This window comes from Carassius gibelio, chromosome A11 (genome assembly GCF_023724105.1).
Source record: "Carassius gibelio isolate Cgi1373 ecotype wild population from Czech Republic chromosome A11, carGib1.2-hapl.c, whole genome shotgun sequence".
Taxonomy (NCBI): domain Eukaryota; kingdom Metazoa; phylum Chordata; class Actinopteri; order Cypriniformes; family Cyprinidae; genus Carassius; species Carassius gibelio.
This window is the reverse complement of record NC_068381.1, coordinates 10846508-11074036: the sequence shown is the minus strand read 5'-3', so window position 1 is coordinate 11074036 and position 227529 is coordinate 10846508. Positions and strand designations below refer to the sequence as shown.

Sequence of the window (227529 nt, the reverse complement as noted above, 5' to 3'; positions counted from 1 at the left end):
AAATGAAAACAAATTAATGATGGTCTTGATTATATACTTATCCTCATCCTCAAATACTCTGTCTATTGGGAATTATCTGGCTTTTTTAAACTGAACGTGTGTCTGCTCAGACTCCTGCTAACTGTCTCTACCGGCTCTTAAGCTGATTAGCAGCTCAGCAGATTAATTAGTTCGGAAATGGAATAAATACATTTAGGTCATTATATCAGAAGGGGAGACTGGGGTCAGTTGGAGTTTTATTTCACCTTTTTCTTAAGTTACACATTTAGAATAAATCTATCTGTAATTCTTTGATATAGTGGGCAACCTGGGTATGTAGGAAACATACACATGTGCCAACAGTATATCAAAATATTTACAACAAGAAAGAATTACAACTAAATCATATTTTTAAATTTAAAACTTAATATTGATCATATTGTAGAATATAAAATTGTCATTTTGTGGGAAACCGTAACACAAAAAAAAAAAACTCCTCAGATAAGAGTGAACATCAAACTCATAATTTATATAATACTTATAATTGCAATAAATATTTAAATAATTATAGCTTTCACCTTTGTTTCACTCATACAAATGGCTAAAACAAATAAAACAAAAACTGATTTAATTTTACAATCAATTTAAGCATAAAATGTTTATTTCTTAACTTGTTACAATTGCCTCCAACTTCAAATAAAAGTCAACTTCAAAGAAAAATAAAATTCTTTAGTACTTCATAGAATTCTCCTTTATGTGTTACTAATTCCTTAAGCTATAAAAATAAAGGATATAATGCAATTCTCTCTCTCTCTCGCACTGTTTATGTGTGTGTGTAAGTATTTGAAGTATTGTAAGTATTTCAAATAAATTATATGAGTCATTGAAATTTATTTTACTACAGTATCGTGATCCGTTTCCAACTTGGCATTCTAATGAAATAATGTTCTTTAAATATTTAAACACTCAATCGTTACTTGTATTACGATTGCTGCCAACTGTATGGTTGGACAATAACCAATAATTAGTATTCTATAATATTTTCCTAATGACAATTTTGTGATTTGTTTATATACTACAAACACTTTTCCCATTTTTACAGTTTCTGTAGAGTTTCTAGACTGTAATAAATGTTGTTTCAATCAGCACTGCATTTTTCATATAGTTTATTTCCTGGAGATTATTTAAAAACACACATAAACCATAAGCTATATTGTCACAGTCTTATGTTTAATGTCTTCATGTTTCATTAATCAAAACATTTCTGCTTTTTATTCAGCTTATACAGTGATAGGTTCCCGCCTCCTTCTTCCCGGAACTACAAACTTTGCTCACAACAGATGGCTCCTGAAGACAAAGCAAAAGAGCAAAAGAGGATGACGTATTCAGCAGGTGCCCTTTTATACTTCTGGGTACCCCGCCTATGACGTAATGGGCCAGGTGGACAAATATATTGCCGTTGTTTCACACATGCTTCAGACACTGGTCATACCTGGAGTTAACTAGAAGGTGAAGCACCATTTACACATATCACAATAATTGATTAAATAATACAATACAAAAGCTTTAACAAAACAAATTTAAAAAGATGAAACAAATGTACTGTTTTATAAGCTTTACGATTCTTGTAAGATGAAATAGTCTGACTATACTGTTGACCATCTTTTAAAAAAAATGAATAAATAAAGGATTTTGATAAGTGAATTTACTTCGGTGAATATGAAATTTTGCAAGAAGTAATAACAGGTTAATAATAAAGTATTCATTCATTTTATCTCTTTGTATATTAAAGAAGTCAAACAGTACATCCTTAAAAAAAAAAGAGAAATTGAAATCCAAAATAGCTTTGTGTGAGGATAATTCCAGAAGATATGAATATCTGAATAAGAACAGCTTGTATCTAGCTGGATGCTGGATTACCTGGCAAGTGATAAATGATTACTTCTATGAGTCTATCTTGGTCTCTCTGAGGGAGAGCGCCCTCTGGCTTCGAGTATGAATGAAACAGACACTGCATGACTTTTATCAATACATGTATTTTATTCTATATCTTAAATGTATTATGTGGTATGTAGTATAGAGTATAATATGAACATTTAGTTTTTCTGTTACTGAATACACATTTGTGTTGTTGTTGTTGGAAGTATTACATTTTTTTTTTAAAGTTCACATCACCTCATTCTGGATACGAATAAAATATCATGTCATGCAAATGACTATCCTGTTAGTATTCACACCAACTCTTTAAACTATCTGTAACTTGCCCGAGGAAAGGGTGGGGGACAAATTTATGTGTTATTGTATGTATTCTACGCTATGACCAGTGACAGTGTAGGCAACTTCTTACTAACAATTTAGAGATAAATCACTATAAAATAGTTATTGAAACTAAAGTTGCAATGCTTTCGCCTTTAATTGTGATGTGTATATCTGACAGCTTCTTGAACGAGAAAAACTCCAAGACAGCACTTGATTTTGAATTCTCAATGGAATTGATTGCAATCGTTTTTGAATGCTAATCGCTTGAGAATTGAGTTCTCATGTGAATGACAGATCGCTGGAGGCAATGGATAGTACCTCCCCTACTTTTAAGCTCAACTGTTCATTTTTCTTCAAGGATAAATTTAGATGCTTGAAACTGTAACTGTCTGCAGCATATAGCCAAAGTCTGCAGTCAGAGAAAAATGCCTGAGGTCTTGATCAGATAGTTTTTAATCAGTTCCTGTCTTTCTCTCCACTGTATTACCCTTTCCTTCAGTTTCTTTAGTTTCTGATGCCTCATATCTGTTTTTATACTTTCTCTACTTTGTTTCCTCCATATCCACCTCTAATGCATCATTAAAAAGATATAACTATGCAAGTTGGAACCTGCGGAAATTATTGCATTGTTATTGCAAAATCTGCGTAATTCACTTATATGTAATAAAACAAGTTAAAAGCAAACCGAGTAAGCCTACATGCTTATTGGGCTAAACTGCTAAAATCATAAAACTATTCAATACATTTAATAAACAACTGGCAATTCTGAGTTCTGTAGACACAGATTTTCAATGCAAGCCTGACTATGACTAAAGTAAATCTTTGTTTTGGTTTACCAAGTTTGATTTTGATACTTATGTATCTACTCCCTCTGGTGGTACATCCTAGTAAATACAGGACTGTTTGACAGAGAGAGTGATTCTGCCATCACACGAATCTACAAACTGAGTCACTTGGGCCTTTATGCCTCATCTTTCCTGGTGACAGGAGCTGTTAACACTAGTGTGTGAGATTGAGTGTGCTGCTAGATATCCTTCTGGGCTCACACTGTCAGATTTCATTCCCTCAGGCACAAAATATACTGAGTTCAGTGTATCCAGCCTGCAGGCTATCATCAACAGCAAAAGCAGAGTGGGTTTGAAGTCAGCCAGTTGCAGCTGCATTGCAGGTTCATATTTATTCACAAGGATCATAAAAACCTGAAATCACCTGCATTGTGGGCAAACATTTCTTACAGGGAAAATGAACATATTTTGAACAGGCTTTATGAACATGTTGTAATGAAAATGTACAAATGCAGTAAGGTTTACATGACAGTTTGGTTTAATGATAAGGCTGGGTAAAGTTTGGTGTCGGTCAGTTTTTTTTTTTTTATGTTTTTGAAAATAGTCTCTTATACTCACCAAGGCTGCATTTACTTGATTAAAAACAGTTTACTGAGTAACATTGTGAAATACTAAAAACTATTTAATAGCTATATTTTATTTGAATATATTTCAAAATGTAATTCATTAATTTATTGGGGGGAAAAATGGTGCACGGTTTCTTTTGCATTACACATTACTTTCATGATAAAGACAAAGTTCAAAACAACAGTTAAAATAGAAAATATTCTTTAATGTATTCAATGAAATAGTGTCTTTGATTTTTTTTTTTTTACTTTTTTTTTAATCTTTTTATTTTTGTATTTTCATTACTGGATATTATATCAGTCGATACTAGATGTTTAATTGTGAATCCATATTTGTGTGACTTAAAGTAATATTTATGTGTGAAATGATAATGGCAGCCTACAATTTTTGCTTTGATAAGAAGCTTAATGCTGAAGCAAAAAGATCAGTTAGCAACTATAAATAGCATCCCAATGATTTGAATGTAATAGATGCACCCACATTCACACAAACACAGGCTGTACACACTTTTGCTCTTTGGTTTGAAAAGCTGCTGCACGTTAACTTTAGCATAATCTTCTGTCCACTCTCCATGTTACATCACTTCACAGCAATACTCCTTACCTTGATCATTTGTCGAGCTGTTATAGACAATTTTAAGCTTCATCTAAGACCTCCGTCTACATACCGCCCATTCTAATTAACATTTAAAACAACCTCTAAACCCGGCGGCTAAATTTTTTGCCACTTGCTTCCTGATCGGGTTCGACTTTGTATAGAGATAAAGCCTAGACAGGGCACACCATGGACACAAAACAATTTTCAATCCTCCCACCTGGAAAATACTTATAGATTAGCCCACAGGCGTGGGTCTTTTAGGCTGACCCCCAGTCATTACAAAGCAAACTATTGGATTTCACCTCATTAAGACAGAGCCACATGCCTGAGTGTCCCCACCTGAGATCAGCAGCTTCTTATCTCTCCTTAGACACAGTTAAAGGAAGCAAAGATAACAATGGTGAACTTGCTCACAGTTACAGTAGCCCTACTGAAACCTCCTATATTGAGGTTTCTGTGTATTTTCAGTCGTACTGTAGCATATGCTGCTGAGAAGCTAAATGAACCTTCTGGAATGATCCAGAATCAAGCATTCCACTCACATCCACACACAGAAATCTAAAAGTGAATAAATGGATGATGGCCTCTAAAGATCTGCAGTCTTCTAAGTAGCCTACAGGAGCTCCATCGCTCACAGTTCTCATTTCGGTTGCCCCTCTAGACTGATTGCATTACAGTGGAGCTCTCATCCATCGCAATAAGAGGGAATAATGAATGCCCGATTCCATGGCGCGGGTGTTATGACATGTCCATGAGGGCTTTTTTTTTTTTTTTTTTTAGGTTTGTTCAGGGTTTAGTTCATGTTGTAAAAGCCAATAAACACAGAAGTGGTACTGATTTAGCTTTTCTGTCTGGTATGAGGCTATCAAATGGTCTAATTTTTGTCCATGAAAAGGTTCGGAAACTAGCGGCAAATGAGTGTCATTTTGGTGCCACTGTTTTTACCACTGGCCCATTTAAAGTAGCATTCGTGTGTCAAATTATCACCAATGGTTGAGAAAATGTTTCTGCGTCATGCTGTCAAGGACGGTCAAAGTTTTGTAGGCATGCAAAATATCAGAGATTGTTTGAATTTATCTAGTTGGTTGATGTTCAGTACATTTGCTGATATTCTGATCCTGAAATTTTTTTAAAACAGCAATAATTTATTTTTAATTTAGATACTGTAAATAGAATACAGTATATAACAAATGAAACAGAATCAGTAAATATATAATGTTTTGAAAATATATTTACTATATTTGTTTACATTAGAATACCAAAATACATAAATTCACTTGTTACATTTAAAACTATTTATTTAATTTTAGATTTATTTTTCATTTTTGGGTCCGTGTTGGTCATAGATTAATATCGGCACATAATGTTTTAAAATGCTGCAAATCACCGTATCAGTTTCAGAGGAATCAGTGGTTTAGTTCTCTCTGTAAATTAATCAGGAATAAGTAAAAGTATTATAACATGGTAAATGGAATATGGAAAATAAACAATAAAACAATCTGTGCAGAATGACTTGGTGTCCAAAACAGAAATTGACAGCTATAGAGTGATGATCTGGGCTTGTTCCAGTTGACTGCTTTACATTCGTTCACTTATAATTTAGAATTTATGTGGTAACTTATTTAACATTTGAACACAATTTATTTTAGAGGTTTTTTATTTTTTTTAACACAAAGCACTGTAAATTCTCCCATAGTGCCATAATAAGGTGTTCGTAAATCTATTTCGATGATCTGCAGACTAATGAGAGTACAACCTCACTTGCTGACTTTAACAAAGACTTAAGAATGACGGTCCGGACCGATAAAACAGCTATGAATCCTCTAAAGTCAAAGCAATCCTCCTTGCCTCACCCGATCCTTTAATCTTCCTCTCTGTATCTCTGTTTGGTATGTCACGGTTGTGCAGGTCAGGACATAGACTGATAGCTAATGAGACCTTTCTGCATTAGTTGTTTTCTGATCTGGAAAAAAGACACCCCGGCTGTAGATCACAGCTTAACTCTAGCATCCACTGACATCCATCTTATACTACAGTCTCGGATGGCCTGAAGCCATGTATCCACCATAGCATTCCTATGTGTATCATTTGTCTTCATTGATAAGCAGCACTGCAGATGGCTGAACATGAAAATAGGATTAAATACACAATAAGAGATTCAGAAACATCTTTACATTTGACAATAAATAATTATGTAAATCCCCACATGATCATGTACATTAGCAAATGGTGTTATATAAACGCTGTATTTATGCGGAGTTATAATACCATCCAAACACATGCAGAGAGGTATTGATCACCAGAGCAATGAAGACACATTGACTCCAGGGAGACTAATATGAAATCAACATTTCCATTATAGTCTCTTGTTTAAGAGGGAAAAAGAGTTCAGGAATCAGGAGAAGAGAATAAGAAAGAGAATAATATAAAGGCCTATGGAATTTAAAAAAATGTGTATAAAAAATAAAAAAAAAAGTATCTTCATTTGAATAGCTGAAAATTACCTTTGAAGTAGGTTTTTACAATAGTGGAATGTCCAAGGGAAAAATATTATATCTAAATGGATTCTGGGTATTAATATAATTGGCAAAATTAGTATACATTTTTATTTTAGACGTGAAAATTTACTGGTATTTCTAATCCAGTCTCTAACACTGAATGACATGTTGGTCCTATACTGTTTTTACTTTCCTTAAGCCAGTAAAGACTCATCCTTCAGAATTTGTTATGCCACTGAGATGCAATTAACCATTCTGTCAGTGGACATTAGACTCTGTGTCTATTGCAACACAAACACAGAATCAAAGAAGAGATGCTTTTACTGTCTAAAGCATTGCAAAGTGCTGTCTTAAATGTATTTTACATAAGAGGTGGAACGGATACAGAAGGGTATTTTTTTATGGATGGGTTTATGGATGAGCCTTTGTATGTATTTTCTAAAATATTTTTCTCTTCAGTTATAAAATGGAAGCCTATTTCTGCCACAAAAAAAAAAAAAAAAAAAAAAATCATAATGAGATTAAATAAAGTCAAAATTATGACATAAAAGCATGTCTTTTATCTCATAAATAATACTTTGTATCTCAGTTTCATCTTTTTATGTCATAATTATAACTTTGTATTGTATTTAATTGTATTTATCGTAATTATATATAATGTGTCATTATTAAGACTTTTAGCCAAAATCACTATTTAATAATCTGAAGTTTTTATTAAAGCCTTGGAAACAAAAAACAATGCTGAATTCAGGAAAAAATGTACTTGTGATTCAATTAATATTGAACAAGTCTTTGTAGTGAACATGGACTTAAACTCAGTTTGTTCCTCACACACCGTGATCATCTGTATTCAGAAGACTCTACTTTACTTGAAGTGTTGAAACTGTGATGTTTACTTGATACGTTTTTTTTTTTTTTTTTTTGTCCTTTTACCATCTTGAAGGCCCCTGGCCCCTCTTCACTTTCACTGTATAGGAAAAAAATAACTTAGATATTCTAATAATCTTTCAATTTGATATTCTACAAAAGAAAATAAAAACATTAAACATCTTTCGAATGACATGTGCGTGAGAAATTGATGAGAGGATGTTTGCGGGCTGGTGCTTAGCAGCCACATTAGATTCCTCTGTCAATATAGCATCTTCGAAAGGTGACACATACATTGCCCTTCTTCGGAATTTGCACCTTATTATCATTCCAACTGTTCTGTCACCCTAATGCAAGAAGAGAGATGAATTTAGTTTTGGAAGGGATGATGGTGCAGTTTAATTAATAAAACGAAGAGCAAAAATACTGCACATTCAAATTCTACGTTAATTTCTAATCAGCTATTATACCACCCCTATATATCTTGAGCTATTGAATTAAGACAGGCCTACATTACAGGATTGCAAAGTTTGCAGATTTTGGCAGTACAGTTATAGTAACATTAAAAATGCTGTGAAATTACTTTCAGTAAGACAGCAGAAACCACTGTAAAATTAAAGCACAGCCCACGTATATTACTGACCTAACCTGCCATGTTCATGTACTCTAACTCCCACAGGTGATTCAACAATTTGGATGTACTGTGTGGGAAAATACTGTACAGATTACTTCCTGTAGAGTTCCTGTTTGAATGAAAATGTGTGCATACTGATTCAGTGCATCAGGACTGATACTAAATGAGTTATCCCAGGCGTGCATGCAGGCAGTATACAGTAAATCTGAGCCAGGGTCATATAGAGATCAGCAACTTGCTTCAAAATCAAACTGAGGAAATGTGGGACCATGCAGTTCGATGTTACAGGATGTTAACAAGAATATTAACAAGAATAAATGAAACTTTCTCTGTGCAGATCATTACATACTGTATATGTGTGTGTGTGTGTGGGTGGGTGTGTGTGTTTGTGTGTGAAAATTCAAAAGAAACAGAATTAAAAATTTTTTTAAGTGTAAATGTATTTACTGTCACTTTTGATCAATTTAATGCAGAATTGGTGAATAAAATTATTTATTTCTACTGTTTAACAAATATTCAATTAAAATTATTTCTGAATGATCATGTGACACTGAAGACTGGGATAATGATGCTGAAAATTCAGCTTTGCCATCAAATGAATAAGTTACACTTAAGTTTATGCAATATTTGAATTTGTTAGTGAAAGAATACTTCCTGTGATTTGATTGTTTGACTTGGAAGAAAAAGTTTTATGGCTCCTGCTGTGCTTTTCAGAGATGATTTTCACCTCTCAAAATAATCACCTGTTTTAGAGCATCTGATACAGAATGGAATAGCTGAAATGAGTTCTCCAGAGACCAGCTATTTTTCTCCAAATCTGGTCTCTGTGTGTCTCTAGATGCTCTTCATAGAGACAGTCACAGGTTGCAGCTGAGGCCCCACACTGTTTGCATATTAAATATTAATCAGTGTTCAAGGCCTCCACGGAAGAAGCCGATAAGCCTGTTCCAAGCAGATGCTCCCTATTAAGGAATATGAGCAGGAACAAGCTTTCTGTTGTTGATGTTGTTGTTGTTTTTTCTTCCAAGTTTTCACACTCTGCCTGTGATTGTTTGACTATGTTATTGCTTACTGGCTTTTCTTCATTTCTGTAGACGTGTTTGATTTAAACGCAAATACGATAATTATGGTGCCATGAATCACATCACACCCCCGAAAATAAAATTTTGATAGTTCTTTGCGAATAATTCTTACCCTATTAGAAAAAAAAATGTGGATGCCTGGATACTTAAAGCAACGGCACATAGATGGTTTTCTAGTTAAAAGTTAAAGAAGATAATAAAAAGTTCAAAATAAATAAAACAGTTAAACAACGATAAAGTGTCAATTTTTTTACTTTTGTATTTTCCAGATAATATTTCTCACATATATTCTTATTTGTCTTTATGTCTGTTTGTGAAAATATATAGCTGTCTTTACATTTTATGGGTTCTTTGTAAGGAGATATGTATATTCGGGGGCCATACCAGCATAAAAAATGCTAAATGAAATCCAACAAGCAAAGTCAATTATGACAGACTTTCCCAATTCACAAAAACTCACACTTTCAAGGATTTCAGTCTACCTAAAAGAGTTTAAATGATATTTAAAAGCTTTTCAAATATTTTAAATATTTTTTGATTTCTTTATTTTAAAGAATCAAAATTGTAGAATCATGGTACCAAATCTAAAGACGAGTTTTTCAGTTGAATGCAATGACAGCGAACCCTCTTTAATGTATTCTCAATTCAGCACTCTCTTGGTAACACAAATGCTTCAAGTTCTCTGCGTGCAAAGAAAAGCTTTGTAGATGGAAACATAAAAGTTTTAGGCAGAGCAGCAGTGATGCCATGTCCCTGCTACACTCTCCCCTCTACTTTCCTAGTGAATTTTTAATAAAAGATTTTTCTACACATCTTGTCTTCTTTAAAAACCGAGACAGTTTTGAAGTGCAGTTATCCTAAATGTTCTCCTAACATTCACAAAGATCAATTTTACTTGTCACGGTAAACTACGTATTTACACAATCCAAGCATCAATTATTAGAAAAAACAGCTTCAAATGTTGCAATTATTTTTTTTTAAAGAAATTTATACTTTACACCTTACATACAAATATTATATATCCATAAATGTATAAACAGAACAAAAACTATTCAAAGCCAAAATGAATAAAATGAAACTGCAAACATTCATGGATCACCTCTTCTGCCCTATGGCTCATCAACTGACACAAGTCAGTAAAGGAATTTATCACTGACCGTTATGGAATATTTTATTAATAGAGTAAGTAAAAAAAAGAGACATTTACCCCTATTTTGTGATATTGATTGATGGAGTACTTGGGGCCAAGAAATTTGATTCCCTACAGGATCTTGCTTACCATTATTGAACCAAAAATGCACCATCAGGGGATCAATAGCTACTAAAAAACATTCAGATCCCACAATCTGGCTGTAGTATCAAAAAAAAAAAACCTTCACAAGAATGTAAGAAGTGAATGTAGGTACTCCATTGAACTAAATAATAGAAACTTTGGGGTATATAGTCTATAACGAAAAACCTCTAACAAATTCAGTGTCAAGAAATGGAGAGCAGCAATGGACGGGAGGAGGAGCTGATGTGAGAATAACTGGAGAAGGGAGGATCAAGGGGAGGGGAGGGGAGTGGACAAAAACTGACGTGTGACCTGTGCTTGAATAGAGGAAGAGAGGAATATCTAGACATAATGTGACGCAGCACTTTGGCTCCCAGAGCACCTGGGGGTATTATTGCTTCATTAAGACCCCTTCCCACACAATCACACACCTACATACGAACGTCCAAGAGTTACAGAGAGCGACCTTGTATAGTTGCATCTATTTTTGATGTGCTATGACCACCATTTGTCTACTCCTCCTAGATGATAAAGGGACGAAACACTTGGGATTTAGGCTCACAGAATGAGTGCAATTGCCACCGAGGACCAGGATGTGTTCTGCGAGAAGGCAGTGGCCCTCATCGTTGACCTCTGCCTGGATGACAGCCCTCTACTAGATCCAGACACCTGTCAGGATTTCCTCTTGCTTCTGACCAATGAAAACCCCAACATCTCCAGCAGAGGTAAGTTTCCTGTGGTGTTTGATGGAGAGCTCATTTGTCGGGGGTGACTTGGGTGGAGTACGTGCTTATATTTATGTGCGAAAGTAAGGCAGACTTCAAAGGATGGTGACCTTTTAAATATGCCCACTTTCTGCAATTAAAACCAAGCCAACAGACTTTTTTAATGTAAGTTCTGTATAAATAATGAATTGCCATTAGTTACCTGGCACTTTTTTATTTGCGTAATGAGCCTGCATGTGTTTGATGTTGTTCTCCTCTAAACTAAGGATGCTAGTCATTGGCGATTTAGATCATTTATAACCGTGGCACCTCCTTTTCCCCGCTGTCTAATGACAAGTGTACAATTAAGCTTTGGTTAGAGAAGTTTCTTTGATGTGCTTTATAGAAAGATGGATGCTCCTGTCTTACAATGCACCACTCTACACTGCAGGTTCATGGCAGACACAAAATGTAAAATTGACATGAAATTGAATTTTGGACACAAGATCGAAGGAGCTGAGATGGCAGGTGATAGGAATGTCTGAAGCAGTACAAATTATAATGAATTCCCAGTCTGGCGAACTGCCATGGAGGAAGACACAGAATCTAACTGTCACTCTGAGTTTCTGTCATGGGAGAAATCAAATAAACCACTGCAGGCCCTGACCTGTATCATTTCCACAACCACTGGGATAGTGAATGCCACTGTGTGTTATCCACAAATAAACATGAATTACTGACATCACAGGAAAATGCTAATGCCAGCTCTTTAAAAATGCCTGAAGTCACTTTTAATATATATAACATGTATTATTGCTACTTCAAGAGCAACTACAGAAACCAACACATAATACAATGTCAAAACCATGTGTCCAATCAAATCATATTTTGACACTGAAAAACAGGAACATGCTGAAAACCATGGACAACCATAAAGAAAACTACACAAGAAAACAGAAAATAACCTCCCATAAATACCAATTAGACTTAGTACTGTTTTGGGTTGCCACTTGTATTTTGATTTAAGAATCACAAAACCAATCATCTGTACTACTTTTTCCATGAGTAATGCTACAGTTTAAAAAAGAAACACAGCTCATAATGTCATAAAGTCATTATGATTGAGCTCTAATTAGAAAGGAAGCGCTGAGTGTGTGAAGGGGAGATGCCTGCTGACTTGACTAGAAGTGGAGGGAGGTTCTGGAACTTGCAGTCCACAGGCAGTAATACTAGATGAATGGAGGACTGACGCTGGCCTCCGCAACCCCATGGCGAGAACTGCACCCAGTCTGCCAAAAAGCAAAGGTCATGCATCAGGAGAGCCAGGTGGTGCAGCACTCATGCAATGCCAAAACCCAACACGACAGAGCAGTACTGAGAACGTAACAGAGGGCGGCACTGATCAACACTCTGCAGTTTGTTGCTAATTGTCTGAAGCAATTGTCCAACATCGCTCTTGAATAAATCTCAAGTGGAAGAGCCACGTGTTACTGCAGCTGCACTGTAGTAAAAAGCATCACTTTCTATTAGGAATTTATGGGATGCTTGTGTTGAAGTCATGCCTCAGTTTCTCATGAATTAATATTTCAAAGATGTCAGATCTAAATGTAACAAAAATGCTGTTTGTTTAATAATTCAAGGTTTGCCTCCCACAGATCAAAGAACTTTGCTATATTTAACTTTTTCTCAAAGAATGTTTACAAGGGCCTGCTTTCAAGCCTGCATGACACTTTATGCTTTTATGAAAACACTGTATACCATCTTTGTAATGGAGCTACAAAGAAATGTCTTACCTGTGTCCACATGCATCAAGGATTTTTGCCACAAACAATTATGCCTCCACCACATTATGAAATAGCTTGCGGAATAGATATATGTAATATCGGATGCATCTGCAGGTCTTTTCATTTTGTTCCTGTGTGTTATGTTACACTGAAGCAATTAAATTTGTATTTATTTGTATGTGGCCATCAGTAAGGGAAGCTTAATTTTGTTTTCCCACATACATTCTTTCGCTGATGCAGCAGCAACATTTTCAGTTAATCAAAAGCATACAGCGCCACTAGTGTTGTTGAGTTCCAGAACAAATGAATCTATTTGGGGTTTTTTAGTGAACCAAAAGCAGTTCAGCCAGAGTAGTCTTGATTCGCAAACGAAGGTCTCAAATGAGTGGCTCTTTTTAGTGAATCAAACACAGACAGCTAACAGATTGTGAGAACTGCCATAGTTACATTAGTTTAGTTTACCTTATATCATTATTATTTGTTCATTTTGCATTATTATTTAAACATACACTACGTAATTCTAGGATCTGAGGTGCAAACATAAATTTGCAATTGATACTTCACAGGGAGCTTTATTGACAGGAGATCTGACCAATCATAACGCCAAATCTGTAATTTTGTATGACAAACAAACCAGAGAGGAGAATAGATTAACATCAGTTGACTTGAACTTGAAAATGTAAACACTGTAAACAAGCATTACAAGTTTATTGACGAGCTTGTATAAAAGGAGTGCTGAGGAAGGTGAATTTAAAACAGTCAAAGTCAATATAATGCCAATCAAGCATACAGTATGTTAGGAATGACCATTTTTTTCACTCCATTTCTATTGTATAGAAGCCCTTAAAGGTTAAATCAATTACATTTCCTTTCAAACATGACGAGAGGGATATGACTGGGTATAATAGTTGAGCGATAGAGAGCATCTGGATTGGGGACCTCATTTCTCTTCACTAGTGTTGAAAAAGAGGAAAAGAAACCATGCAGAATGCCGGTCGCTTTACAAAGTGGCACCTCTCCTCCTGTTTCTATAGCACATTGAGCAGAACGTTACTATTAGCCACCGAAGAGTAGTTCAGCACACTAGGCTTCACTGCAGCGAGCCAGCCACTCATTCTATTCTAGACCTATTACTGCAGCTACTGCATTATGTGGCCATGAATAAATAAAACAGCGAGTAGACATCAGACCAGCAGGACAAAATAGCATACACACTCTGTCAATGTGTTCTCCTCCCTGCTGAAGAAGGAACAAGATAGATTGGCTGTGTGTGTAAAATAACTGCTGGGGGAGTTTATTCTCAGTAACCCAGTGGGGAATTCCTGTGTGCCGGTGAAGTCCTGTGAGGTCTAATTAAATTATTTAGCATACCCCAGTGCAGTGTGCCAAGCTAACTTGTGACCATACCTTTCTAGACTTTGTTAATTACTGAACAGGTGTAGGCTAGGCACAGCCAAAATCACTTGCTTTGTCATTTTTCTTTAAAGGCCTTAAGCATTCTCAATTGCACTACGCTTATTCTTATAATAGCGAAATCTGCTGGGAGTTTGGTGGTGCATCAACCTAAGAATGAATTATGTAAATTTATACTTCCAGACACCCAATGTCTAGTGAAATAAATGTGAGAAGCAGTTTAGCATTTCATCCTTGTCTCACAACATCACAATATCACACTAGCATCAGACCGTATGTATCAGGAAAACAAATGCTCCATTAACTACATAAATCTTCCAGAAATGAAAATTCTGTCATCATTTATTCACCTTAAATGGATTATAAGCTTCTGCAAAATGCTAAAGTGTCATATTGTCTATTTTATGATTCATAAAATGAAACATAAAAGTAGTCCATATGACACTTGTGCTATATTCCCAACAGCTTTGTGTGAAAAGATAAGAAATTTAAGTCATTTTTCTCTGATAATCTTCTACTCCAAACTGTTAACTGCAATGGAATCAACTGACAAATCATTCAAGTCAAGTGACAAATAATTCAGAAGTGCATTTCCCAAAACATCATTAGCCAAGTAGTCGCAAGTTCTGTTGTTGTTTTATTGTTTCCTGAATCCAATGATTATTCGTAAACAGAATTGCAAACTTGTGTTGAACTATATATTAAAATAAGTAAAAAAAAAAAAAAGGGCAGAATTTAAATTGTTGGGTAAGCTATCCCTAAAATGCTACATTACTTAAATCCGTCCTTGTTTTCTTTCATACATAAAACTCTAGGATGAGGCCATTGAAAATAAGATACTGGAGGCTTTTTGTGCCAAATGTGTTTAGACGTTGCAAAGAACATTGATCTCTGATGTCTTCTCAGATATCTCCATGTGCATCACTTCTAGGAATCAAGACATTTAAGTCGTGACCATCTCAAAAAATGAGAGGGGAGCTAAAAAAACAAAAAAAAAAAACAAAAAAAAAAACAGGGGGTTTGGGCAGAGAGTAACATCCAAATGGACTCATTTCTAAAATCTAATTTCCATGATCTGCCTGTTATGGGTGACTGTGACATTTTATCCCCGATTGTGTTAAATTTGTTTTCTGTTCAGTGGCATGGGCCGAGGTAAACAAGTCATGCATGTGGCTGTTGACACCCCTGCGAATAGAAGTGGATTCTGACAGTTATATTACCTCTCAGACACAAGACTCTCCACAAAAGAAATACAACAGCATTTTCAATATTTATTGCAGTATTGGGCTTGCACAACTATTGCATGATGTGTGTGCTATGTGTTTTACTGAAAGTGAGTGATATATAGTATTGAATGATATCAAATTTGATGATGAAAATAAAATATCCATCACAGATATATCCAAGCACAGATGTGTAAATATTCATGATATTTCTCTGGAGAATCTGGTCACACAGCTAAACAGAATGTGTACCCTTTTTAACTTAAAGATGCATTCATTATTAAATAAATTAAAACAAAAATAAATTAAATTATTGTGCAGTGCAAAAGGTTGTGGGTTCTATTCCCAGGCAACATACATACTGATTAAAAAAAAGGTATATCCTGAATGCTCTGCAAGTCACTTTGGATAAAAAGCGTCTGTTAAATGCGTAACTGTTAAACACATAAAGATTAAACAACGTGTATGCATATAATACTGTGAAATATTATTTCAATTGAACTGTTTTCTATTTTAATGTATTTCAAAATTGTATATTATTCCTGTGATGGCAAAGCTGAATTTTCAGCAACCATTACTCTGTTTAACTTCTTTACTGTCACTTTTTATCAATTTAATGCATTGTTGTTAAATGAAAGTATTAATTTCTTTTCTCTCTTTTTTTCTTTTTTAATCTCACTGACCACAAACTTTTAAACAGTATTGTGCAAATAGCAGGTTATTGTATCTCATCTAATTTTTGCTCATTTATATTTTATACATCCTTTTTTGGATACTTTCACTTGTAAAATAAATGGCAGACTATTAATACATTGGTATCAATAACTGAAGGTACAAGTCCAAGTCATTCAGGAAAAAATATCAAATGTGTTTTTAAATTACACACAAGTAACTGCAAGATGTTTTTGGTACTATGAGCAATTTTCAGAATTGATTCAAAAGCCTCTTTAGAATGAATAAATATAATGCAGCATTTGCTTGGACAATGAGCTCTACTAAAGAGTGAAAAATAAGTAAACATGTTAAATGCACAAACATCCTGGAGCTACATCCTGGAGTGCTTTTTTTTTTCTTGGCGACAGGAGTCAACTATTTTCACAACCTGTGAATAGAACACGCAATTTTTCATCTCATAATACTAATTACACAGCGGCAAATGCAAAGTGCCATTGAGACCGATATTCATGAGAGGTCAGAGGCACAATCAGTCTTGCAGTGGTTCCAAGGCAAGCTGATGTGTTCATAAACTCATCTACCGTCATATTGTACATTCATTAGATCAGTGTATAGGCTCTGACTCACACATCATTTCTGTATAATTTTATCAGTGTAATCTTAGCCAAATGCTCAGACGTCAAAGTAACTGTAACTAGCATATAACTTGCAATTCAATAGGTTTGATTTGGTCACACAAGGTAATATAAAAATTAATAATTATGTATCACATGAGATACCCCGTACTGTACCATTTGCACTTAATTTCATCTCCCATTAACCCCTGTTGCTAAATGTGAATAATGCACCTGTTGAATATTGCAAAGGGCATATTTCTACACTGACAGACAATCAAAAGATAAATTCATATATCTGCATATTCTAGTTATTTATTTCCTTCCTTTCTTGTCACACTTCATGATGGTTGACTAAAGATGCAAACATAAAAAGTTTATCTCTGCAAATTATTCAAAAATAAATATTAAGTGTGAAATGACACTTAATTAAATGAGTGAAGTGAGCTATCATAAGTAAATATGATATTGCATTTTTGCATTTTTAATCCAATTCCAAGTCGAATATACTGTATTGTGTGCTGGTTTGGTGACTTTAGTATGTATATTTCATACATACAGCTATGGAAAAAAAGTTTGTTTGTTTTGTTTGGAGTTTAGATTAAGTGTTTTGTTTTTTTTAATAATAAAATCTAATGAAAATGTAAAGAACCACAAATTAAGGCAGCTTCTAATGTACACATTGCAAATACATAAATGCTTATGAAATGATTTATGCAATTACCTTTTCACCTAATTTTCTAATTTATTCCTTATTATCCAGGGCATGAGTTTATCTCAAGTTATTTTAATTAAGTTTCTTCCAGACGTTTTGCTCACCTGCTTATCCATCCCTTTTCCATTTTTTATTCAACAGTTCCACATGAACTGTTTTTCACAGAGGTCACACTATCTGCATACATGTAGAGAGCAAGATTTTTGTAGCATAAAGAAGGCAAATTTGAGTGGTAAATATTTATTTTCTTTTCATGTGTGTCAGCATGTAGTACTGCTAGATTCATACACATTAACTTGGTATTTATAAATTGGCAGAATCATTATCCAAACTTATGAATATTGATTTATCAGGACTGAACAAAGGGGGAAAAAAGATTCTCAAGTAACATGCAATAATATATCTTAATACACCATTTAGTATAATTAATGACCAACACACATGAATGATCAAGAATTGTTCCCCATCTCCAACTATTTAAAGGGTTAAGTGATTTGCAGGTTTTCCCACCTCTCAAAAAAACTTTGAATTCTTTACTTTACAGGAAAGTATTATGCTTTGTGTTTATGCAATAGAATAACGAATCTCTGTGTACCCATGCAGAAATATTCAGTTTTTATGCCACTATAATTTCATTGTGTGACATGATAGATATATTTATTATATAACCTGCATGTTTTCCCACTTTTTAACAAATATAATTCAGCCAAAAATAAAAATAAAAATGATGTGATCAAAAATTCATCTGGATGACTTTCTTTCTTCTACTGAACAAGATATTTTGAAGAATTATTCAACTGTTTTTGTCCATACAGTAAGTTAAAGGGATCCGAAATTGTAAACTGAAACTGACAGAATTGTAAGATGTAAACTCAGAATTCTGAGGAAAAAATGTCATAATTGCGGGGAAAAAATACAAACTGTGAGATATAAACTCAGAACTTCAAGAATAAAAGTTAGAATTGTAAAAGATAAGTTGCAGAATTGTAAAAAATAAAATAATGGAATTTTCTCTTTAATTGTTCCCTGCACATTACCATTCTATAGCTGACAACTGCCTTACAGCACATACTCATGTCCAGAGAAAAACCTAGCCCATGTGATTGAGAGTGCACATAATTACAACATGATTAACATTAGAATAAGCCTTGTTGTACAGTATCTCATTGTAGGCAGGAGATTGAAATTAAAACAGACCTTGCGCTTCTGACTGAACCCTCCAAAGGCTCCTCATTCAAACCTCTACCTTCTCTCTGCCGTCATTAGCATCCTTGTCTAAAAGCCCATATGTTAAAATCTAAAATCCTGAATCGTGTTTTGATACAAAAGATAACAGGGCCACAATTACCACTAAGCAATTAGTGTGTTTAACAAAAGATGTGATGTATCATGCTTAAAATACACTGAAATATGAACCATGTAAGATAAATGGAAAATTGCACTGGACCATTGCAAGACTGGTGTAAATGTTTATATAGTATTTATGAAATTGCAAATATCTGTGAGCCACTCACACCAGGTTATATCTTGAATTTCTTATGAGAGCTTTCAGTATGTTTTAGTAAAGTGTGTGGATGGAGTATTCAGTGTTGCTTAACTGCCTTAGAGAAAAACAAAGATGAAAGTCCATGGCTCTGCTTACCCACCCTTCCCTCTACATCCAAGAGCACATCCCCCTCTCAATGCAGCTACAAGATCACTGATGTTAATCTGTCTAGAAGTCAGCTAGGGGGAACGGTGACATCGCAGCTAAAGTAGCAGCAAACCACAGAAATGTAAGAACAAGACGCATAGGGTTTATACAACAGAGGAACTTATTCATGCGGCCATGCATGCATTACTGAGCATACAACACAGTTAGACCTAGATCCTGCATGGATCTATGATTAAATCATTTTACCCAAAATGATCATTCTGTCATTTTACTCACCCTCATGCTGTTCCAAACCTGTAGGGCTGACGTTCTTCTATTGAACGAAAAAGATTGTTTTTTTTTTAAATTAATATCTTTGCATCTATTTCACATATAATAAAATTGAATTGGCACTTCGTTGTCAAGCTCCAAAATGAGGGAAAAGGACATAACATAAATTTCTCATTAAAAAAAATAATCAATTCAAGTTCATGGTTTCAATGAAAAAAATATAAGGTGTGTGAATCACTGTAATAATACTTTTTTTGTCATTTTGAAGTTTGACAAAACAGTCTCCTGTATGATTCATTGCATTTCAAAGTTGAACCTTTTAAGTCTTTGATACCCTTCCTGCCTTTTAATCATTTTAATTAAAAATAACAACTAAGCCTTTCTTGTCAGTGTTTTTTGAAATTCATGAGGCTTTTAATTAATATGCATGCTTTTTATATCACCCTTCCTTCATTATGAATTCTCATGGTTAACTTTTTAAATAATAGCAATTTTGTACATAATTTAAATATACAATAATATCATATAATTAGCTAAATACAATCTCCACTAGTCTGTATTTTATTGTAAAGGTAGTTAAATATATCTTGTTTATTATAATATAGATTTTCACCATCAGTTATATGGTGACGCATTCTTTTTTTTATATATATATAATTGCACAGATAACTTTTATTGCGTAGTTTGTGGTGATGAATTTTTAAATCTTAAAAAGCTGTTTTGTGACAGCTTACAGTAAATTTAATACAATTACAGTATACGTTAAATCTAATATAATTTTTACAGTAAGGTAACAGGTTAACGTTTTTAATTTTACTTTAAATAAACAAAAGTGACTTTTGTTGCGTTTGAAGCAGTTGTGACCGTTCTCCGACTTGCGCGTGCCCCTAGAAAATTACAAAACGGCATCTCTCGCGCTGAGCAAAGGCTGGCTTCCTCGCGGTGCCATAGAAACGCGGTCCCGTGCGCGCTGCTGTGGAGAGCTCATTCTGAGACGAGCTTGCAGAAAGACAAGAGCAGGAGGCAGGAGGTCTCAAAAACTGCACAAAAAAAGCGTGTTGAAGTGGGAATACCAGAAGTGAGACACGGCAAAAAGCTTAGCGGTAAGAATTCATGTATATATTTGTGTTAACATCAATAAAGTTGGGAGTTTTTTTCCCCTGTATCCGTGCTTTACGTGCTTTGACAGAACCGCATTACCTACAAAGACGCATTATATTGTTTGACTTGATGACTATTTGTGCTTTTCAAAATACATACATTATAATTTTGTTCTTTGTGTATGTTGTTTAATTTGAGAGTTCAAAGTTCCTGCAGCATTGATAGGATTTTCATGCAGGTGTTCAGTTGATTTGCGTTAACACCTCTTCAAGCTCCCTCGACTACAGAGGCGATTAGGCTGCCCTGTTTCATAATAGACTAATTATGAAATAAATCTGCATAAAACATAACTTTGAGAGAGGGTGGGAGACTTTAATGTCGTTTTCTTCTATTTTAGTTTTTAGCACCTCTTAATAGGCACCATCTGTGGCTGTTTCGTCCCAGGGAAAGTCTTTATGACCTAAGTACTAAGGTTGATGTGTTTTACTGATCTCACAATAGTGTGTTGGTGCTTAAGCTTTGAGCATATGACAGTGAAAAGAAAGTGTTGGTGATGCCCTGGGGCTGCTTAGGGCAGCAGCTTACATTTTATACCAGTTGTATGTTCATTCAAGCTCAGAGCCTGTGTGCAGATCCAGTGAATGATTGGGTGCTGAAAGAAGGCAGGATGAATGTAGTGTGTAAACACATACATTATCATCCATGCAGTATGCTTTGTTTTGTGTGTTTAGGTGTATGTTTATGTGCAAGTGCAGTGACCTGCTTCCCTGTGCATTGGCAGTTCGGTCCATCACGGTTCCTCTCAGCAGGTTGTCTGGAGCCTCTTCCTGCATTGGCAGTTGATCACACTTGAGGTGATAGTGTTAAAGCATTGTTGTCAGCTGCATCTCCCAAAACTGCAATGTAGGCAAATGAAAGATCTAGCTGACTGTGGTGCATTGCTTATCATCCCTTAGTATTACATTGACTCACTGTCCCAACCTTTAGGTGATAATGACAGTGCTGCCAGTGCATTAGCCGTCCAAGATAGAATGGCTTGTTATAGTAAAAGTGGGAATGGGGGAAACTATCCCAAAATGTGTTTTTAGAGCAGATAGACTCAACATCAGGGGTTGCGTTCAATGCACTGGCGAGAGATACAGAGGCTACAATGATTGCTTGATGAAATTGTTAATAATGGTAGTAGTATTTTATTTGTTGTGATCTACATGAGACGTAATTATGATTTCATGCTAGTAAACTTATTATAAGACATTTTTCTGTCATTAAACTATGTAGCAGGGTTTTATTATCAGCTTTACCGATAATGGATGCTTAATATTGGTTGCCTATATGCTGACAGGGTTATATCTTTATAGTACCACTGGCGTTGTGTCATCATTTCAGCACTAAAGACTTGGTTGAACTATATGGGCAACCTTGATATGTTTTGTTAAAACCTGTGTGGATTTTTGTTAAAAGCTGCTAGCATCTCCTGTTCATTTTTCTTTTTTTCTTGTACAAAGTACACTACATGTGATGGAAACACTAAGAGACAGTTTTTACCTTTAGGCTTAAGGCTGTAGTCAACTGAAGCTATGGCTACTACTGTGTCACCCCATATTGTTGTCCTCAAATGCTTATCGTAAATGCCTCAATTCACCTTTCATTGGACCCTCGTTGTTGCCCGTCAGAATCTGTTGGCAGAAGGATTTATGGGTATTTGTGTAGCCAAATACAGGCATTGTCCACTCACATCAACCTATTCTGTGAATGACTGGCCATGTCCATCAAGACCAGTAAGCTAGCTCTTCTCTCGTCTTATCTCTAGCTCACACTCCCCTTTCGCCTGCACAACAAATGCTAATCTAGCCCAGTTTCAACCTAAAGGAAGGTGATGGCACTTCTAAAGTGGCACATGATGTGATTTCTTTTGCTTATCTGGAAAAGACACCATCGTGAATTGTATCCGAAGCATGTGGCCTTTAGGTTGAAAACAATGCTTTAGAGTTTTGCATGTAATGAGCTGTATTTATAAGCATTCTCAGTTCGCACTTCCTTCTTCTCTCTTCTGTGCTGAACACACATCAGCCGGTGGGGTGCAATGAAGGCGAGGAACATGCTAATAACTTGTTAAAGCTGCAGTGAGATTTTTCTGCTTCGCTTAATTACTAGGAGTATATTTTTTAAATCCAACACTGCTTAAGGCTTTGCTAAATGGTTATTTTTAAAGTTTTGTTGCTCACATATTGTTGCTCTAGTTGCATACAGATTTATAATTTCTATTTTACATTTTTAAAAACCAATAAAAAATAAACTGAGTTACACACATTATATCAACAACCCCCCCCACCCCCAACTCATTAATGTAATAGAAATTGAATTGAAATTAAAGATATAGATATAGAATAGACATTCACCATATGTATTTTCTAAAGGCATGTTACAGATCTTACTGTGATCAATAAATGTATTTTACAATTTATTTATTTTTTACATTTCATTTTTCCCTTTCTACTTTCTATTCTATTATCGAGCAGTATTTTGTCATTATCCATTTCTCTATTAACTAAAAAATTCAAAAATAAGCTAAAGCATCATATTTTGCATGTCACCAAGTAATGCAGAAACTGGCCTGTGTGTAAAAGTGTATGGAGCATCAGGAGTTGTCCCAGCAATCACTCTGCTCTGGGAGAAACCCTGCTCTGAGCAATCTTGGAGCAAGAGAAACCCTGCTTCGAGCAATCCCGCAGCGAAAAGAAACACATGCATTTCGACTTTCAAAAAACCCGCTCCTTGCTTCAGGCTAAATCTCACAACTCTCCCCACTGTTCACTTAGTCTGGTCTGAAATACAGAACACGGTCCTGCTGAACATAAAACATCCCAGTGCTGTTATACTAAATGTCAAAAAGTTAGAAGTCTGGAATCCACTTTAAATCACACTTTCAAATAAACAGAAGAATGCAGTCATAGATTTAGCCATCAAATTAGCATACCAAATCAAGTATGTGCTTGTGATAATTTGTCAAATGTGCTTATGATCATAAGTTTTTCTTACAGATGAATTTCACTGAATGGAATATCATCCATAGATGTTTCACACTGATGTGGAACAGTATACCAATAACTGTACAGATGAAATGGGTTTTATGCACTAGGGGCACTGGAATTACAATAGAGAGGTAATCGTATGTTAACCTATGGTCATTACCGCTCAGCAATCAGAGTAATTGCTTGTCTGCAGATTGCTGCTAGAGTAGGGCGTGAAAGAAGAGGAATTTCCCATGTTATCAACATGGCCATGGGGGCAAGAGCAGAGGGAAATATTAACGGCAGTTATTTTTATTTAATCCACTCTGATTTAGGAGTTTTTACTTTTTTTTAAACCCTAACCCACATTTGAATCAAGCATTCAGTGTTATTTCCAGCTTTATATAAAGACCACCAGCTTGTCTGCAGGATGTAAGATCTTATTACTGGCATCCATTTACCCTGCAGTTTGTTCATGCAGGGAATACTTGGTCCTGCAGTGAATGAAATAAATGAGCAAATCATCGCAACAACTATAAATAGTGTGATTTTAATGAAGCACTTTTGAGATGCTTTATTAAAATGCTTTGTATCTGCATTAGACCTGTGTTTCGATTGCTGATGACAAGCATGCCGTCCTATTCACTGAAGTGGGCTCGAGCCTTATGTTCTCTTTGCCGGCCCTGACCACAGCTGTCACAACCGTATACCACAGGGATTTGTGAATGGCTCCAAGCTAATAGCAGGAGCACATTTAACTGGATTTCACCCTCTCCCCTCCAGAGCTTTGATGGGGCTCAGTAGTATTTTATGGAGTTTACATAGAGTTAGAGGTTGAAAGGAAGTGTTAGGCCTATATAAATCTCTTTTCTAGTTGCATTTGATTTACTTTATATGGCAAATCAATAAGGTAAATAATTGAATGGTTTATTGTTCTGGAAAAAAGAGCTGTAATAGATTCTTGGATGTAATTATTATTTAAAATTTTTAAAGAAAGCATTTAGTTCTGCTATAATATATTATGCACTTTACCTCATCAAATGTAATGTCATCAGTTTTCTGTTTAAGCTCATTCTCATGGCTGAACAGAACAGTATTTGATGGCAATACCGCAACTATTAAATCACAAAGCTACTGTACTGTAACTGATTGGACAAACATGTTCAGCACTATTTTTATGATTGCATGAAAGTTTGAAGGATAACTGAATAAGGCATTTCTAACAAACCATGACAGATGAAAGCAAAATATGGCCTTGGTTTGCAGGTTTGCAGCAGTGACAGCAACACCATCGACAATGGCACTAAACCCTTACTTCTCAAGTATAGCAGAGTTAAAATAGGGGTTGGGATATGTCTAATGGACAGGTTTCTATGGATACCAGGTTAGATTGGAAGACACTTAAAGAAAAGTTAAGAAAAAAGCCCTGGAGCTTTGGTTCCTGTCTGCCACTGGAATCAAACAAGCCTTAATTAGATTTATTGGTCACAGGAAATGTTTCACTGGATTTGTTTCAGCCTCAGCAGGTTAAATAATAATATTTGATCAAATTGGACTCTATTTATACACACACATGAATGCACACACACACACACACACACACACATACGGAACCCCGCACATGACATGCAGGAAAAAATAGTAGGCTAAATTGTGTGCACATTCCCTCAATTTACTAAAACATGCACACGATTACTATTGCGTTCACTCGATTTATAAATTGTGCGCACAATTTATTAATTCCTTCCCTCGATTTGCTAATTCATGTGCACGATTTAGCAAATCGAGGGAACGCAATAGTAAATCAAGAGAACGCAATAGTAATCGTGTGGACGTTTTAGTACATTGAGGGAAACGATTTTGCAATGTATGACTTGTAATATATACAACAAAATTGTGTTCTTTTTAAATGCAATTTCACATTTTAGAGAATTATAGTAATCTAAAGTAATCTTCTAGATTAAATTATGTGGCTATACTGTGCACCATTGTAGTTGCCAGTATGCTTTGAATGGGACTTAATGGGGAGAGTAAACGGTTAAAAAATAACAATTGTTATCTTTGAGCAAGATGAGAAATTGGGGAAATTCTATTGTGTTTAATGTTCAGTTTTGTTGGCATTCAGAATTGTTAAGTCACTCAAATTGTGGTGTTAAGTGTAGCTTTTGCTTAGACAGAGAATTTGGAGCATGTTTATGCTACTTTACTCAAGCAGCATTTAATACTTAGCATTTTACTCAGCCAATAGCTTATTAATTATTAGCTAGTACAATCTTATAATTCAGTGATAAAAATAAAGAACAATTAAAAACTTGACCATCTTGGTCAGGGAACCATATAAAATAATTTTGAGGCTCCTTAATTGTGTCACTATAATAATGTCAATCCATAAATGGATACTGTGAAGATATATTTGTGAAACTTTATTAATGTGGAATCAATCTATGTGATTAAAACTTTTAAATTCAGAATTTGATAATCAGTGCAGACGAATCAACTTGGTAGTTGATATTATGAAGCTCAACAAGAAGTAAATTAGTTTCTTTTCAAATGTAGAAATCCACCCAATATTAAAGTCATCAGTGCCTACTGCACTTGTTCAACACTACATACACTTGTTCAAATTTCCACAAGAATACTGAGAAGAATGCAGCACTGTTATGTTGTCTTTTTGTTTCTGCATGTTAACACGATCATTCGTATCACTGAAAAGTCTTGGAGGCCTTTGGATGATTCCAGCTGGTTCTTGTTAATGTTAATCCACTCCGGCTTCTTTGAGGGTAAAGCTGTCAAAGTGTAAACAATGTAATGGTTGTGTAACCTTGCATCACACCCATTAATATTTCATTTGTGGCAGAAAAGAGTCTGACTTTCTGAGAGGCTAATAGATTCTTATCTGCATATCTGGTCTGATGATGGTCTAAGTCATATCATCATTGAAATTGATAGCATTATTATGTGATGGTTAAAGCATTAGAATTATAAACAATACCTACTTCACACAAACTGCAGAAGGGTAAAAACTGAACAGTTTAAGGAATAATAAACCATCCGAGATGTAGATGAGTTTCATTGGAACAAATTTGGAGAAATTTAGCATTACATAACTTACTCACCAATGGATCCTCTGCAGTGAATGTGTGCCATCAGAATCAGTGTCCAAACAACTGATAGAAACTTGATTCCAGTCCATTAATTAATGTCTTGTGAAGCCAAAGCTGCATGTTTGTAATAAACAAATCCAAAAATATGCACAGATCATGCACTGTTTACAAGCAATACAGTCCAAAACATTTGTAAACAATAATGTGAGAAGACAACGGGGATGGACTGATGGACACAGGAGGAAGAGTTATTATATATTATGGCCAGATGTGACTGTTTAAAGTTAAAATGTCTTGATGGATTTGTTTGAATTTTTTTAATGGGCAGTTAAAATCATTATGTTTTAAGTTTTAATAGCTATATCGCTAAAAAATAATTACAGCATTACATAATATTTAGAGGAATTGTGTGGTTTATCTTAACAGGACTTGTGCTGAGAGCACTATTGCATTTAAAAACAAAACTATAAATAATAATATAATGATAAAGGTGGTCCTGCTGTTTATTTTTCTTATTAAAGACAAGAGCTATATATACGAGAGCAACCAAGTATGTGCAGATTGATTGTCTCAGGTGAATTTGCTCTGTGATTAGTGTACAGAAATCAGAACACATCTGCAATTAAGTGATGAATTATTACATTTTAATCTCAGAGCGTGTGGTGTACGTTTATAATTTTCTTCCACAAAGCCTCCCAAGTGGCCAGTTTTCCACATTTATTGGCACATTAATTATTTTGTCAAGTTGTTTATGTGCTCCCACAGTCCCCCAGTTGGAGAAGCGAATAACTGTGAGAGTGTGATTGAAAGGAGAATGTACATCGAAGCGGCACCTGTTTGTTTTCTTGGCTGCCAGCCAAGTGCTCCATCCCTGAGAGGCACGCACTTGGAGTTGTAATAATCATTATATCAGTGTTTTTTTCATTCACTCAGATAATAAAATTGTTGTTATTGAGCAGGAATAAAAAAATGACCCGCTCTTCTTGTATCAAGACGTAGGTCTATGTAATTACATTTAGCTCATTTGCAATTCCATCTGAAAGGGGGGTGAACTTCAGTGTTAATTCTGTCTACATGATGGTGGTGGGAAGTTACTGTGGTCTGGCGATTTATTCATTACCCTGTGATATTCACAGAGATGGGTTTAAGAAGCATAAGAACCAATTGCCATCCCTATAAAAAGGCAAACAGCCTCATCAGATGGAGCATTACACTCACTGAATGATCATTTCTACAACTATGTTGGAAGTTTGTCTTCTCAGTAAGTGCTGATTAATATTTATGTGAGTGCTCTGTAATGATTGACCAGGAAGTGTGCAGCAGTCGTGCAATGATCAGGGTATTTGTTTTAATACCTTCACCACAGGCTAAAGCAAAGAGACAAATCATTCATTGAAATTTGCTGTTTTAGTAAACCAATGAATGCTGTTGTCAAGTTTTGCAAAAAGAGGCTTAGCTTCTACGCGTTCCCTTTGATGTATAAGCGGCTCTTTTTCATCTCATTTTTAAAGATCTGCTTGCTGTTGCTGATTTTATAAGGCAGGGCTCAACAAAATAGACTGCCCGCTGACCCAGGGCCATTGTGAAAGGGTTTCAAAAGTAGTTGATGAAATGGTTACATATCCTTTTAAGTCAATGCTGCATTTCCACTGAAAATTATCTTTATATACACCTTGAAATTGTAAACATTTGGTTTCGTGTGATGTATTTTACATTTTTGTTGCAAATTCTGCTGAAATGCCACCAGGTTTTATCTAGCTCAGTGGTTCTCAACTAGGGTGGGTGTCAAGGGCTTTAGCAAACTTCCAAGGGTGCTATAGATCAACTTAAAGGGGACATTGGATGCCCATTTTCCACAGGTTATTCATGACATTTTGATATTTGAAAGTCTATAGGTTGGCATAAATTCAGATATAAATGTAATTAAAAAAAATAAATAAATAATTATCGATTTTCAAATATTGCACCTGTCAAACATACTCTGTTTTGCAAGAGCCTGGTTTTTCGGCGGCCTCTCTCTATGTCACCTATAGCAGAAGCAGCGCGCCAGCGCTGCGTCAGACACGCTTCTGGTGTGTAAAGACACAGAAAACGCGAAGCAGCCACCACGCTTCTAGCACGCAGCAGAGACGCCACGCAGCCAGTGTGTCACCGGCCTAAGTTACCCTCCTGCCATCCGCCTGTAGTGATCCCGCTTTCCAGAAAGCCACATTGCTACATTATTTCTCTCAACTGTGTTATTTTTACAAAGTAGGACAAAATGGTCACAGAAAAAAACAAATATTGTTTAATTAAATTATATAATGAATACAGACACAGACTGACTGTCTCAACACTAAACATCTCCCCCCGAAAAAATGTCTGACAGAAGGCATTGAACTTATATGGCATTTCAACCAGCTTTCTTCCCCTTGCACATACACACTTTTGCATGAAATTTTCCTGGACAGTCAGTCGGCTCTTGTGTGTATGCCCTCCGTAACTAAAAAAAACTTCGACTAGTGTGTATTTTACCCTGCATTAAAACCCACCATCCAGTGAAATTAGCATTAGATTATCCGTTGCTGTTACAGAAAGTGATGAAATGGTAACTTTTGTCAGTCCCCGCTTCCTCTGCACCAATAGAGAGAGTTTTTAGTCTGGGTGGATTGATCATGAGACCACATCATGCTTGGTTGGGTAGCAGGATGGTCTCCTCACTTATTTTTTTGAAAAGTAATTATGCCCATCTTTAATCTTCACAACATCTAAAGTGCACATAATCCAAGACATTTTCAGGATATTAGCAGTCATTAGTTAAGCTTCAGGGTTAAAAGTTATGTAAAAGCTGTTACAGTTGAACATTTACAGGTATAGTGGTACAGTAATGTTACTTGTACTAGAAGTGTTATGTGGAATTACAATATAGAGTCGTACAGTAATCTTATGTGTACTAGAAAGGTTATATGGATGTGTATAGTGGTACAACGATGTTATGTGAAAATGAGCACTTAATATTGACAAGTAACAATTCATAATTCTAATAAAATTACCTTTACACCACATACTATGTGGCCCTTTTACCCTTTATTGTTTCCATCATACATTTTACATACTCTTGAAGATTTCTTTAGGTCTTGTCTCAGACCCAATCTCTCTGGTCTCGGTCTTGACTCGGACTCGAGCCTTTCTGAACTCGGTCTTGACTCGGACTCGAGCCTTTCTGAACTCGGTCTTGACTCGGACTCGACCATCTCTGGACTCGAATGAGCCGGTCTCGACTACAACACTGATATTTATGATCCAGAATCAGATCCCGAGGCTGAAACTGAACGAGAGCAGCAGCAGCAACGACTCGCTCCGAGCGGGGCTCGAACCCGGGTCTCCGGCATGGGAGGGGACGCACTAACAAGGAGGCAGAGATATTTTAAGCAGTTTTACTCACCGCCTGCGGTTCCAACACACGATCGTGACCCTTTTTCGTTGGGATTGCATCATCCTTAAGAAATAAACGATACGCAAATCCGGCGTCAAACTGGGCCTTGTTTGTAAAACAAGCATCTTCGAAATGCAGGGAACAAACACAAACACTTGCACTACTCCGTCGATGCTCTGTAAAAATAAACTCCATCCACTGGTTTCCTTAATGCTGTTTTTTTTGGTAATCTGTGCAGGGTTGTCTTGCCCTGGCAACCAAAAACACACTTCTTTTGTGACTTTTCGCGACGCTCTCGCTCTGATCAGTGAATCGCTCTGATCAGTGAAATGTCTGTGCTCAGCCTCTCAGTGCTCTGCTATACAGGAGCGCGCGCTCTTCCGGCAGACGTGCCCTAGGACCCATATAAGGAAATTCCTCTCCATCTAACGTCACACAGAGCCATACTCGAATAAAAACTTTCCGAAACTTGTGACAAACTGGAAGGAGTATTTTGGGAACAAAAATACTCCTTCAAACGTACGACTTAATTTTTGAAACTTTGTCCATGTTTAGCATGGGAATCCAACTCTTTAACAGTGTAAAAAACTCAGTATGCATGAAATAGCAAATTAAAACAACAACCTATTTACCTTGTCAAAAACAGCTCTGTTCACAGCGACCTGTTTCAGTGCGTGTCTCTTTAAATGATAATAAACTACTGCTAACTCCTTCCATCTCTTCTTCCAATATTTTGTGTATTTTGTGGGGCATTACCATCAAAAACCAAACTAATTCAATGCGTCCTCAGTGGCTCTGATGTCAGGAATAAAAATAAAAACTCTTATTTTACTTTTACATCCAACTACAAAACATCCGCATTTCTTACAAGACATTGTTGTTGCTACAGCTGCTCTAGTGCAGAGAAAATGGTGTACAGTGTACATCTGGCAGAGGGTAGAAATATGCTAATACGGGACAGTCCATCAGTGGTTGTGGGCGGGGCCTTAACAGTATAATGTCATACTGTTCAGAAAATCGTAGGGTGGTTGTGTCCACACTGTTAAGACACGTTTATATGCAAACACCATGTAAAAGTGGATTTTGCATCCAATGTTTCCTTTAAAAAATAAATTATTATTATTAATGTAATTATTTTACCTTAACTAACAATTTAACTTAATTTAAATTATATGCAAATTAAACAAAAAATATTTCCCCCGTCAAAAATAAAAAAAGAAACATGCAGCTGAAACTTCTGAGACACCCAAGTTCTGCTTATAATATTTGCTATTTATATATTTTTATTTATATTCTAAATATTCTAATTAGATATGTAAAAACAAGTTCTAGTTCTAGTCAAAATGTTCAAGTTAAATATAAAGTTTTTGTTCCAATCAAAAAGAATGAAAACAGCAAAAGAGATGTACACAACATACACTCATTTAAACCAGTTTTAGTAAACTTTTTAATTGTGTAACTGAAACATTGATTAAAATCTAGAAGTCCATTTGTTAAGTCCATCTGTTATGTGCATTTTTTACAATGTCCACTTCTGTCTATGTTGTATCTTCTGTCCAGACGTTTCCTTCAATCTCCTGCTGCTTGTATTTGTGGTGTGTGGTTTGGCCCTGCTGGGTGTCATAAGTGTCGCCACCTGGAAACTGTGCTGGGTGCCCTGGCGCAGCAAAGTGCTTTCCTCTAGCGCCACTGCCCTTGCCCCCACTTGGCCAGAGAGGCACCAACACAGAGAAGAAGGTCACAGTGACTACTACCCAAGCCTCAGAGACATTATGGCAACAGACAAGCTGAAGGATCCTGGGAACTTTCTGGAGGCGGCAGTGAAGATTAGTCATACATCGCCAGATATCCCCGCAGACGTGCAGCTGTCCATGAAGGATCATCTGATGAGACGTACGCGTATCTCACGGCAAACAACCGAGCCAGCCTCCTCTAACAGGTCAGTGTTCTGATAGAATGAAAAAACATTTGTGTCTGAAGACCTTCATATAGGTCATCATAGTTACATTATAGTACTGTATATACAAAGCCATTATGAGGTTAGTTCCAGTCATTCCTAATCATGTTATTACTTAGGAAATCTTGTAAATGTCAGACAGAATTAGACCTGAAGTAGGACTCTGGGTTTTACTGACTAAAATGAAGGTCAGATAATGGAAAAGCATGCTACGTCCAGAGTAAAAACATATTTTGTGGGAACCCTGCAGCAAATCCAGAATTATTAGCATCAGTTTGCATTCGATCATGTGTTATAATTCAAATGTAGATTAACACCTGGTGTGTCTTTTGTGAAAGACCCAGCACATCAGATCAGGATGATTCAGTAGCCAAATTTTGTTTTGTCAGGCATAGTTCCTTCAAAAAGCACCTTCCAAGGCAGATGCACCATGTGACCAGTCTGGACCGTGGAAGTGAATTTTTAGATGTGGAGGACCATCCCACCTGCACCGCTGCTTCTCTTGGCCGCATCCAACCGGAACTTTACAAACAGAGCATGATGGATGCTGAGGAGTCATCTAAGAATGGCACTGCCAAAACATGTGGCAAGATCAACTTCTCCCTAAAGTACGATTACGAGGGAGCGTTCCTCCTCGTTACCATCCTCAAGGCGTTTGACCTACCTGCAAAGGATTTGTGTGGCAGCTCTGATCCTTATGTCAAGATCTACCTGCTCCCAGACCGTAAGCGTAAATTCCAAACTCGCGTGCACCGCAAGACACTCAATCCCACATTTGATGAGACCTTTCAGTTTCCGGTGCCATATGAGGAGCTGGGGTCCAGAAAGCTCCACTTGAGCGTCTTTGACTTTGACCGCTTCTCAAGGCATGACATGATTGGCGAGGTGATACTGGAAAACCTTTTTGAAGTTTCAGACCTGTCCCGGGAGACATCTATCTGGAAGGACATCCAGTATGCCACTAGCGTAAGACACTTTATCATCTTTACTACTCAGTTAGTCCAGACCCCACTGGTGATTCATCACATTAATGTGGCTTATGTCACATTAATATCACCCTAATGATTTGGTTTTCTAATATAGGAATCCACTTGTATTTAGTATTTTTCTGAAAACACAAAGATTAATAATTAGATGATTCATAGACATAATGTCCTATGGGGTGTGAAATTGTCATTTGAAACTGTAATTACCAAACATGATAAATTGTACAATGTACATATATTAAGTTCTAAAAACATTGAGGCCAAAAATTATTGCCTTATTATATGACACTACTGAGTCTGCAATAATCTCAGTTGTCTTAAAGGGATAGTTCACCCAAAATATGAAACGCCTTTCAACCTCTATAACTTACTTTCTTCTGTGGAATATAAAATAAATATTTTCAATAATGTCTCAACTGCTTGCAATAAAATGATAAGACATTTGTGTCGAAAACAAAATTAGTGCCCTTTTACTTTCATTGTATGGACAAAAACTCCTTTTTATTATAAAATATCCATAGGATCCAGGACAGAAGTGACATTTTGTTTTGTGACATTTTCAATCTAATAATTTAACTTGTTTTATTGTGAATGAATTTTGTTTATTGCCAACTGAGTTATTTTCAGGATTGTTTTCTGTGCAGATTTTTTGGTATCTGGTTAAGGCAGAGACGCTCAGTGCCCTGCAAGACTATTTATCATTTTGCTTTTCTAAGCAACTTACATCATAATAATGTGGTGCACATTCTGATTTTTTTTTGGTGCATCAGTACATGAGCTCCTCTTACTACTACATGTCAGTGAGTGAAGTGTTTTGAGTTCCAGGTTTGTATCTCTTTTCAACACAGTTGGGGGATTCTGGCATAGACAATTAGGCATTCGCCTAGGGTTCTCCAGGGCAAAGCTCTCAGATCCACACTTAACTTCTGTATCACTCACCCGCAGCAGTTTGACAGAATTGTACAGCACACTTTCAGTTCCTCCCGACTATCTCCAACTTTCTGAAGCTTGTGTGGTCTCACCAAGGACGACAACTGCTTCTAGTTAAATTTGACACATGTTACTGTAGCTATTTACTACCTCTCCAAATCATGTACATACTGTACAGTTTAATATTTAAAACTGAGAAAACAAATTAAATGTCCATAATCAATTCTTGGAATGGAAAAGAATGGAATCCCTGCATAGTGATGAATGTCACTGATCACTAATACATCAGCCATCTTCCTGAGTGACTCGCAAAATTATTATTTCCTCAGCATAATATCATTTTAAATACTAATATAACTATATTAGTCAATATTGCTATTAATGCCAACATTATCTACTAGATTTTGAGCATCTCCATTTGACTCTGCAGGAGAGTGTGGATCTTGGAGAGACAATGTTCTCTCTCTGCTACTTGCCAACCGCAGGGAGGCTCACGCTTACTGTCATCAAATGTAGGAACCTCAAAGCCATGGATATTACCGGTTATTCAGGTATGATGCTTTCCTTAATTTGTCTGTGTCTTTTTATTTTCTTGCATCTGTCTGCTTGGCTACACCTTCTTGTTTATTTATTTGGACAGTCACATTTTTCATTGTCAGCAAGCAAATTACAAGTCCTTTAGTCAGACATATTCAGACCATGAAAGACAAGAAGAAAGATACGTTGAGAAATTGTCACACCTCCCTGCTCTGTTGGCAGATCCGTATGTGAAGGTGTCACTGATTTGTGATGGGAGACGCTTGAAAAAGAAGAAAACTTCCATAAAAAAGAACACGCTGAATCCAGCATATAATGAGGCTATTATCTTTGACATTCCACCAGAGAATATGGATCAAGTCAGCTTACACATATCAGTTATGGACTACGATCTGTGAGTATTATTCAATCTGTGATATTTTCTCTCTACAAATATTATGTTGTGCATGCTCTTCATAATCTATTCTTCATTCTCCTGCTGTATAGAGTGGGACACAATGAGATCATTGGAGTCTGTCGTGTAGGGAGCCATGCTGAGGGCCTTGGGAGAGACCACTGGAATGAAATGCTCGCTTACCCTCGAAAACCCATCGCTCACTGGCACCCACTCTTAGAGCCCAAGAAGTCTGAGAAGGAGGTGAATGTCTCTCCTTAAAAGTTTCCAGAGTGGAAAATACATTTTGATTTCAATATATTCATCTCTGTATCTCTTTTTCAGTGGAAGACTCGTACCGCAAGCTTTGACAGTCAGGGATCTTGCCCATCTCCCAGACTCCCCTCCAGTCCATAAGGACTAGATGGCCTCTCCTTATGCCTTTAAGCCAAGTGTCTCCCTGGGAGTGATAGTGAGATCCAAGATATGTCCTTAGACAACGTGTGACACAACTTATGTCTGTGTGTACATGATGGAGCAGGAAGAAAGAGGGCGCCGTCCAAACTTTTCCAAGTGCAACTAAGCCTAGCTGAGTTTTACCTTTCTTTGTGTTTGGATTGAAGTGTTGCTTTCTAATGTTGGGTAAATCCACAAGCTACCCAAAGAGGTTGACCGATACACTTTAAGATGAGCAAATCAGAAGACTAAAAGGGTGTTAATTAATATTGTATAATTGGTAGATATATGTTATAATTTAATTGAAATTATACTGATATGAATATATAGTTTATGATATATTTAGCCTTAATGTCCTTACTTTTTTTTTTTTTTGTCTTCTTTGAAAATAAAATACAAGTGTTAAGAGATTTTTATGATCGGAGAGATATGTTAAGTCCTCAATATTTTAAACTTATTGAGATATTTTAACCTAAATGTTTATTGTTTATAGAGCAGAGATATTCTATTTATCTTCATTTTGTTTGTGAAAGTAGTGAAACTGTTCTGCCACCAAAAGCGCCAATGCCAAGAATAATTTGTATCCTGTCTACAAATGCTTTGTCTGTATTTAAGTGTTTAAGTTGCTGATTGTTCTAGGAGTATTTTGAATAAATAAATAATTTTCCATCATTCTCTTTGATCAAGTTCACCTCAGTTAAATGCAGCCATGCACAGCTTTGTCTATAATGTACAGTCATCATAATTTCACCATACAGTAATTGTAGCTTCCAAAGTAAAGCTATAATGAATGCCAAGAATTGTGTTTTAGATCTAAAGGATGCAAAAAATCCTTGGCTTTCTAACAAGACTTGAAATAATATCATTATGTACAGTAAATTAGAAGTACTGTTATATGAAGACCAATTTCGTATTTTACATAAAATGTGATAAATGTTGTTCTGTATTTTTCCAGTTTCCGTTGAGGTGTTTTCTCAGATAACATTATATATTTTGTTGGCTGGCCTGGCTGCAACTCATTATATAAATAATCACTGGAATTGGTGTTTCTGTATGAAATGCCTAATTCAGAGCCACTTTCCAATTTTATATTGAGACTTTGTATTTCTAATGTACAGCTATCCCCTTGTACTTGAAAGGTGTGATTAAAATTCCTTGCTTCTATCTGTTTTGTTTTTAATTTCAATCCTTGTTAAAAGGAGAGTTCACCCAAAAGTGAAATTACCATGTTCATTACCATGACTCACCCTAGAGCTATCCTAGGTATATTTGTATATTTGTCTCTCTTAAATAGAAGGTGTTATAACCACCTTCTGAAATGAATTGATGTGTTTTTGTAAGAAAAATATCATAAATCATCCATATAAACCAGGGGTGGCGAACGTTGGTCCTAGAGAGCTGCAGACCTGCAGAATTCAGCTCCAACCCTAATTAAAACTCGCCTGCCTGTAGCTTTCTAATAACCCTTCAGTCCTTGATTAGCTTGTTCGGGTGTGTTTGGTTAGGGTTGAAATAAAACTCTACAGGGCTGCGGTTCTCCAGGACCAACATTCGCCACCCCTGATATAAACCTTCTGCTAACTGACCTACTTGTGTTCGGGAGAGAATGGCGAGCAGATGACTTAGGTGCAGTGTAAACTCCGGTGAGAATGTGCTAGTCTATTGAGAACAAAATTTCGTTTACACTAAATCATGAGTAAATCATGGTTTTAATTTTTGGGTGAACTATAAAATTACATAAAATTAAACTTATTTTAAACGTGAGGGTTACTGCTAATTTTAGAACGCCATTTCATCCAGTTGAAGTCGGCCGCGTGCCGCCATCTTGTAGCAGAACTTCACTTGCGTTAGCATTCCCATTGACTCCCATTCATTTTGGTGTCACTTTGACAGCGAATAACTTTACATCTGAGGCGTTTAAAGACTCCGTTTGTCCATTATTTATTTCTTAAGATACACGACAATGTATAAAGGGCTCCATTACTTTCTATGTTACATTATGGCCCCGTAGAAACAGTTTTTGTAAAAATAGGCTAACGATTGCGTCATAACCACTCGACTCTCTGTCGCATTACCGTACAGACAGGAGGAGAAGCTCGCAGGCAATTAACTTAATATGGTGTTTTAAAATACTATACAAAATAATTAATCAGAATACTTACTCCTGCTCACTCATACCAAAGAACTCCCCGCTCAAGCTCGCCGTCTCTGCAAGATTAGCGATGGCAGTTTGCACGCACAGCTACTAGAAGATTTCCATCTGTCAGACAGGTTGCTGACGTCATCAAGCTTAGTTTGAGTCTGAGCGTCAGAAACGGAAGTGCAAAAAACCCTAAAAATGGGCTTCACTTGTCTCAACTGAGTTCCAATGGGGTCGCTGTGTTCATTTCTTTTACTGTCTATGATGCATATATGTCAGATATGTCGCCATCATTAACGTTACGTTTCGTTTAATACTTTTACTATTTTTCCTCACGCACTTCGTATTTTTCGTATTACACGTCATATTGGTTTTAGTGAAAATGACCTCAAAGGGCTTCATACTGTAATATTGCTGCAGAGTTCGTCTTGGTGCTAGGTTTTAAGTACAATAAATATAAAATTGGACTATTTCTCCCTTTTAGCGGAAGCTTTAAGATTGGGTAAGATCATGTAACAGGTAAGATGCTAAAAAAATAGTAACTAAATATAAACCCAATTAGAGTAGATAACAACATAATTTCTTAGATATATCAGTGATATGTAGTTGTGAATATTGCAAGTAGGCCTATATAAGTACTGTTGCAATGACTTATTAACAGTAAAATTAAAGTGTTTGTACAATTATTTATTACCAGCACATTTCATGCCAACATAATATATAAAATCATTTTATTTGTTCTGCTCCTGGCAAACAAAGTTAAAATGGGTCTTCTTGAGCCCAGTACATTAATCTCTAGTAAACAATTGAACCTGTGTCAAATCAATCATATGTTGTGCTCTCTTTGTAACTACAAAGCTCAACGTATTGATGTGTGACCCAGCTGGTTTGCATAAGATAAAGTAAGCCAATAACATGGGCATTTTCTCTCCAGCTCTGCTTTCTTCAGGCTTCAGTACAACTTTTACACCTCCAGCTTCTTTTTCATTTGAAGTTTGTAGAGGATTTGATAGCCATCGTCCCAAGCATAGAGCAGCTGCTCCACTGGGCTGTATTTGATACTGGCATGAGTGCCGTATCGTTTGGGAAAGTGTACATGTGGAGCGTCATCATTTGTGACCATGTCACTAACGTCAAACACGCACTGAATTCGAGAGCGGCTTGGAAGTTTGGAATTGTAGACCACGTAGACGGTACCGCAGATGACGAATGCTGCCTCTGCGTTCTCCCTCACACAAGGAGTGTCCCACATCTGCTCAATGTCTAGTGTTTTAGAGTCTATCTTGGTCAAAGAGATGTACCTCTCATTCTCCTGAGTGGCATAGATAGCCCACAGGCCCTCTTCATCAACTGCTAAATCGATGAAGGTCTCTGGATTCAGGCTGTACACTGGGAGATGGTTTTTAGCTGGAAACACGGCACTGTCTGTAACTATGTTCTTCTGAAGATCAAACTTCATTAGTTTCATCTCCTCACCCTTCTTCAGATAGTACAGCTGGTTGTTGTAGATGGCATGACCCATACCACCCCAGGACGAAGGGAGCTGGATGCTGGTGGCCGCAGAAGTGCCTTGGGAGGAAGTGAATTCACGGACTGTACCAAATTCATACACTGTATTATCCTCAGTCCCATTTAAGATGTACACCTTCCCAGTGCCCCTTCCCATATCTTTGGTCCACATTCCCTTAGCGCCACCCACTCGTTTGAGAATCTTCATGCCTTTGATGCTGGAGATCATGTCACTGCAGTCTAAACATAAAGAAAAGTCAAAATAATGTACATTTTTGCCTGAAATAACTAGGACTGTGCGATATTGAAGAAAAATGCGATATGTGAACCCCGTTAAACAGTGCGATATTCTATATGCAGTGCAATATTGCTTTAAGTGTGTGAAGTCGATTTAAATTATATTGAAAAATATAGAAAAATTATATAACCAATATATCTTTTTTACATTCTTTCTTGGAAAAGAAAGCATCACTACAACTTCTGAAAGCGGCGAGCAGTGTTTAAGCATTACATTAAAAAGCAATGTCTAAAATCTGAAAATGTAATATTAACATCAATGTAAACAAACAAACAAACAGAATTAAGGCCACTATTTAAATATCAAAAACTATTCACTCAGCTGGGTAATATATAGTTATTTCAGCCCAAGACCTAACATCAAGAACATCCAGGTAAACAAAAACCCTTGAAACTAGGGGTGGACACCAATTAGTTATTTTTGTTATTAAAAATAAGAACTATAAATAAAATATAACAAAAGATACAAATGAAATATACAGTGCTTTAACTTTCAGGTAGGCCTATAGTATATTAGATACATTTTACAGTAGCATTCTAGTATAAGGATTAATACAGAAACTGTATCAAATGTAAATCTGAAACACTGCATACTCTTCATGAATTAAATATACAGTACATTGATTTGTAATAAAGCTACAAAGAAAATTCATTCAAGAGCAGATTTTTCTTTTTCTTTTGTTGTTTGACAGACAGCTGCAAGTTTACTGTATTTGGCTGCTGGGATCCTATTGCTCCGAATCCGATTTCTGTGTTATTATTTCCATATCCGAAAACTTTGCTGCACTATTAATCGAAATTAAACTGCAGTCGCGATTTGGCAAAGGCTGCGATTTTCATGCGCAGCTTGTCATTGAAGCATGGTTCTTTGGTTAGTAGTAAATTAACACCCCAATGGCAAACAAATTCTTCCTTCAGTTACTTTCCATCATGTGAATCATCAAATATTCAGTGCGGTCTGTCTCTTGCTGGATTTAGAATACCAGTATTGCCCTTTACCAATCCGTTTCAAAGTGCATCCCTTCCTCATGATATTAATTGCTATGTGCTTTCCAATAAAGTCTGGTTTAACACTAAACCCTAATTGGAATGCACGGTACAATAATGACAGCCTGGGTTAATCAGATTGGAGGCGTTTTGCTATGAAAAGACAATACAGAGCTGCTGAAGTGTAGAGACGCTATACGGAAAGTATCATGATTTGTCCTCCAGCGGTATAATTACTGTCTCTCTCAATGATGGAATAATAATACATTTTATTTACTACCTCTAAGTGCTTTTCTAAATGAAGACTTTAGGAAGATTAGACCCACTATTTAATGCATTATGTATTAAAGTCTGTCAAGTTATAATAGCTCAGAGCTTCATCTGATTTAATTGCTTCTTTAACTTCATTCTCGTGCCACTTACCCCCAGAAGCTGCTTCATCATGAGCTTCTTTAACTGAATATATGAAGTGTAGCAGGCACTTTCAAAAGTTAGCTATATTTTCCTCTTCATTTTCTAGATTTTATTTTTTTTACTCTGTCACAGTTTTGTTGTTTTTAACTAAAACTATTAGTCTTTTTCGGGAATTGAAATAAAACTGATTTAAAAGATTAAATAAAACTTTTCGCAGTACTGGATATGTTGAATGAACCAGCTATGGTACCATCATGCTGCAAGGCATGCATTAATAGTATCTAAGCCTGTGTAATGTTACCTAAAGCTCTTTACCTGTGAGCTTAGCGTACTTGGCTTTATTCCTCTCCTTGACAACCGTCACCTGCTGCTCCACCAGCTTGTCATCCACATCCACGCAAGGCTGCACTTCATTCTGTGTTTCGAGGTAGTCCATCTCTCTCTCCACGCGGTCTACGCGTGTACCCACTGTGTCCAACTCGCTCTGCAGCGCCTCCTTGCTCTTGTCCAGGCCCTCTAGCTGTGCCACCATCTGCTGCTTGAACTCGCGCAGCTCTGAAGCGTAGCGGCTGGTCTGCTCATGCCACAAGGAGATGCGATCCTGCCAATGGAGAAATAAACAAAAACAAGTCTCAAGAGCCTCAGTAAAAGAGATTTGAATTAATCAGCTATAAACATGTCTTGTGAAATTGCCATCTATCATATGATAAGATGAAGTGAAGGCTAGCAATTTGTTTCAAATTAAATGTGAGTTGTTCTTCTGGTTAAAAGTCATCACCACAATGCTATGGAGATTGCCGGCCCATTGCTATAGTATACTTGAATGTGCATATATATATATATATATCGAGCGCAGTGTTAGTTCAGTCAGGCCATGGAGGCATAGGCTGTGACCAGCGGATGCGGTCAGCTGTCATCGCTCCAATCACTACCACTCTCCTATTAGCTACGGGACATATATATATACGTGGCACCACTGCTCATTAAGTATGCTCAACGGCTCGCAACCCACCCTCCCATAAATGGTGTTCAATAAACTCAAGTAAACTTGCCAAAGAGTTCCTGTCTGAAATATATGTATACATGCATATCTTTATCGGCATACGTATACTCACATAAAATTATATCAACTATATAACAAATCTCAGCAGCTTGATATTTTTTTTTTATATCATCACAAAAATGTAAAGTATATTATTGCCCAGTGATATATTTAAAGTTGGATATATAGTATATCCTAATTTATCTGTGTAAATATAGTATACCTACAAAAAGCAATATATATACTTGCCTATATTTCAAATCCCAGCTGTTAGATTTTTTTGTTTACATCATCACAGACTATAATTATTTTATCACCCAGCTCTTTACATAAAGTTCCAACTTTATATCCATACATGTTGTCTTGTCTGGGGCAGATAAATATAATATAGCAAGTCTCAGCTGCTGGATTTCTTGTATCTTCACGAAAAGTAAAATAAACAATTGCCCATTTCTTATCTGCTGAATGTGAAAGAAATGAGAATATATTATAAACATTAACATTATGATTTTCTTTAAAGCTGCTTTAAAACAACCCGTATTGTTGAAAGTGCTATATAAATAAATTTGACTTGACTGACATTATGCAGACATTGATTTCAGATGGCTTTTATGCACATGCATGCTTTAAGCAATCATACATTTATGACTGTGAACTCGAGCAATCTAAATGCTGAGTCAGGCAGCCTCATGAGTGTAAATTATTCAAATGTAAACCCTCCCCTGACAGCTGCTGGAATTCATGAGGACTTTGATATTGGAACAGCATCATTTGCGCATCAATTATTATTTATTTATTTAATTTATTTAATTTGTGACTCAGTGGAAGGAAAGAAGCAGAAAGGTGTGTTTTAGCATAATCACACACAATGACTTGTCTGAGAAGAACTGCACTTGCAGAGTCAGCACAGAGTAAAAACTGGAGAAAATGTCCTTCATGTGGCCTAATCCAAAACACAGAGGGAGATCGAGTGACCGACTCAAAGAGAAAGAATCCTGGCAATGGGAACAGAGTGAAAGCATAAAGGAAGCATTATAGTGTGCATGAATGACAAATTTAGCTATAAATAGTACCACTAGGAACCTTTTTTATCCAGCACTATGTCGGACTTTTGGACCTGTTTTGCATATATATATACCTAACAGAACCTAAACGACAAAATTTTACAAGATCTAACAAGTACCTACCATATACATAAATTCACAATTCATCCAAAACTCTGTTGTTTTACTCTATGCTTCACTCTTCTCAAACCTCTATGCCAGCCTGTATCTGGATGCCAGAGTGGAGATCGATGGAATGGAGAGCATTGTTGTTCTTACCTCAATAGCAAGGAGTCTTCTCTCCAAGTAGTCCATAAGGGCCTGCTGCTGAGCCCCCACCAGGCCAGAGAGAATGAGGACAAGGAGCTGGATGTCTCTCATCTTAAAGACTGGAGGAGACTGCTTTAGAAACACTGAGTATGTGCGTATGTTAGGTGGAGTGGAAAAGCCCTCATGCAGAGGCACTGAGTTGGCTGGAATGTTTAGAGAAAGAGCAGAGCGAGAGGAGGAGCCTAACACATCTGGAGCAGCTCTTTCTATGGAGAGCTGGATGACCTCCAGTTCCTTTTCTGGTAAAACACAAAAACTACTAATGACCGGACAGTATTATTTTATTCATATCTCAGTCCAGTTAGACAGTAAAGATAGTATGTACTGCTTTTCTTACCCTTTTTGTTCTTCTTCAGCTTTAATTTCTTTGGATGAACAGCACGGCTCACATTCAGTCTGTTGCATAACACTAGACAATTTCCCGTCACTGACTCACATTTGAGTCTAGTATAAACCATGGAGCTGCAGGCACTGTTTCAAGGAGAATGAAATTCATGAAGATCATTCACAGTGATCAGTCAAAGTGTAGGAACATGTTGAAACAATCATAGATAATGGTTTGCTTGTGGCTCTTTTGGTCTGTGGTGAAATATGATTGAAATTTAAAGTGGGCGAAAATGTCACTGCCTCAGGAATCAAGATTTGAAATATAAAGGGTAAGTATGCACAATTTTGATATCAGAAATCTTGCATGGTCCTTTTTAAGCAACATTAATGTTCTTAAACCTATAAAACATGATGTTAAATAATTGTCAGAAAAATATTAATCTTTTCTTTTACATTTATGGAACACGTATACGTATATGGCTCAAACAGTATGATACAGTGACAATGTGGAACTCATATGTGAGGAGGAAAAAATATGGCTGCTGATATTTATATGGTCATAAAGTAAGATGGAATTCTGAAAACTTGTAAATCGGTGAGATCTTTATAACAATATAGGAGACTAATTACATAGAAAATACATATGAATATCAGTTGTGACTCTCTATCTGCATATAATATGTTTTGAATGCTATAAAGATTGTTTTAAATGCTTTGTTTTAATTATGGGCAAAACACAATGCAATGGAAGACAATGATGATTGAGAGATGTAGAGAAAAAAAAAACATTTCTCAAAAGTCTGATGTATCATATTTGATGCTCACGTTTTAACATGATTAAATAATGCATGAATAATCAAGTACACATTAATTGTTTCAGTACAGTAAGTGTTCATCTTGAAATATTACAACAATATAAGAGTTATTATTATTTTTACTTCTGTAAAAACCTGTAAACGTCACCATGTGTACATGATCTGAAGGAGGACAGTTGTCGAATTATACTAAAAGGCTTTTTACTTGCTAAAAATTCTATCAATTAACTAACAACCAAATGTTAGAAGAACTATCAATCTGATGGCTAGTAGACTGCGAACAAGGTTTTTCAGCAAAGTTTTTTATTATGTTGATCATCTAGATGCTTTATTGGGTTAAAATGAAATAATTAAATCTACTACTTTAAATGCTGATTTTGGTTTACCAGGAAAAAAGAAAAAAGAAAGAAAAAATAGTTTACCACTAGGAGGCACACAGTATTAGCATGCAGCATCAGGTGGTGAAGTGCATAGGAGATCCTCTTCCTGTTTTGGGGGCAGAAAGTAAAACAAACATAACATATACATTTCTGCTCTAAGTAAAGAAAAATTAATGTTAAGGTTTCCTTAAACTCTGCTGTATTATTAGGCCAAATAAAGAATTTCTCTCAAATTGCAAGAAATGTTCACAATCAATGAGCGAAATGCATAACGCCTGAGATAGTGAACTCAGAATACGTTTCTGAATTGAGTGTGTGTTGTGGGATCAGCATAGACTCCTTAGTTCAGACAGTCTGCCTACAGAATCTCAACTTCTTCAACTAGTTTACATTTCTTGCAATTCTTGCACTAAATCCAGTGAAAAAGCTTAGGGGGCTGTAAAAAACTAATCTAAAACAAGAGAAACATCACTACTGCCTCCATCTTGTATGAGAAATGTTTGAGATGGCCTTGGGCCTCTCGTTACTTCTTTGCACTCTGGTATGGGAATTATGTTTTCTTCCTGATAGCAATCTGTTAACCACTCTGTGGTTAGAGTGCCGTTTTTTACTTCTTCTTCCTCTTTTTTTAGTTACAGTACAGATTAGAGAGCTGTGATTATTTGTAGCATATTTTTGTTTTACATCACAATTAATGCATTGAAAAGTGAGTGGAGAAAGTTTACTTTTACTGTAAATGCATTTAATTTATAAGAGCAATCGGGGCAAATTTTAAATTTGAGCTTTAAAGGGTTAGTTCACCCGAGAATTAAATTTTGTCCATCTTCTACTCACCCTCGATTCATCCTAGGTGTACATGACTTTCTTCTTTCAGAATAATCCAATCGAAGTTATATTAAAAATTGTCCTTGCTCCTCCAAGCCTTCAATGGGGGTAAATGGGTGTTTGTTATCAACAGTTCAGAAGACGTGGAATAAAGTGTGCGCATCTGTAATAAAACATGTGAGGGACTATAGACTAGTCTATAGACTAACCCTAACTTTGTTGTTAAGCATATTGTTTCAGAAATGCAAACAAATAAATACTGAAATTTAAACTACAATGTGTTTTTTGAAATGTTGTTAAATTTAACTTTATGAAAAGAAATATGACTGTTTGTAAAAGGAAAATATTAAATTAGTTGTCATTTAAGTTGTTATTTATTTCACATGGGTTTGAATCTGATTTGGTCAGATGGTAATTTTACACCCAGAAGGTGCATCTTACCTACTAACTCGGGTCAACTTACCCCAAAACCCAGAGCAAACTGAGCCATGCATGGGAACTTTTTTTTATTTTTTTGAGAAACCATATTTTTAGAACATTAGTTACATTTTGATCTTTTTAAATTATAGGAATATTTTCATTTGGATAGGATCTTCTGCGTTATTTTTTTTTTTTGAGGACCACATAAGTATCTTGCCCCACTCTCTAAGTATTAGTAATTTTATTTCATATTTTGGGGGGGGGGGGGGGGTGCAGTCTCGTGGGTGCTTTTCAGGTTTTCCATGTCTAAAATAAGTTTTCAGGTAGAGAAACAGAGAAGTCAATTAAGTATTGACGCGCTGTGTGAGATGCGGCTGTCTGTGTGTGCCCTTTGAATGTGTGCACAAAGAAAACCTCTCACACAGCTCTCATCAACTGCCCTGTTAAACTCGTGAGCCTTGTCGAAACGTGTCAGGTGAGTTTGAAACCAGCCAACTATCTTAAGCTGGTTTTAGCTGTTTATTTTTTTCAGCAGGGAAAATTATTTGCTTTAAAATAGCATTGAAAATCATTGAATCCAATCTTACTAACACAGGCACATATGTTCTGTCGACTTCTCACCACCAGAGGCCAATATTACTTAAATTCTGATTTCTGTTTTCTACAGCTCACATAGTGTACTACTATGCACGTTTCCTGTTGAGTTTGCATTTTCTGCATTTGTTCACATGGCTATCAGTGCATACATAATCACTTCTGAACTCAAAAATCTAGATTTAACATTTAGATTGAGTTCCTCTCTCTTCTGAGACTAGCAACAGATTTTGCACCCTGCTGAAAAAAACAACATATGCTGGTTACGTATGTTTTGATGCTGGGATGCTGGTTTATGCGGGTCCTTTGCCAGGACATTACCAGTATAAACCTGCAAAAGGACCAGTGTAAACCAGCAAAGTACCAGCATCACAGCATCAAAACATACCTAACCAGCTTATACTGTTCTTTTCAACAGTGCATAAACAACTCATTATTGCAGAAAAAAAGAGATAAGTGTGAGAAAGTTCTTTTTGGTCAGTCGGGTATTTTCTGCACTTCCTATCCCAATTACACTGACAATAGATAACTCTATGGATAATCTCTTTGCTTGTTACCTGATAATTCTTCACAGAAGTGACCGCCTGAGGAAATGCAACCGTGGTTTGTTCAAAGATCTTCACGTTCCCTCAGTGACTTGCTTGCTACAATATAACATCGAGGCTCTGGATATATAAGTCTACCCTTTACCCAGTACAAAGATCTTGTTATAGAGGCCCAAAGGGCTAGATGAAAGAATACAAGATGTTAAGGAACTATGCTTTAACGTGAAATAATTATATTCTCTAAACCTATAGAGCCCAACAACTCTGTTAGGACCATACTTTTTTGAAAATAGCCCCCAAAAAAGCGGAATTGTATTATTAATGCTTAAGGAATATTTAAAATATTTTTATAAATATATTATCAATTTTGTCTCTACCTAATGCAGAAAGAGAACAGAAACTAAAACTAGAAAAAAATGTAAATTTGACAATAAAATCAGCCTCTAAATTCAAAGTTAGCAGTTAGTGCTCCACCGAGTGCCTCAGCAGTTTGATTTTAAGATCCACTTTTTTTTACACTGAGGACAATTGAGGGACTCAAACACAACTATTTAAAAAGGTTCAAACATTCACTGATGCTCCTGAAAGAAACATGATGCATTAAGAGCCGGGGGTGAAAACTTTTGGAATTTGAAGATCCAGGTAAATTGTACTTAATTTGTGTTCCGGGAATACAACTATCTTCTGTTGCTTACGAAGGGCAGAACTAAATGGAAAAATATATATATTTCGACAAAATAAGAAATATTTGGACATCTTCATCTTGTTCAAAAGTTTTCTTAATGCATCTTGTCTCCTTCTGGAGCATCAGTGAAACTTTGAACCTTTTTAATAGTTGTGTTTAAGTGCCTCAATTGTCCTCAGTGTGAAAAGATGTATCTCAAAATCATAAAGTCACTGCTGGAAAAGGTTCAAATATGTGAAAGCAGCTGGAAAAGTGAAGAATCTGCAGGACCTGAAAGATTTTTCTGAAGAACAGTGCTCATTTTAATTGTTCAGAACAAACAAAAGGGACTCATCCACCATCTCAAAAAAATAAAAATAATCCAGGTGACCACACACAGTATTATGAACCAAGGGTCCCCAAACATTTGAATAGGGTTATTTTAATAATTTCAGCAATTTTTTTGTGTTATGGACTAAATGCAAACATCTTTTATGTACAATATCTTACTCAGGACAGTACTAAATAAAAAATAACATGCATTTAGTATGATCTCTCTTATTGTTTTTGTTTAAGAAGTTTTTTTTTTTTGAGTTTCATTCAACATGATCGAATTCATTTGCCAAGTTAATTTTTCAAACACTGTTGCATTGAAATTACATTGATGTCTCTGTAGCAAGTGATAGAATAGGCCTACTTACTAAAAGTAGCCTAATTCATATTCATCATAGTTTTGTTATTGCTCGTTTCTACAGCAATGTTACTTTGCCCTGCACTGAATTCTTATGGACATTTTATTTTGATGAAGATTATTTTTGGCTGAGAATACACCATCTAAAAGCAGCATGCACACTGCAGTTCATTCAAAGGTTAGATACTTGAATGTCTACATTCACTTCACATTTTATTTGTATATTATACTTACATCAAGGCTCTGGATACCCCTTAAAGCCCTTGATATAGAGGCCCAAAGGGCTAGATGAAAGTAGACTTACAACATGCTATAAAGTGAAATAATGACTCTCTCTAAAAACTATGGAGCTCTGCCAAAAAACACATATATATTGTATTATATATGCTTAAGGGATAATTAAAATATCTTTACAAATATATTATTAATTGTGTCTACACCTAATGCAGAAAAGTTTGAACAGAAAATTGTCTACACAAAAATGATGCATCTGCACATCAAATAGGTCATGAAGTTTCCAGTGCTAGAAGTAAAAATGTCAATTGACAATACAATTGGCCTCTAAATGCAAAGCTAACACTCAGTGCTTCACCGAGTGCCTTGAACTTCAAATGTGTAAAGGTCATGTCTGTTTTGCAGAATTGAAAAAAATATAGTGATGAGACTTGAGAGTCATAATGTGTTGAAGTAAAATAGTACTAAAAAGTACTAAATACTAAAAGTAGCCTAATTCATTGTTTTTATTGCTCGTTTTTACAGGAATGTTATTTGCCCTATACTGAATTCTTAAGGAAAGTTTATTTTGATGGAGATTATTTTTGGCTGAGAATACAGAATCTTAAAACAGAATGCACACTATAATTTACTCAAAGGTTAGATGCTTGAATGTATTCGCTTCACATCTTGTTCATTTTTCACAATACATATAGTTTCAAAGGGGCTTTACAGTTTCATTGAAACATTTGGCCCTAATAAACTGGGAATCTAAGCGGTCGGTGTTTGATATTTTCTCATACATAGAGAGTAGTTTAATATTTACTTTAATTTAAATCATTTAAATAATGTTGTCCTTACAGTGTGTTGCATAATTTTGACAGAGGGGGCTTTCTTTCTGCTGACTTGCACACTGATCAGCACAGGAAATCTTCAAGACCTCAGGTTAAGTGCCAACATCTCTAAGTGCTTTGTAACCACCTCTAAACCCAGTGCATGATAAAAAATTAAAGCGCAAAACAGGAACCACATCAATAGGCAGTCCTTTCCAAACCAATTTTTTTTTTTTAAATCCTAATAATACAACGGGTGTACACATGCATACAGATATCATGAGTAAAATATAAACTAGAATTTTTTTAAGGAATCTGAAACTAGAAATAGTATAACTACAACTAAAACACTGGAGGTAACCTCTTCATTCGCCTGCCCTAAGATGTAATTACATTTACTGTTGTTTTTCGTGGGAGAACTTGACTTACATTTAAGCAAAAGATTTCCTCACTCATTTCGCAACAAGTTCAGGCTGGCCACATTCGCAATGTTAACCAACAGAAACCTGCTCGGTTGGAAAGCAACTTTACTGTGAGCTGTTTCATACCTCGCAACACACGTTTTTCCCTCAAAATTTCCTGCTACTGCACCTTTACGTGTCCATTTCATTTATTTCTCATTTCTTTGTGACAGAAAGCCACAAATGTAATCCTATATTGAATATTTATATCCTGTCTTGTATATCTTCGATTAGTGTAAAACATATGTGGTACCCCTGTAAAGGAAACCACAACAGCTCTAAAGATTTCTCAAAAAAGCTCTGGACCTTTCACATTCTTGTTCTTCGTTGAATTACAAAAATAAATCCTACTAAGCAACTACATCATTTTCTCACTTCTTTTTTTAGCTGCATGCATGCTGGTTTTCTCATAGTCTTGCTAAGAGGAACTGATTTTGCATTTATGAGAGAACTGATGAAACATTATTTATTCTCATGACAAAAGATCCCATGACAAACATTTGCCATTCACATACTCACATCAACTGCTGAGGAAAGCTTTTTCAAGATTTTAAAAAGTAACTATAGTCATGGACCAATTAGCAGTAAGTCCCTCTATCTATATTGACATGATGGAAATATACCAATATACCAGTATTTCACATTTCAGAACTGTGAGTTTAAAAAAAAAATGCATCTCTTTATGATAAATGTAAATGTTTTAAGGAAACAGAGAGAGAGAGAAAGAGAGAGAGAGACTGTTATTGCAGTTTGTGGTTTCGAATCATGTGACATAGGTTTTCTCTACTTTGCCCATCACTTGTGCACAGATGGCAAGCAGCACAGAGATGGCACTCTCTGATGTTAAAACGAGCTCCACAACCGATGACTATACTCATGCTTTTTCAGTGAACTCCACAGATGACTACGACTACTTTACCCCTGACGAGAATGATTCGATATCGCTGCCCATGTCCAATATCTACATTCCTGTGCTGTACTTCATCATGTTCCTCACTGGCTTCTTGGGAAATCTGTTTGTTATTTTGGTCATCGGCAAACGGCGCAAGAAATATGGACGGCTTGTGGACACCTTTGTGATTAATCTGGCATTAGCCGACCTTGTGTTTGTCTTCACGCTGCCTTTGTGGGCGGTTTCGGCCCATTCTGGTGAGTGGCCCTTTGGCGAGACCTTGTGCAAGATCAGCAGCTTCATCATTGCGGTCAACCGCTTTTCAAACATCTTCTTCCTCACGTGCATGAGTGTAGACCGATACCTGGCTGTGGTGCGTCTCATGGACTCTAAGTTTCTGCGGAGCAGTAACTGTGCTCAGATCACCTGTGGCGTCGTGTGGATCATTTCTTTCTTCCTGGGAATTCCATCGTTGGTGTACCGTCAGCTGAAAGATGAGACCGTGTGTTGGGAGGATCCGAAATCCCCTACTGTCCAAGGAATTAATCTTCTGACCATATTTTTAACCTTCCTGCTCCCAGTACTGATTCTCGGCCTCTGTTATGGGTCAATTTTGGTTAACCTGCGGCGTCACAGTCACACCGCAGCAAACTCTCGTGCAGAAGCCAGAAGACGGCATTCAGTTAAAATCGTGTTCGCCATAATTCTGGCCTTTCTGGTATCCTGGCTTCCCTTCAATTTATTCAAGACCATCCAGGTCATCGAAATGATGAGCACAGGAAATCTTAGTGGGGAAACAAAAGTGATTGTACTTAATGGACTGACACTGTCCTCCTGCCTGGCCTTTCTTAACAGTTGTGTAAATCCAGCCATCTACTTGTTTTTGGATCAGCATTTCCGGCGAAGAGCTTCAATCATGTGTCTGAGCTGCCTGGGTCAAGGAGACGTGCAACAGACTTACATCTCCTCTAATTCTCTCTCTAATGGCACATCTGAGTCTTATTCTGCAAATACATCAACCCGTGGACGGCTTTTCTCATTTACTATAAAGGAATGAAACCTGCTTTTCTGTTTGCTGTTTTAAGAATGCGCTCTCTCTTTATCAGTGAAACGGTCATATAAAGCTTACATTAAGATCTTCAGTTTTAAGCATTTGCTAAAATGAGATATTAATGAATAATTTAGAGCATTTAAAGTGAACATTTTTTAGCAATGTTCTATTCATTTCTATATTTAATTTCCCACATTTATTATGCAAACATCACGTAGTGTAAAAGATTCATTTTGTTATGTACACATTTTAACAGTATTCAGTAATTTATAAAGCATTATTAATGTACTTGGTCATTGTGTAGCAATTTAGTGACACTTGTGAATATTCAGACTTTATTATGTTCGTACTCTTCTAGCAACTTTAAAACAAATGCTTTCCTTTTTATATTTACTTGTGTATAACAGTGTAATAAAATATTGTGAATATTTTTGCTTTTATTTTATATAATTCTTGAGCAATGCTCCAAATATTTCCATATTTACTTTCCTACATAAAAATGGATTATGTGTTGGTCAACATATTGCATAGTGTAGAAGATTCATTTCAACAATTTGCAAGCAGTTAAAGTATTTATATAAATATTTTGACAGTTATCTTAAGTAATCTAGAAAGCATCATCAATGGTCATTATTCCTATACACAACTTTAAAATAAATAGTTTAGTTTTTTTAGATTTACTTGTGTATGTATGTAATGACATTTCTTACAGTTATCATAATCTCTTTCAATTTTATAGCTTAAATATAAAACTTGAATCACTATATATGCAAACTCTTCTTAAATTCAAATAGTTTTGAGAAACATTTTATCAGCCTTTATCTCTTATTACACAGCAAAATCGCCTACCGTTCTTTGGAGTGTTTGATGATTTAGTATTCTACTTCAAAATTAAGGCACTGATCAGTCATCATCACTTTAATCACTGAAAAAATGAAGATGAAATATGGTTTTAGAATGAAAGTTTCGATTTATTCTAAAAAAATGTACGTATGTGTTAATGAGTGGGCTGCACTGCAGTTGCTCTTCTAAAATGAATCACACGGCAAGTTTTGAAATTAAATGACCCTCATATGTACCGCTCAAAATGCAAACTTAGGTCACAACTTAGGTTTCACAATTTTTTCCAAAAACTAAATAATACTTTATGTGAAAATGCATGGGGAAAAAAGCTTCCCCAAAACAAGACACTGACAGTGGACCAGCTACACAAAAGTCTTTCCATTGCCGTGTGTTGCCTTCCACTGTGAAATAAATTATTAAATTATATATATATATATATATATATAATAGTATTTAAAACAATTCAAAAATAAAATTGAAATGAACGGTCAGTGTCTGAGTCGACGAGTCAGTTAAATTGTTCCCAGCGTAAGTGATTCATTTCAGTAACTGAGTGGGATGTTTCTGAAAGTTCGATGGTTCATCGTTTTCTTGTAGGTATGCCACCTAGTTTAAAAAATAAAAATAAAATAAAATCATCAGATTTAAGTTTACTGAATGGTGCCCATTCACTAAAGCTGTACATTACATCAGCATAAAAAAAACAAATGATAGAATACAAAATAAAAAATTAAATAAAATGAAATCATGCACCAGTTTACCGATGTAATTTTCAGATATGTAATTTTTTGTTAATTTTTCAAAAATAAATAATCCATTGATAAACTCTCCAATAAACATTTTGTCCAGCCTCATTTGAACTTAACAAATTAATTAACTGACCAAGCTTCATTGACTTTACTTACTTTCTACGCCGTCAAAACAAAAACAGCTGCCACCTTAGCCCCGGCTCATCAGAATTGTATATTTTCCTAAAAAAAATAGGTTATGACCTATGCTTTACTTTTATGTTCAAGTTGTACAACTACCCTCACAGACCACAGTTTAAGTTGACATGAAAACCCTGGTGAGAATGTTATGTCACAAACATTCCCATGAACGTCTTCCACTGCATAGATAAGCTATGCTCTCGGTTTGAGTGTAAATCCTCTTTCACAATTACTCTGTCCACAAATTCAAAACACACAACAAAGGGAATGTTTTCATAAAACTAAAAGGTTTGCATACAATATGAGATAAGAACTTCGCCCTTTTTTTAAAATTTAAAACTCAGTGTATAATACGTGGAAAACTGCAAAAAGAGTATATAAATAGGTATATAAATATAAGACTATATATAGTTATATAAGATAATTGAAAATAAGAAAAAAGAAAAAATTATGTTGTAATGCCACTCTTGAACCAGTTTGATCACATGATGCTCTGTGGCTTAAGTCTAGACAAAAGCAATAATGTTGTCCACAGAAACACAATTTAATGCACTCAGGAAACACATTTTCACACATTTTCACATGGTTTAGTTTCACAACATCTCCTACTTACTCTCTGTGCTTAATGTGCTGGCAAAACAACTTAGTAACACTTATAAGGCTATTTAAAAAAAAAAAAATTGTACAAACACAAACTGTATTTTCTATCTCCCTACCTTAAACCTACCTCTCACAACTTTAGATTTAATAAAAATAAAATAAAAACTTTGAGAAAAAAAAATCTCACTTTTAAATGCTTTGCAGCCAATGGTAAGTCTGTAAATCATAATAATATAATATTTTTGCTAGAGACACAGATCAAAAGAACTATAAATTAGTGCGTTGCAAAGTAAATGTTTATGTATTTTTTTTTCTCTTAGGGGAAACCACATAGTGCCGCACTGGCAAAGAAAAATATTGACAGACCCATCTGAATTACACAGAACTGTTACTCTAAAATGTCAAGCGAATTTAAATGTAGATTTCATTTAAATGTAGATTATATTACATAATGTTCTAAATGCAAGTGATTATGTTTTCTGTAATAGCAGACTGAATACATGAATTACTGCATTACCTTACATATTCTGATTTGTGTATACTTTGTATAAGCGAAAACATATTAGTGGATTTTTATATGTTAAAACTAACGTTTCTCCAAAACAATAAAGAAACCTCACAGCTCGCCACTGACATCTAGCGGTAGGTTTTTGGAAGCACGTTGTGCGAAGCAAGTTACAAACGGGAACCATCACTTATCATATAACTGCATTATAACGTGACATTATTATTACTCAATATTTTAAAAACTTTTCGCATTACAGCCAACCCAGCTGTCATGTTGTTTAAAAGCTACTGGTCATTTCGCTTGTATATAGATATCTATGGTTTGGCCAATCACACCGAACTGTTGAGGAACAGCCAACCAATCATAGCCTGATTTAGTGCTTACCTTATTAAATATTCATGCTCTGCAGAAACTTTCCCAGACTGTAAATCCAGTCTTGTGTTACGGAAACCGCTTTATTCTTCTTCTTCTTTTTCTGTTTGTTTAAAAACACGCAAGACAACCGAAGGATCTACGTGGTGACATTTCCACAGACGGACACTATGGAGATGTTATGGAGCTGCTCTCGCATCCGATATTGACATAGTCAAATATATAAAATAAGAACGCTAACGCAGGATTTCCAAATGTCTCGAAACTGTTTTACTATATGTTTAAATACCTTTCGGCAAATCAGTGAACACTTCTATCTTTTCTGTGAATAACGCTTGAGCATTTACTGTGAGACCGTCTCCTTTTCAAGGTGAAATCTTTCATATGTTAATAAAAGACACCAGCACCCTGCAGTCACATAATGGCACATTACATTGAATGAAGCTCAACTGCTTTCTTTTTTAAAGAAATTTAAAAAGTCCTAATTTCCTATCCAATACTTTGCAAACGATTTGGGCCATCTAACTGTGCAAGCTGCCCGCACGTGTTCAGTCCTATTTGTGAATGAATCGTTTGAACCGGTTCACCAAATCGGTTTGAACATTTCGTTTACGAGTCAACAGAAAATGAAAACCGTCTTTTTCAGACAAGGCAGATTCGTAATGATCCTAGTTAGCTATAACATCTCGGGTGAACCAGAGATTTGAATGATTGGGGAGAAGATACTTTATCGTGGTTGTATCAAACAGAGCTGGAATTACAATAAGCACACGTATTATTAAACATATTATCATTGTTAATAATATAGTAATATACTACAACTATTTAAAGGTTTTAGAATCGTTTTAAACCGGTTATTTGAAATGAGTTGTTCTAAGGATCCGATTCGAGGAAATGAGTCGAACTTCCCATAGCTAGTTCAGTCAGCGCAGTGAAAAAAGTTTCTGCAGGGGTGAGGGCCGTACCATTGTCACATGGGGAATATGGTTTTAAGTTTCCATAAAAGTGCTGTTGTAAAATTATAAAGAATAAAAATACAGGTCTCCCACTTCTTCAGACGACTCATGTTAATTTCACTGCTTTACGAATTTCTTTTAAAGGTTATTTTTATTGTCAGAACCATCGTCGATAATCTACGTGAGAAACAACATCTTTAGATCGCGTGGTTTGGTATCGTCCATTCTTCAGAATCTCGCTTCCATCAATTTGGAACGCGGCGCAGGAGAAAGCGTGGTTAAATAATATCCCATGATAATGCATTGCACAACGATTTGACGACAATCGGTTTTCCTGTTATGACGACAAAAGGTATGGTAACATTTTCCTTAATCGATAATACCTACACATAGGCTTAACTAACAAAGCTCACAAGCTTTTATACAGCATATCCACTTCAACCAAAGTTTTGCCAGTATTCAAACTCTTTTGACCTATTCAAAGTTGGACATCTATAAAGAAATCTTATACTCTATATATTTAGGATACTTCTATGTAGTTTTAAGACAGCGTACGCTGAACGAAATTGAACAAAGTAACATTACATTCTCCTATTTGAATTAATCAAGAATGTCGCAAAATATACAGATTCGAATTTTGCAACGATGACAAATGCAGACCTTGTGTCAAAACTATCACTGCAGAAGTTTATCTGAAACATATCTGCATGTTTAATCATATGTAAACTCTTTAGTTGAGGTTTCATTTAAAATAAATAGTCCGTATTGCGTTAAAGTTCATTTGCTGTCTTAAACTTTTAAGTAAAATCTAAATGATGCCAACATACAACCTGCAGTGATAAGTTCTTTTCAATTTTGACCTCTTTGAATTTTATTAGTAACTAAGAAAATCAATTTTTAAACTTTTTTTACACAGTTAAGTAGAAATGACAAAAATGATTTTGTATTGTGAAATGCAGAATGGATGGGAACATATTATACTGATGAAAACATTTTTAAAGTGTGAAGTTAGTCAGCTCTTGCGATTGTTGTTTATATGGAAGTATATTATTCTATGGACAGAGTAACGTTAGAGAAGTTGTAAAGCTTTGTTTAGAACCCAAGGAGGAAAGAAACCTTCACAGGTATTTTAGCTGCAGTATGATAATCACATGTATTGTTTCATTGTCTAAAGGTGGATATTATTGTAAGAAACACAACTGAATTATTTGTCCTTGAGAAGTGCTGTGGAATCCAGTGATCAGTGTGATTCAGAGCATCAAGGATGATTTGAGTGGGCTGGCATCAGAGGGAGGTGTGTAGACCACTGAACGTGAATAGCCCTGGAATCTGTGGCTTTGTTGGTTCATAGCCAGGGTCGGCCAAGCCGGAGCCAAGCAGCGTGTGTGTATTGTTTGCTGCTGACAGCTCAGTTTTAAGGCTCTCATTAGCACCTCTGGATGTGGCCTAAACAATGACAGGCGCTGTAGTGATGTTTCTATTCCATCCGCTTGTGCGGCAATGCATTACATTGGATTTGACTTAATTTGTGTTGTATTGTGTTACTCTAATTTCTACCAAATTACATATTTCAACATACAGTGATTACTGTACTGTACCTTCCTTTCCATACAAAATATATTGTACTGTAAGATGTCTAGAGTAATACAAGTCAAAACAGTCTTGAAAAGTGAGTTATTTCCTTTCTTATAAACTAATACATCCAGCATCATTCAGCACTTGTAAAGCTGAAGGATTTAGTAATAAAAAGCCTTTTATTAAACTGTGTTACTGTTACACAGTCACATATGTAAAATATCTATACTGTCCTGTGTTTGACACAAAGACTAAACAGGAACCAACTAAAGCCATATGTAACCATAACACACTGATTTCAGAGAAACACTGCACGTCCTCTTGGATAAAGAAAGGACGTTTAAAACAATATATTGTTTTCTTGAGTAATAGATAAAAGGACATCAATACAATGCTGCCCCATGTATTATTTATTGTATTTTTTTTGTGTGTTTTAATATATGTAATATTCCACTGTGTACTTGCAGAATATAATTAATATAATAATATAATATAATTAATGAAATTGGATATAACATTACACTGAAAATAGCTTTTTTGGGCCCCATTTATTTCCATAGTAAGTGCCTCACTGTAAAACTGATTTTTGCTTTTTTTTTTAAAAAAGGGGTCCTATTATGCTCTTTTACAAAGTCTTTGAATTTTACAAAGTCAGTGAGTGTTTCTTGACATCATCCACTTTCGGAAGCCCAAACAAAGATGTTTCTTAAGGTAGTCGCACACCGGATGAGTCACGTCACGCCACGTCTTTAAAATTCGAACACCATATTTTCTATGAGTGTACGCACACTGCCGGCACCCAGCTACGTCATGTCGTACTTGTTGTAAGAATGGATCTAGACATGGCACTGCGCTTCTCGTCCGGTGTGCGACCAAATTTAGACATACTGAAAACTTGATGCTACTGCAGTTCTTCTTCTTTGTGTTCTCTGATGCACTAACTTTGTAGCTGCACTTCTTCTTCATCTTCGTCTTGTCTTCTGCACTAAATGCCCCTCCCCAACCTCCAACCCTTCTAATTTCTGTATTTTAATGATATTCTAATGGGACGCTTTGTGACATCACATGTCCAAACGAGCTGTTCGTTGTAGTTCTTAAAAAGTTTTTTTTTTTTTTTTTAACAAAATATCTCCCTTTGGAGTGGACTTTGAGATTTGTAATTTTGTAGATATTTTATGCCCAAACATGAACACTAGACACTGACTAAAATTAAAAAAGTGAAAAAGCATAATATGAGAGGAGGGAAAGTAAAAAATCTTGTAGTAATCAACATAATGCCATATTATGCCCTATTATAATGATTTATATTCAAAAGGGTGAATTAGCCACAAACATTTTCCACTAGCATACATACCACTGAGTGGAACAGAGTGAGTTAAGCCAGGTTATGTGAGGTCCGTTTCATTTGCTGAGTCTTGCCGCAGTTGTAATGAATATACGGAGGGAAAGTACTTCTGGGGTTTGCCGTCTGAGGGATTCGTGCCGCTCTGCAGTGCTGGTGGTACAGAGCGTGACATGTCAGTCCACATCAGAGAATCCAGCTGTGCTTTGGCTCACTTGAAACCAATTTCAACTTTACACCCTCTTTTTCCCAAAAGGGTGCCTTGTGGCCACACAACTACCAAATGCCAGGGTGCGGTGTTGGGTGTTCATAGGCCTTTTCCTTCTCAGTTTCACACACCAAAGCTTTAATTATCTAGTTTCATACTATGGATACTAGTTTGAAGTAATTACAAGTCACTAATTACTGACATCGATGCACGGAGTGTATAGTTAAGATCAAATTTGAGGCCCTTCTTATTCCTATTAAGGCTAAATACTGTACTTAAGTCTACTGTAATTTTCATCAAATAAATGTACATTTGGTGCCTAAAGAAATTTCTTTCAAAAGCATTTAAAAAATCTTACCGATCCCAGACTATTAAAATAGTGTATGTGTATAATCTTAGTAATGTTTTGACAGTCTATTTTCCCTTGTATGTAATGGCAAAAGATTTAGTATCATGCAAATGACCTTTTCCTTCTCATAATTAGTATTTTATTTTATTTATTTCTTTGTGTGTCTGGTGTAGACAGGTCCTAAGTAAAGGTTAATATGCGACCGTCACAGTTCACTGATGTTCCCAGCATGCCTGAGCTCCCTCTCTGAATGGGCAGGATGGGGGAGATCCCCACAATAATAAAACCCTCTCCAGCTCCCATACATGCTAATCCGACATATCCCACATCCCCGGGAACAGGAGAGATATGAATCTACAGGCTTCTATACAATATATCAACTTATAGACAGCTAATCCTATGGAAATCCAGTGGGTGCTGTACTAAATAAACCGTTCATAAATTCTATCACAGCTGTCTTGATCAGTTTGCTAGTTTAGATTTGTGACCCATTGCTGCCCTTGCAGACTTTATTGCTACATAACTTCACATGCACTTTTGACATGACCCAAGAAACACTTTTTACAGCAAAGGATTTGAGCTTTCTTAGCTTTCTTAATAAAGCTACAGGAAGATTAAAAAAAAAGGTACAGGAAGATAAAAAAAGAAACTATCCTAAAATTGACTAATTAGTGTCATCCCACTAGTTAAAGAAAACACTAATGAACTGTTCTTTTTTTTTAAATCACCCTTTGTGCATTTACTGTGCAGTTCTCAGAAAGTTCCCTACTTAATATCAGTTGTGTTTGCCTGATTTGTTTGAAATAGCACACTTGGGCCTACAGTAACTCCTCCTAGCAAGGACGTCCCTTTGGGATTTATTTTGACACAAATAACATGATCCAGAAAACTCAATTACCTCCTAAGTCTTGTGGCTAAATCTGGTCAGCTCAGAGTCCAGTCCTCAATTCAGTGTTTGTGGAGCCCGGCCCATGGTTATGTTAGGCAAAGGCAAGTAGTGATTTCTGCATTCTGCTATAATTTCTCAAACCCTTATGTTGTTGACTTTATTTCTATTTTGGACTAAGAAATAGACTCAGAAAACTTGACATATACAGTAGCTCATGAGTCTAATCAACCACTTTATGATACTGTAATGGTGTTTTGTATGTTTTTGAATCTTGAAAACATGTATCCCTTTTAAAAAGCTGACATGATCCCAATTGAACCCTGTTGCATTTATGTTATCCTGGTTTCGTGTCAAGATATACAAATTAGGGCCTAAGAGGAAAAAAAATCATATGATGTGAAACGTATGTGAACATATGTGTCACAGCACTGTGCAAGGTATTTTTGAATCAAATTGAGAAAGTAGTCAAATTCAAGCATTTACATGTTTAATTTTATCCTATTGATTGGATCATTTTAGTTGTACACCACTCTTTTAAATCTAATCAAAGTTTTATTTGGTTTAGGGTCAGTCAGATTGGTTAATGTGCATGAATGCATTTCAGTCTGACTGAGCCAGCAGTCAGATTATAAATGTATAATTTGGGTGCATACAAACATAGCTACGGATCATAATCAAGTGACTATAAGAAAAAATGAATCAAAGATTCAAAGTTTTTTTTATTTTCCTATAAAAATTAAAATGCTTATAGCTTTGATAAATGTAAATTTATGTTAGAGTAGTCAAATGTGCAAAGTGACCAACCCATTCCTCGTATTTTGTTATAAGTGGTAGCCAGATTTGTTTTTGATACAGAGTAATTGTATAGAGTTGTGAAACCAGATACTGGTATGCCTCAGCAGTCGTCTTTCCTTGGGTGATAGGATACTATCCTGTCTGGCAGCCGTGGTGACTCCTATAGGCGTTTAACTGGCATTCTTGGAGAGCCAGTGTGAGAACAAGGATCCTGAATGTATGTGAATGGCGCATGAGAGCAGCAGGTGCAGCGTCTCCCACAGTACTCTGGAAAAGCCTTCCCCTGACATCTGTGTGTGGGTTGGTTTCCTATTGGGTCAGAATGTTAGAGTGGAATGATTGTCTACAGTGCCTCACTGAGGTAACTAGTGTGACAACAGCATTCACATTACAGTACTGTTAAAAGTGTCATTGAACAAGGAGATTGTTTGCTTGCTTTTCTTGCTTGTTTGGTGTTATATCTTTGAATCAGTTAAATGCAGGTGATCTGGGACACCAGTACTCTGAGAAAAAAAATAAAGTATAGGCAAATGGTTTAAAAATGGTGTTGGTCTAAGTGTCTCCATTAGGCGGCAGCAGGATCTCTTTAAAACACAGACCTGTGAAGGCCTAAGCATACCAATTGGTTTGAAAAGTTAAACCAAAAAATGTAAATGCATGTCACCTTTTTTTCACCCTTTTGCTTTAATAATTACATTTGAACTGCATAAACTTCTTAAGTTTGTGTAACATATGATGATCATATTCTTAAGCATTTCAGAGGATCCAGAACATCTTGTCCTTCAGTGGATTTTAACATGGTGTTAACATGATCACTGTGACAACTTTGCTTTTTTGATTAGTGACCCAGAAATATTAAAGAATCTAAGTAATTTTTATTCATTATTTCTTTGTTTTAAAGCTTTCTAAACTTTTATGAGGGATTTTCACACTGCTTTTAACCCGGGGTTATCTTCATTACACTCCACTTTTAACATTTCACACTTGTGATTAAGAAGCAGGGTCAGCCAAAGGTTTTAGTTTTTTTTCCTGGGGTTATGAAAACCTGTTCTTTTTTTATATAAACAGTCATTTCAGTGTTTGAGTGGAAAAATAAAAGTGACAGAAAACACATGAAATGGAGTAAAGAGGAAAACCTTGTGTAAAGTATGAGCAGTGTGAAATGTGAAGCAGTATAACCCAGGATTCTGTTAACCCGGGTTTTTAGAATAACTAACTTTATTTAACTATTTAAAGTATGGAAAGCCTATTGTGTTTTTTTTCCAAGTCTGAATTACATTCTGAGTCCAAGATTTACAATGTTTAGACTTACACACTTTTATGATGTGATTTCATCACTTGCTACATACGTGTGTGTACACATTCTGATAACAAAGACAACAGGGGGAGTTATAGCCTTCGTCAAGTGTGTACAAGAGGTGTGACATTGTGATATCTCTCACACACACACACACACACACAGACACAAGAGGTATGCACAAGACGCGCCCAGGTTCATTTTTACAGTACGAACTCCTACCGGTGTTCATCCAGAGTTAGAGTGCAGTGTGGAGCTAGACATCTCGGGGAAATCAACTGATTTTGTTTGCTGGATACACTCATACTTTAAAGGAAATCAGTGTTTTACAATATGTGAGTACGTTTATGTAATAATGACTGCAGTTTATCGTATATGGTATCATGCAAGCTCAGCTAAATGCTTTCATACTCAGTTGTCTTGTATTCTCTTTTTGTTGTTTAGAGAATGTTCTCACTGGTTGTGTGATATGTCAGTTGTAATTCTAACAAGCAACATTTCTGTGGGTCAGTTTAGTGTGTTTTAATATCTGCATCGGGTTGACTGATTTTTCTACTTGATCAGTTATCGGTTCTTTAATATTGAGTCTACTGAAAATTGACACCAATTATTTAAAGCCATTCATTCTCAAATTAAGAAATGTTAACTTATAGCCCAAAAGCAAAATTTATATTTAAATATTATTACTAATAATAAAATGCAGAAATAAAACTGTAATTAAAAATTTATTCCCAACATAAACATAACAACTACTGGTTAGCATTTAATATTTTATTCATTACTGCTGGTAGAACTGTTAACATTAATTATAATAAAACCTTATGAACATGAGGTTATTTCTTTGTGTTATATCTCTTTAAAGATTGTGATAATGAGAATGTTTGACCCAGTTGCACTATTAGTGACTGAGAAACTGTCAGATTTCTGCAGTTTCAAAGTAATAAAATCACAGCTGTAACGCACTGACAGTAAACCGACTGCTGACCAATTATAGATCACATATCTAACATCTGTTAGTCATTGTCCCTGCTGTAGATATTCACAGCTTACTCAGGAAATTGTCATCATGACGTAGAATAACATTTTGACATACTGACAGGAAGCCGGTGAGACTCTTGGATTTGTAATAGTTTTACACCACAGAACATATGTGTCATAAGCTGGCAGGAGTCCGGACTTTGGCACTGTGATGGCAGATATTGTTGGGAAATGCCACAAAGATATATATGAGTTGTTTTTGACTATAGGGAGATTTTAAAGGGGTCATTTGACGTCGCAAAAAAGAACATTATTTTGTGTCTTTGGTTAGTGTTTGTGCAGTTTAAGGTTCAAAAAACGCATTCTTTTCCACAAACTGTGCATTATTGTTGCTAATCTATGCCCTGCCTTTCTGAAACGTTTTTACAAACCTCATCATTCTGAGAAGCGAGCTGTAAAGTGATTGGCGAGCGCTGCATAAACATAAAACCATGTCTGCATTTGTGATTGGAGAAACGACAACCACAAGCATTACTCTACACAGCTCAGAACTCATGTTGGAATCATCAGTGGCAAAGTCTTTAAATATGAAAACGTACTTACAGTCTTTGAAATTGCCCAACTTTATAGAAATAGCCTTTGTCAACAGCTGGCCTTATACTCTCCCAGGTTCAGGAAACAGTCCTCCGTAAAATGCGTTTTACACAAATATTTGGGTTAAACTGTTCTGGAACAGTGTTGTAAATAAAACTTAACCACTAATTTCTAGTCGTGTCCTCTTTTGGAAGACCAAAAGAGGTTTCACAACGAAACACAGTACCTCCACAACATGACAGTGGCAACAATACTACAGCGAATCAAATGAATCAAAGTTACTCCTTTTTGGCCGGAGTTATGCAAATCTTCCCACACAGTGATGTAGACATGTGGGGGAGTGTTTAGACGAGGTTTCTAATAACAATTTAGCGTGTTTAGACGACAATTTTTTAAAGAATATCTCTTTGGGTTTGAGACTTTAATCTTTGCAACTTTAGGGATCTTATCTATTCACAAACCACTTGTAACACAAATTAACATATATAGTTAATTTAGTTGTTACCATTTTTGGTTACTTTTAGGTTACTATATATACATAAGTATACATATGTAAATATATAAAAGCATTTGCCATAAATGTTATTATAGTTGATGTGAAAACCAGTCGCTAATCACCATTCCTTTTAACTATAAGTAGTCAGAGAAACTTATGTAGAAGTGAATCAAGGTTAATTAATTACAAGTGAGTGCAATGAGGCATAGCAGCCCACTTCATTAACCTCTTCTGTTGGGAACATTCCAGTGTTGTAATATAAGCACAGCACAGCCTTGTTCCTCCTGGATGTTTAAAGGAAGAGCACTTACTTGAATGGCCTCTTAGTTAAAACTCACCCTGAGCTCCTGCTGACGATGCATAACTGAGAGGCATAGTTAGACTGTGATTTTTAGTGGCCCTGTGAAAACTATTGTTTGCCGGAATCCGCTCTGACCCCTGTTGCTCTGGGTCAGGAGACCCGTCACAGCTGAAGGACTGAGTGGTTCCACGAGACAAGTTTTTGTTCACTTTGGCTTGAACAGCTAAATTGGTCTCTGGTGAGTGTGATAAAAGTTGTATTTACTTTTTAGGAACTCGTGAAGTAAGAGAAAACCAAGGCTTTCACTTCAAAGACCACTTGACCGGCCGTCATGGAAGGAAAAGAGGAGATCAGTGATACTGATAGTGGGGTTATTCTGCATTCTGGTAGGTTCAGCCTGTTAAACCTCGCCTGTACAATGATATAATGCATTGCTGTATAATATAGCATGTGGTTGTGAGCTTAAAGAAATAAAGAGTTTAATCAAAAATGATAATGAAATGAAAATTATGATTATCATCATTTACTCACCTTTGTGTCAGAATGATTTCTGAAAGATCATGTGACACTTCTAGCTGCTGAAAATAACGGCTGCTGAAAAATTAAATTTCTAAATCTAACATAAAAAAAAAATCTATAAATATTTTTTCAATTGTAAGAATGTTTTATTTTGTAAGAATATTTTAGTTTTTACTGTATTTTTGATCAAATAAATGCAGCCTTGGTAAACATGACCACATTTTTAACAGTAGTGTAATTTTTACATACATTTGTACGAAGCCCCGCATATGACATGCTAGAAAAAAATAAATAAATTGTGCACATGATTTAGCAAATCGAGGGAATTAATTAGTAAATCGTGCGCACAATTTATAAATCGAGGGAACTAAATAGTAAATCGAGGGAATGCAATAGTAATCGTGTGCACGTTTTAGTACATAGAGGGAACTAATTAGTAAATCGTGCACAATTTTTTCCTGCATGATATGTGCGGGGCTCCGTACATTTGAAAATGTGTATAATGGATGTTTCTTTTTTTTTTTATTATGTACATTACACCTGTAATGGTGTAACCAAGTTGAATTGGAAGCAACTACGCTATACTAGGTTTTTAAAAATCCCTTATAAACTAGAAACAGTCTTTTTCTGACAAAGGAATGTAATTTAGACTTCATAATAAAAAAAAACAAATCTGTGCGTTTTTTGTCATTGCTTAGTTATTTCTTTGTGTGCTGTCACATGATTGATTGGAAATGTATGTTTAAGAATTCAGTAAATAAGCTTCCAGTTACCAGATACAGAAGAAGATTGTTGTCACTCATTTAGCCATTTTCAAGTGACTCAAACCACCAGTCATAGTCTTCATTTCATTTTTGATCATATCATAGGTGTTGATGGTATTTGTTTCCTGAAAGTCTACACTGGTTTAAGATATGCCCTCGCTCAAACGCTGATTACAAATTGGCATCATTTGGATTTTTTGCAGTGATATTATATCATAATTTGGTTATGATTTAGAGTAGACAACATTTAGAGTTATATAGTCTATATTGACTATACTCATATTGAAGCAAAGACCAGTACTTTATGTAGTTGTTGATTTTCTGTTATGTGCTCCTAATCGTGGTGTGGTTTCTGTGTTGTAGGGCCTGACAGTCCCGCCACAGTGATGAAAGATGTGAACACTCACACCCGGGTCATGAAACTCAAGCAGCAAGCTCTGGAGGACAGGCTGAAGATGTGCTTACTGGAGCTCAAGAAACTCTGCATCAGAGAAGCCGTGAGTCACCGTCCTCACTCATTAACACATCCTGATCCACCAAAATACTCCTGAAAAGAGATAAAGAAGTTTTCACATGGGAATTAGAGGGGACTTCCACTACATCCTGATACCATCATGTTTTTGAAGTTTAATTTTCCACCCAAAATAACTTCAGAAGGCATGTCAAATGCTGCAGAATGCTTAAAGATTGTTTATGTCATTAATCAGAACATTCCCACCTCTCTTAAGAGCACAACAGGAGTATTTAATATAATATATTTAATAAAGTATGCCAATGACTGAGTGCACAAGTCACCCAAAGGTTTATCATCTTCAGATCCAGAGGCTTTGTGAACTAGAAGTCCTCTGGATAAGCTGTTAAGTCTCAGAAATGCATCATTGTTTCCTGTTGGAGTCACTTGCTGTGACTTGTCCAGGTGTTATGTGTCACCATAAGTCTGAAGTCATGCCAGTGTGTGTATCATTTGTTCTTGATGGGCTTCACCTCTATTGTGGCTTTTTAAGGATATGTAGGCCCGAGTTTTTTGTCTCAAAGAGAACTGTATCTAAACATATGCTGGCATGGATTTGGAGAAAATAGATGGCTGGTTTAGTTTAGCAGGTAGGGCCCTCAGTACGGCTTAGGCAAGAACCGAAACTTTCAACACCAGGCTTGCATAATGCAGCGGTTGAAAGCTGTAACTTGTCCCAACTGGCTGAAAGGTTTCATACTGGAGAAACAGGAATTCTGGTTGAAGGCCTGTTCGTGATAACTTGCTTGTGACTTAATTAACTGACTATGTAATTAGCGTAATTATACTTACAAATTACACTGACAAATTACAGATCTTGACCACCACAAAAAGTTAATGCCAGTCTTAAATATCAGCTGATTTTCATGATTTATATTGTATATTTAACTATGCTGCTCATTTCCACTAATTTTACATCATGTTTGGCACCATTTAACGCCCACTTAAAGTTAATATTTAGAAGCACTAACAATTTAATGACACTGTTAAATGCAGTCTTTATCAAATCTGAAAATTAATATTCACTTGTAGAATTTCAAAACATTCCATTTTAGTTTAGTCAATTGTAATATCGATGCATCCCTAATCAGTTCCCTCTTCTCCTTCAGGAACTTACAGGACATTTGTCCTCAGACTATCCTCTGTCACCTGCAGAGAAGCCCCCTCAGATTCGCCGGCGCATTGGAGCTTCTTTTAAATTAGATGAGCCAAGTATCCTACATAAAACTGAGGTAATGACCTGAACTGGCACTTAATCTTTATTTTCAGAAATCATAAAGATCTGGATAACAATCGACTTGTTTCCAAGTATTTAAACATCTAAGATACCCATCAAGTTAATATAAATAAGTCTGAATCTGATGAATCTGATACACAGGACTCTGAGCTGAGCTCTGTGGAGGCTGATCTGGCTCTTCAGCAGCAGATATACGTGGCGGCCCAGAGACTGTGCCAGGAGGAGCATCTCAGCAAAGCGGTGAAGAGGAGTCGTCTGCAGCAGTACAAGCGTGAGGAAAGGAAGCTCAAAGATCTACAGGAAGCTGTGTTCAGGCTGCGACTGGAACATAGCCGATCCTCACCACACCCTGGTATGATCACACAGAGAGGATGTGAGTGATTTATAGGAGCTCTTACTTTTTCAATTTTGTACTGTGTAATGAGTTATGAGGTTGATAAAAAATCTTGTCTTTAAATCAAGGCACTTCAGATGATAGCTCATTGTCAGACTCGGCTATTCTTGATGAGGGTAAGTGAAAACTTTTGTTATATGAAAAGTTTAAAATAATATTATGTATAATATTATTTATTTAAAGACTTTATTCTGTTTATTAATTATTTATAATATATGTTTTTTTAAATACATTTTATAAGGCAATCTCCATTTTATTTGTTAGTTGCCCTTGTTAATTTAAATAATCTCTCCGTGTTTCAGAGGAATTGTCTTCCCAGCTTTCCTCCGAGCCTCCTGCTCCTGCTGTAGACCTTCCCCCTTCACCTCTAACCAACTCTAATGCCCCTCCTCATACACCTGTAGCCCCCTCCTATCGGCCCCTGGAGGCCATTGTCCATCGAACCCCCCAACAATCCCTGGAGGACTTGCACACATGCCAGAGTCCTATCTCAGAGCATGACCCTGCCCCCATTCAAAACTCTCCCTGGATGGAGAGTAGTTTGGACCAGCCCTATCAGAAAAAGAAAAGATCTAGTAGCATCAAATCCAGGTACATACATCTTTTCTTTTTTTTCTTTAAATTTTTTTGTACTGTGCCAAGCAGGTGTTAAATGTCAAAAGCATGTCATCCGTGACCTTTGAAAAGCAGTTTTGACTCATCTGGTCATTAAGTCATTGTTTAGTAATTGTTAAGGATGGGTATGACCACACCCCCTCTTCTGTAATGCCTATGAAGCCAAACATCTCAAAGCTGATTTATGGAACACATGTATTGTTGTCAGTGGAGCACGTCATAAAACTGCAGCTGTACTGTTTTGGTTTTGTCTTCATAATTGTAAAAGGAAGTGTTTTTGTTTTTCATTGCACAGTAGTCCTGCTGTTACACCCACGTTGCCTCCTCTGGAGGTTTGTCTTGCGGATGCCGGGATACCACTGCAAATACCCACCCATGCTGCCCTGAAACACACACAGTCCTGCAGCGCACCCACCACTCCAGAGATGCACCTGCGCAGGAGACATACCCTTAGGTTTGATCTCCGTTTACTCACAAACCTTGTATATACAATACCATTCTGAAGTTTGCGGACGGTATGTTTTTTCTTCTTCCTATTTTTAAAAGCAGTCTCTTATGTTCAATGCATTGAGGCTGCGTTAAATTAAATTAAAAAAGGTGAAAATATTTTGAATAATTATAACCCATATATTTTTCATATATAATATGATGCATTGTCATGATAAAAATAGAATAAAAACTGTAATATTGTGCAATATTATTACAATTAAAAAATTAAAATAAAAAAAATTAAAATAAAAAAAAACCTTTGTTTTAACATCTTATAATGTTACTTCCTTTGATGTCAAAGCTGAATTTTTATCAGCCATTACTTCAGTCTTCAGTGTCAGATGATCCTTCAAAAATCATTCTGATTAGGTGTTCAAAAAACATTTATTATTATCATAAATGTTGAAAAATTTTGTGTTTCTTATTTTTTTTTAAAAAAAATTTTTTTGGAAACCCAGAGACATTTAGTTTTGACGGTTCTTTGATTAATTAAAAAAAAAAAAACATTTATTGTAGTTAATCATATTTTAAAAGTCTTTTCTGTCACTGTGATATTGTTTTATGTTTTATGGATATTATGGCCATCTCAAATCTTGACAAATCGATTCATTTCTCATTATAACAGAGTTCCCAACACTGAATCCAACCCTTATGCTCCTGAGCGGGAACGTGGGCGCTCAAGGGGCCCCAGGAGACGACTGACAGAGTTTGCAGTGACACCATCAGAATACTCTCCTTTAAGTCTAAATGTAGGACACCCTTTGTACTACTCTAGTTCTGAGGACAGCAACTCAGAGCACTCTGTACAGTCCTACTCCAGCTCGCCCTGTCAGGAGCACCCTGGGGAACTTCCATGGCCCTACCAAGCCCAGTACGGACACCAATACGCCAGTCTTAATGACAGCCATGTACCACAAAGATGCTCCCCTAACCACTTCTACAAGAACCCTCAGTACCAGTCCTCACCAAGTTTTTCCAGGGGGTACGTGGAGGATGGATGGGGTCACCCCTTGGAAAGGGACAGTGGAAGGTCGTACATAAGCCACCAGGCCCCTATGCCTGTTTATTCTTCTAATGGTCACTATGAGTACTACTATAGCGAGGCTATGCCTTCCCAGCAGCGAAGTTGCAGGATGATACCCGCCCATGTGAAACTGTCACGGGCTCCTTCTCTGAGAGAGTGTCCTCACCATCCTAGCAGAGGACTGCCACGGCAGGTGGTGTCAGAGGAACTCAAATCATGGCACCAGCGCAACCAACTCCGACCGCACTCACTGGACCGAAACAGGCAGGGCACATTCCGCATCCGAAATGCGCCTGGGCAAGAGTCCCCACTTTCGTATTCCCAGCACCAACATTACCAGGAACAGCAGGTAAATAGTTGTTCCTCTCAGTCACTCAGAATAAATGTGCGGGAAATGTATTGACCTGCAAAGAGAAAGGAAAGGCTCCAAATATGCAAGTATCTTGGCTCTCGAAATAGAATAGAGCTCTATCACCATTCTGTCAAATATCAGTCTGTTGGGTGAGGAATTTCCAGGGAAGGCAGATCAGTTAAGCAGTGCCCAGGCCTGCCTTGGGAACAGGGAAAGTATCGCTTGGTGTTCTTGCTGCGTCATAGTGAGATCACTGCTGGCTCTAGGTGTGGTGTTCAGATAAAAGAGCTTTTGATTGGAATAAGTTTAGGGAATGGCACAATAGCAAACCACAAACAAATCATAATTGTCATTTTGTTGTTCATGTTTGCCCAGAGACATTAGAACACAATGCTGTAAATCAGTGCAAAAGTTTAGGGGACTGTAAGAGTTTTAAAATGTTTTTAAAGAAGTCTCTAATGTTCAACAAGTCTACATTTACTTGATCAAAAATACAAATAAATAATAATATTGTTAAATATGATTACAATAAAGAAATGCTAATTTATTGATGGCACTTCAGTGTCACTGAATCACATGATCCTACGGAAACCATTATAATATGCCGATTTGGTGCTCAAGAAGCATTTCTTATTGTCAGTGTTGAAAATTATTGTTGTGCTGCTTAATATTTTTGTGGAAACCATGATACCATTTTTTCAGAATTCTTTGATTAATAGAAAGTTCTCTTTGAAATACAAATCCTTTGTGACTTTATAAATGTCTTTACTGTCACTTCGGACCAATTTAATGCATCCTTGCTGAAATAAAATATTAACTTTTGAATGGTAGCATATGTGAGTATGAGGAGTGTCTGCGTTCTCACACATTTAAAGAATGTTACCGCTCCATTTTGAGCATTTCATACATTAATAAATAAAGCAGTTGCATGTCAACAAAAAATTAATCTTAGGTTTACAGCGGTGACAGGCTATTTATTACCAGTCAAAAATAATAAAGATGGAATCTGTGAAATTTAGTTGGAAACATGATAAAAAAAATAAAAAAAAGTTAAATGAAAATTAATGATAGAGTATGAATGACTAAAGATTTACATTGGAAAAAAATGATACATATTTTTTTTAATTACAGAAATGTAAAGACAATTAAGAGATGCTCTGTCATACAGTATAAGGAAATGAAACCTAATGATGGGTAGCATGTCACTTTCTCCTCTCAGATGTGTAGTCTTTCAGGTTTCCCACAGTCATGGATAAACTGGAAATATCAGGGAATTTTAAAATAGTGCTTTCCTGGAAGTGTCATTGGAGTTCATAGTATTGGCTTGGTGTGTCCGAGCCTTTAAAGACAGTCATGGACATTTCTAAAGTGAATATGTGTTCTTATTATGCTAATTATGCCAAAATATACTTAATTGTTAGAAATTGCTGTTTGTGAATTAAATCTATGTAAATTCATGAACATTTTATCTAATAACCACAAACAAATGAAGAAAAAAAAAACACTGAAGTTGTGGCGTGGGAACTTTAGATAATTTACAACAATTATATCAGGGAATTCCAACCCTGCTCCTGGAGAGCTACCGTCCTTCTTCAGCTCCAACACTCCTGTCTGTAATTATCAAATATCCCTGAACATCTTGATTAGCTGGTTCATGTGTGTTTGATTGGGGTTAGTGCTGAAATCTGCAGGACGGTAGATCTCCAGGAGCAGGGATGGAGACCCCTGAATTATAACATCACCCTTACAACAGTACAGAAACTGTGCAAACATGATTTGACCTCATATATCATAATATAAAAAGACATGTTTTAAAAGAAAGTGTAGATCGGTAACTGGGTGCAATTACAACTGTGGAGTGGTGTGTAATTACATACTCCAGTCTACTCACATACTCCGCTCCAAATGCCACAAATACTTCATTTGATGGATAATTTGCTTACTTTGAGTTCATTTGTATTGTCACACACAGGTTTTCATTCACACAAAGCTTTTCCCCATTCCTGGCGCTCCTGAACTTTCCCATTAACACAACAGTCTAGTGGGAAAACATGCAGTCAAGGCTGTTCTGCTGTTTATTTCCATTCAAGCTTTCAGTGGCTACACTGTGTGAACTTGATATGAGCACTGCATTTCTCAGGGACAAAAGCTTGATTGGATAGAAGGAAATGGTGATAGCGGCCCGGCCCATTAGCTCCTTTATTTTCTCTAGAGAATGCCAGATACTTTGTTTGGCCAATGCACTTTTTACTCCAACTTCAGTATCTCCTCAAGCAACATTTTGATAGCTGGCATATTCCCAGCTGAAACCGATTGGTGTATTTGTTAACTTTTTCTTTTTCCTATTGTTTGTCATTGAATTTGATCATACATTAGGTGGCAATAATACATCAGTAAACCTGAGCATACGCTGTGGTGTCACTCATCAAGTCCTTTGTTAAGATGTCAGAAGCATAATTCCCAAAGACCTAATGCTTTTCACTTGATCCATTACTAATTGGAATACTAGTCGTATTCCATTGAAAGTCATTCTATTACCATCGAAAGTCATAGAGACTGAAGATTATATTCAGCAGACTATGTCAGTAGTTTTTCTTTGGGACCTAGAATTGTTTGTTATACACAATTAAACAATGACATAAAAAAGAACTTGTATTTTATGTGTAAGCATAACAATATGGAAAAATGTTAACAGACTGAATAGTAATAAGAAGTAGTAGGTCATCTGTATTTTTCGAATTCTGTGAATTCAGACATACTACTCTGTTCATGTACTGTTTTTCACCTCCATCTAGTTTGGAAGTAGGCATATTCAGACACGAATGTTTGTTCCCCCCACTGATGTCTATGGCCCAATCAGAACATTTATTTTGAGTTGCGACACATCATTTGAGAACTACTGATTTGATCATTCCCATACAGAAACTGTTTCTCAAAACACAATGTGGGTGTCAGACAGTGTTATTTGCGTGAGAGTCAGGTGATTTATGCTACAGTCAAAAATGTGCAATCAGACACCGAAGAAAGCAGTATACATGTACCAACAAGACACATAACAAATTATTGAAAATTCCCTGCTGAATAAATTTAGGTTGAGCTACGAATGCCTTCAGGATACAAGTAAAATCAGGAACTTGGGTTGTGCAATGACACATATTCACTCATTTTTACATTTTACAGAAACCACAGGAATTGAAAACCACAAACTTTCAGATGCATTTGTTTGGTTAATTTAGTCATTTGGTCTCGGATCGTCCCTTTGAAGATATTTAGATTATATGTGGGATTATATGTCCTTTATCATTTCATGCAATGATTTCCAGAGACGTGTGTTTCAAATACAGAGGCAGCTGGACTCGTCTTAAAGACTACAACTCAATTATCTTATTATCTGGGAAACTTTTAGCAAGACACTTGTCTCCTGTACTGTTAATCTGTAGTTTAGAAATTATTGGGACAAAATGGGATAATATTCTGCTCATACAATCTAATCCATTGCATAATGGCCTTTCTGGTTGTAAGAATACACTGTGAGCTCCATGATTTAAGACCCAGCTGTTGTGTAACCCAGTCCAGATTTATGACACCTTCAGACAACACCAGAGATCTGCAGATTGTGCAGTCACTCCTGAGTTTCATTTCATCAACAGTCAAGGGTTACTAGAAACCAGTGCAAACTAATTTTCCTATGGAATGACCGCTTTTCTTCTTGTTGTGCTCCTCCAGGTATCCCAGAAACGGGTCATTCTGAGGACTCCAGACAGGTTGTATGAGGATGACTCTGAGGTTGCCAGCCAGGTGTAAAACCATGGACACCCTTCTGACAGCAGCCATATTTATTCAATAATTTATTAATCTGATGGACTAAAGGCTGATAGATTCAATTATATAGATTTTTTTAACATCTAACTAAAATATATAGGGATGTCAAGACAGTCATAATTTTCTATGAAACGCCTTGTCCCAAAATCGATGAAAGTATTACTGTGAAAGACAATTAAAAAAAAAGTGTTTTATAGGTTTTTATATATGTATATATAGATTATGTATAGATTAACTTGATTTTTTTTGTACGATGAAATAAAATCGAATTTGTTACTAAGTGTTTTTAATGTTATTTGGTTAGTGTGTGTTGATTCTAAGATGAAAAAATAAAGTTTTATGAATAAAGATTGTCTATATGATGTAATCAATGTTCGTTCTGATTAGTTATTACGGTGACCTGTATATATGGTGACTCAATGTAAATGGTTGCTATAAAAACAAATATAAATGCTGATTGGTGTTATAAAACAGCTTCTGAAATATTTTAAACTTGTTAAGTCACCTCGCAATGATTCTGGTGACATGAACACAGAAGCATTCTTGAAAGTCACAACACTGAAATTTGCAATTATAAAGGGTAACCATTATATTATACAGATTTGCTTATAGTATGGTTTCTTAATGGGGAGAAAATGTTCCGTATCCATTTTAATATTCGAGAAAATGCATATTCAGATAGCTACGGAAGTAGTGTACAGGGTTGTCACGTGCCAACTGTTACATTTCTCACCGCTGTTGTGGATCAGCCTATCGCTGAGTACTGCATTATCACCGTTTCTGAATTATGAATTTCTTTCACGTTTTATATGAATTGGTGGGGAATTTTATTCGAATATGGGATACCAATTATTTTCATTAATACATTTAAAATACTGTACATTTTAATATAAAAATGTATAGGCTACAATAACACAACGTCCTGAAATTTTAAAGTGGCTTTAAAATACTATTTGAGCCCTAGCCGGAAAAAGACGGGTATTTGTCTCTTATCCTCCAAATTACAAGGGGAAAAAAGGACTCTGTGGAGAGCATCAGGACTCAAAATAGAGTTTATTATTATTATTATTATTTTATAAAAAGACATGAAAAGCAAAAGATGTTTCTCAATAATAAAGATATTTATTTAAACGCACACGCACACACACATTTTTCTTTATGCAAAATGTGTGTAAAATGGCTATAAACGAGTTTTTCTCTTATATACAATGTATCTATAAACTGTATCTAATTTGCATACTAATGTGTTTTGTGGCAACATAGAATGAACAAGTGCAATAATGGAAGTAATAATTAGCAGTATTTTCATAATAATATCTAATATTTAATAGGAATATTTAAATATATTTAAATTATATTTAAATGATAATTACTAAATATTATCATATTTCAATAAGGGTGTTTCACTTGATCACTAAAATATTATCACCCATTTTAAAGGCCAAGGAGAAGGAGTGGTCATGGTGAAACATCCAATCATTTAGTATCTCTGAAAAGCCCTGAATGTGCTCTGTACAGGACATCCAGACTTTTAAAACTGTGACATGTAACGTCAAATTGACATGTAACGTAGAGAAATTGCTAAAACATAATGTCCTCTACAGAGGACAAAACTCTATAGCTGGTATTCGGGGGGATATGAATAACAGATAATTGTTTTTAAGTAGTAGCATTTCAGTATGTATGAAACATGAAACTGTTTTTTCTTATTGGTCAGGCTAGCTGTCATGTCTTTACGACAAACAACACTGCGCTGCAATAACGCAGAGAATGATAGCGTAAATCCCATCCACATGCTATAACGATTAGTCTCCCGGCGCTTACCGTAGATTGTTTCATCACGGTTGGTTCACTTGTGAGTGCAGGAACAGATTGGCGGACGTTAACCTGTGTAGCTGTATATTTTTGGTCAGTAGTACGATGGATAAATCATTTACGCTGTATTCAGACCAAGCCGAAGACGTCGCTACCTCCTCTAGTTTCCGCCAGTTTAAAATAGAAAATTTTCATCTCGATCTTAAAGTGGATTTTGAGCGGAAAACAATATCAGGTACCGAAACAATAAAGCTGCAGTGCACTCAGGACGGTCAAAGTGAGTTACAGCTGGATATTCATCCAACGCTGTCTGTGCATGAGATCACATTCAGTCATAATTCACATGACTGGACCACAGCCGAATTTTTGATTCGAGACTTTACCAGTTATGGGACAACACTGGTAGTGAAGTTTCCAACGCCTTTCAACTCCGATGACACACTTCAACTTGTAATCAAATATACAGCTTCTGATGGACCAGGGGTAAGCATGCAAGCTGCTTTTAATATTTTTTGTTCATATTAATACCCACATACATTCATAACAGCCTGGGCATTTTATAGTGATCAAAACTGAAACTTGTTGGGGTGTTATCACGAGACCTAGGGGAACGAGAATACTTTGGTTTCTCTTCTGCTCTACAAGCAGTCACTTTCGTTCTTCAGATCAGCACTGATAATGCCAGAGTCATTCATTTATTACACAAGCAAGCATGCATCACTTCTCTGTAGATGTCATGGCTGGACCCAGTGCAGACGGCTGAGAAGACGCTGCCTTTCTTGTACACATCTGGGTTCCCTGTCCTGAACCGCAGCCTGTTTCCCGGCTTCCATACGCCCATGACAAAGAGCACTTACTCGGCTGTTGTGCAGGTAATGTCTCACCAAACGCATGTATCTTCTTATAGGTGTGTTGGCTGGAACCAGAGCAGACTGCGGGAAAGCTCAAGCCTTATGTTTTTACTCAAGGCCAGGCTGTACTCAACCGCTCCTTCTTCCCTTGCTTTGACACTCCAGCAGTCAAGAGCACCTACTCAGCAACAGTTCAGGTGAGGCCTTTGGGCCGGTCAGATTTACAGACCCCAAACTGTTGAACGTGGTATATAATAATTGCAATGCATAAGTAAATAATATATTATAAAACAAGGTTGGTCTAAAACATATTTAATATGTATTATTGGTTAATATTTATATTTAATTTCAGAGACTATCGTCGGCAATAGGCTCACATCAGATTCTCAAGAAAGAAAGAAGCACAAGAATGATGAGATCCAGCTCAGCCTACACGATTGATTTCTTATCGCTGCACTTTGAACTGTCTCGTAAACACAGAAGCTTCTTTCTTTGATGTTCCACACTCTTATCATCAGGTTCCTCATGGCTTCACAGCAGTTATGAGCGCTAGTAAATGGGAACAGAGGCAAGCAGACGGCGCTTTCCTGTTCACCATGGAACGTCCCATTCCGGCTTACCTGGTAGCTCTGGCAGTAGGGGACCTGCAGTCTGCTGAGGTGGGACCCAGGTAAAAAACAAATCCCAGATATTTGACCTTAAAGAAGTTCTATCATAACACACAAAGTCTTTATTGCTCCTCTGGAATAAAAAAAAAAGTCAATTGAGCTATAAAAACAAACAGTAGCTTTCAATAACTCAACATTTCATGAAAGTTACGTGACATTCAGCCAAGTATTGGTGACCCATGCTCAGAATTCGTGCTCTGCATTTAACCCATCCAAAGTGCACACACACAGAGCGGTGAACACACACACACACACACTGTGAACACACGTACGGAGCAGTGGGCAGCCATTTATGCTTCGGCTGCCTGGGGAGCAGTTGGGGGTTCGATGCCTTGCTCCGAGATTCGAACCCACAACCCTAGGGTTAGGAGTCAAACTCTCTAACCACTAGGCCACAACTTCCCCTTTCTTCAAAGGGCCAAAAACAGACCAAGCTAAGCTGCAGTTGTTGAAAATGTTCATGTCAAAACTAAATTACATTTGCTTTTAGTGCTGTACTAACATTATATGTGTGAGCCTATTATAAAGAAAGCATTGAAATCAAAATTATTATTATAAACCCTTTTAACTTCATTTTCAGGACACGCGTCTGGACCGAGCCTTGTTTACTGCAGGCAGCCAAGCAGGAGTATGATAATGTGATCGAAGAGTTCCTCTCCGTGGGGGAGAAACTGTTTGGACCCTACGTTTGGGGAAGGTGGGGTATGCTTTTTTGAACAGCTTCAGTGAACTTCATAATTATTACATTACAACAGAATTGTGTGGTTGTAATTGTTTAGATACGATGTGCTGTTCATGCCTCCATCCTTCCCTTTCGGTGGGATGGAGAACCCCTGCCTGACCTTTGTCACACCCTGTCTGCTGGCCGGCGACCGCTCTCTCGCTGACGTCATTGTACACGAGATCTGCCACAGCTGGTTTGGAAACCTCGTCACCAACGCCACCTGGAGTGATTTCTGGCTGAACGAGGGCTTCACCATGTACGCTCAGCGCAGGGTTTGCAGGGAGCTGTATGGTATGCCATACATTATTTGACCTGTAATATTACACTAATAAAGATTTCATAAAAAAAAGTGCCATTTCATTCTCAGGAGAGGCTTATACGTGTCTGGAGGCAGCCACTGGTAAAGCTCTTCTACGTCAACACATGGACAACACTGGAGAGGACCATCCTCTCAATAAACTCCGGGTTAAGATTGAACCAGGTAGATCACCACTAGATTATGGTCTGCTTAATTTGACATTGTGAGCAGAAAATAGATGGCAGTCTCGCATAGCATTTTTATTTTTATTGCAAAAACTAATGAAGTCTTTTAACTGCAGGCGTCGATCCTGATGATACCTACAATGAAACGCCTTATGAGAAAGGCTTCTGCTTTGTTTCCTACCTGGCGCACCTCACCGGAGATCAGTCACGCTTTGACGCGTTCCTCAAGGTTAGCAGAATAATTAATAAATACATTTCAAAAATCGCACTAACCCCAGGCTTGTATATTGACAGTATGTTCCAGTGGTTTTCAAACCTGAGGGTTGCAAGACTTAAAAAATGTGTCACCAGGATGATTTAAGGAAGAGGAAATGTTATTATTGATTACATTTTGTCTCTTCAAGGCTTATGTGGACAAGTTCAAGTTCAGAAGTGTGTTGGCAGAGGACGTATTGGACTTCTACCTGGAGTTTTTCCCAGACCTGAAAGAGAAGAATGTCCACAAAATCGAGGGTGCAGAAAAAGACCATTAGCAGCATTTTTTTGTCATAAAATCGCAGAAGATAAATTCATACCGTTTGGTCAGGCTGCCTTTTGCATCAGTTTATGTTTTGTTTCTTCTCGGTTGCTTTATTAGGTCTGGATTTTGACAGCTGGCTCAATGTGTCGGGTTGGCCTCCATATGTGCCTGACCTCTCCGCTGGTCAGGAGCTAATGAAACCAGCAGAACTGTTAGCAGAAATGTGGGTTAATCATGACCTAGACTTGGAATCGATCTGCAAAACAGATATAAAACTGTGGAAGACCTACCAAACTGTCTACTTCTTGGAAAAGATCCTTGAGAAGTCACCACTTCCAGATGGTGCAAATACTTCTTTGTGTTTACAGCTCGGTTTTATATAGTAAAAGTTGCATTTGGATAGATTGTAAAATAAACAATATTCCCGTATTAACAGGCCACATAAAGGAGCTGGAGGAGTGCTACTCGCATATTATTGAGTCCAACAATGCCGAGCTGAAACTGCGATGGGCACAGATTGTTGCAAAGAATCAACATAAACCAGGATTCCAACATATTCGCAACTTCCTCACAAGCCAGGTTAGAATTTGTACAACTGTTTATTAAACACTTAGCTCTTTAGACTAATAATTAGATTGCTGGTATGCATAGAAACTTGTTGACTTTGTTTTAAAAGACTGATTTTCATGTTTTGCGTTCAGGGGAAACAGAAGTACACATTACCAGTTTATCGGGCCCTTTGGAATGGATCAGAAGAGACAAAGGCTCTGGCATTGGAGGTTTTCTCAACCACCTCGAATCAGCTTCACTTCAATGTTCGCAATTATGTAAAAAAGATACTAGCTTGAACAGAAATGATTTGGGAAAATGTAAGGCAACCGATGTATTCAATGAACCACTTTTAAAAGCACCCTATCATCTTATTAACTGTATTGATTTTTCAGGGAATTGCTTCTACTTTTTTGAATTTGTGAATTGTTGTGGATATTTGAATAAATAAAATATCTTCTGGGTATTTAATTACTTTCTCATTTTTTTTACATTTACATTTTATTGCAATAATAAATATACCACTTTTCTAAACAAAAAGAATGCAAATGAAATTTATTATTTGCACTCTAATTAAAAAAAAAAAACATTTAATTTTAAAAAAATATTTTATATTTGGACAAAGAAATTAATGAACTATTACTCCACAAATAATCTCAGCCGAAATAAAAGTTTTTGTTTACATAATGCATGTGTACTGTGTATATTTGTTATGTATACATAGGTACACAAATGTATATATTTTATATAAAAACAATACATTTATCTTAAATCTATACATACACGTGTGTGTATTTATAGAATTTATATACAGTATTGTTCAAAATAATAGCAGTACAATGTGACTAACCAGAATAATCAAGGTTTTTCGTATATTTTTTTATTGCTACGTGGCAAACAAGTTACCAGTAGGTTCAGTAGATTCTCAGAAAACAAATGAGACCCAGCATTCATGATATGCACGCTCTTAAGGCTGTGCAATTGGGCAATTAGTTGAATTAGTTGAAAGGGGTGTGTTCAAAAAAATAGCAGCGTGGCATTCAATCACTGAGGTCATCAATTTTGTGAAGAAACAGGTGTGAATCAGGTGGCCCCTATTTAAGGATGAAGCCAACACTTGTTGAACATGCATTTGAAAGCTGAGGAAATGGGTCGTTCAAGACATTGTTCAGAAGAACAGCGTACTTTGATTAAAAAGTTGATTAGAGAGGGGAAAACCTATAAATAGGTGCAAAAAATGATAGGCTGTTCAGCTAAAATGATCTCCAATGCCTTAAAATGGAGAGCAAAACCAGAGAGACGTGGAAGAAAACGGAAGACAACCATCAAAATGGATAGAAGAATAACCAGAATGGCAAAGGCTCAGCCAATGATCACCTCCAGGATGATCAAAGACAGTCTGGAGTTACCTGTAAGTACTGTGACAGTTAGAAGACGTCTGTGTGAAGCTAATCTATTTTCAAGAATCCCCCGCAAAGTCCCTCTGTTAAAAAAAAGGCATGTGCAGAAGAGGTTACAATTTGCCAAAGAACACATCAACTGGCCTAAAGAGAAATGGAGGAACATTTTGTGGACTGATGAGAGTAAAATTGTTCTTTTTGGGTCCAAGGGCCACAGGCAGTTTGTGAGACGACCCCCAAACTCTGAATTCAAGCCACAGTACACAGTGAAGACAGTGAAGCATGGAGGTGCAAGCATCATGATATGGGCATGTTTCTCCTACTATGGTGTTGGGCCTATTTATCGCATACCAGGGATCATGGATCAGTTTGCATATGTTAAAATACTTGAAGAGGTCATGTTGCCCTATGCTGAAGAGGACATGCCCTTGAAATGGTTGTTTCAACAAGACCATGACCCAAAACACACTAGTAAACGGGCAAAGTCTTGGTTCCAAACCAACAAAATTAATGTTATGGAGTGGCCAGCCCAATCTCCAGACCTTAATCCAATTGAGAACTTGTGGGGTGATATCAAAAATGCTGTTTCTGAAGCAAAACCAAGAAATGTGAATGAATTGTGGAATGTTGTTAAAGAATCATGGAGTGGAATAACAGCTGAGAGGTGCCACAAGTTGGTTGACTCCATGCCACACAGATGTCAAGCAGTTTTAAAAAACTGTGGTCATACAACTAAATATTAGTTTAGTGATTGACAGGATTGCTAAATCCCAGAAAAAAAAGTTTGTACAAAATAGTTTTGAGTTTGTACAGTCAAAGGTAGACACTGCTATTTTTTTTTGAACACACCCCTTTCAACTAATTGCCCAATTGCACAGCCTTAAGAGCGTGCATATCATGAATGCTGGGTCTTGTTTGTTTTCTGACAATCTACTGAACCTACTGGTAACTTGTTTGCCACGTAGCAATAAAAAATATACTAAAAACCTTGATTATTCTGGTTAGTCACATTGTACTGCTATTATTTTGAACAAAACTGTATACGTAATAAATGTATACAGTACGCACACATTCTGTAAACAAACTTATTTGGGATAAAATTAAACGCGATTAATTGTTGAAAGTGTGTGTATATATATATATATATATATATACACACAGATATATACATTATCAGGACTTTAATTTTTATCTGGTTTTATGGGGTTCACTGAGGCAGACGCCGACCGCAGACATTAGATAGGTTTGTAATGTGGATGGCATTAGGCCAAACAATGCGTTGTTCGAATCGTTTTGCTATGCACAATAACTGCGCAGCGTTGTTTGCCTCCAACAGAGTTGCCTGCATGTTCATGGGTGTGCCGACGAATTTATTCTGAAGCTTCGTTTTGACTGAATCTCTGTAGAAGTACATCTGCTGCCATGAGTTACGCGGTGGTAAGTCATAAAGCTTTAAAGAATACAGCTTATTTGCAACAATGAACTGTTATTGAGACAAAATGTTGCTTTGTTTAACATTGCTGGTTATAGGTTTATCAGCACAGCAAATAGACTAGTCATGGGACTAACTTCAAGATATGCTGTTCAGCCATTTCTATTTAAATTTCAGAAAACTAAAGCCGCAAACAGTTTCTAATTGAAATGGGATACCAAATCAGAAACGTCCGAGGTTATTTAAGGAGAGACAAATGATTCATTCAGGCATTTTAAACTGCGGAGGATCTTTGTTAATGTTTGAGTCACGTTTCTGTTGCATGTTGTAAATCAGTGAATGCATTTTTAGCGTTTATTTATAATTGCTCGTTTTCTGTTTCATGTGTTTAAAGTGTGTTTTAACCCGTGTTAATGTGCACTAATCTGTGTTTTAGTCCACTACAGTTGCAGTCACGGTTGGAGTGGTGCTGGCCTCAACAGCAGGTCTCTTCAGTTATTATTACTTCAACAGGAAAAGGAAACCACAGATTACCCTGATTAATCCCTCTGAAAAATACAAATTGAGACTAGTAGACAAAGAGGTATTTGCCCTGTCTATTTATTTCCATGTGCTTCAATTTACAGCCGTGTTACTGACAAGATGCTTTTGACATAATAAGATATTTTTATTTTCCTACAGATCATAAGCCATGATACCCGCAGGTTTCGCTTCGCCCTGCCCAGTCCAGAGCATGTTTTGGGATTACCAGTAGGTAGGTAGTCTTTGAGGACTGGGTTTTGTTTTTGTGTCGGTTGTTTCTTTGCTAATAAAGTACAAAGGTTGCAGGGTTTTGTCTGAAGCATGCTGAAATCCCACACCTGTGCTGTTGTTGTGTAAACTGCTTTGGAAAAGAACTGTGTGCTAAATGATAAATGAGCGTAGGGTTTAAAAAGCAGCACGTTTAAACCTGCACAATAGCTTGGGAGTAATCAATCACAGACATTTGGACACTCTTTACATGAGACATTAGTGGACGGCGCTAAATTCAGATGTAGACAGGATCTGAGCCAATTACTAAGAAACACAAAAATTGCTGAGCTGTCCTGATGTCAATCGACTTTGATCTAAAACGAGATTTTAATTTTAGCGGTTTTATGCTTTTCTCAGTATTTCCTGATATCAGTGTCTTAACACAGATCATGCACATCAAACTTAATATATTCACTGGTACAGTTATTAGACAAAAATAATACTAAATATTTCTAGAGTATATCCAAATCAGTATCTACACTATTTAGTTTGAGTTTATCAAATAAATGCTGTTCTTTCCACAAAAAAATATTAAGCAGTTCAATTGTTTTCAACTCTGATAAGAAGAAATGTTTCTTGAGCAGCACAATATCATCTGCTGCATTCATGCCATGTCGTAATTACTGTAATTTTGAGATGACAACACGTGACGTTCATACCTGGTGTAAACAAGAACTTGATGGACAGACTGGGGTGTGTATCAACTATTAACAGTAAAGTACTCTTTCTCCCTGTCTTTCTTTCTCAAGGCAAACATGTTTATCTCTCTGCTAGTATTGATGGGAATCTGACTGTGCGTCCCTACACACCAGTGTCCAGCGACGATGACAAGGGATTTGTTGACCTTGTTGTGAAGGTTCTGATTGTCTACATTTTTCTTTTTTTTTAAAAAAAGCTCCTGAAGTTTTAAACTGTAGTATAGAGCTGACATATTTCATTCTGCAGATTTATTTTAAGAATGTGCACCCAAAGTTCCCAGAAGGGGGAAAGATGTCCCAGTACTTGGAAAGTTTGAGGATCGGAGATGTGATTGACTTCAGAGGACCAGGAGGTTTGCTGGAGTACAAGGGGCAAGGTCTGACTCGGCACATTTAATATCAATATTTGAATTTAGATGGATGTATTTACATACACAGTGGTCAATCCTTACATCTACGTCTCATCTCAACAGGTGAGTTTGCTATACAGGCCGATAAGAAGACCCCTGCTGAGACTAAGACTGCAAGAACGTTGGGTCTTATAGCTGGAGGAACAGGTAGAGTGTATTTCGCCTCATTTCTAGTCATAACGAAGCTGTATGATCACTAAAGTCATTTGTTCTGCTCCCCTTGTAGGCATTACACCAATGTTGCAGCTGATTCGTGACATCATCAGAAACCCAAGTGATACAACGACATGCAGCCTGCTGTTTGCCAACCAGGTTAGAGTTCCATAAGAACTGGGATTGTTTCAAATTTACTAGTGACCGACTTTTTTGTGTGTGTGTTTGTTCATAAAAGACAAATTAAATAAAAGTGATGTTCAGACAGATTAAACCGCAAGTCTAAAATGAATCTGTTTACCTTTCGTCTGCCTTCCAGACTGAGAAGGACATTCTGCTGAAGGATGATCTGGAGGAGATTCAGGCGAGGCATCCGGATCGCTTCAAACTCTGGCTCACAGTGGACCAAGCTCCTGAAGGTATATGGCTTCCCACCTGACCTACAAATGATAAAGCTTGGTATACATTTCATTTCAAAAGTCTGGGGTCAGTAAGATTGTTTGTGTTTCTGAAAGTCTCTTATACTCACCAAGGCTGCATTTATTTGATCAAACTTAATGTTAAGCAATATTGTGAAACATTATTACAATCTAAAATAACTGTTTTCTATTTTAATATACTTGAAAATTTAATTTATTTCTTTGATGGCAAAGCTGAATTTTCAGCATCATTACTCCAGTCTGCAGCGCACACAATCCTTCAGAAATCATTCTAATATGCTGACTTGCTGCTTAAAAAATATTTCAGGTTCCCACACGTCCTGGAAAGTGAATGGAAAATTAGAAAACATGTAAACTTTCGTGGAAAATCTTGTTTTTGCTCCAAATGGACAATTGGCAATCAGTTATTTTGTTTCTTTTCAGTCTTGCACACAAACTGAATTGCAAGATTTTTCTTAAATTAAATTTGTGTGGAAATATTACATAGTCTGTAAACAGGATGTTAACAGAGGCCAGAGACGCTGAAGATGTACAAAGAGGGAAAAAACTGTAGCTGGCAGAGTTGCTCAATTGTTCAATAAATAGAAAGAACAGAAAAAAACAGCTTTTATTTAAAATAGAAAATATATAATTCATTGATTATTCTTGTCATTTTTTTAATCCATTTAATTCAACCTCGCTAAATAAAAGTATTCACAAAGAAAAGTAAAAAAACAACAACAACATACTAACCTCAACATTTTAAAAGTAGTGTATGTTGGTCATTGACACTTTTTTTCTTTTTCTTTTCTTTTTTACAATTTATAAATACATTTATAAAATTGTAATTTATCCATAAAATGACTTGACCTGAATTAAAATTCTTTTTTGACATTTCATTTGGTTCAAGTCAAAAATCTCATTGAGATACAACGGTTTCAAAAAGGGAAACCAACATAAAAACAGAGTATATTTCTAAAAACTTGGGACATGTTTTAGACTAGATTTATATTTTTATTGATCATATATGTACATTTGTTTTTTGTTTACCTGCATTCACGTGTCCGCAGATTGGGAGTACAGTCAGGGCTTCATCAGTGCTGAGATGATTCAGGAGCACCTGCCTCCTCCCGGTGATGACTCTATGATCCTCATGTGTGGTCCACCTCCCATGATCCAGTTTGCATGTAATCCCAACCTGGACAAACTGGGCTACAGGCAGAGCCAACGTTACGTCTATTAGACCGTTCTCAATGCTCCGGGCCCAGACACAAATTACTCAGAATTACTCACAAATTAAGCTAAATTGCACAATTCTGTTTAAGCAAATGTTGCATTACAAATCTCATCATCATATATATATAGGGAATATCCGTTTTATGGACAGTATATAATAAATATTAAATGTTTAAGTGCTAGTCTGTCCGGAGGTAATTGGTTCTCTATAGTAATAGCCTATTATTCTAATACGATACAGAGACGATCTGCTGTATCCTCAGGCTTTATATTATTGTGGCTTGATGTGCTATAAAACCTCAATATAAGAGGATAATACTACAAAACAGCCCCAATTTAATGCACTAAAAAAGGAAGCAGTGTGCACAATATTTTAATTCACGTGCCTGTGACGTGACTGACATTCATGCTTGATATATGTATACATTTTTATGAGATGCATTTGCGGTCACTGAAGTATTTTTGTATGCATGCTGCACTCCATATATATTTATCTTTTATGTTAACCATATTTTAATTTAAAAAGCAATACAGTTGTTTTATATGTAATGTACTAAAGAAACAACAAAAAGTGCTTATTAAATTGTTTTCACTTGCATTTTATTGTTTTTAATTCCTTCCCGATTGGATGATTTTATGTATGTTGTGGTTGTATGATACTCACATTGTACTGCGATTATAAAGACGGCCTAGGATGAGGATTGGGGATTTTAGGGGATTGTCGGCAAAGGCCAGCGGGTTTAACACAGAAATACTCCATCCTAAAAGACTGAAAAGGTGGAATTATCTTTTTTTTTTTTTTTTTTATCACGCTAAAGCCTGCCAGCACGTGCTGGATAAATGTGACAATCACACAAACAGCCTGCGGTATGATAAAGCCCTTTAGTATGTTCTGTGCAGTCCTCTCTCTGGTCTTTTATAATAAAATTAATCACCTGCTGGAGATAACTGCTCTAAATTTGGAAACATTCACAAGAACAATCAAATAAATGGGTTAGTGTCCCAAAAGAGCGCTTAGCCTGTGGGGACTTTACAAAATCTAGCGCCGCCTTTCGCCAGCAGGCGGCGCCACCGCGGTATTATTTCAAAGACAACAGCGCAATAGTATACTGCAGCTTTCAACTCTTATTTCTCCATCCTGCTGGTGTTTGGTGGCCATCCGGAAGAGATCCAGTTTCTTTGACAGCGCATCTGGACATCAGGTAACCGTCTAGACGAGAAAATGCATTATTATTTCAATGTAACGGCAAAATTATGATTCCCATGTTGTTATGTACGCATCCAGACACCGTAGTTTAGCGCTGCGTAGCGGTATCACTGCTAACCTGCTTTATTACATCACCTTTGTGTTTTTAAAAGGCTTAATTTCGTACAAATTAATTAATCGTTGTTATAGACATATTTTTCGTATCATATAGTTGTTGTTATATCGTTGTTTGTATGCTATGTATCTTGTAAATGTTAATCATGACGTGTGCCGGTGTTTTGACTGCTCGTTCCCTAAAATTTAAAGCCCGTTGTTAGCCATCAGGCTAATTTCCGTTAGTCATGGTTATGAGTGCAGCTGTATGATGCTGATTAATACAGAGATTGATGTCAGTTATATTGGGTTTATTTCGAAATCTACTGAGCTGTCTACCTAGACGGTGTATTTGGAACCATATGTGCGTTCGAACTTTCGATTCGAATTAGTGAGGATTTTGATACAAAAAAATCGTTCGGTGGCTGTTCTCCGCAGCTCGTGGCGACGGATGAGTGACTAGAGTCGAGTTTACACTGATTCAAGAAACACATTGTCGCTCACAAGTATTATTATCAAGGCTCGGATTAAGGGGGGATGCGGGGGGGATTGCATTCTCCTGGTTAAAAAAAAATGACAAAAAGCAATCCCCTTAGTAAAACCATCCCCTTTACCATCCCATTTAGATTAGTTATATGTATTATGTAGAATTTATAATGCAAATGAAATGTTAAAATAATCTACTTAGGAGAATTCACAAACAACATAGCGTTTATTTGCCGATCAGAACTCGATACTGTAACGAGCTGCTCACAAGCGGAAGCTATATTTCGTTATTTTTCGCGCAAAATGCTTCAAGTGCAACTTTGTTTTTTTGTTTGTTTTTTTTTTTTGTTCTTTTAAAAGACGACAACAGAAACGGTAAAGGTATTTTTCCTTGATTATAATTTAAAGACATTCCCGAGATTGTTATTGTGCTGGATCGAGAGACCTGACTCTATCGAGTCACCGATTTTGCATAAACCAAACAAAAACGGGTCTTGAGAGCCCAAAAGCATTCACTGCGCGATGAAGCCTGCTGGAATGCAGTAAGTATGCCCTTATAATAATAATAATAATAATAATAATAATGGATGAGTTTTTATGTTTATATATTTATGGCTCAGTGGTAGAGCATTGCGTTAGCTGCGCAAGGTTGTGGGTTCGATTCCCAGGGAACACATGTCAGGTAAAAAATGTTAGCCTGAATGCACTGTAACGTGCTGTAGACGCTAATGTTTTCTCTTGGTTCTTGGTTCTTGGTTTTAAATGAATGGTACTTATAGTCAAGTTCGACTTCTATGTTTTTTTCCTCGGCATGACGTATTTTTGGACTGATGCGACTTTTACACAGGTGCCACTTATAGTACGAAAAATATGGTAAATAGACAATTGACTGTGTAAACTCGTTAAGTTGTTATATTTTGAGGGGGGGGGGGGGTAAATATTATGAAAATCAAAATATTTTGAGAATAAAGTCAAAATTACAAGAATAATGTTGAAATGTTTTGAGAATAAAGTCAAAATTACGAAAATAAAGTCAAAAAGCTTGACATTGAAAAGATGATTGATTAACATGCTGCTGATTCACAAACTCAAGTGAATACAGCGATCCACATTAAACAGCATGAAAATCAGATTATTTTAAGACATTGTTGTATTAAGATATAAAACTGACTGAATATAAAACAAAGTCTCCGCTTTTAAATTCTTAGTACCAAAAGCACTAAGCTTATTGTTGTTATAGGGTGGCTGGTGTGCTACAAATAAGCAATGTATTCCAAGACCTAAAATATTATTTCCAAGCATACTGTCCCTACGAGTATGACACATGACATGATTTGTGCTAATAATACCACATATATTAAAATCAGTTGGCACTGGAATTTCGGGCCATTTGCATGCACAATATAGGCTATAGTCTCAAAGTATTCCAACTTTAATCTCAAAATGTAGGATTTTTTTGTTGTTGTTTTTTTTACATGGCGCTAAAATGCCATTTTAACAATGAAACCTAGTTGTGTATATATGTGCATACATATATATATGTATGTATATGTATGTATGTGTGTCTGTGTGTGTGTTTGTGTGTATGTTTTTTTATTAACCAAGATTGAATGCAATTTGATAGAAAACATCCTGAGACCTGCCTGTGTTCAAAGCTTCTGCCAAAGGTAAGCCGTCTCTGTTGTTGTTGTTTATAGGTCACTGATGTTGTCCTGACTTGACTCTGCAATGAAGTTTCGTTTATATTATATATATTACGTTTGGCACACAGTGAACTGAAGTGGAGGCTTCAGAGGTCTGGGACGGGTCAAAGGGCAGTCATCTGATGTCAGGCGAAATAAGGTCTGCCAGTCATGCAGACTGCCAGGTCACAGAGGAATGCCATGTCCCAGCCGACGTGGAGCTGATGGAGCTGGGTCCCCTGCTGGAGGAGGATGGCCCCATAGGAGCCAAAGGAGCCCAGTCAGAGGCAAGCCTAGTGATTATTAATATGAATGCATTACGGAGTCTTTCATATTCTATGCAGGCAGTGTTGCAGGCTCATTTTGATTGTGATTGTGTCCACAGGGAGCAAGCAGTCTCGCTGATGATGAAGAGGAGGATGAAGAAGTCGGAGAGTTTCTGACGCTACCACTGCAGGCTCACCATGCAATGGAAAAGATGGAGGAGTTTGTGCATAAGGTGTGTTCATTAATCACAGCTATTTTGATGCTTAAAAAGTAATGCAATTAATTGAATGCTGAATCACTGTTCCACAGGTCTGGGAGGGCCGCTGGAGGGTCATTCCCTTTCACGTCCTGCCGGAGTGGCTAAAAGATAATGACTACCTCCTGCACGGTCATCGGCCTCCCATGCCCTCATTCCGTGCCTGCTTCGGGAGCATTTTCAGGATCCACACAGAGACTGGGAATATCTGGACTCATTTAGTGGGTAAGATTAAGGTTATGCTGTTGAGCTGTAACAGAAAATAGTGGCTATTGTGCACCTCATACATTTATTTAGTGCATTAAGTAATCAGCAGATCGGTTACATGAACAAACACCGCTCTAATTTTGAGTGCATGCAAGATCAGGATATACCTTTTGCTTATACTGAAATGAAAAAGAATTTTGTCAATAAGATTACAATTTTAAATTAATAAAAAAATGAATATCATTGTATAATAGGGTTGGTCACAAAGCATCCGTGATAAAGATGCTTATGCCAATGCAGTGTTATTGTTACTATAAAAACCATCAAAAACCAAACTAATCCACTGCATCCTCAGTGGCTCTGATGACGGCATATTGCTCAGAAAAACAAAACGGCTAGAAGAGAATGGATTTAGGGTGGTTGTGTCCTCACACTGCTAAGACACGTTTATATGCTAACACCATGTAAAAATTAATTTAGCATCTGATGTCCCCTTTAATAACATTTTCAGAATATATTTCTTCATCATTGTATCAGGATCGTTGTGTGTCCCTGACATTTTTTACTGTATGCTCCACAAAAATCTTTTTAAAAACAATTATTCACAAATTAAATACATGTTCATCATAAAATAAAAATAAATAGATCAATGCCAATATATGTATGAATTGCATTTTAATGTATTTTTTAAAAATGAATTGAAAGATCCAGGCAAACAAATAAAAAATTGCTTTACATTGATTTTTGTTTTTGTTTTTTTTCCACAGGGTTAATCTTATTCTTGGGCCTGGGCACACTTACCATGCTAAGGCCCAATATGTACTTCATGGCCCCGCTGCAGGAGAAGGTGGTGTTCGGGATGTTCTTCTTGGGTGCAGTTCTGTGCCTCAGCTTCTCCTGGCTTTTTCACACTGTTTACTGCCATTCTGAGAAAGTCTCTCGCACTTTCTCCAAGTAAGTTTACTGTCTTGTTATTAACTGATCTATCTCATGGTAGAAATGACTTTAAGTGACTTTAATCTCTCTGTTCTCTCTCTTTCTCAGACTAGACTACTCTGGCATTGCTTTGCTGATCATGGGCTCTTTTGTACCCTGGCTTTACTACTCCTTCTACTGCTCTCCTCAGCCGCGTCTCATCTACCTCACAATCGTCTGTGTGTTGGGAATAGCAGCAATCGTTGTTGCCCAGTGGGACCGTTTCTCCACTCCCCGCCACAGGCCCACCAGAGCAGGTGGGCAGAGATCTATTTGCCATAACGGATCAATTTTGGTTCATGTAGGCCAATCTTTAACTCTGAAAAACTGAACCTGAAGTGAAGCAGTAAAAATCAATGAATGCTATGAAATCTCATCCATTTATTTATTTGTCCAGTCATGAAACCAGTCAAAAGACTTTGCTGTGTTGCACTGGGTAGCCCCGCCCACAGCGAAATCTCATTGGTCTAAAAATACTGCTCCTCATTACTTTACATTTAATTTACTGTAGTTATGAAATGAAATTTCTAATGATCTTGTTTCCCTTATTTGCACATTAAACGGCTGCTTGAACGAGAAAAAAATCGAAGGCTGGCCTTCGGGAATTGATTAGTGTTATTTGCTAATTGTTGCAGTCTCATTTGAGTGACAGAATGTTAGAGGGGAGCATTGTCCTGCTCTTGTGCCAGTTCACATACCATCAGAGATGTTGTTGTTAGTGGAGAGGAAGTTGATGTTTTTGATTGAAGATTACAAGGGTGCATACATTAAAACAAATAATTTATGATAAACATGGCAATATTCCATTAAAGAATTATCAATTTAGATTTCATGGTGACTTAAACATCAAATATCATTTGATTGGCTGTGATTGTGTCACGCTGCACAGCACTTTCACATTAAACTTGTCTTGCACCTAGATTAGCAGAGTAAATACATGGTTAATTCACCTGCATCAAGACAGAGATATAATAGGTAACTATAAATAAAACTATAAAAATATAATATAATAAAAATGAAAAAATCTGCTAGTTGCCAAAGCAATATTTATTTTGATTATTTAATAAAAACTATATATAAACATTTAATACAATTTAGAAAAGGCACAGCAAAGTTACAAAAAAAAAAAACATAAATAAAAATACAAAAATAAAAGCAAATTCAAAATATAAAAAAATATAATCATGCCATAGTGATACTAAAATAAAACTGCATCAAGACAAGTGCATTAATTAAATGTATTTGAAAACATTTTTTAGGAGTTTTCATGGGTCTTGGACTGAGTGGGATTGTCCCCACCATGCATTTCACCATCGAGGAGGGTTTCGTCAAGGCTACTACTGTTGGACAGATGGGCTGGTTCTATTTAATGGGCGCCATGTACATCACAGGTGCTGGGCTGTATGCTGCACGAATCCCAGAGCGCTTTTTCCCGGGCAAGTGTGATATTTGGGTAAGTTAATGTGCTTTTGATTTTAGTTTTTTAGTAGTGACTCGGACTTCAGTTGCGAAATGGTTTTCATAATCATGTTCTGAAGTATAGTGATATGCGTATGTTTTACTCACCATATTTTGCTCTCTTAGTTTCACTCACACCAGATATTCCATGTGCTTGTGGTGGCAGCAGCCTTCATTCATTTCTATGGCGTGTCCAACCTGCAGGAGTTCCGCTACGGCCTTGAAGGAGGCTGCACTGATGACACTCTCCTCTGAGAGCTTACAAACATATACCTTTTCAATTAGGATTTTTAGTGCCCATATTTCTACTCATTCGTTGATTTGTTTTTATTTACCTTTTGAGTTTTTTCCTGATTGTTTCAACTTTTATTCTTTTTTCCTTGTTACAAAGAGTCCGTGAGTTCATTTGTTCCCTGTTACAAAGAGTCCATTTTAATTTGATTAAAGTGTTTGTGTGGTAAAAGGGCACCGTAGGCTGAATAAGTATCTGGTAGCTGGAATGTGATGACCCTTGTTATCATCAAACTTTAATTTGAGTACAATCTCTTGGGATTTGAACTTGTTTGTTTTGTAGTGAAAAGCACTTTCATTGAGCTTTAAAGTTGCCCCCTCAGAAAATAATGCATCTGAGTTTTGCTTATTGTAAAGAACAATTCTTGACATCATTTGATGTACACCCAAAGTAGTGTCCAAACTTTGATGAGCAGCAATGTCTTTGACATCTTTTTTTATTTATACTGACTGGAAAATGCACAGAGGGCAAATAAGGGTTTGAGGGTTTTCAGCAAAATCGATCTGCTTTGAACACTCACAATTTTAAACCTTTACTACTAGGTCAAATGAAAATATAAACAGGTCAACTGTTGCACCTTACTGCACAGATATTGAATATCATTGTTATTGAAGCCTCTGCATGGATATATCTGTGCAGTCTGTAAAGTATAAACTTTCCTGTAAAGTATTAGAATATTCCTGTGCCTTAGGCCACTGGAAATAGGATTAAAATAATAGATGGGCCAAAACTACAGTGTAGTAAATTTGATTAGTCTCAAACATAGCGAGTTAATTTACTTTGCAAGCAATCCAATCACATAATTAAAATGGTTCCATAAATAACAAATAAAAAATGTTTAACCTTTATTGATGAACTTTCTCGAACTGCTGTTTGTAAAATAATAATAATAAAAATAAAGTAGTGTTTGATCCTTTTTATGAAATAAGCTAACTGTGTGGCTTTACCACAAAGGCTAAACTATCCATATATTCAAGTGTTACATGTAGAGGTGGAAAATCATTTACATTTAATTGAAATGTGAAATGTTTCAATAAATATTTATGGATCATACATCGAGTTGCTCTTATTTGGTGGGGATGTACTGTTCAGGTAAAAATGGAGATGTTCATAATGAAATTCCTGGAAGTCTTTATTATACATTTGCACAAACACATTTTTTAATACAAATAAAAGCAAGATTGTAACTGTGTGAAATATAATCTTGACTCCGGTGTTCTCATCGAGTAAACAACATGAACACAGCGTTTGAAAATGGAGACTTTTTTCTGAGCGGAACGTAAAATTCGTGACTTGTTTTCAACCGGTCTGCTTTTGCAGTTGGGCAAATATTAGCAGTAGCGACACTAGTCCGCTAGTATTCTTTAACTGGTGTCTAATATTGTGTTTATACCTAATTACCCATATTCATACTCAACATTTCGAAGACTATATTTGGGAAATACATATGTCTTAAACAGCATTGGGTTTCCGCATGGTATGACTCAAGAGGCAAGTAGTCTTCTTTACTAGTAACTCATTTAGCCAGTTAGCTATATATAATAATAACACATTAGATGTACTGATGGACCGACCGACCTTAATCACGTAATATATGTTAAATTTTAGTATGTTCTAATTTAAGTTTGAACAGCTAACTTAACATGGATGACAGCAAGCAGACCTCGTCTCCTGAGGGATCTGTAGACCCCTCTCTCGTGTCAGAAGATGGTAAAAATGTGAAAGCAGTGTTGTGCCAGAGATGTGGCTCCAAAGTGCTCTGCCCAGGCATGGCACTGTTTGCAGAAAAGGAGGTAAAAATTTTTAAACATAGTTATGGTTCATATGTTACATCACATGAAAATTAAATATAATTTACACTAAGTAATTAGTAAAATTATAGTCTGTGTGCACAACTGACTTGTAATATTAAACCGTTTATGTTATATGATGATGATGATATCACTAGACTGTTGTGTCCTCATTTTCTGTGCAACACCCCTTTCCATTTACCAGCTGTTTCTGCCTTCAATGAGAAAGAAAACCTCCATTGGTCAGGCGGACGGGACACTGGATGGGGACACATTAGCATCTCACTGGCTGGTTGATGACATGTACACATTTGAGAATGTGGGCTTCACAAAAGATGTAGGCAACATGAAGTACCTTATTTGTGCGGATTGTGAGATCGGACCTATTGGTTGGCATTGTCTGGATGACAAGAAGAGCTTCTATGTGGCATTGGACAGGGTGAACCACGAATAGAGCACTTACTGACAATTCTGTGGTATTCGACTACATAACTCATTTGGGGTTCATATTTGAATTAGTATAGGTCCTGTTTTTGTTCTTTTGTATTTTTTTTTTTATTATTGGGACATTTTAATTCTCACTAAACTGTATGCTAACGTGTAACTGCACCTGTCTATGATAGTCTGCCATAATGAAATGGAGATGATGCTTTTAAACATTCCTTAACACAAGGCCTTTCCATCCTTCTTATCTGTCCATCAGTAACACATTAAGTGACTTTTGTGAATGAGAAGATTAAGGTCTTTGTCAAATAACAATAATTCGTCCTAAAAAAAATAAATAAAATAAAACGAAACTGTTCTGAATTTTGTTTTTTGAGTTTTGTTGATTTGCAGCTTGAAATGAAGATGGACACCGTTTTTGTTTTATCCAGCTGTATTTACTCAGTGTAACTTATAACATCCAAGATGAAAGATAAAACACCAACATGTAATTTTGATCAGCTCAGCATGAAAAGAGCTTTCCTGGAGCATTTCAGTCCTTGTAGTGCAACTGCAGCAAATAATTAACTATGGGTGGCAAGGCAATGTCAAAAGATCTCTGGTATAAAGTTGTGGACAGGCACAAGTCAGTAGATGGATACAGAAGCATTTCAAATACTTTATCATAGCTTAGAAGCAAAGTGAAGCCAATGATTAAGAAATGGAAGGTTTTTGGAACAATACAGACCCTCCCTGGATCAGGACATTGCTCCAAACTGGATGAAAACGGCTTACCAAGAGACTTAAACCCCACTGAAAATCTGTATCTGTCTTCATTTCAGGCTGTAAAGCACAATAAATGTGTTTATTTTCTATACCCAGTGTATGTGTGAGCATGCTATTTTTCATGCATGTTTAAACTAAATCTATAGTTGCTGTTGTAAAATATCGTATTTGAGCAAAAAAAGTCAAATGAGCAAAGATGGTTTACTAATTTCAGCAAGTGTTTTTGATTTCGTCGGTATCAGGTCGTGCTGTGTACATTAACCCGGATCCATTTGGAAAGTGCGTTTTAGGTTTAAAACGCTCTCCGTCCACATTAGCGTTTTCCAGTCTGCCTCGGTAGAAAAACTGCCTATTTCCTGCGTAATGTGGGCCAGGGAACCGGAGATATCTGTCCTGTGACAGTGTGTTATGGGGGCGACAGCTTCCGAGGTGACGTGTGGTACGTGCTCATACATCTTGCTCGCATGGATTAATGCACTGGATGCTGATGGACCTTCTGCATAGAAATATGTAAAGACAAAAGCCAACCGCAACGCCAGTACGGTGAGATAGCCTACGTTCTGTCTTGGCACAATATTTCATTTTTCGATGAAGGATCCTGTGTTCCGAAATTGGGTTATGTGACGGTTCAAATGCCCACGGATTATGTATTCAGACCGTTTTTGATGTGCCATTTGCACGATGACACTCCGCTCCAGAGGTTAATCGTGAATTTAAATGTCAGTCGAGTGAAGAGTGACTAAATTCATCGTCCCTGGATAACATCTGTTACTTCCTAGTGTGGGTAACTTGAAAGAGGCCATTTAAAGAAGTAGTTCCGGTGAAAACAAGCTGTGGTATATTTATCCGCGCAAGTCACTTCTTTAATTCAATGGTAGGGCAGCCTTCTGCCTTTTAAAAGCTCTTTAGGGGAGACGTTAAAAGGCATAGATGTTTAAAAAATTTTAAGGAGGGGTTTGTCATATAAAAAAACTTTGTTTTGAACACAGATTGTATTTTTATTAATATGTTTAAGCTTTCACGAGGGGATAAAGCGAATAAAAAAAGCAAACGCGTTTGAAAATATAACATGGATTAATTTTATAAAAAGCCATGTGTGTCAATTTTGAAATGTAATTCTATATTTTGTTTGCTATAATGAAATTAAGTAATGTATATTTGTTGTGTTTATTGTATCATGCTGATCATGGCTGACCATTACAAATCCAAATGCTTTGTTAGTATTGATCGTTACATAAATGTTGCGATATTGAAAAACGCGGTTTTTACACTTGCCATACCTTATGGAAAATTTAAATGTGCATTTTACATTTAAAAAAAACAACAACTTTTTTTAAATTTCATTAGTGAGAATTTCGGATGGAGAAAGGAAATCAGGTGTCTCTATTTTTGAAAGCGGAAGAATACTAAGCTCTGTAACGTCGGAACTCCGTCTTGTGTGTACGTTTCCCAAAGTGGATGAGGATGTTAATTGTCGGACTTCAGGTGTAATCATTCTTTATTATGGCATCTTTTCGAGACTAATTAAAACATTTACTTCAACTTCAAACAGTTTACTGCAGTTTCTACATGTCATCATTTGGATCAAGTTCCCCAGAATGACCCAGTCACGACCCAACGAGTTTATTCCTCCACCGGAGTGCCCTGTCTTTGAGCCCAGTTGGGAGGAATTTGCCGACCCTTTTGGGTTCATCAACAAAATACGTCCCATTGCAGAAAACACGGGCATCTGCAAGATCCGACCGCCCCCGGTAAGTTTCTTCGACATATAACACAACTGTCAAATGAACGCCAGCTCTCGGTCGTCTTTTTTACTCGTAGATCGCAGATCCCGAAACACTTTTTCTGAAGACAGGTTTTTTTTTTCAACATGGCGGATTGCGGCTCCAGCCATTGCGAACGTTCGTAACGGCGTGTGCGCGCAGCTACTAGCTATGCGTGAATGCTCGCGTGCGGTCTACTCCAAAAGCGACCACAATAACATCACTCACTTTCTTTTCAGCAGAGTTCTATCGTACTCTTGCCCTAATTTGAGCACCACTGTTGTTCTTTTGCGGATACTTTAAATAAATGTTTGGTTGATGGAAAATGTTGGAGGACAGAATTTAGTGATTGTTATTGTGTTCCAAAAACAATGTTGGCTAGATTGCATGCATCCACCCAAACAAGCACCATCCTTGATGGTGAATTTCAAACCGAGGCCAAATATTGTATAAATTAATTTTACATTTTAGTTTAGAACATTTTGTGACTAACTTGGACGTTTTGGTGTTTTAAACCATGCAACATCCTATTTTTACATTTTGACGTCAATGCTTTTACTTTTAAATGTAACATTTTATTTGATCCTTATGATGTTGTAAAAATGGCTGTTTGTTTTGCAAAGATTTATCAAATGCATTTTGTATTGTTTATTCAGTGCTACGGAAATACGGTCTTGACTAACAATGGCCACTTTTGCTAGCAAATAACGCAAAACGACTCTATTTGTCAACACATTTCTGTCGTTTATTAAATAATTTAAGGTTTAAGTTTTTATCTTGGAACAAATATGTACACATTTCGCTGAAGTTTGAGGTGTCGTAATTGGTCTCGGTCGTTGTCCTCCATGTTGTGAATTTGCATTTGGCCTTTGAAACTGAAAATTGATGTAAATAACATCGCAAGTGAAAAGACAGATTCGGTTTGGTTTAGGTTGCATTTTAAACGTTTAAGATACACAGATGTTGTGTTCGCTATCCATATTTTTGCGTTCATCTTATTCACAATTGTTAACACCCTAAAACGGCCTTCGTGGAAATATAAAGAAGTGTCTTGTAGTCATCTGTACCCATCCTACCATTCCATACTGCATTAATGCTTTCATGACTAATGTTTTAGCAAGTATATCTAAATTAAATGTTAATAGTTCCAGAATCATACCGGTGGACCTCTGGACCCTTTTATAACTTTTATTTACATTGTATGGAATTAATACCTCTGTCGTGACATAACAAAAGTGATTTCGTGTAAAAACTAGTCAGAACCTCTTGAAATTAAGACAGTCTTGATCTTGTTTTGAGTATTGAACATATATATTCAATGTCATAGAATAAATTAATAATGGAAAAACCAACATGCAGATATAAGAAAAAATGATTCTTCCATTAGACAGGAGTTTAACTAACATTTTTATTTTTGTTAATGTCAGGGTTGGCAGCCACCATTTGCCTGTGACGTGGACAGACTGCATTTCACTCCACGCATTCAGAGGCTCAATGAGTTAGAGGTGAGACCTTTTTTTTTTTGGCCTCCTGCTGGATTATTTTGATATTTGCAGATAAGTTGATGTGGCCTTATTAAATCTAAACTTGCAGCCAGTGTGACCCTTTTTTTTGGTCTGCCACACTTAAAATCACAGGGTTTAGTGTCAACTCTGAAAAGGTCACAATCAAAAAGAAAAGTCAAAATAAGATCTCATTGTTGCCACTATCTCGTGTGTTTGTTTATATATATGTTTGTAAGAATAAAAAAAAAAAAAATCACATTTTGAAGATATCTCCAATGCTCACAAAGGCTGCATTTTTTTTATTTTTTGAAGAAAAATACAGTAAAAACTAATGTTGTTGACGTGTTATTTCAATAGCTGTTTTCTAATGTAATATTTTACAATGTAAAGTTTTCAGCAGTCATTACTTCAGTCTTTAGCGTCATGTGATCTTTCACAAATGGTTTTAATATGCTGATTTGCCGTTCAAGCATCATCAATGCTGAAAACAGTTGAGCTGCTTATTTTGTGGAAAATGTGATTTTTCTTTTCTACTCTTTTTTTTTTTTTTTTTTTTTTTTTTTCTTTTTTTCTTTTTTATCGGATGAATAGAACATTCCTTTGTAAAACAATCTTTTGTAACATTATAAATGTCTTACTGTCACTTTTGAGGAGTTTAATAATCTTTGCCGAATAAATGTATAAATCTAACTGACCCTAAACATTTGAACAGTTGTGTGTGTGTGTATTTATTAAATTCTTAGCTTTCTCTTTTGAAAACCCAAAGCTATTGAAAGAACAAGGTCTTTGTTTGATTGTGTTGTTTTGTAGGCCCAGACCAGAGTGAAGCTCAACTTCCTGGACCAGATAGCAAAGTTCTGGGAACTGCAGGGTTGTACATTGAAAATTCCTCATGTTGAGCGCAAAACTCTGGACTTATATGTGCTTTACAAGGTAGGAGTTTAGATATATAGTTTGTCATCTTTAGCAGCAATGTGTATAGTTTTAAGCATAATGCTTAATTTCTTCAATAAACATGTCTTTGGTGACCCCCTTGTCTCTGTCTAGCTGGTCAAAGAAGATGGAGGCTTTGATGTGGTCTGTAAAGAGCGGAAATGGACCCAGATTGCACTGAAGATGGGCTTTGCTCCCGGCAAAGCAGTTGGCTCTCACCTTCGTGCTCACTATGAGAGGATTCTCTACCCATATCATTTTTTCCAGACAGGAGCTAATCTTATGGTGAGGTTGCTAAAGCGCTTGTATAACATCCCCTTTTCCCTTTCCAGCCTCATGTCATTCATGTCATCCCTATCAGGATAAATGTTCTTTGTTCTGGTGCACACATGATAGCCATTGTCCATGTTTTTTTTTTTTTGGCAAAGAGCTCATCTGTATCTGAACAGAAAGGGTGCCCCAGTGTATGAAGCATTGTTGTTAAGCGGCCTAGTTTATTTTCAACATGTATATTCTTTGCAGATTAGGTGGCGTGCTCCGTTATTTACATGAAAATGTCTTCACGGTAAACAAACTTGAGGTGGTGTTCCTGTGTATGTTTTTAGATGGTGTCATTTGTAGTTTGTTTTTACTCTTTAAGAGTGTCTGGAGGGCTGTTCATCTGTGTTTTGGTGTTTCTGTGGGTTCAGTGGTTAACTGATTTCTCTGACGTGCATGTTTTTCAGTGCTGTACCCATGGTCCCCTCCCCCTATCCATAAAGGGGTGTGAATTCATTCAATGAGCTTTGAGCTGTAGACCCACATGCCTGCTGCTTTTGCCCTATGGTTAAAACCCTAGGGGTGATCTGCTTTGCCTCTCACTGTTACTGGCTTTTATAATGTCCACCCTGCTGTCGTGTGGCTCTCTGGTTAATTAGATGAGAGTGAAGCCACATGTGCACACACAATGGTGTTTGAAATACAGCTATGCATTTGTATAAAACATTTTATTATAAGGGTTTTTTATTGTAAATATATGGGTTTATTGCATTCACATTGTCATCATTAATAGGTTTGGGTTGATAAGTCATCGTCCATCGCCTATGGCTGAAGGACATCGCAATGTTGAGACCCCCCCCCCCCCCTCCCATGTCATCGTCCAACACAATGTTTCACTGTAGACATCTTTGGTAGACATCGCCCAACCTAATCATTAAAGCTTTCTTGAACAGAACTCACAGAAGCCAACTCTGACCAATGACACCAAAGACAAGGAGTACAAACCCCATGACCTGCCCCAGCGTCAGTCGGTGCAACCAGTAGAAACCTGCACTATCGCCCGCAGAGCTAAACGGACCAAGGTAATGGACCAATACAGAAATCGGATTCATACCTGGACCAGTTTGTTCTAACTAGATGATAATGCCTTAGTTGCTGACATTACCTTTCTTCATAGGGCCGCTGTTTTAAATCAGAACTGGGTGAGGTCTGTGAAAAACCCAACCTGAGGAGGAGAATGGGCTCATATGTGGCAAAACCAGAACCAGGTACAGATCCATATTTTTTACTTCTACATGTACTAACAAAAATCACTTTGCATTGGTTTGAAGTCCATCATGGCTTGGTATTAACATCCATCTAATTAACTTTTATTTATTTATAAATAAATACTTTCTATTCTGCATGGAAGTTAGGGCTGGACGAGGTGTGTGTGTGTGTGTGTGTGTGTGTGTGTGTGTGTATGCAGATTCGTTCTAAACATGAGACATGCTTTATATTAAGGGCTTTTAAATCACTTGTTAAGATAAACAGTAGTTAAAATCTTGTTTAAAGCGGCTTGCCCCGTAAGATGCTCTGGCAGAGACATGTGATGCTGACAGAGAGGACACTTGAGCCCCTTTCACACTGCACGTCGGACCCGCAATATTTCCGGAACATTGCCGGGTCGCCTTCTGTGTGAAAGCAACCACGTCCCGGGGCGAGCGCTGTGTGAACAAAAGCCAGATCTAATTCCGTGTCGAAGTGATGACGCGCGTTATCGCGCAGCTCTTTTACCGGCTGTTTTGAAGGAAGATCAACTTTCACAATGAAAACATATGTATATGTGTATTTGCCAGAATGGCAGTGTGAAAGGGGCTCAATTGTGCTGTTTATCCAGAATCAAAATATAATGCTTTTTTAGTTCTTTTTATTTTTAGTTTTTTTTTTTTAGTTAGTCCTAGTTTAGTTTCTTCTCCTTTTAAAAAGCACTAAGTTTATTCTAAGATTATAATGTGAGGTGAATTTATTTTTTATTTTTTCTTTATTTATTTATTTTTTGCACATAATAGCCCATAGCCTACATATTTGGTTTCATTGCCTTTTAGTAATTTCGTTTCATTGGACAACATTAGGCAGGTTTAGAAAATCCAATTAAATATGTACCGTATATATTGCAATTCAGCCCAAAAATACTGAATTTTTTTTTTTTTACCTTAATACCCAGTACTTCATGGACGCATTAAATTGATCAAAGGTGACAGTAAAGACTTTTACCTTATTTATCACAGTAAATTTCAACGTCAGATGATAAAAAAATCCTGGCTTTTGAAAATTCAGCTTTACTATCACAGAAATAAATTAAGTTTTAAAATAGAAAATTATTTTAAATGCTAAAATTTCATGATATTACTTAACATTTTATTTGATATTTGATATTTCTTTCAGTAAAGAATCTTTCAGTGGATGTGAAAGAAGAACCCGTTGAGCAAAAAGTTGAAGGTGAAAAATCGAAGGTGAGGGTGGAGGTCAGAGGACCATTTGGTTTTTACACAACAAAGTACGCACTGTATTTCTTTATGGCAATGTTTTTGTTTTTTCCCCACAGGTGGAGCAGTATATTTGCTTGGTATGTGGGGGTGGAGGTGATGAAGATAGACTATTGCTTTGTGATGGATGTGACGACAGTTATCACACCTTCTGTCTGATCCCACCCCTCCATGACGTCCCCAAAGGTGATTGGAGGTGCCCCAAGTGCCTGGCTCAGGTGAGCCACCCCCAACTGTCTACTTTTGCAAACTGATGACATCATGACGGCTTCTTTGTCTTTGTCACATGTTTACTTGGTGACCTCATATGATACTTATGCTACCTTTGCTTAAATACAAAGTCATATTCTTAGAAGCTGTTTTCATTAACTAAATTACAGCTGCTACTTTTTGTGCTCTCTGCACTTATTATCTACTGTCTGTTAGTACATGTGATGTTGCTTAGTAGCACTGGATTGTACTTAACAGTCACTTGTATTTAGTTTGTGGTGATTGACCTTTATTCTCCCTTTAGGAGTGTGGTAAGCCACAGGTGGCATTTGGGTTCGAGCAGGCCTCCAGAGACTATACCCTCCGCACCTTTGGAGATATGGCTGACTCTTTCAAGTCTGACTACTTTAACATGCCTGTTCACGTATGTCTGTTAAACGACTCTTGTGAGACTAATGTGGTTGCTTACCTTGTAGAATATGAAGTGATCGGCCCTCTCTTTTGGCAGATGGTTCCCACAGAGCTGGTGGAGAAGGAGTTCTGGAGGCTGGTTAGCACCATTGAGGAGGATGTTACTGTAGAGTATGGGGCTGATATTGCTTCAAAGGATTTCGGAAGCGGCTTCCCTGTTAAGAACGGCACATTTAAAGTCTCACCAGAGGAGGAGGTACAGAGTCTGAAAGACAGACCTGAAATGCTTAGTTCTTGCCATCTGTGTGCTGAAAGTCCAGAACGAAGCCTCACAAATGCATGTTTCATGAAGTCATATTTCATTTTGCCCAGGGTTATCTAAGCAGTGGCTGGAACCTCAACAACATGCCAGTGTTGGATGCATCTGTGCTGACTCATGTCACAGCGGACATCTGTGGGATGAAGCTCCCGTGGCTTTATGTGGGCATGTGCTTCTCCTCCTTCTGCTGGCACATTGAGGATCATTGGAGTTATTCCGTCAACTATCTGCACTGGTAATCCACTCGCACTTTCCAGAACGAAAGTAACCCGTTTTACATGGTAGATGGGAGTGAGTGTATCCACTCTTCATCAACTTTCATGTACATGGCATATTAAATGGATTGTGTATGCTTCATTTGAACAGTTTCTGAACTTGTTGTTTTTCCACTCACTTTAGTTGTTTTGATTTGCAGGGGAGAGCCAAAGACTTGGTATGGCGCTCCTGGCTACGCTGCTGAGCAGTTGGAGAATGTGATGAAGAACCTGGCCCCTGAGCTCTTTGAGTCTCAGCCAGACTTGCTCCACCAGCTGGTCACCATCATGAACCCAAATGTGCTCATGGAGCATGGAGTACCAGTGAGTGGAGTAATGGACTAAACAAGGACCATTAATACCATAAAACAGAGCCCTGTTTATTAATCTTAGGTGCATTTAATCAATTTTTAATTCCTTTTAGATTTACCGTACAAACCAGTGTGCTGGTGAGTTTGTCATTACCTTCCCGAGGTCTTATCACAGTGGTTTCAACCAGGGCTTCAACTTTGCAGAGGCAGTCAATTTCTGCACAGCAGACTGGGTAAAAGACACTTAAAAGCATGAAATGAAAATTCACCCCATTTAATTTGTAAATGCATGTTATTCATGCTATTGTGAATGATTCATCCATCCACATGTATATATGTGCAGCACCCACATCTGAAAATCAAATGAACAACCAATGGAATAATAATGCTAGACATCACAATACAGAAGAAAAGATCTGTGGCTGTTTTACTTTCATTGTGACTTTAATGCAACATAAGCATAAAAATTGTAATAAGTTCTAATCATAATTAACTCAAATACGGTCTTGTTTCAGATGCCTCTTGGTCGTCTGTGTGTCGAGCACTACAGATCTCTCAACAGATACTGTGTTTTCTCCCACGATGAGATGACTTGTAATATTGCCACCAAGGCAAATGCTCTAGAGTTAGAACTGGCCTCTGCTGTCCAGAAGGACATGTGTGCCATGATTCTGGAAGAGAAGATGCTCCGTGAGAAAGCCTATAAACTGGTGGGTGGCCCATTTTAAAGGTTGTGAGATTGTTTAAGCTGGTGTAACTTGCACTTCATTACCCACATATGTATCTCGGTTCATTTTGTCTGTATACATGGTCTGTCTGTCTATTACTAATTGATCCCATTGTGTTTGTTCTGTTCTCTAGGGCGTGTGGCACTCTCAACAGGTTGACTATGATTTGCTGCCAGATGAGGAAAGGCAGTGTGCTAAGTGCCGGACCACCTGTTACCTGTCTGCCATCACCTGTCCCTGTAGCCCCGACCAACTGGTCTGTCTCCACCACATCGAGGACCTCTGCTCTTGCGCTGCTAGAAGCTACACGCTCAAGTATGTGTTTGCCAAAGCATAGGGCAAAACTCTGGATGATGGATCAAATGCAAAAGAGTGTGTGCATTTATTTAGCAGGTTTTCTTAAAATAATCTTTGTCTTTTACTTGCACAGCTATAAATACACACTTGCTGAACTGAAGCCATTGTTCCAGGCTTTGACGGCTCGTGCTGAGTCCTATGAAGACTGGGCATCTAAAGTTGACAAGACTTTGAAGGCAGATCAAGATAATAAAAGTGGTGAGTTATTGCAATATGTTTGTCTTTAACCCTTAGAAATCCCAAGTATTGATATTCATAATGTATTATATATATTTTTCAACCTTTGGTCACCCTTAAGGAAGTTCAGGGTTAATTTTTTTTGACAATTTGCATTGGGGTGTCATTTAAGGTTGCAGAATTTTACCACACGATAAAACGCGATCATATTTTGCTCATGTTCTGTGCAGCTTTTCCGTGAACAAGGGCTCGGTGTAGTAAATACTGCTCCACTTGAACGTGCGCAGGTGATTGAGATTTACCGCTGATTACAGAACCGGCTTTACTGAAAATTTGCTTTAAATATTGCAAGTGATTTTAACGTGCAGTCCTATGTCTATAGAAAGTTCTAAGAAAGTTCTGAACCCGCATTAGCAGTAGGCTTTATAGGCTCACTTGTGTGGGAACAGTAGAAAAAAGATTGACCCCCAAAGCCTAGTGTTGCATTTTATTAGACTTAATTTATGTTCAGACTTTGAAGGCACATAAGCCCTTAGCTTAGTATTTGTTTTCTTTTCTTTTTTCACGTATTTAGTGAAAGTTAGGTATTATTTAATTGCTTTGTACAAATGTTGCAGTTCTTCTACAATGGGTCTCTGAGGGTTAAATGCACTTTTATAACATATCTAAAATGAGGTATTCTTCTCTTATTAGATTTGGAGGAGTTTCGTTCATTAGTAGTAGAAGCAGAGAAGAAGAGTTATCCAGAGACTGACCTGCTAAGTCACCTGCGTCAAGTCATTCAGAATGCAGATAGGTGTACATCAATGGCACAACATCTCCTTAATGGCAAGAGACAGACAAGGTACATTTTATTCTTTCCTCGGTTATGAAGCACTATCCAAAGTTCTTGCATTTTTAGCTAGTTTAAAATTTATGCAAATCTGTATTTGTGTTAATAGGTATCGCTCCGGTGGGGGAAAGTCTCAGAACCAGCTCACGGTGGAGGAACTGAGGTCGTTTGTCAACCAGCTGTATGACCTGCCCTGTTCCATCCGACAGACCCCTTTCTTAAAGGTACCCAACCTCACAACAGGCTTAATGTAATTTTCCCAGATGTGTTGATCTGACATTTTTCTCCCTCTTCTTCCATGTCAGGCTCTTTTGAACCGTGTCGAACAGTTCCAGCAGGAGAGCTCGGATCTCCTTGCAGAGGACATGCCTGGTTCCTCTGCTCTTCAGAGGCTCCTAGATGAGGGCGCAAGCCTGGATGTCGAGTTGCCTCAGCTGGCGGTGTTGAGGCAGAGGCTGGAGCAGGCCCGCTGGGTGGAGGCCGTTCAGGAAGCCAGCGATCAGCCGGCTGACCTCAGTCTAGATTGCATGAGGAGGCTCATAGATCAAGGAGTGGGCTTGGCACCACACGCCTGTGTGGAAAGAACCATGGCCCGCCTGCAGGAGCTGCTCACTGTATGCGAACACTGGGAAGAAAAGGCCCATAACATGCTCACTGCGAGGTTTGTATTGTTAAATATGAATGCAATTTAAAGTGATAATTCACCCAAAAATGAAAATTGTCATAATTTACTCATCCCCATGTCTTTCCAAAACTATTTTTTAAAGAAATGTTTACTGAAACTTGAGAGATTTCTGTACCTCCATTACAAGTCTGTTACACCAAAACTTTATTGCTTCAAAAGATCATATAATATATATTTATATCATATATATTTATATTTGAAATGCATTACTGGATCCAAATTTCTTTTTATATTAATATAAATTAGTAGTATTCTTAAAGGAAAGCAGCATTTTCCCTATTTAGATAGTTGTTCTTAACCAAGGATATTAATCTTTACCTGTTATACCTGTAAAATAATAAAAACTCTCATTTGTTTTTTTTTTTTTAGGCCTCATCATAGTATTGAGACTCTTGATGCAGCTATACAGGAAGTGGACCGCATCCCAGCATACCTGCCCAGCTGTCTTCAACTTAAAGACTGTGTAAGCAGGGCCAGGGAGTGGATAATGGAAGCAGACGCTCTTCAGGTGTGTTTTACACATTTCTGTAGTGCTCTATTTGTAACTCTGATTGGATACATAGAACCTTGTGCAAGTAGCACTCAGTCCATTTAAACATTTATTGCTACAGGCTGGAGGCCGTGTTCCTGGTCTTGCTGCCCTGTCTGAGCTAGTGTCAAGAGCCAGAGGTATTTCGGTAAAGCTGGAACCACTAACTCGACTGGAAAGCTTAATATCTGAGGTACAGGCCTGGAAGGAGAGTGCAGCTAAAACATTCCTTTTGAGGAACGCATCCCATTCTCTCCTTGAGGTACATACTTATTTAGGATGTTAATAAATGTGCTTTGTTTGAGTAAAATGTATTGTTCTGTATTGATTTGTATTTGTGTCTTTTAAGGTTTTGTGTCCTAGGTGTGAGACTGGACCGCAGAAGTCCAAGTCCAAAAAAAGCAAGGATGTCTCAGTACCCTGCAAGAAAGTTGAAGTAAAACTGGACTCCCTTTTTGATGTGGAAAAGGTGCTTTCTATGAGCACAGACACCGCTTCAGCAGTAAGTCACATTTTGGTATGAAATATGTAGTTATAGTACAGTGAAAAAGCACTTCATCGCCTACTTCTGCCTCTTTAGCCCAACCCACTGACTCACAGATGTAGTAGGAGGTGAGTACATACAATAGAGAAGCAAACACAGGATTTGTTAAGCAACAAAACTATAGAGATTCCTCCGAGGTTTACAAGACATCGTGTTTTGCCAAGTTGTGGAAAAACAGTGTTAGGGCGATTAAAGAAAGGCAAATGCATGGACTGTCAACACCTAACTCGACCGTTGTTGTATCACATCACATTGCGTCAGAATTCCATTTCTCCTTTGCGTAGGAAGTACTGCTCGGCATCAGTTTACTGTCAGTGATTTTTCGGTTCTTATGCAGTGCTGCAGCCAGTGTAGAGTAGGCAATCACTGATTATGATGGGATCCAAGCTGCCAAAAGTTTGTTTAATTTTTCGTATAAACATACAAAAAGAACTGTTGGGTTCCATTGCTTTTAGACGCGTCACACTGGACCTCTTGTGTGCAGTGTAGACACAGTGTGACGTTAGGAAAATTGCATGAACTTGAATGCGGTACACCTATCAAAACATGGTTTTTCAGAGAGGGGTCAAAAACAGGATAGAGAATAGCCTATTATTTTTAAATTATGATGTTTTTGATAACATTATATGATCTTGCTAACATTATAAATTGACCTTGGAGAACATTTATAAATAAATAAAAAAATGCAGTTCATGGCCCGTTTAAATGGTATAACAAAAGTCTTATTTAAAGAGATTGGTTCTTTCAATTGTGGTGATTTTGGCTCACGTTTAATCTGGGGTTCTTCGGTCATTTATGACCCGAAATTTTTTTTAAAAAAAATGTTAAAAATCGTAGCTTCATCGGAATGGTCCGAAACTTGGTGACTTTTTTGGTACTTGGTATATGAACACCCCAAAAAATTGGGGACAGGATTTTAAAAGTCTAAGTGGTCGTAAAAAAAATAGTCACACTCAGGGTCTTCGGGTCAAAAATGACCCGACATAGGAAATGAATGGGAAATTTGCAAAAATATGAAAATACTGAGTTTTTTTGTGTGTACAATCTACAAATCAGCCACGATGCAGAAAAAAAGCATACAACAGTGAAGGGGTGAATCTCTAAAACATCAAGAGTGCAAAACAGACAAAAAAATTCACACACACACACACACACACACACTTATACACACAAAAACACACACAAATGAAAGTATCATTGCAAAAGCTAATTTTGGGAAATGTGTGAAATAAAAGAAATTATTCATCAATGTAAGAAATAAAGTGCACAGCAATAAAAGCATGAGGCTGTAAGCCATCAAGGTTGCAAAATAGACACACTCACTCACACACACACACACACACACATAGGGAAATATGAGACTGGTGAAACTGTAACAGAGATATGTGAGAATATGTGAAATAAAATCAATGAATCAAATAAAGGGGAGACATTGGATCCAAAATGCAAAAGTCACACACCATGTCTCTCTCTTGAACACACACACACACACACACAAACACACACACACAAGCACGTGTGCACGCACGCACGCACACACGCACAAACAGAGTAAGGTCAAAGGATGGAATTCTTCCCTAGTAACCTCCAGGCCTATTCGAGCGACCCAGGCCCAGCGTGACACTTTTTTTATTTTTCTATTTTCCATTTACATGTACTGTTTGAAAATGATTATACGTTTGCTGTTATTTTTGTTTTTTGTTCATAATTGCTGTTGGCAATTTTGAAGAGTTACTGTTCATTGAATTGCAAAAAATAATTTTAATGGAAATGTTTATAATAAAAGGTAAATAAAAATATGTTATGTTTTAAATAATGTAATTTTTTTTATTAAGTTAGAATTAAAACAATGGGTAACAAAATGCTTTCCATTTGTTCTCTTTCTAGTGCAATGTTCAGGTTTGACTGTATTATAAAGTAAAACTGGCACTTGAAATTACCATTTAAATCAACCAAACAAAAAAAAAAAAAAAAACTTGACAAAAATAGTCTTTGAGAATCTGTGATTATATATTAAAATCCACAACCTGAAATAAATAGGCAAATATGTGCAAAAATCACTAGAATTCACAAGCCTTTCTACAGAGAGCTGTACATTCGCTATAGTGGTAAAAATGTGCTATTGCATGATAAAAATGCTTAATTTGTCCACCAGATGGCACCAATCTAATTTCAAAAATTGTTTTCTATAGGCCTTGGCTGTACTTTAAAATAAAATACAGCATTAATAAAAATAAAAATAAAAATACATATATATATAAATTTTCTATTATATTCAATGGGAAAAAATGGATCATAATTATTGCATAAAAATTCATTATTATCATAAAATTCTCTCAAAACACCAAAAAAGAAAGAAAAAATATTATTGAACAAAAATACATTTGATTGATTTTACTGAAAAAAAGTATACCTGAATCCCGGCCTCTGGGTCATTTTTGACCCGAAGGTCCTGAGTGTGACTCATAAATGAAGAACCCCAGAGGGTTTAACAAAAACCCACCAATTAACTATCTCAACAAAAAATTAGAATATGGTGACTTGCCAACCAGCTAATCAACTCAAAACACCTGCTAAGGTTTACTGAGCCTTCAAAAAGGTCTCTGTTTGGTTCACTAGGCTACACAATCATGGGAAGATTGATCTGACAGTTGTCCAGAAGGCAATCATTGACACCCTTCACAAGGAGGGTAAACCACAAACATTCACAGAGTGCTGTATCCAAGCATGTTAACAGAAAGTTGAGTGGAAGCAAAAAGTGTGGAAGAAAAAGAAACCAACCAAGAGAACCACAACCTTATGACGATTGTCAAGCAAACTCAAATCATTAATTTGAGTGAAATTCACGTCAAGGAATTTGGCTATAGTTGTCCTATTCCTCTTGTTAAGCCACTCCTGAACCACAGACAATGTCAGAGGCGTCTTACCTGGGCTAAGAAAAAGAACTGGACTGTTGCCCAGTGGTCCAAAGTCCTCTTTTCAGATGAGAGCAAGTTTTTATTTCATTTGGAAATCAAGTTCCTAGAATCTGAAGGAAGGGTGGAGAAGCTCATAGCCCAAGTTGCTTGAAGTCCAGTGTTAAGTTTCCACAGTCTGTAATGATTTAGGGTGCAATGTCATCTGGTGGTGTTGGTCCATTGTGTTTTTTGAAAACCAAAGTCACTGGACCAGTGTATATCAGGCTTATGATTTAAAAGTCGTTCATTATGCATAATAAACTGTTACATTGCTTTAATTGAATGTGTTTGTTTTGTTTGGCCATAGAGCTTTAATTAAAGGGATTTTTAAATCTCTGAAGAAACACTGTTGTTTTTGTTTAGTCCCCCCACCCCCCCAAGCTGTGCTCTAGAATAAGCAGTCCTTATTGTTGGGTCCTCACTGTACACATCTGTGATGGACATCTGGGTATTTGACTTGTGTGTTCTTCTCCGAACAGATGGCCACACTCAGTGACGTTCATCAGAAAGAGCTGGAGAGCCTGTCTATGTTGAGGACCTCAAATGAGTCGAAGTTTCAGTCTTCACCCAGCTGTTTGGCCCCCACAGTGTGCTTGTGCCACACTGTCCCAGCAGGCCCTATGCTACAGTGTGAACTCTGTCGAGAAGCCTACCACAGCGGCTGTGTGCCAGGGTTTAAGGACATCCAGACAGGACTACCGTGGTTATGCCCGCTCTGCAAGCGCTCAGAGAAGCCGCCTCTGGATAAGGTGCTTCCCCTGCTCGCTTCCTTACAGCGGATTAGGGTTCGTCTTCCAGAGGGTGATGCTCTGCGATATGTGATTGAGAGAACGGTGCGCTGGCAACACAAAGTGCAACAGGTTCCTCCTACACCGCATCCGAATGGAAAAGTGAGTTTAACATGTTAATTAGTTTGAAAATCAATGAAGATTACTTTTTTTCATTTTTTTTATATTCATATTCCATTCTATTAATATGATGCAGGTGAGACATATCTCTGGAATCGCATCATCTCAGACACTTGTTGGGAGCAATGGTTCTTTCTACATGCTGCAGCCTTGTATTCCTCTCAATGGCAAGTAAACCACACCTGATCTTAATACAGAGTGGTTGTAAATGTTTGAATTAAAATGATTTGGATTGTATTATGTGTTCTAGAACTTGGTGCTGAGTTGGAGGAGCTGTTGGTGGAAGGTCTTCTCCTGCAGGTGACTTTACCTGAGCTTCAGCAGCTTTATAGCAGCCTGCTCAGCAGGTTTTCACCATCCCAGCACTCCCTGCAGAGCAGCGAACATGATCACCAGTATCACATTGCTCAAGACAGAGGTCCACCTCACAGAAGCCCCCCACACAACAAGGAACCGGTGGGCAAACATTCCTAACTTGTTTACTAATCCTCCAATAGTATTAGATTTGTAGCATTGCAAATTCCTCTGATTTAGACAAAGGATTCCCAAAATTTGTCAACCGAAAAAAATATTTATTTTATTTGACATCATTAATATCAATTATGTAACATTCACATTTATGGTTCTTTGTTAGTTTATGGTCACATGACATGCTGGCAAACAAAATATTTAATATTTTGTTAGTTGTAACAAAAAGCATGTTTCTGTGAATGCCTAATTCTGCCACATGGGCAAATCATCATGCTTGGTAAATCATAATTATGACTAACATGGAAGAAAAGGTAAAAAAGAAAAATCAATTTACATTTTGTAGTAATTCTGACTTTGTTAATCTTAACTTTTTACAAAGTCTAAATTAGGACTTATGAGATAAAATGTCCAAGTCATGATTTACCAAAGTGTGAATGTTGTTGTTTTTTCTTCATAAAGGTGACAGGAATAAGCTTCACGTGCTTGTTGTTTGATTTTAAAAACATTTATGTATTTTAATGTTATATTTTTATAATTTAATTATTAGCTTTTATCAACTCTCAAAACCAAGTTTAAGAAACCCCAATTTATAACCGGTTTAATGTGAAAATACTTCCAAATTAGCAAGATAAATTATTCTAAAATTTTTCTTCAGTAGTGAATGTTGTTAAAAATCAAATTAAAATATATATTTTGATATTTGTATGTTCTGTATGATTACGGTGTTGTGCTATTAGTGTAGCAACAGAAGTCATACAATAAATCGGTTATAAATGAAGCCACCTGAGTGCAATCTACGTGAACTTTTGCCTTTTTGTAGAAAGCCCAAATCAAATAATAACAAGGTTCCGTAACTGTTGAGGTGCTACTTAGAAGATCGCTGTTTATGTAGGCAGCGAGACGGCTCAATAAGTTTTAGAATGGAACTTTCGACAGATTTTGATGTAATTTGTTTGTTTAATCTAGGATGGAGTGTCAGAAACCAAGAAGGAACCCGAAAAGCTTGAGAAGAACAGCAAACGGCGTCTAGAGAAAGAGAATATAGAAGGGCAGCACAGAGACAAGATAAAGAAGCCCAAGAAAAAGAAGCCTAAAATGAAGAAAGAAAGGAGACGAGAGGAGAAACAAACCACCTCCCCCTCCAACTCCCTTTCTGATCTATCGTATTCAGATGACTCTGAGGAGGATTGGTCTGTGTGCTCTGCTAAGCAGTGTCAACAGCCAGAAGGAAATGAGGTTAGTTCTGGCATAATTGAAATACTTGAGGCTTTGTTTTCTTATCCACTACATTATTCTTGCTTCTACAATTGGGTTATTGTGAGTCTCTCTTTGCCTGCATAAATAATTGATGCCGTTTCCCATCCTCACAGGTAAACTGGGTCCAGTGTGATGGCAGCTGTAACCAGTGGTTCCACCAGATTTGTGTGGGAGTGTCTGCTGAGCAGGCTGAGAAAGAGGACTACATATGCGTCAGCTGCGCAATAAACAATCTGACGGCATGAGGACCAAAAGCATGTTTTTCGATGGATAGTCAACAAGCTCCTCGTTTTGCACATAAGTTACATCACCAAGAATGCACCAGATATCATCCTCTTACTGAATCCCGCTTCCTCTGCTCCTTTGGTGCTACTGCCTTCTTCATAGGACTGTTAACGAAAATCTATGATTCTTCTGCTTTGTTTTTGTTTTTTTGAAGATTTCCTTCTATAAAATTGTATTTCTTCTCTAGAGAACGTGATGCATAGATGTACCTCAGGGGTTTCCATCCCATAAATGCAAAACAATGGGGAATTTCACCTTCCGCAAATGTATTTTTCTTTTCATATTTATGGTTTTATTTATTTTTTTCTTTCCCCAGTCACCTTTAGAATTTTTAAATCTGGGCTATCTACACCAAATAATATTAATTGGACTAAACAAAATGGTCTAAAATTATTTTTGGAACCCACTGTTTTGGTACACGTGCCTAATAATATAAAATATTATTTATTTATCCCAGCATTAACCCAGCTGGTTACCATGATTTTCAGTACCTTGAGATCTGCTTGACGCATTAGAAGGGTTTGTACAGAATCCTAATGTAGGTTGTCAGACAAAAGAGATGTAGCAGGCAGAAGAAAAAGCTGTGTGAAATATACTTTGTGATGTATACTGTGGCTTTCTTTAAAATTCAAAACCGATCTTTCCGATGCTAATTCAATTGTGGAATAAAATGGTTTGTTCTCACCTATAAATACTGATCTACTTCTGATATCATGAGCCCTTCGTGTCTTTATTTGTATGTAACTCAATACGAGTATCACGTAGATCTGAGCATCATGTGGCGACCAAGTAAAAATGCAGTTCAGTATAGCTGTTCAACCTCCATTCCTGTGGATGGAGCCATTATGGTCATGAAAGCGCCAATGATTCACGAATGGCAGCATTTCATCGTTTCATAGTCCCTCCCTAAACGTGCATTGGCGCGCTGTGCGTGCATCCTTCCGTCGGGTCCCCGGTCCTCTCTCCGTTAGCCTAGGCAGGACTGGCGAAAATATGGCGGGTATGAACGCGTCGGGTCCCGGCCCGGTTTCGACCCTCGACCAGGTCGATAAAGGACTGAAGGAGACTCTTATAGACGCGCTAAACGCCATTCTGTCGCCGGTGCAAGAAGTGCGTTCTGCAGCGGAGGAGCGCATTAAAGTGTTGGAAGTGACGGAGGGTAAGAAGTGACGCGAGATGCTGCCACAACATGCATGACGCCATGTGAAGTGCAGAGTTTTACTCATGGGCAACTCGCTTTGTCATTTCGGGTGAACGGTTGCTGATTTTATGATCCTTGTCGGCCGTGTTTATCACTCATGCAGTCACGGTGAATTTGTCAACGAATTGGCTTGAGTTGGGGGGAGGCGAAAGCAAGTGCATCTGAGTCCAACATGTTCCCGCATTTTCAGTTAATGGTTGTGGAGTCAAATGTAAAGATTATAATTGAGAAGTTCGGTTCTGTCGATCTGTATTTAGTCAGTTTCACTTTTAAAATCACTCACATGATGGTAATTCCGTGTTGATAAATACGCGTCATCTTTGTGAGAATATGTTAAGTTCTTCAGCGATAGTTTAAGGTTTGGTTTCGGAGTGTCTTTATCAATGTTAATTCAGAGGAACGTTATCCTTAATCATCAAGGTCAATGTTAACGTTACATCACCCAGTATTTTTTAAGTTCAGGTATTGCTTAGAGTTTTGTGGATCTTTCGTCATCTCTCGGGAGAAAAAGAGCAGAATTTTGTTTCTGTGGCTGAATGCGAGTCAGAAGCTTTGGCCAAAAATAAAATGTGCAAGTTTAAGAATCAGTAACGTAGGAAAGCTATATGATTTCACTACAAAAATCTATTTTTGTACCCAGTATTTCATATATTTCATACAATTTTCGACATATTAAAGTATGCTACTCTCTTCATTTTTAGAGTTTTAAGAATTGTAGCAGAGGTATTGTTGTAGTTGAAGATCAATTACAATTTAAGATAACTGTTTTCTATTTTTACTATCCCGTGATGGCAAAGCTCAATTAAATCCTTCAGAAATAATTATAATGCTGATTTGTCTCTCAAGAAAACAAATCGTATTATTGTCAATACTGAAAACACTTTGATGAATAGGATGTTCAAAAGAACAGCATTTACTTGAAACAGAAATCCTCAGTAACATTATATATATTCTTAGTGTCACTTTTGATCAATTAAATGTATCCTTGCTGAATAAAAGTAGTAGATTCTTTAAAAATAAATCCTATTGACCCAAAATCTTTCAACAGTAGTTTAGTTACGGACTGTACATTATATGCTTTTAAATTTAGAAAGAAAACATGCCCACATAAAGGTAGAAATGCCCTTGAAAATCAGTTGGCCAGTTTTACCCAGCAGGTCGCTGACTGTGGCCTCTCTCTCAGGGTTCTTCTGTGTGTCGAGCGTCAGCAGTAACATTGTCTGTTGGCCACCAGCCTCTCATTGAGCTAAATCCATGGTTGATGAAAGATATGGTGGTGCTGTGAATGAAGCATGATTTTTTTGATCGTGCTCATCTGACTTGGCTTCCAGTGCATTTGTGGTCTTAGCTTGTTAGCTTATTGATAATCAGACAGATTTTTGGTTGTGCTTAAACTACACCCATATTTATTTGTAAACTTTTTTTTTTTTTTTTTTGCACCTGTTTTATAGAGTTTGGCGTTCACCTTGCAGAGCTCACTGTCGACCCACGCGGAGCACTTGCTATTCGCCAAGTAAGACTAGATATTTTCAGCATAAATAAGCAGATAAACAAGTATTTGATTCTTACTGTTACATTTGCTTAATTTGTTTGCTATATGTCTCTTGTAGTTGGCCTCTGTCATTCTGAAGCAGTATGTTGAGACACACTGGTGTGCCCAGTCAGAGAAATACAGGCCCCCAGAGACGACTGAATGGGTAAGAACTGCGTATTTATGATTAGATGTGATGTTATCTGAGATATGGCATTATGTTAGTTAGTTTCCCATATCCCTTTCTGTTCAGGCCAAAGCTGCGATCCGTGAGCTTCTCCCAAGTGGTTTGCGGGAGGCCATCAGTAAGGTGCGCTCCAGCGTGGCCTACGCCGTGTCAGCTATTGCACACTGGGACTGGCCTGAAGCTTGGCCTGGGCTCTTCAAGCTGCTCATGGACATGCTGGCCAGTGGGGATGTTAACGCTGTACACGGCGCTATGAGGGTCCTCACAGGTAATGACTCCGAACATCTACAGCTCTTCATTACAGTTACAAATACTGTAACAAATGACAATGTTTTTGCGATGTTACTGAGCCAAATATTATCATGCATTTCATAGAATTTACCCGAGAGGTGACTGATGTACAGATGCCGGATGTTGCACCTGTCATTTTGCCTCAAATGTACAAGATTTTTACAATGGCAGAGGTATTATACTCAGCTGAAAAACAGAGTCAAGTCCTTGTTTTTGAGACAGTCATGTGTAATGTATGTTATTGTTGCAGGTTTACAGTATTCGCACTCGATCCAGAGCAGTTGAGATCTTTACCACATGTGCTAATCTCATCTGTGCGATTGATGAAGTAGCAAAGGTAAGGTCTCAGTGAAATATTTTTTCTTTCTAGTTAAACAGGTAACACTTTAGACAGTAAACACATAAAACATTTTTTTAAAAATCATTTAAAATGTTATTTATTTATATAAGAATCCTGACAAAATGAAGGATCATGTGACACTTAAAACTGGCGTAATAACTGCTGGAAATTCAACTTTGTGCCACAGAAATAAATTGCATTTTAAAATAAATAAAAATAGAAAACAGTTATTTTAAATTGCATTCATATTTCTCAGAATTATGTATTTATACCAAATAAATGGGTAGTAAAGAGACTAAAAAAAAATAAAGAGAGTCAAAAAAAATCAAACCCAAAGTTGTGAACTGTAATGTATACATTTTAATGTCAATTTGTATTCAGTTAACATTAAACTAAATTAATACTTGCAGTGGAACATGTGACTTCATAATACCTTATACTTCACAGTTAGAACTAAAGGGGTAACTGACATTTTAAACAATTATTTTTGATTTTAGGGTGCTGCCAACACTCTGATCTTCCCGGTGGTGCAGCAGTTCACTGAGGCCTTCATACAGGCCCTGCAGATTCCAGATGGCCCCACTTCAGATAGTGGTCTGAAGATGGAAGTGCTAAAGGTGACTAGCTGTTGCATCATGGAAAATAAAACTTTTTACCCTCATGACATGATGTGAATGTAATTATTAATAGTTATCTCTTCATAGGCAGTGACGGCTCTTGTGAAAAACTTCCCCAAACCCATGGTGTCCTCCATGCAACAGATTCTACCAATCGTATGGAACACCTTGACAGAAAGTGCCTCTTTATATCCATTCAGAATGAGAATTCAGAATGAGTTCAAACCGCTGATAATACCATCACAATAATCCACAAGTAATCCAAAAGACTCCAGTCCATCAGTTAACATCTTAGAAAGTGAAAAGATTTATGTTTGTAATAAACAATTAAAAACTGATGTTTTTAACTTTATAAAAGAGTTCATTAACATCTATAATATTGCTTTTTCCGTCTTGGAAATCTGAAAATTTTCGGGTAAATTGTTCTTTAATGTCTCAGACCTTTTTGATGTTTTTATCGGTGGCAGTTATTTCAGAAAGAAAATTGAAGTATTTTTCTTAACCAAGCACGCACTTATGTGAGAACTGAGGTCAACTACACAGAAGAAGTAGACGATCCAATAGACTCTGATGGTATGTGGCACTAGATTTTTGCAAGAACTGATCATTGTTATTCAGACTAGTTCATTTAGCGCTGAGCTCTGTTAATTGATCGTCACAGGTGAGGTCCTTGGCTTTGAGAACCTCGTCTTCAGCATCTTCGAGTTTGTCCACACGCTGCTGGAGAACAAGAAGTTCAAGAGCACAGTGAAGAAAGCCCTACCAGAACTCATATATTACATCATCCTCTACATGCAGATCACGGAGGATCAGGTTTGTGGGCATTGTGAGTGTGTCATGTGTCTTTTTTTATAGCCTTTATCTTCATGTTCTCATCCGTCTCACAGATCAAGGTATGGACAGCCAATCCACAGCAGTTTGTTGAGGATGAGGATGATGACACATTCTCTTATTCAGTCCGGATATCTGCTCAGGATTTGTTGCTGGTGAGAGCACAGAGAGTTTGTATGTAGGTGTTGTGTTTAAATGTTTTCCCTCCTTTATGCTTAATGCATTATTTTGTCCATCAGGCTGTTGCTGCTGAGTTTCAGAACGAGAGTGCTGCTGCTTTAGCCGCGGCTGCAACACGGCACCTACAAGAGGCAGAGCAAGCCAAGAACACAGGCAGTGAACACTGGTAAACAGAGAAAAACATCCTCTGTCACAACTAAACTTGTAGACTTTTTACACATTTGCCCAATTTAAATAAAACACTAGAAAAGAGATACTACTTTTATCTGTTCAGTTGCATGTCATGTGATCATTAGCCAACATCAGAGAACCATAAACATGCAAATGTGTCAAATCATTGAAGTATTACCCTTATGTCTGGTGGTACTTCTAGTAAATATATTAGGTCTAAGGGGTTCGGCTGACAAAAATGATTGGGAGCCCTGCCTTACATCAGTATCTCCATGAATATGCAGGTGGAAGGTGCATGAGGCTTGCATGCTGGCTCTGGGGTCCGTCAAGACCATCATCACTGAGAATGTGAAAAACGGTCGTGTGCATTTCGATATGCATGGATTCCTTGCCAGTGTCATTCTTGCTGACCTCAACTTACCAGGTAACCTTGTCCTAAACTTTCATTTTGATTTTATGTCTGTTTATGGCCTGATTGTTGACCTGTGGATGTGATCCCCATGTTTTTTCATTCCTAGCAGCCTCTCCATTCCTCTTGGGTCGGGCCTTATGGGCAGCCAGTCGCTTCACTGCAGCAATGTCCCCAGAGCTCATTCAGCAGTTCCTCCAGGCCACTGTGAGTGGTCTACATGAGAGCCAGCCACCCTCTGTCCGGATCTCTGCTGTGAGAGCCATCTGGGGGTAGGACTTTCATTTCCAGTCTCTCATGTGCAGTGTTTAATCATTTGCGCCAAACGATAAGGTTGTTGTTTGCAGTGACTTTTTATTTATTTATTATATCTTTTTCACTATTTAAGCCTGAAATCAATTTAATACACTTTCAAATGAGAAATGGCTTGGGCTGCTCTTATTCAGGAATCTTATTTGGTTCTACACCTTTTATTCTTTTAAAATGAAAGAATATGTTGAATGTCCTGGAAAATCTTGTAGTTGTCCTGGAAAATTATTATTTTAAAAGATGTGATTGTGTTTCCTTTAGCCAAGAGCCAACCGTTTACCACTTGCCCTAAGCAAATGTTAGTAATAGAAAACTTTCAACGGCCATAAATTTGGACCCACCTGTTTTCTCTTTTCATATTGCCTCTGTATAATGCATATTAAACTAGTATTTCTAGGCATAACCAAAGAATTTAATCAATTTAATGTAATTTAATGCATTTAGCAGACACTTTTATCCACTTTTATATTTTATAGCGACTTACAATGCATTCAGGCTAACATTTTTTACCTAACATGTTCCCTGGGAATCGAACCCACAACCTTCTGTGCTGCTTACACGATGCTCTACCACTGAGCCTTCTGGGAAGTGCCATCTAATTTTAAATGCATACAGATAGTACTGCCTGCAATAGAACAAAAAACATGTTAAAAAACATGATCTTGTCTCTTGTGTTAAAAAAGAACAATACATATTAGCAAATTGGTATCAGAATCAGCACATTTGCATGTAAAAAAAAAAATGCAATGGCCAATCAGAGGTGTTCAGTTTTCATTTGACCCTTTTAAAGCAATACTTAATTGAAACATATTTGAAGGATACATGCCAATATTTTAAAATGTTCTTTACTATTATAATTTTCAGCATTAATAATGACTGATTTAATTTTTCATTTTCAAATAGTTGAATAAAATAATTAATATCTTGAGAAATAAATGTACATATGTGACCCTGGACCACAAAACCTGTCTTAAGTCGCTGGGGTATATTTGTAGCAATAGCCAAAAAAACATTGTATGGGTAAAAATGATTGTTTTTTTTTCTTTTATGCCAAAAATCAATTTTGAAAAATGTTTACTAACAGTAATGCCATTTAGAATTTATTTCAAATAATTGCTAGTAATTTGAACTCTCTGGTAATCAACAAATAATGCAAGGTTTTTTTAATATTCGGGATTTCCACAAAAAGAGTGATCCCTCTTTATATCGGTTTCACAGGTACTGTGATCAGCTCAAGTTGTCGGAGAGTACTCACGTCCTGCAGCCCTTCCTGCCCAGTGTCTTGGAAGGGCTGGTGCAGCTCGCGGCTCAGTTCAGCTCTGAAGTTCTCACTTTAGTCATGGAAACCCTCTGTATTGTTTGCACCGTGGATCCGGCTTTCACCACAAGTGCTGAGAACAAGATCTGCCCACTCACTATTGCCATCTTCCTTAAGTACAGTAATGGTACGATTATTTTATAGTCAACAGCCAGTATCATTTCTAATTTGGAAAATTACTGTTGGCTTATGTTTGCTTTTCCTTTTCTGTTAGATCCTGTTGTAGCGTCTTTAGCGCAGGACATCTTCAAGGAGCTTGCCCAGATTGAAGCCTGCCAAGGACCCATGCAAATGCGCCTCATTCCTACTCTTGTTAGCATTATGCAGGCACCGCCTGATAAAATCCCATCTGGCCTTTGTTCTGTAAGTTAAAGTTCTACATTTGTTCTACTTCTTACTGTAATTTGTAAGTAATAAGTATTTTTGGTTCCTACAGACATCCATAGATATCCTAACTACGGTTGTTCGTAACACTAAACCCCCGCTGACTGACATGCTGGTGTGCCAAGCTTTTCCTGCAGTGGCCCAATGCACTCTCCGCACAGATGACAACACCACAATGCAGGTAGCATCATTGTCCTAGAAACAAATCCGATAGGTCTTTTCAGAGAGCTCCTGTCAGTTGGTATCTAACCTCATTGTTGTTGATTTTCCCAGAATGGCGGTGAATGCTTGAGGGCCTATGTGTCTGTGGCGCTGGAGCAGATTGCCCAGTGGCAAGATGAGCAAGGCCACAGTGGCCTGTGGTATGTCATGCAGGTTGTCAGTCAGCTCCTGGACCCCCGCACATCCGAGTTCACCGCTGCTTTTGTAGGTCGTCTGGTGTCCACTCTTATTGCCCGTGCTGGCACTCAGTTGGCTGACCAGCTGGACCAAATACTCCGTGCTATTCTCAGCAAGATGCAGCAGGCCGAGACCCTCAGTGTGATGCAGGTAGGGTTGGATTGATACCAGAATTTTGGTCTAGGTGCAATACCACAATGCTGATTTTCATTTTCAGGGCTGTCAAAGTTAATATGTTGACTTTAAATGTTGTGAAGTTATGTTAGGACAGGTACAGAAATAGCTCTCATTTAATAAGCTAATAATAACTAATAATTAGTAACTAATTGTTTACTTATTTTTTCATGTTGAACATTAATTTTCTTGTACAGCAGATAAGTATATTGTGCTGTAGCTGCTGGCTCAAATGAGGTGTGAAATACATTCTTGCTCTTTATTTTTACAGTCCCTGATCATGGTTTTTGCCCACCTGGTCCATTCCCAGTTGGAGCCCCTGCTGGAATTCCTATGCAGTCTTCCAGGTCCCACAGGAAAACCTGCCCTAGAGTTTGTCATGGCTGAGTGGATGAGTCGCCAACATCTGTTCTATGGCCAGTATGAAGGCAAAGTCAGGTGAGGGTTTCCAATCGTCTACAGTGTGCTTGAAGAATGGCACAGCTTCTGTTTGAAATAACACTGTAATCGTTCTGTCCACAGTGCTGTTGCCTTGTGTAAACTTCTCCAGCACAGTCTGAATACAAACGACAAGCGCCTCCAAGATATAGTCGTCAAAGGAGATGAAATTTTTAATCCAGACGAGGGAATCTGTACACGTTCCAAATCAGCCAAGAGTAAGTTAATGATCTCTTAAACTACCAAATGAATGATTGTTATTGTCTCAGATATCTGACTGACCTATTTCTCTCAGACCCACAGCGTTGGACCAACATTCCTTTGCTGGTAAAGATCTTTAAACTCATAGTCAATGAACTGTCTTCTGTGGTGGAGGCTAATGCAAATAGAGCAAATCCTGCAGACTGGAGCCAAGGTACTTCTGTGGTTTTATCCCGATTATTAGTATTGATTGATGACATTAAATTGTGGAGCCGTCTTGAGTTTAAAACGTTTACTTTGCAGACTCTGGTGGAATGTGGGATGATCTGGCTGAGGAAGACGATGAGGAGGAGGAAGATGAAGGATTAGCAGGACAGCTTCTGTCTGATCTCATTGCCTCCAACAAATACGGTGAAGTCTCAAATGACTAACACGGGGTTACGTTTGTATTAATATTGCAAATATTGTGAGACATAGAGAAATTTTATAATTTCCTTGGAATCAAACCTATATCATAAGATTTTTTGTTGTTGTTATTTTAGTGTTTGTAAACTATTACATTTTGATTTATTAATATTTAGAATTAGAATTTGGTTCTTACATTTTTAGTGTTCTTTTAAATTTACTTTAAATTTTAGTACTTTATGTGCTTTTGTCATTTTTATGTTTTTATAAATACCATTAAATTAAATATTTGTATTTTTACTTTTAAATGAACTATCCGGGGTTAAATGTATTTGTTTACTTATTTGCTACCTACTTTTTTTTATTAAATTTGATGTCTGTTTTATTTTATTTCAGCTTTTTCAATGAACAAAAATGTTTTAATAGTTTTAGTTAACAATAATAACTGCTTCACATCTTTTGCAATGCTTTTGTGGTGGACATTCATATGCCATTCTTTACATGTTAAGATTTATTAGTAAAAGCAAAAGAACAAAAACATGAGTAAAACCATGAAGTACACAAATCTTTTCTATGGATTGTCTGTAACACTGATTGTAATTTCCCCATAGATGATGATTATTATGAGGATGATGATGAGGACGATCCAGATGCTCTAAAGGATCCCATATATCAAATTGACCTTCAGGCAAGTTATTTGGCATCGACTCTAAAGTATTACTGTAACCAGACCTCATATCTTCATTGCTCTTGTCTCCATGTTTTTGTTCCACAGGCGTATCTGACAGATTTCCTTACCCAGTTTGCCCAGCAGCCTTGCTATAGCATGTTTTCAAGCCACTTGAATGAGGTAGAGAGAAGAGCCCTGCAGTCCATCGGTATATGACCTGTATACCCAACATCGGCTCCTTGTCCTTTGTTTTCGTCTTTACCACTCAGTCATCCTTTCTGAAAACTTGGAACATTTGAGTGGACTCGGAATGCCTTTCGGACAACGTTCTTGATCCACAACCCAAAAGAGGACTTAAAGGTTTACGTGCCTCTCCCTGTGTTTTATAAAGGGAAGGGATGGACAATGATTCCCAGGGATGTTATAAGATCAGGGTGTGAGGGGCACACAGACAGGACTGTGTGGGTACATTTGCATCGGATGTCAAAACACTACTGTGCTTTGATAGACCTGTCTAGAATGATGAATGTTTTTTTGCAAAGGGACTGGTAACATTATAGGAATAATTTAAAAATATCAACTGTCCATTTGTACCTTCTCACTTTACTTATTCATGATGGTTAAAAATCTTTCTGTGGAGGAAGGAAAAAGACTTCTGACAGATGATGAATCTACACTTTGAAAATAAGTTGGAACTGTTGGCGGCCTTATTAAAGTTCTCCATGTTTGTCATTACGTGGTCTCATGAGCATGATCTTTATGGCTACACTGTTGGGTGAGCATGAAGAATAATATAGTGTTACCAAAGTGATCCTACAGTCTTATTGGCAGTATTGTCTCCATTGAGCTATGAGAAGAATTTAAAAATAAAAGGCCTGTTAAGTTCTAAATTTTAAGTGTCTAGTTTCAAAATTAAATTTTTGGAGATTAATATTATTTTTTTATGTAAACAATCTTCATTTACTCTTAAAGATATATTTTGCAGAGAGCTACAAATGTTAGTTAACTGTACTTTGCCATTATAATTTTAAATCATTTGATTATGAACACGCAAATGGAAAAGTATTTGTGTATAACAGAAGATGTATGTTGTTGGGTCACGAAGCATTGTTTTTTTCATAACAAATGTGGCCTCAGTTTTGTTTAAAAAAAATACTTTTAAGAACTAAATTAATATTTAGGAAAATATGGACTTTATTACACAATTATTTACAGATTTATAAAAAAGTTTTAATTGTTTTCCAGTACAGCCTACACCGGTTGTTGCACAAAATACATTAATTTACACATTTTTAAAACAAGTTGTAAATTTTAAAACAATTTGTAGCAGATAAAAAATGGATTTTTTTATTTTATTTTTTATCAAACTTAGAGGTAATGGAACAAGTATCATTAGATATATGTGTGTTGCGAACTCATATATTTCATTAAATTTAACATAACAAAGATACAGTGTAGTCTCCACATATAATGTGATGTGAATGAGTGTATTTATCTCCAGAAATGTGAACTATTCAGAGAGGCAGGGGCGCGCAGCAGGAGCCCACGGGCATCATTTGTCCTCGTGGAATTTCGCGCTTCTGCGGTCAATCTACTGAATAATTCCCTTCATTTACACTTTTAATGTGTACGAAATCTAAGCATTAGCCAGGCGAAAGAACGTCTTTTAATGTAGCCTATTTGATCAGAGAGTAGGCTGAGGCTGGTACTGGAGACCTGGCGTGTAGCGTCACGGGCGGCGTGTCATTCCACTCGGATCACGAAGCCGCTTGATTCGGAGCTCCGCTGTCTGCGAGTCGTGGCAGATTGTATCATTTAAGTTCTATTTTTCAAAGGATGCAAACGTAACCGTTTAGTCTGCTGTAACGGAAAGTGTACTGGAAACAGCATGTCCTTCTACGCCGTCATTATAACGGTCCTCTGTATCATTTTCTCGGCTTGGCAGGGTAAGACGATAATGTAGTTTCTTCATAGGCCTCATTGTCTCAAATATTTACTTACAAACACGTTTGTTCATAATTTAATATCTTCATCAGCAGATGAAATGAAATTGAACTGAAATGCCACGTATAGCGCTTATCTAATGCAATTAATATATACATAGCTGCCGTGGTTAAAAAAACGAATATGCAAACAGCTCTCAAACCCCTCAGATTTGTAAATTCACACGAGGCTGCAGTTGTTTTTCTTCTGCATTCTGTATAACACCGGTCCTTCACTGCAGAACCAGTAACTTAACTGAAACATTATCCACCTTTTTCCTCAACGCGGAAGTAACGATAAGCCTATTTATATATATATATATATATATATATATATATATATATATATATATATATATATATATATATATATAAACCCAAAACATAATTAGATTTTCACACCAATCCTGAAGGTAGACAAAGAGAATCCATTCTAACAGAGGAGAGAAAAAATATATATTTTCTAATTTATTTATTGATTTGTATGAGCCAGTGTAAAATATTTATGTCAAAAGTATGTATTGTGACAATAACTGCAAATAATGTTTCTTGTAACTGCTTATCAGTCCTGCACAACAGTTTGTAGAAATTTTAACCCATTCCTCATTATAGAACCACTTCAATTCTGTGGTGTTGGTGGGTTTCCTCCTATAAACTGCTTGATTCAGGTCCTTCCACAACATTTCAATTGGATAAAGGTCCATAAATTTACTCAATAATTCCAAAACATTAACTTTGTTCTTCTTTAACCATTCTTTGGTAGAATGACTTGCGTGCTTGGGGTCGTTGTCTTGCTGCATGACTGACTTTATCTTGAGATTCAGTTCTCGGACAGATGTCCTGACATTTTCCTTCAGAATTTGCTGGTATAATTCAGAAATCTTTTTTCCATCAATAATGGCAACCCGTCTTGGACCAGATGCAGAAAAACAGGCCCAAACCATGATACTACCACCACCATGTTTCACAGATGGGATAAGGTTATTATGCTGAAATGCATTTTCTTTTCTAGCCTGATGAGCAACCTCAACACTTTTTCTGAGGTCCTCAGAGGTCTCATTTGTTTGTGCCATGATACAATTCTACAAACATAACCAAACCTTGATAGATCCCTGTTCTTTAGATAAAACAGGACACACACTGACACTTGATAGTCATCTCACTGATGAAAACACCTCTGAACAGATGGACTCTAGTTTCACCTTTAAATTACAGCTAATCCTAGAGATTCACATACTTTTGCCTCTCACAGATATGTAGTATTGGATAATTTTCCTGAATAAATGACAAAGTATATATTATTTTCATCTGATTTGATTGTGTTCTCATTGTCAACTTTTAGGACTGATGATTTTTTGCGTTATATTTATGCTGAAATATATCTGTGTGTGTATTTAACCACTACCTTTGTTCTTTCTTTCAGTGAGTGCAGATGAGGACTGCTTGTGGTATGTGGACAAAAATGGCACCTGGCACAATGGCTTTGATTGCCCACTCATATCCTTCTGCTGTGGGAACTGTCACCGCCGCTACTGCTGCCTGGATGGCTTCAAGATGATCACCGAGGCGGGACAGAAGCGCTGCATGCTGTTCCATCTCAGGTACACTTTTCAGGATTCTAGATTATTGACCACTTAGTGGCCTAGAGAAGCTCCTCAACCTCACATTAGGGTGGCCATATGCACCGTTCATACGGGACACGACCCAGCCAGGATTTTAATAATGCCTAAAATATCCAGGTTTTGGCTATTTGCACTGTGCAGGTTGATCGTTGTGTAACATTCATGAAAGCTATAAAAAGCAGAGCAGACGGCTCCTTATGCTTTCGAATCGCTTTCACGTGTTTGTTCGTTCGTTTGACTTGAAGCATTGTGGCGCACTTTGTTTTTTTGGGGGGGATTTGTGTGCAGCGACGCTTCAAGTCAATCGAACGAACAAACCTCACACAGAGCCCCACAATTGGTCGATTATGTACAATACCTGCATGTTATTGGTCAAACTGCTCTGGATGTTTTGGGCAATATTAAATATTAAATCCTGGCCAGAACGTGTCCCGTACAAACAGCGCATATGGCCACCCTACCTCACATCTGCCTGCCAAATAAAACTACTGTTATAAAAAAAATCTTAATGGTGAAGGTGCTGATTGCTAGACCTCACAGCAAGCATTTTATTTTGCATTTATTCATCTTAAGCATCATCATGCTTTTATCCACAGTTTTTTTTCTGAGTTTCTCCCAGAGAAGTCAGATAATTAAAAATTGGTGTTGTCTTTCCTGACAAGTTTTCTGTCCTGCCTCTCTCAGCCCTTCCACTATAGCTGGCATTGCTTCATCCATCCTGCTCTTTGTGGCTGCTATAGCCACCATGGTCTGTTGCTTCATGTGTTCCTGTTGTTACCTGTACCAGCGCCGCCAGCAACGCGGCAGAACTCCATATGAAGGTAAACACAATTACTTTAAAAAAAAAATAAACAAAGTAAATATCACATTTTTGCCGAGACACATGAATGTATTACATGTAATACTTAGCATGTATCTTGATGCATTTTTATTTATTTATTTTTTACTGTTGGGTTACTTGCATGATATACAACAACTATAAATACATCAAATCCTACCTGGATATACAGTACACTCACATAATGCTGGATATAATATCACGCAAAACTCAGCTGCTTGATTGTTTGGATCATGTAAAAATGTAAACTATTTTATAGTACATATACTAAAAGTTGTATATATAAAACGTAAAGTATAATATCACACAGCTCTATTTGTAAAGTTCGATTTTTTTTTTCAGTATACACAGAGAGCACTCACATATATACTACAACAGCTTGATTATTTGTATAATTGGAAAATGTAACTATATTATCTTCCAGCTCAAGTCTGCTAAATGTGAATTTAAGGCATGAAGTTATTAAGGATTATCATTGTGGTTTTCTGTAAAGCTGCTTTGAAACAATGCATATTGTGAAAAGCACTATATAAATAATTTGATTGATTTCTTATTTCTCTTTCTGGTATTGCAGTTGCATTGCTCTTTGTTATCATACTTAACCCGTGGCTTCTTATTGCAATTCCATGGCTAATTTTCAAAATACTTGTTTGCATGAACTGATTCTTATGAAGAATAAAAATCATCACCTACTAACATGAGTCTCAATTTCAGCCCAGCATATTCCAATGGCCAGGTATCCTGTGGAGCACATGTACGATGCTTCTGGTAAACCCATTGGACATCCTGATTATCCTGGATATCCAATGGTGCCGCAGTATCCAGGTGTCCCCCTCCAGTATCCTATGATGGTCCAGGGTCCTTATCCTCCTAATCATCCTGACGCAGGATACAGTCAAGCAGGTATTCAAACAGCCTGTGTCAGAGATCACATACTGCAAACGAAGGTCCCAAAAAGGGTGTTTCACATCAGTGGTATAGACAAACTATTTTTGGTTTTTCATAGAGGCTTTCAGTGAACAGTTCTTAAAAGAACCATTTTTCTTATTGTGAAGAATGTTTTAATAATCTGAAGAAACTTTTTCCACTTTAAATAATAATGGCACATCTCCATGGATGTTATGGGTTCTTCATGGACCATCAATTCCAATAAGAAGCTTCATTTTTAAAGTGTATAGTGGAAATAAAAACCCCATACTTGCATATAGTTGCACAGACAATATAACCGTTTTCTGTAAGTTGTGTTGTTTTTGTTTTCAGCTCCTCCGCCGTATTCCCCTCCCCAGTACCCAGGGCACTGAAAGAGCTGAAGTCCCTCAATGAGGAGAAGATAACCCATGAAGTGGGTGATGAGGAGGGCCCATGCTTGTGAGGAATCCTTTAAATGAGAAGCCGTTTTAAAAAATGATTTATGTTATTTATATCTTGATTAATTTATTGAGTGAAGCATGAACTGACCTCAAAATCGACTCACGCATCGGAGTGTTTTCTTGTTTGATGTACAGCTTTCATGTGTCACTAATCAGTGCCCACTTTAATCCAGCAACTCACAGACTCAAAAGACTGCTTTAAATGTGCCATTATGTTTTGTCCATCTCTCCGAAATGGACTGTTAAATATGACTGTCTTGCAGTGGAGACTGGCTGCCAGTTCTGATTCACCCAGGATATCGTTCTTTGTTCAACCGAATGAGAAGAAGCTTATATTATTTGCACTTTATTCTGCAATAGACATGTTCAAAATGTATTTATTTGACCGCTAATCCGAGCATGTCACTTGCATCATTAACATCAAATCATGCTGTATGCTTTTCATGTCTTATAGACAGCTAACATGCAGTATGTATATAAGAGAGAACTTACATTAAGAATGAATTTCATGTTTCATAGCATCCAACCAAACATCAATCTGTGCATTTGCAGTTCATCAACTGTTTTTAGATCTGGCTTGAGCAGCTGTAAAGTTATAGTTTTGCATGTCTTTAACTATCTCATGCTACAAAGGCCAGTACAATAACTGTAATGTTTGAATTCAATTAGCTGTCCGTCTGTGCATTTTTATTTGTTTAAAAAAGCTTTTTGATCTATAAAACATTTTTATAGATATAAAACACTAAATATAATAAAACACTACAGTCATTTATGTTGTTTTGTTACATCTTCACAGTGATGTATGTTTAAACAAAGTTCCTTTACTTTTCCCTCCAAATTCTGAGAAGGAAATCTGAATAGTGATATGAAAAAAAATGGCAAGATATAAAATTGGAATTGTGAGATGGCAAAATTTTCAGTGTGATTTCATGCATTCAGGAACTTCATACATTGCTACACTAATGACAACAAACAACAGACCTTTTTACTTACAAATTGTTGCTGAAATTTCACTAATGTGATCACACATAAAGGTGGGTTTTTTCCCATTCATATTAACAAGAGTGGACCTTAATTAATTTTCCTTAATTAAAGTTCATCATAAATGACACTTTTCATTGATAGATTTGAATGTAAATTAAAAGTACATTCTAATTAAAATGAGTATCAGCTTAAAAAAATAATCTGTTGCATTTGTTACATTTACTTTTAAATTATTTCTGCTACCTCATCATCTCACATTTGTAAGATTAGTTGTGATGCTTTTTGCATTGTTTAAATAACTAGTTAGTTATTTAAATTAATGTATAATTAACAGTGTTGTTTTGCTATATACAGGATATGCTCCTGTATTTGTCACTTTGGAATGTGAAGTAAAAATAAGAAAAGGATCTATAAAGAAGAATTTTTACAATGTGGAATATTAACAGGTATTTTCAACTTGGGGGGGGGGGGGGGGGTGTAATTAATAGGCTACTAGTGTTTGTAGTGGCACTAATCATCCTGTAAGAAAGGTCTAATTGAACAGACTGTATAAGGAGTATTGCATAATCTCTTTTTACAATAAAAACAGAATTGACTTTGCATGCTGTCTCCATTGATGCAGTTCCTGAAATCAGCATTTGCCTATTTTCATTATTTAATGCTGCCTTATTTTTACACACAACAATTTTGAAGTATAACAAATATATTTTATATACCACAGAATAACAGTAGTGTTTTGTTAAAAAAACAGTTAATTATAGCTATTGAAAAGTAGGCTGAGCCAGACCAAAATCAATAAAAATGTTTAGTCTGGCCTTTTTATTTATTTTTTTATTTATTTTGGTTGGATGACATTATCACTTCAAATTTATGAATAGCCCAGACTATTCGAACCACATTAAACGAATAGCACAGCAGCCTATTATTCCAACATATTTCTATAACTTTCTATAACATCGCTGGAAAAATGTTGTCAGTACTCCAGGAATCCTGATTTCCTTAGTGACCAGGAAGTAACAGTTTGTTTCTGGGATGCTTTTGGGTTTTAGTAAACCATAGCCTTCCCAATTGCCTTTAAAGGACTATGTACCCCCATCTAAATATGGGCATGCGCTCGCGATGGATTTCAAGGAATGTCCAAGCAGCACAAACTTGCGCTGACAGTCCATCGTGTCTCGCGCTGCTCACGCGATTCTTTCACATCCAGAAAGGCTTCAGTTTTACTCTTTTCAACCTCCTCCATTTAAACTTTAACTGTTGATGAACATTTAAAAAAAAAAAAAGGTAAAGTAAGTGGGAAAAAAGTGATATCTTCAGCGAATTCTATATTACTTTGTATCACAACTGAACGCAGCCATGTCCCGGAGGAAAGTGAGGGGACTCACGAAAACCGGGCGACAGGTGAGCGAAGACCCGGACCTCGACAGTTTACTGTCAAACCTGTCGCCCGAAGAAATGGAGGAGCTGCAGAAAGAGGTTTCCGTCGTTCCCGATCCAGATCCGAGTGAAATAATCGTTTTGGACCAAACGGATTTTAAACCAACCACCGCGCCACCTAAAAGGGAATCACAACAAAGCAGCCAGACCGATGACTTCAGATCCCGCTTAAAGAGGAACCTGTCAACTGAGGTAAAATATTCACTACTGTACAAGTTCATCTGTGAAAATGTGAATGCTTGAGTTTGAACCAACATGCTTAATGCAGTAGGAGCTTGAAAGTAATGCAAAACAAATCAATAAATATAATGTGGTTTTCTGGCCAATTATTTCCAGGTTCTGAATAGACAGATGTTTTCTGTATTTATATAATTTTATGATTCTAGTAGTCTGGCGAAAGTCACCTTATTTTTACATCTTTTAACATCTTTTACATCTTTTTTAAACTTTTACAAATGACTTTAAATGTAAAAGCGGTGATGGTCATAAATGTCTACTTTTTGAGGCATGATAAACAGGAGAAAAAAACCTCCTAAGATATATCTAAAGGAGATATATCTATCTTTGGATTTTAAGTCTCTTGAAATGTTGGCCCGTTTGAAGTTCCTTGGTTGATTGCTCCTTTGCTCACTGCCTTTTAAGGATAAGTCTTTCAAGGCTTGAGCTTTCTAGTGCAAAAGAACGTGGCTCACAAACCAAACACCCAGCCACTGTGCAAGTTTATATCTTCACTGAAACATCCAGTGTAAACATCCAGTGTTCATGCATTACAGGTTTTGTATATCCTTATGTCAAATCCCAGTCTTCGGTTGAACATTTTAATATTGATATGTAGGCCTAAGCTGCTGGCATTTCCTCCAGTCAGCTCCCCCAAAACAAAAAAAATATAAAACATTGCATATGTCACCTTGCTTGTCCATAATTCATACATGTCGAATCCTCAGGGAGAGCCGAAGAAGGAGAGCCGGAAGCAAGAGTACCTGCGTAAGATGGGCCTGAGCCAAGAGAAGAATACCTCCGCGTCTGACAGCAAAGATGGAGGGCTTCAGAGGACCCCCTTTACCTCTTCTTTCTCTAAACGTGATGGTAGAATGGAGGACAGGACCCGCAGAGTCACAGAGGCCAGCAAAGATGACAAATTTGACCCATATGCCCTTTCTAGGAAGGACGAGGAGAGTGAGAAGCAAACAGAAGTGAAGGAACAAAATAATGGGAGTAAATTCAAAGATAGAAGAGAGATGAGAGAAAGTAGTAGCAACAAAACCAAAGAATTAATATCCAAGCTTCAGGAGACGAAGGAGGATAGTAAAGAGAAAAACAGAAAGGAAGACTGTTGGAAAAGGGAATCTGGGGAAAGTAGAGCAAAGGAGATGATTTCTAGGATAAAGGAGAAAGAGGAGAAGGAAAGGGATAGAAAGGAAGAGTTTAGGAAGAGAGAGGAAATCAAAACTAAAGGTTATACATCCAGGTTAGAGGAAAAGCAAAATCAGGTTCTAGAAGACAAAACGAAAGAAGAGAAGAAGGTCAATGAAGAAAACCAAATAAGAAGGTTAAGTGAAAAGGTGAAAGAGAGCCCTATGTTGGAAGTAATGGGACAAAATGAAATTGACAATGAAGTTCATGAATCCATTAAGCAAGAGAAAATTGGAAACTGTGTCTCAGATACTATTTCAAAAAGTAAGACAAATGAGGAGGAAGAGGAGGATGAGTCGGCCAGCATGTTTGATGAAGATTTGGAGAGAGTTCGTTGCAATGATTCGAGCATGACTGACCTCAATGTGAACAATTCAGAGGTCATAAAAACCAAAACACTTATTCAGTTCGCCGAGGCCTTAAAAAACAACACACACATCAAAGTGTTTTCTTTGGCTAACTGCCGTGCCGATGACCACGTGGCTTATGCTATTGCAGGGACCTTACGAAATAACAAAAGCATCATTAGCATCAACCTGGACTCCAATCTTCTTACTAGCAAAGGTGTTATGGCCTTGATCCATGCCCTCCAACACAACTCCACCCTCACTGAGTTACGCTTCCACAACCAACGACACATCATTGGAGGAAAGTCAGAAATGGAGATGACCAAAATCTTGAAAGAAAACACAACTCTTCTGAAACTGGGCTACCACTTTGAGTTAGCTGGTCCTCGTATGACCATGACCAATATACTTAGTCGCAATATGGACCGTCAGCGGCAAAAGCGGCTACAGGAACAGAAGCAGGCACAAGTCACTGGAGACAAGAAAGACACATTAGAAGTTCCAAAACCTGGCTTTGGTAAAGGCTCCCCGAAAGCTTCGCCTAGACCGTCTCCTATAACTTCTCCAGTACCGTCACCCACCCCGTCACCCAAGTTGACTCAAAAGAAAAGGGTCAGTGGGCTTGGTGGTGGACCACCTCCGCCCCCACCACCACCTGGAGGACCACCACCGCCTCCACCTCCAATGCTAGACGGAGACTTCCTAAAGAACTCCCTGACGCCCATATCACAAAGGAAACTAGACGACAGGAAAGGAGGAAGAGGAGGAGCTCAAAACTCAAGGGACCAACTTCTGGCTTCCATTAGAGGCACCAATATCAGACAGCTCAAAAAGGTAGGAATTTATATATATTTAAATGTAATAATATAAATAATATACATTTTCAATTGTAGATGATATATTTGTAGATAATAGTAAAAATAGTAAAAATAATTTCATATGTTAACAAAAATGCATATATATTGGAGTTTTTTTATTATACCGTGTTCCCTGTGAAATTGTTGAACATTTTAACTCACCATGAATCATTTTTTCATAGGTTGCATTACCAAAGCTCTTGCAATAATCCGGAAATGCAGAGAGATAATTCTGGGTGAAGAAAACGGCAAGAATGAAAGGACAGACATCTCACAGACTTGAGAAGATCATTAATCAGAATCTTCTATAGAAAGTCTTACTTCTGTTCTGCTCTATAGTATGGAAGACATGCAAGGACTCTTATATATGATGATATACAACTGCTTTTACCCAGGAGTCTTTGTACAAAATACACTGGACGATAGAAAGAAATGGAAGTGTGGTGCAGTCATGGGTGCTCAGAGGCTTCAGTGGCCTGTGGAACTGCAGAGTTGATGCCTTATTTGTCATTTGCACTAAATGAATATTTCATATGATAGATTTACTAATGTGTGGTGATACAGTAAGTGTGGATATTGAAAATGTATTTGTTTCTGCAGTCGAATTGGATGAGTTGAACTATAAGAACAACTAATTGTCTGGATTTTATAGTTATTTTGGGTTTGGGAATCTCTATAGTAAAAGCTTTTGCTGATCAGGGAATAAAGGTGGGATTCTAATCAATAATTACAAATAATATATTATTTCGATTGTATACAGCATTGTAATATCTTGTTTAGAATGGTGGGTGTGAAAGATAACAGGATTACAGCTTTCAAGAGAAAGCAATGAATACTCAGATCTGTGAATATGATCATTGTAAAGTGTTTTTTTTTTTTTTTTTTCATTTGTAATTTATCAAAAGTCAAAAAATTCTAGTTTGTTTTTACTTTGGGAATGGAAGCAATCTCTGCACATAATAAAGGTTAATGTACCTCACGTGCTTTGAAGACAATATATTTTCATGCATGTATGATTTCAGTCTCTTCAAGAGCACATCTAGTAAAAGCTACGGTGAAACTGTTATGCTAATTCAGTTTGTGTTCGAAAATAAAACCAGTTTTGGATAAATCTGCCGGATAAAGATATGATTGGTCCAACAAACACACCTGGTCATGGGATTTTACTTTACTAATTTCAGGTCATTGTCAGAAAAATATCAGAATCATGTTTGTTTCAGTGTTTGGACTCTTAATTTTTTATTTTAATTCAGCTTTATTTCATGTACCTGAAACTAGATTTAGTTGTAGTTATCACTGGTCTGTTAAGATCAAAACAAACTCCTTCAAGGGGTACTCCACCCAAATATGAAAATTCCATCATCATATCTTCTTTTAAGCTTCATATAACTTATACTGACCTACAGAGCAGAGCTTCACTGAGTTCCTTAGGCATGGAAAAGTCAGTGATCTAATGGATTGTTGCAAATGCAACATAATCCTGCTTATTTCATTTGGTCACAAGGATAAAGAATTATACATGAAATTATACATGAAGGGGACGGTCAAAGGAAAAATAACAACACAAGAACACACTTTTTATCTTTAAAGCCGCTTGTGAGGTAACACTGCAAATTACAGCCAACTTGGTCAAAGGTTTCACATTTAAAATCTTTTCTTGTAGAATTGTACTCTTCAGATAAATGGCAGATGCTTATTGCAATGCATAGAGTATTGCTTTTAAAGTAATGCATATATTACTTTGTAATTACTGGATTGCAAAAGCATTTTCAGAGCCCTTCAGAAGTAAACTTCTCCTTCAGAGTCAGAAAGTTTATTGGAATCGAAGCAAGCTAGTTTATATTTTGATTGCCCCTGCCTGAATAAACCTAAGCACTGTTGAAATGTCTATATTTGGTCATTTCTCAATGCAGGCTCAGTCTGCATCTCATTCCTTTCCCCTTCCTAATAATGGAAACATAGCCAACAGCCTGTCAGACTCAGAGCAATGACTTAAAGGCGACATGATGAGGGAGGGAGAGAGAGAGAGTTCTTGTTTTAATGCAGAGCCATCTACTTATTTATAGTGTTGCTCCATCTCCTCTCTGCCAAAAGAATAAACTCTGCTTTAAAGGGCAAGCTCAGTTTTATTAGTCACTTGACAAATTTCATTACATGGGAATTGTGAGATACTAGAAGTTGAAGTTTTTCAGGCATAGGCCTTATTGTGTGATATATAATCTCAAATTCTCAATTTCAAGTCAAAGTGAGCAAATACCCCAATTTAAAAGCACAATTAGACCTGCAGTTTATTATTTTGTTTAATCCCAGGTGAAAACAATGTGTGGAGGCCATCACAGCCTCTGGGCGAGGTGGAGTTTACACATTTTGGGGACCTCTGCGTAGTTGCAGTTGGTAGAAATATTGCCACTAGAGGGCCCTCTATACAACGATCACAAAGAAAGAGACAGCAAAGGAACACGCGAATAACCTGACGTCACCCGCAGCAGCGGCACGTGTCTGGTTACATCAGCGCGAACAGGAAAAGAACAAAATGGAGGAGTACGCGAGGGAGCCATGGTGAGCCGACAGCCACAAACGACTTATTGTTTTATACATATCAAACAGTTATATATATCTGATAAATGGTCGGATTAATTGTCAGGCTGTTTGATGCTCGAATGATCGTGATATGGCCGGTTTGACGGACGCTATTCAACGCGATGTCCTTCAGTGCAAGCTTCATGCTGTCAGTCAAGCACATGACCTTGTTCTGCCGGCATCCGTGATCAGTTGATTTTGTTTTTATATTATGTTGAATAATAATATATATTATTTATATTTTTTTGCAATATTAAAAAACCGAATATATATTTTTTCTATTATGACATAGATCAACCGACTAGCAAAAATACGTGAAAACATGAGCACTAAAGAAATCCCATATTTATATTTTTATAAGACTTGTTTTTTTTTGTCTCGTTTATTGGGAGACATTATGAATACTTCTTCGAGTAGGATTTCCATTAACAAAAATGAAGTCATTGTAGAGGGGGTTCATAGTAATACCATATTGTTAAAGTTTTTAAACCGTGTTTACCTTGTTTTTTGCATGGGTGGTTAGTAGGAGAGATGTACTTTATGTACATTTATCGTTCTCATCATCGTGACTTCTCGTTGTTTCTCAGCCCCTGGAGGATAGTGGACGACTGTGGGGGCGCCTTCACCATGGGGGCTATCGGTGGAGGGATTTTTCAGGCCGTCAAAGGTTTCAGAAACTCTCCTTCTGTGAGTGATGATGATATGCTGATGAAACAGTGATGCTGTATTATTTTAGGTTAACTGCAGTCCTTCTTTGGTCCAATATTAAGATCACATTGTTTTTTTCCCCATCTCTGTAGGGAATGAATCACAGAATGAGGGGTAGCTTGACAGCCATAAAGACCAGAGCTCCACAACTAGGAGGTAATGTAAAGTTCAAAGGTCATCTATCACATGATCGCCACATGTGTGCAGAGTGATACACTCTGAAAAACGAAAAAGCTTAGGTTCAGTAAGATTTTTTTTTTTATGTTTTTAAAAGTCAAACCAAAGTGGCATGTATTTATACAAAAAATAAAATAAAAACTAATATTGTGAAATATTATTACAATTATAAAATAATGTTTTATTTGGACACTACTGTAGTCTTTTAGTGTCACTTGATCCTTCAGAAATCATTTTAATATTCTAATGTAGTGCTCAAAATGTTTTATTTTGGATGAGATCGCCAATGGTGACTATATAAATGTACATGATGACTTAAAAATTAGCGTGAAAAGCCTTTTTCCTATCACATCTTTTTTATGTTGACGTAATAAACCGTGCCGATGCGCATCAAAGTTTTAGTGGAAAGTAGACTTTCAAACAGTCCTCATCTTTGCGAACTCCAGCGCTGACGGCACTCTTGCTAAAAGCAGCTCCAGTTGTGTAGCTCGAGAGAGATTGAAAGTGATTGAGACTTGCGAAGTAAAAGTGCAGAAAAGCAGTGTCCATTTTGGCCACAATCTGAACAAACTGCAGCAGGTAAAGCCGTCAGCTGTGAATAACCATTCAGTGTCCATAAGCTCATCAGTCAGCCAGAAAAATATCTATAAAGAGGAGAATATTTCAAAAAATATGCACTATATTGTATATTCATTACATAACCTGTTGACATAAGAAAGAATGCAAGGAGCTAAAGATGTAATTCAACACCTTCTATATGATGGCATGCTGCTAATAAAGAAAAACAGACTGAAAGTGTACAAGTCATGTGACAACATTTAAATGATACACCGAAGAGGAGCCCAAACTACACGAAGTGTCCAAGTGATGCTGACATAGTTATGGTCCGTGGTATTGACACAGATTCTGTGTAATAAATAATTCTTTACAAACCGTTCTTTAGGACATCTACAAGATGGATTACAATTGTAATGCTGCAAAAGGAAGGGAGACATAAGCATATGACAGTATGATGAAATGTTAGTGTTAAGAAAAATAAATAAATTAAACTTTTAATTTGGCACCTGTTTTTCTTTCTTATAGAAGCAAATGCCAGAATGAAAATTGATTTCGTAAAAAAAAATTCTGGCTGACTCCAAACTTTTATATATATATATATATATATATATATATATATTTATTTTTATTTTTTTTTTTACACGTTGTCTGCATCAAATATCTTGGTTTTAGTTTAAAATATATTACGCATTACAAATACTTGTCAAATGTTTGTCATCATTAGGAAGCTTTGCTGTGTGGGGTGGCCTCTTCTCCATGATTGACTGTGGACTGGTGAAGGTGAGGGGCAAAGAAGACCCCTGGAACTCAATCACAAGTGGAGCCATGACAGGAGCCATTTTAGCAGCAAGAAGTAAGTCAAAACCCAAAGAATTGTGGCTAATGATGTGGTCATGTAAGTGAGTTAACAAATATTAAGTGCATTCATCTTTTTTTATTCTTTTAAAAAAGAATAACCTATGTTTATGTGTGTGGTATTAATCTTTTGTCTCATCCCAGATGGGCCGGTGGCCATGGTTGGTTCTGCTGCAATGGGAGGTATACTGCTTGCATTAATAGAGGGTGCAGGAATTCTGCTCACAAGGTTTGCCTCATCGCAATTCCCAACTGGTAAGTGTGCAAAGTCAACCCTTGAAACGGAGTAAAACTTTTTAAAAGGGTGGTTGATTATGATTTCACGTTTTGAACTTTAGTTAGTGTGTAATGTTGTTGTTAGAGCATAAACAACATCTACAAAGTTACAATGCGCAAAGTCCAATGCGAAGAGAGATATTTTCTTTTAAAGAAATCGCTGTTTAAGGACTAAAAAAAAGCTGGTAGGGACTACAACGAGCTTCTTCCTGGGTTTGTGACATCACTAACCCTGATGTTTACATAAGCCCCGCTCCCGGGAACACCCAACTACCTGTAACGGTAAGGGGGCATGGCATTTCCAGACAACATTAACTAGGCATTTAGTGAATCACAAGCACACTAACCAATCAGAGTCCATTGCGTATTTCTGAGGGAGGAGCTTCATAGAACCAGGAACTCAACAGACAGTTATGACGAGAATGGAAACAGCAGTGTAGAATAAAGGTAAAATATGTGAAAATAATGCTTTTTTTTTTTTTTTTTTCGCAACATGTTATATTGCAACCCATTAACATAATTAAGTTTTCGGAAAAAAAAGCTTATCAACCACCCCTTTATAATGTGAATTTCCAAAATTAATATTTAAATAAAAACAGAGAAGCCAACATCATGTTTTCTCTACAGGCCCACAGTTTGCGGAAGAACCTACTCCCATGCCTGCTTCATCATTCGGAGACTATAGACAGTACCAATGAGAAGCCACTAAAAACTCAAGGCCTTTTCTTATTCCATGAACTCATCTAAGACACTGAAGTTACAGTGTGGAACTCATTCATCAACAGAGCATGCCACTTACCAAGAATGACTGTGACAAAGGGAATATGAAGGGCAAACACTATTGTTCCTGTCATTGCTTTTGTTTTCAGTATGCCATTTGCTATTCTCAGCTTTGTGTGTCCCCCTCTATTTAAGTCAAAACTCAGTTGTGTGTTTTCATCCACTTATTCTGTGTTTTTATTTTCCTGTTTTGTCATTTTTTGCCAGCATGTTTGCTGAAGCAATAGGTATACTGTTTAACTCATGCTAGGTTTTTGACCTTGAACCCCAATCAATTGGCTGTATAAAGTCTGTGTGTGTGTGTGTGTGTGTGTGTGTGTGTGTGAGTGAGTGAGTGAGAGAATGTTAATACTATTGTTGTGTGATTGCATAAGAGTTTAATACATGCCTGTGCACTGATTTGTTTGCCTTAGTGTGTAAACTTTCTCATGGGCCTCAATAAGATCGTATATACATATTGGAGATTTTTATTGACTGTTTCATGCCAAACCTTCACTTACAGAATATATTCCTTCACGTTTTACTTTTTGAAGTAGCTATTTATTTTCTAGAAGTAAAACTTTTTCGTGTCAAGATGTTATGCTGTATTGTAAGTATAATTATATAATTTCTCTACAGAAAAAGTTCTGATCACAAAGGATGCATCAGAAAAAAAGGTTCATGAATGAACAGAATTATTAGTCTTATGGGTATATGAGCCAAATTAGGCTGAGAAACCAAGTAAATAAATTAGTTACTGCTGTGGTGGTCTTTGTGTGAAAAACATGAGATGTTATTTGCCACTGAATGTGGTTTTACAGACAAGAATAGCAGAATCTCCATTTCAAAATCAATCTACAAAGTATAACTAAAATGAAAAAGTTAGTAATGTTGTCCACTAGAGAGAGGTGCAGAGTTAAAATCGAGCACAGAAATTGTCAAGTTGATTTAACTTAATGAGTCAGTGTTTTATGAGAATTTTAAACGTCTGCAGAAAGTTACTTTTGTCAGTTTTTACAAGTACTTTGCCTTAAAAGTAGACTTTCACACAATATTGACAAAAATAATAAGCACTATTTGTTTAATACATGAATCTGTTCGTATGATTCATTGGATGCACTGATCCACTGGAGTCTGTGGCGGATGTCCACTGATATTAAATTAGCAGTGGTCAATGCTCCTCGGGAAAAACTCTAAACCATCCTTTTTGAAAAAAAAAAAATAGTTTCAGGTTTTGTAATAAACAATATTTTTGTTGGTAGCCAATGCTGACGCCAGGCGTTACTTTTACTCTATGCAAAATAATGATTTGGAGTGGTGGGCATTACTTCTATAAACCAGAATACTTATTAACATGAGGAAATTGTGTTGTTAAATGAAATGTTCGCAAATATGTTGAATTCAGTGTTTAATTCTTTTCATTCTCTTAGCATGTTGCTGGACAAACGGCATTCTTTCTAGCAGACAACTGTTTTTCTTTGAAGACTGACATAACCTGCTGTTTTCATTGGTTTTCTTGCTTCATGTCATTCAGTATTTTTACTTCAGTGTCTTTTTAGCCTTGCCAGTTGACGTCCCTTTATGGGAAAGTAATTTTCTCTGACCTTTTGCCTCAAGTCACAGGTCCAAGTAGTTTGGCTTGACTTCTGCAATTCCATTTTATGTTCGCTCCAATCCTTCTCATTCAGTAAAAGCATGTCTTCTATAAAAAGCCCTGGCACTTTACCTCACACTGCTTCATCCTGCTTCCATGAAAGTTTGTTTGGAGACAGCATTATCAGGAGGAAGGTCAAGTTGTGGTGCAAACAACTCATTCATAATTTAAGGCAGCAAACATGACTGGTTGCTAATCTACATAGCTCCTAAAAAGTGCTGCGATTATTAATTCAGGGCTTTTGAAGACACTGTGGGAGCGTTGCATTCTTGATTGTATACAAGTGCATTGAACAAGCTGAAAGACGCCAACCTTTCTGTGTTGCTGAAGATGTGGTTTTGTTTGTAATCTGAATGAGGAAGAGAGAATGCATGTGGCATTTTAAATTATAGATGAATACTTAGATAATGACGTGTTACTACAAAAATCTCAGACCTATGTCCATCTCTGAACACTGCCAAGTACCAAGTTATCAAAGAGACTTTTAATTAGATGTTTTTCTCACTTGAGGCCCTATGCTTTACCACCAGATACACACTAACTAGCTGCTGTTATTTCCTGCACAGCATCAGTGTTTGTCTCTTAAATTATTTATTTTATGTATAGATAATTTAGATAAACTTAAAAAAAAAAGTATTTGATTTCAAGTATCTGTATTTATTTTTTCAATTGAAGTGACAGGGAAACATCAGCTGGGTGACAGTTAGATGAAAAGAAATGTTCTTTATTGTTTATCATTACCAAACAGTGCATCTTATATTTTGTATATTGGGAATATTATTATTTTAACTAAAAACCAGTTAACAAATCTAATTTAGTCAACTGTGCCCTGAAGAATCAGCCATATATTTCTTGTTAAATATTGGAGCCTAATAACGATCATAAAATGTCATAACTGTGTCTAATTGTTTTATTGAATACAGTCAAGACTTTTATTTTCAGAAAGGCTTTTAAACATTGATGCATTTTTGTCGTTATAAATAATGAATGGCATAAATCTGCCCTTTTATATTTTCTCCTTGTTTTCGTCATTTTCCTGCTCTGTCCTTCACTTCTTCCTCTGAGAATAACAGATCATTTTTACATATGTGAGGCTTGCAGGCAATTGTCTGGAATAAACGGCAGTTCATAAATGTCGTATTAACTATTAATGTGAATAATCAGAGTCTGCCATGTGAACAGTGGCAAGTGGGAAAAAAAAAAGAAGACGGACAACATTAGACATGACAGCATGATGTACAATAGATATTATCACTGTTTGTGGTAATGACCCTCAGATGTTTGGTGGAATGCTGTGCATTTAATGAGGTCTTGGTATGCAGAGCACTACTCTAGGCTTCTGTAACACAACTTTTGAAAGTGACTGCATTTTTCGTGTCCCTTATTTGTTAAGCAAATATCAAGGTTACAGCGAAGCACTTAAAATGGAAGTGAATGAGGGCAATTTTTAGAGGCTTTAAAAGCAAAAACTATTATTTATTTTATAACAGTAATTAATTTTTTTTCTGAATTATTTGGGCTGTTCAAATTTGATTTAAAGTTTATGCTGCTCTGTTGTTGTGCATACATGGCAACAAAGTTGTAAGCGTAAATCTTCACCCACAATAACTTAAAAAAAAAATCAAAATATTATAATATTATGTCTTTTACATCTTTTATTATTTTAATTTATAAACACATTGGCCACATTTACTTCCATATGCCCCATTTAATTCCATTTATAATATCGTGTGTCTTTTTTTGCTTTTTTAAAGAAAATAATCTTTCATGGTAATTGACATTGTCGATTATGTCTTATATTGAACCCTGGATTATTCCTTTCAATTTAAATTGGATTAACCTTAAATCAGAATGAGTTTACTGCTATTCCATAACTTGCTATATGTCAAGCATTAGGAGGAATGTATGAGTAGCAGTAAATCCGAACGTCACTCAGACCTCTGTTGTCCCTTAATATTTAAGATATCACTATTCTAAAACATTGTAATGGGCAGCACCTTCCCTAGGGTAGTCATGGTGATCACAAGGGCATCAACCGATGGATAGAGATGCTCTTTGAGCTGTCAGGAATAAAAGAGGAGCAGTTTTGAAGAGGCAGTGTGGGGTGATGGAGGAGGGATTCAGGCCTGAACTAAATAAAATGCCCATAAAGAATGGACTGCTTTCAGAGGTAAAGAGGGGTTGGTCTAATTTGCACAAAGTCTTCTTCTTCTAAAACCGGAGCTGACAGCAGACGTTTTTATCACTGAGGAACACACTGCATGGAGAGAAACATTCATTTCAATGTGGAGTCCTTGCCAAGGACAATGGCCCAGCAGGATGGAACATTGCCGTCCTTTTCTGAAAATCAGAATAAACATCATTCCATCTTATTTATTTGACGAGCAAACAACCGTGCCCACGGGAAATAAACGTGGCTTTTAGATGAAGGCCATTGATTGTTCAAAATGTAGGTGGAACATTCTTTATCCACAGCTTTTACGTACAAACCTTTTTTAGTTCAGTAAGTTCCAGACAAAAGGTTAAACACATCTACTCTTTTCTTATTATTTCTATATTTCATTTTCTTTCTTCCTTCTTCATGGTAAACATCTAATGCTTTTCAAACAGTATTGAAAGACTTCTGTTCCTGTTTATCATTAATTTGGTCCAACTTGCCTGTTTAAAATATAATAAAACCCTATTATGAAAGCAAATAAATTGTTTTATTTTATGATATATTTTAGAATCAAATATTTATTTATTAATTAACCATTTCTTTATATTATGTAAACATGTATTTTATTATAAAATTTTATATTTTATTATAAGGTAATATTCCAAAAGTCTCTGTAATATATACAGTACAGACCAAAAGTTTGGACACACCTTCTCATTCAAAGAGTTTTCTTTATTTTCATGATTATGAAAATTGTAGATTCACACTGAAGGCATCAAAACTATGAATTAACACATGTGGAATTATATATGGAATTATATACATAACAGAAAAGTGTGAAACAACTGAAAATATGTCATATTGTAGGTTCTTCAAAGTAGCCACCTTTTGCTTTGATTACTGCTTTGCACACTCTTGGCATTCTCTTGATGAGCTTCAAGAGGTAGTCACCTGAAATGGTCTTCCAACAGTCTTGAAGGAGTTCCCCGAGAGATGCTAAGCACTTGTTGGCCCTTTTGCCTTCTGTCTGCGGTCCAGCTCACCCCTAAACCATCTCGACTGGGTTCAGGTCTGGTGACTGTGGAGGCCAGGTCATCTGGCGCAGCACCCCATCACTCTCCTTCTTTGTCAAATAGCCCTTGATGCCTTCAAAGTGACTCTACAATTTTCAGAGTCATGAAAATAAAGAAAACTCTTTGAATGAGAAGGTGTGTCCAAACTTTTGGCCTTTACTGTATACATTTAATGTATACATATATATATATATATTCTATTTTTAAGACATAATATCAAAATTAAACATCTCCATGCTGTGACAAGCCAAAATCTCACAGCATCTGAATCCAGACATCTCATTACTCCTGGGAGAACTAACACATTAAAAAAGCATGTTTTTCCATTCAGTGATGTGTGTGTGTGTGCGCGCATGCACGTCATCTCCGTTTTAGACCATGTTTGTCTCAGGAGCTGTTCCAGCAGCTCATCTCACTAACTTTTGTGTCACTTTCTTTATTAAATCTGTGATCAGAAGTGACCAATTCAATCACCTGCAAGGCAGTTAAGCTTGGACACTAAAATCACATGCATTAAGTGAAACCAATCTAAATATGCTTTTCTGATCAAAATATTTGTAATATTTTACACACTGATGTCATGTATCATGGGCGCTTGATCACAATGCAGACCTAGCAATAAACATATAATTTGCTATGAATCAAATGTCATTAAGTTCGTTTTTTATGTAAATTTCCCTACAATACAGACAGAAAACATTAGCTGTTTGACTGGAATAGTTTTATTTTCATTAGAAATGCTGCCTGCAGCCCCTGAGATACAGTATGCATGGACGAGGGTGCATGAGTAATTAGATGTCCTCTTCCTCTGATCGTTTGTGCCTCTGTGCAAATAAATAACTTGCGAATGCAAATAAACAGAGGCATCCATCATGAGAGCGTCCCAAAGACAGTGACTGATTTCTGTGCAGGGCTCCTAAGGGAACAGAATACGTGACACTGACACTTTTACTGGCAGCTGTATGGAGTGAGATTTATGCCAAAACCTCTCACACACACAAAATGTGTTTTACTCACACCCAACGATTCACAAACAAACTCAGTGTGGTTTGCAAATACAAAACATCACTCACAAACTAATGCATTTTGTTCTGCAAATAAAAAACAAAGAGTTTTTCTATATTATATTTGGGTCCCAAAACCAAGGCCTGTAAAAATATTCATATTTTTTGTCAGTCCTTGAGATTGTCATTTTTATAGCATCAAAAACACTATCAGAGAACCATGTTTGGGCATTAATATCTTAAAGTGTTATTCATAGCCTCACCGAACTTTGCAGGATGGAAGACAAACATGTTCTTAGTATAACTGAACCAAAGTTTGTACTGCATATCTATTGAGATTCTACAAGGCCCTAGACTTGGGTAAATGGCTAAACCCCTGATACTGAGGGTATTGTAAACTCATTTTCTGCATCCATGTGATATCAATCATTACATTTTCTTAATCGTAATCATAATCATGTGTCATTATTTGAGGTCTCTATCACTAATGATATGTAATAATTGATAGCCTGATTGCACTGTAAGTCGCTTTGGATAAAAGTGTCTGCTAAATGCATGAATTTAATTTAAATTAAATGTTAATTTAATTTAAATTTAATGGTCATGAAGATATTAAGAATGAACCAAAGTGTAGTTTTTGGTCATTTTACTGGTCATGTTCAGTTACACCAGTGTTTTTGACCTCATCCATTTTTCCTCTTTTTCCCTCTCTAGGAACTGCTTGCACAAACAATGTTAGAGAGAATCCACACACGGCTCCAGCAAATTGTCTGTCAGCAACCCCTTGACCTGGATTACCTTGAATTTGTGTGTTTTCAGGAGGCTGTTCTATTTAGTGCTGCCTCTAACCAGGTTCTCATCCCAAAAGGCATTTTAGATGCACTCACAGAGCTGCACAAGTTGGTTAAAGGCGCGGACACACTAGACTTTAAACGTGCGAAAATATTTCGGACACCGCTGCGAATATGGGCGGGAGCAATAAAACGGTCTTTCCTCAATTATCACAACATGGATTAATATGTGCTTGTACTGTGTCTTTTGCGACTGCGTCGAAAGCGTCTTATTATATTGTACTCCCCATCTCTCTCTCTCTTTATAAATATATACACCCTAAGCAATAAAAAATTATAAAACATCCACATTCAAATGTATCATCTGTTCCTGTTGACACTACAAACCATGCAGATACTTTATTTTATTTTTTATAATCTTTTAAATCTGTATTATATAAAATAGGACGCTGCGCTACAACTAAAGTTATATAGCGCTTCCTTCATTTTTGAATTTCTGTACAGAGAGGTCACGCAGTGACGTAACGATCTTCTACTGGTCCCACATCTTCACGTGATGCGAATTCGCAGGTCAGAGTTCACCAAACTTGAACTTTGGAACGCAGCAAAATGCGGAATTTTTCGCATGAGCTTGCGTTTCCGGTCTGACGCATTCGCATGCGTATGAATGGAAGTCAATGGAGAGAAAAGTGCAGTGTGACCGCCCCATAAGAAAGAGAAAACCAGGTCCCCATAGTAAAAAAAATAAATAAAAAAAAAGAGATTTTTTTTTTTTTTGGGTTGTTCCAACCCCCCAGATGTTTTAAGATTGTATTCACACTACAATAAAAAAAAATACAATCTACATGTGTTTGGTTTGAACATTCATTACAACATTAATAGAGCAGAAAGTCTTAAAGTCCGCTGCTAGCACTGCTTGAGGAAAGCTATTCTTCCTGCTGCCGCTGGCAGTCCTAACATGGGGCATGTCTGCTGGTCTGATTTGATTAAACAGAGAAAAATCAAACATTAGACCACCTCACTGATTCAGAAATATTTATTTGTGTAACTGTAACATCTTACAAACCAGTTATTAGCAGGGGCACTGTTCTGTAAATAAGTGTTCTTTTTGTATTTGTGCTGCATTATCATTGAATCAGGTCCTTTGCTGAGTACATTTTACGGTAAGCCTAGTAAGTGCTGGACATACTCCACAGTAAGTAGGTAGATGTCTGAGCCATGTGATTGGGAGTGTCCCAGGGGATTTATGGCTGCCCTTAGTGCTGCCATTTGTTCATCACTCAGTACATCGCCCATCTCAGGAACAGTCACATCAGGCAGGCCACTGTCCTCCCAGTCCAAATGTGGTAGGTACAATACCTGAAAAGACATGTAAAGTGTTTATGTGGTTCTCAAACATTTTTACATCAAGGACCCGGACCACATTTGATAACATTTTGTAACAAACTCCAGAAATACACAATATTAATTCTGAGACTGAATAACATTACTTTCTTTGTCAATGTATGTTCAAATTAATGTCAATGGGATGCATTTTTTGGTAAAATTTATAAAGAAGTTTGTGGAAAAATAGTATATTTCTAGAAAAAGTCAGAATTAAAAAGTTGTGTGTATTTATATATACCCCTCCTTGAACCTCCCTCAAGGACCAGTGCCAAACCCATTGCCAAGTTTATTCTTACTGATTGAATATACTTTAATTCAAATAAAATCTTTGCACCTACTTCATACGTATAGTTCTTTTTAGCAAGGGTTAAGGGTTATTAACAAGCAGGTTATGTCCTAATTTTCAGCTTTAAAAAAATGCAGCACCCATGTATGCTGACAGCCTGCTGGTATGATATGAATGCAGAAAATGAGTTTATAATACCCTCAGTATCAGGGGTTTAGCCATTTACCCAAGTCTAGGGCCTTGTAGAATCTCAATAGATATGCAGTACAAACTTTGGTTCAGTTATACTAAGAACATGTTTGTCTTCCATCCTGCAAAGTTCGGTGAGGCTATGAATAACACTTTAAGATATTAATGCCCAAACATGGTTCTCTGATAGTGTTTTTGATGCTATAAAAATGACAATCTCAAGGACTGACAAAAAATATGAATATTTTTACAGGCCTTGGTTTTGGGACCCAAATATAATATAGAAAAACTCTTCATCTGAGATGTTGCTGCAACCACTTTCCTGGATTCTGACTGATTTGACATGGAACAAAGCCTCTATATTCTATTAGAAACTAGCAGGAGAAGACCAGGGTTGATTTGGAGGTCTAAACACCCTTGCCATGATAAACAGACCGTTGATATGGACGCGGAACGGACTATTTTCTTTAGCGGAAGCAATACAATCGTTTTTAAAATCAATAAATTTTGTCAAATTATTTATTTATTTTGTAGGTAGCAATGTAATAAGTGGGATCATGTATAGCGAGGCGGTTGTTATAGCGAATAACAACCCCTTCAGGCTGATTTTTCACCAGCAATGACTGGAAACTCACCTGTTGGCCGCTCATCGTGTTCAAAACGTCCCTTACGCTAGCGTTTCTTGTTCTCTCCTGTTTCCATGTCGGTGGCGGCGCCAAGCAAGTCGCTAACAGCGCCACCTGCTGTTGTGGAGTGCGAATTACATGACCGTTTACTAGCATGTGTGTGGATCTGAAGGCATTTGCGTGTGGATCAGCAAGGCGGAAAATTTGTGCCAAAAGTCACGTGACAGTTTTTCGTACTTGTAGAATTTTGTTTTGTACTTGAAGGATTTTGTTTTGTACTTGAAGGATTTTGTTTTGTACTTGAAAGATTTTAGTTTGTACTTGAAAGATTTTAGTTTGTACTTGGAAGATATTTTTGTCATTGAAGATATACGTTTCTTTGTATATGTAAAACGTACTGTATTTGTTTGATAGCTACGTTTTTTATTTGCAGAACAAAATGCATTAGTTTGTGAGTGATGTTTTGTATTTGCAAACCACACTGAGTTTGTTTGTGAATTGTTGGGTGTGAGTAAAACATATTTTGTGTGTGTGTGAGGTTTTGGCATAAATCTCACTCGATACAGCTGCCGGTGAAACAACATGCACATGGGTGACATTATCCCTGAGATGTGAGAGACGTCTGCACTGAACTGGTGAACAGGCAAGTGTGTAGTCACATGACACTATATTAATTAACAACATGATCATATTTGTTTCTTTTTTTAAAAAAAAGGTGTTCTTATTGATATGTGCTTAAATATCGAGGATGCAGCAAAGGGACAATGTGTGTTCTTATTGTGTGCTGAAGTCACAATGCTGGATAGTTGCTAAGGTGTTCTTATTTTTTCTTTTGCACATATTATGCAGATGGAAGAACATTCTTAGACATTATGGGTCAGGGGTGCCCCTGTTATAGGTGGGTGCTAGGGTGTTCTGGGTGTTGCTATACAGCTGGGGTGGCCAGCGTCGGACCTGGAGATTCACAGTACTGCAGAGTTTCGCTCCAACCCTAATCAAACACACCTGGCCAAGCTAATCAAGGTCACTAGAAGCTACAGGCAGGTGAGTTTTTATCAAGGATGGAGCATAACTCTGCAGAACTGGTAGTAGCTCTCCTGGACCGACACCACTGCTACAGAGTGTTATAGTCAGGTCAGGAAGTAAAAAAGAATAATAGCAGTAATAAAAAAAATCTTGTTCAACATTACATATTATTCTGAAAAAAAAACACCAAAAAAAAAAAAAAAAAAGATTTGCGATAAGCAATCACACATGAGCATTTTGGCACCTACCCAACTCCATGAAGCACTATGCCCTCAAACTACTTAAATGTGTATGTATAATATTAATATTTGGAAGATATGTAATATGTATGTGTGTGTGTGTGTATATATATATAGATAGATAGATAGATAGATAGATAGATAGATAGATAGATAGATACATATATAGATATAATATAGATATAGCCATAGATAAAATATATATAAATAAAATAACATTTACTCAACCTGAGTTTCAATTTTTTATGATCTATCCCTTTAAGTACACTAACTGTGTTTTATACTATTTTCAAATACTTCTTTGATTCAAATCAATGTTTGTAAATTATAAACAAAGACTTAAAAAAAAATCCCTATTGGAAAAATATCTAAACCAAGGCCATTGAAAAAAGTCTAAAGGCACTGTTGCAGACTGCTGCCAAGTGGTTATTACAGGTCCAAGTTGAAAGTCTCACACATTACGGCCCCTTCATTGCAATTTCCCAAGATTTTTTCAGTTGTTTCAGTTATCCAAAATGTGAAATTATAAAAGTAACAGAACATATGTCCTCAATAAGTCACGTAATAATACTGTTAATTAATATAATATATATATATATATATATATATATATATATATATATATATGAATATATTACAAATATAGATAACAAAATGTTTGGAATATAATTTAATGCTTACTTATTTATTCAAGCCACACCCCTTCCAATGTAGCCACACCTCTTCTGTAAGCGCTTACCCAAAACACTTTCTATAATTTAACTCAACTTTTCTTCTTTTTTTAACTTCAGCACGTACTCTATTTACTCTATTTTACTTGATTTTAACTCAGCAATAGTGCAAATTGTTGACTCCTGTATGGAAAAAAAAGCCACTTTGGATGAAAAGTTTAATTTTAATTCAATTTAAATATTTATTTATTTAAATAAATGTACATTTTTGTATCATTTATGTATTTAAATAATATATTTTTTCATCCCTCTCAGTTCATCTGTATGCATCTAATTGTAAGCCATTTTTTTTCCTTTTTTTTTTTTGGCTGTTGTTTCATGGAGCACTTTGCAGTTTGTTTGTGCCCCTGTTAACAGCTCTCTGCTCTCCAGTGCTTCTGATAGTTGCCAGCCCAATAAATACTGTCTCTGTACCCGGCGATCCAGTCCCCTGCCCTCCTGCTCTAAGATTGATCCCTTATCCCCACCCCTTCTTTTCTCTCGTCGCTGCCAGACCCACAGCTTTAGAACCCATGTGAATAGGTGAAACTCCGAAGCTCCAACAGATGGCCAGAGCTGCCCTGATTCAGTCACACTGCTGCCAGATGAATACCAGCTCAGAGAGCCCAGAAAGAGAGGAAAAAGGAGTTTGAGGAGAGCAAAAGAGAGAGAGGCGAGTGATAGAGTTTCCCCCATGTGTGTGGGAGAATAAGGGGAAACAGGGACATGTTAATATGCATGAGGGGAAGAGGAACCGTGTGAGAGAGGGAAAGAGAGACCACAAGAGAGGGGAGTGGACAATATTGAATTGTAGATTGAGGGACTTCTTTCCCTCCCACCCTCTTTTATTTATCTGCTATGGAACCACGCCTCTTTCCTTACACCTCTCCATATGTCTATTTCGGGGTTATGAGAGAGCCCACTTGTACGGCTTGCAGAGGGGGAGTCCAGTCAGAGGTGGTCTGGCGAAGACCGAACAGGTGACGGATCATCGTATCCCTGTCTTTAACGCCTCCTGTAGCTGCACTTTTCTTCAGGAAGGATTCAGAGGTGGGCATCAGTGAGGTATGTGCCTTTATCTCCAGTTATCGCTTTGCACCACTACCTCTGTCAGACTGATAAGAGTAATGAATGTACAGATATGTTCCTCCATTGTTAAAGCAGATTATCTGCAAAAATCTGCAATTCACTGTATATCTGAAATTACTTACTTACTGATATTTTGTATGAATTTTTATTGAATGCTAAAATGCCTAAATTGATCTTAAAATCATTGTCATTGAGAGATTCAGATAGTTGCCTGTTGTGATTCTTGGATTTCTTTCCATTTATTAAACCTTTTTAGGGTTGTTTTCTCTAATCTTCTCAGACTCTTTATGTTGGTCTCTCGATAGTTCTTAGTTTTTCATATTTCAAACATTTGTCCCTCATACCCGTAGTCTGATTGAACTGGTGCTTACGAGGTTTGTGTGTGATTTTTTTGGCCCTTTTAAGGACTTTAACAAGAGACTGTTGTTACCCCTTTAAAATGCTACATGATTCATATTGCATTTTTGTTGGTGAAGAACTGCTCTCTGGGTCAAGCAGGTCTCTGGGAACAAGTGATGTTTGTAGTGCTAGGGATTCACTGGGAAATATATGCCTCAGTGAGCGTGCTCTTGTGTTTGTTGTGTGAGGCTATGAGTTAATGACAAAGGTGATGGGGGCTGAGAGATCTGTGCTTTAGTCATTCATTATTTAATGTGCACTCTGTCTCTGCTCAGCCCCATAACAACTGGCCTCCTTTTCCTCTCCTGCTGTCTGAACCAGAACTGTGGACCAGGTCCTGTGACTTCTAGGGCATCAAACCCATGCAAATGAGTTCACATGGTCAGTGTCACATATTTGCTTCTTTGATTAGTGACCTAGAAATATTGCAGTAATAAAAATAAATAAATAAATAAGATTACATTATAATTATTTAGAATCATTTTGGACCCCTTACACAAAGCATATTCCTACATTTTTCAAAGATTTTACAAAGCAGATCAGAAGTAACTTCAGAGCTGAGGGAAACTCATTGGCTCATTGGGGAGTCTGGAACCTCTGTCTGAAAACACAAAAAAAGGAATTTGATCTCAATTTTCCAATTCCTGAGTGGGAGCTTTTTAGGGTTAATTTGCATATGTCCATCCCAACCTCAATAGAGTTCTCATTTGTTGTGATGATTTTATCCAATTTAAAGTTAGAAACCTTCTATTATCATGAAGACCCACTCTTAGCCAAATCCCTAACCTAACCATGATTGTATTGTTATTGGAAAAACCTATTAAAGTTATGTTTGCATATGATCCAAGTAACACAGTATCATATGATTTCACCAGCAGCTGTCATGAGTGTGTTAGCAAAGTATGAGCTTTTAATCAACAGATTTGAAAACTGATACTGTTCAGTAGAAATCATTTCCTTTTTATAAATCATCAAATTTCTGAGACGTCGAGTTTTATTGGCACTTTTTACATCTAGTGCAAGTACAAAATTTAATACTTAAAGGGAAAGTTCACCCAAAAATAAAAATTATGTCATTAATGTCTCACGCTCATGTCGTTCCAAACCCGTAAGACCTCCGTTCATCTTTGGAACACAGTTTAAGATATTTTAGATTTAGTATGAGAGCTTTTTATCTCTCCTTTGAAAATGTGTGTACGGTATACTGTCCATGTCCAGGAAGGTATTAAAAACATCTTCAAAGTAGTCCATGTGACATCAGAGGGTCAGTTAGAATTTGTTGAAGCATCGAAAATACAGAAAATATTAAGTCTGTCTGCTTCACACTGAATCACACATTCGCAGTATCATCAGCTCCTCGTTTCTCGAATCGGACGCGTCTGACAGAAACGATTCTCTGTTCAGTGTACTGGTGATCCGAAAACCGATGCAACTGGTTCTTGACTCGAGAACGAGTCAGTCTTTCATTCGGTGTTCATCTTCAGTTCTCTCTTCACAGCAGTTCAGTCAGTGTACTGTTTGAGTAAATTAATTACTCCGGGATATTGGTTTGTTTGAACTCAGAGGGAGTGTCAGCCACATTAAAAAAGTTAACAGCTTAAGTCATTTGTGGATTAATGCTTATTGGAGATGCGAACCATTTCAAACGATTGAGTTCGATTCGGTGAACTGGTTCAAGATAACCGGTTAAATCGAATGATTCTTTCGCGAACTGGATATCACTACACTTGAACGCGCTCACAACAGACCTGGAAGAGAAGACAATGCTGAATAAAGTCGTAGTTTTTGTTATTTTTGGACCAAAATGTATTCAAAAAATTATAACTGACCCTCTGATGTCACATGGACTACTTTGATGATGTTTTTATTACGTTTCTGGACATTGACAGTATACCGTACACACAGCTTCAATGGAGGGACTGAGAGCTCTCGGACTAAATCTAAAATATCTTAAACTGTGTTCCGAAGATGAACGGAGGTCTTACGGGTTTGGAACGACATGAGGGTGAGTTATTAATGACATAATTTTAATTTTTGGGTGAACTATCCCTTTAACTGCAAACTGTGTTTGAGAACGGAGTTATATGTTGTGGTCAAATGAGCTCAGTAAATCAATAAGTGAAAGATTTAAATAAAATGATGGTAAGCAGTGAACAACACTACACACATATTATTTATCCACTTGTATATTATTCCATATTATCCCAAGATTTGATATGATGTGTAAAAAAATATATATATTTTTGTCATCATTTTTCTCAACATATCTCATGAAAAACCATCCACCACACCCCAAAATATCCAATTGATTTTATTTATTTATTTTTTTAATCAAAGAGTCACATTAGCCAAATCCGAACCAGCCCAGAGCGTGTCTATGTGAGACACAACATCTCATTTTCATGAGCTGCTGAGAGCAAAACAAAGCCTGATATGAATCTAAAGTATAATTTGAGCCTAGTGCTCGCTGTCTTAAATGTTAATGCTGACTGGAAGTCTCTGATGAATGATGTGGAGTACAGCACCTCTGGCGGTGCCCTCTGAGGCAGAGAGTGATGTGCATGCATTATTACAGAGCTGTGCCAAGATACGGCAGGTGTTCAGCCAGGATCTCTAATTACATCCAGCCAAGGATATGGAGAGCATCAATCTTAGATCAGAATCAGAATTTGTAATCAAAAAGTTTTTTTTATTTATTATTATTTTAGTCAAAATAAAATATGTGTTTACCTCACTAATCAGATAACTCGTGAATGTTTTCAATTGCTTTCTGAATGACAATATGGCATTGCTATAGGAATACCTGTCTCATTACTCATCACTCAGACTCCTCCCACTGTAGACCTCTCCCATCAGCCATGAACATTCAGTGTTAAAATCAATTTCTCATCTTATATAACATAAACATCTGTCACAACAACAGTAACTGGCTCATTGGTGCTCAGATGAAATTACTTAGTATATTGTACATGAATGTAGGAGTTTAGGGTTCGGGCACCCTTGTAGATTTACATTGAAAGAGAGAGTTTACCCCAAAAGTTGATTCAAACCTGTATGTATTTCTTTTTCTTCAGATAACAAAAGATGTTGTGAAGAATGTTCCAGTTGTTTTTGTCCATGAATTGGACGTCACTCGGGTTTAGAAGAACATTGGACCCCACTGACTTTCAATTCATGGACAAATAAACTATCCAAACTATTATTCTAAAAGTCAAGTATCATCACAAATAAGAACATTGTGATCAACAAGCTAGTACGCCTACTCAAAAATGATGTAGGATCTACATTTAAACAGTTTGCTCTCAGAAATTGCTAGTAAATTTTACAATTACAAAGAAATGTCAGGTAACACATTGAATTAAACAAGAAATTTTGAAGTAGAAAAATTGAAAAAGTATTGTAAATTTTATTGTAAAACTAATAATCCTAATAAAACTAATAATTTTTTATCTTGGTTTTAGATGGAATAGGAAAGCAGTGGAGGAAAATAGCAGCGGTGTGATGTGGAAGTACTTGGGAAGGTTCCATATGGGGCTCCAGCATTCGGGCTAAGATGCAGAGGTTTGATAACATACCCTGGGAGACATTTGTGACAGTCATTGGGATTTATGGTGAACTGCACAAGAAAGGAAATTACATTGATCCTAAAGTGATCTGAAGTACTTATAGCCATACAGAGAGTCTCTATAAGAGTGATGCTATGGAAATTCATTGAGTACTGTTTTTAAAACATTCTTCATATACTCTTCATGTAAAGATGTGTCTTTTTGACCATTTTTAAAATATCATTTATTTTCCTTATTCTTGACGTTCTCCTCAGTCTCTCTCCCTCAGGGTTCTCCCAACTGAGTTTTATAGGGTCTCGCTCAGACCTCAGCTCACATCTACCCATTACTCTCTCTGGCTTTCTCTCACATGGCGTATCTATCTCTCACTCCCTCAGGAGCTCAGCAGGCTTTGTGGCTGCTTATTAACTTTTATGGAATTATTTATTTCTGAAATTGGATTTTCTCAACTCACTAAAGAAAGGAGATTAGCTGGCTACTCTTACATGCACCAGAGATTTTCTGGCCCGAAACTTACCTTGAATGTTTAAATGAGGACAATTGGTTTAGATGGCAAGTTTACCTGTCTCTTTCCAGAAGTTTTTTTCTTATTCTCTGGTAGAAATCAAATCACATTAGCCTGTGGTATCTGTAAATTTAGATCAATGCTTGGAGATAAAAAAAACTGCTTCTGTCTATAACTGTTGGTGCAAGATAAATTAAAGTGATTATATTTTGAATATGGATACTTTTCATATAAAAATGCATCAATTTGCTACAGGAGGCCTTTGTTCACCCTCCCGAGACATGTGAGACACTTTTTTTATTTTATTTTATGGATGGGCACTTTTTATTTAACTTCTTTTGGAATGAAGCAATGCACACCTGCTGACTGCAATGATAGAGCTTGAAAGATCAAAGATAACTTTTAATATAACTCTGACTGGATATGTATGAAAGAATAAAGTCATATACACATAGGATGCCTCTGGGGTGAGTAAAATGCAGCCTAACTTTAATTTTTGTGTGAACCCTTTAAGTATGAATTATGGTTAATGGCATCTTTGAAAAGACAGAGATGCATATCTGAGGGAAACATGTTGAAATGAGCCATATTGGATGACTTGGATAACAACTGACATGGCTATGGGTGTTTTTTTTTTTTTTTCAAAGTAAGAGTCTGTCCCAGACACTGATGTAAAACATTCAAGTTTAAAGTTAAATCATCGGCTCAATGGTTCAGGAATGTACATTTTATATAAAGCTTATGTTATTAATTGTATTGCAATCATTTATGAATCTACCTACTCTGAAATATAGCAGACAACATTCTAGTTTAACTCAGTGAATAGTGTCCTATATGTACTTGTGTAAGAAAGTGCTTAATATTTAGACTTGCATTCTCCTGTCTCCATAGAGTTACTTTCACTATAATTGGTTGTGGGTGGCAGCGTGGTTAAGCCTGATTTGGGACTGGATTGTTGCCTGGTTTCTGCATAGCTCCAGAACAGAAATAGAACGGCACCTATTAGTTTTTATCTTGCCATGTATCCTGTAACGAGTCGAACAAACAGCCCATTACACAGTTAGCTTTGCACTGTTAGCTGTTCACAGCCCTCATAAGAATACACATTCAGAGCCTATCTCCCAATCACCTCATTTTGAGTACTCATTTAAGACAGAGGGACATAGGGATGATCAGTGGCTCAGGATCCTGTGATCCCATGTCTTCACGACAGTGTGAAGTAAGAGACCTGGCCTCTTGACATAATCAAGACCAAAGCAAATACTAATGCTGTATACATAATTACAACAGCATCTGTAGTGTTGAACTTGAGGTGGAGCATTGACAGATCACACCCTAGAGGTTTAGCGCAATGTTAATGAATTGTAAGAATCAACGTAGCTGTCCATCAGCAGATTTGGATTTCATGCTTGGATTACGGTTTGTGTACTATAGGGGCTTTTGCTTGGTGATATTACAGGAAGCAGATATTCAGTCATTCTGTCTGAGGCATGATTGCATACTTCAAAAGAAAGTGTGTATATGTCACCTCTCATCCCCTTTCAGGCTCTTTTTTTAATTTGACTTCAGAGCAGCAAGATAAAACAGATACTGCCACCTGGAAAAAAAGGAAGAAATTTTTATTAAAACATTTTTTTTTGTAAAATACACAAGCCTTTGAAGTTTCTCATTCATGCACATTGTGTAAAATCCTAAGTCTCATTTACTACTCATTTACTTAATATGAAACAAGATAACACTATAAAACCTTCAAATTAATTACAGTTATGCAATCGTTACTTTGTTTACCATGGGACACACAAGGAGTTTTCTCCAACATGCTGTGACTGAAAACAAAACCATAAAATACACCAAGTTCAAGCATATTGCATGCTTCGTTAAATACGAAGCAGTTTTACTCAAGATGCCCTTAAAGTAGATACAAAAAGATTATTATAACCAATGTCCATCACAAATGCGGAATGAAATCTAAACATTTTTTATTTTTCTTCTTTTCACTAACATTTATGTAAAAAAAAATTAAAAAAAATAACTGTCAACAATAAAAACAGCTTTCTTCTTAAAAGTCCGTAGATATCGCCATTATTTTTTATGACTGTTATGGTCTGTTATACATGGTCTCCAACAAGCAGAAGTGATGAGACCTGTTTTCCGGGTTTGGTCAGGTGGCCTAAATATAATATTATCAGTTATTAACAACTTAAAACTCTGCTCTGCGCCTCACACAAAGATATTGTATACTGACCGAAACATTTGAATAGAAGTGTATTAAAAACCCTGATCTATGAAAACCAGGGAGATCCCCCTGCAATCTAATTAGGAGTCAGACATTAAAACAGTGAGCTGTGTGCTGGGATAATTGATTCTTTCCACTCTGTGCACACAAAGCAACTAGACAGCAGGAGATACCCAGTTTTGTCAACATTGGGCGATGTGCCTGCTTTTTAAAAAAGGCACCCCAATGAAGCTACATAGATTGTGCCAACGGACATCCCACACACAAAGGTACACCACATGCATCCCAGTGTGTATGGGCATGACTGAAAAACCTCTGGTTTGTATGAGTGGGTATAGCCTGGCAGGTCAGTGGGAAATCATATCCGCTTTGTCTCACCACACTTTTTGGCTGTCATCAGAGGAACAGTCTAACTGTCTCTCTTTCTCTTCTGGCAAAATTGCATAAACCTTGATAATTACCCTCTTCCTTTGAGAGTTATCAAATTGAACTACTCTCCCGCTGCTTTGCTAATTACTTTGATAGGTTTAGATAGACATTAGCAACAGGGGGATATGACAGAAGTGAATAATTCCCCTTACCTTTCTTTGATTTTAAAATTCAATCTAATTTCATGTGTATGCTTTGTTTTAAGCCTGCTTTATTTATGGTATCATCCATGTTGGAAACAGGACTGCAGAACATATCAGCTCATGAGCGTTCAGGGTGATTAAATGATTGAGCTGTAACACCTTTATTGATGTCCATTCACCGTAATGTTGAAGCCAAGACTGTGTGTCGGCAGAGTCATTCACTAGTACAATTTACAGCCAGTTTTATAGAGGTTGGGTCAGGCTCTCATCAAGCACTTTTAGCTTTTTTGTAGCCCTTTCCTCCCTCAAGCAGATTCTATGCGAACCTCTCAATCAGTGGTGGTAACCACCTCCGTTGGTCTGTTTGTGAATGTAACAACCATTGTAATTGGCAGGGAAGTAAATGGAGGGGAAAAGCAGTGGAAATTGTGGGAATGGTAATAGTCTTTTTTATGGATTACAGATTACGATCATCAAAGGGGCAGCTGAGAGGGTCCAGTATCGCCTCAGGATAAAAGACGCATACATTGGCCCCAATGACAGCGTCATTAACGAAATGAGCTTTAGTGATGCCTTATAAATGGCCAGTTAACAAATGGAGGGGAAAAGTGGCTATTGTAACCAGATGCCACCATATAATGATTAGGTAATGTATTAGCTAAATGTATATACAGTATGTGGGAACTGTGTGATACTACCTTGGCAAACTGCATATTTTGTTTCTAACCAAGTTCCATTTTCATTCACTTGCAGATGTGTTTTTTGTTTGTTTGTTTGTTTGTTTGTTTGTTTTGATTGCATTAAAGGTATACATGTTATGCATTCAGTGATATTCTCTGAAAGTGAACTTGATATTGCTAGTGCCATGTTCTGTTGATATACTTTTCAAACAACAGGGGTACTATGTTTTATATTTTTTGGCCTGCATGCCATGTCGTTGATTCTTGTGAATTGGCATTTAGGGTCCAAGGAATGGTGACATCAAGAAGATACTTTAAACAGTTGTGATAGCAGGTACCTTGACAAGCTTTATGCATATTGCTGACAAGCTGTTAATTCTCATGTCTATCTGTGGCTTAACAGTTAGAGCTATTGGAATGACTGGAAATAATGGCACAGCAGGCCTTTATTCTTTGATCAAAGATACCATCCATCCATCCATCCATCCATCATCTTCCGCTCTAGCCACTTCTTCCAGCTGTTCCGGGGGGACCCCGAGGCATTCCCAGGCCAGCCGGGAGACATAGTCCCTCCAGCGTGTCCTAGGTTTTCCCCGGGGCCTCCTCCCGGTGAGACGTGCCTGGAACACCTCCCTGGGAAGGCGTCCAGGTGGCATCCGAAATAGATGCCCGAGCCACCTCAGCTGGCTCCTCTCGATGTGGAGGAGCAACGGCTCTACTCTGAGCTCCTCCCGCGTGACCGAGCTTCTCACCCTATCTCTAAGGGAGCGCCCAGCCACCCGACGGAGAAAGCTCATTTCGGCCGCCTGTATCCGGGATCTTGTCCTTTCGGTCATGACCCACAGCTCATGACCATAGGTGAGAGTAGGAATGTAGATTGACCGGTAAATCTAGAGCTTTGCCTTACAGCTCAGCTCCTTCTTCACCACGACAGACCGGTACAGCGACCGCATTACTGCAGAAGCTGCACCGATCCGTCTGTCAATCTCACGTTCCATCCTTCCCTCACTCGTGAACAAGACCCCAAGATACCTGAACTCCTCCACTTGAGGCAGGAACTCTCCACCAACCTGAAGTGGGCAATCCACCCTTTTCCGACTGAGAACCATGGCCTCGGACTTGGAGGTGCTGATTCTCATCCCAACCGCTTCACACTCGGCTGCAAACCGTCCCAGTGCACGCTGAAGGTCCTGGTCTGAGGAGGCCAACACGACAACATCATCTGCAAAAAGCAGCGACGAAATCGCATGGTCCCCAAACCGGACACTCTCTGGCCCTTAGCTGCGCCTAGAAATTCTGTCCATAAAAATTATGAACAGAATCGGTGACAAAGGGCAGCCCTGCCGGAGTCCAACATGCACTGGGAACAGGTCTGACTTACTGCCGGCAATGCGAACCAAGCTCTTGCTCCGGTCGCATAGGGACCGAACAGCCTTAAGCAGGGGGCCGCCGACCCCATACTCCCAGAGCACCCTCCACAGGATGTCGCGAGGAACACGGTCGAATGCCTTCTCCAAATCCACAAAACACATGTGGACTGGTTGGACAAACTCCCATGAACCCTCCAGCACCCTGGAAAGGGTATAGAGCTGGTCCAGTGTTCCACGACCGGGACGAAAACCACACTGTTCCTCCTGAATCCGAGGTTCCACTATCGGCCGAATTCTCTGATCAAAGATACATTTATTTATTTAGTTAAAGGGGCAGCTGTGGCCTAATGGTTAGAGAGTTGGACCTGTAACCTGAAGGTTGCAGGTTTGAGTCTCGGTGCTGGCAGGAGTTGTAGGTGGGAGGGAGTGAGTGAACAGCGCTCTCTTCCACCCTCAATACCCATGGCTGAAGTGCCCTTGAGCAAGGCACTGAACCCCCGGGTGCTGGATATATAGCTGCTGACTGCTCTGGGGGTGTGTTCACTTCTCACTGCTGTGTTTGTGCACTTGGATGGGTTAAATGCAGAGCACCAATTCTGAGTATGGGTTTCCATACTTGGCAAAAGTCATGACTTTAGTTGTTGCTGATTCTAAAGGTAAATTGGTGGATTTAAATATGGTAAAATGTGTTATGAGCTAATAAAAGTCCTATTGGTGGATGAAGGCATTATCAAATTAACATAAATTCTTAAGAAACCAATACAAAGCAGACAGGGCATTTCTAGAATTATATGACTGACAGGAGGTTCAATTCTGAGGAAATCATGGGTTGTTAGAGGTTGTTGATGATTAAAGATATGCATGCACAATTAGAAGACAATGTAATGGAAATGAGACTGAACAAGTTTCACCAGCTGTTTCAGCAGTTTGGCACTTGTGTGTGTTAGTGGGTGGATTTATTTCTGTTAAATGTGTGTGTTTATGGTTATGTGAGTGTGATAAACTGCTTTTGATATGGATTACACATTATGTCCAAATTCGGCAAGACTGAAAAGAATGATAATGAACTGTCCAGGAATACATCTTTAGTACTTAGTACTTACTAATAGTAAATATGAAAATAGAGAAATACTGAAAAAAAAGAAAGAGAGATGTATAATGTTTTAGCTGTGGTATTCCCTGGTATGCCAGCGGAGACATTGATTATGCCTTGGTTGTGCCCAAAATAGAGCATGATTAATGACATTTGTTTACACATCTGAATTTTAAAAACATTTAAATACAGTACAAGTAAAATGTGATAAAAAAATAATAATCTAGTTAAAAATTGTTCAATTTAGTAGCTACTAAAACTTGTTTTGATGTGTTCTTTTACTGTTAATGAAAAGTTAACTTATTAATCCCTTACAGTATCCAAAACATGTCAAGGTCCACAAAACTGTTTCATGGCTAATTAACTGTTTCTTTTCCTGTATAGACAATCAGAGCCATTTATATCTGAATAGCTGAGTTCTTATATATGAAGACTCGGGTCCGTGTGCTGGGAATCGGACCTTGTCTAATTCCTCTTTTCAAGTTCACATCCATTCCTGCTGTTCTTAAAGCCCTTGTGTGTTTTTGGCAACGAGGCCTGTAACATAGATTTTGGAGGGGCTACCATTAAGCCTGCTTATCTAACCACAAAGAAAAGGAAGGGGGGAGGTAGAAGAGGATTCGGATGAGGAAAGTCAGAAAAGGAAAACGTCAGCCAGCCGCACATCCCCAGGTACAATCTCCAACGAAGATGAGAAAATCCCTACAGTGGCCACACTGACAGTGGGAAGCTGAAACATTAGAAAAGATTTGCTGAAACATTAGCCACATTTCAATCCAGACACAAAACTCATCTGTTTAGCTGTGCATTTATTGAATGAGCACTGTGCTGTGTCCGATCTGATGCACTGTATTTTATGTATAATCATTTTAATAATCTTAAAGGGGGGGTGAAATGCTATTTCATGCATACTGAGTTTTTTACACTGTTAAAGAGTTGGATTCCCATGCTAAACATGGACAAAGTTTAAAAAATTAATTTGTACGTTTAAAGGAGTATTTTTGTTCCAAAAATACTCCTTCCGGTTTGTCACAAGTTTCGGAAAGTTTTTTTCGAGTATGGCTCTGTGTGACGTTAGATGGAGCGGAATTTCCTTATATGGGTCCTAAGGGCACTTCTGCCGGAAGAGCGCGTGCTCCCGTATAGCAGAGCACTGAGAGCACAACAGACTTCACTGATCAGAGTGAGAGCGTCACGAAATGTCACAAAAGCAGTGTATTTTTGGTTGTCAGGGCAAGACAACCCTGCACAGATGAGATTACCAAAAAAAAAAAAAAACAGCATTAAGGTACCAGTGGATGGAGTTTATTTTTACAGAGCATCAACGGAGTTGTGCAAGTGTTTTTGTTTGTTCCCTGCATTTCGAAGATGATTGTTTTACAAACAAGGCCCAGTTTGACGCCGGGTTTGCACATCGTTTATTTCTTAAGGATAATGCAGTCCCAACGAAAAAGGGTCACGATCGTGTGTTGGAACCGCATGCCGTGAGTAAAACTGCTTCAAATATCTCTGTGTTGTTAACTTAGCTATTGGTGCGTAAGCACATCAAGTAAACAACATGCGATGTTGTCATCAAACTGCACTTTCCACATGTACAGCTTAAAAAAAAAAAAAAAAAAGACGACATAAAGTGGAACTTAGTCATTTTCCAAAACCGTTAAGCAAATATATACAGTTTTAGTACATACCACATAGAGACGTCGTTGCTGATGCTGCTCTTGTTCAATTTCAGCCTCTGGATCTGTGTCACAGCTTCCAAACGCTCTCAACACAAAAGCCTACTGGCGCTCGTGATTCTTTAGCTCCGCCCACACGTCACGCCTCCAGCCGGTCGTGGTTTTCCGGGAAAAATCAGTACAGACTATCTTTCTCTTATGAATATAATAAAACTTAAGACTTTTTGGAGTTATAAAGGATGCGGTACTACTCTATAGGTACTCAAGATTAACGGGATGTTGAGTGAAAACGAGCATTTCACCTTCCCTTTAAGCTTTTAAATTCATTTTAAAATAATTTTTTAAAAGTTTTTAATGTATAATTATTTTACTTCCTTTTATAGGAAGCACTCTGAATTACCATTGTGTATGAAATGTGCAATATAAATAAACTTGCCTTGCCAAACGTTCATGTGCAGGAATCCACAGGGGTCAGAGGCATTAGATGTGATAATTATGCTTTCTGCTGTGAGCTGGAAGTGCTCTTTTGTGAGAGCAATATTGAAGCTAGTGTTACCGAATGGATGCACTCAGGGTTATTATGGTTTGAAAATATACCTAGTTTTTGTTTTTAGTTTTATTTCATTATTTATTCCAATACAATTCCAATAGAGTGTGTTTCATTTTAATTGTCCAAAACATATTCTTTGAAAAAGCAGTTTGTATTTAATTTCAGTATTTTATTTTCTTTACATTACATTGTTACGCCGACAGATGATGAAAAGTGACTCATTCAGCCGATTTGTTCAAAGGGGTGATTCATTCAGGAACTGAATAATCGGCCATCATATGCACAGTCACGACCATAATCGAGTCATTGAATCTTTCGATCAACCAGTTAGTTTGAAATACTAGAACAGAACACCACTACTTCGTATTGTGCAAAGTGTGTTTTAACTGATTTCAAAATAAAGTTTAGTTTTTTGTTTTCGCTCTCTTCTAAAATGGATGACCGACGGAAAAGCAACGAAATATCCATGTTTGAGGAAAAGTTTGTACATGAAAAATACCTTAAAATTACATTCAAATTATAACCAAGCCCAACAAGAAGCTCACACACATGATCCTAGAACACTTTATTACAAAATGCTTTATTCAGAGACCAATAAAATGCAAATGCGCAGTGCAAATACAATATGTTTTTAGTTCACATCATCATCAGTGCCATACAATTTTATATGTAATTTAAATGCATGCATTCCCGCTTGTTGGACTCCATTCTTCTATTAAAACAATTTAAATGTTAATTAATTAAATAATTTTGACTGCTAATTTTTGCAGCAGTTTTCAATAAGGATCTACAACGTTGATTTTTGAGGAAGGGATGCATGTTGTTTCTGGCTGGATCACTCACACATTTGCTGTGTGACCATGAAGATTCATGTGTTTCTTTGTATTCACCACTGAGCCAGCTTACTGAAATAAGAAACCAATATTGTCTGTAATCATCATTAAATCAGGGCCATTACCCTTATCCTCTCCCCCAAGTCATTTAGAGGAGACAAGAAAAATTGAAAGTATTAAAAGAAAATAAATGATGTGAACTAGCATCCTGTAGTGTGGCAGAAAGCAGATTGTGTGGAAAACTGATACGAATTGTTGGACACAAACAAACAAATATTTCCCTACAGACACATAGTAGATGTTACTTTGAGGAAAACATAAAAATAAATGTAATGCAATGTAATGGTTTTATTGGGATGCACATTTTGATGAGCAGCATGGTCCAGCTCTCAGTTTCTCTACCCTTAAGGATCTGAGGTACCACTTTTCTGTCTGCATTAGAATATATAAATCAAGTAACCAGTAGTCATTCACCCCCCATATTTCTTTCTCACTCTTACTTTTGACAGAATAGGATGAGTGGGGCCAGTGCTCAAGCTTTGTTTTAACATTCCCCATGTTTTATGGTCTAAAATAGGTTCTGAATCCCAGGTTTCCATCTTTGATGTGGCCCCTCTGTCCTTCTGTCACAGGACAAACAGAGGGCGGTAAAGTGGCCTTAAACACGAGGGTGACCCCCGCATATATCCCCCACTGGCTACAGAGATCAGGACCACCACGCTTGCTTAGTGAATGTCAAATGGTTGCCTATGGATACAGAGGGCGGGAACTGGATTCCTCTGCTCCTGATGGCAGGAGTACCACACATTTCATTTGTTAATCAGTCACCATTGAGACCATGCAATTAGTAGTACCCAGTACCTAGGGTTCCTGTCTAGTTAACTGTGATTTTTAACCTCATAGTAGCAACAGTGCACACATTCAATTATTTGACGCATTTGCTGTCTTGCTTCTTTTTCCTCCATTTGTTCTTGTTTGAAAATTGTATTAATGTCCTTAGTCTTCAGAGGAAGCACTAAAACATGACTTTTCATCTGTGCATTACTAGCCCATCAATACGATAACAAGCAGATGATTATGATCATTAAGTGTTACTCTGACCTTTCTTTGCTGTTGTTCGAAGTAAAAAACAAAAAAAGACTCTTTATAAACTCACTCAGATATCAGTTAAAAATAGCTGGAGGAAGCTGGATTTAAATAATACATTTTAAAATATTTTATGTGCTTATACAGAACGTCTAAATTCATATTCTAGATTCAAAATATGAATGACAGCATTTGTGGCATAATGTTGATCACCACCAAATTTTGGGCAAATGTTTGGAGCAGAAACGCTAGTAAACACTTTCATGCCAAAATCATGTTAAATTGCATTTTGTTCACATTTTGTGGCTTTATTTTTTAAGAAAAGTAAATTATTGTTTTTTTATTGCCTATTGTGTTCACACAGTGCTGACATGCAGCTTTTCAACTATCATACTGCTTATCAAGGCAGAAAACATCATTTGCTTATGATAATTGTATGTTCAATATTTGCCCAATGAAAATGTCCCTCTGCAACTGCTCACAGTATCATTAAAACTCACAAATAAATTGTTGTAGGTGCCATGGCCTATATGTTCCACTCCAAGCAAGTAGGGAATGATGGATACTGATTTTGACCAAATCCAAAGCAAGACCGTTTGGCCACAGTCTACCACAAAAAGCGCCTGATGTACAGTATTCAACTGGAGAATCCACATATCCCCACCTGACTTTAAACTAGCTGGCAGATAAAGGTCTTCTCCATGAAAGAGGCTTGTCAGAACATTTGCATCTGAATGCCAACTGCTGTTGGCAAATTCAAGGAGACTTTATAAAGTTTGCATACTGAATCGGAGGGTGGATGCACATTCCCCAAGCCATGCCAGCATACGGTAGTTATGAGGGCAGGAAGTAGACTGATGGCAGTACTTGAGAGGCCCAGGGCATGAAAGTCGGGTCAAGTGCACCCTATTTCACCTGTGTCTAATGGCTCTTTGCGGTTTCTGTTGTTGAAGAAATTCTGTAAAAAAAAAAAGAAAAAAAAAGAAAAAGTCTGTCAGTAGTGCTTGCATTCCTACAGAGATACTTTTCTTTGGTCAATTTTTTTTTTACATTTGTTATAGAAACCAGCCTGCTTTTAAAACTTAAACAAAACAAAATTATATAAAATCAAAAGAAAAAAAATTCTTAAATGTTCAATAGCCAGTTGTACAGATTAATATGTAATGTAAGCAAAAAATAAATAAATACAAAATACAAAAATAAAACTATAGCTGTAAATATAAATATAAATGTTAATATTAATCTTTATATTTATTGCCAGAAAAAATTGAGTCTATAAAATTTATTGTTTTTTATGCTATATAAAATTTTTTACTTGTCTTAAGAATAGACCTTATACACTTTTTTTCTAGATTTATGTTTAAATAAGAAACATGGGGCAAGAAAAAAATAACATAACTTGTTTTCAAGAATATATTTTGTAATAAGTATTTCACTTTAATAGACTGGAAAAGGACCTGCACATTGCCATTAAAGTAAAATGACTCGACCTAAGCATAGGAGCTTGATAAAAATCCTAATTTTAGATGAAAAACTCAGATGGCACTTAGAGGCTTTTGCATCTGAACTCTTCATATATATATATTGCTTTAAGTCCTCTTTGGAACATTTTCAATGCAATATTTTTGAATAATAATTTTAATAATACATTTCTAGCTCAAACCTAAAAAATTTCATTGCATATTTTTCCCTACATTTGAATGAGATTTGATATGAAATTTAAAACTGGTTTTCTGAGGTCCAGATTGTTTACTTTTTTCTCCAGAATTCATTATATGCCTAGATTTGCCATATCATGTCATCCCAATTTACAATGCAAGCTGAGCAAAATGCTGACAGCAGCAATAAGAGGAACTTTGCACTAAAGGACAAGCTGGCATGCAGAACGGTACATCAGATACAGAACATCTGATACTGGAACCATTTTACCTTAAGCCCCTGGTCATAAATTATTCTCCCTGGTGTGGCGGTAATGAAGAGCCTCTAAAATCACACGAGATTGCTTGAAACATATCTCTCCCATCACCAAGCAAGTGTTTAAAGAATCTGTAGCAATCAGTATGTCACAATTAACATTGTAAACATTCCTTTTAAAGATGAAAACATCTCTTGTTTGTCCAGCTAGAGCTATTTAAGATTTAACTCTTTTCTCAAGCTGTTGTTTTTATCAGTTGCCAGCAATGAGTCCTGGGGAGGGAGGAGGGGGCCTGGGATGAACAGAGCAGCCAAGAGAATTTAAAACAGGAGACCCCCAAGGTCAGACCTCATCCATTCCCCTGAGAGAGAACAATGACGGAGAAGAGAACGGGAATTAACATGGACTGAATGCAGCTGTATGAGTGTTTGTGAGGGTATGAGAGGAGATGGTAGGAGAAATGGAAAGAGAACGAGTGACAAGAAGAGCATAGATGCAGGACTAAAAGCTGTCAGATATAGGAAAAAATCCCCTTGGATAATTTAAGAAGTGAAGGTCCAGGGATGAGCAGTGGGAGACTCTCAAGGCATTTCATGCAGAAAGTTTTGGCTTCTAGTTTGGAGGGTGAACTTTGTGTGGTCACCTCTGCCCTGAAGACTGCAGGGTGGCTGGATCTACAGCACGCTTGGCCTTGATCGCTCTGAGGTAAGATTATGAGACTTAACCTCTGGACATCACCAAGGTGTTCATATTTCTGCTGCTATAGCCTGTGTGTTCTGAACTTGAAGAAAATAAACTAGCATGGAGCTTCATGAGAGGGATGCTTCCCTGTGGATTTGTGTTTCAGATGTTGAGGCTATGGGAGATGGGTTTCCTGTGGTCTCCAAAACAAACAGTAATTCCTATCTTGGCTCATGTTTCCTTGAATGTAACTCATCACAGTTGGTGGTGTGGTGGGTTAATGCTGTGTAAAGAAGCTACAAAATCCTTGTATTGTATTTGGTTATCTGTTATCAGACTTGTTGACCTGCTCAGAGGACAGAGAACAACTGCATGGGTTTAACCAAGTAATTGTGGCATGTTAGAGGTGCTTTGTACTTGTACCGATTTGGCAAATTGACTGCAATTTACATCTTGTTGTATGTGTATTGCTGCTTTCATAGTGAAAAATGTTTCTCTTTGGCTTCAGTGAATCATAAATGCTGGTCATAATTGTAACAGGTCATGAATATGGCAGCAGTTCCACCTTTAATTTGGCAAATTCTTTAACTGCACATTAATCAGTTGTTATCAATTGTTCTGTTCTGATTGACATTTTGGAAAACACACTGGTACTGCAACCTGTAAATAATAAAATGCAATTAAACAAAATTATTCATTGGATAGTGAAGTAAATAGATTATCTTTAAGTGCAAGAAAAATGCATCCTATGTGTTTATGTGTAATGTCAAAGGCCGCGTGATGAACTCACTGTATTATCAATGACAATTATTCTGTCACTTGTCTTTTTTATGTCAAGATGTATTGTACTTTCATGCGTTTAGCCAAGTGTAAATAAAAAAAAATTACCATTGTAATTTTTCCAGCTTTCAGTGTTAATAATTTTTCATAATTAATTTTGGGCTTTTTCCTTTGCTCTGGTACTATTAAGAGTCCAGCGTAAAATCCTGAAGCAAATCCAAATCCATATACTTAATTATAGTCCCTTAAGCATTTTCTCATGCATTAAAAACTCCCCCAGCTCTGGCTGTGAGGTCAGTTTAAGCATGTATCTACACATTTCCAAGGCTAATTTGTATCAGATATCACATACCCTCCCTTTGCTAATCCATTAACACCCAACTGTCTTCTCTAAGAATGACCCTTTCCTCTTCTAACCTTTGGCTCGTATCATTCACCCTCTCTCTGACTCCTTTTGGCCTGTAGCCTGCTGTCATTAGAATCCACACCATGTGTTCAACCGAGCTGATCGTTACACTTCGGGAATGAGTCGGTCTCTATGCATCATTAATGATTAATTAATGCCAAGGATCATAAATAAGATCATTTATATGGACAAGCTCCTCAGTTACTCTGCCAGTGGTGAGCAGAACCCCAAAGGAGTAGAAGTGAAGGGTCATTTGAGAAGGAGTGTGTGTGTGTGTATGTGCCACTGACAGTAAATTCCTGTTTGAGTCAAGACTATCTGGGCCCATATTCTTAAAGCTTCTAAGAATCCTCTCAGAGAGCTCCTAATTTAGCTTAAAAAGTCTAACTAGGAATCTATCTATCTATCTGTCTATCTGTCTGTCTAGAAATATAGACAGACAGACGGATATATATATAGGTAATAAAAAAAAAATATATATATATATATATATATATATATTATATATATATTAAAGTCCTCCTCTTTACTTCTAACGCTTTTTGACCTTAAGAGCTCTTTTAAGGTTTAAGATACGTAATGAATCACTTTTATCTTTACTAAGATCAGAAATGCACGTTTCTAAGAATTTTCCTAGAATTTTGTCACTTGGAGCAACTCTTTGCTCTAAGAATTTTAATGAATATGGGCCCATATCATGTATTGTGAAACCAAGCTATGTTTATACAATATTATACAATATTAAATGGACCTCAGGGGCAGAACAAATTTTTAACAAATTATATGGTCCCTATGTGAATTCCACTTACACTTATTTTGTTTTCCAGGCTAAGAAGAAACCATGATCTTTCTAACGAGTGTGGGAGGTGGAAGACAGGTTAAAGTCATGGCAGTTGGGACGAGACTGGCCACCCTTCTCTTTGTCTTCATCCTGACTTTCCTTTACCCCTCCGATGGAACCATGTACCTATCTGGCAAGAGACTGAGGTCTCGTCTTCAGAGGGATCGCCGAAATGTTCTTCCAAACATCATTCTCATTCTTACTGATGACCAGGACATTGAACTCGGTGCGTTGGCCATTTGTGTTTCTCTTTGTGTGTGGGTTATGTTTTTGTGTTTCTTGTGAGTATGTGCATACTGTGACATCATGTATGAGTTTATACAGAGTATGATTCACAATTCATTATCATATAATTTTATTATTTTCTTAGCAGAAGGGCATTTTACACATTCAGTCCAGTAACATCAGCCAACTACTGAGGTTCTATGTGCCAAACATGTTGTTTTTCTACTCGTTTTTTGGCACTTTAATCACTAAAGTGGCAAGATAATGGCCTTGCTGCTGGTCTTTGTTCGGGCTTTTCATTCAAACCCTTTTAAGGAGGAAATTTATGGTCAAGCATCTGTTACATAAAACAATCTGGATCTCTTTTTCTCTGTTTCCCTCTTTTTCGAATCTACATATATTCCCCGTTTTTCCCTAAAGGCTCAATGCAGGCCATGAACAAAACAAAGCGCATAATGATGCAGGGCGGCACTCACTTCTCCAATGCGTTTGCCACCACTCCAATGTGCTGCCCTTCTCGATCATCCATCCTGACTGGGAAATATGTGCACAACCACCACACCTACACCAACAACGAGAACTGCTCATCACCATCCTGGCAAGCTCACCATGAACCGCACACTTTTGCTGTCCACCTCAACAATTCAGGCTACAGGACAGGTTAGTAGACAGCATGTATTTGGGTGCAGTATTTTTACAACAGTAAGCTATGTTCACAAACTGCTTTCAGTTAAAGCAGTGATCCTCAAATCTGACTCACGAGATCCACTTTCCAGCAGAGCTTAGCTCCAACCCTAAATAAACAAACCTACCTGTGATTTTTTAACTATCCTGAAGACATTGATTAGCAAACTCAGGTGTGTTTGATCAGGGTTAGAGCTAAACTCTTCTGGACAGTGGATCTCGCAAGCCAGATTTGAGGATCAAATTTAAAACCAAAAAATAACATTTGCTGGAATTTTACTCACCCTCAGGCCATCCAAGATGCAGATGAGTTTGTTTCTTCATCAGAGCAGATGTGGAGAACTTTAACATTACATCACTTGCTCAGCAGTGGATCACCTGTAGTGAATGGGTGCCATCAGAATAAAAGCCCAAAAAGCTGATTCAAAATATCACAATAATACAAAAGTAATCCACATAACTTTTTTCTGATTCAGACAAGATGACATTTTCATTGGAGAAAGCTGGATATAGGACTCATATTTTTACCAGAAGCAACAGTTTGAAGTTAAAAATGTCTTCATGGTAGATTAGTTTATTACAAAAACATAGCTTTTTCACAGGTGTTTATTCAAATTAAGGAATTGAGAATGCTAATTGAGTCGACCAGATTACTTTGAGTGGATTGCTGTTTTTAGCAACTGTTTGAAATCTGACAGCACCCATTCATTACAGAGGATCCACTGGTGAGTAAGTGATGTAATGCTAAGTTTCTCCGATACTGTTCTGACTTGGTCTGAGGGTGAGTACATTCTCAGCAAATTAAAATGTTTGGGTGAACTATTCCTGCCTGACATTTTTTTTTATCTCAAAATAAATGCTTTCTGTTACAGCCTTCTTTGGCAAGTACCTGAATGAGTACAATGGCTCTTATGTGCCTCCTGGTTGGAGAGAATGGGTAGCACTGGTGAAGAACTCTCGTTTCTACAACTACACACTGTGCCGGAACGGTATCCGAGAAAAGCATGGCACCAACTATCCAAAGGTTGTCTCATGTCTCTTTTCAAAGAGCATGACTGAACACAGTATATATATATATATATATATATATATATATATATATATATATATATATATATATATATATATATATGAAGAGTTCAGATGCAAAAGCCTCTAAATGCCATCTGAAATTTTCATCTAAGATTGGGATTTTTATCAGCCTCCTATATTTATGTTCAGTTATTTCACTTTAATAGCCTGGAAAAGTACCTGCACATTGCCATTAAGGTAAAATGACTCAACCTTAGCATAGGAGCTTGATAAAAATCCTAATTTTAGATGAAAATTTCAGATGGCACTTAGAGGCTTTTGCGTCTGAACTCTTCATATATATATATATATATATATATATATATATATATATATATACATATGTATATATATATATATATATATTCTGCAGTAGAGTTTGTCTACCTTCAGATCATTCACAGTATTTACCCAACATATTTGGGGTTGCGAAATGTATTAGTACCATACAGGCTGGCAAACAATATTAGATATTTAAGATATTGGCTATGTTCCTGGGGTGTTTAAACACTGCTCTTTGGAACTTTCTATTCATAAAAGAATCCTGGAAAAAATATTTCTACAAAAATATTAAGCAGTATGCTTTCTATGATTTCTAAACTGAAAATGTTCATAAATGTTCCACAAGGGGTGGAGCTGACCACTATATAAGTCGGCTCTGAGTCTGAGTGCCACAACGTCAGAATTTTAATCCTGCATTGACTAAGATCATCTCCTCACTGACTCTGCAAGCAAGAAGCCAAAGTTACATTAGTAACATGAGCGTTTCTTGAACACCAGATCAACATACTAGAATGATCATGTGACATTTCTGTAGGATCATGTGACACTGAAGACTGGAGTAATGGCCATCACAGGAATAAATTGCATTTTAAAATGTATACAAATAAAAACTATAATTTATATAAGTAAATTCACTTTTGTTAAGCATAAGAGACTAATGTTATTTATTTTGCAGGACTATCTCACTGATGTAATCACAAATGACAGCATCAACTACTTTCGTATGTCAAAGAAGATATACCCACACAGGCCTGTAATGATGGTCCTGAGCCACGCTGCCCCGCATGGGCCAGAGGACGCAGCTCCTCAGTACAGCAGCGCCTTCCTCAATGCATCTCAACACATGTAAAACTTTCTATTTCTCTTCACCTTTCTTTCCCTCACACACCTACTGAGAGAATTGTCAGACTGCATGAACAGCTTTATGTGGTCTTATAAATCAAAATTTTTCAGTCTTTAAGCACTCAAATATTCTCTGCCATTTGAGATATGACCACCTACATAATGCTCACTGTATAGTTCTTTAGCCACTATTCTCATTTCACAGTAGCTACTTTTAATGAACCAACTATGACTTATTTGCTCTTGGTTTATTGCAGGAACACAGGTTTGATTATATATTCTCTGTACATTAACTGTTTCCGTAGCGCCTCCAGCAAATGCGTTTATTAGGCTATATAGGCTCAAGAGAGATATACAGTGCTATTAGTATAATATCATGATTTATTTGTTGCATCGGTGTTCATTTGTATGTTCCATTAGATGTATAATCTCCATGACTGGTGCATGTATTGTTATTTTTGTTTGATTTGTGGAGCGTTCCATTACTCTGTCATTTTTCTTCTCCTATATGTTGTTCTAAATTAGAATACACATATTTTGAAACACATGCCCAATTACAAGTTTGATGTTATTTTATTACAAATTTTTATGATAATTTTTAGCTTTGCATTGCAACTTTATGTGCACACCAAAAGATGACAAAAACCCTTTGGATATGATGTTAAGTTTTATTCCTGGACTGTAACGTGTATAAAACATTTGTAATATCTTCCAGTGGTACAGAAAACAGGTTTTAACAATTCTGAAAAATGTCCCACACAGAACCCCAAGTTACAACCATGCCCCAAATCCAGACAAGCACTGGATCCTGCGGTACACGGGACCCATGAAGCCTGTGCACATGCAGTTCACCAATATGTTGCAGAGAAGGAGGCTGCAGACCCTGCTTTCAGTGGATGACAGCGTTGAGAAGGTCAGATCATGCTAACCTCACAATATAGCACATTAATTATATTTTATACAAAAATTAGTTCTATTTCTTGTATTTGATTGGCAGTGTGGTGTTCTGAGAGTGCTGCCACTACTGGGATGTTTTTATCACTCCATCAGTCTGTCCATTATCAGCGCAAATATTTCAATAGTAGTGCAAATTCTACAGTTTACATCATTACACTAGTAGCTGACTGCAAATGACTGAATGAGTGAGTCATTTGAATAATTTGTTCAAAAACACTGATTTATTCAGGAACTAGAATTGATAGCTAGTCATTTTGAGTGAGTCATTAAATTATCACAGGAATAGTGTTTTAGAATATATTAATTTAGAAAAGTTATTTTAGTTTTTACAATGTTTTTTTTAAATCAAATAAATGCATACTCAGAACTCACTTTTTCTTCTTTAAAAAAATCTGATCAATATTTTTTCCCCACAGATTTACAATATGTTGGTGGAAACCGGGGAGCTGGATAACACCTACATTATTTACATGTCTGATCATGGCTATCACATTGGTCAGTTTGGGTTGGTCAAGGGCAAATCGATGCCTTATGAATTTGACATTCGAATCCCCTTCTACCTGAGAGGGCCAAATGTGGATGCGGGTGCCATGTGAGTCGAATATGTTAAGCTCACACCTTTACTGAGAAATGCTAAAAAAATAACACATTGCTGATTATTTGTGTTCTTTGGGATCTCCTGCAGTAATACTCACATAGTCCTGAACATTGACCTTGCACCTACCTTACTGGACATGGCCGGAGTGGATATTCCCTTGGACATGGATGGCAAGTCCATCCTCAAGCTGTTAGAAAAAGAAAGACCGGTCAACAGGTACTTATTGAATTGTGGTGGATAATGATACTATTGTCTTCTGAATTTGTTTTATATTTGATGCATGGAACATCGACACTTATTGAAATGAGCTGAGTCAACACTGAACTGACTTTAGCTGAATAACAGCAATGTTGTCTTCTGTAGAGCAGCTTATAACTGAATTGAACTCGTCTTCACGTTCTTTCAGTTTTACCAGGTTTCATTCCTACAAGAAGGCAAAAGTGTGGCGGGATTCGTTCCTAGTAGAGAGGGGGTGAGTACATTTGATCAGGCCAGATGAACCCATGCATTTTTAATTGAATGCCGTATCACAAACTCTTACACTGCATCGCTCCAAAAAAGATTTTTAACCCCAGAAATTGATTAGACATGACTCCATTAGAGAGGGACCAGATGGCACACTGACATCGGACACATCTGCATGTTTTGAACAAGGGCTGTATCTAATTCTTTGCTGTTTTTGGGTGGCAACCTGATGTGATCTCTTTCTGATCTACAGGAAGCCTCTACATAAGCTAGCAGATGGCAAAGAGGTGGAACAGAATTCGCTGCCAAAGTATCAGCGGGTCATTGACCTGTGTCAAAGAGCTGAGTACCAGACGCCCTGTGAGCAACCAGGGCAGGTAAATATTCACTTTCAATTTTCACTGCAAATTCACTTGATTATTTCCAGTGATTTCCCTGCTGTTCACCTGTCTAGTGCTTTCTAACTGACCACTCCTCCTCTGTGCAGAAGTGGCAGTGTATTGAGGATCACACTGGCATGCCGAGGCTGTATAAGTGTAAAGGGATGGCGGGCCTCTATGCACCTCGTGCTTTGGGCCTGATGGCTGCCAACAGGGGACAGATCAACGGAGCTCGTTCCGCATCATATCACTGTGATTGTCAGCCCACTGTACCTGTCAAGAGGAGGAAGTCACTCACTAAAAAGAGTGAGATATTTTATTGTTTCACACTGTGCAAGTGTCTCCCCCTAGTGGTTGATTATTTTCATATGCAAAAATAATATTGGTATGATTACTGGTAAAATAATGACAATATTGGTAAAAAAAAAAATTTTTGTTAGCAATATTTAAATGTTAATTCCAGAGTTGAAGACCAAGAAGAGTTTGCCACGTAATCGTTGGGCTCGCTCTGTCCCTTATCCCTTGGACTCAAATGTGTACACTCTGGACCTGGAGAAAGGCTACCAGCCCCTCAACCTCAACTCTAGCCTCATGCTAGGAAGAAAGCAGGCAGTGTATGGAGAAAATGTAGAATATAGCGGAATGGGACCCACTGACAACAACCCCGTCACACCACCTGCTGCTCTTAAAGTCACCTACAGGTACAACTCAGACAGTCTGTTACTGAGAATGATAACACCTAGTATCAGTGGAACTCTAATAACTTACTTTTTTGAAAAGTGGTGTCTATGAATGAGATAGACAACTGAAAAAATAACATTCTTTTTTTCTTTTTGGCACAGATGCTCAATACTGATGAACGACACAGTCAGGTGTGATGGTGGATTATATAAATCTCTACAAGCATGGAAAGATCACAAACTACACATTGAGCACGAGGTAAGAATATAAAGTTGTTTCTTAGATGATATGAATAAAAACATTCAGCCATGTGAAAGGTAGGTTATTTCTTAGATTTTACTTTAAACCACTTTTTGCTCTTCAAATAGATTGAGACACTGCAGACCAAAATAAAGAACCTCAGAGAGGTCAAAGGACATCTAAAGCAGGTTCGACCAAAACAGTGTGAATGCAACCAAAACATGTAAGCCTCCACTCTTACTTCATAAAAGTATTTTCATTTTCCATGCTTTCGTTTCACACAATTGAAATAATCATGTAACGTTTTCTTAAAGGTATCAATACAACAATAGGGCACTGTTCAAACTCAAATCAGGCCGGATGCATTCTGTCAAGTAGGTTTCATTCATCATTGGTCATAAACTGTAGGAAGACACCTTAACGCCTTATCACTAATGTTACAATCTAACATAGTTGACAGTTGATTACAGTTTATACTGAAGATATCCGCTGTTTTAATCTAGTAAAATGACCTCCAAAGATAAGAAACAGTGGCCGATGAAAGAGCAGAAACGCAGGAAGAAGCTGAGGAAGCTCCTGAAGCGCCTCCGTAATAATGACACTTGTAGCATGCCTGGCCTCACCTGCTTCACCCATGATAACCAGCACTGGCAGACCGCCCCCTTCTGGACAAGTACTGCATAGCATAGCGTTTCACAGTAGTTTTTTTATATTTCACACAAAAACGTATTAAATATGTTTGCTTAATTAAATAATGATGTAACTTCACTTATATAATCTTTTTTTGTTGTCAGTGGGGCCATTTTGTGCTTGCACCAGTGCCAACAATAACACTTACTGGTGTCTGAGGACTATCAATGAGACACACAACTTCCTGTTTTGTGAGTTTGCCACTGGCTTCCTAGAGTATTTTGACCTGAACACAGACCCTTATCAGGTAGGTCTTTCAAAAGCATTTATAAAAAAAAATTGTACACTTTTTTTTTTTATCGAAAAGTAATCATGGGGATTATCCCCCATCCTTTCCACTGTTGTTATTTTCTGTGTGCAGCTGATAAATGCCGTGAGCACAGTTGATCGTGATGCAGTGAATCACATGCACCAGCAGCTCATGAAACTGCGCAGCTGCAAAGGTCACAAAGAATGCAATCAGGAGACAGGTGAGTCATGCCACATGATGAATGTTTTGCCATTGATGTTGCATTACAACTTAATATCTATAAACATACATCTGTTACCCAATGAAACATCATTATGTCTTATAGGTGGTAAAGAAAGAAACTCTTTGTACGATTACAGGTATGGCTTCAGTCCTGTTTTTAATGGCTAATTAAAAAATATTTTTATTAATATGTGTTCATGTATTCAACCGTTCTGAAGGGATAAGATGTAAGATTTAAAAAAAAAAGTATTCATGTATTCAGCAAGTGAGAATTAAATTGATCAAAAGTGACAGTAAAATCAATTATAATACTACAAAAGATTTCTGTTTCATAAATAAAATAAAGCACTTTCTATTCAGCAAAATATCATGATCTCTAAAAATAAATATTGAGCAGCTCAACAGTTTTTTAGCATTGATAAAAATAAGAAATGTCCTTTGAACAACAAATCACCATGTTAGAATGATTTCTGAAGGATCATATGACACGGCAGACTGGAGTAATTGCTGCTGAAAATTCATATTTGCCATCAGATATAAATTAGTTTTTTTAATATATTAAAATAGAACAGTTATTTTTAAATTGCAATAATATTTCATTAGTTTCTAGTTCATTTATATTTTCCATTTTTTTAATCTTTGTTATATGTGTTTGTGTTTTTGCTGGCATGGGGTGCTGTGTGTGCGGTCCTCATGCTTCAGGCCTCTTCATCGTCGAAAGAGGCCAAAAGTGAAGAAACCGTCCTCCAAATCAATGTAAGTTTGTTTTTTTTGTACACACCATCTGCTTTCTATAATTGAGCCAGCCAGTTATCAGAATTAATCCTCAGTAGCCCTCTTCCCTCTGTCATACAGTGTATGTTCATGCTGTCCCGCACTGCATGAGCAGCTTTTCAATTCTCCTGACATTCCTTTTAGATGCATACGTGATAACGAATCCTTCATTACTGATAAAAAAGTGTGTTAGAGTACAGAGTGGTACAGAGCATCCCACTGCCATAATTACACATTGTCCTCATTATACTTAACATTCTTTTGCTTTATGATGTTCATAATCTGCTCAAACCTGATGTTCTGACATCAGAACTAAGATTTGTTATTTTCTGTTTACTCAGGGGCCAAATTTGGGAAGGATGGGTAGGTTAGATCTCTCTACTATCCACTGTGAAGGATGTGCAGAGGTGAGGAATGTGAACCGATGAACTCCTGACCCGAGGAAAGCAAAGTAAACTCTGCAAATGTCCAGCTATAATGAAGTGTGGAATCAGAGAGAGTCGTATCAGTGTGGTCTTCTCATTTTCTCTCTCAGTGCAGTTCATTACCTTTTCAATTCACATTTGTTGATCCACATTTTTTGTGAACTTTTTAATGAAAAGCTTCCATAATGGAAACTTTTTTTTTTTTTTTTATCATAATGGACTTCTGGTGTGGATTTTTTTCTTAATGAACAAATCTATGTCCAAACAAGCACATAATATTTTGTGGCTAAGATCGATCACCTTCACTGCTCTTAAAAGACAAGAAAACCTGAGGAAACTCACATGGCTCATCATCAAGATATGAACTTGTAATCAGTTTTTCAAGAAACATACTACTTCTTTATCATTCCTGTAAGACTGTGGGACTCTGATAATGTGTTAAACACAGGGCTGGTGTGCTCTGACTTCTCTGCTGCTGTGGATATTGTAATATTACTCTCAAAGTGAAAATCCCAAGGAAACGTCATAGTACTTTACACATGCTGTGCTATAATGATGTTAATGTCACCTGCAACCAATGTGATTCTCTTTATGGAAATGTTACTTTTTGAAACATGGTGCTTCTGTAAGTTACCACTTGGAACTGAATGCTGCATAGTACAATATGTATTTGAATGTATGTGCAATTAATGTAAATATTAGAATATGTTTACCAGACTGAGCATACGAGAGTTTCTTTTCGTGAAAGGAGAGCACCCTCAGTTTAACAAATGTTTATGTTTATCTGAATGCACTAATTGATAACCAACTAAACAGTGTTTGAGTAATGTTGTGTTATTATAGTAATGCAATTTCAAATATATACGTAGTTGTCATCAGAAACCAATTCCTTCCTTTTTCCTTTGCCTTGAAATTTGGAAAACAATGAAGGTGTAGTAGTTGGTGAATAAAGTGTTAAAACCCCATGTGTACTTTTTATAGTCCCCATAGATTTTTTCTTCTCTTTGGAAAAAACACAAAAACAACAACATAAACAGAAATTGAGAAAAAATAACTAAATCCAGTCTAAAACTGCTTTGTACTGGTCTCTCTGCCGGGTTGGCCTGGCTGTTCAATCCAGCTATTTTCAGCAGTATTGTACATTTTCTGACTTATTTTTTTACTTATAATGAGATTTCTGTGGGTGCAGGTCTCTATTTAAGTAGATTATAGGTGGTTAGCCTGCGCTACCAAACAAAACCAAAACCAACTGGTCTTAGTTGGTTTATCTTAAAACAGGCAACTTAAACCTAAACCATCACACATAATATTGTGTATTTTCAGCAGTATACATCCTTCTCAAAAAATTTGCATATTGTGATAAAAGTTCATTATTTTCCATAATGTAATGATAAAAATTTAACTTTCATATATTTTAGATTCATTGCACACCAACTGAAATATTTCAGGTCTTTTATTGTTTTAATACTGATGATTTTGGCATACAGCTCATGAAAACCCAAAATTCCTATCTCAAAAAATTAGCATATTTCATTCGACCAATAAAAGAAAAGTGTTTTTAATACAAAAAAGTCAACCTTCAAATAATTATGTTCAGTTATGCACTCAATTCTTGGTCCGGAATCCTTTTGTAGAAATGACTGCTTCAATGCGGCACTGTGGCACTGCTGAGGTGTTATGGAGGCCCAGGATGCTTCGATAGCGGCCTTAAGCCCATCCAGAGTGTTGGGTCTTGTGTCTCTCAGCTTTCTCTTCACAATATCCCACAGATTCTCTATGGGGTTCAGGTCAGGAGAGTTGGCAGGCCAATTGAGCACAGTAATACCATGGTCAGTAAACCATTTACCAGTGGTTTTGGCACTGTGAGCAGGTGCCAGGTCATGCTGAAAAAACGAAATCTTCATCTCAGCAGATGGAAGCATGAAGTGCTCCAAAATCTCCTGATAGCTAGCTGCATTGACCCTGCCCTTGATAAAACACAGTGGACCAACACCAGCAGCTGACATGGCACCCCAGACCATCACTGACTGTGGGTACTTGACACTGAACTTCCGGCATTTTAGCATTTCCTTCTCCCCAGTCTTCCTCTAGACTCTGTCACCTTGATTTCTGAATGACATGCAAAATTTGCTTTCATCCGAAAAAAGTACTTTGGACCACTGAGCAACAGTCCAGTACTGCTTCTCTGTAGCCCATTTCCTGCACAAGCCTGTGCACGGTGGCTCTGGATGTTTCTACTCCAGACTCAGTCCACTGCTTCCACAGGTCCCCCAAGGTCTGGAATCGGTCCTTCTCCACAATCTTCCTCAGGGTCCGGTCACCTCTTCTCGTTGTGCAGCGTATTTTGCCACACTTTTTCCTTCCCAGAGACTTCCCCACTGAGGTGCCTTGATACAGCACTCTGGGAACAACCTATTCGTTCAGAAATTTCTTTCTGTGTCTTACCCTCTCGCTTGAGGGTGTCAATGATGGCCTTCTGGACAACAGTCAGGTCGGCAGTCTTACCCATAATTGCAGTTTTGAGTAATGAACCAGGCTGGGAGTTTTTAAAAGCCTCAGGAATCTTTTGCAGGTGTTTAGAGTTAATTAGTTGATTCAGATAATTAGGTTAATAGCTCGTTTAGAGAACCTTTTCATGATATGCAAATTTTTTGAGATAGGAATTTTGGGTTTTCATGAGCTGTATGCCAAAATCATCAGTATTAAAACAATAAAAGGCCTGAAATATTTGAGTTGGTGTGCAATGAATCTAAAATATATGAAAGTTTAATTTGTATCATTACATTATGGAAAATAATGAACTTTTATCACAATATGCTAATTTTTTGAGAAGGACCTGTCCTCGTTCACAATATGTTACCTAGTTCGCCAGCGGATGGCGCTTATTGGAAAAAGTCGATATAAATCCCTTCAGGCAATCAAACATATGAATCCAACTCCACCTGAACTTGCACCAGTCTTGTAGTACAATTCACCAACAAAACATGGTAAATGTAGTACAATTCACCAACAAAACATGTTTAACTAAACTTTTGGGGTGTTATATTTGCTCAATGTGCAGCATACCGGACTGGCTTGTCTGTGTGTGTAGGGGGTGGAGAGAGAGAGAGAAGAGAGAGAAGAGAGAAGAGAGAGAGAGAGAGAGAGAGAGAGAGAGAGAGAGAGTTGCCCACGTCGAGACACTCTCGGCAGCAGCACGAGCGCGATCGGAAAGCCGAGCATTCTGAACTCTAAACGCATCACGAAGCCCTCGCGCAGGACGTCCGACATAACTAGGGGATACAGTTTTACTGCCTTTACCCTGTCCTTTTATACTTTTTGGGTTAACCGTACAATGTGAGGAGAATGGCCGGGACAAGGTAAACTTCAATCTTTTTTTTTTTGTTGATAATGCAGCAAGTTTTGACACGAGGGGTTAGCGCAGTGTCTCTTCGACGTTAGCCGCTCAACTAGTTAGTTTGAACTCTGTAAATGAATTATTACTTAACAGAAAACTTCAAATACTTAATTTGCTATATAAATCGCTAATAAGTCAGTATGACTGAAAATATGGAGATTGTGTGAATGAATTGATGATTTCCCCACGACTCACGAGGGTCTTGTGTGTTATTTGGGTCTCTTTGCTGTGTGTTATTAATCAGCAAGCATCACTGCTGGAGGCCAACTGTTTCGACCATATGTATTTGATTTGAATTGAACTGACTTCACTGTAAACATATAGCTCGCTCACTGAAACCCGCCGATCATTGACTGTTTGGACGAGTATTTCTCTTACTGTAATCTCACACTGATCTCATCTGATACTAGAAAAGGATAAATTACAGCGCTGTTCACTGACATTCAACAAAACAGGTTTCACTACTTGACCTGTCATTAGTTTTAAAATAGAAACCTTTCCGTTTTTGATTTAATCAGACCATATTTTTAGCCTTTTAAGGTATTACAACTATGTGCTTACTTTTGGTCAACATGTCAAGTATTTAAATAATTTAGGAAGTATTAAAGGCTTTTCATATTTCACTTGCTTTGAGTTCAATAACATCACACAGGCTCTGGTGAGCAATGATATTTATAGACCATAATAAGAAACATGGAGAAAATAAATGGATTATTAGAAAATGTTCCTAATTTAAGAAAGTCCTTATGCTTTGAGTTCACTAATATCATACAGTCTCTCTCTGGTGACATCTATCATGTGTTTTATTAAATAGTTAAAGTTTATTGCGTTTATTTTTCTGCTACAACCATGGTGTTTACAATTTTGGTAAAAAAAAAAAAAAAATATATATATATATATATATATATATATATATATATATATATATATATATATATATATATATATATATATATATATATATAATTTTTTCTTTTTTTTCTATTAGGGTAATTTTTTGATAATGTCCATCATTGTCAGAGTAATCAGTGGCACATGACACCAGATGGCTACTCCCTTTGATAGACAAATAGTATGAAAAATATGTGTGTGTGAGTGGCATAATGGTTCATTCTTTCCAACCTTATGGTGTTGACCTGCATGTTTTGTGAAAAAAAAATGGAAGTTCAAACATGTTAATCAAAATAATTTCTTTTTAAATTATATGTTTTTATAATTTTGTCCCAGTACTCAAAAATCAGTGGTGTATGAGATAGTTGTATAGAGAATCTTGTCTAATTCACAAGTGTTGTATTCAGAAGTGCTTAATTTCGGCTGATGGTTACAGGAAACCACACGAACCCTCTTTGATATCCCACAAAACCTTGACTGTGGTTAGAAGCACTGAAGTCACATAATGTAAGCTGGTGACACATGTTCTGTTTGCTGGTGCTGCAATGTCAGAAAAACACAGAGCATCTGCTTAGTGCGGGGTTACAGATGTTCAAATTAATTAAATTCATTAAATTAAAATGTAGACTAACCTATTTCTTCTCCATGAGCTTGATTATGACACAGAGGCTGAGGTGTAAATAGATGAAAAGAGGTGGCTGAAATACTCAGCTGTTTGATGTAACACACTACCAAGCTTTGATCAGCCATAGTATTGATAGCTCTCTGTTTCTCTTTCCAAGTTCCTGTTCAGAAGCTGAACAGGGGCATGGCATTGGACACTTGATGCTTTTGACATTACCATGTCTCTATACGGCTGAAGTTTGAAGCTTGTGTAAAATGCTTCAGATGGTGTTGTATTTTTGCACTACTCTGATATTCATCTATGAACTCTAATTTGATTACAGACTGTCGATAGGAGTAAATTGGCACTTTTGTGGTCTGTTCCAGTTTTTCAGTTCCAGCTAGTGAGTGTAAATGTATGTTTTGACAAGCTGAGGTTTATCTTTGATCCAGAATGGGATCTCACAATAGGATTTTTTTTCCCCGTTTGCATGTCTGGTACACAATAGTGTGCAGACAAAGGAAGGACGTAGCATTGTGACAGCAGTTTAGCCCCAGTGTTTTAACAAGTACCCAATGGCCTGTCTCCAGTGCTCTGCCTGCAGGGTGTGCTGCACGGGCCAATGATTTGCTTTTTTTATTCCATTTTTTTTTTTTTTAGTTAGATAAGGATGCTGTTTTTTTGTACTGTTGATATACTGTGAATCAGTGCATCACAAATAGTTTTGTAGTTTTTAAAATAACACAGTGAATTTCAGCTGCAGTCTATGTCACAGTTCGGTTTTATTGCTCTGGCAAAGACATTGATATTGCATCAATATTGAAGGTGCAATTTTGAAAGGATGTGCCCAAAAATGTTTTTAAGACTAGTCACCTTATATTTAATGGAAATATGCAAGATTTCTCCAATCATTAGGCCACTTAAACCCTGTCACTTTCTGACACACTTTCTCACAAATTCACATTCAGATCGGCCTCAACTTAACAACCAATGCATATAACCACATCCCCACCCTCCTCTTTTTCATCTACCCATTATTTTGATAATCTGTTTTACTCATGTCATAATACAAAGAAAAAGATCTGTTACTACTTTTTTTGTTTCTTTATCAGAACAAATTTGGAGAAATTTAGAATCACATCGCTTGTTCACCAATGGATCCGCTGCAGTGAAAAGTTGTCTTCTGGATCAGAGTTCAGACAGCTGATAAAAAGCATCTCAATAATCTTCAAGTAATCCACATGACTACAGTCCATCAGTTATCTTTGTGTGAATCGAAAAGCTGTGTGTGTGTAATAAACAAATCAATTGTTGTGACATTATTGTGACTTCAAAACATCTATAATATTGCTTTCTCCAGTAAAAACCATCTTGCCTGAATCAGGAGAGAAATATGCGCAGATCGTTTAAAAGTGAAAACTGTTCTAAAAAAATAAGTTGATGGATTTTGATGTGGGAGGACAAGAATGGATAGACTTTTTCATTATTTCATTCAACACCGGCTCGTTCGTATGTTGTCTGCTTTACATGCCAACGTATATGGGCCAGCAAATAACAGTTGGAGATTATTTAATGCCTTTATTATTTGATCAGCCTTTTGAAACTTTTTTATTATTATTATTATATTAGTGTTGTTAGAATAGTTTTATTGGTAATAATAAACTTTCTTATTTCTCATCTCCTGTTTTTGTTCAGGATGGGGCACTTAAAATACATCTAATGATGACCCCACCTCAACATCTGAATTTGCACCATTAGTTTGCTTAAATGCAAAATTCAGGCTTGTATGCAGAAAGCATTATTATTTGTCTTGTCCTTACTTGGACCTCCGTACTAACAACTCAATCAGTTGGGCATTCAGGGCTGCCATTCCCATCTCCTAGGAGCTTGCTTTGACAACATTGTCCTTTGAGGTGGTTAGGTGACCTCTGACCCTCCTCCCACCCAGTCCCCCTGCATGGCCGTCGACACAGAGGAAATTTGATGCCTTGAATTTGATACTTTTAATCACTAAGAGTAGATGGTAGAGTTCAACTACTCTGTAGGACACTTACCGGACCTTTTATGATAAAGTCATTGTGTACAGCAGGAATGGTCAGCTCAGGGAACAGTTAATCTCTTTTTATCTTACTGAATCTTTACAGTTGTCTCTGTATTTAAGAATGAGATGTTCATTCGAGAGTAGTATTAATACTGACGTTGACAGCTGGTAGTAGACAAGCGTGTATCTATTTGAGCGTGCATCTATGCTGCTAACTTCAGTGTGTCTTACCCCCTCACACATGTCCATTCATGTCTCACTGTTGCTGTCAGTGTGCTCGTTTGTCCTGAATAAGACCTTTGGCGTCATGTGTGCATGCCTGCAATCAGTGGGCTTGTCAGATTTGTCCCCTCTAGAAAGAGGATTTATTGTTTTGCTAACACAGTTGTTGTTTGGGAGTTACAGACATCCTGCCTGGAGTAGAAGTTTTTCCGGCAGGAGTGTCCACTGACACAGGGAGTAGTTCAGCAGCAGTGCAGACAAAAAAAGCCATTTAGCACCTACAGGTAGTGCATCATCCCAATGATGTCAACTTTTCTTGCTTTATGTTCAGAGAATTCCCGGAAAAGGGGTTGTAGAATCTCAAATCCCTTATCCTTACCCAAAGCCACACCGGCCAGCTAAGGCACAACTCATATTCTGATTGGCCATTAGTGCCTTGAGAGCATTAATTGTAAAGGGGGTTGTTCCAAATGAATAGAGGCTGATGGTTGAGCTAACAATGCTCTCCATTGTCATGTGCCCAATATCCATTAGTAATGGGGGGAATTGTCACGTATTGTCATGTATATTATACTGACTTAGTACAATTTGGCTAGATGGTTTGATGCCCTCCTTCGCTGAAACGCAACACTTGAGTTCTGGAAAGGAAAAGCAAGGCAAGAAAGGAAAGGCAAGAGACATTAGCTACATGATTTCCACATTTACATTGCATGCATAAATTATTTCTTTATTTTTCTGTACTTTATTATTATTTTGTCAATTTTTTTCTTCAATAAAAATATATTTAGATAAATAAATACATATATTCATACATAAATAAGCATTTAGAAAATATGTGATTTTTTTTTCTCATGCGACCATGTTTAGATATTTGTACAGGAAAACAAGTAAGAAAATAATATTTTTTTGCATAACAAAAGAAGTATTTTGGCATCTCGTGATCATAAACTAGAAATGTAGATGAGTCATACCTTTTATCTGTGATTTATATCTGTAACACCGCATCTCTTGGCAAGCTGTCAGTATTCAAAAGAGAGTGTATCACTACATTACAAACTAGTTGTTTGGTTCTGATCATTACACGCTCTGTGGATGTTAAAATGTTAAAATTTTGACATTTTAAATATATATATTTTTTAATCTAAATTTGTAAAGCAATTATCACTTCTGTAAATAATCAACCGTAGTGACATCTGTGTTTAGCTGCAGTGTGTACTTGACCATTAAAATCCACTCCTACAACAGACCATTTCATGAAATCCAAATATTATAATCTTGAATTAAATAAAACCTTAAATATGTCAGATAAATCATTTAAATACATGCCATTTTTTATTTTAAAATTTCCATAAGCAGCTTTACAGACAGCTGTCATATGATTGTTTTTGTTGTCGTTTTTAACACTAGCTTAAATTGACAGCACATAAAAGACCACCTTAATATAATGCTGAAGTTCTGGTTTTGATGTTTTATCCTATTGAAATGCCCAGTGCCAGCAGTTTTAAATCACTTTTAATATAAACAAACGCAAAACAAGTGATTTGTGTTTTTCTGTCTCATATTTGTTTTTGTGTAGAAGACTCTGACCATACCTGATGTAGTGGCTGATGTAGCCTATCCTGTTCTGTATGATCTAACCATGTCTATTTAACATTATTATTCTCTTCTTTTTCTGGCTTTTAGCCATTTATCAGAACCATTTCTGTAACCAATCTGTCAACAAAATGCCAGCTATATCAGTCCTGACAAGTTACCCCCCGTGATAAATGAAACCAGTATAGGTCTCTACAGCCAGGTAGAATAAAAGTGAAACCGACGGGAGCAGCTGTACCATGACCTCTGCTGATGCAGTCCTAAGTCTGCTCTTTAAGATGAGCCAAACCAGCCTGTGCCTTCTTTCACTGCTGTATATCAACCACACAGCCCAGGAACTAAACCCTGTCTTCAGTAGCACGCGATAAATTAAGCATTTGCATGTAATGGAAGGAATAGAAGAATAGTATCCATCCATTTTCATCCACCTTTTGTCATTCAAATATGAATGAGTACAGTTCGTGCGTCCACCTTTTCCTAGTATCACTTGAATAAGTCCTGTTACCTCACAGAACCACATAATTGCTCTGACAGGTGCAGCCGTTTGTTTTTTTGTTTGAATGAACGTGTGCAAGCTCTTCACTATTTCAAGGGCAGGGCAGTGTCTTTCCATATGTGTTTTGTTTGTAGAACTACGGCTATTGTTTGCTTATGTGTGTGTGTTTGAGAGTAACAGCATGTTTTCTGTATTCAAATGCAACAAATATGCGAAATATAATAAGTTAAATTAGTCGTAGGACATATGTTTGAAATAATTTAAGAGGTGAACATTAATTTAAAGTTAAAACAACTCGGAAGATTTAGTACATCAAACAATTTTTTTTTTAAACCACACCTTGACTCATGTAGTTACGTAACTCCACCTGTCAAACAATTTGCATGCCATTCCACCATACTGAATGGCATTACGTCACCTCAACCCCCTTTCACCTGTTATTCCAACGATGTTCTTGTTCTTTTTTTTTGTAAATAATCCTTCACAGGAACAGTTTATTTGAAGATAAAGTGTCTATGTTTAGCACTTACAGCTAGCTAGAGTTCTAAAAAGGTTAAGTTAAAGACAGGTTGTTTTTTAAACACTTTGGTTTGGCGTGGCCAATGCTTGTCAAGTGTTAAACTCAAAATAGCATGTTATTGTTTGGCCTGGCATTCAACTTTGAGTAAATGGCAGCTAAAAGACTTTGGCACAAGGAATTGTTAAATTTGTTGCATTATTTTCATACTTTAAGAGTGGTCTTGGTTAGTCTACATTAGAATTACCTAAGGTGGAATTTCAAAATTGAGCTCCTAGAAAAAGCACTGAATAAAACTGGCATTTGGCCTTGTTTTAGAACAATGGTTTTAGTCCATAATGTTGTTTTTCAGTGTTTGGAGACCAGCCAGTTTACAGCTTTTTTTAAGCAATTATGCAGGTTTTTAGCCTTCAGAAATTTTACAAATAATTTGTTTTATGTTTTAGGAAATTATTTGACATATTATTAGTCACTTTCTGAAAAATATTTGGCCATACAGAACTAGGCTTAAGCACCACACTCTCTTGATGTCTATTTTTGGTGGGGTTAAGAGTTTAAGATTTAAGATTTCTTTTATTTGATACATTTATTACTGACAGGAAGGTAACGGAATACCTGCTTATTTGTGATACAAAATAATTTTTCATATTGTAACATAATCATTAATTATTCTATTATTAATTCTAGAGTTTTGATTATATGTTGTGAGATAATTTTTATTAAAGGATGGAGTTTTTTTCTATGCATGTCAAAAAAAAAATAACTCCGCTCTTACAAATGTGCTTGCGTAGTTACCCAATAAATACCCCAATGAATCCACTCGACCACATGCCTGTCTGCTTGATTTTTACAGAGGTCTTAGTCAACCCTAATGCTTTCTCATCCACCTTTTTTCACATTCTTTCCTTTTTTTGTTTTGTACGCAAATACATGAACGCAAATCTGTTTTCCTGATAATATAATGCCCAACATTTGAGTTTGATGAGGAGGAATTTAGTTATGAGGATTCTTTTGCAGAAACCTAAAGCCTCTCTAGAGTGAGAAATATGTGGGTGGAGTTCAGCACACAAAGGCCTCCAGTTTAACTGCCCTTCAATTACACGGCTCCCACCCATAAAGCTCTTGATCTGGTAGTAGGAGTGTGCGACATGACTATTTTTGATAGTGGATGATAAAAATGTCTCCACAATCTGCTTTTGAAGAAATATGGTAGTATCGTGCTACAGTGCATCAGTTGCAGTTCTGGCGCCTCTATCTCAGTATACTGTACAACGCCACATGCATTCACATCAGTGTTAACTCACTGGTAGAGTTACTCTCACAGGTTACTGCACTTAGTCGCAGTCACAAAAGTACATTATTTGCATCTGCTTTTAAAGCCTTGCCATTAAATGTTTCATTCGCACGCTGGTCTGACATGCACTTTTTCTGAGCTCAGTGTACACCTGCACAAGGCTCAAATATTTAATGGTGTTAATGACGGTATAATGAAATGATTATTATATTTGAGACAGATGGTTTCTCAGCTTGTCTCTGTTGAGACTCAGTCAGGTCTGTTGCTTTGGTTTGCATTTCCCAGTTTACCTGGCTGGCACCCGCTATATCAGTCTCTCATGGCCTCTGTATATTTACATTTGTTTTGCTGCAATGGTATGATATATTAACAAATTTGGCACTTGCTGTTTTTTTCACATGTAAAAACCAGAGTGATAAACAGAGTTGGATTGCTATTGTGTTACATTTCAAGCACCTTTGAACAGGTGCGCTGACTATTTCTGATCGTGAGCCACAGCTTGGGTTGAATCCCAGGGAACAAATGGACATATGGACGTGACAACAAAAGCACACTGTTCACTATCCGACCAGTGGTATAGAGGGCACGTGGCAAGAGAGAAAGAGCACGCTTGTGGCGTGGAAGCTGGGCAAATGTCGACATGTCTCTAGACAGTCTAAAACAATCACATTTGTGACCAAAAATATTAATTGTAATATATAAATGTACATGTTATGACATAAAAAATTGCATGTAATGCTTTTTTTCCTGCTTGTTTTGCAATCACATCTTTTATTATGCTGATGTTATAAACTGAGACAATGCACATCTATTTTTTTTTTTGTGTTAAAAAGACTTTCAAACAGTCCTCATCTCTGCCAAACACCAGCTTTGATGGCACTCTTGCTAAAAGCAGTTTCCAGATTGAAAATGACCGAGATGTGTGAAGTAAAAGTTATTTTTTACCCTTGGCTGTGTCTGCAGATAGGATTATGGGTGTGCTGAGCTAGCATTTTTGAGCATGCAATCTCACACATGGCGAAACTCTCTGGGGCTTTGGCCTAATTCCCTTGATAACACATCCATCAGATTTAGATGGACAATTAAGAGATTGATCATGAAGCCTGGCCTGTAATTTATAACAGTGCAGCTGTGCCATTTTGTTGAGTTGATTTGATTTACTATGATTCCAATATATCATATTTTGTTTGGAGAACAATCAGGGTCAATATTATGACAAAAAGTAATAAAATTAAATGTGATTTAAATGGTGATAATGCTCTCTCTCTCCTCAGTGCTGATTGGGTGGAAATCCTTGAGCCCCGTTCGCAAGAGCGCATGTACGTTAATCTGGCGACGGGAGAGTGTGGCTGGGACCCGCCCATCGATGTGCCCATCCGCCAGGCTGATGGAAACCAGTGGTGGGAACTTTTTGACCCCCAGAGTGGCAGGTTTTACTACTACAACTCTGCTGGCCGCATGACCGTGTGGCACAGACCTCAGGGTGCAGATATTGTCCCTCTGTCTCAGCTCCAGGCCATGAAACGCAGCACTGCATCTGAGCGCAAGGCTGATGGGGGTACTAGGGAACGGCAACATGGGAATCAGTCTGCAGGGAGTCAAGATAGACGCACCCCTCTACCACCAATGGAGCCCTACACTAAAGAGCCAGAATGTGGGGGCAAAGAGCCTAAACAACAAGAAATGGACAACCGACAGAAACCAGACATCCACAGCATAGACAGCAGCAAAGACACTCTCAGGTAGGCCTCTGGGCTTCCTCTGCATGTTATCTTAAAACTAGTTATGGTTCCTCAGAAATAACTGGCCTTAACTAGAGACCAATTTTCTTCAACAGCTGTAATATCATTTTGATGTTCCATGACACTAAAGGAACCTTCTGGGTTTAGTAAAAGTTACAGTTAACTGGCAGCATAAAAAAAAACCTTAATAAAAATAAAAATCCCTTTTTTGTAAAAAAAAAAACAAAAAAACAAATTGTTAAATTACTTATGTTAATTCTTATGTTAAGACTTGTATATTTTGTTTGATCTATAAAGTTGTTTAAATCATTTTTGCAGTTGTTGTAGGGTTTAGGCTTTTTATTTTATTATTTTATTTTATTTATTTATTGTTATATTTTATCATGCCAGCAAAGTTGTAACATTGAAAAGTTTAAGAATTTACACTAAAATCATGTTAAACTGGTGGGTGATCTGACAATTTTATATTGTGATCAGTCTTGAAGATGTCTGTCTACGTTCCAAGTGAGTCGTAGAGATCGTGATCTTTTCTGTTCTCATAATAATGTTAATACTATAGCAATGACTGCCTAAATGAAATAGATCTGTCATGACATGACAGTTACTCGCAAGGAGAGTACGTGAGTGAGCGGAGCGTGGAGTGGAGTGGTGTGATTTTTTTTTTATGGAGCGAGGAGAGGAAATTTTCAAAGTTGGAGCTTCATAGTATTCCCTCGCTCCAAGAGCGGTCCACCACTGCTCCATCACGAGTACAATTCCTGCCAACGACTCAGCAAGAATTCACATGCTAAACATATTAAGTTAGCTTGATAGAGAAGGATCACACAAATCTAAAAAAAATGTGAAGGCTATGATGACGGAAATGGACATGAGTAGTTCTCAAGGAATTTGTTTGTTCCTTGTTCCCTATACTGAATATTTTCAGTTGAAAGCATGATTTAAACAAGTAGTACAACACTTATTTGCATACAATCTATTAATCATCTATTAAAAAAATGTAATCTTACAGTGCTACTTTATCTGTATTGGAGCAGAACTCAATCCGAAGGTAAAATAACTGACAAAAACCTACTATTATTTTTATCACAAAAAAAATTTGCACTGCAAAAAGCAGCAATTATACCTTTTAATGCTGACTACCATGTGAGTCATGTGGTAGGAAAAAGGTTTGCACACTACCAATAAGCCACTTTGAAACTCTCCTGTTATTTTATTTGTTTTATTCTTTAATATATGTTATTAACAGAACTGTGATCTTTTTAAACAAACTGAAATACATAGGCGCGTTGCACAGTCTGTCACAGGAAATTCTAGTTGCATTTTTCATCAATTAATTTCTTAAATCATCTAGTGGCGAAAAGTTGTTTTGTCCCGATGCCAAACTTACTTGCCGACCCTTGCTTTAAAGTATATTTGGGGTTATGTCTTAAGTGAACATGAACAACTGGGAAAGAAATTGGATGCATGTCAGTATTAGATCTGTGTATTCTGTCTTAAAGCTTAATGCAGATACCTACTGCTGTCTGTGTAATTAAATAATTTGTTTACCGAAAAATGAAAATTAGCCAGTAAATTACAAGCAGAGACTGGTTCTCCTTTTGCTAAAGTAAGGAATCCTTGCTACCTTTGCTCCTGTTCACAAATGTTGGTTTTCACGAGACTCCCCGGTGCATGCACAAAGCCAAACTCATACATTATTAGCCCGGAGCTGCATCCGGCTTGGTGCAAGCTACATTAAAGTGATTATTAAGTTTTGAATATTGATAGTTTTCTTACAAAAAAGCATTGATTTGCTACAGAAGGCCTTTGTTCACCCCCCCCCCCCCCCAGCTGTGTGAGACACTTTTTTATTTATTTTTTTTAGATTAAAGACCATTATTAATATAACTCAGACTGGATTTGTCTGAAAGAAGAAAGTCATATACACCTAAGGTGACTTGAGGTCGATTAATTTATAGGGCTGTGTACCGAAACCCTGTACCAAGATGGCACCGGTACCTATGGAACCGGTATGCACCGAACTGAATCAGCACGCAGATTTCGGTGCCTCATTTCTACTTTTAAATGCCTGAGCGATCGAGTCAAATATTTGTCTTGGTTCTCCGAAATGTACACATGAAGCATGGGCGTCACTATGCTTTTTTAGCGGGGCTTCATAAATTGTACACATATTCGCGATCGCGTCAGAGTCAGTCCCCTTAAATGTTATATGAAACCGGCGTCAGACTAGTCTCCTCCCCGTCTTTCAGCGCTCTTTAATCCACAGACTTCGCGGAGCAGCGCAAGCAGACTCAAATACAAACACAGGACACACGCTGTGTGTTCATTGATAGATTGTTAGAATATCTGTATCTGTGCAGTTCTTTGTCATAAATAGTTTACAAAAGGTTGATTATGTACAATACCTGCATGTTATTGGTCAAACTGCTCTGGATGTTTTAGGCAATATTAAAATCCTGGCCGGGACGTGTCCCGTATGAATGGTGCATATGGCCACCCTACTACTGTGCAATCTCAATCTCACTAGAATATTATTAAAATTAATGGCAAAATGAATGTTTGGAAATGTAAACTGATATTTCCTACTGACACACTAAAGCAAAAGATATAAATAACTGGCTTAAAACCCTTTGTTGGGTTGAAAATACTAATGTGCCTAAGACTGTACAAATTACATTGTTGCTACTTTATAAATAATGAGCATACAGTCATTCACAGAACTGATTAAATATCAGAGTGATTGACAGAGATACAGTAGAAACATTCTGTGTGGTGTTGTATTAAATAATGACCCAGATCATGAAATACATTTTTTAGCCTTACAATAAGGGAAGCTTGGGAAATGAGAGAATCCAAGGGGCGTGTGAATGATATGAATTTATTTTAAATCTTTTTAATGTTCTTTAATGTTATCCTTTTTAGGCTTTTTTATTTATTTATTTATTTTTATAGAAGTACCGGTTCAGGCACCGGTACCGTTTTAAAAGTATCAAAATTGCACCAGTATCGAATCGATACCCAACCCTAGTAATTTATGGGCTAATTTTCATTTTTGGGTGAACTAACAGTTTAATGTTAATCATCCAATAAAAGACAGAGAAAATCACTCACTGCTCTTGACTGAATCACTTTTATTACTTTAAGAAAAATGAATGTATATTTGATTCATACATTGAAGCAGTGTTTTAAATTTTAGAACATAGTACACTGGGAAGATAATGATTCAGATTGTAGATCGTGATTCAGTTTGTAGGTCGTGATTTTGTGTGAGAAGATTGTGATATGATATTTTGGGAAGACTGCCCACCCCATGTTAAACCATTTACTGTTAATGTATCAAGGCTGTACTAACCCAGGTCCCATTCACTTCTAATGTAAGTGCCTCACCGTAACCCTGATTTTTAGCTTAAAAAAATAAAAAAATAAAAAGTAAAATAGGTAAAAGTGGAAATGTATTTGTTCAGTAATCATTATAATGTCACAAATGTTTCGATTGAGTTTAACTTGTACTGAACCCAGAATATTCCTTTAGCTTTTGCTGCTGCATCCATTGTGTTTATCTTGTAATTGTAAGGCAGTCATTTAGATAAATTGCTGCCAAATTTGAAGAGTTTATATTTCCTCATAACCCATATTATGGATGGTTTTATGAGAGTTAGATGGTTTCTTCCCAGAAGCATCAAACCACCTTCATAACCAGATTCCAGCCATGCCAGCTCTATTTCACCTGACATTGGCTGTGTTTCTGTTATTTCAGTGCCAAATGCTTTACCCAACTACAATCCTTTGGCCATTCATTCTTTACTAAAACAATCTCCAAACCATTATGGTTCAAACATGACTGGACTTTCCCTTTTTCCTGCAAAGAAAAGCGCTCTTGTGCCCATGGTATACATTATCCAGTGTATACAGTGGTTCTTTCTATTTCAGGGAAATGTTTAGCAGTGCCGTCATTCTTTCAAATCCACTCATGGAAAAAGAGTTAAAGGGGATATTGGATGAAATATTCATTCTTTTTTGTATTTAGGTTTCTGGTGTGTCTCACAGAGCTAGTTCAATATGAGCTGTCTGAGTCTTAAACTGTGTCATCCAGGGAGCTGCTTCGATTTGCAACCAGTTTCGACGTAGATAGATTGCTATTTGAATAAGACATATACGGATATATTCACATGTCTTGTGTCAACGCCCTACAGAAGAGAGGGGTGGGGTGAGCAGTAGCTCATTATCATTTAAAGAGACATACACTGAAATGGGTCAGAGAAACTCTGAACTCTATTTGAACTCTTCATATCTGGCATTGGCAACGGCACACATCAAAGCCTGCATAATAGAAGCAATGTACAGCAGTACAAAATAATATTTTGTCGCATTTATTTTTCAGATGAAAATAAAAAGATTTTGTTATAGTTTACATTTTTTTATATAAATTTTAGTCTCGTCTTTTATGGTACAAGCTACTTGGTGAGTAGAGAGTGCTATGAGGAACTGTCCTCTTTCTTCACTTTAGACACGCATGACTGCTGTTTCTGGGAGGCCCAACATTTTTAACCTTTTTTGTAAAACTAGTAGTGCAACAAATGTTTGACCTTTAGGTAAACCGAGAAGTGCAACAAACCACTCATCTCCCACCTCCTGGCCTCCAATGTGTTTCAGACCTCTCGTGCAACAGTACGTCTCTCTTGGGAACCCCACATGTCTAAAGCCTCCTTACAGATGACTCCCATTTTTTAAAAGGTCATACAATGTCCCCAAAACAATGGATAGCTGTGTGTGAGAGATTCAGAGACCATAACTATAGATTTTTAGTGCATTTTGCCTAATTTAGCAGTATGATAATATCATAGTTGTTTTCAAATAACTTTAGTGGGTTGTGTGTAGGGCTGGGAGATGCATTGAATATTCATGATATATACTATTGTTCAATAGATTTTTTTGTTAAAATAAATCAATACTATTTAGCAAGGATGAAAAGTATTTCAAATGAATTCTTTGGAATAATTCCTTAAATATTCCCTAAAAAAATATGTAACCATTTCCACAGATATAGTAAGCAGGACAAAACTTTAATAATCAAAAAAAGTTTCTCGTGGAGCAAATTTGCATATTAGTGTGATTTCTGAAGGATCATGTGATATTCGAGACTGGAGTAATGGCTGCTGAATATACAGAAATAAATAATATTTTAAATTGCAATAAAATTACAGTTTTTGCTGTATTTTTTATCAAATACAGCCTTGGTAAGACTTATTTCATAAGTCCTAAGTCTGCTAAATGATTAAATTTCAAAAACAGTTTAATAAATCTAACAGACCCCAAGCTTTTGAACACTAGAGTATTTGTGTTTTTTTCTGGCAACATAAAATTAAGCTGCTGTTTATTGTTGTATTGTTGATTTTGTGTTTAGTCAAAACTTTGCATCTCTAGTTTATTTATATCTAAACTTTTTTGTTTTTAAGTTTAAAAGTTTTTCATTATACATATGGTTACAGTGGAAGTTTGCCTTAAATTATGTTTTCTCTGCACAAAAGTATTTACATATAACTTTATCAACTAGCACTAGCTAAATTGCAGAAATCTTAATACAGGCGTTTAATTCTGGCGAGTGAAGGTTTCAATTTAGAATCTATGATCTATGTTTATTCCACCTATAGGAAGAGGCTATTTTGCCTGTGACTGTCTGAGTTTGCAAATGCCAGAATAAAGCAAGGTAGCCTAATTTTGCTGAATTGCTCTGTAATTATTATTGATTTGTTGTGACACGTTCTTTGTTATTGTTTCATGCCTCAAGGGGAAGGAGTCTCCAGTAACAATTTCCGTTGTTTGTCCATCTAAAAAGAAAAGCTAGGGAGTGGTCATAAAATATCAGCCTGACAATGATCCAAACAGCACCATCTGTGTTATCATGGTGTGTGTGGTACAAGCAGCTTCCCCTGATTGATGAACAAAGTACTAAATCTGGTAGTCATCACACTGCCCATCCAGGACTCAGTCATAGTACGGGCAAGCAGAGCTTGACGCTAGTCAGAAAGAACTCTGTAAACATGCTAACCAATCCCTGTAAACAAACACTCACACACCGGCACACACATTCAATGTGATCCTGTTTAAATGATGGATGGTTGGATGGGATGGGGGTGTTTCTGTAAAAGTTATTAAGTGTGGAGAAACAGGAAGGCTTAGTTTTTCCACATCTGCACTAGAGATCACAAGAGTTTATTCAACAGTGTCTGCATTATCTAGCACTTAGCCGTTTAGTAGGTTACCATGACAAGAAGATTAGAGATTAGAGGACACCTCTGTGCTTCCTTTGCTGTGTGATGCAATGGTGTAACAGAACCCAGGGATGACCTGGGGACGTTGTGAAGGGGTCACGAAATTCTTTTGTCCTGCAGGCAGACCCCAGGCCGAGTGGCTGCTATAGGAAGACAAGGGTTTTAGTTAAACACTCAATTCTCTGAAGACCAGCTGTTTCCCATAGCATGAATTGGAGTGGGATCGAAGACATTAAATTAACACCCAGCCTAATACAATCTTCTCTTTGTGGACAAATAATTTAACAGACTGTACTTTGAAGGAGTTCAAACAGATCTTAGATCATGCTTTCACTTGTGTTATAATCGCAAGGTTTATTTGATGTAAAGAATGTCTGGGATTTAATAAAGAGCTGAGATTGAAAAAGACATTTCAAATGTGTTTTTTAGGCTTTTTATAGGATATTGCTCATGTTTGGAGTGGAAAGGTCACCATTAATATCCTAAGGGAGTATCGCTACATCTTATGCTCATAAACATTGAGCTGTAAAAGAGATTCATTAAAGACAAACCAAAGCTCAGAGCCTTGGTCAGGCTCTGTTAAATCTTTGCAGTCCATGTCACACACGGTTTGTGTCTTACCTCAGTCCTTTACTCTGAGAACTAGATTAGTGGCCTAACACAGATTGTCTATGAAAGTAGAGCAATTTCGGCTCTTTTGTTTTATTTTAGTCGTGCCTTTGGTGTTGCTTAAAATACATTGAGAACAGACTGCTGCCTTGATCCGCTGGCTCCACTTTAAACAAAAAACTCTGAACGCCTGATGCAGGGCTAGTGTTTCTCTAAAATAGAAGGACCCTTTTGATTTTGTAGTGTTTGCTGAAATTAGAATTTTTTTTTACATTTATAATCCTGTATATTAATTTAGTTGACCAGAAATGTGACTCTCAACCCATTCTCAACCATAACTAAAATGAACTCTAATTAAGATAAGTATTTAAAACTAATTTCCAAATGTTCTGGCCACACTTTTGTGGGCCTTATGCTCTGTTCAGTAGGTTGACTGTTTGTGAGAGAAGAGGCGTTTTCATGGCTGTAACCAGAGCAGTGGATTCCTTTGCTATCTGATTTCATATCAACAGATGTAGATTAGTGCTGAGATTCCAGAACCCTCTCATTGTCCATATGCTGAGCCGGCCCCCCTTTGACTGCTTTTTCCAGGGCTTACAGAGAGGCAAGTGTATAGCTTGGTGTGAAACAAACAATATAAATGATTGAGACAGTCTTGCTGTGGTCAAAAATAATTGTATTATTTAATAAAAAGAGTAAATTAGCAATTCCCACCCTAGCAATTCCCACAATATTAGTGGTCTTTTTTCTTTTCCTTTTTTTGCTCTTAGTGATTGGAATTATGTGCTTAAGTTGTTCTCACATCTTTTGAGAGCAGGTGTGGAAGGAGAGGATGGGTTGGTCACGTGTGCGGAATGTGAAGAAGCTAGACTCACTGGCTCAGTAATGAGAGGTGTTCAGCTGTCCACAAACAGCTGAGTCCTCCAGACCTCAGAAGACCTCAGGTTTACTTCATTGAACAAGTCTGAGTCTGAGTCAAATTAATCATTTTGATGAATTAATACATGAGAAATGGAAATAATCAAAAGGGAAAGAGAAGACATTTCTAATGTAACAGAAATCAAAAGCACTACTTTTGAATTGCAGTGTATGTGAGTGTATGTTTATGTTGCTTAGTCTTTCACATCTGTTGAGAAGATGATTGTCAACTCTGAGTCATGCTTCAGGTTTTTGCTATAGGCCACATTTCCTCTTCCTGTCCGTACAATGAAAATAGCCCATTATCTCAGTTTTCCTCTTTAGTTGGGGAAGAGTTTTGGACACATTGTCTTGATATGGTTTCCGGTACTGATGGAAAGTCCAATGCATTCAAAAAAATAATGAGGTTAGGCACATTTCACCCTGCGAAACATTAATCTCTGGCATGTGCTTGGACTATTAGACACCAGACGGCCTGGGACAAACTGAACCTCCCTAACCTTATTTTCCTCACTGCCAAACTAAATTACAAAATTAAAGTGCCTTAACAGTATTTTAACTCGCTTTGTAGTTTTGCTGGCCTCCTTTTTCTTCATGACTGTAATAAAATGTTTGCTTGAACTGTGTCACCTGTGAATTGTCATAATGTGCATTTGGAATTAGGTTTAATGAATAAATAATCAATAAGATCTAAAGAATCTTACCAAAGAAAAATGCAGAATTATCTTAACTTAAGACATTTTTTTTGTGTGTGATAAATAGATATTTTGGGTTTGTCTGTTGTTCAGTCTTTTTGGTAGCAGCCACACTCCCTACCCACAAGCATCTTATTATAGTATGTTACAGTAAAACATTGCCATGGTGCTTGACAACCACACTTTGTTCTGCTATTTAAACAATCCTGACGCCTTTGAGTGATAAGTGGAAGGAATTCCAACCAAAGCAGCCTCGCATGACTAATCTCACTCTCTCTGTTTCTCTCTTCCTCTCTCATTTTACTAGTTTTTTTTCTTTGGCACATTCATGGTCACACAGTCCTTTTTTTGGTATGTATAAATACAGTCAACAACACGTCATGTGCTGGTGCCGTGCTTTAGCGTCATGGACAAGAAGTCTTGGTTGCTGTATTTTTTTTTATTCATTTCATTTAGGGGAAAGTTAAAATAAATATCCTGTAGATTTGGTTGTTTTTCAGAAAGCAAACAATGAAAAAAATGAGACAGAATTTAGTTATTTAGTTTGTTTCTATGTATCTGCTGACATTAGACATGTTCAGATGTCTAAAAATAGCTTGAGCTGTTGGAAAATTCTCATTGTGGGTAAGTATCAGAATTTTTCTCGGGGCTCTCTGTCAACTGTATTGATAGACTCACTTTTGACTTTTGACTTTTGACTCACCTGTGCATGTGCTGTATGTCAGTTTAATGTCGGAGGTTTGTATCTATATGTGCTAGTTTCACCCAAAGGCTTCAAGGCGATGTATAAACTTACTGTTGTTTAGTTGTTTAAACCAGTATTGAGTTTTCCTGATGTCTCTGCACTTGTCTCTGTAAGCTAAATTATGTACTGTAATTATGGTCAAGTGATGGTAAAGTGAATGTACAAAGTATATAAAAAATATTTATTTTACTGATAAATGCTGTTTTTTTTAACTGTTCATCAGGAAATAGTAACAAATGTATTATGATTTCCAAAATAATTATGAGAAGCACAACATCATTGATGATTATGATAAAAAGAAATGTTTCTTCTGCTTGAAAAGATGCTTTGAAATATGTATCATGAAAAGAGCTATAAAAATAAGAATGGATTAAATTTCTTGAGCTAAAAATCAGCATATTAAAATGATTTCTGAAGGATCATGCAACAATGCAGACTGGAGTAATGGTTGCTGAAAATTCAGCTTTGCCATCACATCAATACATTTTAATATATATTACAATACAAAATAGTTATTTTAAATCACAACATTTTCCACAATATTACTGATTTTTAGACTGTGTTTTTGGTCAGCCTAGGACACAAAATCGTTCCTATCCCAAACGCTTAAAGAGTAGTGTACGTTAAATGGTTGTTCGCTTTTCTGAGGAACTTTTCAAAAGTGCAGCAGGTGCTAAATGTATATCTGAATTAGTATTTCTCTTTGTGTTGTGTAGTTTGTCTTTTGAACTCTTTTAACAGTCATTCCTCATGGCAGGAAATTGAGCTGCCTGCTTGCTCACATCGGCCACACTCGTAAAACAACAGCACATTGAATCTGTGGGCCTTACATAAACATCTCTTCTGGATGTTCAGTGTCACATCCTGGAGACCCGAATCTACATTACTGATCGTTCTTTGTGTTGCATTACCAACATTTAAGCAACTTAAAATCATAGCTATCACTCTTGCTTGTTAAACTGATCTTGTGAAGATGTCATTATGCCATGCCAAAAGGCAAAGGGCTTAATTTCATTGGAAAGAGAGCAGCTACATGTTTACAGTCTTTTCTTTGGGTAACATTCCTACATCAATGTCCCCACCGTCACCACCTTGAGAAAACCAACGCCATCTTAACACTCACACTCTGTGTGAATGAAGTGTCAAGTCTTTCTATCAGTGTGACAGACTTTGAACATTGTTGATTGTCGTGTTGTCATGTCACACAGTCTTTACAATGGTCTTGGGGCTCTGCCAGATGGCTGACTCCCAGTCTTCATATATGCTGTACCTGCCTGTCATTTCAAACAGTTGTTTACCTTCAGATGTGTGAGAAATGGTGTGAGAAGAAAAGAGAACAATTCTAATGGAAGAAATCGCCTCAGCGGATGGAAGAAAGGGGAAGTGCTTCCCTCACAGCAATATTCCTTTTTTTCAAAATGCAACAATTGATTACCACAGTCACGGCAGTGGTTGTAAAAGTGTTTGCTTCCTGGCTGATCAGCCCTCTTACCACTTCTATTGTCTTTCTGAGTTTGATAGGGTAGATCTGTTTTTGTGTGTGTGTGTGTGTGTGTGTCTGTGTTCATGGAGTGTAAAGGTGTAGGAGGAAGTTGATTTGAGAAGTGACTCATTAGAAATACCCAGATGAGGTCGCCTATAAGCAGGTTTTCACTATGTATTTTCTAATATTTGGCAGGAAATTAATCTAAAAATGTATATTGTTTAATTTTGGAGGTTAATGAGTAAATTGACCAATGTGGAGCATTTGTCAGGAAATGTTGTGCAGGTAATAGAGCTTTGCTTTAGTATGAATCACTGTCCAGGACTGCTAAAGCTGTGGACATTGTTGGGATCACAAGCAACAGCAGATCAGTGTAGTGACAATAAATGTACGCAAACTCTTGAACAAGAACAATTAAAGGAACCACATTCATTTTCACCACAAAACTGTTTTAAACTCAAACATTGTTGGGCTTTAAAATCTATTTCAGTTGACCAATCATGGTTTTGTTTTCCTGACAATGGCATTATGGGCGTTTGAATAGACATTTATACTTTTAACAGACCCTTAGTTTCCCTAAATTGCTGAGAACTTGGCTTCAGCTGTCTGGATAATAAAGGCGATGATGAAGATTGCAGATTTGGACTCATTAAAGGAGTCATAAAGTTGATTGGTTTTGGCATCATAGATTAGCTTATTTTTTGCTACTGCTTCTGTATATTTGTGTTGGCTTTGCCTCATTTTCTTGGGTTTTACAAATTCTTTCTATATTTTTGCCTTTGTTTATATTGACAAACTAAAATGCACTTCTTTTACTTTTTACAACAGGGAAGAGCAAAGAGAATCATCTCAGAGGTGGCAGCCCTCTCCTGGATCCAAAGCTGCCATGTTGGTAAAGGTCAGCAGCATTGGCAGAAGCCAGACAAGAGGAACCAGCGGAGCTGCTTCCCTTCATCTTCCTCAGAGTAAAACCAGTGACCATAGTGCCTGCACACTGGATACTGGCAGTGTCAAATCTGTTTCAGGCTACATGCTGTCACCACAGGCTTACAAAACCACACCAGGAGGGAAAAAAGCATCAGACACGAGGCAGGCCCACCACTTGAGGAAGGTGAGCAATGGCAGCTTCTGCCTGGTGACCTCTGGGGACTCGACAGCATCTCTCCAGCCTCAGACTAGTTCATCTAGGCCAGTATCTCCTCAGTATGGAGCAACCGCTTGCCTCTACGATGATCCATCATTTGATTACCCCATTTACGACGAACCTCCAGTAGATATGGAGGTTGAAGGTGCTCACCTACATAACGGCCCTTCTAGACACAGTCTCCAGAAGGTCAAACTTCTCCAGCACCCGGGTCAATCTCACACCAGCTCCAGACACAAGAGAAACCCATCAGACTATAGTCCAGCAGGCTTGGATTGTATCAAGCACATGGTGAATGTAGACCCCAAACAAGAGCTTCTTTCCACCTCACCAGTCCCCTCTTCCAGCCCCTCTCCGACCTCAGCTCCTGAATCTCTGCTTCTCCCAACAAGGGGGCTTCAGAAGGAGCCCGCCAGCCTGGAGAAGATGCAGTCATGGAGGATCCTAGAAGCAAGTGTTCTCAGAAACATGGAAGTTCACCACAGCCGGCAGGGCAGCCATGGATCTCAGGACTATTCAACACCACCACCTCCCCCCATTAGCTACCAAGACTCAGGTTATTCAACTGGCCCATCTCCCAGTCTGCGGAGGAAAAGCAGGAGGAGGATAGGTGCCGGGGCCCAGGGCCGACCCGGGTCTGTGGGCAGCACTGGGGAACTCACAGCCCTGAACGAGCGTCTGATAGAAGAGATGAGGGAGGTTGTTAGTCGCTCAAATACCATGAGGGAGACCAAAGCTAGTCTGGACTCTGAGATGCCGGGGAGTTCTTTCTCCCAACGCACACACAGTGTGGGACAGTGCTCCTCCAGAGAGGACATTGCATCTTGTAGCAGGTCACTAAGCATAACAAGTAACCATCACAGTATGGCCTTCATACCTCTGGAGATTCCGGGACGACAGAAGAGGACTTATGAAAAGGTGGACACACTTGAAAAGAGTTTAACTTTGTCCTCACCTGAGATTGCCGGACCCCCTTCACAGGTACTACATACATTTATTTTTTATTCTTTTGGTAGAAATGGCTTGCTAACATTTTACAGTGAGGTTCAAGTCATGAACATTAGTAGAGTATCATGAATCAACAATAATTTTACCACATTTTTTAATCTTGGTTGTAGTGGTAGTCCACCCAAACTGAAAATATTTTTTTTACTCACAAAAAAGATATTTTGAAGAACTGTTTGTCTAAACAATGCAAGAAAATGGGGTCTAAAACAACAGTGACACTATATGGACAAAAACATCTACTTTTGTGTAACTCAGAAGAAGTAAAGTCACACAGGTTTGCAATGACCTGAGGGTGATTCAATTATAACATAAGTTGCATTTTGAGTGAACTGTCCATTTAATTAGGAAAGAACATGACTTGATAATGAACAATGGTATATTTATAAATTAAATACCTTAACTAATTTAAACATATTCAATCTTATTGTAAAATTTTAAAGGCGACCTTCTGGTAAACTATCACTAACGTACAATGAGCTCATGAGCGCACAAGTCCCCCAGGGGAGTAACTTTTACCTTGTTATTTTAGAGAGATTTGCAGTCCTGTATAAAATATGTGTATGAACTTTTGCCACAGTGTATTTTCCACAGATCTTGCGTTTCAGCATCATTAAAACCCAGACGTCATATTTGTTTAATCTCCATGTGGGACTGTTGGGAGAGAGCTTGGTTTGGTTGAAGTTTTTCATGCCTGTCTGATATTTTTCCCCATGGTCTTTATTAGAAACAGATTATTATGTCACCCATTATAGCATAATAGTGATGTAAAATATCAGTCTTGTAGTTATTTCAGTCTAAATCATAAAGCGTAATGAGGCAACAACATCTTTCTCTTGGGTATTCAACATTGCAGTCAGGCAAGTTAGAGGCAATTCCCCATCTGCACATGATTCTAGTTAAGGGCAGTGATCACTCAAAGAGCGGTCACTGCCGCTCTGACCCATAGGAAAGCTGTAATCTGTCCTCCCTCAGTTATGAATTCTATCTACATTGTTCAACAGCTAGGCGCCAAGAGTTCTGTACTTTCTCAAATGCCTTCAAGAATTGACTACTTGGGTTTTGATCCAATCAGCTCTGGAAACATTAAAGGGATCATTTTAAAGCTTTGAGACTTACAGGTGCTGATCGTTGCAAATGTTTTCATGACCTATTTAAAAAGAGGTGATGATATCTACTCTCGTTGCCCCCGTCTCTTCCCTTCCCACCATCCTCTGATGTGAATACAGCAGTGGTCTGCCATGGTAATGGGTGAAATGCCAGAACATAGCGGAGCTGCAAAACACGATGCCTGTTGAGCAGGAAGGATGGCTACTGTGGCCCATATGGTAGCATTGCTGACACAGACGGGACAGTTGGGTCCAGGACAGGCGTGGTCACTTTACAGACCAATTGTGTGTCAACTGTGAAGCCGATAGGGGTTTGGTACCTGCTGGGGATTGTTCCATAAGCTGATGACATCATAGGTCACCTCATTCCCTGGTGTATAATCCATTTCACCACACTGGCATTTCAATGTGCTAATTCCCCAAATTATTTGCAGATGAAGGTGAATATATGTACTTAATGTAATATACAATATATTTTTGTTCATTTAAATTGAGCCGAAATAAAATAAAATATAATTGCTAGCTTTACGTAATTAAAACATTTAGAAATGTTGCCTTTGCAACTATTTTTATTAAAATAAGTGAAAATTTAAGAACTTCACTAAAATTGAATAGTTGGAAAGCTAAATGCATATATTAAAAAAGAACATCTATTAAATATGAAAAAAGCATGTCACAAAATTACTGAAACAAATTGTATATAAATAATGCTAAAATAACACTATTCAGTGAGTTTAATAAAGACCATATGAAACCTATGAATTGTGTCATTTTTACCCACAGTGTCCTCAAAATGTTATATAAAGTTATAAAAGTGAAGTTGGCACACATGTTGTGCCTGGTTTTTGTAACAGGAATACAACTAAGAGTACAGCGAGAGAGGCAATGCATGCATAAGGGACCTCCTTAAAGGACAAAATTCCTCTAGGGATCAAAATGAGGCCATTGCTGGATTTGCATTATTTTTAGAGACAAAGAAGGAGAAATGTACTGTAGGAATTTTTATATCAGTGATTGGTCATAACTTCATCTATTGTGGATGGGAATTCTTTATTTAGTGGGTTTGATGGAGTTTATTGTGCTTTTGTGTTCATTTATGAGTTTAAATGCCGATCCTGCAGTTATTGCAGAGAAGAATTGAAAGACAAAATCAGTTAAGTTCTGTGAAAAGCAGATGAACAAAGCTGCGGTGTAAAAATAGCTTTTAGTTTTATGAACACCCTGTTTCTTCTCTTCTATAGGCGGGAGCTCTGGAACCAACGGTTCAGTTGGATAGTAGAAAGAAAGGTATGGTAGATGGCAGAACAGGCTCACTCGGCCCTCATCGCCATGTAGCCAGCGATACCAATTTGCAGGCAAGTGGTGGTAGGGCTTACCAGATTTCCTACGCCACCCTCCGTCAACCCCCACCCCCAGATGCCAACATGGCTGATTGGGCCAGCAAGCACCTGAACATGCACACCCAGGGCCTGTTCCGCCGCCGAGTTTCCATCGCCAACATGTTGTCCTGGAACCGAGGCTCCATCAAGAAGCCCATGCTGATGACCAACGACCGTACTGTGCGCAAAGAAGCCTGCGAGGTGTTTAAGCTCGTCCAGGCGTACATGGGAGACAGACCCTCACGGCTGGACCGGCGCCATGCAGCACTCCTCGTTGTCACTAAGTGCTGGGGCATGCAGGGACTGAGGGACGAGCTCTACGTCCAGCTCGTGAGGCAGACCACAGGCAACACCAGCCCACGCAGCCTGGCAGCAGGCTGGGAGCTCATGGCTGTGTGCCTTGCCTTTTTTGCTCCTTCACCCAAGTTCTGCTGCTATCTGGAAGGCTACATTCAGCGACACATGGAGCCAGCCAGTGACAAGAAAAGTGAGTTTGTCAGTTAATTATTTAAAAACACGTACACTAGGCTGTGTTTTGCTTAATCAACAAAAAGCTGTTTACACAGGATGCAAACTGAAGTCCTCGAAACATTTTTAAAACATGTCTCGCCTTAACAATGCAAAGAACACAGGACCTGCGGGGCCAGCCTCAAGACAGATCAATTACAAACAGACCAACACAATTACAAAATGGATTGCTGTGGTCTAATAATAGGCTTTTGTTCAATGATATATAAAAATAAATTGATGATTTAAAAATACTTTTTGCATTTCTTTAGTTGTTTTCCACAATAATGTCTTGGAATTATCTTTATTATAGCTCATGTAGAGATAATGATTTAATAATGATTATATATATTACATTTATCAAACGTAGCAGTAAAGAAACTTATAATGAAAATTTTTTTTAACATTAAATCAGCATCAAAGGATCATGTCACACAAAAGACTGGAGAAATTATTCAGAATATTAATAGCAATAAATTATATTTTAAAATATAATATTTTAGTGTTCCTGTAGCTCATTTGGTAGAGCATTGTGCTATTACGTGAACACATGATAGGTAAACATTGATAGCCTGAATGCACTGTAAGTTGCTTTGGGTAAAAGTGCTGCTAAATGCTTAAATTTAATTTTTAATGTTAAATTTAATTTAATTTAATTTAATTTAATTTAATTTAATTTAATTTAATTTAAAATATATTAAAATGTAAACATTTCATAACAATTGTGTTCTATACATATAATTAATTGTTTTTATTTATTTTTATTTTTATTATGACAGCACTAAATGTATGGGTTATTTAATGGGTTGTTTTGTTTTCTGTGTTTCCATTGCAGTTACCCAGTACATTTTGGACCAGCAGGATATTAAGAAGAAGAACTCTAAGTCAAGGAAGAAGAGGAAACAGAACTCAGAGGAGGAAACAGAAGGTAGTTCATCTTTAACTATGGATGATTCCTTAGACACTTTGGATGAGATCAGATGTTGGTATGCAGGCCTCTGTAGAGATATATTGAGTACTTTTCATTTGTAGCTGCATTAGTGGAATCAGTTATTTGCCGTGTCAGTAAAACTATGTTAATTAGCCCTTTAGGGCAGGACACATCACGTGTGCTTATCAGTAAAAGAAAGTGCTTTTATTCTTCATATGGTGTTACTTTGACCTTGTGACTGCTACCACAATGAGTGGTCTTGATGATTTCATCAGATTTTTGACTAAATGAAGCCGTGGAATTGACCACAGTAAGGATCCCTTACACTGGGTCTCACTGCAGGCATGGCATAACAGTGACTCACAGCCGCTGATGCAGACCTACTCATGAGCCGTCTCTACTGTAATCACAAGCCCATTAGACCAGCACCAGCCACTGGCCACTTGAAGGAGCAGGATATGGCTCATATGTCAGCCCTGGCCTGCAATGTTTTTGAGTCATTTAGCTGGATCTGATGGGCAGATGTCCAGATGAGTAGGTCGACTTCACAGATAGTGTTGCAGCTGGGTGTGAGTCACCATGGGGGATTCCTGAGGTTAGGTTTGGTCTGAGTGTAGAGCCGGCCCAGCTGAGGGATTTATTGGGATGTTAAGTTGGAAGCCCTGATGAAGGCCATTGTAAAACTGGAATTTACTCATCTCTCTGACATAGGGAGTCACCACAAAGATCTGTGTGGTCTCATTTGTGGCCTCTGAAAAGATTGTTGTTTCCTCTGGCTTTCCTTCGCTTTATTATTGCCTTTCATTTCAAATGAGGGCAAGCTGTTGTTTCAAAGCTGGACCACCAGCGCTTATTCAGTCATGTAAATTATAAGAATTAAGTCTGCATATGAATGTGGCAGAATCTGTATGTTTACCCTGTAAATGAACTGTTTAGGTTCTGGAATCCAGGGAAAAAAGAGAACAAGCGGAATTGTATGATGCGATACCTCTTATTAGACATAATTGCAGTCTGGTGCATGGAAATTAACAAGAGGTTGTATCAACATGGATGCCTATCATCATCTGTTTGCCATAAATCTGAAGAGGTGTCGAGTTTGGGGCACATTCCAGAAAAGATGCTTTTTATCGCCGCACAGATTTTTTCCCATCTGGTTCCTTTAGTTAGGATTCTCAAAGCCTGTATTAGAAATGCCCCCTACGGATTTTAGTTTGGAGTTATGAGGCTCTCCTGAAACCAGAGGAATCCTGTAGAGAACGGCTGTGGTTTCTCTAAAATGCTGAACATAGGCTGCTGTAAATTCAGCATTGCTGGATGTACAATAAATCCCAGTGATTCTACAAGCCTGGAGTTTGTTTTACAATCTGACGTTAAATTATTTCTGGGAATATAATTTATTCCAACTAGTGGAACATTTTCTGCAATGTCTAATTTTATAGTCCTATGTCCTTGTCTCTTACATAACAGAAGGACAAGACGGTCACAGCACACTGATGAAACGCAGCCTAGTAGAAAAGCCCTCTGTCTGTTTATTTAGTCTCCTCTAGTTCACATGTTGAGTCAGTACTAACAGAATGTGCTGGCTGGATTTCCTCCACTACACTTCAGATAAAGCTGAATCTTCATTTTTCATTCATTTTTAAAACAATTGACTCCTTTTGCTTCACTCCGCACATTCTGCTGTGATTCCATGATTGTTTATTCCACGACTGTAATGGAGCAATTTAGCCATGTTCCAGTCAAAGAAAAATGACTCAGATGTCACAGTCTTTACCTTGTAACACAGGTTTTGACACATCAGATGTAAATCTGTCAGCGATTAGACTATCCAGGCCCTGTGTCTAAGAATAGTAGTAATCACTCATGTCTTTTTGCCTCTAGCTCTTCCCGTCAGCACATATGCCAAGTACTGCTACCGGAAGCTCCAGAAAGTGGCAGTCACTGGAGGGAAAAAAGTGAGTTTTGATCAAATCCACTGTTTGGAGAAACACACTTTTAAGAAAGAGAAAAATAATTGGTAATTTTACTGTTTTCCCATTAGGGTCTTCGTAAGCCTAGTTTGGAGGAAGTGGACCACAGCCGGCGTGCCATCATAACCCCTTCACTGTTCGGCAGCTCTCTAGAGGAAGTGATGGAGCGGCAGAGTGAACTCTTCCCAGACAGGAAGTTGCCGTGGGTGCAAGTGCAGCTGTCTCAGTATGTGCTAGCTCTGGGTGGAGCACAGACTGAGGGCATATTCAGGTAAGACCTGCTCACATTCCAGATAATTAGACAGAATAAAAGAACAGGCCATGTTTTACTATATGAGTGTGCTGACAAGTACCTAATTTGAAGTCGTGAAGCTACTTAAGTAAATTTTTTGGTAATTGTGACATTCAAACAGTTGTTTCCTAACAGTTTAGCTTTTCCGGTGACAATTGCTTTTTGTAGCCTGCTAACGAGAAGCAGTGTGACTTGACAAAACATTGAACTGTTGCTTTTAGGCTTATGCAGCTCATAGGGTCAAATATCAACATGTTAACTGTTTCAATTATACTGTTCAAAACTTTGTAGGAGTTTTCGTAATGCTTTTGAAAGAGTGATTATGTATTAATTTGATCAAAAAATACAATAAAAACAGTAAGACTGTGAAATGTCATTTCAAACTCTGCAAGACATTGAGGCATACAGTGTTTTCTAGCTCAGTCGCTTGTGCATGCATTATTATGGTGTGCTGTCTCCCTCTGGTGGTCCTTGAGTGTAACAAAACAGTCGTCTCGCGCAGGGTTCCTGGTGACATTGATGAAGTCAATGCACTGAAGCTTCAGGTGGACCAATGGAGGATTCCTGAAAATCTGTCAGACCCCAATGTTCCTGGTGAGTAACTGTTCTCATCCATTTATAAGAATATTACATAGTCAAAGAAAAAATGTACTGGCGTTTCATTATTACACCAAAAATAGTTAAAGATCTATACCACTGTTTTTCCTCAGCCTCTCTGATGAAGCTGTGGTACCGTGAGCTGGAGGAGCCTCTCATTCCCATGAGCTTCTACAAGCAGTGTGTCAGTAACTACGATGATCCTGCGGCAGCCATCAGGGTGGTGCAGTCGCTGCCTGAGCTCAACCGACTGGTGCTGTGCTACTTCATCCACTTCCTACAGGTATTCACAACACTCAACAAACACACACAATATGCAGAAAATGTACTTGACTTATTGCACTGCTCTGATGCATGTCCCATGTCTTCCTCAGGTTTTTGCTCAGCCTGCAAATGTTGCAGTAACTAAAATGGATGTGAACAACCTTGCTATGGTAATGGCTCCTAACTGCCTTCGGTGCCAGTCAGACGACCCCCGTGTCATATTTGAAAACACCCGCAAAGAGATGTCTTTCTTGCGAATGCTCATTGTACATCTGGACACAGGGTTCATAGAGGGCATTGTTTAAAGTTCTTCTTACTTCTTATTAGCAGAACACAAATCAGTGATACACAACCAACCTGCTCACAAAAACAGTCACAAAAATGGCATTGTGGGCAAAATCTAAACTAAAGTAGACTTTTAAGGATAAATGATGTGTGTTTCTTTTGTTAGTTAGGTATGTTCTGTCCACTTTGTTGATATAAAGACTGTTGAAGTTGAAATTAATTAATGGTAACATGGCAGAAATGTCATGCCTTTTATCCCAAGTTCTTTGCATGTTCAAGAAATGCATGAAAAAAAAATCTAATCTTCATGTTAATGGTTTACGTACATTAATGTGCATTGCAAGGGTCAAAATTAAAAGTAACTTGCATGGATGCATTGCATTGTGAGCACTCAAATGCTTTTTGCTTGTTTTGTACAGTAAGTCAGTGACAGGCAGAAAGAAACCACTTTATGATGTTTGTTATCTGGCAGTATCTTTGTGTATTTGTGTTTTTTTTTTTTTTAAAGATCATGTGTTATGTACAGGACACATGAATGAGCGTTATATTTGTTCTTAGTTTGATCTGAAAGCTTTAACTATTTAAAAGAGAAAAATAGGTTTTATTAGATAGGGTGTGATTTTTTTTTTCTTACTCTTTTTAAAGAACATTATTTTGATAAGTGAAATTTTTCTATTTTATTTTATGATTTGATGTTTTATGTGTACTGTTTTGTAAAAACTATTATTATTCCCGATAGTCAGGAATTTTATTCATGTTAAATTTTCCAGAGTCTTGAAATGGTACATTTTCAGCTCCCATCTCCCGCAGCCTCGTACATACCATTTAGGTAGACTACTTTTGTGTGAGTTTATAAATTAATTAAATATATTAGGTGATAATGGAATGGAACTAAATGCCATTATATGATGACTGTAAAATAGCATTTGAAGAATTAAAATCTTGAAAAAGAGTAAATAAGATCTATGACTTCTCTAAAAAGAAATAATTTTGTGTAATCATGTTCTTTTTGAGTCTTTGTATGTAAATAAAGCTTTGTAAATAGTGCTGCTTGACGTTACGTATAAATGTATGTGAGTGGTGGTGAGTTGGTGGCAAATAGATGAAGAAAATATAAACACTTTATTTAGTATTTTTTGCAATCGGCTGATTGTGATTGAGCAAAATATTCTGTACAACCATTGGATTGTGTTTGTATTTTTTTGTGAAATGGATGTTGAGGAATATAATAAAGTTTCATAAAGATATGTTACATTTATATTTTAGTGGTGAATAAAATATTGTAGTATTACTCTTTTGAATACAAATTAAGATATATATGTTTTACCTAGATTATGTTCCATTATATAAATACACTAATGTTCAAAAGTTTAGGGTCCATAAAATGTTTTATGTTTTTGAAAGAAGCCTCTTATGCTCACCAAGGATGCATTTATTCGACCTTAAAAAAATATTATTGTGAAATTATAAATAACTCTCTATTTTAGTTAAAATTTGATTTATAAATGTAATGTATTCCTTTGTTGCTGCTGAAAGCTGAATTTTCAGCAGCCATTACTTCACTATAACGTCCCTTTAGAAATCGCACTAATATGCTGATTTGCTTCTCAAGTTGGCTAACAGTAGGATTTTTTTTCTTTGTCCAAAACGATTGTGCAGCTTAAATTGTAGAAACTAATAATTTTTTTCTTTCATCTTAGATTAATGGAAATGTCCAAAGAACAGTATTTATTTGAAATAAAAATTTTAGAAAACATTTTTTTTTTTTTTTAACTACTCAATGACCTGTTACTTTTGAAAGGTGTTGTATTTAAGGAACGCCTGTGGTTTACTCCTCGTCTTCAGCCGCTGACGCATGCGCGGTTGCGGTATTGTTCATACCGGTAGTCTGTGTGTGGAACACATTGGAAAATAGTAAGTGCGTGCATCTCGCGTCCAACGTGGTCACAATAAAAGAGACTTTAATAGATGCACGACCCGCTTTTATAATTAAAGAGACGGATATCACAGCAGGTAACCGATGTTTATAGCATTTTATAATTCTGTTTACGCAATAGCAAGACTTTGTTCGAATGCGGAATGTTTAATGATGCTGTTTTAGAGAACTGAATATGCAGTTACAGATTTGATAGTGTAACCAAGTAGGTGCTCTGGTAGAAGCATGTTGTGATTTCCAGCTTGCATTAGTGGGAGTGGCACTGGCGATAGTATCCATGTCATTATTCTCCTGGAGGGTGTGGATCACTCAGGAAGTTGATGTCTGCTCGTGTTTTCACTAAGATGAAATATTGATCCTGTAGGATTTCAGATAGTCTTAAATGAGGTTCTCTGTCTGCTTTTGGCTATAGACAGGCAGAAATCGTTGATCTGGGATAATAAACAGTAGTGTAATGTTGGAATACCTGGCATCTCTATTGTTTCCATTGTCATTGTCAGGCATTTGGGGGGAACCTAATAAAATCACATTGCTCTCATTTATATGACTACTCATGCAAGAGTAAATAAGTTAACTAAATATGTTTATAGTGTTTGTAATGCATAATAGTATGATTTATATAATTTATTTATTTACAATCATTTCAATTGTAAATTATTTAGATAAAAATTTCAATGTTTTATTTTTATGCAAAAGGAATGTTGAGTTTGAACTTAAACATTAAAGTTATGTAGAAATAAGAGGCTTAGCTAAGTAGGCTATTGATTATTCTGTTGTTTGCAGTGTTAAGTTGCATGATGCCATGACCTGGATTCTTTGCACCTACACTGTATAGTGAAATGCTGTAGATCAGTGTGGTTTTTATGGGAAAGATTTTGCTATTGCTTTGATAGGGGGGAAAAACAACAACCGAAATGATGAATCAAGATGTTAAAAAGATGTTTCTTGTTCCCTGAATCATTACAATTATTCATTCAGTTATTATTATCTAATTATTCAATAATTAATCATTTTAAAGTATTTGAATAGTAATAGTGGTAATGTAGACTTGTAGCATGTAAAATAAAAAAATGTGTGTTATACTTTGAATCTCAAGCTGAATCTGACATGATTTCTTTCAAGACAAAGCTCCAAAGCTTAAAATATACTTAATTAATATATTTTTTTTAGTCCACTGTTTATATTAGATTTGAAATAGTTTATGAATGATTTACGGAATGGGGTCTACTGTCTGAATAATATAGTAAAATGTTGACCATTAGAGGAAAAGTTTTCAAATTTGCGGAAAAATTTACTTTTCCTCAGGTCCTCCGAAATGTAGATGGGTTTAATTTCCTCACTGTAACAGATTTGGAGAAGTGCTTTACTTGCTCACCAATGTGCATGGGTGCTGTCTAATGAGAGTTCAAACAGCTGATTAAAGCATCACAATAATCCACACAACTCCAATCCATATTAAATGTCTGTGTTTTTTTTAATTTTCAAACCATTGCTTCCAGCTGAAATTTGTGTCCTCTATCAATAATGCTTACTCCTGTGACAAAATTTGATGAAGAAATAAAATCGGCATCTTGAAGGCCAGCAGAAAGATTTTTTATTACTGGTCATATACGTACTTGCTAAATTAGTAAACTTGTACCAGAACACTGCAATAGTCTCAGTAACCAGTGACCTTGATGTGTAATTTTAACAAGCTGCGACAATTAATAGTTAAAACTAATGTTTTCCTTCCAAAACTGTTGCTGTGATAGTCAAAGGTTCAGTGAGTGTCACTTACTGTTATTAGTAGTTAGTTATTACCATTATGATTTAAAAACAATAAATGTATAAGGTAAAATATATATTTTTTTAAAGTGTTGCAATTTTACTAGATTTTTGAGAGTTAGTTTGCTCTTTTCTGTCATGCTAGCTCTAATGTGAGCTCTAATGAGACCGATCTAATGTGATGTAATGACCACTGTGTGGGAACTTGATGTAAACTTAAATGATTTTTTTCATATTAGGTAGTTGCTAGCATCATGAGCAAAATGCCTCCTAACAGACGAGGAATTAAGTTTGAGGTGGGCACTGCTCTTGAAGCACGGGACAGTCTTAAGAACTGGCAAGTGCTATTCTTTTAAAAACACTTATTTTTTTCTTAGCCTTTCCCGCACTCGGTTTTACAGCAAGCCGTCTTGTGTGTGATTTCACTGCCAGGTATACTGCCAACATTGAGAAGATTGACTATGAGAATGAGAAGATCTTAATCCACTATCGCCAGTGGAGCCATCGCTATGATGAGTGGTTTGACTGGGCCAGTCCGTACCTGAGACCCGTGGAGAGGATTCAGCTGAGGAGAGAGGGACGGCAGGAAGACAGTTTTATCCCTGTGAGTCACAGACTGTGCTCCTTAAAAATCCCAGTATATGAAAGCTAATCTAGGATCAGCCCCATGTAAAAATCCATTTACTGAGATGTGAAAGTAATGCTGTCATTTCAGCTGATTATTACTGTGTGGATCACACAAGCAAATATATGTATGTGTATGTATAGTGAAATAATATTACAGTTTAATTCTTTTCTATTTTAATATATTGTAAAATATTGCACATGAAAATCAGTCACATGATTCTTTAGACATTTGCTGATTTGCTGCTCAATAAGCATCTCTTATTATTATTATCATCAATTCCGAAAACAGTTGTACTGCTTAAAGGGATACTCAACCTCAAAATTAAAATTTTGTCATTAGTCACTTACCCCCATGTCGTTCCAAACCTGTAAAAGCTTTGTTCGTCTTCAGAACACAGTTTAAGATATTTTGGATGAAAACCGGGAGGCTTGTGACTGTCCCATAGATTGCCAAGTAAGTTACACTGTCAAGGTCCAAAAAAGCATGAAAGACATCTTTAGAATAGTCCATCTACCATAAAAAAAGTGAAAAAAAGTGTCCTTGTGGCCCCGCTGATACAGAAGAGCGTACACTGCCTGGTATGCCCTAATTTCTCAATGGTTTAGCCACATTTAAAGCCACTGATAAAGCAAATGAATTGATTCTGTTTACATTCATTCTCTTTTGCAGGGATTTCATGTGAATGACAAAGTTCTTGCCAGCTGGTCTGATTGTCGATTTTATCCTGCAAGAGTCTTGGCTGTCAATAAAGATGGTAAGCTGTTGCTGTATTCATCGCATGAAACGGGTGTGTCACATGAACAGATTCTTATTCAGATTGAAATGTTATGTTTTCATATGTGATTCGAATTATCTTGCAGCATCCTACACTGTCAAGTTCTATGATGGTGTCATCCAAACAGTCAAAGGAATCCACGTGAAACCCTTCACCAAAGAGGTTTATTTTGCATTCGTGTTGCATCTATATTTCAGTACTCCGTTTGGCCTTCTCTCCTTTGATTCATTCTCTCATTCTCACAAACAGAGAACAAAGAAACTTACTGCTAAAAATGGAGAGACGCCCATGTTAAAAAAGACTGAAAAGGACAAGAACATGCAAGAGGAGAATGGAGTCAGCGGTGCTAAACAAGCAGCAGGACAAACTGACCATGTTCCTGAGAAAGAGGAAGATGAGATCTCAGATTTGGATAGAGAAGAAGGAGAAAAGAAGAAAATCAGTGGAAATCGGACATGCCTTAAAGTGGAAAATATAAGCATCTTGGAGCAAGTAGGGCAGCACAATTACAGTAAGTCATTTCTGAAGAAGGTCTCGGGGACTGAGGAGGCTGCAGTGAAGATGGAGGACTCTGTGGTGTTTGACTCGGGTATGAACTTTAATGAGGCGATGGTGAAGAGGAATGAGACAGAGGAAGCAGAAGTCCAGGTGGAACAAAAAAAGGAGGAAATCAAAGAACAGTGTCTTCCTCATGACAGAAAAGCACAGAAGCAGCCCATAAGAAGTACGTACAAAGTGATTTTTTGACTGAATGCAACTGTTTTGTAGGTTGATTTGACCATTTAAAAGCTTAGAGCCAATGTAATTATTATTTTTTGAAAATAAATAATAGAAATTAATACTTTTATTTAGCATGGATGCTTTAAATTAATTTTAAATTTAATGTTACAAAAGATTGTTTCTTTCAGATAAATGCTGTTCTTCTGAACTTTCTATTTATCAAAGAAACCTGAAAAAATTCTACTCTGCTGTTTTCAACATAATAATAATAATAATAATAAATGTTTTTTGCACTGCAAATCGAAATAGCAGGATAATTTCTGAAGGATCGTGAGACTGGAGTAATAATGTAAAAAATATTGTTTTGAAATCACAATAAATTACATTTTAAAATATATTAAAATAGAAAACAGTTATTTTAAATAGCCTATTAAAAATATTTCAAAATGTTACTGTTTTGCTGTACTTTGGATCAAATAAATGCAGGCTTGGTGAACAGAAGAGACTTCTTTAAAAAACATTAACAAGCTTACTGTTCAAAAACTTTTGACTGGTGGTGTATATGCAACTTTATTTTTTCTCTAATTTCTAGCTTTTATTTGACTTATTTTTATTTGAAATGTATAACTGCTGGACAATAACAAATAATGATGATTTGTTTATATACTACAAACACTTTTTTTTATCACACAATAAGACTGAATAGTTTCTATATTGTAATACCGGTAAATGCTATGTCAATTAGCACTGCATTGTTCATGGATAGTTTGCCATATCTGCAATAAAATGCCATTGATACAGCTTTAACTGATACAGCTTTTGATTTAGTTTGAGGGTGCTTAGCACCCTCTAGCACCTCAGCAGAACCGGGCCTGAATATAAAGAGTCACATTAATCAAATCTTTTAAATGTTTGCTGAAACGAATATCGGAAAAAATCGATTCATGGCTTTATCGATATCGAATTGACGTCATTTTAAAAAACGATTAATCGAAAAATGTATTTTTGTACCCAGTCCTAGCACAGGAGCAGCTCATGATTCAGTGTTTTCATGGACTCCGAGTGGCTCAGTGCACAGTAAATGTTGCTCCGCACACACTCATCTCTGCATCTGTTCTGAGTTTGGGTCGCATATAACATGCATTTGCATCTTCCCAAACCTATAATGACTTGTAACAAGCTTTAAGGGCCCCCTGCTGTTTTCCACCAAAATACAAGCAATCGTCCATGTTTAACATTTGAAAATGAAGATATTAAGAGTTACAGTTGTACTGTAAAATAAAATGATTTTTTTAATATATATTCCATTTGTTATTTTACAGTGAAATATTACAATAGTATTAATTATTATTTGTTTAACATGTATTTATTAGTAATAATAATAAAAATACTAATAATTATTATTTTATAGTCATATATATTAACAGAATTGTAGGCCCTACAAAAGCAAACACAGAAGAACTGGAGCTTCTTTAATCACATTTTTAGTTGCAATCAATTAAAAAAAAAAGAAATTAACATGCAATTAAGTTATAATAATAATAATAATAATATGGTTTATTTTACTTGACATTGTGTTGAGTGCTTGTCATGATAGATTTTTATTTAATTGTATATTTTCTAGGGAAAAGGAGACTATCAATGGCACGAAGGAGCTCCAAAAAAAGCAAGACTGATTCAGGTTTGACTGTGACATCAAATATAAAAAATGTGTTATGAGAAAAATGTTTACTGGTGCCATAATGGTAGATTCCCTCATTATTCATCTCTTTCTTCCAGGAAAACATTTTCATAAAGATTCCAAGTCCACATGTGCATCCACCAGTCAAGAAAAAGAACTAGACCCCTTAGATCTAACACCATCATCCAGTGGAACAGCAGTACTTAAGGCTCAGTGCCAATCAGAAACGCTTAAGCCTACAAGTAAGATCCCACCCACCACATCTGTACAACCTATATATGTATGCTCAAATAGCACCTTGTTCTTTATGATCAGGGGATTTATTGTTTTATTGTAGCAATTAGAAAACAATCTTTTCACAACCCCAACCGTTTCAGCAGAGAGCCATGTGAGTAATGATCTATACTAATCAAATTCACAGAATCATGATTCATCACCATTATCTTGAATTATTGACCGTAAATGTACCATCTAATTATCTCAGTATACAGAGTCATCAGAAACCAGCCTCCACCAGTGCTCTCTATCAACTTGGACCATAATCCATGTAAATGTAGCATTCCTGGCTGTACAAAGTCTTTCCGGAAAGCAAAACTTCTGCACTATCATATGAAGTACTACCATGGAGATGATCGTCTGATAGAACAGGACCAGACCAGGGCAATGGACAAACACACCACACTTAATAATCAGGAGAGCTCTAAGAAGAGGTGCATTCCATCACATGAGTGTGCGCAGATGTCTGTGAAGAGACACTCTGTTGTCAGTGCACAGAATTACCAACGGTGGCCATCACTGAAGTACAAGAACAGAGAGGATCAGCTAGACAGAAACATGCAAAGATACTTCGACAAGGAAAGAGAGAGGAGGTTTATGGAAATGGGTATGGCTGATGGATCAACTTTATATAGTGTTTCACAGAAATGTGGGATTTACCGTGTTATTGTTCATTTTTCCTCTAATACATGTCATGGTCTAACTGAGCTTTGGTTTCTTTCCTTGTAGAAGATGTGAAAGAACGTGACAAGCTAAAAGAGAAACAGACTAGAGACTTTCTGCGAATTAAGTTAAAGGAAAATAAAAAAATGAGAAAAACCACATCAGGTGAAGAAATTCAGCATGTTTTCGGAGTGATGATGTATCTTTTATTTCTGTGCACAACCACTGTAACTACATGTCTGAAATCTATTTGTTACAGTAAATTATAAGTATACGTTAAATGTAATCAATTGAAGTCTCCATCTCACTCTAAATGTTTGTGTTGAGTTCTTTTTTTTTTTTTTTGCAATTTGATATGTTCTTAAGTTTATAAGTCAGTGTCATTTTAATATCTAACTGATTCCCCCCATTGTCATATGTTTGCAGATGAGGATAGCATTTCTGATTGGTCCTCTGACAGCTGTGGATGGAGTGAAGATGAAATGGGGGCAGATTTGGACGTCATTGCCTCACCTCTCAGCTGTAGCTCCGCTGCCTCGACTACAGGAAGTCAGGAAACTATCCGTTGTGTGTGTGAAGTGGAAGAGGAAAATGACTTCATGTTACAGGTGACCATTCAAAATCAAAGAATCCTGATTTTTTTTTTTATCTTGGATTCCACACAAACATATTAAGCAGCACAACACTGACATTAACAGGAAATGTTTCTCGACCACCGAATCAGAATATTAGGATGATTTCTGAAGGGTCATGTAACACTGAAGACTGGAGTAATGGCTGCTGAAAATTCATCTTTGTAATCACAGGAATAAATAACATTTTGAATACATTTTAAATGATAAAATATATTAAAATGGAAAACTGTTTCAATTGCAATAATATTACTGTTATTATTTTTGATAATTGGTAAAAATGAAAAAAAAAATGACCCAACCAAAACTTTAGAAAAGTAATTTATATGTCAGTAGAAGATTTAGCTGTAAAAATGTCACTATTAATTAACAACCATCATGTTCATTGTTTTCTCTCACTCCCCAGTGTGAAGAGTGCCTGTACTGGCAGCATGGAACCTGCATGGGCCTTCTGGAAGAGAATGTTCCAGAGCGATACGCTTGCTTCATTTGCCGGGATTCCCCAGGTTTGGAAGTGTTGTGAATTTTTGTGTTGTTTTCTGGAGGGAACCTTAAATGTAGACCTTAGGATGAGTGGCACTGACTCCACTTTATGTCAATTCCTACTTCCTATGCTGGAAAATCTATATTATGGCATATTGTGCTATTTTTTGTTTAATTTAGGCTTACAAGTGTATTTGTTTCTGTGTATCCAGGGCAGATCAGAGGTCAGAGACCGCGTCTACGGTACTGGTATGACAGGGACTGGCTTAGCACCGGCCATATGTATGGCCTCTCTTTCCTGGAGAACTACTCCCATAAGAACGGGAAGAAGATTGCAGCCACTCATCAGCTGTTAGGTGACGTTCAGCATGTGGTGGAAGTCCTCAATGGCCTGCAGCTGAAAATTAGTGTGTTACAGTGAGTGATCCAGCTTTATCTCGGTTTGAACCCATAACACAAATTTTGTTTGAAAAGCCTCATGAAAACGGTGTTGTACCAATTCACTGCAGGAGCCAAAGTCATCCAGACCTAAAGTTGTGGCGTCAGACTGATATGGCTGAGAAATCCAGGATGAAAACCATGGATCGTCCAGACACAAAAACAGTTTCTGCTTCAGCATCCTTGGATGCCATTCAACGTAAAGAGCCCTTGATTTCAACCTTTCAGGACTATATTAGCAGTGAGCATAGCTACCAAAAGCCACAAACACTGTACCAGGTATTGGAGCAGAGGCTGGTGCTGAAGACACGGTTTGAGTCGGTGCTGGGAGACCGGTTGCACAACACTGAGACAGTGCTGAAGAATGACCAACACTGTAATGGAGAGATCCAACCAGCACTACTGAAGACATGCAGTACTCAGCTGTGCAACCACAGCATGGTGAGGGACACATCAAATGAGGTTAATATTACATCAGGGTTGGCCAGTGTTGATCCTGGTGAGCCACAGTCCTCCAGAGTTCAGCTCCAACCCTAATTAAACACACCTGAACAAGCCAATTAAGGTCTAAGGGTGACTAGAAAGCTATAGACAGGCCTGTGGATCTCCAGGACCTATATTCAGTGATAGTCATGTAATACAGAGGTGGCGAACAATTAACAGTTATATAATTAGCAGCTAAACTGTGTTCAACATGAACAGTAATAAGATATTTTCTTGAGCACCAAATCTGCATGTTATAATTGATTTCTGAAGGATCATGTGACACTGGAATAATGATGCTGAAAATTCAGCAGTAATAAATTCCATTTTAAAACATATTAGACATTTATTGTAAATTGTAATACATTTTCACAATATTACGGTCTTTACTGTATTGTAGATTAAATTAATGCATAGCATAAAACTTAAAAAAAAAAATCTTACAAGCAAAAATCTTATCAACCCCGAAGTTTTGAACGGTTTTGCAGTATGAAGTAGACTAACTGTTTAATGTTGTGTGGCCCTGAATGTTACTTTGTAGGATCTAGGAGAGAAGTGTGAGGCGGGTGCTGATGGAGGAGGGGTTAAGGGCGGAGCTCAACAGCAGCAGTGGAAGATCAGCCTCCTGGAGCATATTGAGACTGTACAAGAAGAGGTTACTCAAAGGATGGACTTCATCGAAAGGGAGCTTGATGGTGTGCCAGATGGTTTCAGAGGGCTGGATTTGTGTTTTGCAGTTTTTTTTTTATGGCCTGATTTGTATTATGTGAATGTTTCGTGTATGCTGTGACTCTATATTGATTCTTTTTTCAGTGCTTGAAAACTGGCTGGACTGCACGGGTGAGTTGGAGCCTCCAGAGCCACTGGACCGTCTGCCTGAACTCAAGCACAGCATCAAACAGCTGCTGAATGAAATGGGAAAGGTGCAGCAGATCGCTCGGACATGTGCCACATGAGTGCGCCAAGGAATGTTTCACTATCATCACAGGGCTACCTCAGATTGACACATTCCTAAACCTTCACAGACTGAAGAGCCAAAAGAATAGACTGAATAGAGTGAGAACATGTGAAACTGAAAATGATGTTTGTAACACAGCCTGTGATTCTTAAATGTGAAATCAAGAGAATGTTGCAAAACGTTTTCACCTCAATTATCATTTTTCAACAAATGTTATCTAATTTTCTTCATTTCTGTTTCAACAAAAGGGAACATACAACAAAATAAATTTTAAGTATGTTTGCTAAAAGGTTTATAAGACTTGGCTTTGTCATTTAACAAAGCTCAGAATGCAGTGATTTCTATTATTTTTAGACTTAGTCATAAAGCAATGCATTATATTTTTTCCTTTGCAGAGAAATTGAGTTATTCAAAGTTATGTTTAAGCTAAAAGCCTACTTGAATAGTCAAAAAGGACCCATCCTGTGCTCTTTAAAAGGGTAGTAACCTTTAACATGTATTTAATAGGCTGGGTGTGAAGTAAAATGTACACCATGAAACCGTTGTTTCTGTTCTACATTGTTTTTTTTAAAGTATCTCATGCTTAGAATGTTCAAATGTGTTTTTTTCTTTTAATATTGCATATTTATTTTTAAAACAACTGTGAATATAATTATCCTCAGTAGTTTACTATTACTTTAACCCTTAATTCAGCAAATGTGATCAGTGTTGCCACTTCCTCATGGATTATCCATAAAATCTTTAGTATATTAACAAAGACTGAACCACATGACTGTATGTCTAAAAGGAAAAACTTAATTCCAGCTTGTAAATACACAAAAATTTCATCCTGAATGCATTTCAGTACTGCAAATCTGATTACTCAATGAAATATTAAATATATGCATACTGGCTATCATCTTAATGAGCATACAATGGATATATTAAAATTCTGTCATTATGTGTGTACCTTATGTCTTTCCAAAACTGGGTTACTGGAAAACATATTCCCCCTAACATAACATGTGTTCCGGCT

At 37.1% G+C, this 227529-nt stretch overlaps 16 protein-coding genes across 27 annotated transcripts; 15 read left to right on the top strand and 1 right to left on the bottom strand.

Moving 5' to 3' along the window:
* The first annotated feature begins 10940 nt into the window (after positions 1-10940).
* Positions 10941-36687, top strand: LOC128022334 (synaptotagmin-6-like). Its single transcript, XM_052609752.1, has 7 exons — positions 10941-11326; positions 31845-32223; positions 32631-33207; positions 34588-34708; positions 34917-35088; positions 35181-35331; positions 35413-36687. The coding sequence occupies exons 1-7, from the start codon at positions 11167-11169 to the stop codon at positions 35482-35484; spliced, it is 1632 nt and encodes a 543-aa protein (XP_052465712.1). The 5' UTR covers positions 10941-11166; the 3' UTR covers positions 35485-36687.
* Positions 36688-38329: 1642 nt separating this feature from the next.
* Positions 38330-45659, bottom strand: LOC128022332 (olfactomedin-like protein 3A). Of its 3 annotated transcripts, XM_052609747.1 has the most exons (6): positions 45642-45659; positions 44850-44913; positions 43623-43756; positions 43235-43524; positions 41186-41471; positions 38330-39412 (listed from the first exon to the last, which is right to left on the bottom strand). In XM_052609747.1, the coding sequence occupies exons 3-6, from the start codon at positions 43741-43743 to the stop codon at positions 38628-38630; spliced, it is 1482 nt and encodes a 493-aa protein (XP_052465707.1). In that variant the 5' UTR covers positions 43744-43756; positions 44850-44913; positions 45642-45659; the 3' UTR covers positions 38330-38627. The 3 variants fall into 3 exon arrangements, with proteins under 3 accessions (XP_052465707.1, XP_052465708.1, XP_052465710.1); XM_052609748.1 differs by lacking the exon at positions 45642-45659 and having other exon boundaries at positions 44850-45166; XM_052609750.1 differs by lacking the exons at positions 44850-44913; positions 45642-45659 and having other exon boundaries at positions 43235-43336; positions 43623-43729.
* Positions 45660-49018: 3359 nt separating this feature from the next.
* LOC128022333 (probable G-protein coupled receptor 25) lies at positions 49019-52424 on the top strand. Its single transcript, XM_052609751.1, has 2 exons — positions 49019-50637; positions 50863-52424. Exons 1-2 carry the CDS (start codon positions 50623-50625, stop codon positions 52000-52002), a joined length of 1155 nt encoding a protein of 384 aa, XP_052465711.1. The 5' UTR covers positions 49019-50622; the 3' UTR covers positions 52003-52424.
* A 3905-nt stretch (positions 52425-56329) lies between these two features.
* On the top strand, positions 56330-75103 carry LOC128022331 (innate immunity activator protein). 4 transcript variants are annotated; one of them, XM_052609745.1, is made up of 10 exons: positions 56330-56556; positions 65300-65414; positions 66675-66808; positions 67932-68054; positions 68201-68432; positions 68522-68569; positions 68756-69044; positions 69367-69522; positions 70183-70930; positions 74660-75103. In XM_052609745.1, exons 2-10 carry the CDS (start codon positions 65360-65362, stop codon positions 74735-74737), a joined length of 1863 nt encoding a protein of 620 aa, XP_052465705.1. In that variant the 5' UTR covers positions 56330-56556; positions 65300-65359; the 3' UTR covers positions 74738-75103. The 4 variants fall into 4 exon arrangements, with proteins under 4 accessions (XP_052465705.1, XP_052465706.1, XP_052465703.1 ...); XM_052609746.1 differs by having other exon boundaries at positions 56332-56556; positions 68201-68411; positions 69364-69522; XM_052609743.1 differs by having other exon boundaries at positions 56336-56556; positions 69364-69522.
* Positions 75104-76579: 1476 nt separating this feature from the next.
* On the top strand, positions 76580-80836 carry LOC128022321 (aminopeptidase B). 2 transcript variants are annotated; one of them, XM_052609722.1, is made up of 11 exons: positions 76580-77053; positions 77478-77618; positions 77940-78091; positions 78670-78786; positions 78869-79104; positions 79181-79294; positions 79413-79525; positions 79701-79809; positions 79934-80158; positions 80253-80395; positions 80518-80836. In XM_052609722.1, the coding sequence occupies exons 1-11, from the start codon at positions 76676-76678 to the stop codon at positions 80662-80664; spliced, it is 1875 nt and encodes a 624-aa protein (XP_052465682.1). In that variant the 5' UTR covers positions 76580-76675; the 3' UTR covers positions 80665-80836. The 2 variants fall into 2 exon arrangements, with proteins under 2 accessions (XP_052465682.1, XP_052465683.1); XM_052609723.1 differs by lacking the exon at positions 77478-77618 and adding an exon at positions 77302-77442 and having other exon boundaries at positions 76584-77053.
* Positions 80837-83036: 2200 nt separating this feature from the next.
* On the top strand, positions 83037-87503 carry LOC128022324 (NADH-cytochrome b5 reductase 3-like). The gene is made up of 9 exons (XM_052609732.1): positions 83037-83202; positions 83634-83780; positions 83879-83951; positions 84739-84845; positions 84935-85064; positions 85161-85244; positions 85324-85409; positions 85570-85669; positions 86740-87503. The coding sequence occupies exons 1-9, from the start codon at positions 83188-83190 to the stop codon at positions 86910-86912; spliced, it is 915 nt and encodes a 304-aa protein (XP_052465692.1). The 5' UTR covers positions 83037-83187; the 3' UTR covers positions 86913-87503.
* A 459-nt stretch (positions 87504-87962) lies between these two features.
* Positions 87963-94881, top strand: LOC128022323 (adiponectin receptor protein 1). 2 transcript variants are annotated; one of them, XM_052609730.1, is made up of 9 exons: positions 87963-88107; positions 90316-90358; positions 90463-90660; positions 90759-90872; positions 90950-91121; positions 91871-92057; positions 92148-92335; positions 93338-93531; positions 93663-94881. In XM_052609730.1, the coding sequence occupies exons 3-9, from the start codon at positions 90517-90519 to the stop codon at positions 93789-93791; spliced, it is 1128 nt and encodes a 375-aa protein (XP_052465690.1). In that variant the 5' UTR covers positions 87963-88107; positions 90316-90358; positions 90463-90516; the 3' UTR covers positions 93792-94881. The 2 variants fall into 2 exon arrangements, with proteins under 2 accessions (XP_052465690.1, XP_052465691.1); XM_052609731.1 differs by having other exon boundaries at positions 88011-88107; positions 90297-90358.
* A 213-nt stretch (positions 94882-95094) lies between these two features.
* On the top strand, positions 95095-96415 carry LOC128022329 (guanine nucleotide exchange factor MSS4). The gene is made up of 3 exons (XM_052609739.1): positions 95095-95319; positions 95453-95621; positions 95824-96415. The coding sequence occupies exons 2-3, from the start codon at positions 95472-95474 to the stop codon at positions 96070-96072; spliced, it is 399 nt and encodes a 132-aa protein (XP_052465699.1). The 5' UTR covers positions 95095-95319; positions 95453-95471; the 3' UTR covers positions 96073-96415.
* Positions 96416-97115: 700 nt separating this feature from the next.
* On the top strand, positions 97116-115758 carry LOC128022313 (lysine-specific demethylase 5B). Of its 3 annotated transcripts, none has more exons than XM_052609710.1 (28): positions 97116-97370; positions 98380-98578; positions 100018-100095; positions 100906-101028; positions 101143-101313; positions 102240-102368; positions 102464-102554; positions 103714-103781; positions 103874-104032; positions 104329-104448; positions 104533-104691; positions 104808-104989; positions 105170-105332; positions 105433-105552; positions 105835-106029; positions 106181-106362; positions 106478-106602; positions 107275-107425; positions 107523-107637; positions 107719-108074; positions 108468-108606; positions 108710-108889; positions 108977-109129; positions 112608-113018; positions 113113-113203; positions 113287-113492; positions 114474-114743; positions 114878-115758. In XM_052609710.1, exons 2-28 carry the CDS (start codon positions 98426-98428, stop codon positions 115007-115009), a joined length of 4422 nt encoding a protein of 1473 aa, XP_052465670.1. In that variant the 5' UTR covers positions 97116-97370; positions 98380-98425; the 3' UTR covers positions 115010-115758. The 3 variants fall into 3 exon arrangements, with proteins under 3 accessions (XP_052465670.1, XP_052465672.1, XP_052465671.1); XM_052609711.1 differs by lacking the exon at positions 97116-97370 and adding an exon at positions 98180-98267; XM_052609712.1 differs by lacking the exon at positions 98380-98578 and having other exon boundaries at positions 97179-97370.
* A 186-nt stretch (positions 115759-115944) lies between these two features.
* On the top strand, positions 115945-125840 carry LOC128022330 (importin-9). Its single transcript, XM_052609742.1, has 24 exons — positions 115945-116208; positions 117702-117763; positions 117861-117947; positions 118035-118236; positions 118344-118432; positions 118510-118596; positions 119097-119216; positions 119304-119404; positions 119731-119789; positions 119878-120029; positions 120104-120202; positions 120287-120393; positions 120683-120822; positions 120920-121079; positions 122335-122561; positions 122649-122797; positions 122871-122999; positions 123092-123367; positions 123663-123829; positions 123914-124047; positions 124125-124244; positions 124334-124441; positions 125047-125123; positions 125211-125840. The coding sequence occupies exons 1-24, from the start codon at positions 116043-116045 to the stop codon at positions 125319-125321; spliced, it is 3129 nt and encodes a 1042-aa protein (XP_052465702.1). The 5' UTR covers positions 115945-116042; the 3' UTR covers positions 125322-125840.
* Positions 125841-126624: 784 nt separating this feature from the next.
* LOC128022327 (protein shisa-4) lies at positions 126625-132535 on the top strand. Its single transcript, XM_052609737.1, has 5 exons — positions 126625-127051; positions 128511-128688; positions 129394-129530; positions 130262-130450; positions 130808-132535. Exons 1-5 carry the CDS (start codon positions 126994-126996, stop codon positions 130846-130848), a joined length of 603 nt encoding a protein of 200 aa, XP_052465697.1. The 5' UTR covers positions 126625-126993; the 3' UTR covers positions 130849-132535.
* A 484-nt stretch (positions 132536-133019) lies between these two features.
* LOC128022320 (leiomodin-1-like) lies at positions 133020-137090 on the top strand. Its single transcript, XM_052609721.1, has 3 exons — positions 133020-133530; positions 134283-135932; positions 136138-137090. Exons 1-3 carry the CDS (start codon positions 133258-133260, stop codon positions 136162-136164), a joined length of 1950 nt encoding a protein of 649 aa, XP_052465681.1. The 5' UTR covers positions 133020-133257; the 3' UTR covers positions 136165-137090.
* A 1297-nt stretch (positions 137091-138387) lies between these two features.
* On the top strand, positions 138388-142631 carry LOC128022328 (mitochondrial import inner membrane translocase subunit Tim17-A). The gene is made up of 6 exons (XM_052609738.1): positions 138388-138514; positions 139123-139222; positions 139336-139399; positions 140703-140831; positions 140978-141088; positions 141737-142631. Exons 1-6 carry the CDS (start codon positions 138489-138491, stop codon positions 141805-141807), a joined length of 501 nt encoding a protein of 166 aa, XP_052465698.1. The 5' UTR covers positions 138388-138488; the 3' UTR covers positions 141808-142631.
* An 11035-nt stretch (positions 142632-153666) lies between these two features.
* Positions 153667-182975, top strand: LOC128022317 (extracellular sulfatase Sulf-2). 2 transcript variants are annotated; one of them, XM_052609717.1, is made up of 21 exons: positions 153667-154075; positions 173275-173514; positions 173934-174173; positions 175070-175221; positions 176227-176396; positions 177156-177306; positions 177767-177942; positions 178036-178164; positions 178355-178420; positions 178667-178790; positions 178901-179099; positions 179257-179494; positions 179636-179732; positions 179843-179937; positions 180029-180088; positions 180218-180387; positions 180509-180651; positions 180766-180874; positions 180980-181013; positions 181579-181632; positions 181992-182975. In XM_052609717.1, exons 2-21 carry the CDS (start codon positions 173289-173291, stop codon positions 182020-182022), a joined length of 2664 nt encoding a protein of 887 aa, XP_052465677.1. In that variant the 5' UTR covers positions 153667-154075; positions 173275-173288; the 3' UTR covers positions 182023-182975. The 2 variants fall into 2 exon arrangements, with proteins under 2 accessions (XP_052465677.1, XP_052465678.1); XM_052609718.1 differs by lacking the exon at positions 153667-154075 and adding an exon at positions 170941-171285.
* A 2273-nt stretch (positions 182976-185248) lies between these two features.
* LOC128022315 (rho GTPase-activating protein 39) lies at positions 185249-216324 on the top strand. The gene is made up of 10 exons (XM_052609713.1): positions 185249-185434; positions 194405-194872; positions 206423-207719; positions 210094-210718; positions 211574-211666; positions 213551-213624; positions 213711-213910; positions 214434-214525; positions 214642-214811; positions 214903-216324. The coding sequence occupies exons 1-10, from the start codon at positions 185421-185423 to the stop codon at positions 215095-215097; spliced, it is 3228 nt and encodes a 1075-aa protein (XP_052465673.1). The 5' UTR covers positions 185249-185420; the 3' UTR covers positions 215098-216324.
* Positions 216325-216927: 603 nt separating this feature from the next.
* On the top strand, positions 216928-227058 carry LOC128022316 (PHD finger protein 20). Of its 2 annotated transcripts, none has more exons than XM_052609714.1 (17): positions 216928-217090; positions 219017-219114; positions 219210-219381; positions 220075-220159; positions 220266-220342; positions 220430-220904; positions 222525-222581; positions 222680-222823; positions 222919-222969; positions 223066-223464; positions 223587-223685; positions 223947-224128; positions 224559-224658; positions 224848-225052; positions 225145-225514; positions 226098-226251; positions 226370-227058. In XM_052609714.1, the coding sequence occupies exons 2-17, from the start codon at positions 219032-219034 to the stop codon at positions 226510-226512; spliced, it is 2796 nt and encodes a 931-aa protein (XP_052465674.1). In that variant the 5' UTR covers positions 216928-217090; positions 219017-219031; the 3' UTR covers positions 226513-227058. The 2 variants fall into 2 exon arrangements, with proteins under 2 accessions (XP_052465674.1, XP_052465675.1); XM_052609715.1 differs by having other exon boundaries at positions 216934-216991.
* The last annotated feature ends 471 nt before the right edge of the window (positions 227059-227529 follow it).

Excerpts from the sequence above, each read along its gene's own strand:
- LOC128022334 (XM_052609752.1), top strand. The coding sequence starts at position 11,167 with ATGAGTGCAATTGCCACCGAGGACCAGGATGTGTTCTGCGAGAAGGCA. Across the intron at positions 33,208-34,587 it reads ACATCCAGTATGCCACTAGC|GAGAGTGTGGATCTTGGAGA; the intron begins GTAAGACACTTT and ends TTGACTCTGCAG. Across the intron at positions 35,089-35,180 it reads TCAGTTATGGACTACGATCT|AGTGGGACACAATGAGATCA; the intron begins GTGAGTATTATT and ends CCTGCTGTATAG.
- LOC128022332 (XM_052609747.1), bottom strand. The coding sequence starts at position 43,743 with ATGGTTTATACTAGACTCAAATGTGAGTCAGTGACGGGAAATTGTCTA. Across the intron at positions 43,525-43,622 it reads GCTGAAGAAGAACAAAAAGG|AAAAGGAACTGGAGGTCATC; the intron begins GTAAGAAAAGCA and ends GTGTTTTACCAG. Across the intron at positions 41,472-43,234 it reads GAAGACTCCTTGCTATTGAG|GATCGCATCTCCTTGTGGCA; the intron begins GTAAGAACAACA and ends CTCCATTGGCAG.
- LOC128022331 (XM_052609743.1), top strand. The coding sequence starts at position 65,360 with ATGGAAGGAAAAGAGGAGATCAGTGATACTGATAGTGGGGTTATTCTG. Across the intron at positions 65,415-66,674 it reads TGGGGTTATTCTGCATTCTG|GGCCTGACAGTCCCGCCACA; the intron begins GTAGGTTCAGCC and ends TCTGTGTTGTAG. Across the intron at positions 69,045-69,363 it reads TCTAGTAGCATCAAATCCAG|TAGTCCTGCTGTTACACCCA; the intron begins GTACATACATCT and ends TTCATTGCACAG.
- LOC128022321 (XM_052609722.1), top strand. The coding sequence starts at position 76,676 with ATGGATAAATCATTTACGCTGTATTCAGACCAAGCCGAAGACGTCGCT. Across the intron at positions 78,092-78,669 it reads TCTGCTGAGGTGGGACCCAG|GACACGCGTCTGGACCGAGC; the intron begins GTAAAAAACAAA and ends CTTCATTTTCAG. Across the intron at positions 80,159-80,252 it reads GAAGTCACCACTTCCAGATG|GCCACATAAAGGAGCTGGAG; the intron begins GTGCAAATACTT and ends CCGTATTAACAG.
- LOC128022324 (XM_052609732.1), top strand. Across the intron at positions 83,952-84,738 it reads TGTTTTGGGATTACCAGTAG|GCAAACATGTTTATCTCTCT; the intron begins GTAGGTAGTCTT and ends TTCTTTCTCAAG. Across the intron at positions 85,670-86,739 it reads AGTGGACCAAGCTCCTGAAG|ATTGGGAGTACAGTCAGGGC; the intron begins GTATATGGCTTC and ends ACGTGTCCGCAG.
- LOC128022323 (XM_052609730.1), top strand. The coding sequence starts at position 90,517 with ATGTCAGGCGAAATAAGGTCTGCCAGTCATGCAGACTGCCAGGTCACA. Across the intron at positions 92,058-92,147 it reads GTCTCTCGCACTTTCTCCAA|ACTAGACTACTCTGGCATTG; the intron begins GTAAGTTTACTG and ends TCTCTTTCTCAG. Across the intron at positions 92,336-93,337 it reads CCACAGGCCCACCAGAGCAG|GAGTTTTCATGGGTCTTGGA; the intron begins GTGGGCAGAGAT and ends AACATTTTTTAG.
- LOC128022329 (XM_052609739.1), top strand. The coding sequence starts at position 95,472 with ATGGATGACAGCAAGCAGACCTCGTCTCCTGAGGGATCTGTAGACCCC. Across the intron at positions 95,622-95,823 it reads CACTGTTTGCAGAAAAGGAG|CTGTTTCTGCCTTCAATGAG; the intron begins GTAAAAATTTTT and ends TCCATTTACCAG.
- LOC128022313 (XM_052609710.1), top strand. The coding sequence starts at position 98,426 with ATGACCCAGTCACGACCCAACGAGTTTATTCCTCCACCGGAGTGCCCT. Across the intron at positions 101,314-102,239 it reads AGACAGGAGCTAATCTTATG|AACTCACAGAAGCCAACTCT; the intron begins GTGAGGTTGCTA and ends TTTCTTGAACAG. Across the intron at positions 108,890-108,976 it reads CATCCCATTCTCTCCTTGAG|GTTTTGTGTCCTAGGTGTGA; the intron begins GTACATACTTAT and ends GTGTCTTTTAAG.
- LOC128022330 (XM_052609742.1), top strand. The coding sequence starts at position 116,043 with ATGGCGGGTATGAACGCGTCGGGTCCCGGCCCGGTTTCGACCCTCGAC. Across the intron at positions 123,000-123,091 it reads ATGACAACACCACAATGCAG|AATGGCGGTGAATGCTTGAG; the intron begins GTAGCATCATTG and ends TGATTTTCCCAG. Across the intron at positions 124,245-124,333 it reads TCCTGCAGACTGGAGCCAAG|ACTCTGGTGGAATGTGGGAT; the intron begins GTACTTCTGTGG and ends TTTACTTTGCAG.
- LOC128022327 (XM_052609737.1), top strand. The coding sequence starts at position 126,994 with ATGTCCTTCTACGCCGTCATTATAACGGTCCTCTGTATCATTTTCTCG. Across the intron at positions 129,531-130,261 it reads CGGCAGAACTCCATATGAAG|CCCAGCATATTCCAATGGCC; the intron begins GTAAACACAATT and ends TCTCAATTTCAG. Across the intron at positions 130,451-130,807 it reads CGCAGGATACAGTCAAGCAG|CTCCTCCGCCGTATTCCCCT; the intron begins GTATTCAAACAG and ends TTTTGTTTTCAG.
- LOC128022320 (XM_052609721.1), top strand. The coding sequence starts at position 133,258 with ATGTCCCGGAGGAAAGTGAGGGGACTCACGAAAACCGGGCGACAGGTG. Across the intron at positions 133,531-134,282 it reads AGAGGAACCTGTCAACTGAG|GGAGAGCCGAAGAAGGAGAG; the intron begins GTAAAATATTCA and ends TCGAATCCTCAG. Across the intron at positions 135,933-136,137 it reads ATATCAGACAGCTCAAAAAG|GTTGCATTACCAAAGCTCTT; the intron begins GTAGGAATTTAT and ends ATTTTTTCATAG.
- LOC128022328 (XM_052609738.1), top strand. The coding sequence starts at position 138,489 with ATGGAGGAGTACGCGAGGGAGCCATG. Across the intron at positions 139,400-140,702 it reads CAGAGCTCCACAACTAGGAG|GAAGCTTTGCTGTGTGGGGT; the intron begins GTAATGTAAAGT and ends TGTCATCATTAG. Across the intron at positions 141,089-141,736 it reads CTCATCGCAATTCCCAACTG|GCCCACAGTTTGCGGAAGAA; the intron begins GTAAGTGTGCAA and ends TTTTCTCTACAG.
- LOC128022317 (XM_052609717.1), top strand. The coding sequence starts at position 173,289 with ATGATCTTTCTAACGAGTGTGGGAGGTGGAAGACAGGTTAAAGTCATG. Across the intron at positions 178,421-178,666 it reads TCGTTCCTAGTAGAGAGGGG|GAAGCCTCTACATAAGCTAG; the intron begins GTGAGTACATTT and ends TCTGATCTACAG. Across the intron at positions 179,733-179,842 it reads AACTACACATTGAGCACGAG|ATTGAGACACTGCAGACCAA; the intron begins GTAAGAATATAA and ends CTCTTCAAATAG.
- LOC128022315 (XM_052609713.1), top strand. Across the intron at positions 210,719-211,573 it reads GCCAGCCAGTGACAAGAAAA|TTACCCAGTACATTTTGGAC; the intron begins GTGAGTTTGTCA and ends TTTCCATTGCAG. Across the intron at positions 213,625-213,710 it reads CAGTCACTGGAGGGAAAAAA|GGTCTTCGTAAGCCTAGTTT; the intron begins GTGAGTTTTGAT and ends TTTTCCCATTAG.
- LOC128022316 (XM_052609714.1), top strand. The coding sequence starts at position 219,032 with ATGAGCAAAATGCCTCCTAACAGACGAGGAATTAAGTTTGAGGTGGGC. Across the intron at positions 222,970-223,065 it reads CCGTTTCAGCAGAGAGCCAT|TATACAGAGTCATCAGAAAC; the intron begins GTGAGTAATGAT and ends TAATTATCTCAG. Across the intron at positions 224,129-224,558 it reads AAAATGACTTCATGTTACAG|TGTGAAGAGTGCCTGTACTG; the intron begins GTGACCATTCAA and ends CTCACTCCCCAG.